Source organism: Aricia agestis, chromosome 3 (genome assembly GCF_905147365.1).
Source record: "Aricia agestis chromosome 3, ilAriAges1.1, whole genome shotgun sequence".
Taxonomy (NCBI): Eukaryota; Metazoa; Arthropoda; class Insecta; order Lepidoptera; family Lycaenidae; genus Aricia; species Aricia agestis.
Window position 1 is genome coordinate 18,216,932 of NC_056408.1, and position 243,793 is coordinate 18,460,724.

Here is a 243,793-nt window from a genome sequence, read left to right on the forward strand (position 1 = left end):
TAGGCGGCCTTACAGCTTTCAGCGGTTTCTTCCAGAAAACCGAAATATGATAGCTGAAAATAATGTTAAAGGCTTAGGGTGCGTTGCACCAAGGTGTTGTTATAGTTAAGGTTAAGGTTATGGTCAAATATGGCGTCCATTATGGACTTTTACTAAAGATTTGACAGTTCATTTGACATTTTGTTATGGTTAAAGTAAGTTGGTGCAACCCACCCTTAAAGTGCTAAACTTACATCTATACATCTATATATCTATAGGTATATTATACGTGAGAGAAAAACTTTGTAACCCTTTTTACGAAAAATGGGGTAACGTAGGTGCATGAAATTTCGCACAGTTATAGTTTATATGGTGAAGAAGTGCATCGAGCTAATATTATTTTAAAATTATGCTGTTATCATATATATTTTTAACAAATAAAACGTTACACACACTACGACACTACTGCTAGGAAAAATGACAGATTTTTGAGTGACAAGCCTATACATACGAATTATACTCTTTTATTTATGGTTGAAGTCTGTTGACAACAAGTTGACAAATTGAAAATGGATTATTGTTTTTTTATTTACATAATTTTAGATACTTTAGACAATGCAGTCTGAGACATCAGCTGAGTCCCAGAGACAAGAATTGAAATAAACTATGATGAAGTCAATATTTTTTTTTAAATATAGGTAGTACTCCTAATGTCGTTGCAAGTAAGGTCGAATTTCGACCATTGGGTGATCTCTAGTTAAATATTAATACGCAAACGAAAATCTTTGTATCCCTTTTGACGAAAAATGCGGCAACGTAGGTAAATGAAATTTTGCACAGTTATAGCTTATATGGTGAAGGAGTGCATCGAGCTAATATTATTTTGAAATTATGCTTTTATCATACATTTTTTTAACAAATAAAACATTACACACATGACACACTACATAACGCACACTCAAGAAGATGACAGATTTTTGAGTGACAAACCTATATTAAACATACGAATTATAAACTTATAATAAACTGTCGCGAATTATTCTCTTTTATTTATGGTTGAAGTCTGTTGACAACAAGTTGACAAATTGAAAATGGATTAAGATGGGATTAAGTATAGTTTTTTTTTATTGAATCTTAGATACTATAAGACAATGCTTACACGGCCAGTCTGAAATCAGCTGAGTCCTAGAGACAAGAGTTGAAAAAAATATGATAAAGTTAATATTTTTTTACAAAATATAGGTAGTAGTCCTAATATCGTTGAAACTAAGGTCGAATTTCGACCATTGGGCGATCTCTAGTTTCAATTACATCGGCGTTTGTTATCGGGCAATCGGACAAAAGGGAAGTAGAACTTGAGTTACCTACCTAGTATAATTACTTACATATTTTTTTCAATATACAATGAATTATTCAATTGAACTCCGAAAGATAGATAAAATTACCCACATCCAGGCAAGACAACAAACGATTAGGGAGGAGAGGAACACTTGATCCTCATGGTCCATCAAGTCCATGAGTCATTGATGACAGACCTTCATGTATTGGCATTATCTAGTTTTATACAGTTTTGTTTTAAAGCTAACTTAAAGCTACGCGTATGGTTTTACCAGCGCAATGCACAATCTTGAAACTATTATTTTTTGTAAGTATAAATTAAAAAAATCAATGCACTACCGTCCAAGCACTACGTAAGTTTTTGTACTGATATTTTCAAAGCGTGCGGATAATTTATGAAATATGAAGGTACCAATTACCATTATTCCTTATCTAATATCTATACGGTATACTCTGAGTAGCTCCATCATGAGTTTAAAGCTATAGTATTTATCGATAGTCGAAACTCGATACCGACTACGTAAATTTTTAGACAAGGCTTTAAATGAACGTGGCAAAAAAAGGAACTAACGCTGCCATCATACAAAAACGTCATTTTTGACAGTTCTCCTTTACCAGCAGCGCTCCCGCCCACGTTCATTTAAAGCCTTGTCACACTGTATGGCAAATTTTACAGCGCCTCTAGCGGTCACTTGCGGAACTAAAATCGCCATACTAACAATTTACGTAGTCGGTATCGAGTATCGACAAAAACTATAGCTTTAAACTCAGGTAGAGCTACAGGGAGGTTTACTCTTGGAGTTTCTATGTGGCACAAAATTAAAATTGAGAGTACGACTGAATCTGCAGCCTTACCCCCGAAACTGATATCAAACTGATACCAATTGCAATTACCATTTTGATTTACGAGCCTGATTTTGATTATGTCATTGCCATGCAAATGTAATGCAAAATCGAGGACGTCTTGACATCGTGTCTTGTCAGCGTCGTTAGCTGTACCTACTGTTATTGACTAATTCACGTCTGTAAGAGCTGGCGACCAAATCGGTCATGTAGCTTCAGCCTATGATATTCTATTATAAAAAAAGGTAGATATCGCACTAGCGCGTACAGTCTGATACGGCCAAATCAAGGTAAGTGCCTTCTTTTGAATTAGTTGCATGTTGGCAGCGAGTAAGCAATGAGGTGTCACGTTAGAATATAATTGCGTCACGTTTTTGACTTAAAATGCCCAGCTGCGTTTTTAAGAAATGCAAAAATTATAGTTATAATGTAAAAAAGGATGAAAAAGTTACGTACCACAAGTAAGTACATGAAAACATCTAGTAATTAATTTTTATTTGGATATTTTCCAACATTATCGACAAATTATTTAATGCAAAATATTAGACTAAAAAGGATGGAAAATACGGACGACAACTGCAGCGTGATAAGGACAGATAATCGTGTGACAGAATAATCGCGCATGCGTGCCGATGTGCAACTCAAAGTATAAAGCAATCCTTTTCTATATTTCGTGCGTTCAAATAAGCCCTTTCAAATAATTTCCCCCCGTTTTTTCCACACTTTCCTCTATTTCTTCGCTCCTATTAGTATTAGCGTGATAAAATATAGCCTATAGCCTTCCTCGATAAATGGGCTATCTAACACTGAAATAATTTTTCAAATCGGACCAGTAGTTCCTGAGATTAGTGCGTTCAAACAAACAAACTCTTCCCAATTATAATAATATTAGTTTTAGATTATAATTTTAGTATTTTAGTATTTAGATTACTAGCTGTTGCCCGCGACTTCGTCCGCGTGGACTTTAGTTTATAGTAATTGTTCGATTAAGTCGTTTACGCGCAAATCAGAAAAGTATATTGTGTGGGAACCGCACATTTTTCCGGGACAAAAAACATTCCTTGTCCTAGATTCAAATTAGTATCTCCAATCTCCATGCCAAATTTCATCAAAATACATTAAATAGTTTAGGCGAGAATCATAAAAAATTATTGTGCGGGAACCGTATATTTTCCGGGATAAAAAGTATCCCTTGTCCTTTCCCGAGACTGAAAGTATTGCCATACCAAATTTCATCAAAATAGATTGAATAGTTCAGGCCAGAGGTTCCCAGACTTATTTTGTCTACTGCCCACGTTGAAAATAAATTATGTTTTAGCACCCCCATAGTTTCAATTTAAAATGCATCCAGGTGAAATAAATCACCCCCCTCTATATAACGTCCCCATTTTTTTTCTGAGTCCCAAACCGCCCCTCTTTAGACCTTCAGCACCCACAAGGGGGCGTTATCGCCTACTTTGGTAAAGGCGATAATCATAAAAGTTTATTGTGCGGGAACCATACATTTTCCGGGACAAAATTAGTATTTATTCCTTGTCCTTTCCCGAGACTCAAAGTATCTCCATACCAAATTCCATCAAAATAGATTGAATAGTTCATAATCACAAACAAATCATAAAAGTATATTGTGCAGTAGCCGTACATTTTCCCGAGACAAAATTTATCCTATGTTCTTTATCGGGACTCAAAGTATCTTTATACCAAATTTCAGCAAAATGGGTCCAGCCGTTTACGCGTGATGCAGATGTCGTGACCACGCGAAATATAACTTTCCGCGCAGCTTCGCCCGCGTAAATTAGATATTTTACAGACAAATTAGTCCACAAAAAATAGCCTATGATCCTTCACGTGGTCTACTTCTTATCTGTGCCAAATATCAAGGAGTGAAGAAATACAGGAGAGTGTGGAAAAAACGGGAGAAATTATTTGAAATGGCTTATTTGAACGCGCTAATCTCAGGAACTACTGGTCCGATTTGAAAATTTTTTTCAGTGTTAGATAGCCCATTTATCGAGAAAGGCTATAAGCTATATTTTATCACGCTAAGACTAATAGAAGCGAAGAAATAGAGGAAAATGTGGAAAAAATGGGGGAAATTATTTGAAAGGGCTTATCTCACGAACTACTTTACTTTGGCACAGATAAGAAGTAGACCACGTGAAAGATCATGGGCTATTTTTTGTGGACTAATTTGTCTGTGAAATATCTAATTTACGCGGGCGAAGCTGCGCGGAACGTTATATTTCGCGTGGTCACGACATCATGCGTAAACGGCTGGACCCATTTTGCTGAAATTTGGTAAGTATATAAAGATACTTTGAGTCCCGAAAAAGGACATAGGATACATTTTGTCCCAGAAAAATGTGCGGTTCCCACACAATATACTTTTCTGATTTGCGCGTAAACGACTCAATCGATGTACGGTCACAACTATAAACTAAAGTCCTCGCAGACGAAGTCGCGGGCAACAGCTAGTATTAGTATAAAAAAATATATTCCTTTAGATGGATTTGCCTCAATGTCTGGCATTAATGGGTTTAGCCCGGCCGCACATTGTCCGAATTCTGATCAGAAACAGTTGAATTTCGCCGGACCGCCACCCTGCACACTATCCGAAATATCCTTCCGGCGAGTTCGAGTTCACTCGGCTCAGTACAAAATGTAAGAGACAGCGCGGACGTTCAACTGTTTCTGATCAGAAATTTCGGACAATGTGCGGCCGGGCTTAAAATGACTATTTTCATTAACACCTTTACTGCGTAAGCTAATTTGTAAGATTTGTCATATTGGCGTTACGAGACCGAAAAGTATTCGTACCTTTCCTTTCACAATGACGCACCGAGACTCTTTAGATCTCGTTCGAGTTGCTTCCTTAAAACCTTAATATTTTTCTGAAAACTGACTGATTTTGTGTTTTTAACCGACTCCGAAAAAACGAGGAGGTTATATATTCGGCTGTAGATATATTTTTTTTTTAATTTTTGTATGTTCGACCACTACTCCGCCGTTTGTGAACCGATTTTCAAAATTTTTGTTTTGTTATATTAGGTTTCACTCCAATTTGGTCCCATTTTCACAAAAGTGGTGATCTGATGATGGGATCTATGAGTAATCGAGGGTACTCCTCAAAATTTATATGGAAACATATGGTGATTTTAGTTTTATGAGAAGCATCCTAAGTATATGGTACCAAAACGCAAGATTTTGCACCAAGGTATACTATGGTTCCGAAGATACTAAGAGAACTCCGGATTCCTTATAGATACAAGTTTGGGGGTTTAGGCGTTGTTTTAAGAACTGAAAGCATATGCTACTATGCAAATTACATTCATCATCATCATCATCATCATCATCATCATCACTACCATGTCAGGGTCACCAATGTCACAACTCACATGGTTGTATATGGATACAAAATACACTGTGTGTATCCATACTAATATTATAAATGCGAAAGTATCTCTGTCTGTCTGTCTGTCTGTCTGTCTGTCTGTCTGTCTGTCTGTCTGTCTTGCTTTCACGCCAAAACTACTGAACCGATTGCAATGAAATTTTGTATACAGTTATGCTAGAGTCTGAGAAAGGACATAGGCTACATTTTGATGTGGGAAAATATCTTATTTCCATGAAAATTTCGATGAAAATGAATTCGCATTGCGCGTGGCCAGCGCTCATCCCGGGGGTCCTGGGTTCGAGTCCCGCAGGCGGAACAAAAAGTTTTCAATGTTCCTGGGTCTTGGATGTGTATTAAAATAAAATTTCAAAAATCTTAAACATATTTTATGTATAATATTATAAAAAATCCAGAAATATATCGATGGAATGAACATTTTAGTTCTAATACGATTCAACAGATGGCGTTTTATTTTTTACTTTATTGTAACATAGAACTAATCATACTTATTAGTTAGTATGTTTTTGTTTATAGTTTTTAATACGTTAGAATATTATGTTTAATAATATTATCACTTGGTATAATAATAATCAATCTATCTTATCTTATGTAGAACTCCTACTGCATTTCTAATCCATACTATCCATACTAATATTATAAATGCGAAAGTATCTCTGTCTGTCTGTCTGTCTGTCTGTCTGTCTTGCTTTCACGCCAAAACTACTGAACCGATTGCAATGAAATTTTGTATACAGTTATTCTAGAGTCTGAGAAAGGACATAGGCTACATTTTGATGTGGGAAAATATCTTATTTCCATGAAAATATCGATGAAAATGAATTCGCATTGCGCGTGGCCAGCGCTCATCCCGGGGGTCCTGGGTTCGAGTCCCGCAGGCGGAACAAAAAGTTTTCAATGTTCCTGGGTCTTGGATGTGTATTAAAATAAAATTTCAAAAATCTTAAACATATTTTATGTATAATACTAGCTGTTGCCCGCGACTTCGTCCGCGTGGACTTTAGTTTATAGCGCGCGGTGTCAACAAAATTTGTGTCAAATTTAAAAACTTTTTAATACCCTGGTAAGTGCTTCCGGTGTAGCGCGGCCCTTAATTAATCAAAATACCCAAAAACAGCTATGCAGTGTGCACATAATCTATACTAATATTATAAATGCGAAAGTATCTCTGTCTGTCTGTCTGTCTGTCAGTCTCGCTTTCACGCCAAACGCCAAAAGTATCTCTGTCTGTCTGTCTGTCTGTCAGTCTCGCTTTCACGCCAAACGCCAAAACTTCCGAACCGATTGTAATGAAATTTTGTATACAGATAGTCTAAAGCCTGAGAAAGGACATAGGCTACTTTTTTACTGGAAAAAAGGGTTGTAAGGGGGTGAAAATGCGTAAATTTGTTCAAATTAAGTTAGTTCCAACAATTCATAATAGATGGCGCCGTGCGTCTTCTACATCGCGCTGACGCTTGCTCAAAAGTCTTTCTATAAGACGTGGTATCATCTTTTTAAGTTTCGATTGTTTTCGATTGTTATATCTATTCTACGGTATTAAATAACTCAGTACTTTATCTGCAGTGACATAACCTTAAATCTATCAATGATAAATAGTTTATGGGTAAAGTTGTGTAATTGGAAGGCTAAATAAGCTTTAAAATTTGGCATAAAGTATAAAGTTTAATATAAAAAAATGAAATACTTATTGTGTGCACACTGCACAGCTGTATTGATTTAAGGGGTACCAGGGTTTTTTTATAAAAGCTTTTGACACCAATTTTGTTGACATCGCGCGCTATAAACTGAAGTCCACGCGGACGAAGTCGCGGGCAACAGCTAGTATACCATAATTATATCATCAGTCATCACGTTATGTCCTTATTTATTTGGTACATTTCATTCAATGCGATTTTAATTTTAAAAAAATATAATGTTGTTTAAAAATAAATATTTCAAGTACCACAAAATCGAATATAAGGAACAAATTCAACCTTAACTCCAGAGCGTAAGGCACACATTTGACATTAAAAAATGTAAAATGTTCTCGTCGCACATGTTACAATAAGCTGACAGATACTTCAACTGAACAAAAATTACAATGTTTTAGTTGCGTTCTTTGACGCATTCAATTATTGAATACGCCAATACGAAAGTTGAATGAAAGAAGATGACGAAAATGGAAGATGAAAGTGCACAGTGTGGACATACATAGCTAATCTACATCGTACTAGGAATAAGAAACACAATCGCAATTAGTATAAAGAATACTTCGTTTATACGGTTTATATTTACACGAGTTTGATACATAATATACAGATCGAATTCCTATGCAAGTTACCTATACCTATAGTACAATAATTGCCTAGCGGCTAGCACATGTTTACTGTTCACTTCGATTTTTTTTAATGTATTGTTTAAAATTATCTACCTGATATTTGTGAGCACGACGTCTGACTCTTAACAAATTGTAATAAGAATTAAGATACGTAGAATATTAAATATACACGATGGTTTACTAGGTAACTAAAAAGAGTGAAATTATTATTTTTAACAAAAAATTAAAACCGACTTCCAAGGTAAAAACAATAATAACATCCTTATAATATGAACTAAAAAGTATTAAATAATTTTTCTTATCTAATAGTGCCCTTTTTCCGAATTCGGCTAAACCTCAACTATTTCTGTACTCAATCTTCATAATTTTGAAGTCGGTGCCAGTTCCAAAAGTTTCAAATATTCTGTCAGAGAACTGAAGATTCAGTTATCTGGTACCGACTTCAAAATGATGAAGATTGAGTACAGAAATAGTTGAGGTTTAGCCGAATTCGGAAAAAAGCACTATTAGATAAGAAAAATTATATTTATATGAAACGATAGACAATGAATGTATCTTGTAGTATGTGGCCCCGCCCGGAGATAGCAGTAAAAATGATTGAGATAAACTCAAAAGAAATTTACGAGAACTTTAGGGTCTCGTGATTGCAAAATTTAACAAAAATATACGAGTACCAAAATGTAAATTACGAGATCCAAAATCTCGTAATTTACATTTTGGTCAAATAACGATAAATAAATAGTAGAGATGTGCCGACTAGTCGCCGACTAGTCGGTAAAGCCGACTATTCGGCCACTTTTGTAGTCGGCGACTAGTCGGCGAATAGTCGGCTAAAAGCGCCGACTAATCGGCTTTTTACTTTTTTACTATTATTGAAATTACATTAAGGCGCTGTGGTTGTTGCAACTACGTAAAATGGGTTTTTTAAAACACGTTTTTAGTAAAGTAAATGTCATTATTTAAGTATAAATTGAGAAAATTTCCTATACGCAAAGGTATATCAGTACACAATTTGAAAAATTGTGCTTGATAGAAAAAAATCTCCAAGATGACTGTTATAACGCTGTTTTTCATAATTAAATCATTTTATGGCTAAATTACACACTTTCTAGAAAAAACAAAAAATGTAGTATATGTGTCGTAACCTAACGGAAACGATTTGATATATTTGATTTGTGTAATACAAAAAACAAAAGGTTTTTACTCCTATTTTCTATTATCAAGGCACGCGGCGAGCGCGTTACAGCCACTGTACAAGGCGCGCTGATATGAATGTTATTATAATGTCCTTAACGTCGATATTCGTACTGACAGACATCGACCTGCTTAATTTAGGGACTACTGGGCCTTAAAGAAAAACCTTGATTTTTATTTATAATGTGTACAGATTACACTCAATCAGTGTTACACATTTTAAAATTAAATGAAGTGTTCCTGAAATTACTAGTAAAGAAATTATTTTTGTACTTAAATATAATTTTAACAACAAATTAAGTATGTGTATTAATAAATAGAGATTTCATGTACATGAAATATTTAATGATAACCATCAACTGTATCATAGCTAAGCTAACATAGTTACTTAACACGATTCGACACGTTTGCAGGCGGCGGCGTGTGCGACGCGAAACAGCAGTAAAAAAGCGTTACGGACACTTCCGAAACCATGATCGGCTTGGCCGACTAGTCGGCCGATTAGTCGGCTTCTTTGCAGCCGACTAATCGGCTAGTCGGCTAGTCGGCCAAAGTCATGATCGGCACATCTCTAATAAATAGTGATCGGTTTAAAGATCTTTATTTCTCATTTAAGACATTTTTCGTCACTTATATGAGAACAATAAAATATTACAACATTTTAAAATATCGACAGTGCGGGTAGATTAAAAAAAAACAGCATAATAATTAAGAAGCGAATGTCTTTGCTAAACATCTTGGGTGGTGGTCCAAGTACAAAACGCTATCACTGGTTATATTTGAATTAAGGTTAAGAATTTAGCTGTCGTTGATGTAATTGCGTAATAGTCGTTTAAAAGTATTTAAAGATTTCGCTTCTTTTACAGATTTTGGTAGTTTGTTAAATAGCTGTGCTCCCTTATAAGTAATGTTATTTTTACCAAAATTGGTTCGTATACAAGGTAATACTTGCTCGTCGCGTAATGTACGTGTTTGTTTGTTTTTTTGTTGTAAATGTAAGTTGTGTGTGTATTAGTTGGTGTTTTATTTTGTAAACAAGAATACATGTTTGGTATGTGAATAGTTGAGAGATAGTTAAAAGTTTAGTTTCTTTATAAATAGTGTCTGATGGAGTTAGGTAATTGTAATTGTATAAGATTTTTATAATTTTGTTTTGAAGAACTTGAATGGCTTTTATATTTGTCTTAGCAGCGGAGCCCCATATTTCGACTAGATAAAGTAAATGTGGTTTTACTAGGGCATTGTAAATTAAGATTCTGGCATTTTTTGGGATGCATCGGATTATTTGATGGAGCCGGCCTATTAAAGATGAAAGTTTCTTTTGAATGTGAGTTATATGCGCGTTCTAGCTTAGATTATTATCGAGTATTAATCCGAGGTATTTTTCCTGATTTTTTCTTTGTAAGACATCTCCATTTATAGATAATGATAGGTTTTTAGGGATTTGTTTGTTTTTAGCGCTAAAAATTATGTACGATGTTTTAGCAACATTAATGGTAAGAAGGTTATAGTTAAACCATTTGCTTATAATATTTAGGTCTCTCTGTGCTTGCCTCATTATATGAACTAAATTATTACCAAAATAAAATATGCATGTGTCATCTGCATAGAGAGATAGTTGACCTTGCAAACCGGCTTGGTACACATTATTTATGTATACCAAGAAAAGCAATGGACCCAATATGGAGCCCTGAGGCACTCCGCAAGTGACTAATTTAGGGTTACTCTTTGTCGGTCCGATTTTAACAATTTGGAATCGATTGCTCAGGTATGACGCAATCATTTTGTAGACAGTTCCAGAGATCCCAATGTGCTTGAGCTTTTTGAGTAGAAGACGATGGCTGACAGTGTCAAAAGCTTTTTTTAGGTCTATAAATACTCCTAAAGCTACTTGCTTTTGATCAATTGCTGTTCTAATTTTGGTTATCACATCAATTGAAGCTCCCAATGTGTTAGATTTGGATCGAAATCCGTATTGTTTATCGGATATAAATTAAATTTTATTAAGTAGTCGTTTAGTCTTTTGTAAATTATTTTCTCTAGAATTTTAGATAATGTGGGAAGAATAGATTTTGGGCGATAATTTCCAAGAAGAGACTTCGAACCAGCTTTGTGTATTGGGATTATTTTGGCTATTTTTAAGTTTTCTGGGAATATTCCTTCAGCTAGGAAAAGGTTTAGGCAATTGGTTAGGTTTGAGACTATATGATTTTTTATACATTTCAGAGCCTTGATACTGATTCCGTCCAGACCAACACTTGTGTTAGAATCTAAATCATCAATAATTTTGGTGACTTCATCGGTAGTGCATGGTTCAAATTGGAACATTGAGGCTTGGGACATGTCAGGATCAAGCCTCGGTAATATGTGAGTAGTATCATTCTGAAATTCAGTCGGTATTAGGTTAGCTAGGTGAGTGCCTATATTGGTGAAAAAGTAATTAAAAGTTTCATATATTTGAAATGGGTCTGAAATCACCTGTCCATTTTCAGTTTTGAGGTTCGGTGGAGCACAGCAGTTAACAATATTGTTATTAGACAATGTTTATATGAGATTCCACATTTTTTTGGGTTTCTTCGTGTATTTTATAAATTCGCCGAAGTAAGTTTCTTTTGTGATTTTAATTTGTTGTGCTATGCTATGTTTTTTGGTTTTAATTCTCTTTCTAGTTGTTTGTTTGTTGGATCTTGCTTGAGTTTGTGCCATAATGTGTTTCTTTCGTTTATACCTTTTATTAATTCTTTGTTGATCCATTCTTAACGTGGGGGATTTAATATCTTAGTTTTTTGTTCTTATTTATCATTTCCATAATGTAATCGTTAAGCTGTTCAAAGTTGTTCAATTCAGGTTTATTGGCTTTTACCATTTCGTGCAAGTTTTTAAAGTCGATCATTTCGTATTGGATTCTCTGAATTTCTGGAGGACCTTTTCTTCTCAGTTCTAGATAAATATTTTTGTGGTCTGACAAAGAGGAGTCAATAATTGCCATATGAAAGTTGTTTTCTTTAAGGTTAGTGGAGCCATGATCAATGATGGTGCGGGTAGTAGCAGTTTCCCTGGTGCAAAATTTTGGGTCTATTTTATTAATTAGCTTATATCCCGATTGAGTTAGTGTTGTCTTATAGCGGTTGGTAGGAGCGTCAGAGTTGAGTAGATCTATGTTTGTATCGCCAAATATTATGGTGCGTTTCCTTTTTAGTAGCTGTTCTTCGTATGATTGTAGAAAGTCACTTGCATTTGTATGGCCAGGCTTGTAAACTACTCCAATATTTAGTGCATATTTTGTTAGCTGGACACTTAAGTAATTATTCCCACCAACATAGGATGCAGTAACTAAATCATGTTTGAGATTATTGTGCACATATATAGAGACCCCTCCACCTATTGTTTCTGGCCTTAGGTTAAAGTAGTGTGAGTAGTTTTGTAAGTGGAATTGTTTAGCTTGATCTTTAGATCTGATCCATGTTTCAGCCAATAGTATTACATGCACAGTTTTCCTAAAGGATTGAATTATGCACTTCAATTCGTCGAATTTACCAGGCTTGCAAATGCTTCAGACATTGGCATAGTAGAAGTTAATACATGATTTAGTGGAGGTAATGTCTTGGTAACTATTTAGTACTTGGTAAGTAGCAAATTTGTGTTGTGTTTTACCAATGCTTGTGGGGATCTTACGATCATTGGTTGCTAGTTTTTTATATTAGGTACAATTTTTGGGAAGCCTTTTATATATTTGATGGTGATGTTTTGTTCTCCATTAGCAATTCTTTGATCTAATTCATTCCTAAGATTCTTGATGTAATTCTGTTGTGCTGGCGTTTGGTCTGAGAAGATCTTAATGCCTTTCTTAATTTTATCTTTATTACGTAACAGCAATTTCACTGTCTGTGGCAATTCAAAACAGACTTTAATATTTCGATTTTTTCCTGGGATATATTTACCAATTTGGAATATTTTTGTAGGTTTGGGGTAGTCGCTGACCATATTATTAATAATTTTTAAGACCTCGTTAGTGTCACGACAGCGCCCTTCTTCACTGTTTGTCGCATTTCCTTCTGGTATACCTAGAATGATAATATTTTTTTCCCTCGATGCACGGTCTTGGATTTCGTGCATGATGTGATCTTCTAAACCAGTTGTTTTGTTTTTCATTAGTGAATATTCATTCTCAAGTGTTTGGATCTTACTATCGGTGATAGTTACCTTATCAGTCAGTTCTGACAATTGGGTTTTCATTGATGTTTGTTCACTGCTTAGGTTTGCCGTGGCTTCTTTAATATCTTCAGCTGGGATTTCATTTCAACTATGTTATCGCGCATAAGGTTCATAGTTGTTTCCTGCGCTTCAGTGAATTGTTTTAACATTGCCATAATATCTTTACGTAAGTCTTGAAAGTCGTTCGAACAATTACAGTTACAATTATGTTCAGGCTGCTTGCGTTTTCTATGGGTAATATGCTCCTCCATCATAAACTCAGTACTTGTTGCTGATAGATTAGAATATGAGTTGCTTTTTCCAGGAGGCGAGTGTCTGACGTTCATGACTTGTACCACACACCAAGGGTGACGTCACGGCCGATCGCTCGTACTCGGGTATCTACGGAGGCGCGCGCGCACTAGTCCGTCATGCAAGCGAGATGAAAAATATAATATTTATGTCCTTTTTACCCGAGGGGGTGAAGTGAGCCTCCTTCTCCTCCGTCACAATCACTTGGTCGTAAGCACACGCGACACTTTTTTTGTAATTTACACCTTTTTAACTGCTCGTAAGGATTTATTATTGAAGAAAACTATATTTGACTATTAGAGAGGCAACTAAACACACGTCCACACAGTTTGCCATTCGCACGTCGAACGTGATGGGAAATTAAACAATTCAAAAATATCGATAGTATTTATTGAAAAAAGGTAACAAGTTACAAAATATTCAATGTTTTTCACTAAAACATGACGAACATAAAGTTTTCTTGCATTTATTACAAAACCCTTTTACTTATTTTGGTTTTTTGTCGGCCTCTCTGCTCGTCATTGTTTGTCTGGCCTTCCCATAATAACCAACACAGAGTCTTTTTTTACTATATTTTATTGTGTATTTATGTTCGGTTACTACTGTTTCACTATTATCAAATTTTTATCAAAATAGCTCTCCCTTGAATTTCTGAATTAAACTTTCAATAAATATCTTTTTCGATAGCACAACATAGACACAACACTAATTAATTTCCGGGTGCACGTCTTACGAGTGTTTATGGATCTCGTAACGCACTAGATGTAGATTTTTACTATATTGTCGCTACGAGACGCACGAGGTCTCGTACGATTTTATTAATAAAAAATATTACTACCAATATACCTAATCATCATAAGTTCAGTTATGTCACTCTAACTTGAAAAAATCGTATAGAAAACTAATTTGCCGGAACGAGTAAAACATACAAATTCACCTCCGCACCGGGTGAAAGTCACAAATGAGATTCATAAGGTCTCGTACCGCAGCGAACGTGTTAAAGAAATCCATGACCATAAAATTAAAGTCTAATATTACATTATTTATTACAGAGTTAGGACCTATTCAATCATAAAACATTGAGTATAAAATATAATATAAGTGGCATCCAGTGTCCCCAGTTTCCTTTACTTAGCGATGTATTGAAAATTGAAATAAAATAAACTACGATTAACGATTTAAGTATATTAACATTCGTAAATGTTGCAATCACTTGTTTTGAAGAAGCCGCAGTAGAAAGAGTTCTAGAGATAGGTACGTATCTTATCTTATCTTATTAAACGAGCAATTCTTGTATATCTATACTTATAAAATCTATGTATATAAAACTCAAAGGTGACTGACTGACATGGTGATCTATCAACGCACAGCCAAAACCACTGGACGGATCGGGCTGAAATTTGGCATGTAGATAGATGTTATGACGTAGGCATCCGCTAAGAAAGGATTTTGATCAATTCTACCCCCAAGGAATCAAAATAGGGGATGAAAGTTTGTATATAATAATACTTGATAACGCGAGCGAAGCCGCGGGCAAAAGCTCGTATAATATATATAATTGGAATCTCGGAATCGTCTCCAACGATTTTCATGAAATTTAGTATATAGGGGGTTTCTGGGGCGATAAATCGATCTAGCTAGGAATCATTTTTAGAAAATGTCATTTTATTCGTGTTTTATCTAATACCGTGCAAAGCTCGGTCAAATAGCTAGTAAATTATTATAATGTAAAAAAATTGTTCATATGTACCTATGTAAGTACTTATATTAAAAATCATGCACTATGCAGTTAACTTAGGAAGTTTATTTATTATTTGAACTTTTCAATTTATTAATATTGATTAGATAAATAATTCTTTTGCATTAAATATTTTTTTAATAATACCTGGACCGTGATCAACAATCGATATCGAACCCAAAATTAGAATTTTTTCTTAAAAAGTTTTTAGAATTTTTGTCTGTTTGTCTGTATGTATGTCCGGGCAAGACTCGTAAAGTACTGCATGCCTTTTTTGAAATATAAAATAAGGGGGCAAACCAGCAAACGGGTTACCTTATCATATCAAAAAATCAATCAAATCAATAAAAAAATCACCCCTGCCTAGGGTATAAAATAATACTCGTTTTATTCGAATATTCGACGATTTTATTATTCGAATATTCGCCAAATTATTTTTCGAATAATTCGAATAGTAAGAATATTTTTTATTTTTGTTTAAATGCTATCAAACATAAAATTAACATGGAATAAGATCACAATTAACTTTATTTCAGAAAAATAATATTATTTATGAATATTCTACATCTTTAATGATATTTTTAATCTGTTTTTAGTCTAACTAATTCATCGTCGCCGTGGACCATGTTTTAGACGTTATTTTGCCTAAAGACATGCAAATGAAGATATAAACTCCTTTTAGTCTTGGATTTCAGTATCGTCAGTAATGGTCGCTCACGATCTGTATCCATTGACTTCTTTCAAGCTTTCTCAAATTTTTGTTTACCGTGATAACTATATTATTATATCGCGGGCTTTAACCCAGAAGGGTGTATATAAAACAAACTCGTTTTTTAAGAAGGTAATAGATGTAAGTGCGATATTGAGAGTCTTAAAATATGTAGTTAAAATACAAAAGATCATTTTTTTATACACCCTTCTGGCTTGAAGCTCGCGATATGTGATCTATGATTCGACAAATTGATAAATATTAAAGCAGTTAAGCTATTCAATAGCTTTACCGGAGCTTACTATAAATCACCTTCCCCTAGGGCTTCGTTGCAATTTTTTTCTTTGTTGTGGTGTTTGTTTTCTAGTGGCCCTTTTTTATAATTTCAAGCCACGTTGACACAGGTGAAGGTGAACTAGGTGAACGTGGATTGAAAATATCAAAAAGACAGATGAGCTGGCTTATTATTAATGAACAGATACCATAACGTCGAATATCATACTATTATTATTTAATCTCAACTGATGCCTAGCAAGATTAAGCATAATCACATGAGAAAAGTAAAAGGTGCTACGATCGAAAACGGTTTACACTTTACAGCCTTTCGTTAATTGCCCAGCTGTAACCTTAAAAAGTGTTTAACAATAAAAATTAACTATGTCATTTACAAAGATTTATGTTGATAAAAGTAAAAATAAGAATTTCTTACTTCATAGTATTAACAAAATAGGTTGTACATGGTTGTACGAAGCTTTTTGCTACTTTTGTTCAGAGTTTTCAGCATTTTTCAAATTTTTTTAATTATTCGAATAATATTCGAATTATTTGAAAACTATTGCAAAATATTCGAATTATTCGAATAGTAAATTTGTCGAATAATAACATGCCCTACCCCTGCCCAAAGATGAGAAGAGTATTCCATATTAAAATTAAATAACAAAGGAATAAATTAAACTCGTTTGAGCCTATGATTCAGAGTAGGCGTTTGATTTATAGAATGTTTGAATAAACTAACAAATATGTTGGATAGTTTTTTTTTTTTAAATTGTATATTGTAATCGACGAAATTCTTGAGAATTACCGAAAAATGGGCCGTCCCTTTTAATTTTTTTTTAAATATTTTTTAATATTTTTTTCTGATTTTAAGGAAACTAAAAAAAAGGGTGAAGCGAAACATAAACCTCCCTGGATATCTTTCAAAGTGACCAGTTTGTGAAACCACAATTTTTCGTCGGTGAACAAACATGAACGACACGTTTCACATTTTAAACGTTTTAAAAATATAAAAACGAAAACATGTTTACAATATTATGCAATTAGTTGATGCCTACGTAATCGCTTCTGAATACTTCTTTTGATTATTCTATGACACGTGACTATCTGTCCATCTACGCACCTGCAGCTATATTCAACGCACCTGCAGCTCTTCTGATGCTGCGAGTGTCCATGGGCGACGGAAGTTGCTTTCCATCAGGTGACCCGTTTGCTCGTTTGCCCCCTTATTTCATTAAAAAAAAAATCGCTACAGTTGTCGTCTGTATTCTCTATCCTTTTTAGTTGGGGAGGGGAAGAGGGGATTTCGGTACAAGCTCGAGCGTGTCAGATTAAGCTTGTATAATGTATAGGCTTCCGACATGTGTCTAGTTATCATGGTATAGAAATCAGATTTCTCACGTGGTGGGATCTTTTTTAAATATTGAAATGTCATCGGATCTGTGAGATTAAGATTGGGGATGTTTAGTATGTTCCAAAGAAGCTTCCATAATATAAAGCACTGACGATTCAAAGGTTAGGTAAGCCTGTAGGGACATTTTAAAATATAAAAAAATAATAGGCCTGGAGATGGTGACACAAAATTCTTGGTCATTTGTACCAGGCTGGCGATTTATTTATTTATTTATTTAACCGTTTATTGCACACAAAAAACATGTAACAAGTTATACTTATAAAGAAAGATAAGCAGTACCTGTTGTGTCAACAGGTACTGCTTATCTCTAAAGAGATTTCTTCCAGCAGACCTAAGAAGAGTTTGATCGGAAAACATCAGATAGGGCGTGCACAGATAAACACAAATGAAATTTACAACTAAATTATTAATATGTTATACAGTATTATATGTACAACAAAAAAAACTAAATTAAAATAATAATAATAACATACTTACTATAATAATAACAAAATATGTATACTATACCATAAACTATATTATAATATACTATAAATAAATACATTCTATATGTATATTTAATAATCATGGCTGGATTCAGAATTGAGGTAGTGCTCCTTCAAGCGTCTTTTAAAGACAGTAATAGTAGGACTATCACGAATGGCATGGGGAAGGGAATTCCACAATCTGACTGCATGAACAGTAAAGGAGTAGGAAAAGAAGTTGGAGCGATGGGAGGGAAGGGAAAGGTTCGTTCTAACATTAGGTCTACAAGGGACGTCTAGGGATCGTGAAAAGTTAAAACGCTCTACGAGGTAAGAGGGAGACAAAGGGTTATAAAGGATATAATAAAGGAGGGAGAGAATATGGATATTTCGCCGTAGACGAATGGGAAGCCACCTTAGCTGTGACCGAAAAGCAGAGACATGGTCATACTTTTTAAGACCAAAGACAAAACGAATGCAGAGATTCTGCAAACGTTCTAACTTAGTCAGCAACTCTTCGGTAACATCTAAGTAGCAGGAGTCAGCATAATCAAGGATAGGGAAAATGAGTGACTGGACTAGGGAAATTTTAGTTTTTAAGGGCAAAAAGTTCTGAAGACGTTTAAGCATGTGTATCGAGTGAAATATTCCTACTTACCTCATCGACTTGAGGCTGCCAGGACAGATTGCTATCAATAATTATTCCGAGGTTCTACAGGGGAATAATTACGTAAAGGCAAAAAGGAAAATGATGGCCATAGCGCTCGCACTGGCAGCCCAAACGCGTGGGCGTTAATCGAACGTGTCGGATAAATAACGAGTGTCGAACGATTTGTTCCACAAAAATGCTTGTAATTTCAGATAGTCGAAAAAAATAAGTAGGCGGTAGCGTAATGTCATACTTCTCGGGTCTGGCTTACAGGTCGCCATACCGACGCGAATACATTAATTTTAATAAAAAAATTGAACCATTTGTACCTGGCTAATTTTTGCATAGCTAATCATCGTCGAGTAGCCATTCACGAAAATCATCTTGCCATACTTTTCCGACAGGTCCCAATGGCCGCCATACCACTGCAAAGGTGTAATTTTTTTTTCGTCAATATATATATAATATAGATAGAGCCTTCGAGTTGTGTGTTTTGCGAGCGATTTGGAGTAAAACCGTATGTGAGTACTTAGCATAACACCTTCTACAAACTGACTGTCATGAGTATTTTACAGAAATGCCGCCCTTCGTCGAAAAGCAGCCTATACAGACGGAAGATCCTTTCGAAAAGCTGGTAGCTCCGCAAGCGGGCCCATGGAAGTATGAATTTGTGTACCCATCTGTTATTGGCACAACCTACATCCACTTGGCTGCTATTTATGGGCTGTACCTCGCTGTTACAGCTGCTCAATGGTACACGTTAGTCTTCAGTAAGTATCTCTACGTATGGAATACTTCCATCAAAATATTCTAACAGCTTTAAAAAGTTTATGTCAAGACTCAAGACAAGATGTAAAATGCGTGGAAGTGATGATGTGAGATAATGCGCGTTAATATATTTATTTATTACTTTACTCAGTCTGACTGAGTCAGTCATTTATGTAAATCATTTTAAAAATATATTACAAATTGAGAAATCTTTCACCCTAAGAATAATAAAATCACCAATAGTATTTTCGGCGACATTAATCTGTTTTCACAATTCAAAACGTATAATATGAGATCATTTTGTTGATTTTATAATCACTATCAGGGGGATTTTTATAGGCAAATGTACTACAGAGAAGTTGATTCATATATGTATACTAGATGTCCCGCGCGGCTTCGCCCGCGTAAATTAGAAATTTTACAGAATCCGTAGGTACATTTTCCCATAAAAAATATTTCCCCCGTTTTTCCCACATTTTCCTGAGTTTCTTCTGTCGTATTAGTCTTAGAGTAATAATATAATATAACCTTCTCGATAAATGATGAGTCTTACTCGATAAATGATCTATCTAACACTGAGATAAGTTTTTAAATCGGACCTGTAGTTTCTGAGATTGACGCGTTCAAGCAAACATACTCTTCAGGTTTATAATATTAGGTAGATATAGATTTTTTTTAATTATCGCTTGACAAACTCGAGTCTCGATCTAAAAGACTATGAAATGGTATAATATGGTAGTGATGATGATGATGATGATGATGAAGAATGTAATTTGCATAGTAGCATATGCTTTCTGTTCTTAAAACAACGCCGAAACTCCCAAACTTGTATCTATAAAGAATCAGGAATTCTCTCAGCACCTTCCGAACCACGGTATACCAGGTATATCTCGGTGCAAAATCTTACTTGTTGGTAGCATATGCTTAGAATACTTCTCACGAAACCGAAGTCACCATATGTTTCCCTATAAGTTTTGAGGAGTTCCCTCGATTACTTATGGATCCTTCATCAGATCACCACTTTTCTGAATATAATACCAAATTGGGATGATACCCTATATACCAAAAGAAAAATTTTGAAAATCGGTTAACAAACGGCGGAGTAATCGTTGAATATAAGAAAACGAACATAACACCTCCCCCATTTTGAAAGTCGGTTAAAATTGTAGCCTATGTGTTATTTATTTAATATTTTAATCAGCACATGAATTAAATAACAAATTTTTTTTCAAATTAACCGTAGCACCATCTGTCAGGCCAAACTAAAATTGAAATAGAATAATATTGAATGCGATGATAGCGCCGTCCGCCGGATCTAATGTAAAACATTCCAAAATCAACAACTCCTTATAAATAAGAAATTAATTGAAAAAACATTTTACAGTAGACCAAACTGTAAATCTAAACCATTCTCGAATCTCCACGAACACACACAAAAAATTTCATCAAAATTGGTCCAGTCGTTTAGGAGGAGTTCAGTCACATACACACGCACACAAGAAATATATTTATTAAGATTATGCAGATCGCGGGAGTAGTTGAGTCTTTCATCCCATAAGTTTTCGTCCCAGTAGGAATGGCTAGAAGCGAATTTTTATTTATTTTTCATCCAGCGTTTCGTCCCATGTACTTAATTGTTCAAAAATCATTTTTATGACTTTCAAGTCAGAATCACTAGGGTTGGCAAATAAGTGGTAGATTTTTTCAAACAAATTATTACTTTTGTATATTCTGATGTTAAATATTATTTAACATCAATCAGGATTCATTAAAATATTTGCTGAAATTTTATGTGCTTATCGGGTACTTCTGAAAATCGGCCATCATCATCGGCCACGATATATTAATAAACGTTACAAAGAACCAGAGGTTTGCACTCCGAGTGCTGGCACTTGGCAGAAGTGAAAACGAAACAGTTGGAGCATTTTCGCCGCTCGGTAGAAAGAGGGGATATTAGTATATTACTTCCTGTGATTCACCGCGCCGCCGGTGGCCTACTCTCCCTTCGTCTTACGAATTATAAATAATTCCCTAGCGCTTACGACCTTCCTAACAAGCTCCCTGCGTCCTAAGTTAGGGTCACGTGACACTGTTAACACTTTTTTCCCCATACAAAAGAAGTGCACAATGCCGCTAAAGAATTTTATAAACCTTACTATATAAAATGGTTAGATGAATGTCATAATATTATTTTTTGCCACCCCTACTTCAATATTTTTTGTTAGAAAGCAATAGAATATTGCTTTCTATTGATGAATTGGGATGAATTGGGATGAATTGGGAAAGTGGGATGAATCGCAGGATGAAGAAAAAAAATTCGCTTGCATCCATTTGTCCCACTGCACTGGGACGAATATTTATGGGACAAAAGACTCAACTACTCCATGGGCCATGACTTATGTAATTTGGTCGCGTTATGTCAAACGGCAAACCCAGCCGATTCATCGCGACTAATATTGAATTGACATAATGCGACCAAAATATGACTCTGGTCCCTCATCTGCCTGTATGAATCAATTTATTCGATGGTACCTTCAATTTCTCCAGCTGCTTTCACGGCGGTCGCGGCTGGGATAGGCGTAACGGCGGGGGCTCACAGGCTTTGGTCTCATCGATCGTACAAGGCCAAACCGCCGCTGCATTTCCTACTGATGATAATGCAGAGCATAACCTTCCAATACTCAGCTATAACATGGGCGAAGATGCACAGAACGCATCATAGGTAAATTCTTGGTACCTATATGGTACTTTAGGGCTAACTTTTACTCGAAACACAACAGTCCTAAGACAGGGTCTTGGCAAGACCCTGTCTTAGGACTGTTGTGTTTCGGTCTTGCTATACACAATACAATGAGATGTGATAAAACAAATATTTTGTGCTGCAGTCTGTTTCAAGCCTGTCGTCTCGAGTGAGCGCTCGTTCGTAATTTACTAACTTTGCTCACCCCAAAGGAAAATAACTAATTTTGAACATCGCAGTTTGAAAAAGACAATTCTTGACTAAAAAAAACCCGACGAAGAACTTCCACAAGATCCCTCCAAGTCTATAAATATTTAAAATTCATCCTCAAGTCTCGATCGCAATATTTTCCAGATACAGCGACACAGACGCGGACCCGCACAACGCGGCACGCGGGTTCTTCTACTCGCACATCGGCTGGATGCTGATGAAGAGCCACCCCGAATTCAGAAAACGCGTAAAATTAACGGACCTGTCGGATCTATACAGCAATCGGATCCTGATGCTTCAGCATAAGTAAGAGAATAAATAGGTATACTTTTGATGCAGATCTAAGGCTAGAAATGCAATTAAATGCTTCCGTGGTCCAGTGGTTTAGACTTTAGAGCATGGCTCTTGACTCTTGAGTCTTGTGACTCGTGGGCTCGATACCCGCAGGTCGCATTAGAAAAATATGGTTTCCAATTAATCGAGACCGATCGCCTGATTGCCTGACAAGAAAGATGATCCAAGCATCGGATGAAAATTAGGTCATATGCGGTATGCCTTATTTCTTATCTGTCGTGTCTCATCGGTCGGCAAAAACTCAGACACCAAAAAATTACTTCTATGTTTGCTAAAAAAATACTTGTGTGGTTTTAGCGAATTCGCTATCGTCATGGAAACTGGTGTAAGAGGCATTATATTAGCCACTAATAGCTAGATATTATAGGGGCTTTTTGGTATTTTCAGGTACACGACTCTCTTCTGTGTTACCTTCTGCTTACTCCTGCCCACGGTTATTCCCATGTACTTCTGGGGGGAGTCGCTGAATGTGGCCTGGCACGTGACCATGCTTCGCTACATCTACATCCTACACGGCACCTTCCTCGTCAATAGCGTCGCGCATATGTTCGGCAGTGGGACCTACGACAAGTCCATCAAGCCGACCCAAAACGTCTTCGTGTCCTTGATACTTTTCGGGGAAGGTTTCCACAACTACCACCACGTGTTCCCGTGGGACTACCGTACGGCGGAGCTGGGCAACAACTGGTTGAACCCCACCAAGCTGTTCATAGACTTCTTCGCGTGGGTGGGCTGGGCGTACGACCTCAAGACGGTGCCCGATGACATCATCAGCGCGCGGGCCAACCGCACCGGGGATGGGACCAACAGTTGGGGATTTAACACAAAAAGTAGTTAATACTTTTAACAACTAGAACTAGAACCCATTTAATCTTAGAATAAATTTCTAACTTATTTTTCCATACGATTAAATTGTAAGCAGCAATAAATTATAAATCTCAATAAATTATAATTCTAATGTAATACCTGCATCTTGTTAATATTTTAAAATGGCGCTTGTACGCTTGTGATTGGTTATTTTTGGAATTTTATATGAATTGTGTTTTAAAGTCGTAGATCAAATATAAATATAAAGAATAGAGGTAGATCTGAAACAAGACCTTGCAGCACACCATATGAATGGTCCAGTTCAAGAAGTCCCTATGTCCACTTAGGGACTTTATGCACTATCAACACTGCTAGGTTGTGCACGTCATTTTCTATGGTTTTCTGTATGTAAATAATTTGTATGATGTTCCTAAGTGTGCTTTTTGTATTCTTTGTTTATGCCCAAGTCCAGTGACTTGAGTTCAAAAACCAAGTTTTTTTTCTTTAATATGCCTACGTTTTTTTTCTTTAATATGCCTAAGTCCATTCTTTTTTTTTAAATCCTTATGTCAACAGAAAACTGTAAAATATTTCAAAAATGATTCTCTATATGATGATATCTTTCTGCTAACTGAAATTTGCTGTAATTGAAGTAAAAAGTTAAAAAATACTGCAGCAAAAGATGAAGCATAAGAATCATTTAGAGTAGTAGTTAACTAAGAGAAGGTTTAGATTTAACTGTATTTTTTTTCTAATAGTCGTTTAATAAAAATTTTACTGTTGCAATGATTTTTACTTTGCTTACTTACATTATTGTTTTGTCCTTTCTCCATACCCAATAAAATAAAGTTTAAAAAACTAAAACCCGACTACTCAAACACGCTCTAAAAAGTACGAAACAAGAAAACAGTTTATAGGGATATGGAAATGTTTAAAGGATAGCCGTGGTCGTATGTATGCCCTTTATTATATTAATATAATATAATATAATAATTATAATATAATGAATCTGTTTTGCTCTAGTAGGTGGCATACGACCACGGCTATCCTTTAAACATTTCCATATCCCTATAAACTGTTTTCTTGTTTCGTACTTTTTAGAGCGTGTTTGAGTAGTCGGGTTTTAGTTTTTTAAACTTTTTTTTTACTTCAATTATTTTGGGGCTACGATTCACTCGATCTTAAACTATCCAACTCCTCAAATGATCGAGGATCATGAGGATGTTTAACAATTTATCTGGTTCTGTTTCACTACCTGTTGCGCGCGACTTAGTCCGCGTTAGCATAGTATAATAATTTTAAAGGAGATGGATAATTTTTTTCCAAAAAAAGTGTACTTATAATTAGTTTAGGGTACAATTATTTCACTTTTAATTTATAACCTTGTTTCTAAAAAAGGAGAATCAAAACTCAACATTAACGACGCGATAACACTTTCACGAGGGAGAGGGGTTTTGGGGGGGCGTAGCCCCCCCAAGTTCCGACCGAAGCCCAAGTCCTCCTTATAGGTAATTAAATGATAGTCAAAAAGTGTAATAATATGTTTAGTTTAGGGTACAATAATTTCACTTTTAATTTATAACTTTGTTCCTACAAAAGGAGAATCAAAACTCAAAAATAATGACGCGATAACACTTCCACGAGGGAGGGGGGGTTTGGGGGGTCGCAGCCCCCCCAAGTTCCAGCCAAGCCCTCCATATAGGTAATTAAATGATAGTCAAAAAGCGTATGTTTAGTTTCGGGTACAATTATTTCACTTTTAATTATTTATAACCTTATTTCTAAAAAAGGAGAATCAAAACTCAACATTAACGACGCGATAACACTTACACAAGAGACCCCCCTCCCTCGTGGAAGTGTTATCGCGTCGTTAATGTTGAGTTTTGATTCTCCTTTTTTAGAAACAAGGTTATAAATTAAAAGTGAAATAATTGTACCCTAAACTAATTATAAGTACACTTTTTTTGGAAAAAATTATCCATCTCCTTTAAAATTATTATACTATGCTAACGCGGACTAAGTCGCGCGCAACAGGTAGTGAAACAGAACCAGATAAATTGTTAAACATCCTCATGATCCTCGATCATTTGAGGAGTTGGATAGTTTAAGATCGAGTGAATTTGTAAGTGGTTTGGGGGGGCGCAGCCCCCCCAAGTTCCGGCCGAAGCCCAAGCTCTTCATATAGGTAATTAAATGATAGTCAAAAAGTGTGTGTTTAGTTTAGGGTAGCAGCCCCCCCAAGTTCCGGCTGAAGGACAAGCCCTCCATATAGGTAATTAAATGATAGTCAAAAAGTGTGTGTTTAGTTTAGGGTAACAGCCCGCCCAAGTTCCGGCCGAGGGCCAAGCATGTGGAGGACATGGTAATTAATTAATGATACTCAAAAAGTGCATGTTTAGTTTAGGGTACAATAATTTCACTTTAATTTGTAACTTCGTTCCTATCAAAACTCAACACTGACGACGCGACAACATTTCCAGGTGGGGGAGGTTTGGTACAGGCCAGAGGCGAAGCCCCCCACACCATTTTGATATAAGCAACATTTACCTCCGACCCCCCCCTCTCCTACCCCTCCCCCCTCGATCCTCCCCTTCCTATTCCCATCCCCCCCTCCGATCCCGATTTTATTATAATATGTATTTGTATAGATATTGTATTGAAGTGATTTATGAATTCTTGCAATTATCAGGTGATTGCTCGTAAGCCCGTGAGAAATTGATAATAATGTTTACATATTTGAAATGTGCTAATAAAGCTCTTTCTTTTGATACCCCACACGACATTGTCAGGAAAAATATATTTTTTTGTTCTTTACTTTCAGACCCCTAGATGGTGCTACAGTCAATTTAACGTGATGTCATGTAGCCTATAACCAGCGGACAGTCAAGAGGCTTCTAACGACACCTCATTTGTCCAAATGCGTTAAGTAGTTTCAAAGTTACGAGGGAACAGATGAACATCCATATCCACATACATACATACATACAGGCCAAAATCCAACCCAGTGTTTTTAGGGTTCCGTAGCCAAATGGCAAAAATCGGAACCCTTATAGATTCGTCATGTCTGTTTGTCTGTCTGTCTGTCCGTCTGTCCGTCTGTCTGTCCGTCCGTCCGTCCGTCCGTCCGTCCGTCCGTCCGTCCGTTCGTCCGTCCGTCGGTCCGTCTGTCCGTCTGTCCGTCTGTTCGTCTGTCCGTCTGTCCGTCTGTCCGTCTGTCCGTCTGTCCGTCGGTCCGTCGGTCCGTCGGTCCGTCGGTCCGTCGGTCCGTCGGTCCGTCGGTCCGTCGGTCCGTCGGTCCGTCGGTCCGTCGGTCCGTCGGTCCGTCTGTCCGTCGGTCCGTCCGTCCGTCCGTCCGTCCGTCTGTGTCCGTATGTCACAGCCACTTTTCTCCGAAACTATAAGAGCTATACTATAATACTATTGAAACTTGGTAAGTAGATGTTGTCTGTGAACCGCATTAAGATTTTGATACAAAAATGGAAAAAATATTAAAAATTTTAAGGGTCCCCATAGGTACAACTGAAACAAAAAAAAATTTTTTCGTCTAACCTATGAGTTAGGGAATGAAGAACCGGTGTTCTTCTTGCGTCCCGGGATTTTCGGGAATACTTGTTGAAGGAACCGGGAGAACCGGGACTTTCGGGATTTTTGGATATTTTTTTTTACTTGCTGCTGGTATTTTTATTTTAATAGGTCTTTATTTAAAAAAAAAAAAAAAAAAAAAAAAATATATATATATATATATATATATATATATATATATATATATATATATATATATATATATATTTTTTTTTTTTTTTTTAAATCAACGAAAACAGAAACATAATTTGCGTGGGTTGGTTTTTCTTTTTTCTGTTGTTTATGCTCATTTGTGTTGTGATTTACTCATTCAACTAAAATGACATAATATTATCTTTTTCGAGTAGCCTTTAACTTTTAAGGTTTTTTTGTCGCCGATTTCCAATCCGAGTAGCCTAAATGGCGAAAAATCGCCTTCGTTGGCAACACTGCGCAGCGGCGCGGCTGCACGGTTAGTTGCGGTGCGGGAGGGGTGGACGAATCGCGCGCGCGCGTATTTTGATTTTATTACTTTAATGATTTAGGTATCTACTTTTCTTTTATTATAAAGAGGAAAGTTTTTTAGTATGTATGTAATCGATAAACTCCGAACTACTGAAACGATTTCAAAAAATATATCATCATTCATTAGAAAGCTACATTACCCCAGTAGGGTTAGATTTAAGGAAATAACTGCAAAAAACAAGTCAAAGTATAATTTCGACCTGTTCGACCTGTATCGCGATTATTGTCAAATACAGAAAAAAAAACAGAAATAAACTTGTAGCTCTTTACATTAACCACAATTAAAATTAAGAATTCGCTGTCTGTCCGTCTGTCTGTCTCCAGGCTTCAAGAACACCGTTCTTGAAGCCTGGAGACAGGTAGAGATTTGAAATTTTCAGATATTATGTATTTTGTTTCCCTCTATAACAACAAATACTAAAAAATATATTATTTATAATATTTGATGGGGCTCCCATATAACAAACAGGATTTTAGTCGCCTTTTTTGCTTTTTATCAAAAATAGCAGCACTAAGACAATTAAAATATGCATAAAATATTTTATTGTATTTGTACTTTAATAATTAATAATAAAATTAAAATAAAATAAATATTTAGGGGGGGCTCCCATACAAAAAGCACTTTTTGTCTATCTTTGCCTTATAATGGTACGGAACCCTCATGAGCGAGTCCGACTCGCACTTGGCCATTTTTAATAATTATTCAGGTGTAGGTTGTGCCGTAATCGTTAAAAAGTCTAATTCATGATCAGAAATATTCAGTTTTATCCAATCGCTTGGGTCCCGGTACATTTACCATAGGTGTAGGAGCTTAAATATTGATTTCTAAAAAAATTCATAAGGATGAAATTTGTAGGAAATTTAATGATCTATCACCTACAACTTTGTTTCTACAATTATTTTCGCTAAATTCGATAATAATTGACATACAAGCGAAATTATACTTTGACTTGTTTTTTGCATTTATCTCCGTAAATATTGTGTTTACAATGAAAATTGTAAGAACTGAAAATGTAGAAAATTAAATTCACAACAAATTTAGTTCCTATCATTTTCGTAAAAAAATATAAAATAAAGGAGATATAGCTAAAAAAAGATTGGACCTTCAAACCAATATGGCGGCTAACGCACACGTCGTGGCTGGTCGAGTTTTCGAATTTAAGCTATTTGTGACCTTCTCTAAACACTGGTGCAAAAAAATTTCTGGCTATAATTAATTTCAGATTCCCATACAAGGCAGAACTGGGCCTGCACTGAGTATGACTGATATAGATTATAGACTGTTTTACCGCGGGAAAACGCTTTTCTCTGACGGGAAAACGGGCAGCAGTAGCGAGCACCGGGTAAACCGATCAGCGAACCACTATCTACACTATTAGGTTAGGTATTACAAAGAGGAAAGATTTGTTATTTGTAGGTATTCTAGGTATGTAATCGATAAACTCAAAAACTACTGATTATATTTTTAAAATTCTTTCACCACTAAAGAGCTATAACATTCCTAAGTAGTAAGTATAATAGGATATTTTTGACCTCATTCGCTCGGAAAAATGTGTAGCAGCGGGTGAAACCGCAAGGCCGACCTCTAGTTTTAAATAAAATCTTAGTAAGAAACCTTTTTATGATATCTGAATGGGGAAACTCAAATTCTTAACTTAAGTTCACACTTTTCAACTAAGTCCCTAAGGTCCCGAAAGTCCCGGGACGAGGTTTGATCGTCCCGGTTCTTTAGTCTATACAAAAATCCCGGGACTTCCCGGGATTTTCGGGACCGGGATTTCCCGAGACCATTCCCTACCTGACACAGAGCTAAAGTAACTCGCTAAAATAAACAGGTTTAATAATAATACACATTTCAACATTAAAAGTTCTATATTTTTTTGCAAAAAATTATATATTTTTAACAAAAACTTACATTTACCTACCGTCTTAATGATGAAAATCATCATAAGTAGGTTTTATAAATAATGATATCTTCATGGTATGTTCTTTTTTTTTAAATGAAATAAGGGGGCAAACGAGCAAACGAGTCACCAGATGGAAAGCAACTTCCGTCGCCCATGGACACTCGCAGCATCAGAAGAGCTGCAGGTGCGTTGCCGGCCTTTTAAAAGGGAATAGGGTAATAGGGGAGGGTAGGGATGGGAAGGTAAGGGAATAGGGGAGGGTAGGGAAGGGTGAAGAGTTTGGACTTGTAGAGTTATTAAATAAAAACGATTTGTCTCCTCCGATTCATCTTTATTAATGTATTAATCTCACATACAGTTATTACTTAGCTTATTCTACTTGGGTGGTACAATAATTATTAAGAAGTTACGCCACAATATTCGGAACAACGTTGGACGGTTGGACACATTGGGAAATAAGCATAAAGTTAATATCATGCCTTAAGCTATACCAATACTATACTATAATATATTATAGCATAGTACTAGAATATACCAAGATATAAGTATCACACTTCACCTCCGGGGGAAAAGAAAAAAAAAATACTTCTGAGATATAATTAACACACTTCACCTCCGGGGGAAAAGAAAAAAAAATATTTATACTTATTTTTTTAAAGTTACTAGTAATTACTAATTATTATAATTACATCTCTATATTTTTTTTTTATTTTTATAATAATTTTCAAAGTATATTTTTTTTAGTTTATAAACTTTTTGTCCTATTCTTATGTATTATGTCTACTTTATTATTCTTCATTATTTTAACATTAGGTCCCATGTCTTCTACAACACTAAATGGACCGTGAAATAACTTATCTAGCTTTCCACTAGTTTCAGATTTCACTAAAATTAAATCACCTTTATTGTAGGATATAGGGTTTACATATTTATCATATTTTACTTTACGATCAAACTTACTATCTAATAAATTATTTCTAGCATCCTTAAAAGCAATTTGCAACCTATATTTAAGTTCACTGCAATCATTTTCTGGAGTGTACAGTGGTTCTATTGCATTACTCAATCTGTTAGGAATATTACATTGCCTACCAAATACTAATTCAAACGGTTGGTATTTTGTTTCGGTATGGACTGTATTGTTAAAACTAAAACACCAGTAAGGTAACCAATAAGCCCAAGATTGTACATCTTTGTCACAGTGGATTCGTAAAAACGAACCTAAATTTTTGTGAGCATTCTCTAATGCACCTATAGATTGATGGTGATATGCAATTGATACTATATTTTGTACATTTAATAGCTTACATAGCTCAATAATAGCTGAAGATGTAAACTCTGCTCCTCTATCAGTTGCAATAATCTTAGGTTTACCGTATCTTAAAATAAAATTATTAACTAATGCCCTAGCTACGCTAACTGCTTCCTTATTCCTAATCGGATAAGCCTCTATAAACTTACTTAGTTCACATTGAACAGTTAAAATATATAAATTATCGTCATAATCTTTTGGTAGTGGGCCCACTATGTCCATAAATATTTTTTCAAATGCGTAAGACGCAGTTGTTGTTAGAGTCATAGGTTCTTTGACGTATTTGCAATGCTTAGAAAATTGGCACTTGGCACATTTTCTCACAAAATTCTTAACGTCAGATTAAGTCCTGGCCAATAAAATCGTCTTTTAATATTGTTACACATTCTACGAATACCAGCATGACCGCCAGTTGGTAGTAAATGAAAATCGTTTAGTATAAATGATTTGTCTTCATCATTTTCTATCCTAGTTACGTCTTTTAATATACAAAGTCGTGGTCCGGACCACATATTAGTCGATTTTATTTCATCATTCAAATCATTAATAAATTGCTCATTATTATTATTCTTTACTAGCTGTTCCCCGCGACTTCGTTCGCGTGGACTTTAGTTTATAGTTGTTCCCGTACATCGATTGAATCGTTTACGCGCAAATCAGAAAAGTATATTGTGTGGGAACCGCACATTTTTTCGGGACAAAAACATTCCTTGTCCCAGATTCAAATTAGTATCTCCAATCTCCATGCCTTTCATCAAAAAGATTAAATAGTTTAGGGCTTAGGCGATAATAATTAAAGTTTATTGTGCGGGAACCGTACATTTTCCGGGACAAAATTAGTATTCCTTGTCCTTTCTCGAGACTCAAAGTATCTCCATACCAAATTCCATTAAAATAGATTGAATAGTTTACGCGCAAATCATAAAAGTATATTGTGCAATAACCGTACATCTTTCCGGGACAAAATGTATCCTATGTTCTTTTTCGGGATTCAAAGTATCTTTGTACCAAATTTCAGCAAAATGGGTCCAGCCGTTTACGCGTGATGTCGTGACTCGTGACCATGCGAAATATAACGTTCCGCGCGGCTTCGCCCATGTAAATTAGATATTTCACAGACAAATTAGTCCACAAAAAATAGCCTATGATCCTTCACGTGGTCTATCTTCTTTCTTTTCTTTCTTTCTTATCTGTGCCAAATAACAACACTCCTAGTAGTTCGTGAGATAAGCCCTTTCAAATAATTTCCCCCGTTTTTTCCATACTTTCCTCTATTCCTTCGCTTTTATTAGTCTTAGCATGATAAAATATAGCCTTGCCTTGCTCGATAAATGGGCTATCTAACACTGAAAGAATTTTTCAAATCGGACCAGTAGTTCCTGAGATTAGCGCGTTCAAATAAGTCCTTTCAAATAATCTCTCCCCGTTTTTTCCACACTTTCCTCTATTTCTTCGCTCCTATTAGTCTTAGCGTGATAAAATATAGCCTATATATATCTAACACTGAAAGAATTTTTCAAATCGGACCAGTAGTTCCTGAGATTAGCGCGTTCAAAGAAGCCCTTTCAAATAATTTTCCCCGTTCTTACACACTTTCCTCTATTTCTTCGCTTCTATTAGTTTTAGCGAGATAAAACATAGCTTATAGCCTTCCTCGATAAATGGGCTATCTAACACTGAAATAATTTTTCAAAAAGGGCCATCAGTTCCTGAGATTAGCGCGTTCAAATAAGCCCTTTCAAATAATTTCCCCCGTTTTTTCCACACTTTCCTCTATTTCTTCGATCTTATTAGACTTAGCGTGATAAAATATAGCCTATAGCCTTCCTCGATAAATGGGCTATCTAACACTGAAAGAATTTTTCAAATCGGACCAGTAGTTCCTGAGATTAGCGCGTTCAAATAAGTCCTTTCAAATAATCTCTCCCCGTTTTTTCCACACTTTCCTCTATTTCTTCGCTCCTATTAGTCTTAGCGTGATAAAATATAGCATATAGCCTTTCTCGATAAATGGGCTATCTAACACTGAAAGATTTTTTCAAATAGGACCAGTAGTTCCTGAGATTAGCGCGTTCAAACAAACAAACAAACTCTGCAGAATTATAAAATTGGTATACATTTTGGGAAATAATAAAACGAGCGAATAAAAAATTACTTTGCGACTGATGATGAACATACTGTTTTAATAACATGAGCGGTATTAATTTGACTAAGCGAAAAATAAACTAAACTAACGACTAATATTGATTTATAATAAAATCCAGAACGAGCTTACAAAATGTGGATTGCGTTTAATCTATTTCAGATATTAAAATTCTATCCGAGTGACTGTATTACTAAGTGAGCGACTGGAAATACATAGCGGGCAACTTCAATCTATACTAATGCTTTCGCATTTATAATATTATTATTAGTATATTAGTATATATATTATATATATTATATATTATATTATAGATTATAAATGCGAAAGTATCTCTGTATGTCTGTCTCGCTTTCACGCCAAAACTACCAAACCGATTGTAATGAAATTTTGTATACAGATAGTCTAAAGCCTGAGAAAGGACATAGGCTACTTTTTTACTGGAAAAAAGGGTTGTAAGCGGGTGAAAATACGAAAATTTGTTCAAATTAAGTTAATTCCAAAAATTCATACTAGATGGCGCCGTGCGTCTCTTACATCGCGCTAACGCTTGCCCAACATCTTTCTTTAAGAGGTGGTATTATCATACATTCGAGTTTCGATTTTTTCCGACTGTTACTTCTTTTTTACGTTATTTAATAAGTCAGTACTTTATATTATATACAGTGACGTAACCTTAAAATTATCAATGATAAATAGTTTATGGGTAAAGTTGTGTAATTGGGGGGCCAAATAAGCTTTAAAATTTGGCATAAAATTGTGGTAACATTTCTTCGGGTGTAAATCTGCTGAGGTTCAGGCACTTACATGTCTTCTCTCGCAGATTTCATCTCGCTCACACGTGTCCCTCTCGAGATCTCCCCTCTCAGTTTTTATCTCTTTCACACTGTGTTTAATCTTCCCTCTCAATTTTTGTCTCTTTTGTAATATGTATTCCCCTCTCAATTTTTGTCTTTTTCATATGTGATATGTTTTGTCTCTATCTTTGTATATTATATTGTCTCACTCTCACTAATCAAATTTTGTATATATAGCCGTAAGTTTTGTAAATAAATCACTCATTTCTGATCCTACAGAGTATCATTTATCTCCTGTACCAAACTCTTACAAGTGGTGACCCCAAAAAGAAGAACACTATCCTCATACTTGAGGATAGTGAAAGAAGAAGAAAATTAGAAGAAAACTCACAGAAAATATTTCAAGATGGAAAATCCGACCGAAAATCAAGCCGAAGCTTTGCCCGTACCTCAACAACCTGCAGTTGCGAGTGCTACGACTAGCAACGACGTCAATTCCATCGATTTGGCCGCCATCTCCGTGCAATCTCGACTTCTACCATTTTGGCGTGAATACCCAGATCTATGGTTCAACCAATTTGAAGCCCTCGTCCTGCCGATGAAGACCAGCGACGACAACAAATTCAGATACGTCCTAGGCCAACTACAAGCTACTGATTTACGACATCTCACGGACATATTGTCGAGTCCCCCGCAAAAAGGAAAGTACGAAGCTGTCAAGACAAGATTACTCTACGTGTACGGAAAATCGCAAGTCACGAACTTCAAACATCTTCTCAGCGAACTGGAACTGGGAGACCAAAAACCCAGTCAACTCCTACGACGAATGCGGGAACTCGCCGGCAACATGCTCACAGAAGACGGCATCAAGATCGAGTGGCTAAACAGATTACCGCAGCAAGTGCGAGTTGTATTATCCGTCAACAAGGACTCACCGCTCGACGTACTTGCGGCGATGGCCGACAAAATGCTAGAATACTCATCGACCAGTACCATCGCAGCTATAGCAACATCTCCGCCGACACAGTATCAGCATCAGCCGGGTCCAGCCCTCAGTACGTCAAACGAAATATTCATGGCCACGCAAATACAACTTATGGCTAAACAAATCGAAAAATTAACACTCGAAGTCGCCGAGATACGCCAAGGAAGACAGAGGCAGCACTATCCTCGTCACTCTCGTTCCCGTTCAAGATCGATGAGACGGCAATACGACCATCAAACTAACAAAGATGAATGGTTATGCCGCTATCACTACAAGTTTGGAGATCAAGCTCGACAATGTATATCGCCGTGTGCAAGACGCAACAGAAATTCGGAAAACTAGAGTTAACACCGACCGTGGCGGACGTCGGTGTTTCGTCTGCGAGCAACCGCCTATGTGTCATCGACCGCAACACCTCACAACGTTTCCTCGTCGACACTGGCGCTGAAATCTCAGTCCTCGCTGCCTTAAGAATACAGAAGTCGAAGCCAACACCGAATACCTGCAAGCTCTACGCCGCAAACAATACGCCAATCAATACATACGGCGAGAAGAATCTACTACTAGACTTGGGCCTCCGTAGACCGTTCAGATGGTCATTCGTCGTAGCCGATGTCAAGACGTCAATACTCGGCGCAGATTTCCTCCGTCACTACAAGCTACTCGTCGACTTACACCGAAAGAAGATAATCGACAGCGTCACTGAACTAGCTATCAACGCGATATCAGTGACCACATCTCAACCGTCGGTCCACATCCTGAGTCACGATCAAGTATACCACGACATTCTGCAACAATATCCAGATGTACTCCGCCCGATGTCTACAAAGTCGCCGAGCAAGCACAACGTCACTCATCACATCGAGACGACCGGCGCGCCGCTATTCGCGCGCGCGCGCCCTCTGCCGCCCGAAAAGTATAAAGCGGCGAAACAAGAGTTCGAGCGACTGATGGAGATGGGCATATGCCGCCCGTCTAAAAGCCCGTGGGCCAGTCCACTTCATGTCGTTACGAAAAAAGACGGAAGCCTTCGAGTGTGCGGCGATTATCGCCGTCTCAATGCTGTAACACTGCCAGACAGATATCCGACTCCGAGAATTCAAGATTTCACCTATGTACTTCACAACAAAACAATATTCAGCAAGATCGATATCAAAATGGCATACTATTGGATCCCGATCGCCAAAGAAGACGCCGAGAAGACCGCCATTATTACTCCATTCGGTCTTTTCGAATTCAACTGTATGACCTTTGGACTGCGGAACGCGAGTCAAACTTTTCAACGATTTATACATGAAGTTCTCCGCGGCGTCGAAGGATGTTTCGCGTTTGTCGACGATATCCTGTTGTGCAGCGAAGACGAAGAGAAACACAAACAAAAATTACATGACGTACTCGAGCGCCTAAACAAGTACGGCGTAACACTAAACGTCGAAAAATGCGAGTTTGCGAAGACAACAATCAACTTTCTGGGCTACAAAGTTTCATCGCAAGGCATCAAACCTACAACAGATCGAGTCGAAGTTATATCAAACTACCCAAAACCGAAGACTATACTCGAATTGAGAAGATTTCTCGGCATAATTAATTTCTACAGAGATTGTTTACCGAAACAAGCCGAGCGACAGAGACTACTAAACACGTATCTTCACAACAAGAGGAAGCGAGACAACACTACCATTGAGTGGACGCCGGAGGCCGAGCAAGCTTTCTACGATTGCCGTAAAAGCATCTTAGAAGCGACATCTCTGTCTCATCCTATCGCCGGCGCACCTCTAAGCATAGCCACAGATGCCTCGGACCACAGCATGGGTGCAGTATTGCAGCAGCGTGTAAACAACGTGTGGAAACCGCTCGCATTCTTCTCGCGAGCTCTCAGCGACACTCAACGCCGATACAGTGTGTACGATCGTGAGTTACTAGCGATCTACACAGCTGTTAAACATTTTCGTCGACTCATAGAAGGCTGCAACGTCACAGTGCACACCGACCACAAGCCGCTATCTTTCGCCCTGTCGAGACCGGCCAGCAGCAGCGACACACCTAGAAGAGAAAGACAACTCAATTTCATCAGTCAGTTCTGCACGAAGATTTTTTTTTTTTTTTTTTTATTTAACTCTTTATTGTACACAAGAAACACATATAAAGATATAATTAACACAGAAAGACGACACAAAGGAACTGCTTATTTCTAAAAGAAATCTCTTACAGCAGCCCTACGAAGAGATACAATTTAAAAGACAGCAGATAGGACGTGCACAATCAATAGCTATTAACTAATTTAACTAAATCAACTATATTTACAACAATATCGAACTAATAATAATTTATACTAAGACTATAATATAAAACCTATATATAAAATCAATAAATAATAATATGAATATAATAAATAAATACTATATGTATACATAATAATACAAATTACGGTGATTGAGAATTAAGATAATGCTCTTTCAATCGTCTTTTAAACACAGCGATAGTTGGACTGTCACGAACAGTGTGGGGAAGCGAGTTCCATAATCTGACTGCGTGCACGGTAAAGGAATAGGAGTAGAAATTGGTACGGTGGGATGGGAGGGAGAGGTTAGTTCTGACACTGGATCTGCACGGGATTTCAGGAGGGTGGGAAAAGTTAAATCTATCGAGCAGATAGGATGGAGAGAGAGGATTATGCAAAATATTATAAAGTAAACAGAGGATATGGGAGTTGCGACGGAGACGGATAGGAAGCCACTTGAGCCTCAACCTGAAGGCTGATACGTGATCAAATTTTTTAAGTCCAAACACAAAACGGATACAGAGATTCTGTAAACGTTCTAGTTTTGTTAACAGCTCCTCGGTGATGTCCAAGTAGCAGGAGTCGGCGTAGTCTAGGATAGGAAGGATTAGGGTCTGGACAAGAAGGATTTTAGTTTTCAAAGGCAAAAAATTTTGGAGGCACTTCAACTTATGCAACGAGTAGTATACCTTTTTACTGACTTCACTAACATGAGTAGTCCAAGCAAGGTTATTATCTAAAATTAGGCCTAGATTTTTGGCAGTGTCGGTAAAAGGAATGACAGTGCCATCATATACGATACTAGGTGCATCACGTACACGCTGTGTCATGTATTTACTGCCTATGATCATGGCCTGTGACTTACCTGGATTGACCATCAGACCAAATGATTTAGCCCATTCAGCTATTTTTTTGAGATCGGCATTAATTTCAGCAATTGCAGAAATAATGTCCTCAATGAGCGAATGACGGTAAATTTGCAAGTCGTCTGCGTAGAGATGGAAATTGGATGCAATTAATTTGGAAACAGTATTTATAAAAATAGAAAATAAAAGGGGAGAAAGAACGCCACCCTGGGGAACACCCGCCTCGATGTCACACCAATCTGAGAAAGCCTCATCAGAGCGGACCCGTTGCGAACGTCCCCGAAGATATGAGTCAAACCAGTCTAACACAGAGGAGGAAATATTTAGGGAACGAAGGACAGAGAGGAGTATGTCAAAATCTACTGAATTAAAAGCACTGCTAAAGTCTAGTAAGACTAAAATGGAGATACATTTATTTTCCATTGCTAGACGTATATCATCAGTGACTTTTAGCAGCGCTGTAACGGTGCTATGACCAGGACGGAAACCGGATTGGAAGGGAGATAATAAATTATTTAAGGTGAGGAATTGGGAAAGCTGCTTATGGACAACGTGTTCAAGGACCTTGGATAGATAGGGTAATATGGAAATTGGTCGAAACTGCGATAAGGAAGTAGGATTAGAGGTTTTAGGGAGTGGAATTACATTGGCACGTTTCCATGCCGAGGGAAACGAACTCGTTGTCAATGAGTGATTAATAATATGTGTGATAATTGGCAAGAGTTCTGAAAGGATAAGAGATATCATGCGGGGACTCAAGTTATCGCTTCCCTCTGCAGTAGAAGTGATAGCTCTGACATGCTTTAAAACTTCGTCCTCAGTGACGGGCTTGAACAGAAGAGGAGAACAGGAAGGGCGAGGAAGGGAATCGAGGTGGGAAATTGTATGTGTTTTTGTAGACTGGTCAACGAAAACAGGTGAAGTAGAGAAATGAACATTGAGATCATTTAAATTTAAAAAATTGTCCAATTGACTAGCAGTTTTGCCAATGCCGAGGGTTGATAAAAAATTCCATAATTGAGAGGGGTTGCTTTGATCTATTGAGGAGTGTATGTGGCGTCGTTTGGCATCCCTACACAAACGACTGCAACGATTTCGCAGGTACTTGTATTTGGCAAAATTCTCGTCTGTCGGTCTCTTTCTGTAACGACACATTGCACGGTTACGCTTAGCCATAATGTTAATTAGATCCTGTGACATCCAAGGTGCCGGTACATGTTTAATTTTAATTCTTTTAACCGGAGCATGTGTATCGAAAATATTAGTGATTAAACCGGTCATTATAGCTACCTTTTGGTCAATGTCAGTGGAAGAGTATACAGGAGACCAGTCAATGTCAGATATATCCCGTTTAAGAGCCTCCAAATTTATGTCCTTAAAACTACGCGAGAAAACAAATTGGGTTTTACGACGGACAGGTCTAATTTTGAAGGAAAGGAAAATGAGGTCATGATGTGATACGGTAGACGGGAATTGGCCAAAGGAATCTATAAGGTCAGGCGAGGAGGTGATGAAGAGGTCTAAAAGAGAAGGGGTAATATTAGGGGCATGATGGGTTGCAGAAAGTGGAAGTATGCTTAAGTTCAGGGAGGAGAATAGGGCACGGAGTTTGGAAGCACGCAAATCAGATTTTAAAAGGCACGTGTTGAAGTCACCTGCAACTATAGTGTAGTCATAATTTGGGCAATGAGTGGCCAACAGAGATTCTAAAGCGCTAAAGTAGTCTACACGTAAAGAAGGGCTATAGACCACACAAAGCAGGACTTTCTTGTGGTGCAGGGTGACTTCAACGAACAAATGTTCAGCAGAGCCCGAGTAGTGACCAGGTGAAACTGAGACAATCTTGGCAACTATGTCTCCTCGCAGATAAATAGCTACCCCACCACCACTTTTACCCACTCGATCATTACGTATCAGCTTGTAACCGGGTAAAGCGTAAGAAGTGGACGCAAGTGACGGCTTCAGCCAGGACTCAGATACCAAAATCGCATCCACAGGGGTATCGCTAAACATCTCCAGAAGATCTGTATGATGACAAGGTATACTCTGTGCATTGACATGTACTATATTAAAATTATTGCGAAAAGAAGAGAAGGCGTTACATAGCTGTACATGAGCAGAATATAATATTTCCGAGCTCTCGTCACTATCCGCACTGTAAAAGCTGTCAGTCGAAGAACAGCACGAAAGAAAGGCATTATCAATAATATTCTCATCATTCTCTAAATCCATAAAACTACCAATAAAATATTATATATATAACTTAATATTATTCTAATGTGTAATAACTATATACTTATACACTAATAATAGCGATATGAACTAATAAATAATAACTAATTATTTTATTAAACGGTATACAACCCATCTCGGCTCACCATAGTGAGGGGAAAACAAACACATTATATATTATTACAGACCTAATTATTAGTGGCACTGGCCAGCAAAACTCAAAGACTACACCTTAAAGGAGAAAAAAAAAAAAACCAAGACATTGACAGATGTCACTTGTGACATTTTATCTATGGTGATTATGTACCTTGACTACTATTGACAAAATTGATTGTAGATTCAAAATCACATTCAAAATATAGTTTTATAGTTAGAAAAGTGAGTAGATAAAAGTTAATAAAATAATTATCGGGTGTACAGAGAAAAATAGTAATACTACCTTAAATTCAAAACATGGACCACAAAACAATATTAATTTATAGTTCTAATAATACTGGCAGAAGAAACAAGATAACAAAAACCTAAATTTGTCTAAGAAAATGTCTTAGCACCTGTAGTTAGTTTCTCCTTACGCGACGAGAAGAAGACGCTGTTCTGCTAGACTTTGTTTCACCATCTTTAACACTGGGCTTTGCAACTTCACCGTGGACACTCTTACCCGGCTGAGGAGATGCTGTCTTGGGATCTTTGACGGCGGGAAATGTGTCCATGAGCGGATTCAATTCTTGCATGGACTCAACCTTGCGCCGTGATTTGTCGGGCAAAATAATCACAATTTTCCCATCAGAGGACCAACAGTTACGCATCCCAAAGTGCTGGCGTGCAGTTACAAAGGCTTGATGTCTTGCCTTAGTGAGAAACTCGGAGATAACAACACCAGAACTCTTGAGTGAAGTCTTTGCGTCCCACACTAAGCGCCTCTGCTCAATATCCCTAAATCTAACCAGGACAGCACGACTTTTAGTGTTAGGGGGACCAAGACGATGACATGTCTGAATATCGCTGCAGGTAAAATCAATGTTCATTTTCTCCGTGATTATGCTCTTAACAACATCAAATAAATTTTCATTATTTGTTTCAGCAACTCCATGAAACAACAGAATCTTCCTGCGGAGGAATGTCTCGTGTCTATCCAGTCCTAGTGTTAGAAGATCTATTTGCTTTTTTAGTTTTGATAGAGTTTCCCAAACAAATGTTTTGAAGTCGACAAACTCACGGGCTAAACTGGAGAGATCTGGTTGCGACGGCGTCATTGTGGCAGTGTGGAGACGCTGCTCGTAGGACTCCATGCGTGATTGGAAGAGCTTGGCCAGATCCTCCATGTTGGTGGAGAGTTGAGCGGACACATCCATGGTAGTGAAATAAGTGAGGTTATAGTGACGACGGAAATTGATAAAAAAGTGTTTAAATAACTGAAAGTTTATTATGTGGCGAGCAAAGAGGGGTTTTTACTATAATTTAGTGCAATACATAAGTTGTTTAAAAAACTGTAAGTATTTTATTTTTAAAAATTACGTTCCTGACTTTATGAGAGATGTTCTTGCTACGCCTACCCGCAAAAAAAAAAAAAAAAGAAAAACAAAAAAAAATTATCTACGTCCAAGGTGAGAACAACCCTGTGGCCGACGCTCTTTCCCGCATAGAAGAGATCGACGTGCCGTCGAACCTCGACTACAATCAAATAGCGAGCGACCAGCAGCACGACGCAGAACTAAAAAAGCTAAGACAGCAAGCGAATCTCAAGTTCGTCGATATCGCCGCCCCCAATGGCAATCGACCGATCACCTGCGAATATTCATCATCATCGCCTTGCCCTTACCTGCCGCCGGCGCATCGACACGAAGCTTTCAAATCGCAACACAACTTGTGTCACCCAGGGGTACGAGCGACAAGAAAACTAGTTACATCGAAGTACTTTTGGCCCTCGATGAATAAAGATGTAACTACGTGGAGTAGAAGCTGCATCGATTGTCAACGAGCGAAAATTCAGAGACACACAGTGACGCCACTAGCGAGTTTCCCGCCGTCAGAACGTTTTGAACATCTGCATATTGACATAGTCGGACCACTCCGACCATCGCACGACTACCGTTACATAGTAACGATGATCGACAGATTTACAAAGTGGCCGGAAGCCGTTCCAGTATACGAAATTACAGCGGAGACCGTCGCAAAAGCTCTCTACGAAGCGTGGATATCGAGATTCGGCTGCCCCCTACGAATATCTACAGATCAAGGCAGACAGTTTGAATCCTCACTATTTAACGAGCTAACGAAGAAACTGGGAATTAAACGCATCCACACTACCGCATTTCATCCGCAAGTAAACGGGAAAATCGAGCGCTGGCATCGCACTCTAAAAGCCGCGCTAGTAGCACGAGTACTACTGGGACTCCGCACCGCTCTACGCGGAGACAGCAACACTAGTCCCGCATTACTCACCTACGGCGCACCGCTACGAGTACCTGCAGACTTCTTCATACCATCGAAGCCGAATATACAAGAAGCTGACTACGTGCGTTGCCTTACCGAAATCATGGCAACGCTATCTCCGGCACAGAACACCGTGCGATCGTCGTGTCGACCCTTCGTACACAAAAACTTACAAAAGTGTACGCATGTGTTCGTGAGAAACGACACCGTCAGGCCGCCGCTCACACCGCCCTACGACGGACCGTATCCGGTACTACAACGACACGAAAAATATTACAAGATCCAGCTGCCCAACCGAGTCACAGTTGTATCGCTGGACAGACTAAAACCAGCATACATCTGTCACGAAGAGGAAGATGAAGAGGAGGAGCCGAGCCCTACCCCGCCGAGCCCTGCGCCCGACGTGCCCGCCAGCCCGCTGCGCCGCGAGAGTGACCGCGCGCCCGCGCCCGGCCTGCCGTCATCACCGCAAGTTCGAGTAACGAGATCCGGCCGCATAAGTAAGCCATCCGTACGTTTCACTTGAAGGGGGGTACTGTGGTAACATTTCTTCGGGTGTAAATCTGCTGAGGTTCAGGCACTTACATGTCTTCTCTCGCAGATTTCATCTCGCTCACACGTGTCCCTCTCGAGATCTCCCCTCTCAGTTTTTATCTCTTTCACACTGTGTTTAATCTTCCCTCTCAATTTTTGTCTCTTTTGTAATATGTATTCCCCTCTCAATTTTTGTCTTTTTCATATGTGATATGTTTTGTCTCTATCTTTGTATATTATATTGTCTCACTCTCACTAATCAAATTTTGTATATATAGCCGTAAGTTTTGTAAATAAATCACTCATTTCTGATCCTACAGTCGAGTATCATTTATCTCCTGTACCAAACTCTTACAAAATATAAAGTTTAATTTAAAAAAATGAAATACTATGTGCACACTGCACAGCTGTTTTGATTTAAGGAGTACCAGGGTTTTTTTATAAAAGCTTTTGACACCAATTTTGTTGACATCGCGCTCTATAAACTGAAGTCCACGCGAACGAAGTCGCGGGCAACAGCTAGTAATATATTATAGCATAGTACTACAATATACCAAGATATAATTATCACACTTCAAGGGAATAGGGTAGGGATTGGGCCTCCGGTAAACTCACTCACTCGACGAAACACAGCGCATGCGCTGTTTCACGCCGGTTTTCTGTGAGAACGTGGTATTTCTCCGGTCGAGCCGGCCCATTCGTGCCGAAGCATGGCTCTCCCACGTCAAAGGATCTCCCACATCAGGAATTTTTGAATCTTTTGTAAGAATACCAAGTTTAATTCTATAAAATAACTAATAGTGCTTCACTAGATATACTTGTTCTGCTTGGGAGTACCGACGCATCTTCTGTCGACTTTCGAGGCGCCGGAGTTCTGGCCGATGGATGTGGTTTACCGGAGGTTCCGGGGGAAACTCCGGAACAAAGCGAGTCACGTCGACGGCAAAACGTGACAGTGTTAGTTTTTTAAGAATAATAATGTTAGTTTTAAGGTATTTATTATATAATTAATATGTATGTTAGATTTAAGGTATTTGTTTTATGGGCCTCTGATGCCCGAAATAAATGATTTGATTTGATTTGAAATACGTAAATCGTATCAAAATCGAGAACGTCTTGACATCGTGTCTTGTCAGCGTAGTTAGCTGCATCCGGTTACTGACGTCACATCCGTGGTGTTATATATGTCGTAGGATGATTAGATAATTTGAACAATCGCGAAAATTCTAGGAATTTCGCGAAAACACGGATAATTAGATAATGCTGTTTATATTTTTCAATTTTTCTAAAAAAAGGTAGGTTTTTTGCGAAAACGCGAGTTGCCTTAGTAACATTGCACTTTCTTAACGCTGATTGGCTTGATTTTTGCTTACTGGCCAACTCTTATTCTGATTGGTTACTATCTTTTTCCAAATGTATCTTTGAGGTATTACACCATAGAATTATAAAGGGTAAGAAATGACAATGCCTCTTCATAGGAACTTTACTTTTTATTTAACCTTTTTCTTATCTCAACCATAAACTCAGAATTAGTTTCTGGATCTGTTGAACTTACAGCACTAATTTTACGTCTTGTATCAGTCAATTTGTATTTACTGACACATTATTTGTATTTATAGACACATTAAAAATATCAAAAACTCCTAGCTCGCTTACAAAAACGACCACAAAAAAATGAATTGACATTTAAAACGTCAAGTCTTCAACCAATCAGAGAAGATGTTGTTGTGGGGCGCTTAAAACGATCAGTGATTTTTTTCGATAATAACTAACGATTCGTTTCGCAATCTTACTAAGGCGACTCGCATTTTCGCGAAAATACGACCTTTTGTCAGTAAGGTTGAAAAATGTAATCACCATTGTCTAATTATAAGTGTTTTCGCGAAGTCCCTAGAATTTTCGCGATAATCCGATTTATCAAATCATCCTACGACATATATACTATAGTATTAGTAAGTAGATACGAAAAATATGACTTTGATTGATTTACCTCATTCTCTTGTATTGATGGGTTTAAAATGGCTACTTTCATTAAATAAATCCATGACCATAAAATTTAAGTCTGCTGAGTACTCACATGCGGTTTTGCTCGATAGTTTTACTCCAAATCGAGTAATAATAATTACTGTATGGACCGCAAAACTAACAGCTCGAAGGCTCGCATCGAGCCGGCTCGATGGAATTAAATATATGGATTTAGAATAAAACCACAGAATAGATAATATTACAAAAAAACTATAGAGCAATGCTGAATGTGTGGATGAAATCCCAAGCCGCGGGTTTTGCTCGACGTTATTGCTCGATCGAGCAAAACCGTATGTGAGTACTTAGCATTATAAATTTATTATTACATAGGAGTCTAATATTACCTTTTAACATTGAGTATAAAATATTATAAGTGGCATCCAGTGTCCCCAGTTTCCTTTACTTAGCGATGTATTGAAAATTGAAATAAAATAAGTAAACAACAATAATGATTTATATTAACATTCGTAAATGTTTCAATCACTTGTTTTGAAGAAGCCGCAGTAGAAAGAGTTTCAAAGGTAAGTACGTATAAATTATAATGTAAAAAAATTTAAACCGACTTCCATCTAAGTAAACTGCCTCTAAAAAGTATGAAATAATAATTCTTACTCTATTTAAGTGCCCTTTATAGGATTGGCCTAAGCCTCAACTATATCTTTACTCAATCTTTATAATTTTGAAGTTGGTACCAGCTCCTAAAATTTCTGCGATTCTTGACATAGCTTTAACTTACGTCAGGCTGGGCGGGCTTCCGCGGTGGCTATGCTACACTGGACCACATAGTAGTAGTTAAACAAATACTCGAAAAAAGCAAGGAATATAACATCCCACTGTACTGTTGTTTTATGGACTACAGCAAAGCTTTCGACTCTCTTAATCACAGTATCATATGGAAAAGTCTTAAACAACAAGGAGTAGAACAAAAACGGATTATAAGAAATGTATACAAAGATAGCACAGCCAAAATCAAACTTGAAATGAAGGGCACAGAAATAAAAATAGAAAGGGGAGTGCGTCAAGGCGATCCCATCTCCCCAAAAATATTCTCGGCTGTGTTAGAACAAGTGTTCCGCAAAATGAACTGGCAAAATTATGGTCTTAATATAAATGGAGAAACACAGTCAAATTTAAGATTCGCAGATGACATAATAATATTCGCACCATCACCAGAAATACTTCAGGAAATGCTTCAAGCATTGCAAAAAAAAAGCTACAAGTAGGCCTTTCCATTAACACCGACAAAACCAAGGCAATGACGAATTGGAAAAAACGCCCTATACATGACTTACGGCCGTTCCCAATATTTGATCTATGTCTGGTTTTGCCCTACTAGAGATAGGAATAGCTCACATTAGACATTAGAGACATATATTTTATGTCAATTCAATGTTAGCTGCGATTGGTTGTATGTCAAACCAGAGATAGATTGAATATTGGGAACGGCCGTTAAACAACACCATTATAGAGTATACAAGTGAGTACACCTACCTAGGACAATTAATATCACCAAATGATATGATGCAAAAAGAGGTAGAAACACGTACCTATAGCAAAGGCATGGAGGAGGTACTGGTCCCTCAAAGAAGTTATGAAAAACAAGGAAATAAGCACTCACATAAAAAAGAAACTCTACAACACATCTATTCTCCCTGTCCTCACATATGGCCATGCCAAACATGGTCTTTAACTAAATCCCAAAATAATAAGTTAGAGATATGTTAAAGGGCGATGGAACGAAGCATGCTCAACAAATTAAGAACGAATAGGATAAGGAATGAAACCCTCAGAAACAATACCAAAATAGAAGATGTAACAGTTAAAGTTAAAAAACTAAAATGGAGGTGGACAGGCCATATACTGAAAGGAACAGAAAAGTGGAGTAAAACCATCCTGGATTGGTACCCAAGAACTGGAAAAAGGAAGAAAGGAAGACAATTTAAAAGATGGACAGATGATAATATAAAACATGTAGCAGGTAGCACCTGTGACCTGGACTAGACTGGAGAGGATCAGGGAAAGATGGAAAACCCTGAAGGGGGCCTATTGCCAAAAGGGTAAACAAGCTTAAGATAGAAAAGCAACAAAGAACTAAAGAAAACTGCAGGTTGATAAAGAATCTAAAATAAATTCACTTTTAATTAATAACTAAGTATGTTCCTAAAAGAGGAGAATTAACAGTCGACACTAACGACACGACACCATTTTGATACAAGCAATAGTTCCATGGGGGGGGGGGGGGGGGGGGGGTTTTGGCATTTGACCCAAATAAGGGTCGGGGGCAAAGCACCAAAATAATATACTATGGTCCGAAGGTGCTGAACAGAACTCCGAACTATTTATAGATATAAGTTTATCCAAAGTCACTAAGCAAAACACTTAGTCTTTACAGAAAGTCTTATATCTTATATATAAAATTCTCGTGTCACAATGTTCGTTTCCCTACTCCTCCGAAACGGCTTGACCGATTCTCATGAAATTTTGTGAGCATATTGAGTAGGTCTGAGAATCGGCCAACATTTATTTTTCATACCCCTAAGTAATAAGGGTTGTTCACACTTCAATTTTTTTTTTTGGACGAAATTTTTTGTTTTTTATAATGTGGCATTAAAAAATACATACAACCCTAAATTTTAACTTTTTTATCACCAACCCCTATTTTTTATAGCCATTTTAGTAATTTAATCATTGTTCATCCCCGGTTTATATGGCAAAACAACGTTTGCTGGGACAGCTAGTAACTATCTAAAAAGAGTAAAATTATTATTTTTAACAAAAAAGTAAAACCGACTTCCAAGTAAAAACAATAACATTACTTATTATCAAATGAACTAAAAAGAATTAAATAATTCTTACTCTTTAGTAGTGCCTCTTTCAGAATTTGCTGAAACCTCATCTATTTCTGAATACAATCTTCATACTTTTGAAGTCGGTACCAGCTCAGAATCGTGAATTCCATGACAAAATACTTTGGGACTGGAGGTGCCACCAGTCCCAAAGTAGTTTTAAGGATTTTCGCAAAATCTCGCACTCATCAAACGACAGTGTATTGATCAAAGGCATCTGTCTCAAGTGGTCTCAACCTAAAAGACTATGAAAAGTACTAAATAGGTTCAAAATACGATGATGCGTGGTGTGAGTGAAGTGATGATGATGACGAGTAATCTAATATGCTTAGTAGCATATTATGCTTTCAGTTCTTAAAACAACACCGAAACCCCCAAACATGTATCTTCAAGGAGGTTGGAGTTCTGTTCACCACCTTCGAACCATGGTATAATATCTTGGTGCAAAATCTTACTTTTTGGTAAGATTTACTTGGAATACTTCATTATTTATCCAAAATCACTATAAGTTTCCATATGAAATACTTCAGATTATGAATTGAAATCTCAATATCATCCAGATAAATATGCGGTTTTAGTACTTATAAATAGCGAGGAGTTCCCTCGATTACTTATGGATCCTATCATGAAGTCACCTTTTTTTATGAACATGGTACCAAATTCGGATTAATTAAACCCGATACAATAGCGAAAAAAATCTTGAAAATCGGTCCACAAACGGCGAAGTGATCGTTGAACATACAAAAAAAAATATTAACAGGCGAACATAATATTATAACCTCCTCTTTTTTGGAAGTGGGTTAAAAAAATATAAATAAATAATCGGGCAAGTGCGAGTCGGACTCGCGCACAAAGAGTTCCGTACCTACATTTGCTACATGATAGCAAAAATAGGCCAACAATTGTGATTTTTGTATGGGAGCCCCCCTTATTTTTTTATTTTATTTTAATATTATTATTAATTATTAAAGTACACATATAATTAAGGCCTTGGTGAAAATTCCAAGTGCCTACCTGTTGCCGTTAGTGATAAAGAGCAAAAAAAGCCAAAAAATCACGTTTGTTGTAAGTATGGGGCCCGCGGGCCGCGAGGCGCATTTGGGATATGACGTCACAACTCACACCGTAACCGAGCGCGTCGTACTGTTACAACTTGTTTTGCTTACAAATCGGAAACTAATTAACGTATCCAAGTAATTCTTTCACTAGTTCTATTTTTGACAGAGAATATGGACTGCTAATAATCAAAATTAGGTAACATTCTTCAATCGAATGGTATAGGTACAAAATACAAATATTAGGAAATTGGAAAAAAAAATCTTCTTGATTATCCAACTTTGAAGGCGCATAACAAAAAAAATACAAATGCTATCGAGCTGAAATTTTGGGAACACTTATTTTTTACCGTGATTTCTTCATTTTATTAACAAAATTCGCTAGGTAATCTTTGACCTTGTCATCAACTCATCATCCCTATTTCAAAAATCAAAGAATTTGAGTTGGTTTTATTAGATTTCGTAAATTATAATAAATAAGTATTAAGTATTTATAACTTCTCTGAAAAGTGAAAACGCTAATAGTATTGATTAAGTATATTATTTTATGAGGTAAAGTAATAGTTATATACTTACTTAATAAATTATAAAACAAACATGAAACAAACAACTTCTAATACAAAAATATATTATCGGTGAGTAATTTGAATAGGTAGGTATATTTTGTAGAATAATTTACGGCCTAGAGCATTTAAATGAAATAACTTGTAGAAACGTGTTTATTGTGTTTATTAAAACTAGTGTCCGACCGAAGGTCCATTTTTGGCCGAAGCCGAAGCCGATTAATCGGCAATCGCCACAACCTTCGGCCAAGGCCCAAGCCGAAGGTTAATAATATTCTTAATCGCTCGACTCGCAGTAATTAATTTTTAACCGACTTCACAAAAAGAAGGTTATCAATTCGACGCGTATGTATGTAATATTCTAGACCTGCCCAATATTCGTATGTTAGTCTGTAATCTGTATCAGCGTCTGAACAAATGTGCCAAATTACAAGTGTATGTATGTTTTTATGTTTGTGTTCGCATATCTCTACCATTACTACATCTCTACCATTCCGATTTCAGTAATTCTTTTATTGTTGTACTAGGTAATAGGTATTGTTCAACTTAGGGAATAGTGCAAGTTTCATCAAAATCAGTTCAGTAGTTATGGAGAGTTTTAATTCTCAATTACGTATAATTTTGAAGTTGGTTTTATCTTTTTAAAATACAGTTATGTTCAATATTTTCTACAAGCTACAATTAATATTAAAATTAAGTATTAACTTCAATACTGCCGTCATAAGAAAAAAGGCCGCAAACCCATAAAAGCACTTTTTGAAAAAACGCGAAAAAACCTTGGTCTTTTTGTGATTGCCAGAACGCGTCGTGGCCGTTTTCATCAGAGCCACGACGCGAATTTCGCGTCGTGGCTGTTTCACTGTGACCACAACGCGTGTGAGCTATTTTTTCGCTCACTGAGCGATTTCGGTCTTTGAGCGTAACATATAAGTATATAATAGGCTGGAGAAAAAGTCTTTTCGCATTATATACTTAGTGTGTAACAAAAATAAGTGATAATACTTTAGGATGTTCCCCGCGGGTACCCCTCCGTTGCTCTACGCAAGTACATTCGTTTCACTACTGTAGAGATATATTGCTATACTGTGGCTATAGGTATTAATTATTGATTTTTAATTTCTAAGTTTCCAGAACATAAGCGATAGATTTATCGAGCAAAATACTGTATTGGCCGATGAAGTTATTGAACATCTTATAGAATACCTTGATGTGTCAGCGATGAGAGTATAAGTTAACTTCGTAAGATAAGTCCCCATGTTCTGAATACTTTAGGTCAGTCACACCAGTTCACTCTTAGTCTGAAATACAAAATGATTCTGAAAATTTGGATGTCGATAACATAGATTCTCAGCAAATTAACGAATACGCCAACGCGCTTAGAATACAATTCATCACTTCAAGTCCGCCGCGTCCATTATCAGTATTAGATCAAAATGTAAGATACATTAATTTGATTGATCTAAGGTTAAAGTTAATGTAAGATACATTTTGATTAAGATACATTTTATTAAACAGATATTATGATCAATATTATATTGCTGCTGAGTGCTGTTTAGCATTGGTGATCTATTCCACATACATTCGGGTTTTGAGTTAATAATGCAGTTTTAACTAATCAGTAATCAGTAATCACATTGAGATGCACACAAACAAACGATTATTCTGTAAGACTGACAGTCATGAGTATTTTATAGAAATGGCGCCCTTCGTCGAAACAGACGAAACTATACAGACGGAAGAGCTGGTAGCTCCGCAAGCGGCTCCATGGAAGTATGAAATAATATACCCAGCTGTTCTTGGCTTTGGCTACATCCACTTGGCTGCTATTTATGGGTTGTACCTCGCCGTTACAGCTGCGCAATGGTACACGTTAGTCTTCTGTAAGTATTTTATTTTATTTATTTTTATTTTATTTTACCGGAAAACAAAACCGTCAATAAGTAACAATATGAGTAAATAGCAAGAACATACACAGTTACATTGTTTTCGCAAGATTACATGAGGTTACATCGTCGAAGTTACATGAGGAAATAAAAGACACTTATTTTAGTACCTGCGAAGTAGGCAGGGGCAGAGAGCGTTGATGTGGCGATGGCGTCAACTGGCGGGAAATTTAAAACTTCGTTCCATCCGGGTGTCCCTTGACACCTCCCAAGTTTTTATTATTTTACTTAAATAGTCATATATGAAAATCATTTTAAAAATGTATTACAGTTTGAGGAATGTTCCACCAATAGTAGGTATCTATTTTCGCCGACATTCAACTGTTTTCACAATTTAAAATGTAATATGAGATCATTTTGTTGATTTTATAATCACTATCACGGGAATTTTATGGGCAAATGTACTACAGAGAAGTTGATTCATAAGCAGATCGCGGGAGTAGTTGAGTCGTTTGTCCCATAAGTTTTCATACCAGTGGGACGAATGGCTAGAAGTGAATTTTATTTATTTTTCATCCAGCGTTTCTTCTCATGTAATCCATTTTTAAGAATTTCAAGGGTTGGCAAAAAAGTGATAGATTTTTTTAAACAAATTGTTACTTTTGTATAACAATATAATAATAATAATTCTTTATTGCATTAAATATAACAAAGTATAACTTATTACTAGGGGAGTCCACACTAGGTCTGGCCTGTCTCGTGGAATAACATCAATAATTCCACGAGGAGATTATTTAACATCAATTAGGATTCATCAAAATATTTGCTGAAATTTTGTGTGCTTATCGGGTACCTACTTCTGACAATCGGCTACCATCTATTTTTCATACCCGAAATAACGTTTGTGGTAAAATAACCTTTAATTCTTCATTATTCATTTTGGTCTCGGGTCGTCCACGGGGCTTGTTCTGAAGGTCGAAATTTCCAGAACGAAAACGTTGGAACCAAAACCGTACCGTGTTTTCTTTTGCGACACCAGTGCCATATACATTGTTAATTCTCGTGCCACGGTAGAACTCATATTCGTAAATAAAGCGATATTTCAATTTTTCCATTGTGCGATATGAACTACTCCAAAGAAAAAATAATCAAGAAAAAAAAACAAATGAATAACTATTTTGGAAACTCAAATGTACCAATTAAATGAATATATAAATTTGAATTTGGAATTCTTAACCAAAAATTGACCAAGAAGGAGATATTTGTGATCAAAGTGGCCTGTACAACAAAACGCCAATTTCATATATTGTAAGGACCTAATATTATTCCCATTTTTTTTTTTCAAATTTTCCACTGACTCTTCGCTTTTAAAATGCAATTGTTATCTATTTCGCACTAATTGTTGAAAAACTTTTTGTGCAAAATGCAAGTTTAATGTACGATAATATATTAATTAACGTAACAAAAAACCAGGGGTTTGCACTCCGAGTTCTGGCAGAAGTGAAAACGAAACAGTTGGAGCATTTTTGCCGCTCAGTAGAAAAAGAGGGGCAATTTAGTATATTACTTCCTCTGATCCGCCGCGCCGGCGGCCTACTCTCCCTCCGTCCTATGAATAATAAATAATTCCCCAGCGCTTATAACCTTCCTAACAAGCTCCCTGCGTCCTAAGTTAGAGTCACGTGAACTTGTCGCAGGCTTAACACTTTTTCCCCATGCCAAAGAAGTGCACAATGCCGCTAAAGAAGTTTCTAGTTAGGGTTGATTCAGACCGCAACGCGACGCGTAGATGCGTTTCTAAATTAGTATGGATTTGACAGATTCGCAAGACGTCTGACGCAATTGAAATCTGTCAAATCCATACAAATTTAGAAATGCATCTACGCGTCGCGTTGCGGTCTGAATCAACCCTTACTATACAGAATGGTTACATGAATGTCATAATATTTTTGCCAACCCTACTTCAATGTTTTTGTCAGAAAGCAATAGAACATAAAAGTGGGACGAAGCGCAAGGCGAAAAAAAAATTCGCTTGTATCCATTTGTCCCACAGGGACGACTATTTATGGGACGAAAGACTCAACTACTCCATGGCGGACCTATGTAATTTGGTCGCGTTATGGCAATCCCAGTCGACAGATCGCGACTAATATTGAATTTACTCTACTTATTAAATGACTCTGGTCCCTCATCTGCCTATGAATCAATTTATTCGATGGATTCGTCCTTCAATTTCTCCAGCTGCTTTCGCGGCGGCTGCGGCTGTGATAGGCCTAACGGCGGGGGCTCACAGGCTTTGGTCCCATCGAGCGTACAAGGCCAAACCGCCGCTGCAGATCCTACTGATGTTAATGCAGAGCATAGCCTTTCAATATTCAGCACTAACCTGGGCGAAGCTTCACAGAACGCATCATAGGTAAATTCTGGTAAAAGTATACTTTAAGGCTAGCGCTTGCTCGAGACACAACAGTCCTAAAACAGGGACTTACTATACACAATACATAAGGATGTGACAAAACAAATATTTTTCGTAGCAGTCTGTTTCAAGACTGTCGTCTCGGGTGAGCGCTCGTTCTTAATTTACTAACTTTGATCACCACCCACGAAAACCAACTAATTCTAAAATCGTAGTTTGAAAATGGCTATAAAAGACAGGAACAATAAAGTCCTAAGCCACATGGCGGGTAGATTCGACACAGAACGATATCTCTTTAACACCCTAGAAACTCCAGCCAGCTTGAGTGACCCCTCTCCACCAAGCCAATGTCACAACATCTAAAGGCAAAGGGTGGAGCAGCATAAAATCTAAGGAAATCGGAAAATGTCGGATCTACTGGCCGCCACACCGACTGGGACCTCACCGTTCAAAACATTAATATTATTATTATGTAATTTATAAAACAATAAATATATATTTGTTAGACCGGTTCAAAAAAATCGACTATTTTTTTTTTCAAAACCCGCAGTGAAATATCTTCCTAGTAATGAAAAAAGAAGCCTGTGAAAACGGGAGCTCTTAATATCAATTTTGAAAGGTCGCTCATCGTGAATTTCTATTTTACGTTTAAATAACATGGGAATTTTTTTTTTAAATTTGGAATTTTACAACTCATTTTTGAATTAACATGTCTGGATGAGCGATACATATTTTTGAAGGAAATTGAACGCTCTAAATAAATTGTCTCTTATGTTTTTTCTATAAGTTCACTCCTTCAAAAGTTATTCGAGTTTAAAATCCAACATGTAAATTAACAACAATCAATTCAACGTTTTTTTTTAATTTTTCTTAAATATTTCATAATTATTATTGAAAAAAAAAATTTGGCTTAAAATATTGAATTATCAAGTTTAACGTCGTTGATAAAGTAGATCTTTATGATTCTGCTATTAAAAATAGTTGACTTTTTAATTTAAAAAATCCGAAATTAATTCTTTATTTGAAGTTTACAAAAAGTTTGGATTGTATGTACATAAATTTTGGAATAATGACCAACTGTGGTTTATAGGAAATGTAGTGCACTTCTTTACCGGTGAAATAGAGATGTGCTGTAATATCAACTTACTTTTTCGGTACTGTTGCTCAATTGTTGTTCTGGTTCCTAGCTGTTTGTTATAATTACGATTTTGATGTATAATAATTTAAAAATATTTCACTTTTTAATAATTGTATCATTTTATTATAAATAATGGAACAAAATGTATACTTGATTGGTGAAATGAATGAAAATTTTATTGGACGTAAACTGCCCACAAATGGAGAGGTTATGTCCGTATTTTTGTATCAGCATAAAGTGAATAAATTGACTTTAAAAAAGAGTGCTTGTGTTACTGTAAAAAAAGTTGAAGAAAAATGGTTACAAGCGGGACTGACAATTTCTAAAAGTTGTAATGCTATTGGAAAAATGCTGAAATTATTCAATACTTGGTTAAAATTGAAGAAAAATCAGTATCGAAAAAAGTCTCCTACGCAGAAGAAATCAGAGTCATTGTTCGTGGAAAAATCTAGGAAATTATTTGATGTCGCCCAGTTAAATTTGATGCAAAAACTTGATGAAAATAAAAAACTGTTTTTAGCTGGTCAAAAATCAGATAAACGATATGGATTTATTGATGCAAATGTTTCAAATAAACAAATAGACGAAACCACAATGGAAGTTGATGTTGATGGTAATTATTTAATTTATCTTTCATATCAAGAATTATTGTCATTATTGGATAAAGTTTTTCGATCTTGAAATTTTGATTTTAATTTGAGAACTTGTTTAATTAATTTTACTTCTAGATCTCAATCAACCTTCGGCTAGTGGTAGTAATAGCTGTCTGGATCATAGTGCTCTTTCACGGAATCAATCTACAAGTGGCACCGAAACAGCAACTAGTAGTAGTCAAAGGTCAGAAAATATTTCTGAGTACCAAGTTTCACCCAAGAAGCAAAATGTGCCTCCCAAAATTGACGTAATGAATGCTGAACTTGCATCTGCTCTCGATCGAGCAAATATCAGTAACGGGGACGCTACTTATGTTTTGAGTGCTGCTTATAAAAGCGTAGGAATAAATATTGAAACACTTATTTTTTTTTTTTTTATAAAATAAGGGGGCAAACGAGCAAACGGGTCACCTGATGGAAAGCAACTTCCGTCGCCCATGGACACTCGCAGCATCAAAGGGCTGCAAGTGTGTTGCCGGCCTTTTAAGAGGGAATAGGTTAATAGAGGAGGGTAGGGTAGGGAAGGGAATAGTTGAGGGTAGGGAAGGGAATAGGGTAGGTAGGTTAGGGGATTGGGCCTCTGGTAAACTCACTCACTCGGCGAAACACAGCGCAAGCGCTGTTTCACGCCGGTTTTCTGTGAGAACGTGGTATTTATCCGGTCGAGCCGGCCCATTCGTGCCAAAGCATGGCTCTCCCACGTATAAATCCCACTTAATCTAAGCTGTAGCACAATTCGTCGAGCCCGTATTAAGTACAGACAATCTATCACAGAACACTTGAAGAATGAATTTAAAATTGAAGACCGCTACATTGTCCATTGGGATGGCAAAATTTTAACTGATATTGTCGATCCAAAGTCTGTTGATAGAATCGCAATATTATTATCTAGTATGAAAGTTAAGCAGCTTCTTGGCGTACCAAAAATTTTTAATGGATCCGCAGAAAACCATTCTGTAGCTATTTTGGACACGTTAATCGAGTGGAACGTTACTCCTTATATTAAAGCAATGTGTTTCGACACTACAGCAGTTAATACTGGTGCGATTTCTTTTATTTTCTCACTTACATTATTTACCATAAATCAATAGTCAATAAGTTTTGCCCCATAACATCCCTGCTAGAATTGGTTTCAAATTCGCTTTACTTCATTTACTTTTTTAGCAACTTCATGTCATCTAAGATAACATCTTATTTTCATTCAATTTTCAACTAAATTCATGCACGATTCTTTTATTATCCCCTATTTTGACTTTATCTATAAATTCATGTTTCAATTACAGGCATACGTGGTGGCATCGCTGCATTAATTGAAAAAAAACTGAATAGAAAATTAATATGGTTGCCTTGCCGTCATCACATTTTTGAAATTGTTTTAAGAGGTGTTTTTGAAGTGTACTGGCCCGTAACTTTAGGTCCTAATGTTTAAATTTTTGGGCGATTTAAAACTTTCTGGGATCAAATTGACCAATCTAATTATGAAACTGGTATACAAGACGAACTTGTAAACGATGCTGTGAAAGCAGAAAGGATCGACATACTTATGTTTATAAATAATCAGTTAGAGGTATGTTTTTAATATTTACACTCAAATCAATTGATATCCACGCCGATGAATTTTAATTAATGCTTACTATTCTTTCATAGGTATGTCAGCCAAGAAATGACTACAAAGAGCTACTCGAATTAGCTTTAATTTTTCTTGATGGTCTACCAGAACGCACGAATAATTTTAAGCGCCCAGGAGCAATGCATCATGCACGATGGATGGCTAAAGCTATTTACAGTTTAAAAATTTTCATTTTTAGAAATCAGTTTCCCCTTTCGAAACAAGAAATGAATAATTTACGTCATGTCTGTACTTTTGTGATTTTAGTTTATATTAGAGTATGGTTTTCATGTTCTTTAGCCATCCAAGCTCCTAATAATGATTTACAAATGTTCAAAAAGTTACTTCATTACAAAGATGTTAACCGATTAGTATCACAAAAAGCGTTAAAGAAAATAGGTGATCATATGTGGTATTTAAACGAAGAATTAGCTCCTCTCGCATTGTTCGACAATAACGTTTCTGATGAAATGAAGAAAAAAATATGCGTAGCTATGCTCCAAAATCCGGAGAGTAAACTTATCAAAGACAAGCGATATGTTGCTGAAGGAAAGAATTTGGATTCATTTTTAGAAAAAGACTTAAGTGCATTTGTTTCGACGAAATCATTGACGCTCTTTCAAACATTTGATTTACCCTATGACTTCCTTGATGTCGACGTAGAAATGTGGTCTGAGAATGAAAGTTATAGAGAAAACTTAGAATTTTTCAGAGGGTTAACAGTGGTTAATGATGTAGCGGAACGGGGTATTGCATTAATAGAAGAGTACAATAATTGCTTAACGAAAAATGAGGAGCAACTCCAATATCTTCTGCAAGTTGTACAAGACCATCGTCGAAGTTTTTCAAATTTTAATAAAGAAACATTAAAATGATCATAAATTTATTTAATAACAACTTTTCCACTGTAATTTTTTGAAAAAAAGTTGTTCCAAAAAGAATATTTAGAACATGATACTCTAAAATTTGATGCTTTCATTTCAATAAATAAAAAAAGATTATTCCTAAAGTGTCGTCTTTTTATTAAAATGTCATTGTTGGATTATTGGTATTCAATTGTTGTTAGTAGCATTTCATTGTTCATAGTTCTGATAGTTAGAATCAAAATCGTAAATTTTATCAACTGAAAATAATCGTGTTAAACGTAAAGCTATCAACTATACAATTAATAAGTGTACAATATTTTTTTTTGAAGATAAGTATTATTATTATATCACAATTAAGGAAAAAAACGTTGAATTGATTACATGTTGGATTTTAAACTCGAATAACTTTTGAAGGAGTGACCTTACAGGAAAAACATAAGAGACAATTTATTTAGAGCGTTCAATTTCCTTCAAAAATATGTATCGCTCATCCCGACATGTTAATTCAAAAATGAGTTGTAAACTTCCAAATTAAAAAAAAAAAATTCCCATGTTATTTAAACGTAAAATAGAAATTCATGATGAGCGACCTTTCAAAATTGATATTAAGAGCTCCCGTTTTCACAGGCTTCTTTTTTCATTACTAGGAAGATATTTCACTGCAGGTTTTGAAAAAAAAAATAGTCGATTTTTTTGAACCGGTCTAATATTTATTTATTATATGAATTATGACGACCTCTGTGGCTCAGTGGTGAGCGCGTTGGTAGCTCAAGCCGGGGGTCGCGGGTTCGAATCCCGCCGACGGAACAAAATGTTTTCAATGTTCCCGGGTCTGGATGTGTATTAAATATTTAGGTTTAAGACATTTATTTCTCATAAGAACTTACACAATTCACTTAATTGAGAAAATATACAATTATTATCAGTTTACTAACTCTAAGCGTACCGCGTGTACGGGCTTACAATAATATTATAAGACTTTGCTCATAACATTACAACACTTATTCATATTATAATTAACTTATTGTCTTCGTCTTGAGGGTAGACAGTAAAAACTCACGTAAACCGTAAACACAGAATAACATCATAGATCTAAGATCTCATATAACTGGATGTGGCAATACATATATTTTGTTTATTATTTAATATTTAGTTTATGAAATCATAAATATAGCATGTAATATTTAGTAATTATATTAATGTTGTATACAGTTAATTATGAAATCTATAATAAAATACATACAATATCTATAAACATATATAGCATATTATATACTTATTATATTTTCCTAGGTGGCATGATTTTGTTTATAATATATATATGTATATATTTTAATAAAATAAGTGGGCAAACGAGCAGACGGGTTACCTGATGGGAAGCAACTACCGTCGCCCATGGACACTCGCAGCATCAGAAGAGCTGCAGGTGCGTTGCCAGCCTAAAGTTTTAAAGTTTTAACATGTTGTTTAATTAGATTTTTAAATTTAGACATTGTTTTTGAATCTTTAATGTTTTTTGGCAGGTGATTATATATCTGTACTCCCTCAAATAGGAGATTCTTTTTTCCATAATTCGTTCTTGGTAAGCTGAGTACGATGTCATTCGAGTTTCTTAATTTTATTCTTTGTATCTGCTGTTTTTTAGTTAATTCTATTTCGGAATGGATTTCCTTGTTAATAATTTTTCTAATGAGTATAGCTGTGTAGTAAGTATATGTTTGTACGATATTCATTTTGTTAGTTTCTGTATATATTTTATCACTTGGCGTTAGGTAATCATAATTAAACAATATTTTTAGTAATTTATTTTGAGCGGTCTGTATTGTTTTTAAATTTGACTTGGCAGCAGTACCCCAAACTTCTATAAGGAAGTCGATATGTGGCTTAATTAATGAATTGTATATTGTATGACGTACTTTTATAGGCAAACTTTGGGCAACACCGTGTAGTAGTCCAGTTAAAGATGTTATTTTTGATTTGACCTTTTCTATATGAGGTCTCCAGGTTAATTGTTTGTCCAAAATTAATCCTAAGTACTTTTCATTATCTACTCTTTTAATTATTTGATCATCGATTTTCAGTGGTTCAAAGTCATGTATTTTTTTGTTTTTAGCTGTAAATATTATATAATTAGTTTTATCTATATTAATAGTCAATAAGTTTGAGCAAAACCATGTATTTAAGACATTTAAATCATGTTGTGCGTCAGCAATGACACTATGTATCGTTTGACCAAAATAAAATAAGCAGGTGTCATCTGCGTAAAGTCTAGCATCTCCTTTAAGCCCTTGATGCAGGCTATTTACGTATAGAAGGAACAAAAGTGGCCCCAAGATTGATCCCTGAGGGACTCCACATGTGATTTTCTCAAGACTACTTTCATATTCATCAATTTTTACAATTTGGTACCGATTATTTAAGTAAGATTTAAACATTTTGTGCGAGACATTGCTGAATCCAAGACTTTTCAGTTTGTCTAAAAGAAGTTTATGGCTGACTGTGTCGAAGGCCTTTTTCAGATCAATAAATGTACCTAAAGCTATTTGCTTATTATCTAAACTATTTTTAATTTTTGTAACAAGGTCAATTGTAGCAGATAAGCAGTTAGAATGTTGCCTGAAACCATATTGTTTTTTATATAAAATTTTATTTGCAACTAAATAGTTTTCTAAACGATTATACAATACCTTTTCGAAAATTTTCGACAGTACGGGGAGTACAGATATCGGTCGATAGTTCCCCGGGTCAGTTCTTTTACCACTTTTGTAAATAGGGGTAACCTTTGCTACTTTAAGACTGTCAGGGAACGTGCCATCCAACATACATCTATTTATGCAATTTGTTAAGTCTTCTAGTATAATTGGTTTTAAACATTTTATAGATTTAGTAGTTATGTTATCAGTTCCCTTACTTGTATTAGATTTAAGATTGTCAATTATTTTACCTATTTCTTTTGTAGTTGCTGGGTCAAGATTGAATTTTTGGTTTGTACCATTTAAGGTATCGAATTTTTCTGTAGTGTGCACTTTATTATTATGATATTTTTTAGGAATTTTATTTGCAAGAGTTGGGCCAATTGTAGAAAAATAGTTATTAAAAGATTCGCAAATAAGTGTTTTATCGGTAATGATGTTATTCTGTATTTGTAGGTTAGTTGGACTCGAGTTAATTTTATTTTTATTATGGCACAAACTATTGATAATATTCCACATTTTCGCTGGCTTATCTTTACATTTTAGAAACAGGTTATCATAGTATGCAGATTTAGCTTTTTTAATAGCAATCGTAACAGTGTTTCTTTTCTTAATAAAATCGTCTTTAACCTGTTTGTCTTTAGGATTCGTTTTTAGTTTTCGCCATAAATAGTTCCTTTGATTAATCTCTTTAATTATATGCTTGTTAATCCATTCTTGTTTTGGTGCATTTACTATCTTAGATTTATTAATTTTACTTTCATTGATCGCAGTTACAATGCTCTTCTCTAATTCACTAAATTCTGTATAGGTATGATTTTTCTTTCTTTCTTCCATTAATGTATATAATTTCTTATAGTCAATGGCTTCATAAGAGATCTTTTTATTGAACTGCGTTGGGAGTTTTCTCATTTCCAGATATAAGTGCTTGTGATCGGACAAAGCTGATTCGACGATAGCCATATGATAAGTATTATCTCTAATGTTTGTACACATATGGTCAAGTACGGTTTTAGTGGTACTGGTCTCTCGTGTACAAAACCTTGGCTCAATTTTGTTTATAATATCATATCCATTTTCTGTTAGCGTGTCAGTATAATTGGCAGATTGATTATTTTTATTTAGTAGATCGATATTAAAATCTCCGATTAGTAATGATCTTTTATTATTCAAATACGTACCTAACGTATCAATAAACTTTCTTATATTTGATTTCGGTGTCCGATACACAGCGCCAATGTTTATATTAAATTGCTCAAGATGTATCCAGAGGAAGTGGTTGTCGTCCAAGCAAAGTTCTTCTTTAAGACTATGTTTCAAATTATTATGAACAAAAATAGAAACTCCGCCTCCCCTAGAATTTGGTCGAAAGTTGTAATAGTGCGTATATCCCGATAATTGAAGATTTTTAGCCTCCACCTCTGATTTGATCCACGTTTCCGTTAAAACAATAATATGCGCAAAGTAAGGAAGCGAGTGCAAAATACATTTTAGCTCGTCAAGTTTACAAGGTTTAATAATACTGCGCATATTAGAGTAGAAAAGTCTTAAAGAGTGCTTCTTAGCTTCAATTTCATGGTAGTTTGCAGCGATTTGGTAGGTAAAACGGTGTTTATATGGGTTATTAATTGTAATGCTATGTGCACTAGGTAATATTAGTTTTTTGTCTTCTTTGTATCTTTTACTACCTTCGGAGTACCTTTTATATATTGAATTCGTAGATTTGTTTCCCCATTTTCTACTCGTTTGTTAAGTTCTTCTTTAGCTTTTATATAACATGACTGTTGCAGTGGAGTTTGATCGGAATAAATTTTGTAATTTTTATTTTTATCAAGGAAAGTTTTCTTATTGCGTAGTACATTCTTAGCGACAAGTTCTGATTCGAGGTATACTTTTAGTGCACGATTCTTTTCAGAATCATATTTTCCCAAACGAACAGTTTTTAGTGGTTGAGTGCAGTTGTCTACGATATTGGTGAGTATTTTAAAGGCTTCATTTATGTCATAAGAATTTCTTTCATTCTTATCCTTTGAAATTATTTCCGGTATCCCACCTATTATAATATTTTTACCTCGTATGTTTCGGTCAGCAATTTCGCCTAGAAGGTCTTCGCATATTTTAGGGTCGGACTCAGATACCTTGTAATTTATCGACTGTAACTCATTTTCCAACGAAATGACACGATTCTCAATTTTCTTGTTTGCTACTATTATGTTTTCCACTTCTAATTTGGTATTGTTTTGCTCCTTAGACAATTGTTTTATAGATTGTTTCATTTCATGCAGTTGTTCTTTTATAGAATTCATATCTTGGCTTATTTGAGTAATATGTTCGGTTTGTGTTTTGTTAGAGAAATATGTGTATGATATAATAAAAATCTTAAATATATGTATAGTATAAAAGTATTAAATATATTTCCGTTGTCTGGTACCTGTAACACAAGTCCTTTAGGTACTTAGCACGGGGCCAGACTGACGTGGTGTGAAGCGTCCATAGATATTATTAGATATTATTATATATATATATATATATATATATATATATATATATATATATATATATATATATATATATATATATATATATATATATATATATATATATATATATATATGTTACAGTCAAAACTCATAGCCGGTCAAAACCACTTTTGACTGCAAAAATCAGTCAATAATGGTTTTGACCGATGTCGTTAGTCAAAACCACTTTTGACTGCCAAAATCAGTCAAAACTGTTTTTGACTAACGACATCGGTCAAAACCATTATTGACTGATTTTTGCAGTCAAAAGTGGTTTTGACCGGCTATGAGTTTTGACTGTAACATATATATATATATATATATATATATATATATATATATATATATATATTGTCCATGGCGTGTCCGTCCAAGTCTATAAAGATTAAAATATATTCATCCTCAAGTCTCGATCGCAATATTTTTCAGACACAGCGACACGGACGGGGACCCGCACAACGCGACGAGAGGGTTCTTCTTCTCGCACATGGGCCATTTGATGGTGAAGAGCCACCCCGAATTCAGAAAACGCGTAAAATTAATGGACCTGTCGGATCTATACAGCAATCCGATCCTGATGCTTCAGCATAAGTAAGAGGATAAAATATGTACTCCGTGGTCCAGTAGTTTAGAGCATGGCTCTTGAGTCTTGTGACTCTTGGGCTCGATACCCGCATTGGAAAAATATGGTTTCCAAATCGAGACCGATCGCCTAATTGCCTGACAAGAAAGATGATCCAAGCGTCGGATGAAAATTCGGTCATATGCCTTATTTCTCATCCGTCGTGTGTCATCGGTCGGTAAACACTCAGACACCATAAAATTACTTCTGTGTAGCTAACTTGGTTTTAGTGAACCCGCTATCGTCATGGAAACTGGTGAAAGAGGCATTATATTAGCCAGTACTACTCGACCGAGCCAACTAGAGGAATGTCAAAGCTTGCTCTCTCGCACTTACGCATGTCACTAGCAACGCGTAAGTGCGAGAGAGCATGGTTTGACATTCGTCTAGTTGGCTTGGTCGAGTAGTAATAGCTAGATATTATAGGAGCTTTTTGGTATTTTCAGGTACACGACTCTCTTCTGTTTTACATCCTGCTTACTGCTGCCCACGGTTATTCCCGTGTACTTGTGGGGGGAGTCGCTGAATGTGGCCTGGCACGTGTCCATGCTTCGCTACGTCTACAACCTGCACACCACCTTCTCCGCCAACAGCGTCGCGCATAAGTTCGGCAGTGGGACCTACGACAAGTCCATCAAGCCGACCCAAAACATCTTCGTGTCCTTGGTACTGTTCGGAGAAGGTTTCCACAACTACCACCACGTGTTCCCGTGCGACTACCGCACGGCGGAGCTGGGCAACAACTGGCTGAACCCCACCAAGCTGTTCATAGACTTCTTCGCGTGGGTGGGCTGGGCGTACGACCTCAAGACGGTGCCCGATGACATCATCAGCGCGCGGGCCGAGCGCACCGGGGATGGGACCAACTGTTGGGGATTTAACAGAAAAAGTACTTAATACTTTTAAAACTAGAACCCATTTAACCCAAAGAATTCTATTTAAATAGAAGTTTTTGATTTAAACTTTGAATAAACTTTTAACTCATTTGTCCATACGATTGAATTGTAAGCAGCAATAAATCTCAATAAATTATAATTCTTATGTATATGCATCTTGTTATTATTTTAAAATGGCGCTTGTACGCCTTGACGCTTGTGATTGGTTATTTTATAAGTATGAATAATAAAAACTAAGGAAAAGTAACTCCGTCAAAAAACATGCTCCACAATACTTGTCAAAAAAGTGTACCTTAGGTACACATTTTAATACATTTGCAATATTTAGGTGACCTTGAGCGGTACTAGGCTGACGTTACATGACAGATCAAAAGGAACCAAAGGTGAATGAATGCCCAAAAAAAACCCATAATCGATTAAAATAATTTATAAACAGCAAAGTAGACCATTAATAGTAGATTGTAAATATGTAACTCATTTTATTAAAAACCATAACCGAAACGGATAATTTGAAAAAAATAAATCTGAGATTTTGAGACAGCGCTTTGAATCAACTATGTAGTTTCTTCCCTTGTTTTTGTGTTTCCTCGTAAAAACGATGGTGACATGTATAAGAATATACAATTTAGAGAAAATAAAGTCAAAACCAGGGATCGGAACCGGTTTTGCAAAACCTGTTAATTTCGTTCGATAAACCGATATAATTTCGTTCCTCCATAAAACCGGTAAATTGATAGAACAAAATTTTTAAGCTCTCACAAACCGAAATAAACCGGTTTGAGCGGCGTGCGGCTCGCACCTTTGCATCGCCGCGCTGTTGCCGCTCCGCGCTATCTCTCATCTCGTCGCACGCGCACCTTTCTTCTCTATCTCGATTCTCGCATGCGCGGGGTTTGTTTACTATTACTTCGTTCGTCCTTCGCTGCGAGTGTTGGTTTCTTCTTTTTGTAAATTATCAATAATAATGGGAAGAAAAAAGGAAAACAAAATATATTCGATGTTTGCATTTGACGAAAACACAAAAAAGTCCAAATGTTTAGTGGAAGGGTGTAGTCCATATTTAACCATATTTATATAATCTGACAAAAGTTGGTTTAGCTATTCCACCAACAAGTGTCAGCGTCGAGAGGCTTTTTTTCTCATTAAAATTTGTACTCAACAATTTAAGAATGCGTTTGCAAGACTCCATAATAGATGATGTAATTATTGTTAGAAATAATTGTTTGTATTCCAAATAATTTCCTTAAATTTATGCCCCAGTCGGATCATTGTTGCCATTTAATAACGAGTAGTTGGGCTATTAGTCCCCAAAAATGTTGGTCCCAATGGGACGAATGACCTGAGATAATTAAAGTATTTAAACTAACGTTAATAACTGTTAAAGTCTCGTAAAACATTACATAAGGTTATAATTTTATAAATAGTTTTAACGAATGTAACTACACTGATTTCAGGCATTTTTAAATTTTAATATTTGATTTATTATATAAAAAATGTAAAATAATATATTTTGATATAAATTATAACCACAGCAATTACTTAATGTAACATAGGATTATTTTTGTTAAAAAATTGTAATATTATTGAAAATAAGAAAAAATAATGTATGAAGAGTATTACTCATACTTCAATAATTATAATAATATTATTTGAGTTACCTACTGGCAATTCTAATATTTTCAAAGTGTATTATGAACTATAAGTTCACAATTACAAGGTACACCTAAGATGTTTTATAATAAAACCTGTGAATTTATTTTATAGAAATAATCGGCCAAGTGCGAGTCGAACTCGCGCACGTAGGGTTCCGTACCGTTAAAGAGGAAAAAAATGCCTATTTTTTTTATATGAGAGACCCCCTTAATTTTTTAGTTTATTTAAATATAATTATTAATTATTGAAGTACACATAATATAATTAAGGCATTTATGTAAATTTCAAGTTACTAGCTGTTACCATTATTGATTACGAGCAAAAAAGGCAAAAAAAATAACGTTTGTTGTATGGGGCTCCTTAAATATTATTTTTTTTGTTTTTAGTATTTGTTGTTATAGCGGCAATAGAAATACACAATCTGTGAAAATTTCAGAAGTCTAGCTATAGCGGTTCTTGAGATACAGCCTGATGACATACAGACGGACAGACGGACAGACAATGAAGTCTTAGTAATAGGGTCCCGACTCCCGTTTTTACCCTTTAAACTCAAACTCAAACTCAAACTCAAAATTTTTTATTCAGAATAAATTTTTTCAAATATTCTCTGAACGTCGGGGCTACACAGATGCCTACCACCGGTTCGGGAACTAACCCGGCGAGAAGAACCGGCGTAAGAAACTCGCACGGGGCCATCTTTTTCTAAAAAGATGGAAAATTACAAAAAATATATTATAAAATAACAGTGTCATTATGACTAAATAAAATACAACGAGTGTACAATTATTATACATATTATAATGAAACAGCTCTGCAGGGGGCGACCTTATTCCCATGGTGTACTATCATTCATGAAATCAGTAACTTTATAGTACGCTTTGGTACACAAACGTTCTTTAACAACTTTTTTAAATCTATTAATTGAGAGATTTTGAACGATTTCTGGGATCTTATTATAAAGGCGTATACATTGACCTTTAAAAGAATTTTTGACTTTAGTAAGTCTAGTCACCGGAATTTCAAGCTTATGTTTATTACGAGTATTTCTCCCATGGGTATCACACTTTTTCGTGAATTGATATATATTCTTTTTAACATATAATACATTTGATAGGACATATTGAGAAGCAACAGTTAAGATTCCAGTTTCCTTAAATTTTTCTCTAAGTGAAGTATTACGGGCCAACTTGTAGATTGCCCGCACAGCTCGCTTCTGCAGCACAAAAATTGTATTTATATCTGCAGCATTGCCCCACAGCAAATGCCGTAGGACATAATACTATGAAAGTAACTAAAATACACTAGACGTGCTGTTGTTTCATCTGAAAATTTTCTAATCTTACTTACTGCATATGCTGCTGAACTGAGTCTGTCGGCCAACCCAGCAATATGAGGGCCCCACTGAAGCTTGGAGTCTAGTGTAATACCTAAAAATACAGCTGTATCCACTAGCTCCATAACATCACCATTTAAAAGCACATTGGTTTCCGTTTGCCTTACATTGGGCAATTTGAATTTAATACATTTTGTTTTTTTACTATTAAGTAAAAGATTATTAACACTAAACCAATGTACAATCTTTGAGAGAGCATTATTTACTTCGTCATAACACGCATTAAGGCGTTTGATATTGAATGTAAGAGATGTATCATCAGCAAATAATACTATCCCATGTTTATCTTTAATTAAGAATGGCAGGTCATTTATATAAATAAGAAACAGGAAGGGTCCTAATATAGACCCCTGTGGGACCCCCATTTCAATTTTTGCACCAGCAGATTTTTTACCATTTATCTCAACCCTCTGAGTTCTATTTGACAAGTACGATTTTAGGAGGGCGAGTGCTGTGCCTTTTATGCCATAGTGACAGAGTTTCCTGACCAATGTTTTGTGTTGCACGCAATCAAAGGCCTTTGAGAGATCGCAAAAAACTCCTAGAGCATCCTGCGACGTCTCCCAGGCATTAAAAATACTACTGATCAATTCAACGCCTGCGTCTGTAGTAGACCGTCCCTTTGTAAATCCAAATTGTTTATTGTGTAAAATATTATTTATATTAAAGTGCGTTAGTAATTGATTCAGTATTATCTTTTCATAAATTTTACTCAATGTCGGTAAAATAGATATAGGTCGGAAATTAGACGGGTCCAACTTACTACCAGATTTAAAAAGAGGTAAAACTTTACTGTGTTTCATTAGATCAGGAAATACGCCACTTTTTATACAATCATTAAATATAGTCGCTAAGTAGGGCGCGATAACATCGATTATAGATTTAATAACTTTCATTGATAGGCCCCACAAATCAGTAGTGTCCTTAATATTTAGTAAATTGAAAGTTTTTAAAATGTCTTCAGGACCTACTTCTTTAAATCTGAAGTCGATATCACATTCATTTACATTTTCTTTAAGTAACAATATATCATCATCAGGAGAGTCCTTCAGGTTACTTGTAATTGAAATTGAAACTGGAATGTCAGCGAAAAATTTCTCAAAAGCAGTCGCAACATCATTGTCGGAAGTTATATTTTTGTTATCTATATTTAATTTGAAATCTGAGTTGTGACTGGCGACTCTTCCAGTTTCACTTGCTATTATTTGCCACGTTGTCTTTACTTTATTTTTTGAATTCTTAATTTTATTTCTAATGTGAATAGATTTCTAATGTAAAAAATTTTTTTTTTTTTTTTTTAATGAAATAAGGGGGCAAACGAGCAAACGGGTCACCTGATGGAAAGTAACTTCCGTCGCCCATGGACACTCGCAGCATCAGAAGAGCTGCAAGTGCGTTGCCGGCCTTTTAAGAGGGAACAGGGTAAGGGGAGGGTAAGGATGGGAAGGGAATAGGGGAGAGTAGGGAAGGGAATAGGGGAGAGTAGGGAAGGGAATAGGGTAGGGGATTGGGCCTCCGGTAAACTCACTTACTCGGCGAAACACAGCGCAAGCGCTGTTTCACGCCGGTTTTCTGTGAGAACGTGGTATTTCTCCGGTCGAGCCAGCCCATTCGTGCCGAAGCATGGCTCTCCCACGTAATTTTTTAAGCAGCCAAATTTAAGCAGCCCTGCAGACTTGCTTAAATATTTTTGAATATAATCTTACATAGTTTATAAAGTGTTCACTTTGATTTATAGTTCTTTCATTATAAAGGTCATACAGTTTTAATCTGCTTTTCATAATACCTGGTGTAGCCCATTCACTAAATTTACTCTTATTGTTTTTTCCAACTGTCTTAGAGGTGAAGGTAGTATCAAAATGGTTTTTAATTAATTTGAAAAGATTACCAAATGTCATATCTGGACTACTATGATATTCTAAATTTCCAATCTTAGATATAATTTCACCCCTAAACTTCTCAATACGTTTATCATTAATTGGAATACAAGTACTTTTGTTTTTACATACTTTTTTGAAATTCTTGTTCATGGGGAAAATAGCTCGTTGTCCACAGTGATCAGAGCTTAGTATGTTTAAGACTTCTTTCTTTAAGGAGTCTATATTGGTAAAAATATTATCAATGCATGGAAATTTTAAGGCCAAACTCTACGGATTTAATCTGGTAGCATCACCCATGTGCGAGTGCTCGACCGAAGGCAACATGTTTGAACAAACAGCTCATCATGTTCTCTGGGAGTGCAGTCTCTGGCAGGACGAAAGAACTACAATGCTAAACAACCTACTCTGCACATCTGGTGTCGCATACTACGGTGATCTCGTGGACAGCGCTAGGAACTTCCGTGCCTTCAAGCGTTTTTGTCACAATTACTATTGGCAACAGTCTAACACAATAAATTAGTTTAGCTCTAGCATAGTAGTCACTATTATTATTAACGTAAATTCCCGTGGTGCTTCTCCCCTTCAGTTTTTTGACTTTCGGTCACTGCAACTTTGTGCTGTCTCCCGCTTTATATTGGGGAGGGAATCTGGAATTCTTCCTACTCCTCCTATTTTCTTCTGATTAATTTCGTTGCGGGTCCCAAGACAGCTTTAGCATGTCCCTCGGGCTCCCTGAGATCATATCAAAGGGTTTTCGTGGTTGGATGCCGCTGCCGATCCTGGCGACACAGGAGATACAGTGGTGGGAATGTGTGGTGGGCCAAAGCCCGTTTAAAAAAAAAAAAATCAATGCATGTAGCAGAGTTGCCACTGATCCTTGTGGGTTCATAAAACAAATTTGTCAAATTATATGATCTTAACAAAGAAGTGAATCTAACAGTGGTTGAATTATTGTCTAAAATATTTATATTAAAATCACCACAAAGTAATATGTGTTTGTTAGATGCACTTATTTTTGTTAATAAAATCTCCATGTCCTTTTCAAATATATCATATAATCCTAGTGGAGGCCTGTATACACATATAATAATAAAGTTTCCCACCTCTACGCAGGCTATTTCAGTTGTTCGTTCTGTAGAGAGGCTCACTAAGTCCTTACGTTCTTTATATTTTAAATTCTTGTTAATTAGTATGAGTGAACCACCTCTTATGGCTTTTTCTCTGCAGAAAGAACTTGCCAGCTGGTGCATACTATAATTTAACATTTTACATTTGGGTACGGAACCCTAAAAATGATCACTTACCTCCGATACACATGAGTTATTATTGCGTGAAATTGAAGAACACAACAACACACATTATTGATTAGGAGTCAACACAACAAAAACAAATCTAGGATTCTATTTGTCAATTGACAGATTTGCATGACGCCTCACGCAATTTAAATCTGTCAAATCCATACAATTTAAGAAATGCATCTACGCTTCGCGTTGCGGTCTGAATTGACCCAAATGGGACGAAACGGCATCGACATTTAAAAAATTCCCGGCTTGTTCTAAATGCGGCGTAATCACGTAGGACGAATCGGGAACGACTCATTTAATTATTTATTTATTTTATTTATTTATTTAGATCAGGCACCATTAAGTACCGTGATAAACTGATCTTATAAGGGTTGAGTTTTACTTTTTTTAAGGTACTTACAGGTAAAGATATACACCCTAAAGTTAATAATAATATCATAATATTAATACGCGAACGAAAAACTTTGTAACCCTTTTTACGAAAAATGGGGAAACAAAATTTCATGCACCTAGCATGAAATTTTGCACAGTTATAGTTTATATGGTGAAGGAATGCATCGAGCTAATATTATTTTGAAATTATGCTCTTATCATACATTTTTTTAACAAATAAAACATTACACACACTACAACACACACAGATGAGAAATAACAGATTTTTGAGTGACAAGCCTATACATTCGAATTATAATCTTTTATTTATGGTTGAATTCTGTTGACAATAACTTGACAAATTGAAAATGGATTATAATTTTTATATTGAATCTAAGATACTATTAGACAATGCTTACACGGCCAGTCTGAGATCAGCTAAGTCCCGGAGACAAGAGTTGAAAAAAAATGATAAAGTTAATATTTTTTACAAAATATAAGAAGGTAGTAGTCCTAATGTCGTTGAAACTTAGGTCGAATTTCGACCATAGGGCGATCTCTAGTAAAGATAATTATGTAGACAAAGCTTAGACACAGAGCGTGGACAAAAATTACGATGCGAATTACAAAATAGATAATAATATGACACTTACCTTTCTAATTAACCGGTTAATTTCGTTCTACTAAACCGGTTTTACAGAAAACCGGTTTCATTCGATTGAAACGGTTTTAACCGGTAACCTAAACCTAAAACCGGAATTCAATCGGTTTCGGTCATTGACCCCAAACCGGTTTGAAACATAAACCGGTTTCCGATCCCTGGTCAAAACCAGCCAAGTGCGTGTCGGGCCACGCGCAATATAAGGTTCCGTAGTACCGCTATATGACTCCCTGCCCAAAACTTGTCATTTTCTATATAAACCGCGATTGACAATGAAGTGTCAGATGTTGTCAAATGTGGCTTTGTATAGAAAATGACAAGTTTTTGACTGGGAGTCAATGAACGCTACCGCCATGTTTCGCCGAGTACAGTATAGTTTTTAATATTTTTTTAATGGTCAATGAATGTACATATATTTTTATAACATGTTATACATTACTAACAACATCATCTCAGTTACGTTTTTAAAGGAATTTAAATTATAAGTTCCTTTAATACTTCTCCGAACAGTTACATTTTTTAGTTGATCGACTATTACTCTATAACTTATGAGGTCTTCTTAGCCGTGATAGTTTTTCTTTTAAATTCAGCATATTTCCTACTCCCGTGAATATTTTTCCAGAAGCAACCGTTTAGCTGGTAGAACTGCAGGACTTTTTTCCACTTTAAAACCTCATATTTCACATCTCTAAATCGGAAAATGATAATATGTTATACTCATAATATTATTTAAAAAAAAAACATATCCAACGACACCTCACACGGTGGGGTGGACGCGAAAAAAAAATTCATCCCCGCTAAAATATATGTAGGGGAGGTACTTACCTTAAACATTTTTTAAAGATCTTTTAAACCATTTTGTCGGCATCATTAATATGTGCATTCATGCCGAATTACAGCTTTCTAGGTCCTATAGTCTCTGAACAAAACCGCGGACAGACAGACGGGCGGACGGACAAACCGAAACTATAAGAGTTCCTTGTTGACTACGGAACCCTAAAAAGAGATGTCTTATATTATATATTTTATGAGTAAACTAAATCACACGTGGCTTTTCACTGTATTCTGCACCGGTTGTATCACGGGGAGTGCTCTGAGGAATTGTTTGGAATTATACTACCTGCAACTTTTCGCACTCGTTCCACGCAAAAAATATACCAACCTCATCACCCTCTTAAACGCACCTGTAGCTCTACTAATGTTGCGAGTGTCCATGAGTGACGGTAATTGCTTTCTATCAGGTGACCCGTTTGCTCGTTTGCCCTTTTATTTACGAAAAGACGTAGAATGTAGATAGTTAACTGATATCATTTAGGTAATAATCGTTAAAATACATTGTACATATTATACCATTTCTATACCAAACTGACATTCTATACTTTCAGGTATATAAGTGATAAATATTTTAATATTAAATACATGAATATAAGAATCAGTAGACAAATATAAATGTGTTTTTACTACGTACTAATCGTCACAATATCGTTTGTAGCATCATGTGGCGGTCGTCCTGAATATCATAGATTCCTATAAGAAAAGTCAATTGGTTACGATCGTTTTTAAAGTACTTGGTGATTGTTTAATTCAATTATTATTTCATTACTTTTTAAAGTTGTTTGGCGGGGGATTTTTTAAATTTCTTAATTTAATTTTATTTCATACTTTTTAAACTTGTGTTGGTTTAAATAGTGCAGAATAATTCCTATCAACACGATCATATTCTCATAATTACCATATTCTATCAATATCAATGTCCTTTTTGATGAGGCCGTTAATATGAGCCCAAACATGAAACCTCCCCTTTTGGGTTCATACGAAGCTCGGTTCCTATAGAATCTAGGTGATGCTGCAGCAGCAGCATGTAAATATTTATTGTTTATCTACTTCTTACTGGTTGTCGAAATTAAAATGAGCCCAAACACGAAACCTCTGCTCTAAGTTGGCGAGGAGTTGGATATCCTATTGATTACCAGGTGATGCTGCAGCACCAGGTCAACTTTCCATTATTATGTGTATACGTTTAATGTATATTCACAAATGTCACGAACTATAATGAAATATAAAACCCATCAAACGACTACAAGTTACCAACGGCCTTTCATGAACCAGATAAACCCTGATTGTTCAGCACTGAACAGGCTGATGATGATGAATTATATCTAAGAACACTCTCGATCATGTCAGCTTTCAAACAAAGAAAAAAAATCGGTCCACCCGTTTGGATGCTACGATGCCACGGACAGATACACACACAGACAATCAGACAGACAGACAGACAGACAGACACGTCAAACTTATAACATAAGCGGTATTAATTTGACTAAGCGAAAAATAAACTAAACTAACGACTAATATTGATTTATAATAAAATCCAGAACGAGCTTACAAAATGTGGATTGCGATTAATCTATTTCAGATATTAAAATTCTATCCGAGCGACTGTATTACTAAGTGAACGACAGGAAATACATAGCGGGCAACTTCAATATTAAATATACAGGGTGTAACAAAAATAAGTGATAATACTTTAGGGTGTGTACGTGCTCCTTGTAGAGAGTTCACTGTGAAAGTAGCAGCGCTGAAAGACAATTTTTTTTTTCACTTTTGTATGGGGAAACACGTGACGCTCGGACCCTTGCCCATACAAAAGTGTAAAAAATTTTTTGTCTTTCAGAGCTGCTAATTTCACAGTGAACTGTCTACAAGGAACACGTACACACCCTAAAATATTATCACTTATTTTTGTTACACACTGTAGATTAAATTTTTCTAAGTGAGGTTATTTATTACGAGCTACTAAAAAGTTCACTTTGAGCAAACTTTTGTGAGCTGCTTTATTAATGATAATTGGTTACTTATATTCTATTTCAGGCTTTATATTTTTAACCCCCGACAAAAAAGAGGGGTGTTATATATTTTGATATGTGTTATAATGAAAACTACATATTGTTAAATGCGTGCGAATTCGAATGGGGCGGGGCGACGAATCGTTGCAGTCTCACCTGACTGCAACGCCCGTGAGTTGGGCTGCGGACCAATACGACTTTTTGGGTTAGGTTAGATGGCTAAGGCGGCCGGGAGCATAGCGCAGCGAAGCTCCCGCCTTATATTAGCCATCGTGTTTTTTTTTATCAACCACCCAGAAGTAGGAGCCCCGTATAGCGGAGCTCCGACGACTCATAAATGAAGCCAGTTGTTTTTTTTGGTATAGGTCGCCATTAAAATTTTTACCCATTTCTTTGAGGTTCCGCTAAGGATTATAATTTGTATAATTTATTAATAATTTTTATATATAAACGGGGTTTACTCCCCCCACCTCCCCCCCCCTCCTCCCCTCCCCCCCTAAATCGTTGGGCATGATTCTAAACGATCTCCCTTAACGTTATATAATTTAAGTTCCTACAAATAGAACAATACATATTTTGGGATCATCAAATCAAAGCATGAAATCCTTTCTATCTCTGTTAGCTACCACTTTTTTCACATATAGAATTGTTGTTCCTCTTATCCAAATGAAGCTACTCTCTACAAATTTGCTTGATAGTAATAAAAAAAATTGTTCTAGGGATCCCTGATTAAAAGTGTTTCATCAAATAGTTATTTCATATTCATTTTTTTTGTTTTAATGTGAGCTCATTATACTCTGCTCATTAAAGTATTTTTCAAAGTGGTTTTTGTATTCGAAACACTTCATTTAAGATAAAAAGCCGCTCTGTATAAAAAATACATTTGCCAAATATTGAAAAAAATGCAGGACGTAATGTTCACACTCAAACAGATATTAGGTCGCTCAAATATTATGGAGCTGCTCATTTTGAATTTTAAGTAACTCAAATAAAGAATTTGTAAGTTGCTGTTCTGTTAATTTCTCGTCACTCACAGTCAGTCGCTCAAATAGTAATTCTATAACCCAAATTTAGTAATTTTGACACTTAAATATGTAGTTTTTATTATTCGTAGTAGCACTTAAAACTGTAATTTACATTCACTCGATTAAATACTACTCATACTCCAATAGTGTGGCACCCCTATATACAACACTTGATACTGTATGATCTAAATTTATTCAAAAACGATCAGGTTTTAACACTCGAAACAAAAACCTCATAAGAAAACAATTATTGTAAAACACCACATAACATGCCTTTAATTGATCTATTCAAATCTATGTCCCTTCAACAGATACGTTACATAATAAATTATGTGTACCTGGGTATTATTATTTTTTAACAAAAAATTGAACCCGACTTCCAATAGGTACTTAAAAAGTATGAAATAATTATTATTCTTCATTAGTGCCTGTTTCAAAATTCGACTAAATCTCAACGAATTCTGTACTCAATTTTCATTCTTTTGAAGTAGGTACTGGCTAAGTTCTATGTCAAGTATCTCAGTATCTCAGTCGGTACTGACTTCAAACAAATAAAAATTTAGTACAGAATTCGTTGAGATTTAGTCGAATTTTGAAAAAGGCACTAATGAAGAAAAATAATTATTGGCAAAGTTGACGGTCGCCGCCCAAGAGGCCGAAGCCCTATTAGGTGGCCTGATCAAGTGCGCACAACTCTAGTCACCGGCCTCCACGATGCTCTCCATTCTGCCAAGGATCGTCACAGATGGCGTAATGTGGTCGTCACTAAACTCCAAAAGGGGAATCACGACCCTCAGCAATGAGGAACACGACGCGAGGAGAAGGAGGAAATAATACAAACAAAACAATGACGATTAAAATATAGGTAAACATTTGTATTTAATCGCATAATACATTTATTTAAGTAACTTGTAAAATTCATACGCCGCGGCGTATGAATTTTACAAGTTCATTACGGCGTGCTGTAATGAAACAAAGGAAAATGAATTCCCGAATTCGGTTCATTCAATTATGTCTAAAACCGATGCAAAGGTCGTCGTATCACAAATTAAAGTAGTGTAGTTGTCACTGACACCACAGAATATATTAAGTATATAATAATAATAGCTCCCACACCGGTTTCGGTGACGGTGGCCGGTTTCATTGAAACCAGGCCAGCTACGCAGGAGTAATTTTATAGTGTCCAAGTATGTGCGCAGTACACAAGAGCACTCTCTATTCCTTTACTCTCATAACCCAGTGGGACGGACGACCGACACGACTGGCGAGAGATCAGGCGCAGGACCGACTTTTTACATGCCCATCCGACGCATGGATCATCTTACTTGTCAGACAATCAGGTGATCAGCCTGCATTGTCCTAACCAAACTTGGAAATAGCATGTTTCCAACGCGGGAATCGAGAACCCACGACCTCCGAGTCAAGAGCCGCGCTCTATACCACTAGACCACGGAGGCGTGCAAATTACGTCCATATTATATTAGTAGTACCATAAACCTATAATGCTAAAGACCAACAAAGAGTGCGAGAGAGAAGAAAATCCTTTATGGAATTATAACAAGATGAAAAGAGAGAGGCAGTCTAATGAAAATTGTAACAACTTTTATTTGACAGGTCGTCAAAAGTCGTCAATCGTTTTTATGCCCTTTCGGTATTTGCAATTTATTATTTAAATCGTATGTTATTTTCAACAAATACTATTATATATAACAATAATAACTTGTGCTGTGAGTGATTGCAGTGTAAATCATAGGAATAATCCTGAAAAATATACATTTCACCCGTAATTAATCTTCATGTCCTAATTGCTACGATGTGTTTATTTTTGCTATATTCTGGTCTTTAGTTCTCTATTTCAAATAAAATATTGTGAATCCTCCCTTTTACTTTCATATTTTGCGTAACTAAAGGTACTATTGTTCCTATATTACACAAATTTTGAAGAAAAATTTTTCATCAAAATTTCTTACATATACGCTAGTGCTTAAATCAAATTTATCGATATGCTTATCGATATTTTACAATAACATAAATCTAAAATAAAAAACATTTACCTTTATATTTATCACCTTAAGCCCGGCCGCACATTATCCGAAATTTCTGATCAGAAAAATTCGGACGCCCGGCGGAACGCACTCTGTTCATACATTTTGTTGTAGACCCATCATACTAAAAGAATTTCTGACGTGTCAAAATGTATGAGCGGGGCGGGGCGTCCGAATTTTTGTGATCAGAAATTCGGAAAATGTGCGGCCGGACTAAAAAGGACATATTATCTTATTTTAACTAATATAATATAGTATAGTATAATATAGCTAATATAATATAACAACTATAATATAGAGTGACTCTAAAACTAGAGGAAGGTTTATATTTATATATCATAATCATTTGTTTTACAGATTCCCTCAAGATCCTCTAATAAGAGGAAAATGGCTGAAATTAATTGGGCGTGTTGGTTGGAATCCCAAGAAAAATTCAACAATATGTAGGCAAACATTTCATTGAAAATTTTTAAAGAAAAATTAGAATAAATACTATTTTGGTTAAAGGAGCTATCCCAACTTTATTTGTGCCAGTAAGTTTGACATACTGTTGCACTTGTTACTGAAGCAATTATTAAAAATAAGCAATTATAAGCAATTAATGCTTTTTAGTTCATTTAAGATTATACTTATATGAACTAAAAAGTATTAAATAATCCTTATTCTGTACTCAATCTTCATAATTTTGAAGTCGGTACCAGTCCTAAGTATATAAGTTGCTGTTATACCTATTCTGTCAGAGAACTGGCGATTAGGTTAGCTGGTACCGATTGCAAAATAATGAAGATTGAGAACAGAATTAATACTGAGTACAGAATAAGAATTATTTAATACTTTTTAGTTCATTTAAGTATAATATTACTATTGTCATTGCCTTTTTTTTTTTTAAAAAGAAGGCAGGTCACTGTAGCCCTGACGTCACTGCGACCCATGAGGATCTATTGTGACTCCTTCGCACTAGAGTATCATCCCCAACCCTATACTGCTCATAAATTGAACGATATGGTTGGGGTTGGTGCCACGAATTTCCTCTGTGGACGAGTATTCGTGGCGCCCAAGGTGCCTGTTCCTGCTCTGTAGTAGAGCAGGGCAGTCGAGGAGAAGGTGAATAGGTGTTTCATCCTCCTCCTCACAGAATCTGCAAGTCATTATGCTACAAATACCCATTCTGTTTAGGTGTTTGTTGAGCTTGCAGTGCCCAGTTAGGCTTCTGGTAAGGATTCTTAATTGGTTCCTACCCAAGGTGAGCACTAATTCTGATTGTTTCTTGTTGAAGTCAGGAATTAGTGCCTTGGAGTGTTCAAGGCCAGGGGTCTCAGCCCATTGCTTCCTGCATAGTCTGTGACCCCATTCCTTGAGCACTTGCTTTGTGGTACTGGGAGTTATACCACAGACTGGTTCTGGACCATATATGAGACTCTCGAGCGGTTTCATTGCCGGGGACGTTGCTGTGGCCCGGGACCCATACTAGGCGGATGTTGTTGTTCCTTCCCAGCATGTTTAACGTCTCAATGCATTCCAGAACTAATTTGGACGAGACTTCTGCGGCAGTCAGTGCTTTAAGTGCAGCTTGACTATCGGAGAAGATAAAAACGTTTTTATTAACTATGGCCATCTCCAGGCTTTCTAGTGAACAACAGAGGATAGCGAAGACTTCAGCCTGAAACACGGTCGCAAACTCCCCCAAACAGGCGTATTTGCCTTTTGGTGGCCTGCCTCCGTAGATTCCGGCTCCCGCACGGTTGTCTTTCCTTGATCCATCCGTGAACCAAACTATGTCGCTAGGGCAGACATCGATTGGATTTTTCCTTTCCCAGTCCTCCCTGGAAGGTATAAAAACCTGGTACTGCTTCGAAAAGCTATACACCTTGATCATGGCATCTGATGGCATGGCCATGATAGGTGATTCACTGAGAGACTGTTCCAGCTGTCGAAATGGGGTGGAGACCCAATTCGTCCCACCCGCCGTCCTGGCCCTGTCATTGCCTTGGAAGTCGGTTTTAATTTTTTGTTTAAAAATAATAATTTTACTCATTTTAGCTGTCCTTAACGTTTTCTATACTTACAGTTGGTGTTTTAAAAAATCAAAATCAAAATTGCTTTATTTCTGAACAAATCTAAAATAAAATATATTTTCAGAATACATGGTGCCTACCACCGGTTCGGGAACTAAGCCGACGAGAAGAACCGGCGTAAGAAACTCGCACGCCCACTTTTTACCAAAAAAAGTGATAAAAAATTTATCTTTTAAAACAAATTTTACAATGCTGTAACTAAAAATTATACAATGTAAACATAGATAGATACATAATAATTGTAAGTCATGTAGAAGTAGCCTTGCAAGCAGTCATTCAGCATTCTACTCCCAAGATGTGCCATCAATTATGAAATCATTTTGGCTTTGGCACAAAACGTTCTTTGCCTACTTTTTTAAATTTATTAATCGAAAGATTTTGAACGTTTTCTGGGACCATATGTTCCCATTTGAATATCAAGGAGTCACTTCGATTTCTCATTGTTTCCATCACCAGACCACCACTTTTGTGAACATGATACCTACTCGGAACAATACAATGTACAGCAAAAGAAAAAATTTGAAAATCGGTTCATAAACGGCGGAGTAATCGTTGAACATACATAAAAATATATCCACAGGCGAACGTCTAGACTCCTCCTATTTGGAAGTCGGTTCAAAATAATTGTAATAAAATATTATGATATTTTATAATATGTATTTAATTTAAGAATAAAATATAATATACTATCTACGTGTGTTGTTTACTTTCAACGTTTACTTTCAATGTAAGGACTGATTTACCAGATAGATTTTACCTGAGTAATAAATAAGTAACTTTATAATGTGTTAAGTGTAAATTATTTACCCCTATAAGAACCTCATGTCATAACATATCCGACGATTGAAAAATCATTCCAAAAGAAAATGTGTATCTACTTTTCAATCGTCACCTTTTTTGCCAATTAAAATGTATGATACCTAATTTGAAATACAAATCTATCAAAGTTGCATATTATTTATTTCTTATAGAAACTCAGGTAAAATAACTCGAACGGACTATACTATCGATAGCAAAATACTATACTATCGATAGTAAAATATACATCACTAGCACACGCACACATTGACAGATCAAAAATGGTCACGCATTTTCGAGTTGTCAGGTGGTCTTTACGACTGTATATATTATGTCTATGAGTAGTACCATAAACCTATAATGCTAAGTAGTACCAACTGACACTGACAACTTGTCAGTAGGTGAGCTGGCATGCTGCGTGTTGATACTTGAGCTTCTGTGTTTCGTTGCTATGTGGCGCGTAGCACATCTCCCGCACAATAGACATAACTACCAGTACTTCGACTGCTAAGAGACGGGCGAGTATTAATACCTGCCATTTCTTTCGGGTTTCGCCAGGATAAGTTAAGGGCTGGCGCGCTGGCTGATATTATTTATTTTTAAAATGAAGATTTTGAAATTGAATTCTGACAGTTTTCTTTGCATGTGCCAAAATATAAACAACAACTAAATTAGTAGGTAACAACCCTAGCGACGATTTTTGTCATAATACGTCAAACTTAAAAATTTCAACCTCAGTTCTAACGGCCGTTCCCAATATTTGATCTATCTCTGGTTTTGCCCTACTAGAGATAGGAATAGCTCACAATTGACATAAAATATATGTCTCTAATGTGTAATCTGAGCTATTCCTATCTCTAGTAGGGCAAAACCAGAGATAGATCAAATATTGGGAACGACCGTAAGTCGATATACTGTCTACTCTGTCTCCCGCCCGCGCCATTTCGCCTACACATTGTTCTCGCGAGCGAGCGGTCGCGGTATGCAGCGGTCGAGTCGTGCTATGGCGTAGCCTCGTAGCTCCGTAGCGTCGTAGCGGCTACGAATGATTTTGTGACCGAGTGATTGCGAGTATAATAGAGATGATGACAAGGTCAAAGATTAGCGAATTTTGTTAGTAAAATGAAGAAATCACGGTAAAAAAAAGTGTTCCCAAAATTTCAGCTTGATAGCATTTGTATTTTTTTTGTTATGCGCCTTCAAAGTTGGATATTCAAGTCGATTTTTTTTTCAATTAAATTTCTTAATATTTGTATACAATTCGATAACTTATGCAATTAAAAGCAATTTTTGTTATGAAACCACTTTCATAAACGCAATATTTAATATACCCGTCAAACAAAGTTGTCTCCCGATGCGTACAAACTACGAAAGACTGACGTCATACTTTCGTACCACTTTGTATGGAGCGTTTCGGGCAGGTCTTTTTATGAGATATTTGAATTGTCATATCTTGGTAAATTTTTAAGCTATCAGAGTCATTCTTTCAACGATGTTTCTATTTTTTAAGTGTCTTTCAATTAACGATAAGAAAAAAAATAGTCATCATGCCTATTATAAATAACTAGCTGTTTGGCCGAGCTTTGCTCCGATCCGTATCCGATGAAAATGACATTTTCTAGAAATGATTCCTAGCTAGATCGATTTATCGCCCCCGAAAACCCCTATATACTAAATTTTATGAAAATCGTTGGAGCCGATTCCGAGATTCCAATTATACACATACACCGGTGTCCGATCCTTTAATGTCATGATCTATGGCATATTTTATCGACAAATTGGCTCTAAAATTTTTTCTCTCTCTCATGGTTGTGAAATGGCAGCCATTTTTATTTTTCTCGGGCTTTCACACTAATCTGACCAGTACTTCACATGTAAATATCCTATGAAGATAAAAAAGGTCTCATTTGATAGCTGAATTTGTGGACTACTCTTACATAGGCAATATGTTATAAATTTCGTAGAATTAAACATAGAAAAACCCAAGTTTAAGAAAAAAAATGTGTATTTTTTATTAATGGCTTTTTGTGGAAAATCTAGCAGATTAAACTGGTTCTTTTTTATTTTAAATAGATAGAGGAAGTTTTCATCTTCTAAAATTCTTTTACTTCAATGCTCTAAGTCAGATAGTTTAGAAGTTATAACGATTTTCTTATGATGAGGTGGTCAGATTAGTATGAAGCCAGAGAATTATTTTTTTTCAAAAGTTGGAGATTTTTTTTTTAACTCATGATGTACGGCTTATATTAGTGACAAATTTGCTTTCAAATTATTTTTTTCTCTAACTTTTGAAAAAATTTTTTTATCTCTGGCTTCATACTAATCTGACCACCTTATCATAAGAAAATCGTTATAACTTCTAAACTATCTGACTTAGAGCATTGAAGTAAAAGAATTTTAGAAGATGAAACTTCCTCTATCTTTTAAAAATAAAAAAGAACCAGTTTAATGTGCTAATTTTTTACAAAAAGCCATTAATAAAAAATACCCATTTTTTTTTCTTCAACTTGGGTTTTTCTACTTTTAATTCCACGAAATTTATAAAATATTGCCTGTGTAAGCGTAGTCCACAAATTTAGCTATCAAATAAGACCTTTTTTATTTTCATACAATGTTTACAAGAGCAGTTCTGGTCAGATTAGTGTGAAAGCCCGAGAAAAACTAAAATGGCTGCCATTTTACAACCATGAGAGAGAAAAAAAAATTGAGGGCCAATTTGTCGATAAAATATGATTGTTTTTTTTTTAAACACAGAAACAAAAAATAATATAAAGTACTAAACTTTTTTATTTGTGAATTAATAAATGTTATGAAATTATTAATTTGGTGTACAATTTTATAATTTTACAACATGGGGCTTTCATTTGTTGATAAAATGATATTTATCACATTAAATTATAATTAATACCGACTTCCAAGTAAAAACAATAATATTAAGTTAAGTACTTATTATTAAATGAACCAAAAGTATCAAATAATTCTTACTCTTTAGTAGTGCCTCTTTCAGAATTTGCCTAAACCTCAACTATTTCTGTATACAATTTTTATTTTTTATTTTGATTTGATTTTTAAAATATTTTGTCATGAAAATCACGATTTTGAGCTTTGGAAGAAACCAAAGTTTAAGTGCAAACTTAAGCGGTTTCCTCGAAAAGCGGTACCGTCATGCAGCGGCCGCAATACAGCGGTGAATGACGTCACTAGAACGTTGTGGCGGTACCCACAATTCGCCTAACATTCCTGCATCGCGCTATCGAAGTTTCGGAGTACGGCAAGATATATACAACGTCTGAGATGACGTCAGTGGGCTTCGGCCTGACCGAGCATACCACCTCGCTCGGTCGGAAGATCTTCCTTTTCGGCCGCCACTAGCAACGTTAAATTGGTGACCACCGACAAGAACACGCATCCTTCTGGACATTAATCATCATCAACACTCCCCGCCCCTCCGCACCACGTCAGCAGACATCAAGCATAACCGGGTCGCCTCGACCATAAGCCGCGTTGGAGGTCCGCGCCGGTCGAACCCGCGTCTAGCTTGAACGGGGCAGCCATAGGCTACAACGACCGGTCAGCAAGCAGAGCACGGGGTCCCTCTCCTGGTCATTGCACGCGTAGCTTCGGCCCACACCTGACAACACAAGCGCATCGAAGAATACCACAGGTCTTCGGGGGGGAGTGATGTGGCGGTACCCACAATTCGCCTAACATTCCTGCATCGCGCTATCGAAGTTTCGGAGAACGGCAAGATATATACAACGTCTGAAATGACGTCAGTGGGCTTCGGCCTGACTGAGCATGCTATCTCGCTCGGTCGGAAGATCTTCCTTTTAGGCCGCCACGAACAACGTTAAACAACCAACGCATTTGTCGCTTTTTCACTAATTTACAATTCTACAAACAAGAATTCTGATATCCTGATACTTAATTATTAGACCCGTTTTATTTTTAAAACTGCTTGCAAATCACTTACCGAAAGTGTATTTTTATCTGTAAGCTAATAGTTTCTAATAATATATTATTTGATATCCCACTATTAATATTAGCTGCCAAGTCATTATTTTTAATACCTCACCTATTATTTCATTTCCCTGCTTAATAATAATTTATGTGCTATCTTAAAGCAGCAGCCGTTATTTAGTTTTTACAGATTTTAGGTTTTGTAACTCATTATAATATACGTAATTGTTGCTAAAATATATGTTCACGCCCGATAGTTAGTTTGCTATTTTTATCTATCAGGCGTTTGATTATTTAAGATATTTTTACGTCATGTATAATTATTGTAGAATTGACGGTAGAAAATTATTTTGTTTTTTGTCATACTTTTAACTGCGACTTCGCTTCAACACAAGTTAAATATTGTAATAATTCAGATTATATCTTCTAAATTCATTTTTTCGAGTTTCTTTTGGAAATTCCATATCGTTCCCTACGAGACGAAACATTGGCGACCGTGACAGGACAGTACAATCCCCAAAATTGTACATCCGGACTTTGGACTTCGCGTGAGAACAAAGGACTTGTACCAGCGAACACAAGGCTCAACATCGGCTACGTGTCATCGCACAGCATCGTCTTCGTTGTTCTTGCGACGGGTAGTTCGGGCCGTGGAGTAATTCAGGAAGACGGGACACATTGGACCTCGCCGGGCAGTGACGCAGCAAAAGCATTACCTCGCAGCATTAATCCCTAGATAAGTGCCCTGCTATTTCCTCTTCACTTTCTAAACAACATCCTTATACCAAATTATCCATATTCTCCCCAAAATCAATTCAAATAGCTTTCACCTTGTGACTAAGTGTCGGTTCGTGTAAAACTTATAAGTCCTAGATACTAAAAATCTTTGATTTAAATACGATAACAATCTATTATTAACAGTTTCTTAAAATTATCTTTTAAAATTATTACGATTTTCGTAAATTTTGCACATAATAACTCTCATTACGTGTCAATACATTAGTTGGTGCAAATATATTATAAAACAAGACACATTTGATTTACTTTTAGCCTTGTATTGGTCAAATATTAAAACGAATTTGCCGACTATTCCAGGGTCGCTGTCCAGGATACGCTTGGTGTTGGTGCCGTTCTTCAGTACGAGAGATCAGCTGCTGTGCGCCTCCGGCTTCCTATCTATCACCAATTGAGGAGCGTATCAGATAAGAGATTTTTATTATTTTGTCAAATCTCATTTTTTGTTTCGACAAGTTTTTAAATATCTCTTATATACAAATTTACTAGACCAAGTTGTACATATAAGTAAAATGACAGAATTTAAGGATTCTTCCTTAAGGGACTTAACTTTAAAAAGAAGTTCCATTAATTTATTTATTTATTTATTATGAAAACCAACAGCTAACATACTTAAAACAAATTACATAGAGCGTTTAACAAACAATAAAGCCAATAACAGGTTTCCCATATATAACTATTATGTAGTACAAACTAAAACCTTAAAATAATAAAGGCACATTAATATTCATATTGAAAGTTAAAAGTCTAGAAAGAAGAGGCTGGTCGAGAAATTTAACCAGTATAGGGCTCTTGGATATCTCTAGTGGCGCGGCGATTGGCAGATTCAGGCAACACGTATCCATCAGAGTGCGATCAGCAAAAAAGTGCAGTGACTTGTATGAGAATCATATGAGAAAAGCGGTCACGAGTTTCCGCCGTCAACCGACCCGCGGGGTCGGTTTTACTATATATATAATTAAGGGTCAAATTACTAAATTTAAAAATTATTTAAATAATATAACAGGGCAACCTACCTTAAGTAGCATTGAATTAGCCGAACTGTCACTAAAGATTGGCCGTTTCGAAGGTCTCTCTGCTAAATATGATGAGTTGCAAACTCAGATTGAATTAATTAATTCTGGAAATTTTGAACAAGATTTCATATATTGTACTGCAATGGCTAAAAATATGATCGAACAACAAAACGAATTAAAAACTTTTGAACAAGACAAGAAACGCCGCAAATCTTTATTTCATGAAGCTCAGTGCAGTGTCGACAACACTGAATATAACATTGCCTTACCTCAAATACAAATTGCTAAGTTTGATGGATAGTATTTTCGCTGGCTCGAGTTTCGCGACACATTCACTAATCTAATTCATAATAATAAGCGCTTATCTTTGATACAAAAATTTCATTATTTACTTTCATACCTAGAAGGTGATGCGGCTCGTGTCATATCTAATATTGAGGTTTCATCATCAAATTACAATAACGCCTTTCAATTACTTTATGATCGTTACAACAATAAAAAATTGATAACAAACCATCACTTAAAATCTTTATTTAATATTGAAAAAAATACTCGTGAATCGGACACTTCATTGCGTTACCTGGTTGACCACGTGACTAAAAACCTTCGCGCCTTAGCCAGTCTAGGGCAATGTACAGAAAACTGGGATACTTTGATAATTTTTTTGGTATCTTCTAAGCTCGATGCGCAAACACTTATGAAATGGGAAGAACAGCGCAATAATTTAGGTGACATTCCGAGTTTAGAAGAATTTAATAAATTTTTAATTGATCGTGCATACATTTTAGAATCGATGCGTAATAATGTTAGGTCTGATTGTAACTCCCTAAAAATAAATAGTTCAATGTCAAGCAACAATAATAAACAGCGGTTTTTTAGCCACAATGTCAGACCAAATAATAATAATATTTCTAAGTCCTTCGTTGCTGCTACAAATAAAAACAGCAGTCAACAATATAAGTGCATTGTTTGCGACGGCAACCATAGAATTTATGATTGTCCCATATTTAAATCCAAATCTATAAGGGATAAGTTGAATGATATATCTAAGTATAAACTATGTAATAATTGTTTGAGGCAAGGTCACCCTGTAAGCGAATGTCGAATGGGGCCTTGTAAAATTTGCCAAAAACGACATAATACATTACTGCATTCAGTTGATCAATCTAAAGTCACCGATGCTCAAGGTAATGATTCGTGTATTATTTCAAATATTTCTAGCAAAGAAAACTATAGTCAAGTTTTATTATCAACTGCCCAAATTTATGTTTTCAATTCAGCCAACGAGCCAATAATGGTACGCACTTTATTAGATTCAGGCAGTCAAACATCCTTTATCACAAAATCTATGCTTGAAAGGTTGTCAATTAAAACAAATCCTGTTTCTATGAAGGTCATAGGTATAGGTCATAACTCCGATAATAACATTAATGAGGGATGTGTGGTACAAATGCGATCACTTTATAATTGTTTTACAACTAAAATAAATTGTTTAGTTCTAGACACAATTACTGGGGTTTTACCAAAGGCTCCAATAGATATAAAATTATTAAATATACCTAGTCATTTACAATTGGCCGATCCAGATTTTAATCGCCCAGCTCCTATAGATATACTTATAGGAGCCGATGTTTTTTGGGATCTCTTAATAAATGAACAAATATCATTAGGTGAAAATAAACCTAAATTACAAAATTCGGTTCTGGGGTGGCTAGTAGGTGGTTCAATAAATAATAATGTAAAATTCTCTAACAGTAATATTGTTAATAACGAAGTAGAAATAATTGATACTGATTTAAACCAGCAGCTCACAAAATTTTGGCAATTAGAGGAAGTGCCACAGAAAACGATTTTAAGTGCGACAGAGGTAGCATGTGAAGATCATTTCAATGCCAATACAATACGATTATCGTCAGGTAGATTTAGAGTTAGACTTCCTCTTCGTGATTCACCTACTTGTTTAGGAGATTCATTCGAGCTTGCTAAAAGGCGTTTTTTGAATCTAGAGAAACGTTTTAGAAGAAATCCTTCACTAAAGAAGCAATATATTGCATTCATAAAAGAATTTAGGCCATCTATCTGAATCACCTGTCAATAAACCAAACCCATCTTACTTTTTATGTCATCACGCAGTATTTAAAATCACCAGCGAATCAACTAAACTTCGTGTGGTTTTTGATGGCTCTGCATCCTCCTCTTCTGGCTTTTCTCTTAATGACTTACTGATGGTCGGATCAAATATGCAGGATTCTCTATTCTTTATTTTGATTCGAGCTCGTCTATATAAATATCTTATTTGCGGTGATATAGAGAAATTTTATCGCCAATTTTATTTACATCCTAGAGACCGAAATCTACAGCTCAGTTTATGGAGAGAGGATGAGTAATTGCCTATAAAAACGTTGCAATTAAACACACTCACCTACGGTACCGCATGTGCCAGTTACCTAAGCACTAGGTGTCTATGGCAGATAGGAGAAGAGTGCGATGACATTCTTATTAAAGATATAATACAGAGAGACTTTTATGTCGACGATTTAATATCCGGCACTAATAATATTTATTAATTGCAATATATTAAAGATTCTGTATCTCGAGAATTAAACAAGGCTGGTTTAAATTTGCGTAAGTACAAAACTAATTTAATTTCTATGTTTGATTCTTCTAAAATTAATATACAAGACAGTTTAACTATAAGTGAAGCAGCTAGTACGCTTGGCTTGGGTTGGAATCCTAACAGTGATACATTACATTTTCCAATTAATAAACCTTTAATTAGATCCATAATTACAAAAAGCATAATGTCGGATGCTTTCAAAATTTTTGATCCGCTTGGACTACTAAGTAATAATAATAATAAATATTCTTTATTGCGCACACACTAAGAAGTAAAAAAAAAAACACAACAATAATTATCAACTTATAACTACAGTGTACCACAATGGCGGCCTTATTACTAATAAGTAATTTCTTCCAGGCAACCACAGGCAAAGGACAGTATGTTATTGATATTAGGTGAATGTGCAATATTTACTTGGATAAGGATTTAATATTTTTAATAATACATACACAAATACATACATACATTATAATATTATATAAAAAGGTGATTAAAAAAATAGGACATAAATAAAAAGAAGTTCAGAAGTTGGAACTTAAAACTACAATTTAATCATCATTTTTAAATTCTAACTATTGCATGAATTACTAATAGATAAAAAATGTTCTTTTACGAGCATTTTGAACCGATACAGTGTAGTCGCCATTCTTATATGGGTAGGTAATGAATTCCACAGCCTTATTCCCGTAGCAGCAAAAGAAGAGTTATAGTACTTTGTATGTTGTACAGGCACGTCTAAAAGGTGATTTGAAGCAGAACGTAACTCTTTATCTGCTTGCCGAAAAGAGAAGTTATCCTTCAAGTAACATGGCAGATACGGATCATGTATGATGGAGAATACAAGTGACAAAATGCGAGCATCGCGACGACGACGAATCGGTAGCCACTTGAGTTTCCTTCGGTATTCGGATACATGATCGAATTTTCTAAGACCGAAAATAAATCGTATGGCAAGATTTTGTAGCCGCTCTAATTTGTTGAGCTGATCCTCAGTCAGGTTGACGGAACAAGTATCAGCATAATCGAGAGTGGATAAAAACAGAGACTCTGCTATCTTTATTTTGGTTGGTATGGGAAGAACGTAACGGAGTCGAGAAATGGAGTACCAAGTGGCAAATACTTTCCTGCTAAGTTCTTTAATTTGCTGTCCCCACGACAAGGTTTCATCGAGGAAAACCCCAAGGCTCTTAACCGTCTGACTGAATGGTACAATCGTACCATCAACGACCACCGGTGGTAGGCTACCCCAGTCAATCCTAGATACCATGCCAGGACTACCAATAACTATTAACTGTGTCTTGTTTGGATTGATAAGTAGACCGTGGCTCAAGGCCCAATTAGAAATAATTTCAATATCCCTATTTAAGGTATTCAGGGTAAGTCCTTATATAATGTTACCTAAATTAATGTTAGAGAAATTATGGCAAATTAAGTTACATTGGGATGAACCAGCCCCAAAAAATATTCATGATGCGTGGGAAGAGTTCTCAGCGGACCTCTCATTATTATCAAGTTTTCAAATTCCTAGATGTATATTAAGCGACTCACATAATATTATAGATATTCATTGTTTTTGTGATGCTTCATTGGCAGGATACGGTGCTTGTTTATACATAAGAACGGTATCGTTACATAGTGAGGATGTCCAAATAAATCTTTTATGTTCTAAATCCAAGGTGGCGCCACTAAAGCCCACTTCAGTACCTCGTTTAGAGCTTTGCGCTGCTTTGCTAGCCAGTCGACTTACTGAGAGTGTAACAAGGTCAATAAGATTCACTGTAAATTCTATAACTCATTGGTCTGATTCTACTGTCGTGCTAGGATGGTTAAAGAGTGATGCATCAAAATTTTTTAAAAAGCCTTTGTAGCTAATAGAGCAGTCGAAATTTAAGATAAAACTAAGAATTCCCTCTGGCGTTATGTACCTACAAATCAAAATCCCGCGGATTTGATTTCGCGCGGCTCTAGATTTAGGGAATTACAGGATTCAACACTGTGGTGGCATGGGCCTTCATTTTTACTAAAGGATAAGAGCGAGTGGCCCACTTTAAATCCACATAATAAGGTCGTAGAATTGCCTGAATTAAAATGTAGTACGACTGCAATCGTACTTGAGTCTATTATTCATTTTGAACGTTTTTCTAATTTTAATAGATTACAACGAGCTTTCGCTTACGTAAAACGTTTTATATTCAATATAAATGTTCGAAATATCTCTCAGAGGCGTCTTGGATCACTAACAGCAGACGAAATATCAGTATCCTTTAAATCGCTATGTTTAATTGCTCAAATGCAAAGCTTTCCTCTAGAATACAAATTATTGCAAGGCAAAAAATCACTAAGTTCTAAATCAAAATTATTAAATTTATCCCCTTTTATTGATAATGACGGTTTGATACGTGTTGGAGGACGTCTAAAATCCTCTAACTACACATATGATAAAATTCATCCGATTTTATTAGATTCTTCTCACCAAATTTCTAAATTATTGTTTAAGTATGAACATATACGTAATATGCACGCCGGTCCTCAGCTATTACTAGCAACAATAAGACAAACAATTTGGCCTATAAAAGGTAGACATCTTGCCCGCACCACCGTAAATAATTGTGTTCGATGCAAACGGGTTCAAGGTCATACTTTATTTCCGATAATGGGAGAGCTACCTACTCAGCGCATTACGCCTGATTTCCCGTTCAATTCCGTAGGTATTGACATGGCCGGTCCATTTTATATAGTTAATCGAAAGGGACGCGGCGCAAAATTGTTAAAATGTTACCTATGTTTGTTTGTTTGTCTTCGTTACAAATGTCTGCATTTGGAGGCTATAAGTGATCTTACTAAAGAAGCCTTTATTATGACATTGGAGAGATTTGTGTCGCGACGCGGAAGGCCGGCTGAAATATTTTCGGATAATGGGCGCAATTTTGTAGGAGCGTCAAAGCAATTAAATACGTATATAGAAAATTTAAGCAACGCACTGTCTGATTTTACAGCTCAAGCCAATATTAAATTCATTTTTACGCCGTCGTACGCTCCTCATTTCGGTGGTATTTGGGAGGCTGGTGTTAAGTCAGCCAAGCACCATATCAGGCGTGTCATGGGCAACTCCCATTTAACCTTCGAAGAAATTACTACATTATTCGCACAGGTGGAGGCTATATTGAATAGTCGTCCGTTGTGCCCATTATCTTCATCTCCCGATGATTTTCTTTTCCTTTCCCCAGGGCACTTCCTTATCGGGAGACCACTAAATGCGCTACCATCTGCAAGCTGTGACTCTAAGGAGCCTCAAGTCAAGCGCTACGAACGACTCGAGCAGATCCGGCAACATTTTTGGGGCAGATGGCAGAACGAGTACATATGCGAGCTGCAGACTCGAACAAAATGGAAATCCAACATGGCTGCACTTAAGGTCGGAGACTTAGTATTATTGAAGGAGGATTCCATTTCCCCATTATGTTGGCGTACTGAACGAATACTAAGGTTATTCCCTGGGCCCGATGGGATATCTCGCGTCGCTGATGTCAACACTATTGCCGGATGTTATCGTCGGCCTCTTGTTCGTCTCTGCCCTTTGCTAAATGAAGAAGAATCTACAAGTTGAAGAACTGCGCCTTCAACGGGGGGGAGTATGTTCACGCCCGATAGTTAGTTTGCTATTTTTATCTATCAGGCGTTTGATTATTTAAGATATTTTTACGTCATGTATAATTATTGTAGAATTGACGGTAGAAAATTATTTTGTTTTTTGTCATACTTTAAACTGTGACTTCGCTTCAACACAAGTTAAATATTGTAATAATTCAGATTATATCTTCTAAATTCATTTTTTCGAGTTTCTTTTGGAAATTCTATACCGTTCCCTACGAGACGAAACAATATATAAACGCTACTAAAGTATTTTTGTAACCAAGTACATAGTTATAGACCGGGAGATAGTAAAACAAAATTCTTGGTCATTTGTACCAGTATGGCGGTTCTTCAAGGTTCTTCAATTAATAATGAAACGGAGATATTTTGAGTCTCGAAACGAATTTTTTTTTATCACGGAAAAAGTACTGTTTTCGCGAGATAAGAAATTTCGTCGCAACTCGTTTGTAGGTAAGCAATATCTAGTGACGTAAATATAATATTATGATGATGTCGATTGTGGGTAATTTACACACAATTATCTAATTATTAATTATTAATTAAAATAATAATAATACCGACGGTCCCTACGTATAAAGCGACATGTCAGAAGTAGTGATTTTCAGGAGAGCGTTTTTAAGATTCAAACTGTTACTGTAGATTGTCATAAAACATTAACACAATGTTTTTGGTTGATTTGTATAGCTTAATGTAGGCCGTTTCTAATGATATAACACAATTTTAAATATTTTCAATATTTTCGCCAAAATTACAAGATGACCGTTTTTACGCTGAACATTCAAGACAAATTCAGTCTTGAATTGTCTGCGTAAAAACGGTTAAGTCGTACATGTCTGTTTTTACGTTGAAAGAATAAAAATGTTATATTAGGTCCTAAATTCATTCAACACTTTATAAAATGATTCTTATTGTCATAATTTACAAGTTTATAATGTATGAGTAATATAAATTCTGGCTCTTCAGTAAGAAAAACTAAAAATACAGACATATCTTTTTATACGCTGCTAATTTAAGAAGTTTTTTCTATGTTATAATGAACGAATAAAAGGACATGTCATCAATAACTATAGGCCTAAAATGAAAAATTCTAATGAAATGTGACCGTTTGATATTAAGTTAAACTGTATAGATTTCAAAAGTCTACAAATTTTAGTATCAAAGTTACTAATTCTGTTTTCACTTAAGGGTAAAATAAAAACATCATTTCTTCTTCTTGGTCTTTTCGGATACGTCTTGAGCAAGGTCAATTTCTTTTCCAATTTCCCTTCCCTAGGTGACCATTGACGACCTTAGACTTTTATTGCATCTTACATGAATAAATTATTTGAGGCATCGTTATAACTTCTACAGTGGACAAGTCTAGACGGTAAAATATAATTCTGAGTCGAATATTATATTCAACTTTTACTGACTCTTGAGAATATAATTATGAAGGTCGTAATTTTGAGCATTACCATTGAATACGAGCTGCATCGATATAACCATCGTACACGTTCTTCACAGGAACAAAATAGTGTTTCATTCCAATTGGCGACTACCAAATTGACCACAGAACATCTTATCTATTCTAATATTATTGAGCTGAGGAGTTTGTTTGAACGCCCTAATCACAGGAATTACTAGTCCGATTTTGAAAATTCTTTGAGTGTTAGATAGCTCATTTATCGAGGAAGGTTTTATCCTATAAATTATCACGCTAAAATAAATACGAGCAAGGAAACAGAAGAAAATGGAAAAAACGGGGAAGATTATTTGAAAGGGCTTATTTACCGTCGTTAGTTTGTCTATCGAGCGAAAAAGGAGTGTTCTTTATAATTTTTAATTAATGTTATATTATTTATAAACTGTTTTAAATAAAATAAATAACATTTCATTTAATACATAAACAATTTAACGCCTTTTGTTCGCAAAACAAATATGCACAAATATGCGAAACTCATACTCAACGTTCTTGCAAAGCCGCAAATATAAAGATATTTTATTTTTTTAAATAACATAGTATAATATTTTTAAGCTTTTAGGTTTCCGTGCTTAATAATTGAAAATGGGAACCTATCAGACTTCGCTTTATATATATGGTCCGTCCGTCTATCGCCGAGGTTCATCTCTAGAATCGCAATAGTAGAAATTTTCACCAAATTACGTTTTTTTGTTGGCGCTTTAAGAAATATATTAAAATCAAAATAAAATTAATGATTATTGTGGGGCCTCGAACAACAAACGAGATTTTTTGCTCCATATCCATACCCGACGTAACGGCGAGACGATGCGTAATTTCCAACGCGGTACAAGACGGTAAGTATAGATGTCCGCATCTACCACAGTAAAATCTAATAAAACTCCCAACTTGTCGTCATTTACGTCTTTTTATCTTTGGAATTACTTGTGATAGAAAAATAATAATAGTGTAGGAATATGCGTCTCATTATATGGAAGTGCATGATGCAATAAAAAAAAATTTGCTATTTTGGACATGACCTTTTATACGTAGGGACCGTCGAATTACAATATTATTACAAATAATACAAAAATACTTCACATATTTTGTTGCTCACATACCTAAGTAACGCCTCCGTGGTCTAAGTGGTATAGAGCGCGGCTCTTGACTCGGAGATCGTGGGTTCGATTCCCGCGTTTGAAAAATGTTATTTCCAAGTTTGGTTAGGACAATGCAGGCTGATCACCAGATTATCTGACAAGTAAGATGATCCATGCGTCGGATGGGCATGTAAGTCGGTCCTGCGCCTGATCTCTCGCCGGTCGTGTCGGTCTTCAGTCCCACTGGGTTATGAGAGTAAAGGAATAGAGAGTGCTCTTGTGTACTGCGCACACACTTGGGCACTATAAAATTACTCCTGCGTAGCTGGCCTGGTTTCAATGAAACCGGCCACCGTCACCGAAACCGGTGTGGGAGCTATTATTATTATAAGTATGTATACATTTTTTTTTCAAAATATAAGGAATTATTCAATTGAACTAATTATTTTAATTTGTAACTATTTCGATAGATATGATGCCTCATGCCTCATTTAGTTTTAGGCATACAGCTGCGGCCTTGTAAAATTACCCACAAAATATAGGCAAGACAATAAACGATTAGGGAGGGGAGGAACACTTGATCCTCATCAAAGAGAATGTCATATACTGATCCTCATGGTCCATCAAGTCCATGAGTCATTGATGATGACAGACCTTCGTGTATTCGCAATATCTAGATTTATAAAGTTTTTTTTAAAGCTTTACTAAAGCTTTGCGTACGGTTTTACCAGCGCACTGCGCAATGCACAATCTTGCAACCATTATTTTTTGTAATATTTTATACTTATAATAATTATAATAAGTTTTTAATAATAATAATAAGTTTTTGTATTGATAGTTTCAAAGCGTGCGGCTTATTTCTTAAAGTTATGTACTATTAAGGGAGATCGCAGACGACAGACTTTTTGTGCGATCTAGTCTGCGGCGCCCATACAGTCGCGCGGTCGGCATGGCGTCTGCGATCTCCCTAATCCTTATCTATACGGTATACTCTGTTCAGGGAGGTTTAATCTCAGAGTTTCTATGTGGCACAAAATTAAAGTTCCGAATACGACTGAATCTGCAGTCTCCCGAAACTGATATCAAACTGATACCAAACTGATATACGATTTTGATTTACGAGCCTGTAGACCTACTACGAAACCGTTTTGAGATATAATGCAAAATCGTATCGAAACGTAGTGATTATATTCTCTTTGATCGTATCAAAACCGAGAACTTCTTGACATCGTGTCTAGACTCTAGCGTAATTAGCTGCGGTTACTGACTTTACGTCCGTAGTCTTATGACTTATAAGTACCTACTATAGTAGGTAATTAGGAGTAGATACGAAAAAAAAAATTAAGTATTCCTTTAGATAGATTTACCTCATTCTCTTGCACGAATGGGTTTAAAATGGCTATTTTCATTAAAGAAATACAATGACCATAAAATTAAAGTCTAATATTACATAGGAGTTAGGACCTATTCAATCATAAAATATTGAGTATAAAATATTTAATGTGGTATCCAGTGTCCCCAGTTTCCTTTACTTAGCGATGTATTGAAAATTGAAATAAAATAAATTACGATCGATTTGAGTATATTAACATTCGTAAATGTTACAATCACTTGTTTTGAAGAAGCCGCAGTAGAAAGAGTTTCAATAAGGTAAGACACAAGTCCTAGATTCAAGACCTTTATCATTTTGAACTCTTAGTCCGGGTGCCATCGCAATTCTCATACAAACGTAATACCAAGATCATTTCCCATACGAGAATATTTACCATATTATCTGAGTTATTATTTAGCTTGAGATGTAATTACCTAGGTTCCTGTACAAAGATTCACTTCAAAACATACTTACCAAATAATATGAACGATTACAATATTTTGGTATGTAAATATTGTAATCGTTCATAATATTATTTTTGGTACCTATGTAAATTGGTATTACGTTTGTATGAGAACTGCGATGGCATCCGGACGCGTATTTACAAAGGCTATACCATTAGAGTGAAAGCGCGAACTGAACTGGCTTAGCTTTTGTTACACAAAAACTTGACAAAACTTTACAGTACAGAAATTACAGTACAGAAAATGATCGAAATCGCCTAGGCTTTGTTACAGCTACAAATGCTATTCAATTTGATACCGATATGGTAAATAACGTCATCGTTAGCTTTAAAAATATGTAGATGGATAGTTACATGGAAATTGTTATTATTTTATTGTTAAATTACACGTTTCTATATGTACAAATAATAATAAAACTATAATATTTTTTCTAGAGTAGTTAGGTACCTCTAATGTAAAATACAAAACGCAGTTTACAGTGTGTAACGTGGTGTGTAACAAAAATAAGTGACGATCCCGAACGTTACGAGTTTCCCCATACAAAAGTTTAAAAAAAAATTTTGGTCATTCAGCGCTGCTACTTTCACAGTGAACTCTCTACAAGGAACACGTACACACCCCAAAGTATTATCACCTATTTTTGTTACACCCTGTATAATCATTTTGGTAAAGGTTTGGAAACCTACCCCAAGATTGATGGGGAGCGGAGGTGAGGGGAGAGTGGGGAGAAGGGGTAAACATCCCCCGTACCAAATCCACACTGAGAAACCCCTCAGTTTTGGAGCTACTAACCTTTGAAACTGAGGCGTGTGTTGTCACGGTCGCCGGCGGTCACCGGCTGCTGCCGCAGCGCAGTCACAGTTCTAACCTAACCTAGTTTTGGACTTTCTGGATTGTGTTTGTTTTAGTTTTGGCGGGGGGCTGCGCCTCCCGAGCCCCCCTTTTATTTGATGACGGTCGCCTGCTGCTCCCGTAGCATGCTCGCTGCGCTCGCTCGGCTCCCTCTGTGTTGTGGTCTAAGTTCTAACCTAACCTAACCAACTTTTGGACTTTCTGGATTGTGTTTGTTTTTGTTTTAGCGGGGGGCTGTGCCCCCCAAACCTCCCTTTCGGTTCGTAGGTATGGAGGCACTCCCTAGTAAGTAAGTTACACATAAACACCAGAAAACAGATGACCTTATCGAACAAGATTACGAAAATTTTAATTGTAAATTTCTCCTAATTGTAAATTTCTCCTAAATGGGGGGTTTCTCCTAAATTTCCGGGGCTGGAAGTGGCATGAAGAGGTTTTTCTAACCCAAAACATCCTTCCTCAACCCATGTGAGCACCAAAAAAAGGGGTAGGTTTCTGAACCTTAGCCATCATTTTTATCAAATTTACGATTAGCTTAGTATTTTTACAATTTAAACGTAGTAGGTAACCGTAACAGTCAGATCGTGCCATACTTAGTATGGCATACTTAGTATGGCACGATAAACAAATATGGCAGTGAGCCTCTACTCGACTAGGTTTTGTTCGTACGTAATGTTTGAAAATATATCGACAAAAGCTTATCTATTTGAGTGAATATGTATAATACAGTACTAGGTTCTGTCCATGCATTTTCTTTGAAAATATCAAGGCAAAAAGCTAATCCACTTGAGTCAATTTTTTTACTGAGATAGAATAGGTATTGTCGAGTAATATGCATAAACAAAAGCTCATCTATTAGAGTCTGGCTCGTGACTCAAATGGTAAATACGCCACCCGGACACTTAAGGCTCCCAAGTCCCAACGGTTCAGAAAAGTATATTTAAGTACTTAAGGACCTTGAGCCATGTAAGGCCACTCTAACGGGAAAATGCTTGTTATTCGTTTATTAACTGAATAAATTAAGAAAACAAATTATCAAGTAATACTCTGTTTCATAAGGTATCATAATATTATAAATATCTTTTTAACCTAGTTAGCTTCAATAGCCATTTAATAAACTTAAGTTTTGTTAAGCTCGGAAGAGCTTAACATTTGGAAAAATGGCCTTGCAAGGAAAACAAGGCCAATATTATACATCAGTCGTTTAACTTGAAAATAGAGTTACAATTATTTATTTATTTGCTTTTACTAAAACGACATTATAATTTCTTTCAATTAAGCAACATAATATTATTAAATGCTCAATATAATATTTATATCATTTAAAAAAACTATGACGAACATTGCTTGAATATCATCTTTTGACTAAGAGTATATTAATGGAAATTCTTTAAAAATAGTAGTAATGAGTATCACATTGACAACTTATAAGGACCCTGAGCCATGTAAGGTCAATCTAACGGGAAAATGCTTGTTATTCGTTTAATAACTAAATAAATTAAGAAAACAAATTATCAAGTAATGCTCTGTTTCATGAGGTATCATATTATAAATCTCTTTTTAACCTAGCTTCAATAGCCATTCAATAAACTTAAGTTTTGCTAAGCTATTCCAAATGGCCTTGCAAGGAACACAGCTCCAAACAAGGCCAATGTTATACATCAGTCGCTTAACTTGAAAATAGAGTTACAATTATTTATTTATTTGCTTTTATTAAAACGACATTATAATTTCTTTCAATTAAGCAACACATTAAATGCTCAATATATTTATATCATTCTTCATCTTATAACTAAGTGCCAATGCGTTTTATAATACAATCAATTTTTTTTTATCTAAAATGGCCTTCTTATGGGCCCGTTCTTTATAAGGCCAAAATGTTAAATATGCGTGTATAAGTTTAATAATCTTAATAAGTAAAGATGTTTTAAAATACAAAATTATTTCAATTATTACGGTGTGCATTTATAACTAAAATTAACTGTTTATATGTTAATGATTTTTAGATGTTCCTTGTAAAGATCATGTTCCCTAGCAAGGCCAACTATCAAATCTTTGGTTGGGCCATATAAGGAACCACTGGCCTTCTTAGGAACATTACCAATATTTTAACTTAATTCGAGGCATAAGTAGATTTTCTTTTCTTAGTACTATACATATATCCCTATACGACAATGCCCTGTAATTAAATTTGAGATAGATATAGGTTATGTAACTAAAAAATAAAGTTTTTCACAGTTGATCTTCAAAAGAACATGGCGGATGGCCTTACATGGCTCAGGGTCCTTAATATTATTACGCTATATTATAGCCAGTGACGCCAGCACCCCTCGATTGGGTGCAGCCTGTAACGCCCCAAGGGGTCCGGTCGTGTCGCACAGTTTGGGAAGACCTGTCAATTGTCATACTGTATTATACTAGAGTAGAGTGTACATCAGCTTATATTTGCTATGTGAAGGATCACCAGGTCCTCACCCCAAGGAACATTTTAATTATTTATGTTAGATTCTGATTTACAATCATGTTACAGCATTATAAGAAGATAAAAATATATCTGTTTTTAACAAAAGTAATTTAACAAAAGTGTGTGTGTGTGTATGTCAGTATGTGCATACATCAATGCGAGGGTCTGAGGACCCTTTGGGTACGGAATCCTAAAAACGAATAGCATATCAGCCAAGACACGAATTTTGCTTTTTGGTCTTTTTGTGATTGCCAGAACGCGTTGTGAGCTATTTTTCCGCTCATTGAGCGTTTTCGGTCTTCGAGCGTAACATTTATAAAAATACCTTCGCAAATAATGCATTACTTTAGAATAAATTTGGTTAACATAAAATAGCTAACCTGTGCTAACCTTATAAGATGGAATACCGTCGCAGACTTTTTAGGTTTCCGTACCCAGAGGGTAAAAATGGGACCCTATTACTTACTGTGCTGTCTGTCCGTCTGTCCTGTCCGTCCGTCTGTCTGTCTGTCTGTCTGTCCGTCTATCTGTCCGTCTATCTGCCTCCCGGCTATATCTCAAGAATGGCGATAGCTAGAGAGTACAAATACTAAAAATAAAATAAACTAAATATTTAGGGGAGTTCTGATACAACAAACGATTTTTTTGGCCTTTATTGCTTTATAATCTTTATCAATAATGGCTACACGTAAGCTCTTGAAATATTCACAAAATACTTAGATGTACATATTTGTACTTTAATAATAGTTAATAATCAAATGAGAATAAATATTTAAGGGGGTCCCAAATACAAAAAACAAAAATTTTTGTCTACCTTTGTTTTATAATGATACGAAACACCGCAAGGCAGCCTTGCGGCGATTAATTTTAGGTTGTTTTAAATTTGTTTTTCTTTTCTTTTTTCTGGAATTGGATAGAATTTTATGTATATTATAGATTATTTCTGTCGTTTTCTTTTTATGAATTACAGCTCCAGGTTGCCGAAATTAACAGCAAAAGGCTAAAGGTTATATTTTATCAAGCTCTAACAAGAGCGAAGAAATAGAGGAAAGTGTGGAAAAAACGGGGGAAAATTATTTTGAAAGGGCTTATTTGAACGCGCTAACTCAGGAACTACTGGTCTGATTTGAAAAATTCTTTCAGTGTTAGATAGCCTATTTATTGAGGAAGGCTATAGGCTATATTTTATCGCGCTTAAATTAATAGGAGCGAAGAAATAGAGGAAAGTGTGAAAAAAACGGAGGGAAATTATTTGAAAGGTTTTATTTGAGCGCGCTAATCTCAGGAACTACTGGTCTTATTTAAAAAATTCTTTCAGTGTTAGATAGCCTATTTATTGAGGAAGGCTATAGACTATATTTTATCGCGCTAAAATTAATAGGAGCGAAGAAATAGACGAAAGTGTGGAAAAAACGGGAGAAATTATTTGAAATGGCTTATTCGAACGCGTTAATCTCAGGAACTACTGGTCCGATTTGAAAAATTATTTCACTGTTAGATAGCCCATTTATCGAAAAAGGCTATATGCTATATTTTATCACACTAAACTAATGGGAGCGAAGAAATAGAGGAAAAAGTGGAAAAAATGGGGGAAATTATTTGAAAGGGCTTATTTGAACGCGCTAATCTCAGGAACTACTGGTCCGATTTGAAAAATTATTTCAGTTTTAAATAGCCCATTTATCGAGAAAGGCATACATTTTATCACGCTAAGACTGATAGGAGCGAATAAATAGGGGAAAATGTGGAAAAAACGGGAGAAATTATTTGAAAGGGCTTATCTCACGAACTACTGGAGCAATTTTTCTGTTATTTGGCACAGATAATAATAGTAGATTAATAGAGATACTAATAGGTTTTGGAAATTAGATATAACTGGATAAAAGCCGAGCTTAGTGAGGGCCCGCGTCGTTTTTCTGCGTGGTAATACTTACCTAATCTTTACGGCAGTTTTTTTAAAGTAACCAAACCTTGACTGAACGATGATAACACATCTACATATAAATAAAAAATACTATGTTAAAGCACAAATCAATAGGCGTGATAGTTTTTCCGTAAAGTGTACCACAAAAATGCTCAGGTTGTGGGGTATAGTCTGATAATAAGAATAATGTCAAGATATAGCTCTTTTAAACGACAGTTTCAATGCAGTTATAAGACTAACATTAATTGTCTCACACAGTCAAGCCATTAAGACTTAAGCCTGGCTAAATACTCTCGTGTCATAAGTTTATAGTAGTTATAAAACCTTATAACTCATAGGTGAGCGTTCTGAATACTTAAGCCTGGGCTCACACTCACAGAGGTTACCTCTATACTAATCAGTAATCACATTGAGATGCACACACAATCGTAATTCTGTAAGACCTTCTACAAACTGACAGTCATGAGCATTTTATAGAAATGCCGCCCTTCGTAGAAGAGCAGCCTATACAGACGGAAGATTCTTTCGAAAAGCTGGTAGCTCCGCAAGCGGCTCCATGGAAGTATGAAATATTGTATCCAGCTGTTCTTGGCATAGGCTACATCCACTTGGCTGCTATTTACGGGTTGTACCTCGCCGTTACAGCTGCGCAATGGTACACGTTGGTCTTCTGTAAGTATCTCAGTATTCCATCAAAATGTTACAAAAGCTTCAAAAAGTTAATAATAATAATATCTATGGACGCTTCACACCACGTCAGCCTGGCCCCGTGGTAAGTACCTGAAGGACTTGTGTTACGGGTAACAGACAACGGAAATATATTTAATACTTTTATACTATACATACATTTAAGATTTTTATTATATCATATCATAATATAAATCATAGTTATTAAACACATATTTACAAACAACGGAACAAAAAGTTTTCAATGTTCCTGGGTCATAGGTGGCCAGACTGACGTGGTGTGAAGCGTCTATACTCTATAGATATTACTAGCAAATATAAATCAAATATTTCACCCATATTATTTTATTGAAGTGACTAAATAAGTATGTTACCTTGACAACGTCCATCGCTATCCCGTCGCACAAACAATGGTCGCCTCAGTCACGAGTTGTAATAATTTACTATTATTTATTCAACAAAATATGCACATATCAATATAAAAAGTACCCAGTAGCCGATTCTCAGACCCATTGAATATGCATATAAAATTTGGGTAAAGCCGTTTCGGAGCCGTACGCTATCTAACATTGTGAGTTGTGACACGACAATTTTATATATTAGATAATATTATATTACGAATGTCATAATTTTTGTGCCACCCAACTTCAATGTTTTTTGTCAGAAAGCAATAGAACATAAAAGCGCAAGAAAAAAAAATTGCTTGTATCCATTTGTCCCACAGAGAAAAATATATTTTATTAGACTAAAGACTCAAGTACTCCATGGCGGACCTTTGTAATTAAACCCAGCCGACAGATCGCGACTAAAATTGAATTGATATAATGCGACTAAATGACTCTGGTCCCTCATCTGCCAATGAATCAATTTATTCGATGGTACCTTCAATTCCTGCAGCTGCTTTCACGGCGGTCGCGGCTGGGATAGGCGTAACGGCGGGGGCTCACAGGCTTTGGTCTCATCGAGCGTACAAGGCCAAACCACCGCTGCAGATGCTCCTGATGATAATGCAAAGCATATCCTTCCAATACTCAGCTATAACCTGGGCGAAGATGCACAGAACGCATCATAGGTAAATTCTGGTAAAAGTATACTTTAGGGCTAGCGCTTAGTCGAGACACTACAGTCCTAAAACAGGGACTAGCTATACACAATACATGACGCTGTGACAAAACAAATATTTTGTGTAGCAGTCTGTTTGAAGACTGTCGTCTCGAGTGAGCGCTCGTTCGTAATTAGCCGCGTACTGACCAAGCGAGCAGCCTCGCGAGGCAGCCTCATGAGGCAGCCTCGCGAGGCAGTTCCTCGGTCGGTCAGGACGTGCTGCCGTCCACTAACTAAAAGGCAGCTAAGTCCAAAAAGTATTTTATCGAGAAAATAAATAGTGGGAATTAATATCTCTTGAAAAGTATGCTACTTAGGAACAAGGTTGCAAGTTATATATGTAGGCATAGTATTTGTGCACAATATGTGATATATTTCATTCATATTTATTTATTACATTTTATTTCATTTTCTAACTGCAAGCTAAGCAATTTTTTTTCATTTTTACATAATATCCTGCACTATAAGGCCGTTAACGTTACCTTAACTGCTTTATAGCCAAGTAATTTCTTGTAGCTGCCACGTCTTGTACTTGTAGTTAAAGCTGACAAAATATAATTAGCTATAAAGCAGTTAATGGATTTTAACAGTCTTTTAGCCTATGTAGCCTAGACCTAGGAAGAGTAACTTTCCTTACATAAAAAGCAGTTACGCGATTTTAAATGCTTTTAAGCTCGGTAATGTAAGACATATTTTTATACTGGTTCTCCTAATGCTTAACTAGAAGGCAATTATTAAAGACTGACGTCATACTTTCGTAGCACTTTGTATGGAGCGTTTCGGGCAGGTCTTTTTTATGAGATATTTGAATTGTCATCTTGGTGAATTTTTAAGCTATCAGAGTCATTCTTTCAACAATGTTTCTATTTTTTAAGTGTCTTTCAATTACCGATAAGAAAAAAAAATAGTCATCATGCCTATTACAATTACAATTATGCCATAATCAATAATTGAATTACCAGACTTTGATTTAAAATTATAAATATTATGGCCATTTTCATACATACTTAAATACTAATTAAAAACTTTAACAAAACTATTCAATCAAATATATATACTTAGTAACACTTTTGTATAATTATTATCAAAAGTAATAAAGTAAACAAAAATACTGTCCTAATAAAGTTATTTAAAAGACAACATAATAAAGGCACTTTTTCAGTCTTAATGTTTATAAAGTAACGTTTCTTTTGTTTTGGTTCCGATTCAATTCAGAAATATTATTTCCTTCAATGATCGGTAAATTTTTCCAAAATACCATCTTATGTTTAGGTATAATTGGTGATAACTTTGTTATAAGATTAAGCTTTCTCTCCTCATCAAAAATGCGGTTTCTTCAAGTACTTATTTATCGTTTAAAAATTTAAGAGACACAAATTCCTCATCAAAATTTTCCTTATAATGTAGATCAAAGCTTCCTCGTTTAAAACACACTTTTAAGATACGCTCTCGGACTTGAATTTTGTATGCGTCGATCTGACGTTACCTACGTAGCTTACAAAATCTTGGGGCTGTATGGATTTAACGAGAACTTTACCATTATTTGCTGTGGCCACTGCATTTTCAAAGTCTGTGAAATCATATATGGTCTCTTTCCGCTTCATCGATAATTCAACTTGATGGTGAAATTGGTCACAGCTCATAAATGTGTGACCCGGTTCAAAATAAAATAGGTTGATAGTTGCTGTGGCTATTAAGTCACTATTGATGAGGTCGGTTAGCATAGAAAACAATAACCAGTTTTTATTCTGAGATGTACAATTATCAAGCCACAAATTGATTTATTGGACATCTCGAAATTGACGGAAAAAGCTGTAATAAGCACTCATGATCATCCTGCTTACGGCCTGCTATACCATTATGCCATACGGCAGCTAAAGGTTTCACATCCTTTGTAATTTTTTCTACTGGGGCGAATGTCTGGTTATAAACTGTAAGTCTAGGGCAAAAAATTACAGATTTAAACGTTTCCATTCGTGGCAACATAATTACTTTTTCTAAGTCACAGCTAAAATATATCGAAAAGTATTCTGTTCCAAAGTCTTGTGTAAATCATATAATTCCTTGCCTTTTTATACTTGTCATGGTGTTTTGCCCATGTTGAACATGCGTTACAATCAGATATAGCTTGAGTGCGAACATTATGGTTTGTGTCAAGACTATGCAATCTGTAAGATTCGCATATTTCGCATTCCTCATTTCCTAGTGAAAAAGAAGTATAAACTCAAAACTGTTCGAACGCGAACTAAAATCACAAGCGTTTTACTGCTATTTAGTCTAGCATTATCGCTTAGCTGCTATCTAGTGATTGATTCTTAGCTAATACTAATTTCAATCCCTAACTTAAAAGCAGTAATTGGCATATAACTGCTTTCTAGTGTAGTTTTTCTTTATGACTGCTTTATAGTTAAGGTACGATGTTCAGATGGTTATTTGTAAGACACAGCACATGAAGGTAGTTAAAGACGCTTGGCAGCTTTTTAGCTAAGATTGACTAGATAACGTAGTTTTAGTTAAGGAAATTAAGAAAGATTAATTTAAACCTATTTGTCTTACAGTATCTTAACGTCTTTCTAGAGAAGTATTGTGGCTTAGCTGCTTTTTAATTAAGGAAGTAACGAAATTTATGTGTTTGAACTGCTCAGCAATTTTCTGTATAGAGATACAGAAACTAATAATCGTAGAAAAATGATTCTTAAACCAACTATGGCCAACTGTGGCTTAACTTCCTTTTAGTTAGTGGACGGCTGCGTGGCTCGCCCGAGGCAAACGCATGCGTTGCCTCGCCCGAGCGTGCCGCGGCCCGAGCCGAGCGTTGTCGGTTTTGGTCGATGCTCAAAGGCGCCTCGGTACGTTTGCCGGGCTCACTAGGCACGTCCTGACCAACCAAGCAACTGCCTCGCGAGGCTGCTCGCTTGGTCAGTTCGCGGCTATTTACTAACTTTGATCACCAGCAACGAAAAACATCTATTAATTCTGAAAATCGTAGTTTGAAAAAGACAATCCTTAACTCAAAAAACGCGACGAAGAACTTTAACAAATTTAAACAATTTTTCAGATACAGCGACACAGACGCGGACCCGCACAACGCGGCGAGAGGGTTCTTCTTCTCACACATCGGCTATTTGCTAGTTAAGAGCCACCCCGAATTCAGAAAACGCATAAATTTAGTGGACCTGTCGGATCTATACAGCAATCGGATCCTGATGCTTCAGCATAAGTAAGAGGATAAATATACTTTTGATGCAGATGTAAGCCTAGAAATGCAATTAAATGCCTCTGTGATCCAGTGGTGTAGAGCCTAGTCTTGTGACTCATGGGTTCGATACCCGCATTGGAAAGAGGCATTATATTAGCCAGGAATAGCTAGATATTATAGGGGCTTTTTGGTATTTTCAGGTACACGATTCTCTTCAGTGTTACCTTCTGCTTACTCCTGCCCACGGCTATTCCCATGTACTTGTGGGGGGAATCGCTGAGCGTTGCCTGGCACGTGTCCATGCTCCGCTACGCCTACACCCTGCACGCCACCTTCCTCATCAACAGCTTCGCGCACATGTTCGGCAGCAGCCCCTACGACAAGTCCATCAAGCCCACCCAAAACGCCTTCGTGTCCTTGATGATTTTCGGCGAAGGTTTTCACAACTACCACCACGTATTCCCGTGGGACTACAGAGCTTCTGAACTGGGCAACAACTGGCTGAACCTCAGCACGCTGTTCATAGACTTCTTCGCGTGGGTGGGCTGGGCGTACGACCTCAAGACGGTGCCCGATGACGTCATCAGCGCGCGGGCCGAGCGCACCGGGGATGGGACCAACAGTTGGGGATTTAAAACAAGAACTAAAATATAGTCGATTCCTGGAAAAAGTAAAAATTGAAATCTGAATGTTATTACATGACGTCACAATGAGTTGTGCTCGTTAAATTAAACAATTGAACTAATTGTTACTATTCTAAAAGATACTGATATGACTCCTCATTTAGTTTTAGGCATTGACAGCGGCCTTGTAAAATTACCCACACCTAGGTAAGACAATAAACGATTAGGGAAGAGAGGAACACTTGATCCTCATGGTCCATCAAGTCCATCATTTATTGGCATTATCTAGTTTATAAAGTTTTTTTTTTGTTTTTAAGCTTAGCAAAAGCGATGCGCACGCGGCACGGTACATTTATCAGCACAATGCACAATTTGGCAACCATTATTCTTTGTATTTAAAAAAAATCAATGTAGGTACTACCGTCTAAACCAGAGGTTCCCAAACTCCTCTGTTTCACGAAACGGCCAGGCCACGGCCCACTTTTAAGGTGTGCAACTTTTGTTAACAAAGTAGCATGTGGATAAGGCAGGGTTCGCCATCCGTAGCCTATTCTTTCTAATAAAAGAAATTAAGCCTACACAAAAGTTCTTCACAAATCACTGCTAACCAAATTAATTTACATGGACCCCCCGCCAACAAAATATGACCCCAATTTTTGTCAGAGCCAACGTAGACCCCCGTCTCGTCTCACGTCGGCCTTTGTAGGCGGGGGTTCATGTAAATTATTTTGGTTAGGAGTGAAATACGTTTGTGCCGGCTTGATTTTTCTTATTAGAAAGCATAGGCTAGGGATGGCGAACCCTGCCTATCAACGTGCCAATTTGTTGAATAATCACTAAAGTCGTAGTCACCTGGCTGCAAAAGAGCGATTGGTCGCTAATTTGCGTGGGAGTGAACTGGGATTGAATGGGAGGCATTCAATCCCAGTTCGCTCCTCGCTCATATTTGGTTTTAAATTTTTACCAAACCTTCAATACTATTGTGAGATACACATAATGTTAAAAATCACGAATTCAAAGTTTAGGATTTTCTTAATCGCCCAAAGACCTACATGCCCCCCCCTATATAGAATCGTGGCTACGCCCATGGGCCCTATTCAAACATGAAACAAGAGGGATAAATATATAAGTGGCATCCGTTGTCCCAAGTCTCCCCTACTAAGCGATGTATCGAGAAAATTGAAATAAAACAAACTACGATTAACGATTTAAACTAACATCCGTAAATGCTTCAATCACTTGTTCTGAAGAAGCCGCAGTAGATAGAGTTCCAGAGGTACGTATCTTATATCTTTAAACGAGCAATTCTTGTATATGTCGTAGGATGATTTGATAAATCATCCTACGACATATACAAATTATACATATAATTGGAATCTCAGAATCAACTCCAACGATATTTATAAAATTTAGTATATTAGGCGGTTCGGGGGCGATAAATCGATCTAGCTAGGAATCTTTTTTAGAAAATGTCATTTTATTCGTGTTTTATCGAATACCGAGCGAAGCTCGGTCAAATAGCTAGTAAATTATAATGTAAAAAATGTTGGTTGTAGGTACTTATGTATATTAAATCATGTACTATGCATTTAACTTAGGGAGTTAATAAATTTTGAACATAATTCTAGTAATCATATTACATAACGAGCTTTTGCCCGCGGCTTCGCTCGCATTAAGAAGTATTATTATATACAAATTTTCATTCCCTATTTGAACCCCTTTGGGTTGGAATAGGGAATGCAATACCGGGATACCGCTAAATTTTCGACCGGGACTAATCCCGATCGAAAATTTAGCGGGATCCCGCGGGACTGGCGGGATTACAAAAAAGCGTAATTCCTATGTGTAACGCTGCGCGCGGGAGTGCGTGAACTGGCTACAGGCAGCCCACTAAGCAATTTACCATCAATTCACCTATAATTCACTTTAAATAACAATTGTACCGACCAGCGTGAAAGCTGAGCAAACTTTTTCAGCTGCTTACTACCTTGTGTTGAATATCAGGAGCCGTTTGGCAGACGACACAATTAATACCTTAACATTTTTAACATACTTTTATATATTAGTTGGTTAAAAAGTGTTTTTTAGTTTTTTTTACATTTTTTTTTACGTAGCCATTTTCAAAAAAAGTTTAGTTATTTATTATTAAATATTTTTATATCTAAAGTCTAAAGTAATAATAAACCCTTGTAAAAAAAGTGTCCGACAATGTTTGTTTTATTTATGTTTCTAAGAATAAAAGGAGTTCCATCAAGTAAAGTCATAATAACGATTTATTTTAAAAGTTTAAGTCCACCCTGCGGGATCCCGCAAATACCGGGATCCAGCGGGATTGTGATGGTTCAGTCCCGCAAATACCGGGATTGAAATTATCCTGCGGGATTGCATTCCCTAGGTTGGAATTTATCAAAATCCTTTCTTAGCGGATGCCTACGTCATAACACTACCTGCATGCCAAATTTCAACCCGATCCGTCCAGTGGTTTGGGCTGTGCGTTGATAGATCACTATGTCAATCAGTCAGTCAGTCACCTTTGAGTTTTATATATATAGATAGTAATTTTATTTGCAGTAATATTAGTGTTCATCATTTTCAAGTTTTTGGATTTCTGTTTGTTCATTAAAAAACCGGCCAAGTGCGTGTCGGGCCACGCGCAATATAGGGTTCCGTCATAGTACCGCTACTTTTTTATAATGTTTGTATGGTCAATGAATATACATTTATAACGTCTTTTACACTACTAAGTACTAACAGCATCATCTCAGTTACGTTCAAAGGAATTTGAACGAAAAGTTCCTTTACACTTCGCCGAATATATTTTTTTAATTGATTGTCTATTACTCAATAACTTATGAAGTCTTCTTTGCCGTGATAATTTTCCTTTTAAATTCAGCATATTACCTACTCACGTGAAATTTTTCACATTTCCAGAAGCTACCGTTTAGCTGGTAGAAGGGATACTGGACTCTTAACGATTTTTTCCGCTTTGAAACTTCATATTTCACAAATGGATCCCTAAAACGGAAAATGATCTATGAATACTCGTAATATTTAAAAAAAAACCTATCCAACGATACCCCACATGGTGGGGTGGACGCGAAAAAAAATATCATCCCCGCTTGATGTATAGGGGAGGTACCATAAAATATATATATTTCTTAAGATTTTATATACCATACTAAAATCACCATATGTTTCCAAATAAATTTTGAGGAGTTCCCTCGATTACTCATGTAACCCATCATACGGTCACCACTTTTATGAAAATGGTACCAAATTCGAGTCAAACCCAACACAAAAATTATTTTGAAAATCGGACCACAAACGGCCGAGTAATCGTTGAACATACATAAAAAATACATACATTCGAACGCGATGGCGCTTGCCCATACAAATAACAATATTTTTTTTGCTCTTTCAGCGCTGCTACTTTTACAATGAACTCTATTAAAGGGTATACACCCCCTTAAGTATTGTCACTTAGTTTTGTTACGCCTTGTGTAAGTATAGGTAACCCCAAGGTTTTCCAAATTTTTTAATGCAACAGAAATAATTTTTATGGCAAAACAATATTTGCCGGGTCAGCTAGTAGAAGTCTAAAGTTCAAGCACTTTATAATTTCGAGCTTAACCACGCTTAACGCTGTAGCACTCTCGACGGTTCAAAAAAAGATATAATATTTTACATAATGTTAATGTAAGTTGATGAGTCAACCAGCACCCCTAGATTGCAGCCTGCGGCGCCCCAAGGGGTTGCGCCGCGCCGCGCCGCCCAGTGCGCCCTTTTTTGCGCGCACAGTTTGGAAAGATCTGTCAGAGTAAATACTAGGTACATTACATCTGGGAGCAAACTAGACCTTTATTTACGTAATATTATTTTAGTTATGCTTTTTTATAAAAAACCGCACTAAAGTAAATTAAAAATTAATTAAATAAGTTAAAATATTGCTTTATTTTCTGATATTGGTATTAATTATTAACCCATCAAGCCCCATAAGCTCAATGGTGAGCGAGACACAATAGGATAACAATAGATTTCCAAGAATCCACGATCGAAGGATTAAGCGCTTATCATGGGTCCCGACTCCCGGGCCACAGTAACGTCCCCGGCAACGAAACCGCTGACGAACTGGCTAGGCTTGGGGCGGAGTCTCATATATGGCCCAGAACCGGCCTGTGGAATATCTCCCAGCACTACAAAGCAAGCGCTCGAGGAATGCAAACTAAGCAATGGGTTGAGAGCCCTGGCCTTGAACACTCCAAGGCACTTATTCTTGGCTTTAACAGGAAACTGACAGAATTATTGCTCACCATGGGAAGGAACCAATTAAGAATCCTTACCGGAAGCCCAACTGGGCACTGCAAGCTCAATAAGCACCTTAACAGAATAGGTGTTAGTAGCTTAACGACTAGCAGATTCTGCGAGGACTAGGACGAGACACCTCCTCGACTGTCCTGCTACTACAGAGCAGAAACAGGCACCTTGGTCGCTACGAATACTCACCCACCAGTGTTGCCAACACGACTCATATAAAATTTGCTAAACTGCTGTTAAAAATTTGCCAAAATTATGCCAATTGCTATAAAATTATGCTAAAACTTTTCAAAGTCTAAAAAAACGTTATTATTAATTTTAAATCTTTAATAATCAACAAAATCTCAATTTATTTTATGTTTTAATCAATTACGTTAGCGAACAAAATATTAATATCTTGTTCTTCATCGATAGCTGATGCTGCTGATGTACATGTAAACTCTAACTCTCCTTAGTAGTTGGTACCTATAGAGCGGAATGTTATCCGGAATTGAGTAAGAATAACAGCATTTCTTTGTCCTCTCTAGGCCTCTCTAAAAATTATAAAATAGCATTTAAAGTTTTCACTGACAAACGGTTGCGAAGTCTTTACTACATTCATATTTCATTTGGCTGAAAACGCGTTCAATTTCGGCATTAGAATGTGGTACTGATAATAATGAGTAATAAATACTCTTTTCAGAATAATTATTACTCTGTTTTAGAACACACGCTTAGTAGTTGAATCGGATCGTTTGTTTCATGCTTAAATTTTTATTTAAATGATTATATGCTAAAAAATATGTTATATGCTAAACAACGTAAAAATATGCCAAATTAAGCATAAAATATGCTAAATTGGCAACACTGTCACCCACAGAGTAAATTCGTGGCACTAACCCCAAGCATATCGTTCAATTTATGAGCAGCATTGGATTTCGGACGGTACTCTAATGCGAAGAAGTCAAAATAGATCCTTAAGGGTCACAGTGACGTCAGGGCTACAATGCCCTGCGTTCAGGACAAAGAAAAACATGAGGCCCCTATACACTGTATAGGGGTCTCATGTTATATAGTGTATAGTATATTATGTATAGAGTTCACAGTAAAAGTAGAGGCGCTGAAAGCAAAGGTTATTTTTTTGCGATTTGTACCTATCTATGGACAAGCGCCATGGCATTGTAAAAGGAGGGGAAGTAAGTTATCTTCATACAAAGGCACCGGCCACCGCGCGCGGCTTGTATGTGTGCGCCATAGTATCAATACGTCGCCACGGACGGCACACAACAAAATCTCGGCGGTACCAGCCTCTAAAACTCGCCGAGATTTTGTTGTGTGCCGTACGTGGCGACCTTTCCTCTATTTCTTCGCTCCTATTAGTATAAGCGTGATAAAATATAGCCTATAGCCTTCCTCGATAAATGGGCTATACACTGAAAGTATTTTTTTCAAATCGGACCAGTAGTTCCTGAGATTAGCGCGTTCAAACAAACAAACAAACAAACTCTTCCCAATTATAATATTATTATTTATTAGTATTAGTATTAGTATATATATTATATGTTTTATTAACAAATAAAACATTACACACACTACAATACGCACATTCAAGAAGATGCCAGATTTTTGAGTGACAAACCTGTACATATACGCATCATACTCTTTTATTTATGGTTGATATGCTTGACAACAAGTTGACAAATTGAAAATGGATGGAAAATGGATTATAGTTTTTTTTTTATTGAATCTTAGATGCTATTAGACAATGCTTACACGGCCAGTCTGAGATGAGCAGCTAAAAATTATTATAATATGCTGCGGGGCTAAAATGGTCACATTTAGCAATTCCTCTCAATCAATTCAGCAAATGAATTGTCAAAACTGTCAAACTGACAAATGTCAAATCAGTACAAAAATACAGAAATGAATTGCAAGCAGAGTTGCATTTTGAGACTTTAGAAAAATGAATCATATTATGCTTCATATCATGATTCTTCAAAGCGACCATTTTAGCATAGTTAGAAAACGTTCAAAATCTTTCCATTAATAAATTTAAAAAAGTAGTTAAAGAACGTTTGTGTGCCAAAGCCTATTATAAGGTCAATGATTTCATAAAAGATGGCACACCTTGGGAGTAGGATGGCTTCTTGCAAGGCTAGTTCTTCATTATTATAGGACTTACAATTATGTATGTGGATATTGTATATAATATTTAGTTACAAAATTGTTAACTTTATTTTAAAAGATTAATTTTTTCTCACTTTTTTTGGTAAAAAAGTGGGCCCCGTGCGAGTTTCTTACGCCGGTTCTTCTCGCCGGGTTAGTTCCCGAACCGGTGGTAGGCATCATGTAGGACATTCTGAAAACATTTATTTTAAATTTATTCAGAAATGAAACAATTTTGATTTTGATTTTGATTTGATAGCAGCTGAGTCCCAGAGACAAGAGTAGAGAAAAAAAATATGATAAAGTCAATTTTTTTAAAGTACAAATTAAACGTAGTAGTCTCAAGGGCCGGGACACAAAAACACGACACGACGCGACGTCGCACCACGCCGCACGACGCCGTGTCGTGGGAATACACGACGCGCGTCGTAAAAAACCACGACAACGCGTCGTACGACGTCGCGTCGTAGAAACCCATCTTTCGCGTCGTGCGGCGTCGTGCGACATCGTGTCGTGTTTTTGTGTCACGGCCCTAATGTCGTTGAATCTAAGGTCGAATTTCGACCATTGGGCGATCTCTTTAATAATAAGAGGAAAAATGTTATATATAACGAATATCTTTAATAATAAGAGGAAAAATGTTTCAAACTCTTCAGATGTTACACGCTACACCTATTATATATCATTAATTTGAAAAATCATTATTGAATACCTAACAATGGATTGTGAAGAAATAATAATCTCCGAAAATAGATATTAGCAGCAGAATTCCCAAATTAAAAATAAATACTGTATGTAACATTAAAGTCGATGTTACGCAATATTGTGATAAAAAAATTAAAAAAATAGTACTTATTTAAAAAGATAAAACCGATTTCAAAATTGTACGTAATTAATTTATGTAGCCCCAACCGCGATAAGTGATAACAATAGATAAGCTATTGTGTCTCGTTTTTCCGCGATCAATGGGTTAATAACATCTTTACTTATTAGGGTTATACTGCATATCAATGACATGTATGATGTAACAGACCAACGGCATTCATTGCTATGCGGATGATAGTACAGGTGATGGTGTATATACCGACTCTCCCAATATTTCTCGGCAAAATGTCACTGAGAGTCGAAACGAACTTGTATCTAAGGTGGAGAATTCATTGGAGAAGGTCTCTGAATGGGGGAGATGTAACTTGGTCCAATTCGACCCCGCCAAGACACAAGTCTGCGCGTTCACCACTAAAAAGTCACCAATGGTCGTTTATCCTCGTTTCGAGGGCACATCTTTAACCATCTCCCCTAGCATTGAGATACTTGGCGTCAACATATCGAGCGTAGTCCAGTTTCGATATCATCTAGAGGGTAAGGCCAAATTAGCCTCGAAGAAGCTTGGTATTCTTAACAGAGCGAGACAGTACTTCAGTCCGGAACTCCGGACCAACGCCTACAACTCTACAAGGCGCAGGTTCGGCCTCATATGGAATATTGTTCTCATCTCTGTGCAGGGGCGCCAAAATACCAACTGCTCCCTCTGGATCGTATCCAACGAAGGGCCGCTCGAATTGTTGACTGCCATAGTGTTTCAAACAGCTTGGACCCCTTGGAATTACGCCGAGATGTAGCTTCACTCTGCATCCTCTATCGGTTGTATCACGGGGAGTGCTCTGAGGAATTGTTCGGAATTATACCACCTGCAACTTTTCGCCATCGTCCCACGCAAAAAACATACCATCCTCATCACCTTGATGAGTGGCAGTCTTCCACAGTGCGTTTTTCGCGTAACTTTCTGCCGCGCACTGTAAAACTCTGGAACGAACTGTCACCAGGTCCTATAGGTCCGGAAATACTTTCCGGCCCTATACGACCTGCACACCTTCAAGAAAAGAGCGTATTCCCTCTTAAAAGGCCGGAAACGCACCTGCAGCTCTTCTGATGTTGCGAGTGTCCATGGGCGACGGTAGTTGTTTACCATCAGGTGACCCATTTGTTAGTTTGCTCCCTTATTTTATTTAAAAAAAAAAACTTATACGTATTAAACACTTTGGCTTTCTAAAGAACGGGCCCATTAGAAGGCCATTTTGGATTTAAAAAATGTTTAGATTTCATTATAAATCGCGTTGGCAATTAGTTATGAGATATCAATGTGATGCTCATTACTACTATTTTTAAAGAAATTCCATTAATACATTCATAAGCCGGCACCAGACATGTGTTCAAATACGCAAATACCCAAGTGTAGCACTGACATTTGCCTATTTGTACAAAGTTTGAACACACATTTGTAGTTTGCCATCATGAGTCGGTTTTTCTGCGCACATCAAAGTAAACAAACTTCAAAGTTTGTGCGGCCTGCCATACTTGTCGCATAAACTTTGGACTTTGGAGCAATTGTAGATTTGAACATCAATAATGAAGTGGAGTAGTAGGAGGAGACTTAGTTATCGAATTTCTTGAGCTTTTTCAAGCAGAAGCCTCAAAAATTTAATGATATTATAAAAATGTAATGCACTCAAATAAAATAGATTGATAGCGTCCACAAAATAGTCGTCCAATCTGTCAGCCATCTTTGCAATAACTGTGCCGTAAAACATTTGAAAACAAGTCTGGCAGGCATATTTGTGATCCTGTTTGCGCACGTCAAAGTTTTCAAAAAGTTTGCTCAAACTTTGAAGCACGTGTCTGGCGCCGGCATTAGTGATGATGTTCAAGCAAAGTTTTTTTTAGACGATATAAATCTATTGAGCATTTAATGGTTTGCTTAATTGATAGAGTTTATAATGTGGTTTTAGTAAAATCAGATAAATAAATACTTGTAACACTATTTGACTGATGTCTAATATTGGCCTTGTTTGGAGCTGTGTTCCTTGCAAGGCCACTTGGAAGAGCTTTACAAAACTTATGCTTATCAAATGGCTTTTGAAGCCAGGTTAAAAAGTGATTTATAATACGATACCTAATAAACCAAATACTTGATAATTTGTTTCCTTAATTTCTTTAGTTAATAAACGAGTAAAAAGTATTTTCCCGTTAGAGTGGCTTTATATGGTGCAGGGGTCAGTAAATATTATTTCATTACTTTTTAAATTTTTTTGGCGGTTTTTTTTAAATTACTTAATTTAATTTTTAACCTCCGACAAAAAAGAGGGGTGTTATAAGGTATATAATATTAATACAATGATCTGAAATTGTCTCATTGGTACACGCCTCCACCCGGGATCGAACCTGTACCCTCTCGAGTGCGAACCAAATGTCTACCAACTAGGCCACGGACGCTTTCACGTAAAACGCTACTATGCCTGTCGCATAGTAGACAGATAAGAGAATAATAATTTGTCTCATAATAGAAATGGATACATACAAACATTTTTAAGCTACTACATATAGCTTCTAGCGCGGCCCGCGGGCTTCGAGCGCGGCGACCGAATCAAGAAATTCCGTAGCGAAAATAAGCCTAACACCCCCCAATTTGACCAGCACAGCGGTGCGGCATTGAAAGCCGTGCATCATCCGACGTCATTTTAGTTCGGCAGCATCCGAATTATAATTATTGCATACCTAAGGTGATAAAGCAGTCCCCAAGTTCCACACGTATTTTTTCTGTCTTTAAATAATATAATAATTTCTTGTATGTATATGTAAGGACTGACTGTTACAACTTAAAAGTATTTTGTAGAAATGCCGCCGTTCGTCGAGAAGCAGCCCATACAGACCCAAGAACCTCTCGAAAAGCTGGTAGCTCCGCAAGCGGCTCCATGGAAGTATGAAATATTGTATCCAGCTGTTCTTGGCTTAGGCTACGTCCACTTGGCTGCTATTTATGGGTTGTACCTCGCTGTTACTGCTGCGAAGTGGTACACGTTAGTCTTCTGTAAGTACCTTCTATAATTATCTATTCCATCTTTAACGTTGTTCGTGGCGGCCGAAAAGGAAGATCTTCCGACCGAGCGAGATAGCATGCTCGGTCAGGCCGAAGCCCACTGACGTCATCTCAGACGTTGTATATATCTTGCCGTTCTCCGAAACTTCGATAGCGCGATGCAGGAATGTTAGGCGAATTGTGGGTACCGCCACACATCAAAATGTTCCAACAGCTTCATAGAGTCCATGTCAAGATGGAAAATGCGTGGTAGTGTTGTGCCGAATATTCTATCCACCACTTTACTTGACAGATGAAGTATGGAGAATCTGTCAGAAAAGCTGTGAATAGCCTATTCGGCACCTTATCAGAAAGTGGTGAAACAGGCCCTTAGTACTCGTATTTAAATTTGCGGTGAACTTGATTCATAGGCCGATGGCGGAGGTCCGCCATCGGCCTATGATATACTTAATATGATATATTAATATGATATACTTAACCAGAATTTACCTATGATGCGTTCTGTGATCCTTCGCCCAAGTAACAGCAGAATATTGAAAGGCCATGCTCTGCATTATCATCAGTAGGATCTGCAGCGGCGGTTTGGCCTTGTACGCTCGATGAGACCAAAGCCTGTGAGCCCCCGCCGTTACGCCTATCCCAGCCGCGACCGCCGTGAAAGCACCTGAAGAAATTAAAGGTACCAAAAAATAAATTGTTTCATAGGAAGGTGACGGAGCTAAGTCATTTTACAACCTATGTAAAATGACTTAGCTCCGTCACCTTCCTATGAAACAATTTATTTTTTGGTACCTTTAATTTCTTCAGGTGCTTTCACGGCGGTCGCGGCTGGGATAGGCGTAACGGCGGGGGCTCACAGGCTTTGGTCTCATCGAGCGTACAAGGCCAAACCGCCGCTGCAGATCCTACTGATGATAATGCAGAGCATGGCCTTTCAATATTCTGCTGTTACTTGGGCGAAGGATCACAGAACGCATCATAGGTAAATTCTGGTTAAGTATACTTTAGAGCCAGCGCTTACTCGAGACACAATTCATTCTTAATTAAGACGGACTCTGGCTCTATACACAATACATGTAGATGTGACACAACAAATATTTTGTGTTGCAGCATATTTCAAGCAGTGCCGAATTCACCTACATGAGAGTAAGCCCATCAATCGCCCCATGTTCGTTGTCTGTATTGACGCCTCTATGGACGCTGTCGCCCCCTCAGAACGCTGCCGCAGCTAGGCCGAGGCCTATAACGGCCTATTCATAAATTCGGGACTGGTTTTAAGACTTTCGTCCCTAATGAGCGCTTGTTCTTAATGTACTAATTTGGTCGCCACAAACGAAAACCAGTTAATTCTGAAATACGGAGCTTGAAATTTGAAAAAGACTAACCTAACCCTCCAAGTCTATAAAGACTAAAAAAACATCCTCTAGTCTCGATCGCAATATTTTTCAGATACAGCGACACAGACGCGGACCCGCACAACGCGACGAGGGGATTCTTCTACTCGCACATCGGCTGGCTGCTGGTAAAGAGTCACCCAGAGTTCAGAAAACGCAGAAGATTAACGGACCTGTCTGATTTATACAACAATCGGATCGTGATGCTCCAGCATAAGTAAGAGGATAAAGATAATTTTGATGGAGAGGGTTGATTCCCTAGTCGCAAAAACTTTAATGTCCGGTTAGGTCGATGCAAAAATATTAATGGCCAGGATCGTCTTCACTCCACGACCAAGGGGGGTGAAAGACACTATATTACCGACTATCCAGTAATAATATTATTAGTGGCAACTATTAAAGGGTTTCTTTTTGTGCTGAAGGCAGGTCATGGTAGTCCTGATGTCACTGCGACCCTTGAGGATCTATTGTGACTCCTTCGCATTAAAGTACCGTCTCCAACCCAATGCTGCTCATAAATTGAACGATGTAGTTGGAATTGGTCATACAAATTTCCTCTGTGGATGAGTATTCGTAGCGACGAAGGTGCCCGTTTCTGCTCTGTAGTAGAGCAGGACAGTCGAGGAGAAGGTGTATACAAGGTGTAACAAAAATAAGTGATAATAATTTAGGGTATGTATGTGTTTCTTGTAGAAAGTTCAAACACCAAATTTTTTTTTCACTTTTGTATGGAGAAACTCGTGACGCTGAGGCGCTTGCCCATACAAAAGTGAAAAAAATTTTTGGTCTTTCAGCGCTGCTACTTTCACAGTAAACTCTCTACAAGGAACACGTACACACCCTGAAGTATTATCACTTATTTTTGTTACACCCTGTATAGGTGAGTCGTCCTCTTCCTCGCACCAGAATATCTATTAAGGTGCTTATTGAGCTTGCAGTGCCCAGTTAGGCTTCAGGTAAGGATTCCTACCGATGACGTGAGCACTAATTCTGACAGCTTCTTGTTAAAGCCAGGAATCAGTGCCGCAAACCAATTTGGACAAAACTTCTTCAGCAGTCAGTGCTTTAAGTGCAGCTTGACTTTAGGACCATCTCTAGGCTTTCTAGTTACCGATTGAGGATTGACCTCAGCCTACTGAAACACGCGGTCGCATACTCCCACAAACTGACAAAATATTTGCCTTTTGGCGGCCTACCTCCGTAGAATCCTGCTCCCGCACGGTTGTCTTTCCTTGATCCATCCGTGAACCAAACTATGTCACTAGGGCGGACATCAATTGGGATTTATCCTTCCCAGTCCTCCCTGGAAGGTATAAGAACCTGACATTGCTTCGAAAAGCTATGCACCTTGGTCATGGCATCTGATGGCATGGCCATGATAGGTGATTCACGAAGAGACTGCACCAGCTGTCTAAATTAGGTAGAGGCCCAATTTGTCCTTTCCGCCGTCCTGGCTCTAATTTTTTTGCTAGGTGTTTATAAAGAATTAAATTAAAATTTATATTTTGCATGCAAAGCCTATTTAACCTATCTTCTGTCATAGTCGACTTTGTGTCTAAACCTGTGGTCTAAACACACCATGCCGAAGATACGCGGCCGACGTTCCGTGGCCGATATTACGTTCCGACGCATTCGGCTGATATCACACACGATAAGAGCCGAAATTACGCGGCGGAAATTCAGTTGCGTAATTTTTTGTTGTAGAAATATTGTATTGCAAGGAAATTCCCAAAAAATCGTTTTCTTAATTTTTAATTTTTATAGATAAAAGTACTAGATAAGCTGATACTTAGTAGGGACGTCAACATGAGGGGGGGGGGGGCAGCTGCCCCTGCCCCACCCTGGGTACGCCCATGGCGCAATCTCTTTATCTTCCCTACTATTATAGGGTACAATGTTTTTTATATTTTCAGGTACACGACCTTCTTCTGTTTTACTTTCTGCTGTCTCCTGCCAACGGTTATTCCTGTGTACTTGTGGGGGGAATCGCTGAGTGTAGCCTGGCACGTCTCCATGCTCCGCTACGCCTACACCCTGCACGCCACTTTCCTCATCAACAGCTTCGCGCACATGTTCGGCAGCAGCCCCTACGACAAGTCCATCAAGCCGACCCAAAACGCCTTCGTGTCTCTGATGATTTTCGGAGAAGGATTCCATAACTATCACCACGTTTTCCCATGGGATTACAGAGCTTCGGAGCTAGGCAACAACTGGCTGAACCTCAGCACGTTGTTCATAGACTTCTTCGCGTGGGTGGGCTGGGCGTACGACCTCAAGACGGTGCCCGATGACGTCATCAGCGCGCGGGCCGCCCGCACCGGGGATGGGACCAACAGTTGGGGATTTAAGACTAAATAATAAAAATCTGCAATCTGAATTTTATGACATGAAATATTTTATCACAATGAGTGAGTACATAATATAGTGTACGTTAATTTGAACAGTAATTAATTTTAATAATTATTATATATATTATTAGATTTCTGAATTATTCATATTATCATGTGCATAATAACAATGTAATTTATATTTTTGGTTAGCTTTGCTCCTCGATTTTACTTGTACGCATTTCATTTCGCCAGTATTTTGTTGGGTGACGATTATTGGCGAGGTCTCGAATGTTATTCGACATAACACTCGAAATGGCTCGAAGGACCAAAACTTAGAAAGTCTACTAAGTAAGTCATTTTACTGTCATAATAAATAATATTTAGGTAAGTTTTCTTGTTTCATTATTAAGGTCATGCTCACATACCTAAGTAAGTAACGCCTCCGTGGTCTAGTGGTATAGAGCGCGGCTCTTGACTCGGAGGTCGTGGGTTCGATTCCTGCGTTTGAAAAATGTTATTTCCAAGTTTGGTTAGGACAATGCAGGTTGATCACCTGATCACAAGACTGTAAGATGATCCTTGCGTTGGATGGGCATGCAAAAAGTCGGTCTTGCCCCTGATCTCTCGCCAGTCGTGTCGGTCTTCCGTCCCACTGGGTTATGACTTATGAGAGTAAAAGGAATAGAGAGTGGGCTGCGCATTATTAAGGTCATGATGTTGATAGGGACATAATATTCAGTCAAACATATTAGGATTCATTCGAAATTAAAAAATTAAAAACCCATGAATAAAAACACACACGCTATAAACAATTTTTTCTTGTCCAATTTGTGTGAAATTACGTAGGAACTAAATTACTTAACATTAAAATATTTGTATATACTTTTGCTAATAAGTACATAAATCTATGTTTAGGTAGGTATTTTACTTTAAATTTTCAAGCTGGTTGTGTTTAAGGTGGTTTTTATTTAATAATAATTAGTTGTCTCATGCTGCTCCTGCAATAAAACTGATTATATCAACATAATAAAACCTTATTGTTTTTATTTTATTTTGGCAACTGAGGCGGAAACTGTTAAAGCAGTGGGTAAAATAGATCAGAATTTAAAGACGTAGTGACGCGAGTGTTAGAAAACTAAAGATTAAAAAAGTCTATTTGGACAAAATAAGTATAACATTTATAATCAGTAAACTAACACACAATGGCACCATGCATCAAACCGCAACAAGAAGCACAAGATCTGCAAGACCCTTTCGAAAAGCTGGTTGCCCCTCAAGCTGCTCCCAGGAAGCACGAAATAGTGCACAGAGCTGTTATCGGTTTGGCTTATGTTCATTTGGCTGCCATATATGGACTGTATCTAGCGATTACTGCTGCTAGATGGTACACGATATTATTCAGTAAGTAAAACCATTACAATATGTTTATTTATTGATAACGAAGTCCCAAGTTTGTTGTCTAGATACACCCAATTCACAAACTTCAAATCTTAGATCGATTGTAAAGGCTGTCCCGCTCCCTTAAGCACGCGAGCGGATCAGCCTACGGAAAGATCAGAGATTGTGCTTCAGATCTTATTCTGTTTCTTCCAGATCACCTTCTCAATTTAAGCATGCTTTCTATAAAGTCCTTTAGGCGTTATTGCAGTTACGCCAACTTTTTTTGTTTTTTTGTTAGCGTCACAAAGAAACTTTTTGTTCAGGCGCCACCACAGCAGTCGCAGCGGGGATAGGTGTAACGGCTGGAACGCACAGGCTCTGGTCCCATCGAGCTTACAAGGCTAAACTGCCGCTGCAGATCATTTTAATGGTGATGAACAGTTTGGCCTTCCAGCATTCGGCGATATCCTGGATACGGGATCACCGAATGCATCACAGGTATATGTTAATTTCCGGTTTCATTTGAAAGCTAATTGCACAAATATTCCAATAAAAATATTATGAGAGGACAATCATTGTGAGAGCAGAGTTTTGGCACAGAAATGTATCTTCTTCATAATGTTAATTTCCATGTTTTGTATTTTTTATAAAATTAATTGTCACTTATAAACTTATTTTCTTAGAAGGCTTTGTTTTATGTTTCTACAGTGGTTATAACATTTGTTTCAGATACAGCGACACAGACGCGGACCCGCACAACGCGACAAGAGGTTTATTCTTTTCACATATCGGCTGGTTGCTCGTGAAGAAACATCCCGAAGTGCTGAGGCGGGGGAAATACATTGACATGTCTGACATCTACGCCAACCCCGTGCTACGGTTTCAGAAGAAGTGAGTTCTGTTCCTTATTTTTTATTGGTTAGTTCATAATTTTAAATTATATAAGGACGACGAAGTGATACCCCGAAAAAGCGTGACCAATTCTTGAATTACAAATTGGTGACAGTAGCATTAATTGTCTTTCTCCTTTCATCTTGCTATAATTCCATAAACTTTTTGCTTCTCACTGCAACTACTGTGTTTTTTAAATTCCTAGTTTAATTGTCTTTCTCCTTTCATCTTGCTATAATTCCATAAACTTTTTGCTTCTCACTGCAACTACTGTGTTTTTTAAATTCCTAGTTTAATTGTCTTTCTCCTTTCATCTTGCTATAATTCCATAAACTTTTTGCTTCTCACTGCAACTACTGTGTTTTTTAAATTCCTAGTTTAATTGTCTTTCTCCTTTCATCTTGCTATAATTCCATAAACTTTTTGCTTCTCACTGCAACTACTGTGTTTTTTAAATTCCTAGTTTAATTGTCTTTCTCCTTTCATCTTGCTATAATTCCATAAACTTTTTGCTTCTCACTGCAACTACTGTGTTTTTTAAATTCCTAGTTTAATTGTCTTTCTCCTTTCATCTTGCTATAATTCCATAAACTTTTTGCTTCTCACTGCAACTACTGTGTTTTTTAAATTCCTAGTTTAATTGTCTTTCTCCTTTCATCTTGCTATAATTCCATAAACTTTTTGCTTCTCACTGCAACTACTGTGCTTTTTAAATTCCTAGTTTAATTGTCTTTCTCCTTTCATCTTGCTATCATTCCATAAACTTTTTGCTTCTCACTCCAACTACTGTGATTTTTAAATTCTTAGTTTACAAGCTATCATGTATAACTGTGGCGTGAACGTGACTGATAAATACGTTCTCTTTCAGGTACTTAATTCCCTTCAACTGGACGATCTGCATAATACTTCCTACACTTATTCCCATGTACTTCTGGGGGGAGTCGTTCAACGTCGCCTGGCACATGGTCATGCTGCGCTACGTGTATAGCTTAAACGTCGTGTTCCTGGTGAACAGTTTCGCGCATATGTGGGGCAACAGGCCCTACGACAAATCCATCAGGCCTACGCAGAATTCGTTGTTGTCCTTCTTAGCGTACGGCGAGGGTTTCCACAACTACCACCACGTGTTCCCGTGGGACTACCGCACGGCGGAGCTGGGCAACAACTGGCTGAACCTCAGCACGCTGTTCATAGACTTCTTCGCGTGGGTGGGCTGGGCGTACGACCTCAAGACGGTGCCCGATGACGTCATCAGCGCGCGGGCCGACCGCACCGGGGATGGGACGAACAGCTGGGGATTTAACACAAAAAGTAATTAACATTTTTAAAACTTGAACCCATTCAACCTTTGACTAACTTGTCACTTATTTGTCCATACCTATTGAATTGTAAGCATCAATAAATCTTAATAAACTATTTTCTTAATGGATTCCTGCAACTTATTATACACAAAAAAATATTTTTAGGTAAAATACTCTGTGCTATTTATTATCGATTAGGATTAATTATTACTAATTTGACTAAAGCCCTTTTCACATGTATACGGTTGTCACTTGTCGTCTAAACGGCCCGGCGCCGTGCCGTGCCTTAGCACGACGATCACGGTACGGTTGCCAAAGTATTTTCATTTAGCAATCCTATTAAAGAGAAGAATACAGACAGATGGACAGACAGACATCGAAGTCTTAGTTCCGTGCCGTTTTTACCCTTTGGGTACGGAACCCTAAACGGGACCCTATTACTGAGACTTCGATGTCTGTCCGTCCGTCCGTCTGTCTTTCTCCAGGCTGTATCTCAAGAACCGCTACAGCTAGACTTCTGAAATTTCACAGATTGTGTATATCTGTTGCCGCTATAACAACAAATACTACGAGTAAAAACAAAATAAAATAATTATTTAAGGGGGGCTCCCATACAACAAACGTGATTTTTATGGCCTTTTTGCTCGATATCATTAATGGCAACCCTCAGTTATCTTTTTAATCTTGATCGCAAATTTAGAAGAGCGCAAAATTAATAATCTTCGTAAATCTGGCCGCGATCGTTCGCACGATAACTTTAATAAATAACCTTCGCATCGCGAATATAACGTGACCTTGTCGCGTTATATTCGCAAAAAATAATAAGGTTGGGTTGCACCAACTAACTTTAACTATAACTGTAACTTTAACTATATAACTTTAACTACAATGCAAAATATCAAATCTTTGGTTAAAGTTAGTGACCGACCGAACTTTCGGTTTCGGTTTCGGCCAGTTTCGGCCAAAAAATCTAGTTTCGGCCTTAGTTTCGGTTTCGGCCAAAATATAGGCGAAAGTTTCGGCCCGGCCGAAACTCATGCGTCGTTCGGTAAAGGCTTAGTTTGGCACCATCTGTTTAAACGTGTTTTGAGATTTTGTTTTCCAGATTTGTCCCAAATCAAAAATTTGCACTTCGTCTTATTGAATTTTATTTCTAAAACAAACGCAGGCTTATTTAATATACATAACTGTTGGCAAATTACGTGATATTATGTTTCCCAAACAAACGATTTAGTAAATGCTATGATAAATTTATTATATTATTGTGTATGAACTTCATTAACTTAAGAATTTTGTATGACTTGTTTTATTTAAATATTTCGTCGTTAATGTCTAAGGGAGGATTTCACCAATCGCGCAACTTCGTTTATAAAACTTAGTTCTCATTAAACGGCGTGAAACAGCGCTTGCGCTGTGTTTCGCCGACTGAGTGAGTTTACCGGAGGCCCAGTCCCCTACCCTTTTCCCTTCCCCACCCTCCCTTATTTCCTTCCCTACCCTCCCCTATTACAATATTCCCTATTGAAAGGCAGGCAACGCACCTGCAGCTCTTCTGATGCTGCGAGTGTCCATGGGCGACGGAAGTTGCTTTCCGTCAGGTGACCCGTTTGCTCTTTCATTAAAAAAATCGTAATTTTGAATGTTTTACCAAGTTTTGGTTTCGGTTTCGGCCGAAACTGAGAGTAAGGCCGAAAGTTCGGTTTCGGTTTCGGCAGAAAAATCAGTTTCGGTCGGACACTAGTTAAGGTTAAAAATGGACGCCATCAAGAGGCCATATTTAACCATAACTATAGAGCTCGACAAGGTTTTAAATGCACGTGGCGAAAAAAGGAACTAACGCTGTCATTATACAAAACGCAATTTTTGACAGTTCTCCTTTACCAGCAGCGCCCCCGCCCACGTTCATTTATAACCTTGTTGGACCAGCTCATCTGTCAATAAATTTAGCCTTAACTATAACCATCACTTTAACTTTAACCACCCACACTATGTTGAAAAATGCGAATAGTCTAGACTCTACAGACTCTAGACGAAGAGGGCCCCCGGTCCTCTTTATTCCACGAGCTTAAACCCAGTTATACTTCGACCATGCTTATTGGCCGATGGTACTATCGAGGGTGCTACCCTAATATTATGTATTCGGTGTTCCATAAATCATAATACTTTCTTACTTTTCTAACGGTCAAACTTCCGCTTCCACCGCTTTTCATACCAGATGGCTACGCCGATGACGGTTTTCTTGTTCAAACAAACTCGTGTTTCGAAATTGTATCTAAAGCCAGCAGTAGTCTTAATTTAATATCAGACTGGCTGGAGTAAGCGTAGTCGTTTGAAATTCGCCGCGCATAAAACTGATCAAATTCTTTTAAAAGGGTCCCTTATACCTTCCCTTAACATTAAACTTGACAATGTTAATGTTAAACGTTAGACGACTTCTGTGGCTCAGTTCACAGTTGGTGGGCTGTTGGTAGCTCAAGCCGGGGGTCGCGGGTTCGAATCCCGCCGACGGAACAAAAAGTTTTCAAAGTTCCTGGGTCATGGATGAGTATTAAATATGTGTATCATATAATAAAAATCTTAAATATACAGGGTGTAACAAAAATAAGTGATAATACTTTAGGGTGTGTACGTGTTCCTTGTAGAGAGTTCACTGTGAAAGTAGCAGCGCCGAAAGACCAATTTTTTCACTTTTATGTATGGGCAAGCGCTCCAGCGCGGCGTCAAGAGATTCCCCATACAAAGTGAATATACGTTCCTAGATGCTTTCCGTCACTTCGTTACGAGTGCGACACGTGCCGTTTTCGCCCTTTTAGAAATTCACCCTGTATATTAAGATTACAATGCAGTTTTGCATCATATATTTGTACATGATTATTTCTTAGAAACTAAAAAATTCGCCTTTTTTAAAATGTATTATTAATAAAACATTAATAAAACCATAAAATTAAGTAACGAATAACTTATTGTATGGTCTTTAAAGACCATAAAATAACCTATCATTCTTCCATTTACGGTCATAAAAACATTGTTAAGTAATATTTTTTTACAAATTTCATTGAATACAATTTTATTAATATGCCTAGACTTTGTTATTTGTGATAAGTATTTTGTAGAAATGCCGCCATTCGTCGAGAAGATGCCCATACAGACCGAAGAACCTCTCCAAAAGCTGGTAGCTCCTCAAGCGGGCCCATGGAAGTATGAAGTGGTGTACTCGGCTGTTCTTGTGTTGGGATACATCCACTTACCTGCTATTTATGGGTTTTACCTGCCTGTTATTGCTGCGAAATGGTACACGTTATTCTTCTGTAAGTATATTGTATTTAATACAACTACATAGATTCTTTGGTGTATCCATTGTTTATGAGCATTTTTATTCATAATATCTACTTCCCCAAAAACCTTTCAAACGTAGCCCATTGGTAAAGTCTCTCGCGCTGTCACCAGTTCTAAATAAATATTATAATGTATTATGATGATTATCTTAGTTGTTGACATCATAATAAGAAGCATTATTTTGGTTTGTGAGGCAATTAATATACTTTCCATTTCCCTTGGTGCTTTAACGGCAGTGGCAGCCGGGATAGGTATAACAGCTGGAGCTCACAGGCTATGGTCCCATCGGGCATACAAGGCCAAAATGCCACTACAGGTCTTGTTGATGATAATGCACAGCATGGCCTTCGAATACTCAGCTGTAACCTGGACAAAGATTCACAGAACGCATTATAGGTTTTGTTGGTGAAATATCCTTTAGAGCTAGCGCTTACTTGAGACCAGAAATTTAATGTACATCAGAGAAGTTGATTCCTATGCAAATCGGGGACCTAAGTAGTTTGGTCGCGTTACGTCAAACCCAGGTGACAAGATCACAATTAACATTGAATTGACATATTCGACCAGATAACGTTGGTCTGTCAATTGCATAGGAATCAACTTCCTCGATGATACATCAGATAAGTTGATTCCTATGCAAATCGGGGACCTAAGTAGTTTGGTTGCGTTACGTCAATAATATTAACTCTATGCGTCAAACCCATCTGACAGATCACAATTATATTGAATTGACATATTCGACCAAATAACGTTGGTCTGTCAATTGCATAGGAATCAACTTCCTCAATGGTACTACATACCTAGCGGAGTAGAGAAACAAAAAGCTGAGCAAGCGAGATGTTACTATCAGTAACACTGCGTGGTAGAAAAGATTATGCGTGATTTGAAGTGGCAGAACCCTTTTTTCATCTGTTTTGACATTCATTCTGCACTTATCGGCACGTTGACAATTTGAGGTCTTAGAAAAATGTATGTAGGAACATCATTTTCACGCAAACGTAAACATATTTGTACACACAGATGTAATTCAATCTTGGTTTTGTTTGACAGCTCGGGATTGTTTCTCTATTCCGCTAGGTATATGAACTTTATATATGTAATTGATTGTGGAAATTCATGTTGAACACTAATAAAACACAATTTTTTGTGAACTTATTTCACCATAATATAATTAGTGGAAAAAGTGCACGAAAATTTGTGTTTTAGCTTGAGACACGACAGTCGACAGCCTTAAGACAGACTTGCTAGACACAACACACAAACAAATTAATATCTACGAATTTTGCTCTCCACAAAAAGCAATGAATTATTGACGAAATATCTGCACAACACAAGAGTACGGAAGACAAACTTTTAAAAGATCCTCCACAGGTACTACCTAATTCCTAAAGCCTCAATCGCAATATTTTCCAGATACAGCGACACAGACGCCGACCCGCACAACTGGCTGGCTGGATGCTGGTGAAGAGCCACCCGGAATTCAGAAAACGCTTAAGATTAATGGACCTGTCGGATCTATACAGCAATCCGATCCTGATGCTGCAGCATAAGTAAGAGGCTAAAGTAACTTCTGATGCCAACCCGAGACTGGCCAGTGAAACTCTTTCGTGGTTCAGTGGTTGAGAGAGTAGTTCTTGACTCGGTCGTGGGTTCGATTCCCGCGATGGAAAAATGGTTTGTCCGATGCAGGCTGATCAATGGTTTGTCTGTCAAGAAACGTGTTACGTGATCCATGCGTCTGACGGGCAGGTATAAGTTCGGTCCTACGCCTGATCTCTGCCCAGTAATAGTCGAGTAGGTACTATCAAAATACCACTGCATAGCTGCCTAGTGCTTTGGTTTCAATTGACTTACCAACGGTACCGAAACCGTGTTGGTGGTGTTATAATACTAGCTGGATGATTTAGGGCGTACAGGTTTTTGGTATTTTCAGGTACACAACTTTCTTCGGTCTTACCTTCTGCTGCCTCCTGCCAACGGTTATTCCCATGTACCTGTGGGGGGAATCACTGAGTGTGGCTTGGCACGTTTCCATGATCCGCTACGCCTACACCCTGCACGCCACCTTCCTCATCAACAGCTTCGCGCACATGTTCGGCAGCAGCCCCTACGACAAGTCCATCAAGCCGACCCAAAACGCCATAAATTATTAAAAAATATATTTTAAACTTGAAAAATATTTTTTTTAAATTTTAAAAATCTCGATACTTCTTGACTCTTTGGATGATTTAAACAGAAAATATGCTTTGTCACAACAAGAAACACAGAGGCATATATCAGCGATGAATGATTTACTTGAAGTGACTCGTTATAATGAGGAACGGGTTTCGCGTTAGTGGAAACGCACCCTAATGGATATTTTTTGTCATTCATGGCTGGTTTACACGTATTAAGTAGATAAGTAGTTAACTTTAAGTGTGTTAAAATTAAGTTACTTAATTTTAGGTAACTAATTGCGGGTAAACACAAAATTTTGTAGAAAGTAGCAAATTAAAATTAAGTTAGTAGTAAACAAGATAATTAGAATTTTGACTATTTTCTATTATGTTGGCAGGCGGGGCTTGTCACTTGACACATTTCGGGCAGGGACTTCAAATTAAGTTAAAATTTAGTTACTACTTAGTACTTATCAATTTAATACGTGTAAACCGGCCATTACTTTTTACTACAAATAATGGCTAATTTTAGAAGCGATTTTAACCAATACGGCATTAATCCTTATTGAATTAAATAATTACTTTAAATACATTGTTGATTTAATATACATTTATATGGCCCTTTACAGCATATGATTTAAATGAATATTTTCGAAGATATTACAGATTTAAAAATTGCGGCCGACGTAGCTTTTGCGGCGGTACCGACTAATGCGGGCCACAGGTATAAGTAATGAATATAAATTATAAACCAAAACTACTGAATCGATTTTAATCATTTTTTCAGTGAGTGACATAGGCTATATAATTATTTTATATACCCGTGCGAAGCAGTGAATACGTGCAGAATTTAAAGAATAAAAGTGGATCTAAGACGGGGCCTTGCGGCACCCCAAATCATTTTGGTTTCAGGAGATAATAACGACACGTAGTATAAATTAAATTATTTATTATTTCATGAGAAATTATCCTACAATTGGTTAAGACTAACTTAAAATTATAAAAATTGGCGTTTTATGATTTGTCATGTGAAACACAATTATAAAACGGAGAAGAATCATATTCTTCGAATTAAATTGTTGGCGACTGTTACTGCGAGTACTTTGCACGCCGCTAACATGGAGCCCACAATAGGCAATTTTTGTATGAAGCATAAAGAAATTTACAACAGTAGCATCAAGACAACGTGATGGGAGCATAATAACATTATATACAATATATTTCGTATTTAATTGTCTAGCTCTAGTGGACTGGCTAGGTACGAGTTATTTTTGATAATAAAAAAAGACTTTAAGATTTTAATATGAATGAAAATTTAAAATATGAATCGAATTTTTAAAATTTATAATATGAAAAAATTTTAAAATATGAACACGTTCATTTCTGTAGTATTTTCATCTCCGTTGACAGAGGCTTCAACTGTGGCTCGTGACTCGGAGGTCGATCCCAAAGGTCAAAACAATGCAGGCCGATCACCTGATTGTCTGGCAAGAAAGATGATGGCATAAGCATGTAAAAAGTCGGCCATGCGCCTGATCTCTCGCCAGTCGTGTCGGTCATTAATGTACTGTACTGTGCACCTACTTGCCAGTGGCGTAACAGCAGGGCAGTTAAAAATATCACGGCCCCCGACCCAAGAGGGCCCCGGCGTGGCCCCGGCTCAAGAAGCCGCGAGCTTAGAAATATTTTTATACATTGATTGTACTACCTGTTTCATTATTAAGGTGACGATTTTTATTGATGCATCAATTTGCCACGGGCCCTAGATGGTATAGTTATGCCACTATAAAATTACTCCCGCGTAGAACGTAAACGGCCATTGTCACCGAAACTATTTCACCATTTTAGGTAACTCGCACCTTAGCGACTCCACAGAACTAATAAAACATGATTTGCCATTTTCAAATTTGACTATTCGAAGACTTAATATATACCTCAGTTCTGCTAGACAACTTTTCTGTAGCTCGAGAGATGTGTACATGTAATACTGGTTACTATTTCATACTGCGCCTGTGTTCGTGTCCTCGCAGACTATTTGATAAGTTATAAGGTATTCTGGGTACGCCTGAAACAAAAGATACAATCAATATAATGGACGCTGATTGAAACTTACAAGTTACTCATGAAGATAAAATAAACGTCAATTTTCCTGACATAATTATAAGTCTTTAATAATGTAGAAATACTCTGCGCAAATGTAGTTTTCAGTCAGATTAATAAAAGTCAATTTTCATGATTTAACCAGTAACCAGACTGACCATCTTCTCGAAAGTATGCTGCCCCCCCCCCCCCCCCCCTAGCTAAAATCCTGGGTACGCCCATGTGTGTATAATATGTTGTATAATTAGCTCGCTGCAGTAGACAACGACTGAGGATAGGCAGCGTACGTGGACGTACCTCGGGGTTCCACGAGGCCACGCCCATGCACCAATGTAGTATTCCGACGTTATCGCGTGACTGTGCGTACGTGTGTACGTTCATGTGTGCACTGGCCGCCGTGTGTGGCCGTGCCGGCGACGCTGTGGTGGCCGGGCGGAGCGTGCGCCATCTTCGTGCGTGCGTGTTCGTGTATATGTCTGTGTGTGTGTCGTACCTGCTCGCCGCGGTACACGACGTACTCGGGGTAGCACAGGCCGCCGTGTGTGGGCGTGCCGGCGACGCTGTGGTGGCCGGGCGGGGCGTGCGCCATCTTCATCGCGCTCGCCAGCTGGAACGCCCGTCCCAGCGTCACGCGGCAGAGAAGCATTTGTCTGATACAAAATAAAATGTATCATCTAGATTTTATATTTTTTAGTTGTGCTTAAAATTCATTGATAAAACGATTGTGTCAGTGTTACGCAGATTACGTGCAACAAAGACCCGCGATTGCTAGAAAGTCGTCGTTATTTAGACAGTGAAAAAACAGTAATAATAATAAATGTTTCGTAGCCGTACGTAAGTATGTACACTCCGAGTGCAAGCTTGAAGAATCGTGGAATCAGTGGACAGTAAATATGGAACCCGCGTTCAAACAATTAACCCCTTAAACGTCACCCCTGTATACATCCCACACTCCCTCCTACAACCAGTTTTGACAATTTCTCAGTACTCACTCGTAGAATACTTATTACATCAAACAGCTGTGCCAATAACACAGCGGCACATTTCTTACCTGTGGCACAGGTAGCAGCTGCGGTCCTTGTGGGCGGGGCAGCCGGAGCCGCCGCCGAAACCGTACACATACTGGTTGCTCTTCGACGAGTGCTCCGCGAAGTAAATGCCGGCGCCGAACATGCCGCCTATAACAAATATACATTTAAGTATATAGCACACACTAAATAATTGAAATGAGATGATATTATAACTGTAACTCTAACGACATCAGTGTCAGTTTCTAGTTCTGCCACGAATAATAATTTAGTTAAAATAAGTAAACAGTACCTTGATTTACTGCTATTGGTACTGGAAAACGCTATTTGGCTGAAGAATAGTGCTACTTGAAAGTAATTGGTTATAGATTAAAGAGAGATAGGTATATATTTTCACGTTTGTGATGTAGTCTATTACTCACTCAACTGCACTGGCTGAATTCTCTATCTATCTCTATCTACTACACTCTACACTCGTCGAATCCTTTCTACAGGCCTCTGTTACCATCCTGTGCCGTCGATGATTGAACCGCTCTTTATATGTCTCTCTCTCTCTATAATTCTCACTACTTCCCTTGCTCCAGCACACTCACCTATATACGCGTGTCGCTCGTCGAAGCCCTTCTACACGACGGCGTTGATGAAGGGCGAGCCGTGGAACAGCAAACGCTCGTTGGGCGCGCCCGCCTCCGCAGCCACCTCGCGCCGCCTGTGGCCGTACCGCTGTCTCTATCACACTTACTGTCTGTCTCGCTCTAGCACACTCACCTATATACGCGTGTCGCTCGTCGAAGCCCTTCTGCACGATGGCGTTGATGAAGGGCGAGCCGTGGAACAGCAGGCGCTCGTTGGGCGCGCCCGCCTCCGCCGCCACCTCGCGCCGTCTGTGGCTGTACCGCTCCCATAACCGCCCGTTCACTATTTTTTGTATCTGTTGGAGAGATGGAGATTGAAATAATTTCAATAAAATATGTTACCAAAGATTTACTAATAGTCATCATGAATATATTCATAGTTAATTCGTGATCATGACAAAGAAGTCGAAATTTTTCGTAACATAAAAATTTTATAAACGGCATACTCTAACGTTAAATAGTGACTGGTGACTTCCTAAGTCTTAGATTCTAGTGCTAACGTAGAACAAGAGTTTTATGTCAGCACCAATAACAATAATCAAAGCAGGCAGAGCAGGGTTGGGGACGTACCCGCACGACGTTGTACCGCGTGAAGTTGCCGCCGGCGAGGTCGCGGTGCGTGCGCACGGACGCCTGCATCTCGCGCTCGAGCACAGCGTACTCGCTGTCCACGCCCTCGGCCGCGCACGTCGCCGACACCTCCACCAGCGTCGTGCCGCCGTACCATTCTGAAAGAGAAAATTTGTGTTGTGAATACAAATTAAAATTATAATTATCAACTTTTTAGGCCAACAACGGAGGTTTTTTGAGAAGATGGATATTGAAATTTATATGATATGTTCCCGCTCCAGCCCAGCTGTATCACTCACCCGACTGCGCCTGCAGGCTGTTGCGTGCGGCCTTGATGAGGCGGTGTCTGTGCCCGTACGCGGCCACGCCCACCGCGCGCAGGTCCTCGTGCGACATCTCCGACAGGATGTCCACCGTGATCTGTTCCCGCTCCAGCACCGGCCCGAGCTGCTCGAGACCGATGCTGCGACAGACAGAATATATTAGTTTTATTATATCAATCGTAATGTGTCGAGCTAGCGAACGGTCGTGCTCCACGTTACACACGCCGCAAATATTATTTAATTAATATTTTCGCGAATCACGCGGCACGTTGCCGCTGCACGTGACCATGGCGCTCGTAGCCAACGAGTTGCTGGCGTTTATCCAGCACGCCATCGACACCATGGACGAGGTCAGCATCATGCAGATCTGCAAGCCCTCCTTCACCAGTGAGGAGATTTGCAAGGGGAAGCAGCTGCTGTATGAGACGCTCGGCCAGAGCGCGAACATGCCGTCGCGACGAAGAGACGGAACCGAAAGGAGCGTGCAGGACATCATCTCCCTGCTGAAGCAGACTGATCCAGATGAGGTACCGGCTTTTGTGGCTGAAGAGCTGCACAAGCTGCCGCCCGTCACGTTGGATCACGTCGACGTCGTCAGCCTACTGAAGGACATCAGGTTCCTGAAGGAGGAGCTGACCGGAGTTCGGGGGATCACGTTTAGCCCGTCAGCATTATCGGACGGGTCAACGAACGCCGCCGTTGCCGCCCCCGCCCGCGCTCCCCTCCCGGTTGCGCCGACGCCGAGTTCACAGGCGACTCAGCAAAACTACGCGACTGTTGCTGGTCGCCCCGCGCCTCCCCCGCGGGCTCATAAAAATGGGGAAAATGAGAGGCTTCGGAGAGTCGCAAGACTATGGAGAGCCGCAAGGCTACGAAGAGCCGCAAGGCTAATTCTTCTCGACCTGGCAAGGACGAGAGCAGGAGGTGCGATGAAGAGGGCTTCATACTGGTGGAGAGAAGGAAGAAGAAGCCCGCCGCCCGCAACCATCGCGGCACCGCGCCATATGTACCTGAGCTGCGTCTGCGGAGCGAGGTCCCCGCGACGCCCCTGTACATATCCCGCCTGCACTGGTCCATGGAGGTCGAAGACGTCGTAGACTACATCAGTAAGAAGACATCCCTCCACTTGAGGGTCGAGCGTCTGCAGTCTCGCCACAAGGTCAACTTCAGTTCCTTTGTGGTGAGAGTGCCGACGCATCTTCTCCCGACCTTTGAAGCGGAGGAATTCTGACCGACTGATGTGGTTTACCGAAGGTTCCGGGGGAGACTCCGGAATGAAGCGCGCGTCACGTCGCCGTTAATTCGTGATAATGTGTAGTTGTTAAGTTTATATAATTTTTATGTATGTTAGTCATTAAGGTATATATTGTATGGGCCTACGTAGCCTGATTTAAATAAATAAATAAATAAAGTTCAAGCGTTCTGCGTTCGAGCGGTCAGTCACACAGGAGGAATTCTGACGCGGTCAGAACGCCCTGTGTGTAAGTATCTCTATACAATCTAATACAAAACAAAGAACGCAAAACTGACCGCTTGAACGCTTGACCGCGTGACCGCTCTCTGTCTGATAGGTCCCTAAGCTAGTTCTAAGATATCAATGATCTATGGATTAATCCAGAGCGAGGTCTATAATAGAAAATAGTTTTCCTAATATTTTTTTACCTGGTGAGGAAGGTATGCAACGACTCGGAGGTGGACAACGCAGACGCGGGCCGCCCCGCCGCCTCCTCCAGGCTGCTGCGCGGCACCTCCGCCCAGAACCCACTTGACATTATCTGTAAGTAAAACGCGTTTCAAAATTCTGACTAAGAGTTCGAGAAAAGGTTTTTCCTTTTAAATAATATAATCGACCTGGAAATTCAGACATGAAAATAATAGTCAAAAGTTAAAAACTAATGACGTAACAATTATCATTTATCATAGACACTCACGAAATAGCTGTCGTTTCTTGTTCTGCGGCGAACCACTCGCCGTCTGCTAAACCCGTATCAACCACACAATTTTCGATTTATCTTTACTAGCAGCAGTGTAGTTACCGGTAGCGGCAGCGGCGCGGTGGCCCCGCTCGGCAGCAGCACTGGCAGGGGGGGCGGCGCGGGGGGCGCGGGCTGCGCGGGCGCGGTGGGTGCGGGCGCGGCGGCCGTCATGGCGTCCGCGAGCAGCGACCGCACGTCCTCCGCGCCCGCCAGCGCCAGCGCCGTCTGACCCTCCTGGTTCTTGAGGAACGGGTCCGCGCCGTGAGCGAGCTAGGTGAAAAATATGAATGTTAGCAGTACATACTCTGGTTATGTCTTACATTTTTTTTATTGCCGTATATTCGTGCCGGCTCGCAGCAGCAGCGCGGCTAGCTTGAGGTGTGATAAACTCGCGCCTTGCGCTACGTACCAGTAAAGCACATAACTGCGTGCGGGCTTTATGCGCGGCCTCGTGGAGCGGCGTGAAGCCCCATCTGTCGGCGGCGTTGGGCGGCGTGCCGGCCCGCAGCAGCAGCGCCGCGAGCTCGAGGTGCCCGTACGAGGCGGCGTTGTGGAGCGGCACGAGCCCGCCCTTGTCGCGCGCCGACACCGCCGCGCCCGCCGCCAGCAGCGCCTCCGCTACCTCCAGGTTGTTGTAGCCCGCTGGAACATTATGGCGTTGGGACGTTACAATAAATTTTAAGACAAAACTGAAATAAATCATCATGTATGCGTGGATACTAAACAAATTGATGCTCAAAATGAAAACTGATGTTTAGTTTTTAAGCCATAATCGTTGTAAGGCTGTAAACCTCAATTTGCTTTAAATTAAGATTTTTTTGTAGCCAGTCACTTTTTTAATCTAAATTTGCTTTAAATTAAGATTTTTTTTTTGTAATAATGCACCAAATCACTGTGTCACACAGCTCACACTATGGTTTTAATTATTTTGTTCGCTTACCGGCTAAATGTAGAGGCGTGGAGTTCCGGCCGTGCGCGTCCCGGCAGTTCACGTTTTGTGGGGTTATTAGTTTCCTGCGATAGACAAAACTCATAAGCATCTTTACGTTTTAACGACACATAAAAATCATTGTCCTTCACTACATCAAAGTTAGTTAAAGGAGGATTAAAATATTAAATCATTAACAAAACCTATATTTTCAAATGTATTGAACCCTTTAAGAAAATTGTTTCAAGTGAATTTGACCACCTGCTATTTGGAAGAGGACCATAGCAGCTATAATACCACCGTTTGGCCTTTACAAAGACATCAGGGCTACCTGGCCCGGGCGAGGTCCCCGCGCTTGGCGGCGTCGAGCAGCGCGGCGTCCCCGCGCAGCGCGTCCGCGGTGTCGCTGTCGCCGGCGCGCACCAGCTGCAGCGGCGTCAGCCCGTCGCGGTTGCGGCGCGTCGGGTCCGCGCCGTGCTAGAAAGGGAAAATAACCATGGAGCATCATACTGTTTAAGTGTTTGTTTTTTAGAGTATTGCTATTGATTTTATGACAAGCCTGTGGAAACGCGTTGGAATCGTGCTCCATGGAAACAAGCAAAAAGTGGTTTGTCAACAACATACAAATCTGGACTTACTTCGGCTTCTGCAACTTTACATTAACAGCATTGTTCCTTCAGACGTTTCTCAGTTTAAGGAGCAAATTCCTCGACTCTCAATCCGTGTTTACGTGTCAATACGGGTCGAAAGCTGAGAATGTGTGGTCCTGGGTCCTTCCTTCAGGTGCGTTATTCTTGATACCATCTATATTATGTCTACTATTGATACCATCTATATAAGTGGTCTGACTAAAACGTACCTTGAGCAGCAGCCGCACGATGTCCGCTTTGCCCTTGGCGGCGGCCTCGTGGAGCGGCGTGAACCGCCACAGGTCGGCGGCGTTGACACCCGCGCCCGCCGCCACCAGCAGCTCCGTCACCTCGTAGTGCCCGTACGAGCACGCGTTGTGAAGGGGCACGAGACCACTGGAATTATAGCAGAAGATTGAATACAATGTCAAGGTAGGAAATAATACCACAGTCTGTAGACAAGACTTTTCTTTATCGCTTCTTTATAGAAAAGCCGATCAAAATGTATGGAATTGACATTAGACGAGTCGTACGTGATACGTCATCGTCATATCAATGAACGCTTATGTCAATTCCATACATTTTGATCGACGCGATGATTATATGAAGAAGCGATAAAAAAGGTGTTGGCTGAAGGGCAAATGCCCATGCTTCCCTTGGCGCCCCCTATCGATTGGTGGGGTGGTCATAGGGGGTTGTATTTTTGTCGTCAAATTTTTTCTAAGTATTTTCGCCATACTAACGAGGTTCGTATATCGGCCTGTATCTGGCCGGGGGTTGATTTTTGAGAAAAGTTTATCTGAGCTTTCTTACTCCCCTTGGCGCCCCCTATCGATTGGTGTATTCAAAAGGGGTGGTTATAAGAGGTTAAAATTTTGACGAAAAATTTTTCTAAGTCTTTTTTCCATAGTGCCCCGTTTCCTTCACTCCAACCCAAATGTTGTCCCTAACGCTCTGGAGTAAAGGTTGAATTTGTTACTTATGTTCAATTTTGTGGTACTTGAACTTGTTTTTTTTTTTTTTTGTATTAAAATCGCTTTGAAATGTACCAAATAAATAAGGACATAACGTGATGACTGATGATATTTTATGGTGTTGTGTGTATATTGTATCCATATTATACAACCATGTGAGTTGTGACATTGGTGACCCTGACATGGTAGTGATGATGATGATGATGATGATAAATGTAATTTGCATAGTAGCATATGTTTTCAGTTCTTAAAACAACGCCTAAACCCCCAAACTTGTATCTATAAGGAATCCGGAGTTCACTTAGTATCTTCGGAACCATAGTATACCTTGGTGCAAAATCTTGCGTTTTGGTAGCATATGCTTAGGATGCTTCTCATAAAACCAAAATCACTATATGTTTCCATATAAATTTTGAGGAGTTCCCTCGATTACTCATGGATCCCATAATCAGATCACCACTATTGTGAAAATGGGACCAAATTGGAGTGAAACCTAATATAACAAAACAAAAATTTTGAAAATCGGTTTACAAACGGCGGAGTAGTGGTTGAACATACAAAAGTAAAAAATATCCACAACCGAATATATAACCTCCTCGTTTTTTGGAAGTCGGTTAAAAATTAGGCTTCACAATTTTAAACGCCTTGATGAGTGGCAGTCTTCCACCGTGCGTTTTTCGCGCAACTTTCTGCCGACTGTAAAACTCTGGAATGAACTGTCACCAGTAGTATTTCCGGACCAATACGACCCGCAAACAATTCAGTCCGTCACGAACTCGACAAAACCCGACTCGACCGAGTACATACTACGATTTTACGGAAAATCAGCATTATGGTGATGGAGATTTTAAGGGAACGCTCTCATGTATTACAGATGCGTAGTGCGCAGTTATTGTGTTCGTGGTTCATTCAATTAAAAAGATAAGAACCTCCACGTCTGAGCCATTAAGATTGAGACCTGATAAGTGATACCAAGATATTATGAGCAAAAGTAATATCAGAAAATGATCACAAGACCCAGGACCGAGCAACGGACAGAACATAGCACACCTGGCTTTGGATTTCACGTCATCTCTATATATTAATACGTGAGAGAAAAACTTTGTAACCCTTTTTACGAAAAATGGGGAAACGTAGGTGCATGAAATTTCGCACAGTTACAGTTTATATGGTGAAGGAGTGCATCGAGCTAATACTATTTTAAAATGATGCTTTTATCATATATATTTTTAACAAATAAAACGTTACACACACTACGACACTACTACTAGGAAAAATGACAGATTTTTGAGTGACAAGCCTATACATACGAATTATACTCTTTTATTTATGGTTGAAGTCTGTTGACAACAAGTTGACAAATTGAAAATGGATTATTGTTTTTTTTTTATTTAATTTTAGATACTATTAGGCAATGCTTAAACGGCCAGTCTGAGATCAGCTGAGTCCCAGAGACAAGAATTGAAAAAAACTATGATGAAGTCAATATTTTTTACAAAATATAGGTAGTAGTCCTAAAGTCGTTGGCAAGTAAGGTCGAATTTCGACCATTGGGCGATCTCTAGTAGAGATAACTACTTGTACCTCTATTGTATTAACTATACCTAATTCTTTTGTAGTGTGTAGTATTTTCACATCGCAAAATCATCATAAATTATAGTAAAACAATAACAATTTTTGCCCAATTTCGACGTCGTATTGCTGTCATATCATGAAAAACGACACGTGAAATAACAATGGGTTTCTATAATTATAAGCATGTCCGCATACACACGTTGTTCGTATTCGATTTCCGAATTCGTTTTCCGTGTTCAGAAATCCGAATACAAGGCGTCAGTAGAAAATACACACACCGAAATGGCAGCGCAGCGGTGAGCATTTTGTAAGTGTCATATGATTTTAAACTTTATCTTCATTACAGACTGCCCACGCGCCGCCGCCGCGTAGGAGTCGTCAGAGTGCTCGCGGCGGCGTCGCGGGCGGCCGCGACACTTTCCAAGTTTCTCAAGCAATACTAAGTATTACAATAATGAAGATAAAGTTTAAAACCATATAACACTGAAAATTCTCGCCGCTGCGCTGCCTTTTCGGTGTGATTTGAGCCTAACTGGCGCACACGTTCGCATTTTTCCGAACGGAACGAATTCAAGTGCAAGCCTGTAAAAAACGAGCGTTTGTGCTAGTCTCACGGAATTCCAAATCATAATTCTACATTAGGAAATTGAATGCGGCCAGCCTTAACATTTTATCTTGGCATCAACAAAAACTCATGTTTTGGGCCAAACTTCAAGGATTCAAGGGAAGCGATTTTATACGTGGGAGAGCCATGCTTCGGCACGAATGGGCCGGCTCGACCGGAGAAATACCACGTTCTCACAGAAAACCCGCGTGAAACAGCGCTTGCGCTGTGTTTCGACGAGTGAGTGAGTTTACCGGAGGCCCAATCCCCTACCATGAGATCGAGCCACGCACTCGGTAAGATGTCGCGACGTGAACTAAACTTTATTACATTATTCAAAAGTAATAATTAATCAAAGATGCAGAGTTGCATTATTATCTAAGTTGCATAGTAGGTAATAAGGCAACACACGCTGTACGGGCGTTGACCCGTACACTATTCCTTCTCTATTCCCTTCCCTACCCTCTATTGCCCTATTCCCTCTTAATAGGACGCCAACGCACTTGCAGCTCTTCTGATGCTGCGAGTGTCCATGGGCGACGGAAGTTGCTTTCCATGCCTGTTTTCACCAACCGACTCCTAACGCTAAGTGGTCCCCTAGCGGCCATTAAGGGTACATATTCTTCAAGATTTCAATTTTTGTGTGTCACGTTCGTCCTTAGGGCGTAAGAACATTTGCAAAACATAACTTTTTTTTTAATGTTTTAAGAGATATTTGACCCGCAAAGATCGCTAGGGAACACTTAGCGTCAGGAGACCGTTGCATAGGTGAAAACAGGCATAAGTCTTTTAGACTAACTTTGATGCCTTCTTTTTCAAAAATACGAAAAACAATATTTCGCTCTTTGTGTTCTTGAAAACTGTCTGTGTATTGAAGTATTGACAGATAGACAGACACAATTTCAAATTCATAAATATTAGTATGGACTGACTCACCCTTTATCTTTCGCATGTACATCGGCGCCTCTTTGCAGTAACAGTTGGGCCAGTGGAAGCCTGTTGTATCTAAAAGAAAAAAAAACATTAGTTGACAATATAAGCTTTCCTCAGATTCATATATTTGTACCTTTGACCACTAACGTACCTTTAGTTTAGAAAAATATGTTTTCATCACGGAAATAAATCAAGATAGAACGACTAAGCGGGTGGAGTAGGTACGCGTGTTTCAATCTTGCACAAGTGAGCAAGATTCGTTGAACGTTCATTCAGTCAGCGCGCACGTCTCGATTCGATACACCGGAGCGGTTGTGCAAAAATGGCTCATTGTGCAGTGTCTAATTGTAAAAACAGAAGTACGAAAGTTAATCGGTCAAAAGGAGGTATTTCTTGTCACGGGTAAGTTATTTGTTCTAACTAAAAGCAAAGCAAAAATTGACACGATCGATTCCTTAGCAACGCACGCGCGTCGCCGTTCTATCTTGATTTATTTCTGTGGTTTGCATACACTAAGTAGTAGGGTTCGAGAAACGCCAAAGCCACTCTGTGTTTGCAGACGTTGCGTCGACGAATATAATATTTCATGCAAGTAACAAAGCTGCGTCGCGTTGGGGCAACGCACGTCGACATAATATATTACAATGTAATGTATTAGCCAGTCCACATGGCGCGTTGTGTCAGCGTCGCGTCGACGCAGCGCTGCCGTTTGACGCATAGCCACACGGGCGCTGCGTCATCGCAGCGTTATTACGAAGCAGTCTTAACGTCAACACCCCCTCCCGCTTCGTCTCGGTGGCTGCTGTCCGTCATGTGTGCGTTGCGACGACGCAGCGCGCCGTGTGAACACCTTGGTTCTTTATATACAGTAAAACAACGCAACGGCAGCGCTGCGACGACGCAACGCTGACGCAAAGCGCCGTGTAGACTGGCTCTTTTGTTGACGTGCGTCGTCGTACAATTAATTGAGACTACCAGTTGACCTCAGATAATAATCAGACCGCGCACTCTACGCCCTCTATCTCGAAAACAGTTCAAGGTATAAAAAAAGTTAAGTAGAAAAGCTGTTGCAGAGAATTTAATTCTCTACAATACTAATAAAAAATCAATGTTGTATGTTACTTGTAACAATATCATAATTTGTATGAAAGGCGACATCGTTGCGGTGTCGCACCGCAACATAATAATTAGAGATGTGCCGACTAGTCGCCGATTAGTGCAAGCAAAATGCAGCGGCGTAGAATGTCGGCCGTCGACGTCGCGATAGTTGACGAGTCGCGGTCGCGCGTCCAGGATCGCCCGCGCCGTCTCCACGTCGCCCGTCCGCGCCGCCTCCAGTAGCCGCAACACTGCACCGTCTGAACACGCATCTGTAGATGACTATCTTACCCAGCAGCAAAATGCAGCGGCGTAGAATGTCGGCCGTCGACTTCGCGACAGTTGACGAGTCGCAGTCGCGCGTCCAGAATCGCCCGCGCCGTCTCCACGTCGCCCGTCCGCGCCGCCTCCAGCAGCCGCAACACTGCACCGTCTGAACACGCATCTGTAGATGACTATCTTACCCAGCAGCAAAATGCAGCGGCGTAGAATGTCGGCCGTCGACGTCGCGACAGTTGACGAGTCGCGGTCGCGCGTCCAGGATCGCCCGCGCCGTCTCCACGTCGCCCGTCCGCGCCGCCTCCAGCAGCCGCAACGCTGCACCGTCTGAACACGCATCTGTAGAGGGAAGACGAGTTGGTTTTAAATAAGAATATGAGTTGTTAAGTTATTAAACGAGAATAAGAGTTAAAAAATAGTTGTTGAAAGGGTTTTTTTTTATAAGTATTGTATACTCTTTTAGCAAATCTTTCAAATTCAAATTGTTTATGAAGCATACAATAATATACAATAGTATAAAAGTTAAAACTCTCACAGTGAACTCTATAATACAAGGGGCACATACACACTCTAAACTCTAAAGTATTATTACTTTGATTTTTTGACCGACTTCCAAAAAGGAGGAGGTACCAGCTTACCTTAGCGTAAGTTCTATGTCAAGGATCTCAGAACTTTTCCGGGCTGGTAGCGACTTCAAAAGCATGAAGATTCAGTACAGAAATAGTTGAGGTTTAGGCGAAGTCTGAAGACGGTATAAGGAATAAGAATTATTTTATTCTTTCTAGATTATTTTTAAGAATATTAATTTGGTACCTTGGAAGTCGGTTTTAATTTTTTGTTAAAAAATAATAATTATACCTTTAGACTTGAGTTGCAGGGTATGTTTGATCCGGCAATTTAAAGTTTTTTTGGTTCTTATATACTAATATAGTATATACTAATATCGAAATATCGACAAGACGACAAAAGATATAATTGTCTCACATCATAGTGAGCAAGTTACGACATTACGTTCCAACGTTTCCTTAACTTTGGTAGAAGTCTTAACATAGCACTGCTAAAAGAAATTAGGTTTAGTACCATTTTGGGTGCCATTAAGATAACTCCAGGGAACATGTTACAGTCATAAATTGTTTGTATTCACAGGCGGTAATCGCTTATCAGCAGGCGTTCCGACTGCTTATTTGCCAATTTCAAGCCATAAACGATCTTCAGATATTTCCAGCGTGTACGTGACTTGAAATGAAACAAATTGCTGATAATTCTATAAGTAGCAAACTGCTACAATCATTGCAATAGCGACCATTTTGAGAAATTGTCGCTTCAAATTGAATTTAATATCCATCGATACTAATATTATGAAAGCGAAAGTGTGTCTGTCTGTCAGTTAGAGGGCGTCCACAAATTACGTGAGGTGTTTAGGCGGGGAGGGGGTCGGGTCAAATCTCATCTAATCTCACGTTGGGGATTGGGCTAATTTTAGTCTTAAAATATTCGTAGACGTCCAGGGAAGGTTTTAAAGTGACACGAGGTTCACCGGGACAGCTAGTGCATTATAAAACGTTACATCAGTGGCGTAACTATATCATCTGGGGCCCATGGCAAATTCTTTTGATGGCCCATCATGAGTTTAACATATCGCTTAAACACTCGAAGCCCGCGATAAAAGCATTATGCAATGGCTTAAAATTGTCATTGCATTTTCAACATAAAATAAATTAATACCTCAATCTTATGACTTCGGTATAAAGATCATTATCTATCTTTACTAATATTATATAACGAGGTAAACTTTGTTTGTTTGTTTGTTTAATTGTAATGAATAGGCTCAAAAACTACTGGACCGATTTTAAAAATTCTTTCACGAAAGCTACATTATTTACGAGTAACATAGGCTACTTTTTATTTTGGAAAATATAGGGTTCCGTAAGATATTTCAGTTTTTATATTTAATTTAATTATATTTAAACGCATTTATTTTACTTATGCTAATAATCCTTATCAAAATAAATTATTTCATCACTAAGTACATTTTATGTAAGTAGATAATATATTTTGGTCTTTGAATGATTAAAATTGGACGTTTGGTTTAGAAGTTATGGCGAAATTAAAATATTACGATAGTGGGCGTCACCAAGGCGGGGGTGCGCGTGCGGGAGGAAGACAGTCTATGCAGTTGTGCATCCTGCGTATAATGACTGCGTAGTGCGTCGTCGATGGTAGTGTCGAAGTCTGTGAATTGACCTGGCAATCATTTTGCTAACCGAGTCTTTCCTGGGTATGCTTTTTGCAACGGGCGGAGCCCCGGGCGACCGCTATAATGAATATAAATCAAAACTGCTGAATCGATTTTAATATTTTTTTCAGTGGCTATTTATATTTTATACCCGTGCGAAGCCGGGGCGGATCGCTAGTATCCCATAAAGAATTTTCGTCGCATACATGAGAACAATGAAAACAGTGCGAACTTATTTGCGTGTTTCTACTAACTATGAATAAGTTAACACTTGTGATTGAAATGGGTAGGAAAATTTAAGGTGACGCCACGTTAAAGTAAAAAACCGTGTTGGATAATTATGTTTAAGATTGCTTGTTTTCTATAAGAGGCCGGCCCGGCCTCTCATAGAAAACAAGAAATGGAACAGCGAGAAATGGAAAGGGCGTAAGCGACAAAATGGTTTTGTCGCGTAATTTAAAAAACATAAATATATTTCATATGAGCTATGGGCAAATTAAAGTGTATGCTTGAACCAATCTATGTACGAGGGCTGCTATTTATGTATCCGGAATTAAAAAAAGAAACAAACATATATCATTTAATATGGTTTTATTGCTTTTCAAAATATTCGCCGCGATGATCACACACTTTTGCATACGCTGGAACCAATTTTCATAGCACTTTTTCCATTCTGATTGAGGTATCTCCAAAACGTGCATTTTGAACGCATCAACAGCCTCTTCGCGGCTCGAAAAACGTTGACCACGTAATTTGTTCTTCGCGTATGGAAATAAAAAGAAATCGTTAGGTGCCAAATCAGGGCTGTACGGCGGATGACCAGTCAATTCGATCTTTTGACCCTCCAAAAACTGAGTTGTTTCAGCTGAGGTGTGACAGCTAGCATTGTCGTGATGTAATATGATTCTGCGTTGTCGGTTGTCCTTTCTTATTTCTTCAAAGACTTCTGGTAAACAAATGGTCGTATACCATTCAGAATTAACCGTTTTACGATTCTCTAATGGCACTGTAGCCACATGTCCATTAATTCCAAAAAAACAGGCGACCATTTGCTTCAAAGTACTTTTTGCACGAGTAACTTTTGTTGGTTTCGGCTCATCTTGGAACACCCACACCGTTGACTGTTGTTTAGTTTCGGGGTCATATGCATAGATCCAAGATTCATCACCTGTGTAGAAATTATAAACGGCTTTTGACGTACCACGGTTGTATTTTTTTAACATTTTTTTGCACCAATCGACACGAGCCCGTTTTTGATCGATTGTCAAGTTGTGCGGAATCCAACGCGAACATATTTTTTTTACAGCCAAATGTTCGTGTAATATCTTATGTATGCTCGTCATACTTATGCCTAAGGACGCCTCTATCTCGCGATATGTAACATGACGATCACGCATTATTAGTTCCCGCACAGCATCTATATTTTGTGGGACAACAGCTGTTTTTGGGCGACCTTCTTTATTTTCATCCGTGAGCATAGACCGCCCACGATTAAACTCACTGTACCAGTGATAAACAGTGGTTTTTGATGGTGCTTCATCTCCAAAAGTTGCGGTGAGTTGAATAAAGCACTGTTGTTGATTTAGCCCACGCCGAAAATCGTAGTAAATCATTGCACGAAAATGTTCACGCGTTAAATCCATGGCAAATGAAGACACGCAATTTTCAAAATGACGCCACAATGGAAAAATAATTGACAGTCACATGAAACAAAATGTATTCTTCAACCAAAGAGTTCTATTTTCAAATGTTGTAATTACTTTTTAAATATTGTTCTTGTAAGTGGCCAGTTCCGGATACATAAATAGCAGCCCTCGTACCAATTTTGGAAGCTTAAATCACTCTCCTCTGTTGGCAAAATTAGAATCCCTTTTTTATAGAGGTCTTTTTGTTTGATTATTCTGTGTTATAAAAGTTGACCAATTGTGTTATGCTATGGGTAATTCAAAGACAAAGACATGAAGAATACTGACAATGAACTTTAATTTCTTAGCTTTAGTATTTTTTTCTCAGCAATGGCTGAGAAAAATCGATATCGGTACAGCTAAATTATCAAGGCGTCGCCTTAAATCGCATAGTATACCAATAGCTATAGTGACTTATGAGAGCTTGGACACCAATCGTATAAGAACCGCGATTCCTTTCCGATCACCTACAAATTAAAAAATTGTGAACTACGCAATTTAGTTCAAGCGAAGCGAAGACGAATTCTGAAAAAGGCACTATTATAGAGTAAGAGTTATTTAATACTTTTTAGTTCATATTATTATTGTTTTTACCTTGGAAGTCGGTTTTAATTTTTTGTTAAAAACAATAATTACACCTGTATACAAGCTGCGTATCCGCCATGCGCTTGTGACGTCTTCCATATTCGTAGCGCACCCGCTCCGGCCGGCTCGACCGGAGAAATACCACGTTCTCACAGAAAACCAGCGTGAAACAGCGCTTGGGCTGTGTTTCGCCGAGTGAGTGAGTTTACCGGAGGCCCAATCCCTTACCCTATTCCCTTCCCTACCCTCCCCTATTCACTTCCCTTCCCTTCCCATCCCTACCCTCCCCTATTACCCTATTCCCTCTTAAAAGGTCGGTAACGCACCTGCAGCTCTTCTGATGCTGCGAGTGTCCATGGGCGACGGAAGTTGCTTTCCATCAGGTGACCCGTTTGCTCGTTTGCCCCCTTATTTCATTAAAAAAAAAAACTATGATAACGTCTCTAACTGTTGCACTCAGCGACTAATATAAATTGCTTAGCTGTTATATTAGTTGCAACCAATACAGCTAAGCAATCTATATACCTATATAAAACTCAAAGGTGACTGACTGACATGGTGATCTATCAACGCACAGCCCAAACCACTGGACCGATCGGGATAAAATTTGGCATGCAGGTAGATGTTATAACGTAGGTTTATACGTGAGAGAGCCATGCTTCGGCACGAATGGGCCGACTCGACCGGAGAAATACGACGTTCTCACAGAAAACCGGCGTGAAACAGCGCTTGCGCTGTGTTTCGCCGAGTGAGTGAGTTTACCGGAGGCCCAATCCCCTAACCTATTCCCTTCCCCTCCCTACCTTCCCCTACTTCCTTCCCATCCCTCCCCTATTACCCCATTTCCCTCTTAAAAGGCCGGCAACGCACTTGCAGCTCTTCTAATGCTGCGAGTGTCCATGGGCGACGGATGTTGCTTTCCATCAGGTGACCCGTTTGCTCGTTTGCCCCCTTATTTCATTAAAAAAAAGGCATCCGCTAAGAAAGGATCTTGATCAATTCCACCTCCAGGGGGTTAAAATAGGAGATGAAAGTTTGTACATAATAATACTTCTTAACGCGAGCGAAGCCGCGGGCAAAAGCTCGTTAGTATACTGTATATAAAACTAAATTAAGATTTTATCATGAGCCCCTTATCTGTAAATCTCTTCATTTTATTGAAGTTTAATAATCATTAATTAAATGTATCTGAGTGCGGCCGAGAGTTATGCAAACCCACGGCCGCAACCGTCATAAAAAATAATTCGACGTGCGGTAAAAAAAATCGCCCAGGTGCGAGTCGAACTCGCGCACGATGGGTTCCGTAACATCACAGAGCAAAAATAGGCCAAAAATTGTGTTTTTTGTATGGGAGCCTCACTAAAATATTCAAAATATTATTTTAATTTTATTTTGAACTATTTAAGTACTAAATCTCATCCAATTAACTAGATCTAATTGAAGATTTTGTTAAAATTTCAAGTGCCTACCTGTTGTCATTATTGATTACAATAAGGCCAAAAAAATCACGTTTGTTGTATGCCAATGTTTGGGAGCCCAACTTAAATATTTAACCCATCGATAGTGGACGAGACACAATAGCTTATCTATTGTTATCGCGGCCGGATGCGGCCACTTAGGGCTTCATGAATTTTATTTTATTTGTTGGGTTCGGCAACAGAAACCTGTGAAATTTTCAACTCTCTAGCTATTACCGTTCTTGAGTTACAGCCTGGAGACAGACGGACAGACATCGAAGTCTCAGGGTCCAGTTTTCACCCTTTGGGTACGGAACCACAAAAAGAAAGTAGAAAAATTATCCGTATTCATTACCGATCCAAAAAAAGTTGCGCCTAAGAAGTTTTTACTTCAAAAAATCATTTTATTGGTCCTATATAAGGAAAACCTTACCTGTGAAATCAAAAGATTCTTTACCTTAACATATAACGCGGAAAACTCGACGTCAGTATCAGTCGTAGTGCGATCTCTGCTACTGAACGTATAGTGATATTGTTAGTGACACAGTAAGTACTACATAGTACATACATAAGTGTTAGTGAGAACTAGGACACAAAATAAAATCTACAATTTCAAAATTAGATTATCCAGGTGTAGTCACAAATTACTAAGTGGAAAATTAATTAATAATAATTTAATTTCAAAGTAAACATAAATTGTGTGTGGTAAGTACAGTCTGCAGCTGATGTCGGCTCCTATATTATACAGTTTTGCTTTTTAGGGTCTCGTACCCTAGGGTAAATACGGGACCCTAATTGTTATGTGTTCATATTGGTTATTTTAATCACTGGATAATATCGGAGTGCTTTCTGTTTCAAAAGTGTCCAAACGGTGAACCGCATTTTAGGAATAACTAGCTATTTGACCGAGCTTTGCTCGGTATTCGATAAAACACGAATAAAATGACATTTTCTAAAAATGATTCCTAGCTAGATCGATTTATCGCCCCTGAAACCCCCTATATACTAAATTTCATGAAAATCGTTAGAGCCGATTACGAGATTCCAATTATATAATATAGGTATACAAGAATTGCTCGTTTAAAGATATAAGATACATAGGCGATTTTTTGTAGTAAAAACTTCTTAAAACAATTTTTGGATAAATTCGGATATTCATTTGTAGAAAGCGGTTTGGAAAAGATTTAAAAAAAATCTTATGTTTTATATCAGAGATTCCCATTAGGTCTTAATCAAAATATCTTAACATTAAATAAGGGGTCTAGAACATTTTAGAATGAGATAAGCTGAATATTACATGGTCATAAAATATTCTGCAGTTTTAATATATTATTATGAAAATAAAACACAATTCAAAGCAAGAAAAATCCCACGCCAGCCCTTAAAATATTAAATGAATAAAGTTTTACTTTTAGATCATTTTATTCATTTAATATTTTAAGGGTAATTTTACAATCTACATGACTAATTTAGTATGCTTTGTAATTTACACTTTCTTTCGAACACTTTGTACGCATTAAAAATATAATAAACTACATTTTAATTTCAACAGGGCGAAAACGTAAAAAAATATAGGAGAAAAACGTTTAAGGGGGAACCTAAAACTAAAACTGCAAGTTTTGTAAACATTTTCCCTAACCGGGAACATAACTGGCAATTTTTTTCAAATAAAATACAATCTGTAGATGCTGTTCGACAGTGTTGCTGATAAGAACCAAATCTGTGAAATGAATAAACGAATATATAATAACTGCCACGCCGGTTTTTGATACCAGGCCAGTTACGCAGGAGAAATTTTATAGTGCCCAAGTATGTGCGCAGTCCACGAGAACACTCTCTATTCCTTTTACTCTCATAACCCAGTGGGACAGAATAACGACACGACTGGCAAGAGATAAGGCACAGGACCGACACATTAAGAGGAATCCACACCGCCGTTTTTCCATACAAACGCTGTCCCCTGTTTCCTCCCTGGATAATGCTAGTAGAGTTACGATTTTTTTCCTGAATATCTACGGCCGCTATTAGCATGTCCCTATGTTTTCTTTTTTTTTTTCATATTTTTATTATTAAAAAAGATAAGAACGTCCAAAAACCCAAAAAAAATGGCAATATTTTCCTCTGTGTTCAAACACCCAGAAAACAAAACTGGCTAAAATATACAAAAAAATAAAACATAGGAACACAGCTCAAGCCTTGCTTTAATTCTTAATGAAAAAAGTACTTAAATCGGTTAAGTTTTGGAGGAGGAATCAGCGGATAACGAATCGAAGATTTTCTGTTCTTTTATTAGAACTTTTGTCGTATTGTCTCTATCGCGCTCTGCGGTGGGAGACTTGAGATTGGTGAGACAGCAATACATTTTCAAATACCTATTTTCAATTTCTCTCGCCCCTGGTGTATCCTCTTAATATTATAGTTTATAAGGAAGATGTAACAGTTATCGTTGGAACTTGGAAGGCCCACCTTCCAATATTGTGTGATATAGTAATATATATCGTGTTGAAACATCCCCGGAAGCTAAGCTAATCTTCATACAGCCATGCAGTTTGTTTCATACATTCGCACTTTTTTGCTGTTACCTATAGTTACCGATTTCGCTGGCCAGTGGCAAATTTAAAATGGCAAATAATTTTACCACTTGCCGTTTTTAATTATTCACCACGTATAATTTAAACAATGACACCTCCAGAACTAAGTTTGAATATTAATTTACACAAATTAGTTTTTGACTTAGCCTTAGCCCTTAGGTATAACGTGTTACTTGTATACTGAATAAACTACAAAATGTTAATTATTACTAGAGTTGATGAAGCTGCAACTCCGTTGCGCCAAATTTACATTATTCCGGTATAAAATGTATCCTATTACCTATATCCTTCCCCAGAACTCAAAGTATCTCTATACCAAAGTTCCTCTGAAACGCCTCTTACGCGTGAAGAGGTAAAAAAACCGGCCAAGTGCGTGTCGGGCCACGTGCAATATAGAGTTCCGTAATACCGCTAGTTTTTTAAATTGTTGTATGGTCAATGAATGTACATTTATAACGTGTTTTACACTACTAACAACATTTCAAAGGAATTTGAACGAAAAGTTCCTTTATACTTCGCCGAACACATTTTTTTTAGTTGCTCTACTATTACTCAATAACTTATGAAGTGTTCTTAGCCGTGATAGTTTTCCTTTTAAATTTAGCATATTTCCTACTTCCGTGAATTTTTTCACATTTCCAGAAGCAACCGTTTAGCTGGTAGAAGGGCCACTGGACTCTAACGATTTTTTCCACTTTAAAAAAAACTTATTAAGTTTTAAAGTGGAAAAAATCGTTAGAGTCACAAACGGATTCCTAAATCGGAAAAGATCTATGAATACTCATAATATTTTTAAAAACCCTATCCAACAACATCCCACACGATGGGGTGGACGCGAAAAAAAATTCATCCCCGCTTGATGTGTAGGGAAAGTACCGTAAGAAAATATATTATTTTAAGATTTCATGTACCATCGAGGAAATTGATTCCTCGGCAGTTGACAGACCAACGTCATTTGATCGGATAGTGTCAATTCAATCCCACCAAAACATTAAATGTAAAAAGGAGTCAAGCAAAATATTGCATAGCCATGCAATATATCTATCGTAAAAAGTTATCAGATTACATTCAAGCCAAGCATTCAACTTATTTTGTAATTTAAATCAATATTAAATGAATTTATCAATAGTTTTCTTTATTTTATAATTATTATAGTGGCTCGGCAATAAGCACAAGAAAAACAAATATAAAACTTCATATTTGGGGTTCATATTTGGGGTGCCAAGCCACTATAATAATTATAAAATAAAGAAAACTAATGATAAATTCACTGAATGTTGATTTAAATTACAAAATAAGTTGAAGGCTTGGCTTGAATGTAATCTGATAACTTTTTACGATAGATATATTGCATGGCTGTGCAATATTTTGCTTGGCTCCTTTTTACATTTAATGTTTTGGTGGGATTTCATTTCATTTTTTAAGGTTTCTTTTCTTTTCAGGTCACGTTTAAACTTTTCTGTTCTTAGCTTAGCACCCATTCTCTATCTCTAGGTATTCTAGGTCGTAAAGTTAATTGATAATAACAGATAGGTACTTTTACAAAGTACAAATCTATGACGATAGCCAAACAACTTTTGAACTTTCAGGAGGTTATCCGTGCACCGATGTTACTTTCGATTGAGTATTACGACCTATCCCGGATTTTTTTAAACGATAATAATAATTATACTTCGCAAACAAGCGATACCGCGATATAAAGGGAGTGCTACACCATCATCGAGCGAGTATGGAGTGTACATCGTAATTCGCAGTTCTGATTTCATTTATATTATAATCGAATTTAATTATCATAGTTTCATTGTTAACTTTGTTAACACTATTTTTCCTTTTGTACGTAAAATAATTATTATGAAGTCGAAACTCAGTTTTAATGTTCTTGCAAAGCCACAAACATAACAATCTTTTCTTTTATTTAATAAAGTTATATTATACTTTTTAGTTTTTAGGTTTCCTTGCCCAAAGGATAAAAACGGGAGCCTATTCCTAATGAGTCTAGACTTCGCTGTCTCTGGTAGAGTTGCGATACGTTCTATCGTACCCGCAACTCCGCCTTAAGCGATGAGTGGAACACCATGGGGTTTTAGTGGGTAGCAGGAGTCACACATACCCCGGCCGATATCCCCAATTTGCCGGGGATGCGTAAAGCATTTCCCCATGTTAAAAAAAAAAAGACTTCGCTGTCTGTCTGTCGTCCGTCCGTGTGTCACGAGGCTAGATCTCGAGAACCGCAATAGCTAGATGTTTTAATTTTTTACAAATTATGTACCGTACTTTTGTTGTCGCTATAAAAGCTAATAGTCCAACTAAAATAAAATAAATGATTAATCGGGGGTCTCATACAACAAACACGTTTTTTGCCCTTTTTTGCTCTACATCTATAATGGTAAAAGTAAGGTTTTGAAATTTTCAGAAAATACTTAATTGTATTTCAACTTTAATAATAAGTAATAAAAAGTACATAAACTTGTGATTTAAGGGGGGCTCCCATACAAATTTACGGTACGGAACCATATGTACGCCAGTCTAACTCGCACTTGGCCAGTTTCATAATTTTCCTTTCATTGTTGCCAAATTTCAAGGTTCTAAGTCTGCTAGAAGTACCTTAGAATTTTGATGATCTGTCAGTCAGTGAGTGACAAAATGTAGTAACTTTGATCATCCGTAACTATTAAACTATTTATCGAAATGTTATGTAATTTGGAGGTTAAGCTAGTTTTAATACTTGCTCCTAGTCACCTAGCTCTAAATCCCTAGCTTTGTTAACATGAAAGATAAAGGGGGTGTGAAAAAGCCGCGAACCGCTTCGAGAAAAAGCTTGGCTGGAGCACTGCCGTGCTCCCAGATGTTAATTGTGATCTGTCGGCTGGGTTTGACGTAACGAGACCAAACTATGTAGGTCCCCCATCTGCTTAGGAATCAACTTCTCTGATAGTACCATTTTGTTAGCATCATTAATATGTGCATTCATGCTAAATTATAGCTTTGTAGGTCCTATAGTGTCTAAGCAAAACCGCGGACAGACAGACAGACAGACAAACGGACGGACAGACAGACGGACGGACAGACCGAAACTAACTACGGAGCCCTAAAAAACAGACAGACAGAAAAACTATCTTATTCATAATATTAGTAAGGATTACAATTAAAATTTAATTGTTTCTAGCTAATTACTAATTTAAAATTCAGGATCGTCAACGACGTATTTTTTTTTTTGGCGAAAAAATCTTCATACTTGAAAAAAGATATCGTGAAATATCTTTTTTCAAGTATAAAGATAAGATGAATTAATTTCAGATAAAGGTTTTTTATTTATTTTAAATCTTTTGTAAAAGATTTGTAAACATAAAAAATCGGTCAAGTGCGAGTCGGATTCGCGCACGAAGGGTTCCATACCGTTCGTTATAAAGCGAAAGTATAGAAAAAATAGTGTTCTTTGTATGGGAGCCCCCCTTAATTATTTATTTTATTTTAATTTTATTATTCAATAATAAAGTACACATATAATTGGTGATTTTGTGAAAATTTCAAGTGTCTACATGTTGCCAATTATGGATTACGAGCCAAAAGGTTAAAAAAATCACGTTTGTTTTATGGGAAATTAAATATTAAGTAACTTTATTCTGTTTTTATTATTTTTTGTTAAAGCAGCACCAGAAATACACAGTCTGTGAAAGTTTCAGAAGTCTAGCTATAGTGGTTCTTGGGATACAGCCTGGAGACAGACAGACGGACAGACATCGAAGTCTCAGTAATAGGGTCCCGTTTTTACCCTTTGTGTACGGAACCCTAAAACAGACAGACAGAAAAACCATCTATTTATTATATTAGTAAGGATTACAAATTACAATCAAAATTTAATTATGTCTAGCTAGTAGCTAACATTTCAAAATTCAGGATCGGCTATAGTACGGGAGCCCTAGAACATTTTTTTATTACTATCAAGCTAATATTTTGTGACTAGCTTCATTTTGATAAGACGAACAACATTTTTATCTGCGAAAAATCTTGAAAGTGGTAGAAAAGAAATAGAAAGGATTTCATACTTTGACATTATGGTCCTAAAATATTGTTTGGGTGTGTTTTATTTGTATGGGACTGTTTTATTTGTAGGATGTTAAGTCTTGAACCTATTGTATAATAATAATATAGAATGTAGACTACTGAGCAGTAGCAGAAGGGACACGAATGAAAGGCTCGAGAGTGGTAGACCAACTGTTTATTAAAATATTAATTATACAGGGTGCAATTAAGCGTTCCTGCCAAATTTTGATATATTGATCCTTGTTAAAAATAAAAATACACATATTTTTTCTTTTATGATCACTCAGTACTAAAATGTTGAGAAATAGCTTCCGAAAGTTATCCTAAAAAACACTACAATTAAGTATTAACACGACGCGTCGCCCGCGCGTGATTTAACCCCGCGCGCGCGCGCCTCCCCCCGCGTTACCCCCTCTCATTCCATCGCGCCGCGAGTGACCGTTCTGCAACGATTATTATAGGATAAAATATGTCATTGAAAAAAAAAATAACACCTAATTTTTTTTGGTTAAATGAACTCTCCTGGTAATACCTAAGCCCTGGAAAAAAATTGGCAGGAAGGTTTCATTGCACCCTGTATTATTCTAGACTCCGTTCACACACAATTACAACTCGCACGCGTCAGCATTCACACACTTTTTTTACATAAAATAAGGGGCAAACGAGCAAAAGTGGTCACCTGATGGAAAGCAACTTCCGTCGCCCATGGACACACGCAGCATCAGAAAAGCTGCAGGTGCGTTGCCGGCCGTTAAAGAGGGAACAGGGTAATATGGGAGGGTAGGGATGGGAAGGGAAGGGAATAGGGTAGGGGATTGAGCCTCCGGTAAACTCACTCATTCGGCGAAACACGGCGCAAGCGCTGTTTCACGCCGGTTTTCTGTGAGAACGTGGTATTTCTCCGGTCGAGCCGGCCCATTCGTGCCGAAGCATGGCTCCCTCGTCGAAAGTACAAAGTACAGACCCCACAATATTTTTTATTACCCCTTTTGAAAAAATATTTGACATAAGTACTTACCAAAAATTATTAGCATAATATAAAAATTAAATTTCTGAAAAATTACACAAATTACAATTATACACATTTTTTCACAAAAAAAAAATTATTTCTAAAATTAATTTTCTTTTTTTATAATTAATTAAGTAAGCATATTTGCCTAAAAATTAACATATTTTAAGTACTTCATTTTATTCAATATAAAAAACTTTATTAAAAGTTTACATTTAAATTTTTGTTAATTTACATTGCTTCGTGCAACGTTTGACAAAATCGGACGCAGAAATTACATTATTGCTAATATTATAATAATCATTAATCACAAAATAAAATGTTTTATAAAACAAGTGAAGTACATAATATTTTAAGTTAAAATAGGGGAAATATTAAAATTACAATTTACATTTGTTTATTCAAAGTTAATCTTTCGAAAAAAAAATTTTAATTGTCAAGATATAACAAGGCTAATGACGTCGCGCGTCGGGGTCACGTATAGTCTTGAATCTATTGGTATTATCTATATATTAATACGTGAGCCAAAAACTTTGTATCCCTTTTAACGAAAAATGGGAACACGTAGGTGAATGAAATTTTGCACAGTTATAGTTTATATGGTGAAGGAGTGCATCGAGCTAATATTATTTTGAAATTATGCTTTTATCATACATTTTTTTAACAAATAAAACACTACACACACTACAACACACACACACTAAAAAAAATACAGATTTTTGAGTGACAAACCTATACATACGAATTATACTCTTTTATTTATGGTTGAAGTCTGTTGACAACAAGTTGACAAATTGAAAATGTTTTTTTTTTATTGAATCTTAGATACTATTAGACAATGCTTACACGGCCAGTATAAGATCAGCTGAGTTCCAGAGACAAGAGTTGAAAAAACTATGAGAAAGTCAATATTTTTTTACAAAATATAGGTAGTAGTCCTAATGTCGTTGAAACTAGGGTCGAATTTCGACCATTTGGGCGATCTCTAGTATAGAGTATTAGCTCAGTCAACAAAGTAGTAGAATGCGTGAGCAGGAATTGCTTACCTAAACATTTTCTGCAGGAACTTATTCAGGGTGGTTAAAGACAAAACATACTAAAAGTCCTGACGTCTACTAGAGGATGGGGGGGTGGCGACAAAGGTCTAATTTTTTTGTTTTATTCGCTCCTTTTAGTACTAGCGTAATAAAATATAGCTTCGGACCCTTTCAAATTTTCCTCTATTTCTTTGATCCTATTAGTCTTAGCGTGATAAAATATAGCCTATAGACTAGATTTTCAAATCGGACCAGTAGTTCCTGAGATTAGCGCGTTCAAACAATCTCTTCCGCTTTTTAATATTAAGTAAATATAGATGAATATAGATATGTAGGTATTCCTTTCTAATTCGGTTTGCAGCGACAATATATTGTTCTTAGTAAAGCCTCAGATGCTGGTAAGCCGTCTATTGTTTTTGGCGTCAAGATATTACCATCCTTCTTCCACCCTCACTTTTGAGGGGTCAGCTCATCCCGATGATTCATGATGTTTTTTATACAAATAACTAAGCTGGCAAACAAGAGTATGGTCTACCTGATGTAAATGGTTACCATAATGCCTATGCGACGTCTGCAGCACCAGGGATGCTAAGGTGCGTTCCACTTTAAGGGGTGTGATGAGGGGATGGGTGAGGGGATGAGGGGGATCAGGGATGTATGGTTCGGTGAGTGAGACCCTCTCACTCACTAAACGAAGCACAGAAGCGATAAAGTTATTTTTCAAACAGAAATAGAAAGGAATATTTAAAAATAAAGCATGTCTTAATTTTCACTTTTCCTGAGCGTGTAGTTCGAAAACGGATGAGAATTTGGAAAAACTGTATAAAATCTACAAAGTGTCAAAATATGACAATGACGGTTTTTAACGTTTGACGCGCGGACATAACCGTTTCTTGCCATGGACAAACAAGTACAACTATAACAGTTGATTGCGATGATTTTACCCAATTCTGATTTTTGTAATAGCATCTTTCCCTAAAAAGCTAACAGATGACATTAAAAAGTCAGTTTCACAAAAAAGGTGACATTCCTTATTTTTCCCGTGTGGTCTTCGTCTGAACTCATTAAAATGTAAACATCTACTGTACCATAATCTTAGCAAATAAATAAATTTTGATTTGATTTGTTTGTACTAGTTTGTGCATGTAGCACAAACTACTGCGCTTTTAATTTTCATTCATTATGAATGAAAATTCATAATGAATGAAAATTAATTAAAACTAGAGATCGCCCAATGGTCGAAATTCGACCTTAGTTTCAACGACATCTTTTTTTAAAGTCCCTATATGGGACCTCTTATTCCCCCTTCAGGAAAAAGGGACAATTATTTGCCTATGTCGATTTTTACATTTTCATTTTTTTTTAATTTGTGTGCTATCAATTCTTTACTTACAATATGTTTACTTTTTCATTTACATTCTGTTCCATATTCTACTTATTTCGATATTAATGTCTATTTTAATGTCTATTTTCTTTACATTTATCTTATCATATTTATCTTATCAATTATTTTCTTTACAATTTTTTATATTTTCCTACATTTATCTTTCTTACATTGTATTATATATATTGTGTATAATATTTCTTTCCGGTGTATATTCTACATTTGTATTAACATAGCATATAATTGTATCTTAATATAATTCTTAATTTTAAAAAACATGTTTATTCCATTACAATTTTTCGCCTTCTTATTTATAGTTCCTTAATATATAATTATTTAAATTTAACAATCTTGTATTTTATATTTATCATGTTAATTTTTTAATACAACATGTTTATTCCATGACAATTTTTGCCTTCTTATTTATAACTTCTTAATATATGATTATTTTAATTTTCACAATCTTGTACTTAATTATTATGTTAATTTTTTAATACAAAATATAATTTTAATTTGCCTAGACTGTTAGTGTTAAATGTTCTGTCAGCGCGGAATTTCCGGTGGCATTGTTGCTACCATAATTATAATAGTATAATTGTAGGCGCAAGTTAAGTTGGTGGAGGCAGTTTTCGAAAGTTATGTGTTGTGTCTTTAATGTCTTATGCCTTACATGCTCTCTTATTTCACAATAATACCATGTAGGTGTGTGGGGTTTTGTTTTTTTTTGACACAACACATTTACAATTGTTACATTGTTGTATTTAATAACAATATTAATTACCTACAATGCATTATTTGCCTAGCTTACATGACTCACTTATTTGTCGCAGGGGTCGTAAGCGACTGTTGCACGTGCTATAACGTCCCACCTTTGCCGCACCGGGCATTCCGCACTGAAAGCATGATGGTCCAGCTGTTTTGAACCTTCTTTTTTACAATTAGTGCAACACGGCTTAACGCCCTCCTTCAGATCATCACACTCAGACTGGTGATGTGCTCCGGAGCAGTGGGCGCATTTATCTTCGGCAGCGCTACAGAATCGCCGCCCATGTCCGTACCCTAAGCAGCGGGAGCACTGAATTAGGGGGGACTGGTCGGCGACTCTGACGCGCTGGACGTCTACATAAAGATGTCCTGCCCCGGTGAAACGCGCCCACAGCGACGGCGACACAGTGAGCACCACATGCTGAGTGTGATCATCCTTCCCTCTTTTCCTATATTTCACGCTCACTCTGTCCTCCCTCCCTCCCAGGATGTCCTCTACGAGGTGCTTGTTTTGCAATCTGATGGCCTCTATTATGTCGTCATCAGTGTTGCTTTTCAGCACCCCGTACAGTACAACCTGGGGATCCTTGTTTTCTATTTCCTGTGCCTCTAATAATATCCCCGCTTTTTCTATTTTATCCCTGACTTTGTCTCAATCTTTCCTATCTCTAAACCCTATAATGACTTTCCTGCCTTTTCCCTTCCTTATTCGGTCTACTTGTATTCCTTCCTTCTTTGCCTCAATAATTTTCCCTACCTGCTGTACTATTTCGGTAGTAGGCATGAAATTCTCCCTGTCCGTCACGACCAGGGAGTGGAGGGTCCTGTACTTGGGTTCCCTAGATGGAGTTTGGGTTTTCCCCTTTCCCCGGGCGTTTCAACGACATTAGGACTACTACCTATATTTTGTAAAAAAATATTGACTTTATCACATTTTTTTCAACTTTATTTATTGTAATGAAACTTTTTAATCGGGACTTAACGCGACTTATTTAAGTAGTAATACTACTACGAGTACATACTTTTTCTCGACGTTTCATTATAATGCAACGCGAAAGTTTAAAATGTTATGTTTATTTATTGTCTCTGGGACTCAGCTGATCTCAGACTGGCCGTGCAAGCATTGTCTAATAGTATCTAAGATTCAATAAAAAAAACTATAATCCATTTTCAATTTGTCACCTTGTTGTCAACAGACTTAAACCATAAATAAAAGAGTGTAATTCGTACGTATAGGCTTGTCACTTAACAATCTTTCATTTTTCCTAGTGTGTGTGTTGTAGTGGATGTAATGTTTTATTTGTTAAAAAAATGTATAATAAAAGCATAATTTCAAAATAATATTAGCTCGATGCACTCCTTCACCATATTAACTATAACTGTGCAAAATTTCATTCACCTACGTTTCCCCATTTTTCGTCAGAAGGGGTACAAAGTTTTTGGCTCACGTATTAATATATAGATAATGTCACTATTTTAAAACGAAGTCTTGTCTACAATTAAAGCCCTACTAAAATTCTGATCCTTATGGCCATTTTGTTACCACTCTCCGCTGTATTTGCGAAATTTAAATTCATTCAAAAACGTATACGTGGGAGAGCCATGATTCGGCACGAATGGGCCGGCTCGACCGGAGAAATACCACGTTCTCACAGAAAATCGGCGTGAAACAGCGTTTGCGCTGTGTTTCGCCGAGTGAGTGAGTTTACCGGAGGCCCAATCCCCTACCCTATTCCCTTCCCTGTCCTCCCCTATTCCCTTCCCTTCCCTTCCCTCTCCTATTACCTTATTCCCTCTTAAAAGGCCGGCAACGCACTTGCAGCTCTTCTGATGCTGCGAGTGTCCATGGGCGACGGATGTTGCTTTCCATCAGGTGACCCGTTTGCTCGTTTGCCCCCTTATTTCATTAAAAAAAAAAAAAAAAAAAACATGCAACCTTGGTATTTTGAAGCTAAATAAACGAGTATATTTTTGTACTGTACATAGTTTTTACTGTAACGAATCAAGATATTTTCATATCTGGTTTTTATATTTATAATTAAAAATGTATATATATTCCAAACTGTAAGAAAATATTCTCGGAACAATGAGCCATATTATTTTTTATTTCTCATAGAATCCGTTTTTTTTTTAATAAAACGTGTTGGTTAAATACGAACAATCCGACTGATGTAGCTAACATGATAAGTTTCACAAGAGCGAAGAAAATTTCGCAATTACTGAGAATTACAAAATTTAAAACGATTTACGCTTAAACCGCTGAACTGATTTCGACGAAATTTGGTACGTAGATACTTCAAGCCCCTGAAAAGGTTATAGGATATTTATTGTTCCTAAAAACCTACGGTTTACGTCTTAAATGTGATTGTCGTGTCTTAAGCGTGTGCGAGCCCTGAAGCGTGTGCGAGCCCTGAAGCGTGTGCGAGCCCTGAGCTATGCCCTGAACTACTAAGTACTAACAAAACAAAGGAATTAATTGCTGAATTAATTATACCAATTATGCACGTTTTACATTGTAGTAGACAAACATTTGTAATTATCGAGTGCTTACAAATGAACTGTTGATTAAATACCAGATATTAAATACCAGATATTGATTAATTATACACTTGATTGATGTACTATGTTGATACAGAGATGTTGATTCCTAGGCAGATTGGGGACCTGCGTAGTTTGGTCGCGTTACGTCAAACACAGCCGACAGATGGCAATTAACATTGAATTGGCATGATCCGACCAAATGACGTTGGTCTTTCAACTGGCGTACTGGCAGGTCCGCCATCAGGTTGTGATTTAATTTCATCGATGGTACTTTGTTGCAAATAATGGCGAACATCCGCATGTGGTGCGCCATACACCTATAATTGTTAACTTTGAGCTTTGCACGTGTTCTTTTGCGAAGAAAAAAAAACACTCTACGCCAATAATAACTTAAAAATTGTATGAAAACTTATGGAGCTTATGCCAAAATCTGTATTAAATTAATGTTAAGTAATTATTAAATGAAGACGTACGGGGAAGAAGTCTGTTTTTTGTGGCCCTTCTATAGCACGGAGAAGGGAACCTCGCTCTTTATTCGTCGTAGCCCGCGTAGGCCGTTATCGTAGCCCGTAGGCCGTAGAGCGTTCGCTACGCGGCCTACGAATTATTTTGGGTCACACCTTAGTCCTTAAAGTATTATTTTAATGTTACCTACACCTTTACCCCTTACTGATAAAAATAATTAAACACCTCTTTTGTTGTGGTTTAAAACAGTGAATAACTTATACAAGATCTGCCGTCTTGTTTATTATTTATATTTTTTCTGAACAAAATCAGCCTCCAATATCAAGAGCTAAACCTACTACCATAACAAATTTCATAAAATCAGTTTTGAGTAAAAGTGACCAAACATAATATATCCATCCACCCTTATAATTTCAGATTTATAATAGTAGTATTAGGATTTAAAATAATAATTTAGTAGTAACACAGAATAAGTTGTTTAACATTAATTATAATTACAATAAATTTATAATAACAATTGAACAACATACAATATGTCATCAAGAATTGTTTCGGTTTTTCACAGAAGCCACAAATGCTTGGGATTTGGATTGTTCCAATTTTCTTTCATAGAAAACGCGAAAACGTGTTAACAACTACGTTTTCACATGTTTGATATTTCGGAAGTGAGGTTGTTAATATATTTTGTAGAAGTCTTTCCGGTCTATAAATATTTTACTTATTAAAATTTGTAAACGAGCAAATATGTCCTCTGTATATATTGGGTTATTGACTAATGACTATGGTTATATTTACTAGTGATAAAGGTTGCAACAGACTTCACATATTATGCTCCTATTCACAGCATCAGGATATCGGCAAAATGTTAAAAATTAAAATCGCTTAGGCTGCATATACATTATACATATATTATGTGTCCGCACGAACGAGCGTTTTGGCGGCTACACCGCGAGATGACAACTGACAAGTAAATGTACGTAACGGTTTATTTAAGGGGGCGACTAACCCTAAAGTGTCGGGTTTATAATTTTTTTTTGACTTGAAAATAAGCCCCAAATTGTTTCATTTTCTAAAATAAGATACTACATTATATTTCCGAGGATTCGATCTGAGCAAAAACACGATATCTTACAATTTTCTCGATAGAAAAAAATCACAAAGATGCATCTAATTTTCACGAATTTTTCATTTATTGCCGTAACCGTGCATTGAAATAAGTTAATATTTTAACACATTGTATAAAATTCTATCAATGAGAGATCGACCTAGCGTATTTTTAAAAAAAAGTTATTGAGAAAAAACTAATTTGGCGATGAATCAGCATCTCGCAGTGCTGCAGTGTAGCCGGCGAACCGCGCGTTTGGGCGAAGCGTTGCTGAGGCTCGATATAAATTGAGCCTTAAGGTGCCCATACACGGGACAATTTGTCGTTTCAATCGATCGTCAAGAAAATCGTCCTATCGATCTTTTAAACGTAAAATCGTTTGCGATATTGCTACACACGTACAATTTGTCGTTCGATTTTAACATCGAGGAGATAAATCGTTACGATAATTGTCCCGTGTATGGCCACCTTAAAAAAATCTCGTGTCAGTTTTTGTGCGCAAACTCCAAAACGGCTCAACAGATTTTAATGAAATTTTGTATGTATATTCGTTAGGCCTGAGAATAGGTCTTTTATCTTCTTTTTATATTGATACTAGAAATCCATACTAGTATTATAAATGCGAAAGTGTGTCTGTCTGTCTGTTACCTCTTCACGCCTAAACCGCTAAACCGATTTGGCTGAAATTTGGCATGGAGATACTTTTAATCCCGAAAAAGGACATAGCATACTTTTTATCCCGGAAAATGTACGGTTCCCGCGCGATAAACGAATTTTGGCGCAATGGAGTTGCGGGCGTCATCTAGTAATGTATATGGCAAAACAACGTATGCCGGGTCAGCTAGTTTTACAGTAAAATAACATTTCCAGATAACATGCCGCCGTTCGTGGACAAGGCCGAGGTGCAGGCGGAGTCGGAGGACGCGCTGGAGAAGCTTGTGGCGCCGCAGGCCGCGCCCAGGAAGTTCCAGGTCTGTGTTGCCACATGTGGATTTTATACTTCCATTCCGATTCATTTTCATTTATTTTGTAGTCCAACTACCATGTGCGCGTAAAATAAAATCTGTACAAAACGCCTACCTCACTTACTTCTAAAACAAACGAGAAACGAATCGACACGATGACATTAAGGCCGGTATAAATAGTGAACTACATACTCAAGATGCACCTCGGTCTCAAGACGCGGTTCGGCTCTATGATTGGTCCAAATTTTGACAGCCAACCAATCACAGAGCCTGAACCGTGTCTTGAGACCGAGATGCATATTCTTGAGTACCTACTGACTATTTATACCGGCCCTACACTACTAGAAAGTTCTTTACTACGATTGTGCGGGCACAACCAGAATCGAGAAGTTTGACATTATTGGTCATTGAGAAGTCTTTTTTGATTCGAGTTTATTCTGATTGCGGATTACGATCGAAGGTGAATTAAAATGTAATATATCTGGGGTAAATAGTATGTGTGGCAACACTGTTTTAGGTGGTGTACCGAAACCTGGTGACGTTTGGTCTGGCGCACCTGTCGGCGCTGTACGGCCTGTACCTAGCCGTCACCGTCGCCAAATGGTACAGCGTGTTCTTTTGTGAGTATACTCTAGTTTGTAGCCAGAACAAAAAAATACTTAAGTCACCAAAAACGTAGAAATTCTTTTGAACTACATATAACCTACTTAGCTTGTAGCTTTATAGAATCGCCAATTAAAAAATGTATAGAATAGGCTAATTGACCTAATTTTTTTCTTCATGCTAATCGCTTCTTAATGATTCATTTTCACAAAAAAAAAACTAATATTTTAATAATTTACACAGTAGAAACCCATAAAAATGTTGATTGAAAATTATGCCTTATTTATGCCGCCGAAAACACTGGACAGTGCCATAGTGTGACGTCATACTTTTTGTATTTTTTATGTGCTAAATGTTCGAGTCTAAAAGTGCCCAAAAATTGTAAAATAAATAATTATGAAATTAGAAATAATTTGTAATATTGAAAACTTTTGGAGAAAAGTTTTGGCCATTTCATTTCCCGTCTACAATAAATGGAGATAAATAAAACTGATGTTTTATTTGAATTATTCAAGAAAATATATTTTACAAATCTTTCTAGGCTTATTCTGATTATTTATGTACAAATAAACTTAGGGGAAGCCAGCCCAAAGTGGCCATAGGAGGCAAAGTGGCCACCCTTAATATTTCGGTTATTTGTGAAGGCAGTGCGACGTTGCCGCTCTTACGCATTGTGAACATCCCGGCCCGCCCCGCGCAGTGACGCGGGAGCGGTTGGGGAAGGCGCGCGCTTGTTGTGACTAAAACATTAGAATTGCACGTTTTATTAAAAAAATGCAAGGTAAATTCTTCCTGTTTTCATTTTTTTTTTTGTATGTTTGAATGCTTCTGTTGTCCCGGTGTCGTTTCTTATCTATTAAGCTTTATGTATATTGTTTTTATTCTTGAGTATGATAAAAAATGTGTGAAAATTATGTTTAAAACAGAACTGTTCCCAAAGGGCAAAGTGGACCGGGCAAAGCGGCCACCTGGCCGCTTTGCCCGGTCCACCATTATATATAGTTTTCTATGATAATTTTTATATTTAATTTTTTTTATAATATCTATGGACGTTTCACACCACGTCAGTCTGGCCCCGTGCTATGTACTTTAAGGACTTGTGTTTCAGGTACCAGACAACGGAAATATATTTAATAATTATATGATATATTTTTAAGATTTTATTATAACATACACATATTTAATACAACACATCCATGACCCGGGAACATTGAAAACTTTTTGTTCCATCGATGGGATTCGAACTTGCGACCCCCAGCTTGAGCGCTGGCAACACGCTCAACTACTGAGCCACAAAGATCATCAAATTTAATATTAACTTAAAAATATTTTTTTAGATGGTGAACAAATATAAAACAAAAGGTAAACATGGGTCATGGGACGAGACTACGATGGCGCGAGCGATTAATGATGTGCAAGAAAATCTGGGTTCTGTGAAATTTGTAGCCAATAAATATGGTCTCCCGCGCACTACTTTAAGGAGACATTTAAAAACAGGATGTTCAATCAAGAAACTTGGAAGATTTACTACAGTATTTACGTTGCAACAGGAAGAAGAGCTATTGGAATACGTGTTCCACTTGGATAGCCTGTTTTTTGGTATGACTAAAGAAGATTTCCTACAGCTAGTGTTTCAATATGCAGAAGTAAATAACATTCCACATCCTTTCATGAAGGGAACAGCTGGGCACGATTTTTATAAAGGGTTCATTAAGCGACACCCTGACTTGACTTTACGACAACCAGAACCCACATCTATAGCCAGGGCCCGAGGCTTCAACAAACCTCAAGTATATAGGTTCTTTGACCTCCTTGAGGCTGAAATTGAGAAGCACCAAATCGATGCATTGCGTCTGTATAATATGGATGAGACTGGTATCCAAACATCTTCCAACAGACCTCCTAAAGTTTTAACAAAAGTGGGTAAAAGGCAAGTGGGTCACATTGCTAGTACGGAGCGAGGAAGAATAATAATAATAATAATAATAACACTGTAACACTGTACAAGTAGCGAACTATTCACCAAATATAACATTAACGCCAGAACTTACCAAACAGTTAGAAGACATTCTTAACGAAACCATAGACACATTCAAACATACAGATCCTACAACTAGACCACGTTTGCCTAAACTCAAATACTCAAAAAAAATTGTTAGCTATTATAAACGACCTAAATTCCAATGTGTTACCGAAAAAATTAAGTGAAGAAATAGATTTTACTGAACTACAAACTATCATTTATTGCGCAGCCTATACTACTGTCAAGTTTAGTGGTGCCAGAATTTATCATAGAACGGACACAATAAACAAGAAAACAAAAGAGGCCCCAGGATGGCAAAAGCGCTTAGAAATTAGGATAAGTAAGTTAAGAGCGAGTATAGGAAGGCTTACTGAATATAGAAGAGGAACGCGATCACCAGCCCTAGAAAATCATATTACTAAAATTAAAGAACAGTTTAAAATACACTCAAAACATGAAACAGAAAATACCGATATTTTGCATTTCCTTGACACACTAAAGCAAAAACTTAACACCCTAGCCAGCCGCTTAAAGAGATATAAAGAAACAACCAACCGTAAGAAACAAAACAAAGAGTTTTTTAACAATGAAAAATTATTTTATAGAAATCTTTTGAAACAGCATAATAATGATACGACAGAAAATAGTTCAGTACCGAGCGCACAATCTTTGCAGGAATTCTGGTCAAAGATATGGTCAAAGCCGATTGAACATAACATAAACTCCTGGATACAGGAAGATAAAGAGAGATTAGAAAACTTACCTGTGATGGATTTTGAACAAATAGAATTAGGTCTCTTAAAGACCGTTATAAATAAGACACACAATTGGAAAGCTACAGGATCTGATAATATCCATAACTTCTGGTACAAAAAGCTAACTTGTACACATAAACTGTTACACAACCACATAAATGCATTCATCCGCTCACCGGACACAATGCCACCGTACATTACACAGGGCACAACTTACATGCTCCTGAAAGACTTTAACGACACCGGAAACCCAGCCAAATATAGACCTATTACCTGCCTGCAGAATATATTTAAAATAATAACAGCATGTCTCAGCGAATTAATTTATAAACACACACAACTAAATAATATTCTATCCGAAGAGCAAAAAGGGTGCCGAAAAAAAAGTCAGGGATGTAAAGAACAGTTAACGATTGATGCCGTAGCTACAAAACAAGCACTAAAACAAAAGCGAAATATCTACACTATGTTTATCGATTACCAGAAGGCTTTCGACTCCGTACCGCACTCGTGGCTAGTTTATATTCTTAGACATTATAAAATCAACCCAGTTATTATAGGCTTTCTAGAAAGAATAATGCGACAATGGAGTACTAAATTAAAATTAGGCAACAATAATAATCCAATCGAAACAGATCATATACCAATACGAAGGGGAATATTTCAAGGTGATGCATTAAGTCCCTTATGGTTTTGTCTGGCCCTTAATCCACTTTCTTCTATACTCAACTCAAATAACATAGGTTTTAAAATAAAGCACAATAGACAACAAACCCGATTAACTCATCTCATGTATATGGATGACATTAAAATATTTGCTAGTTCATTAAACGAAATACATAGACTTGCTGATATAACACATTTATTCTCTAACGATATTTGCATGCGATTTGGTATAGACAAGTGTAAAATACAAGCCGTAGCTAAGGGAAAATTCGATCCTAGTTCATATCATGTATTACCAAACGAAGAAGTCATAAATGCAGTAGATCCAATAGAAGGCTACAAGTACTTAGGATATTATCAAGGTCAAGGAATTAATCACAAAAATACAAAAAAACTGCTTAAAGAAAAATTTAAAACTAGACTTCATCGCATATTAAACACTCACCTTAATTCAAGAAACACCATCAAAGCCATTAATACTTTTGCAATACCCATACTCACCTACTCATTTGGAGTTATTTCCTGGAGCCAGACTGACCTGAAAACACTACAAAGGGCAATTAATACAGCTATGACAAAACACAGAAAGCATCATCCTAGGGCGTGTGTACAAAGATTAACTTTACCTAAAATAGAAGGAGGTAGAGGCATTATTGATATCTCCAATTTACATAATAAACAGTTGTCACTTCTGAGAACATACTTTCACAATCACTCATCACTATCACCACTACATAACGCCGTTTGCCAAGCCGATACATACACTCCACTTTCACTTGCCAATCACTCCAAACACATAAAAATCATCACAAACCAAGAAAAAATAGACGCATGGATGCACAAGTCCCTACATGGACGCCATCGTACAGACTTAGCTGACACAAACGTGGATAAAACAGCATCAAATGCATGGCTAAGACGCGGTGAGCTATTTCCGGAAACGGAAGGTTTCATGATGGCGATCCAAGATCAGGTTATTGACACTAAAAATTACAGGAAATATATCATTCGAGCATCAAACACAAATAGTGACCATTGCCGACACTGCCACAAACATCCCGAAACCATTCAACACATAACAGGCGCTTGTTCTTCCATAACACAGACAGACTACAAACACAGACACGACCAAGTAGCAGCAATCATACACCAGACACTCGCACTCAAACACAACCTCATTACAGATAGCACTCCATACTACAAGTACACACCACAAACTATACTAGAATCATCTGAATACAAGCTTTACTGGGACCGGACAATATTGACTGACAAGACCGTACATCACAACAGACCAGACATAACACTTCATGACAAAATTAATAGAACAGTCTACCTCATAGACATTGCAATACCAAATACACATAACCTTACAACCACACACACACACAAAGTTACCAAGTACACTGATCTCACTATAGAATTGAAGTCGCAATGGAAAGTAAATACCGTAAAAACCGTGCCCATCATCATCTCAAGTACTGGAGTCATCCCCAAGACACTTCATAATAGCCTGAAAATACTCAACATGCACCCACTCTCATACATCACCATTCAAAAGGCGGTAATCCTCAACACATGTCGAATCGTTAGAAAGTTTTTGTCTATTAATTAACTAACATATTATAACTTACCTGAAGTTGTTTGGCCACAAGCCCGCAACTTTGGAACAAACCCTTACAAAGGAGAATAGAAAACTCTATACAATAATAATAATAATAATGTTTATTTAACATAAGACATCACAATACACTACCATAAGACAAAACACATTACAATACATACTTAAAGAAAAATAAAAGAAAATAATTACAAAAATAATAGCATAATAATATCATGAAGAACGGTACAAGTAGTGCATTGTCATGTCTACGGCCAAAAAGGACACCACTCAGGCGTATCACCGTGACGTACACCACAGTGCCTGGTATTATGTGGTTCCTAGTAAACCGTCATCTGAAAACAGGGACGGATAAGCACTCAGCAATACATTGTAACATACATTACATCCAAAATATTATTTTATATATAAATATAATATATGGAATTCTATAAAATTATAAGATACAATAATTAATATGAAAATATAATATAAAATAAGTACTATAATATTATGAGTTGTGCGTGTGACTCAGTGCTATGGTATGGTTATGCGGCGGACCCGTCCACCCGGCGCCCTCGCCCTTCGTAAAACCCGTGCTCTCACGACGACAGTCATTTGTTGTTGTAATGCTGCGGGATCCTTCGTACCACCTTTGATGATTTTTGCAAGGAAAAGAATGGCACCTAACCTTCTAGATGGAGCACCGCCGGGTACCCAAGCAACTGTTAGTGATAATGGGTGGACCAACGGTGCAGTGTTCTTACAGTGGCTTCGTTTCTTTATAGATACAGTCCGTCCGACTGCAGAAAAAAAGTTCTGCTAGTGATGGACAATCATGAGTCGCATAAATATTTACCTGCTCTAGAACTTGCGTCCAAGAATCATGTTATCTTTGTATCACTGGCACCACACACAACACATCGGATGCAGCCGCTAGATCTTTGCGTATATGGACCGTTAAAAACATATTTTGAACGTAGTGTAGCAACGTTCCAAAAGACTCACGTCGGTCGAATAATCAATCAGAAAGATGTAGCCAATTTGTTTGGGACTGCTTATTTACGAGCGGCCACAACTCAAAACGCTGTCAGTGGTTTCGAAAAAACAGGACTGTGGCCTCCAAATAGATTTGTTTTTGATGATGTCGATTTTTTACCGGCTACAACTATGGAAAACCCACCACAGCATCAACATACATTGCCAGATAATCAAGACCACTCCAGAACTCCGTCTCCTTCCATCATTGACCAATTGATAATGGACAGAAATTACTCTCAAGTGTTATCTTCTTCAGTTATTGAGCAATTTATGACCAATGACCTAGCTCCAAATACATTTTTCGCTGAAAATTTACAAGACTCACCCTCAGTGACTAAAAGACCAGATATAGTAATTCTGGATAACGTTTTACTCAATGCGCCTAACGAAATCACCCCTGATAATTTAAGCGAACCCACTCTGAATATAGATAAACCTATTACACCGCCTATAACGGGAACATCGTCGCCAATATCTAAATGCTACATAAGCCCTATAATTCTGAAACCATTGCCAAAAATGCCGCTAAATAAAACTGGTCGACGCAGGAGAGCACAGCGAGCTGAAATATTAACAAGCACCCCTATTAAAGAGGAACAAAGAATTAAACTGACCAAAAAACGTAAAAGGGATGCTGACAAAGCGAAAAGAGTGATGAAGTCCTTCAAGGAAAATTTGTCTGGGAAAGCAGGATCGTCGGGGATGCAAAGAAAAACAAAAACGCGTGGATATACTGTGAAACAAAAAACTAATAATGACAGTAAGAAACATAAAACTACTACCAAACATCAAGACATTTGCCTAATTTGTATGGAGCCATATATAGATCCGCCCATCGAAGACTGGATTCGCTGCGATGACTGCCAGTTGTGGGCTCATGAAGCCTGCACGACATACTCCGGCATTGGAGCGTATTTCTGTGACAATTGCCAAGAAATCTGATCTCATTAAGTATTAAATACTTAATGAGATCAGATTTCTTGGCAATAAAACTTTGTTCTTCTCGGTAAACTTAATTTTTTTTAAGTTTACCGAGAAGAACAAAGTTTTGTTGATATAATATTTAGAATATTTTTATTTTAGAAGAGTTCTTTATTTTTTATAAAAAAAATGTTCTGATTGTTGAAAGAGAATTAATAGAAATTGTGTTATACTACTTTTAAGTATTATTAATAATAAGGTTAATTACTGCGTATTTAAAAAATACATTAAAGACTGAAGCTCTAAGAAATATATATTTAAAGTTAAAAAGTTTAAATTATAGTTTAAAGAATATTTTATGATAATTTGGAGACTGATATTGATACCACTAATTGTTAATTTGTTTTTAATAAATACCTTTTTTACTACCTACCTTTTTTGTATTCATTTTACCAAAAAATTACATTTAAATATAAGAAAAAAAATCCATTTCTTGTGAACATTTGGGCTGGCCACTTTGCCCTTACCCCTATGGCCGCTTTAGGCGGGCCCTCGGGCAAAGCGGTTTTTTGACAGATTGTCGTAATATGTAAATCATGAGCTAATTTTAAGATTAGGGTCAATATGAATTATACATAACAGAAATATAATAAATACACTATCTGGTAGTACATTTTTTATTTTTAAATATATAATATTTCGTCTTTTTTTTAAATTGGCAGTTAAGGTGGCCACTTTGGGCTGGCTTCCCCTACATATAACGAGCGCGATAAATAAAAGATATTAAATTAGGAGTCTGATGACGTCACATCCAAATCGGAAGTACCGCAAAAGCGTTTTCGTCAGTACAAATCCTATTTTCATAAAATCATATTTTCAAATCGACTTTATTTATCAATCATAATCTTTTATTTGATGATAAGGGTGAAATACGGTTTCCTAGGCCAAGTTCTACTAGAAATATGCATTTGTTCAATGAAATTGAATATAGGTCAAGTAGCCTATTGACATTAGACGAGTTGAACGTCAACGTCATATTAACGAACGCTAATGTCAATTCCATACATTTTTATCGGCGATTCTCTATAAAGAACTGTACATTTGCACCTCCACTCTGACGAACTCCTAGACAGGGAGGGCTTACGCCAAAAGAAAAAGAAGAAGCGATAAAGAAAAGGTCTCGGCTAAAGGGTCTTGTCGCTTTCACTCACGCACATAATATTTAATTTTTAACAGACTTCCAATAAGGAAGAGCGGTTCTATGTTCGGACTTTATATTTTTTTGTATAGTCCGTCAAGAAAGTGAAGAAATTAAAAAGTGGCAACATTGTAGTGTCATCCCTTTTTTCTTAGATTGATTTGAAAGGGATGACACTACGATGTTGCCACTTTTTAATTTGAAAATCGGACCACAAACGGCTGGTTTGTGGTCCGATTTTCAAAATTTTTTTGTGGAAAGACAAGCGGCATGGTCGATGACCGAATTTCTTAGACCTAGATCAAGCTGTAAACGGTTTTTAAAACTAGATTTAAGATGTGATTTTAATTACGGAAATTTTTAATAATTGCCCTTTATTGAAATAAAAAATATTTTAATAGAACTACATAAAACGTTTACTCCGATATAAATGGATTTCAATCATATCAAATTGAAATAAGTTACATTTTAACTTTTAAAAATAATATAAATAACCATAAAATGTAATTTTCTACGCACACTGAAACATAGGCTTGTACGACGTAAATATTTTCGATATTGATGACGACTTCCCAAAGAAACATACATTATGGTCTCTAGTTGGCAGCTGGCAAGCTAAAATCCATCAAGGCATTCAGGTTGCAGAGCGCACCGTACAAATACTAACTCCCGAAAAACACAACCCTCCTTTCCTTGCAGTCGAGTAATGAACTATCTTAGGGTTCATCTATAAAGTATGTCACACCTAAACGAACGAAAACCTAAACACCTAAAAGACGAAGTGTGACATGGTGTGACAAGTGGGAGGGCGGTTCCAAAGTTTTGTGACATCACATTTTAATTTTTATAAATTAAACAGCGAAATTTTAAATAGGCACTGAGGTGGTTTTAATTTTTAGATGTTTTGCAAATTTGTTACGTCACACTAGGGATGGGGGGATCTCACATATGTGACCTGGAACCTGGACCTGTGAGATTCCCCAAGGGGGAGGGGGGTTTGAAAATCATGAAAATCCTGTGACCCACTTAATGAATGGTCCTTTACTACATTCCAGGTATATTCCTCGCGATAGTAGCGGGTATAGGCGTGACGGCGGGCGCGCATCGCCTGTGGACGCACCGCGCGTATAAAGCCAAGATGCCGCTACAGATCATCCTCATAGTGATGAACAGCCTCGCCTTCCAGAACTCCGCGCTGGACTGGATAAGGGATCATAGACTACATCACAGGTAGGCAGTTTGTGTGTCCACGCTGGCTCGGCTTGGAGGCCGAGAGTTTATTTACGCTGGTGTGTGGACGCTCTGCACAAAGCCAGTGCTCTAGGGATGGGAGCGCAAACTAAACGTAGAACATGGGTTGTCGTCACTAAGAGTAGGAATAACTCTTACCAGAAACTACTCTGGTATGAAGCTCAACAAGCACCTTAACAGAATAGTCGCTAGAGATATATCCATTCTCCGAGGAATATGATAGGACACCGTTCGTTCGTTTTTTTCTGATGACTGTCCTGCTAATTCCCAATCCCGATTTACAATGAACAATATTGTGTTGTGCCGTCGACGCGTGCCGTCGCAAGTGCCGTCCGTCTGTAATAGCGCTAAGATAGCTTAGGACAGAAGTACCATTCGATTCATAAAATTATTGTTTTGTTTCCAGATACAGCGACACAGACGCGGACCCGCACAACGCGACACGCGGGTTCTTCTACTCGCACATCGGCTGGCTGCTCGTGCGGAAGCACCCGGAGGTCAAGAGGCGCGGGAAATTCGTCGACCTATCTGACGTCTACGCCAATCCCGTACTGACATTCCAGAAGAAGTAAGAACCACCGAGAAAATTGATTCCTAGTCAGTTGACAAAGATGGTCGGATCATGAAATAGCGACGTAAGGCCAATTTTCAAAAGCGGCAACAATATAAAAATTACAGTGGTTTATTTCATGGGAAATTGGCAACACCAAAATGCTCACAGCTTCCTTTGAAGAAAGAAACAACGTGAAACTCTTTAAAGACATCCCTCAAATGGAAGCAATTTGATAGCTACGTCATTCTTTCAGGTACGCCATTCCCTTCATCGGGACCATCTGTTTCCTGCTGCCCACCGTCATACCCTGGTACTACTGGGGCGAGTCGCTGTATGTCGCCTGGTATCTGACCATGCTGCGCTACGTCTACAGCCTCCACGTTACCTTTCTCGTCAACAGCGCCGCGCACCTCTGGGGCAACAAGCCCTACGACAAGTACATCAAACCCGTCCAAAACCTCTACGTCTCCTTCTTCGCGTACGGCGAAGGCTTCCACAATTACCACCACGTGTTCCCGTGGGACTACCGCACGGCGGAGCTGGGCAACAACTGGCTGAACCTCAGCACGCTGTTCATAGACTTTTTCGCGTGGGTGGGCTGGGCGTACGACCTCAAGACGGTGCCCGATGACGTCATCAGCGCGCGGGCCGAGCGCACCGGGGATGGAGCCAACAAGTGGGGATTCGGACCGGAGGAAAAGGGGCGGTAGCGAGGACTTTAGAGCTAGCTAATAAAAGATTGTTGATATTTTAAAGTTGTGATATTATTATTAAAATGACTATCTTTTACGCAGTTTTTGATATTCAAAATATCGGAAGAAATTAAAAAATGTAGTTGAGTCGAAGTTCGACTCTTTCTTAAGATTCACTTGGCCTACTACGAAACTGTTTTGAGACTCAAACAATCGGACGAGAATGCCGCGTCCTGTGGGGTTAGTGCGAGTTTTATTCGATCATACGCATCGAGCACGTTAACGCGAATTATACGGAAGCAAAGCAGCGCCATCTACTGGCTAATGTGGATACTGCTTTGATCCCATATAAATTCGCAGTTTACGCGCTCGATGCGTATGATCGAATAAAACTCGCACTAACCCCTCTGCTCTAACAACGACATTTCTCCCGTTTGGCCCCTGGTTTGGTAGTCAAATAACGTGTTGGGTTACTTGGGTAGGTGCCGTATATGCTTAATATTTTATAATTAGTTCGCGACCTAATTGTACGGGTCAATGCCCATTGCCCGTACAACACAAGCTTATATCCGAGAACATAAATTGCCCGGCTCCAACTGTACAACTGCACAGGAGCACAACGGAAGACCCCAGCAGGCTTAGCATGGTCACCATATAAGCAGTTTCTTTCTACGGAAGAATAGACACAGTGACAGTTAGACAAAAGAAATCCGCCATTTTGTCACTAAAATCTGTCAGTATGTCCATTCTTTCTCGTTTCTAATGTTGCTATGTTAAGCCTGCAGGGGAGGCCTTTGCCCAAAGATACAGTATAGGCTAAGAAAAAAAACGTGTGGCACTCGGAGACTGCCGCGGTAAAGATATTGCACAGCATAATTAACGTAAGCAATTATAATTCACATACGTCTAGTCGCACGCACACAGCCGAAGTCTGAAGAACTGAAACGACGTTTGACGATGCTCGGCAGCGCCACACCGACCGGATCGGAGTGGAGGGTGTTAGGTTTTTTTTCGTTATGGAATTTCTTGATTCGGTCGCCGCGCACAAAGCCCGAGATAAAAGCGATGCAATGCAGACCTAAATGCAGCTTACTTATCTATGCGTTGCGGTCAATTCAAACTGCAACGCGTAGATGCATTTCTAAATTATTATAGACTAGCTGTTGCCCGCGACTTCGTACGTGTCAGCAAATTATTGTGATAACAAAGATAATAAAAAAGAAAAAAATCCCCTTTTTAAGGCTCCTTTATAAAAAAAGTAAAATATAACCTCCTCCTTTTCGGAAGTCGGTTAAAAAGGAGCCTAAGTTATTTCTGAATACGTCAGCTATGTGCCTAAAAAAGTCCCGTTAAAATCCCACCAGTCATTTCAGAGATTAGCCGGAACAAACAGACAGACAGACAGACAGACATACAGACAAAAATTGTAAAAAATGTTGTTTTGGTGTCTGTAGTTCTGTACCCTATATACATTCATATGCATTTAGTAAAAAACGGTTCTTTCAATATTACAAACAGACACTCCAATTTTATTTATATGTATAGAATATAGATTTGACAGACTTCAATAATTGTCGTCTGTTAATTTAATACAAATACAGAAATGCATTTACGCGTCGCGTTGCGGTCTGAGTTAAGTAAAAAAAAAATACTGTAGGTCCTAAACTCACCGTCGGGAGGTGGCAGGTCTGGGGTGGGCTCGGCGCGGCAGTCGGCGCCGCACGCCAGCAGCAGCCGGCACGCCGCCGCCGAGTCGCGCCGCGCTGCCAGCGACAGCGCGCTCTCGCCGCGACCGTCCGTTGCATTTACCTTTGCACCTGCCACATCATCATCATAAGTAGGCAAAATCTAAGAGACGGCGTTATGGAATTGGCAAATATTCGTGCCCAAGAGAACCTAATTCTCTTGGGCACGAATATTTGCCAATTGCATAAAGCTGTGGAAGCGAGATTGAAATGACCTCGTGCGTGAGTAAACGATAAAAGCGATGACTTCTACGTGGTTCCTACGCGGTTATACACTTACCATGCCTCAGCAGTAGGTCCATGGCGTCCAGATGCGAGTTCTCTGTGGCGACGTGCAGCGGCGTCTGCCCGTCCTTGTTCTTCTCGTTCACTCTCGCTCCCTTTTTTATTAGAATTTCCATAACCTGTAAAAGAAATTTAATATAGATATTTTGTGGTGAGTGCCGCAGACATGTGTCTTGACGGGGTTGAATTGGACTAAGTTACGTCTACCCCATTTAGAGACTTTCTCCAAAGAATTATCTATTTTAGACATAAGTTCGTTTCAATGACATTTAGCCCAGAAATATGAGGGGAGCCGGTATATAGGGTATCACCTGTACTATCATCACGTCACATAGCAATGAATGCCGTTGGTTTGTAACATGTCATTGATATGAAGTATTAATAGGGTAGGCGATAACACACAGCCCTGAGGGACACCAGCATCAACAGACTCATGATCAGAGCATTCACTATTAACTACGACCTTTATGCTTCTGTCTGCTAAGAAAACAAATTACTTACCCACCCACCTTGCTGCTTCCATAATTGAGACCCACTTGCATAATTTCTCAGGGAACCGATAATGGAAGCTTTGATAGAAGCGCTTTGTGCCAAACCCGATCAAAGGCCTTCGCAATGTCCAAACTAACAGCCAATACCTCTCCCTTCAAATCAATCGCCTGAGCCCATACCTGTTTTATTTAATTAGCAGCAGCATAATATTAAATTGTTGCTTAAATTATAAACTTCAGCGTTAGCTTTTAAAGTTAGTGAGACTTAGGGCCATTTGGGCAAAGTTAGGGCGTCGTCAGCGACATGGCCACGCCCACGTCCGCCACGCGCTTGTACAGTACCTGCTTGCGCTTGGGGTGGAGGCTGGCGGCGGCGGCGTGCAGTGGGCGCTCGGCTTTGGCGAGGTGCGGGATGTTGGCCAGCTCCGCCGCGCGCTCGGGCGTGGTCAACGACATGGCCACGCCCACGTCCGCGACCCGTGTTTACAGTACCTGCTTGCGCTTGGGGTAGAGGCTGGCGGCGGCGGCGTGCAGCGGGCGCTCGGCGGTCGCGAGGTGCGGGAAGTTGGCCAGCTCCGCCGCGCGCTCGGGTGTGGTCAGCGACATGGCCACGCTCACGTCCTGTAAAAATATAAACTTATATTATGAATTATATAGCATTAATCACATTATCATACTGCCCTCAACAATGGCCAGCAACCAATTTTACAGAATGTCGGAACGTCAAGGGACCATCCTTTTGAATCGGAAACACTCCCAGTAAAGTTACATCGCGTCATTATTACGCAAACTGTTGTATTTCGTACCTGGTGTCCCACAGACGAGAGTTGTTTCTTGACCCTCGTTGGTTCCGCTAATCTACACGCCTCCAAAAGACAGTACCCTCGGTATTCAACTGCAACAAATAAAATAATGTTAGACATTGGCTAGTGAACCCTGTATGAGACATTCTTAATAAAAGTATAAGGCGGGTCGCGAGCATGCCGCGAGCGCACTGCATAAGCGTCGAGCTCGCGGCACGCACTCGGCGTTCTCTCGCGCACGCCTAATGTGGAGGACGCCTTAGTTATTTAATAAATTTTAGTTAGGTGTAAATATGTGCTTAAAATACAATCTTACGAGTTATCTATACTAATATTATAAATGCGAAAGTATCTCTGTCTGTCTCTCTGTCTGTCTGTCTGTCTCGCTTTCACGCCAAAACTACCGAACCGATTGTAATGAAATTTTGTATACAGATAGTCTAAAGCCTGAGAAAGGACATATGCTACTTTTTTATTGGAAAAAAAGGGTTGTAAGGGGGTGAAAATGCGTAAATTTGTTCAAATTAAGTTAGTTCCAAAAATTCATAATAGATGGCGCCGTGCGTCTCCTACATCGCGCTGACGCTTGCTCAAAAGTCTTTCTTTAAGAGGTGGTATCATCTTACGTTCAAGTTTTGATTTTTTTTCGATTGTTATTTCAATTCTACGTTATTAAATAACTCAGTACTCTCTATCTATGTATATGTATAAAGTATCTATGCAGTGACGCGGACGTAACCTTAAACCTATCAATGATAAATAGTTTATGGGTAAAGTTGTGTAATTGAGGGGTTAAATAAGCTTTAAATTTTGGCATAAAATATAGAATTTAATTTAAAAATATCAAATATTATGTGCACACTGTACAGCTGTTTTGATTTAAGGGGTACCAGGGTTTTTTTATAAAGCTTTTGACACCAATTTTGTTAACATCGCGCGCTGAAGTCCACGTGGACGAAGTCGCGGGCAACAGCTAGTGTCCTATAAAATGCATATTTAACTTACACGCGAGTCTGTCCCTCAGTTCTCTAGTCGGAGCGACGTCTAGCGCGGACTTGCCGTGACAGTTGAGGAGAGTGGGGTCCGCGCCCTCGCTCAGTAGGAGGGAACATACCTGGAAGTTAATACGACGCTTAATATAATAACAGAAAAAACCTTTGCAATGAAGGCTTAGGGCAGGCGGATGATCGTTTATTAACTTACATACAACAACATAATAATAATAATAATACTCCCCACACCGATTCGGTGACGGTGGCCGGTTTCATTGAAACCAGGCCAGGTACGCAGGAGTAATTTTATAGTGCTCAAGTGTGTGCGCAGTACACAAGAGCACTCTCTATTCCTTTACTCTCATAACCCAGGATCTCATACTCTCAAGACCGACACGACTGGCGAGAGATCAGGCGCAGGACCGACTTTTTACATGCCCATCCGATGCATGGATCATCTTACTTGTCAGACAATCAGGTGATCAGCCTGCATTGTCCTAACCAAACTTGGAAATAACATGTTTCCAGCGCGGGAATCGAACCCACGACCTTCGAGTCAAGAGCCACGCTCTTAACCATGACCACGGAGGCGTTACACTATACACAACATAATACTACTGTAAGTAGTTCACCAAAAATAGTAGACACTATTACAAATTTTTGAGGTGCAGAAGTCATCTCAAAGCTAGGTAGATTATAGATTTCAGATTACTAGCTGTGTAGGCGCTAAGTAAATGATCATTGCAACTCTCAGCGACATTAAATTCCTTTTTTTTAGTTTATACCGTCTTTAATGTTTTGGAACTTTGTACAAGCAAAATTTAAACAATTTACCTCGAGTCTCGCTTTACTGGCGGCCTCGTGGAGCGGCGTGAAGGCCCACAGGTCGGTGGCGTTCACATCAGCACCAGCCTTCACCAGCAGCTCCGTCACCTCGTAGTGACCGTACGAGCACGCGTTGTGGAGGGGCACTAGGCCGCTGGAAAATAGAAAAGGATTAGTTAACACCTAGAGACCTATAAGACGCAGCGCGGCATTATATTATGCCCTTGAAACACATATTATGTTAATTGATAATGAGACATCCTCGACATTGCCTTATATGCCCCGGGTACCCGGTTGACGTTAAAAACGATCAAAACGCTCAAAATGCTTCCTATTTTGAGTGTTTTGATCGTTTTTAACGTCAAGTGGAACGCGGGGATAGTGATGAATTTTTGAGAGTTACCGGTGGCGTTTTGCTATTTCCCTCGCGCTGATTGAATATTATATCGATCACCTTACTCTTTCTTCAAGCAGGTTCTTCGAGTTGTGCCGGACTCGGAGTGCCTTCATATAATTTGTGTGCCTCCTATGCGTGTGAAAAATTGCCCCGCTTTGTTGAGGATTTCATTCGAGGCGTACTTATATAATTTTTTTTCAAACAGCCCTAACAGAGAGGCAGATCTAAAGGAATTTCAGACGTTCTGCGATTTAAAAGCTCATAAATTGCTGCACCCCTCACAAACACGATGGCTCTCTGTTCATGCGGTTGTAAAGCGAGTACTTGAATTACAGTATTCCGCGTTAAGGCTCTACTTTATAGATGCTACCCAAAATAATAATGCGTTATTAGCCGCGGAAAACATCTTGCAGAAAATGAATGATAAAGTGACACTATTATTTTTGCAGTTTTTAGACTTTGTTTTACCCATTTTCAAAAAACTTAACAAAAGAAACGCAGGCAGAAAACCCTCGAATTCATATTTTATATTCTAGAATCACAGAAACACTCATGACTCTGTATGATAATTTTATAAACAGTAATTACTTAAGATGTACGGTCATTGAAAATGTCGATTTCACAAATCCACGAAACTTCAAACCAATCAATGACCTTTATTGTGGTGTCTCAGTAATAGACACAATTTTAAAAGGAGGATTGTCAAGTGAACAGCTTCAGTTTTTCAAACTCAGGTGTTTAAATTTTTATGTAGAAGCTTCTAAACAAATAACGGCGCGTTTTCCATTAAAAAAAAACATCCTAAAAGAATTAATAGCAATTTCCCCACACTCCGTAAAATCACGCACATGTGAGTCAATTGTGCCAATTTGTCGTCATTTTCCTAATTTGGTGAATGCCGGAGGAAGACCGTGCGGTGGAAGGCGAGGAGGTCCAAACACGCTCATACGTACACGCGGAGCGATGAGAGTGAGGACTCGTCGTCCTGGGAGGACGATTCTTTTGTCTCGCCGCCTCCCAACAAGCGCCCTAGGCGTAAGAATTGGCGTTCCTCGGAGCGCCTCAACAACCTAGAAAAACAGGTGAGTTATAATACTAACTACGTAACACAACTCCCTCATTATCTTAGCCAGTTTTACACTCAAAACACTCAGAACAAGGAAAATGTCATAAATCAATCCCAGCCATTTCCGGTTAACCCAATAACGACAAAATGTGACAAAATTAGTTTCGGGAATGTAAATGTCGCATTCAACGAAAACAATACTATACCAGTGGCGAGGGCAGACAGAGTAGAAGAGATTAAAGAACATAAAAAGGTCGATTCACAGGCCTAGAAGCAGGCGCGGTCGCAGCCTGAAGTTTTGGAGGGGGTCACACAAAAACAAAGTATCGCTGTTATAGGATAACTTTACTAGAAATTTCCTTTTATTAATGGGCAAGATTTTGAGATTTTTCAATTTGACCTTAGATTTTGGGGGGTCATATCCCCTGTGACCCCCTCTTCAGACCGCGCCTGCCTGGAAGGGCATCAAGTACAAATTTACCCTAAGATCGGTAGCCGCCACTCCAGGCTTTGTGGCACTGAAGGTCAACGAGGAGTTATGCCACTTTAATAGGTCTCTAATTACCTCGCCTCGTCAGAGGGCGTTTTAGCCGGGCTAGTATATGAGGGTTTGCAACAATGAAGCTTAATAAGGCAGAACCTACAAGGTTTAGTAGACTGGGCAACAACACTCAACTCAACCCTCAAGAACTAAGTCTGAACTGCACTTAAAGCACCTAAAGCATTGTTTACCAAGGTTGTAGACCTCTATGGTCCGGGCTCCAAAATCCAATCGTCATATGACAGATCAATGCAATCCCTGGCAGGAGAAGTGAATGCATTCACTTCTTCTGCCACAGATTGCATCAATTTTAAATCTGCACCAGATGGCATGACGATAGACACTTCTAGATTTTCTATTCGTTCCCCACTGATCTGAAGTTAGTTACAGGTTACCGTTACTAACATCATATTGGTTGTGTTTCTAAAAAATATCAGTGTACTGTCAAGTGTGACATAGGTAAATCAAAATATCTTACATCTAGTTTCCGTTAAGTGAAGACGTGTTTGTGTTTTGAGTGACTAATGTGCAACATTACCAGAAGATGTGAGTAAGTACTCTACTTTGTTTTCAATCCTTACAAATAGGTATATGTGTTGAACGGTTAATAAAATACTAGGTGAATTTAATTAACCGTCTAAACACAGATTATTTGTATTTTTGAGCGTCTCTTGCCTCCTGTATGTACGACATTCAAATTTGAAATAAGACGACAACTACAGTGTTTTATAGTGTTATTTATTTTAATTTATTTTATTTATATAATATAGTGTTACGTTTACGTTTTTTGGCTGATGATTGGATTTTATTCAGTGTTGAGTTTCCATTACATCTTAGGTAACTCACTAAAACCACCTGCGGTTCGCCTTCAGCCGCAAAAACGAGGAATGTCCCGGATCTAACAAACACAGGACTCCCTCCACGGCCGGTCTACCTCAGAAGGGACCGGACTTCCACCAAAGTTAGGGAACGCTTCGGCAAACTGAAGCGTTCCCCTCGGCGCACATAAGGCCAAATTACATAATTATGGCGACAAAAATATTTATTGTCTGTTTACTTATTGTTTAACTTACAATTGATTACAAAATGGCCATCCGTCTTATATTTAATAGAAACTCGATTTGATTTCCTCTCAATACATACTCTTATTGAAAAAATTAAACAATTTATAGTTAAACGATTATCATTTATTTATATACAAGTACACATATAAAATCCAAATCATAAATATTAAAAAAATATTCATCATCATGATCATCATCATCATCATATACCTCTTCTTGATCATCATCATCATCATGTACCTCTTCATTTATGTTGATCGTCGGCAATCTAAGCATGCCTATTATGGTTTGATTGTAATTCCCTTTTATCTTTTTAGGTTTTTTTCGACAATCTGTCACCACTGGGTCCGAGGATACAAGCATCCAGTGGAATACATCGCTATTAGTATTGACTCTTGATGTTTTTCGGGAGTAAAATTGCCTTAAATGTTTGTAGGTCTTGTGACCTGCTTCTAGAACGTCTTCTGACAACTGACCAACAGGCAAGGGTAGATATTTTATTATGGCAGCTCCGTGTATCAACAGTTTGTGCACACTAGCACTCATGGGGTACCATTCGTAAAGTGTGACTGCCCTTTTTGCTGTTTCCAAACAATATTCTTCAAAGCTTTCTTCATTCACGTAGTGCCCACATGAAATAACAGAAAGAATGTTAGAAAACCTTTCAATTAATTCTTTATCAATGCCAGTGATCTGGGACACCAACAAAGGATTCTTGAAGAATTGTCTTGCGGTATTGCCGTCATTACTGTTTCCTCCTCCTTGTTTCGGCTGATCTACGACAAGGCCCATTCGTTTGTAGAAATCGTTTCTTATTTTGTCTTTTCTTTCTTTGACTTTTTTTTGCGCTTCTGCGCCTCTAGCCTGCCATTGTCTAAGTTTCAATTTATAAGAAATATGTAATAAATATTCATAGCATCTAAGAAATGCATGGAGCACTGAAATGCCATATTTATATGTACTTTCGTTGCAAAATCTTTTCTTAATTTCTTGAAGATTGTTCATAATTTTTGGAGTAGCTTTACAAACATTGCATGCTTGCGTACTTGATGTGTCAGTCAAAACATTAACTGTTTTTCCATCCAACATAGTGCATATGGGGATATGTACAAATTTTATTTCTTTATCTCCTAACACAATGTTTGTTGGCTTCAATAGCACAATTTGATTTTCCACTTCTGCATACTCTTCTTTCATATTACTATTGTTTTCTTTTTTCAATTTAAATGCAATTGGACGACTGTATCTCGTGGATGATGGTGTCATATTTTTCCATAATATTTTTTTGTTGCTTCCGTCCTTTATGGACATTTCCAGAGGCACAATTGTGCACAAAATTATGTTAGAATCAGCATAGTTCGAATTGTTGGAAAAATTCTGTTTATAAATACTATGACCTCCACTACCATCTAGCCCCCATTTATAAAACACTTCTATGTTATTACAATTAGTAGGTGTATTTTGTAAGATAACTTCTGACTGCACTTGTACAAGTCTTTGTATCGTTAAATCCAAAAGATCTTGTACTGGTACCGAAGCTTCATTTTCTGTTATTTTAATGTTTACAGGATAACATTTCTTCTTTGCCTCTGCTACCACGTGATAGGATGGATATATATCCGCTCCTCTTTTTTTTGCTCCAAGTCGCATCGTTATGTAATCCTCTTTTGTAAGACCAAGATCCACTATAAGAGCGAGAGCTTCATCAGGAGTATACGGAGTTATAGTAGCAGAAGATGTCGTATCATGAACTTGTTTCATTTTTTTTAGTTTTTTTGGGGTGGAGTCAACGGTTAATTTTACCACTTGTGCTGCGGTTCTTTTTCCAGATTTAATTAAGCTTGATTCTGCGGCTGAGCACAGTTGCTCTGAACTGAGATTCGAAACAAGAAGCTTAACGTTTCTCTGTTTACTCCGTTCGGAACTATCAGCGAACAACTTTTTCGGTCTGCCACGTTGTTTTATCGCTGATAAGGTAGGTGGTGGTGGTACTGAAAGAGTTGGAGATGTAGTGTCCATTTCCGAGAACTCCAAGTCTCCATCCAACCATTTGACATGCTTCTTGTTAAAACGTTCGTACATATAATTACAGTCACGCCATTTCGTCAAAAGCTTCGTTACAAACACTTTGATGACATTTTTTATATGTTTTGACAATTGTTCAGAAACTTCACTAATACTAAATTTATTCACTATATAGTCTACTAATCGTTCATTACACTTCAATGACGAAAAACCACAAAACTGTTCATTTCTTAACACTATAAAAAGTTCATTTTTCTTTATCTTCCGTACTCGTAATGCAGGATCATCTCGACTACCTGCAAAGAATGGACTCCAGTTTAGAAAAGGGGAAAGGGGTGGACCCAGTCAGTCCTTGCGTATAATCATAAATATGTACAGTACTCTAGCAATAGAAAAAAAATGGGGAACTCTGCGGAACTTTTTTTGAAACTCTAGAAACGTGAACAAATATATTCATCGAATACAAAAAAAATTGTCCTTTAGAAAACCAATATTATTGACACGTAATTTACATTTGATATAAAAGTAAAGTGTAACAGCATAAAGTACATACCTGATGCTTCCATCTCCATGCTAAAAATGTTGCAACTTTAAAACAGAACAAAAAAACGACCGTGTTTACTCCGTTAGATTTCGAGCGCAACTGACTCAGCGAACAGATGTCCGAGAGATCGCGCGACAAGTTTGAACGAGTTGGAGCAGACCTTTTGTTTTTTACAGCAAATTCAAGCGGGACAATACACAATGGGTAATAAACAGCTTGTATTGTACGTTTTGGTTAAGTTTTGTGATATCGAAATTTTTTGTTTTTGTCGTCGTAAATACGTAATCTGGCCTTATGTGCGGCGCCGGGACGCGTATTGCCAAACTGTATACTGACCCAGACCGGGGTTGCTCTGAGTTCGATCGCAGTTTGCCTTTATAGTTGAAGAGCAAACTGTATACCTATTCAGAGCGTGTCTGAATCGAAATACATTTTGCTTTAAAATACTTGAGCAAAATACATACGAGTCCAGACGTCCATACTTTTCGGCGTCTGGTGTAGTATGTAATATGGCATCGATAATTTAGAGCAAAATGCATGCGAGTGCAGACATATTGTTACGGTACATGGTATACGGACACGTGGTGCGCAAGTACATACTCGAACCTTCTAGGAAGGTCCAATGTTTGTTTACGTGTTTACCCTTTATTTGTTAGCGTGTTTGAATTTAGACCTTATGACTGAGTCCATAAGGTCTAAATTAAATTCAACTTACTGCACTTATCGCAAGGACGGCAGTTTTATTGTAGTACATGCCCGAGCCTCCTAGAAATTTCCCACGGTTGTTTACTTGTTTACGTGAATCGGGAAATTTCTGGAATTCGTCTCGCCATATAAAAAGAGCCGCAGGCAGGCCCGGGAGTCAGTTCAATCAGAGCGATCTTCAAGGCGACATCAAGTGATCAATAGTGAGTGAACCAGTGAAACCTGCGACTTGGCTACGACCTAGGACAGTGATAGTGCTTAGTGATTTGACCTAGTGATTAGTGTTGTGACCTAGTGTTTAGTGCAGTGTTAATAAAGTCTTCAAGAGAGTCACCAGGTCTTTCTCTCCAAATCCTCGAACCCTAGCACGTAACAATATCTTATCTCTTTTATTCCCGCGCGGCGCGCTATCATGCCTGCTTTGTCTTCTAAAACTTGCGCCGCTTGCGACCTTGACGCCTTTTTGTCAGTGTTCGTGACCTAATTAGCAATTACGCACGTGTCAAGGTTATTCTTTCACAAATAAAACAATTACTTGCCAATCGAGTGTTCAAACATGTGTGAAGTGAAGTTAAAAACATTCTTAGCGAAGCAGTGTATAGAATTTACGATTTTACAAACCAATTATGTGAATAATGAATTAATGAGACATTTAACGCAAGAAGTCAGTGCAAACTGCCATCACTGCAGAACGATTCGCCGCGCGAACAGTGCAAGCGTTTTGTTCAACAATTCTCCAAGTTTTCGAACACAAATTGGATTGTCAAGCGAAGTCCTACTGTGAAGCGATATGAATTCCGTAAACAGTATGGTTGTCAGCATTAATCATTCAATAAAAAACATGGTAAATCAAGAAATTTTCAATGCAAAGCTTCAGTAAACTTCCTATTTAAGAAAACTAACAGAAATACAATTAAAAACGACGCCTTTTTGAAACAAGGATTAAACACTATTATTGACATTTGTTTTAACCATTCGCATAAAATCCACGTTGCGTCTGCTTACAAGTATTTACGATGCGATCCAGCCGTGCAAAGACAGTTCCATGAATACTTCGAGCAAGGTATGACCCCCACCATTGCGAAGCACTATCATGAGATGATCGTGTTAAATTCTGAAGGTAGTAAAACTGTCGCTAATGCTCAAAAAAATCCTACATATCGTCATATTAGATATTTATACGATAAATGGCGTAAAACAAATTTAGGTGGACGTTCAGATCGCGATGTTATTACCGTCTTGAAAAACCAATTGGCTTCCTTTACTGATAAAGGAATTCATGTACTGATTAAAGAAGATCCTATGGTGATCGTCATAATAACTCCAATTATGAAGAGATTATTTTTAAAAGGATTTTCCGATGAAATGGTGTACATAGATTCCAGCGGTTCCTGTGACCAGACATCAACGCGAGTGACATTCATATTTGCATCTCTAAAAATTGGTGCAGTTCCCATTGGTTGTGTTTTACACACCGCTGATACAGAAGCCAATTATACTCTTGCCTTTATGTCTGTTAAAGAAGCTTTAGAAAACGATTCAGCAAGAAAATTTCAACCACTTATTATAATGACCGACGACAGCGAAGCGGAACGTAATGCTCTAAAATGTGTTTTCCCTCAAGCGAATTTATTACTCTGTCACTTCCATATCTGTCAAGCAGTTTGGCGATGGCTATTGCTTTCTGAACATAAAGTTGCAAAAGAAAATAGAAAAGTTGTGATGAAAGCTTTTCAAGATGTACTTTATGCTGAAAGTGAAGAATCGGCGTCCGAAAACTTTGCTAAATTGTTATCGAACCATATTGTTAAAGCAAATACTATGCTGACTGAATATTTTACCAATATATGGGCCAGACGAAAAGAATGGTGCCTGTGTTACAGAAATGACTTGATGACTAGAGGTAACAACACAAACAATTATGTGGAAGCCTCTATTCGAATATTCAAGGATGTAGTGTTGCAAAGGTCGAAGGTTTTCAACAGTTGCGCACTGGTATAGTTTATGACGGAAAGTTTTGAGAACTACCACAAGTTACGTCTTTTAGATTTTGCACACTCCCGACGTGACAAAAATATGATTTACATGAAATATTTCAAAAAAGTAGAGGGACTCAACGAATACTACCACATAAATGAAAATGAATACAAAGTGCAATCGGAAAAGGACCCTAAACAATCTTACACGGTATCTGTAGACATTGCATGTTGTGAATGCCCTGAAGGCTCCAGTGGAAGATACTGTAAATATTTGTGTTTCATGGAAAACAAACTAAATATTATTTTCAAAACATCACCACGTATAACATCGCAAGATAGGAAAAGCTTTGCAGAACTGGCGTTAGGAAATGAAACACCATCAGGGGACTTCTATTCTAGCGTCGACTTAAACAGTGGTAACAATTCTTTCGAGGAGGTTGTAGCCAGCTCTTCAGTCCAACCCACACTAATGAATTCGTCTGACATCGTTATTATACCAGTAGAAAATTCTCAACAAAATGAGAGAAACATAAGAAAGGAAATAAATACAATGAAACAACAATGTGATCGCTTGGCTGATATACTACAAACTGACTCATCTCCCAGCAACTTAATGTTACTTAGAAAATTAAACAAAGTTTTAAGTGATATTGAAACCTCGGAACAAGCCAAAAACTTCTTTGCACAAAGAGTTAAATATTGTAGATCAAAAAAAAATGGTATTCAGCCAACTTCTATTGCAAGGAGAAAAGACAGAGGAATAACTAAAGGAAAAGGACGTATAAAGAGTGGCAGAGACGTAACTAAAAAACGAAAACATAATTTATCAGAAAATATTAATAAAAATCAGCCGAATGCAAAGAAACATTGAAAAAGATTGATGGTTAATGTGGTAGTTGTAGTTGATTAATGATTACATTTACTTTAATTATGATTATACATGATTACACAAATTTATGTATTAAAGACACTTTATTTTTCAATATCGACCCCTTTCTGTGACCCCTTTAGTAAGAAATGTAGTAAAAGCCAAAATTCGATGTTACAATACAGGCAAAAAACAAAAATAGTAATTATGACATTTTTCTGTTCTTGATTCATTAATTTATTTGTTTGTTGTTGATTGAAGGAACCCTTTATTATTTTCAGTGAACATCGATTACAAATAGGTACAATTTATTGTGTCAGTCAGTACATCTTTCTTATGAAAAATTAATAAATACTGTCATTGGAAACACTTACATTTTTTTTAACAGCCTGTACCTATAATTGTTACAGTTCAAATTTTTACAGTTCAAATTTTTCAAAATACTTACTCGTACAACGGGTTTTCTTTCGTTATAACCCAAAATAATTCACAATAGGTATGTTTTAGGGAAAGTTGTTCAGTTTCACGGATAGGTATAACAACCACACACAACAACATAACAAAAATATACGGGAAATTATTAAACACATTGTATAGGTAGTTACAGATATTCGCATGTCACAGTTTGCTTTACATACAAGCGAGCAAAGTGCATACCTACTCAGATTGGTCTGAGCTCGTATATAATTTGCTCCAATTTTCAATGAGCGCGACGTAGTTCAGTACAGACTATGGGCGTCTGGGTCAGTATACAGTTTGGCAATACGCCGCCGGGACTGGCTAAGCCGGAGAGGTACGTCTTAGGTAACAATTTAATCTAAGCCAACCTACAAGCCAACATTAATAATTTCTACATGTTAAAATTTTTCGTTAAATAGAAGTTCGATAAATTAAGTGTCAATTATTTTACTTTCTTTGCAGGGCTTCATCGAAAAAGAAGGATATTTGCACAGAATTTACAAAGAAACTCTCATCAAATGTATGGAATCATTTTCATTGATCCGATGACAGCCAAACCGCTAATGCCAGATATGTTTTAAAATTAAAAACCACCCGTGGTTCTACTACTGGCTTCCTCACACATTTACGTACGATGCACTCGAACATTGCTGCAGATAAACCTTCTTCAACCGCGATTAGCGCCACTCCAAGCACATCAGTATATAGCCGACGACAACACTTAAAAAACGAAAACTGACTGATTACTTCAAGTCTTCAGATTCAATAGAAGCGAATGATTGCTTTAGACGGCGCAAGTTTTCGATTTTTTTCTGAAAGCCAAGATCTTCGACATCTTTAAAAAAAAGTGGATACGATGTACCTAAAACAGAGGCACTAGCGGTAGTGTTTGCTATTCAATGCTTCAAGGTGTATCTGTCCGGTGTCAAGTTCCATGTTGTCACAGATTGTTCTGCTTTGCGAATGGCTTGGTTGAAAAGGTACTTATCTCCTCGCACAGCTCGATGGTGGCTCGACCTTCAAGAGTATGACTTGGAAGTCGACCACAGACCCGGTTATAGCATGGCACACGTTGACGCCCTTAGCCGGAACCCCGAATTTGTAAAACATATAGAAAAGAAGGATTTGATAGATGCGCTGCAAGAAGATGAAGAAATTCAGAGGCTTATCACAAATTTAAAATTGGAGCTAGATGCTTATATGAAAAAGAAAATTGGGCTAGCGAAAGCATACATAATTATCGATAGAAAGTTGTGTCGTCTGGTAGATGATGACTATAAGCTAGTTTTACCTAAGGGTGCACCCCTAATCTTGCAAGATTTCATATCTTGAAAATATACCATGACGAGTATGGTCACATGGGGTCTGAAAAATGCTTAGAGGCCATACGGTCCAAGTATTGGTTCCCAAAAATGAGGGAATACGTGGAGAAGTATGTGGCCAGCTGCATAGGGTGCCAGTTCACAAAGAAGCCGACCGGCAAACAGCCGGGCCTACTACACCCAATCCCGAGGGAGCCGATACCCTTCCACACGTTGCACGTTGACCATTTGGGTCCATTCTGCAAGAGCAACGGTAAGTGCTACGTTTTCGCAATAATAGACGGGTTCACAAAATTCGTGTGGCTAGAGGCGGTAGCCAGTGGTTCACTTGAAAAGTTGTGTATAGTGTTTGGTTACCCTGCACGTATAATAAGCGATCGCGGCACGGCATTCACTAGCAAATAATTTGAAGAATTTTGCAGTAAGAAAAGGATCAAACACATAATGAATGCCGTGGCCTCACCGAGAGCAAATGGCCAAGTCGAGAGGCTTAATAGGACCATTTTAAATTCTTTGACTGAATGGGTGATGAGCAGAAAGTCTGGGAAAAATATTTGCCTAGGGTACAGTTGGGTATCAACTCCACAGTTTGCCAAGGGACAAATAAATCCCCGCTTGAGCTTTTATGTGCTCTAAGACCCCGACTAGCAAATGATTTAACCGGGGGAGTAGTCGTAGGAGATGTTGGCACACTGCGGGAAGAAGCAGCCAGTGCAATCGAAAAGAAAGCTCATATTATGAAAACCCGATATAATCGGAGCCGACGTGTTACTATTCCAGTAGGTGTTACTATTCCAGTCGGTCAGTTGGTGATGGTAGAGCGGAAAATCTCAAGGTCAGGACTTTCTAGTGGGAAGCTAGTACGCAAATATGCTGGGCCCTATAAGGTTACAGCTACCCTACCAAAAGCAATGAAAGGTTGCAAAATGATAGACGTTAATTTTTCCAGTGATATCGTTAAAATAATGTTTTGTGATGGTCATCTAAAAGAAGATTGTATAAAAAGACAATGCAACATGTGTACAGATAAAAAAAAATACTTTCAATATTTATGAGGGCAGTGACATGGTATCTTGTGAACGCTGGATAAATAAGAAAGTTCCAGTCAAAATAAAAAATGTTACCAAAAAACTCTTAAAGAAACATTTAAAATATCAAAGGCTAATCTTTCTCGGATGTTTAAAGCTGATAAGTTGACAAAATTTATGACACATGTATACAACATTGTTCGTCAATACAGGATCGCGAGTAAAATTAAGACAACATCCTAATGTTCTCTCTAATCTCTCCTAAGAGAACGAAGTGTTCCTTCATATAGAATTCGCAGAAAATTATAACTGCAAATATACTAAAGAACGCTGTTTTATACGTAAAAAGTTCGAATCAAACCTCGGCTATAGAATGCTTTTGCTCGGTCTCAGAAAATTTGAGAGACGATCCTGTATTAATTTGCGCCCATCTAAAACCAGTTTTTGAAGAGATTAAACGTAAAGTACCTAGTCTGCAGTGATGGTCTGACAATACAGTATCGGAAATTCATAAGCCAAGAACTGGACGTTGAAAATATTTTATGGCACTTTAGTGAGGCTGGGCACGGAAAAGGAGCGCCGGATGGAGTTGGAGGGTGCATAAAGAGGACTGCAGATGCTAGCGTTGCCACTGGTAATGATATTCCAAATTTCATTTCATTCAGGCATACGCATTTTCCCAATCAATGAAACCCATGTGAATTATATCTCTGACATACTGAGTAACAGCACTACTTTGCCATTTAAAGGGACTCTTAGCATCCACCAACTAGCATGGAGTCGTAAATACCCTAACATAATTCAGGCAAGGCAGAGATACTGACATGGTGGCAGGGCGCCTTAAACAACAGCTCAAAAAGCCTCCACACTGTTCTGACCCACTTGCTGACAACATATGCTGCGGACACAGGCTGGGGTGCCATCTAAACCAGGAGCACTACTCAGGAGTTTGGAGGCCACACCAGAGAGGGTGGCACTCAAACAAAAAAGAGATGTATACAGCTTATTTAGCAATAGCAAAGTCTCGGAGATTGTTACAAAATGCTCATGTACACATACAGTCAGACAGGAGATATAATGGTGGGAATGTGTGATGGGCCAAAGCCAGTTTGTATACAGTCAGACAATAGGACACTGATATTTCAGTGGCTATATATTTTATACCCGTGCGACGCCGGGGTGGGTCGCTAGTACTATTATATAAGCTTGTGCAGTTGTTTTTCAATGTCCTAGTATATATCTTCTTAATTGCTACAATATTCCCATACTTTATTTACTATTTAAGATTAATTTGTGTGGTAAATATTTTAGCATAAGGCGATTGTTTCAGCACAATAATCTAAATGATGCTAATTTAGATATTGCTAAAAGAAGCGATTTGGAGAGTCGTCACTCAAAGCCACCACCAAACATGTGTAGTACTACTGAAAATTTGGACAATGTGCCTACTGCACATAACCCACTAGATGAAGCTCCCGTACAACTACAGAATAGTGGTTATTTAGTTCAAATGGAAAAAAAAAAAAAAATAAGTTGAATTAGCGAGTGGATCTTCAAGTTAAACGCCAAGGAAAAGAAAATTGAAGGGCCAACTAAGATATTGCCGAGACAAAATTATTTTTTTATTTTTTATTTATTTTTATTTCTTCGGAAAACTTACAGCTATTATCATAACAAGATTTAAAAATTAAAAGATTGCAGTCTTCTAATAGAAGGCTCAAGAAAAAATAAGTAAAATAGATGAAGTATTAGCAGTTTAGATGAAAAATGTTCCATGTCTAAAGAAAATTTAGATTGTTTAAAAAATACTAATTTTGTCTGTCTTTTTACAATCTTTTTTATTTTTATTATTTTTTAGGTTGCCCATTTTATTTATTTATTTATTTGGTTGTAAGGATCAAATATTGTAACTCAATTTTGACCGAGTTACCTTCTACCAATTAAGACGAAATTTTATATGCATCATTAGAGTCGTGCTAAAAGCTTCTCACGAAAACATATACTTGTAAAAAACTTGATCGTTATTTTATTTCAAAATACACAAATACACAATTATTATAAATATGTAATAGTAATGTTTTTCAGATTCAATAATTAATGTCACGAGTAGTAAAAAATACTCAATCGGGCGTGATATCAAGAGGAAAATATCCACCAGCACTTCGCAGCTTTGCTCTGACTTTGCATTATTACTCCCCTAAAGCTTATGAGTACGTACGTAAAACCTTCCAAACAAGTCTACCACATACACGTACTTTGAAGAGATGGTACGCGAAAGTAGGGGGGAGTCTGGATTCACAAAAATCATTGTTAGCTCTAAAACAAAAAGCAGAGTCATTCGATCGACCATTATTGGCCACATTATTCTAGATGAAATGAGCATTCGTCGTCGTGTGGAATGGGATGGTCGTAAATTTCATGGGTACGTTGATATGGGTACGAAAATAGAGGGTGATCATTTAGCGGAGGCAAAAGAGGCGTTACTCTTTTTAGTTACGGCATTAAACACTAAACAGTCATTTTAAAGTGCCTGTTGGCTTTTTCCTAGTAGATGGTGTGACTGGGCAACAACGCGCTGATTTAGTAAAAATCGGCTAAGAACTAATCCATGAAAGCTGGAGTTAGGATAGTTGAGCTAATTTTTGATGGTTGCGCGGCGAATATATCCCTGGCTAAAAACCTTGGTTGCTCTTTTGAAGAACAAAAAGTAATGTTTGAGCATTCTGTTACTAAAGATCTTATAGTTACGATTTTGGACCCATGTCACATGATTAAATTGTTACGGAGCACGTTTGAGGTGTATTAAATTACTATCGATGAAGATGGAAACCAAATTCAGTGGCAACATCTCGTCGAATTAAATACATTGCAAAATCAAGAAACGTTTCATTTATCTAATAAATTGAGGGATCGCCATATTAATTTCGAAAATGAGCGAATTAGAGTTAAGTTGGCTACTCAACTACTTAGTCAAAGTGTCGCGGATGCTATTAAATGTTGCAGACAGTCAGGGAAAAGCTCATTTCAAAATAGCGAACGTACGGAAAGATTTTTGATTATTTGCAATAACATTTTTTAAAGTCTTCAATTCAAGGAATTTCATCAGTTCAAATTTAAAAAAGCTTTAAATGAAAATAATGAAAAAGAAATTTCCTACAATACTGCCGAGTGTGTTGGTTCTGCTTATTTAAAATCAATGACTCCTGTGAACATTGTAAACGCTTTTAAAAAATGTGGCATTTTTCCATTTGATGAAAATATTTTTACTGATGAGGATTTTTTGCCCAGTACCGTAACCGATAGACCACAAATTCCTCTAGTACAGGAAGGTGAGATTTCTCACATGGACTTAGTGACTGACAATGTAACTGAAGAAAGATTCTGTAAGTATCGCCTTCGATACTTACAGAACCGGCACTCGAGGATATGTCAGCTCAGGCGGTTGAGTTGAATAATATAACACTCCCATTTGTGACATTTACTTCACGTACTCCTTCACCATTTCCAACAACGAGCCACTTTATCTCACCCATGCAGTTTATGCCACCTATTAAAGCTAAACCTCGCGATTCAAAAAAAAGAACTCTAGGTAAAAGCATGATAGCAACAGACACGCCAGAGAAAGAAGCTATTTCACTGAAGAAGAAGAAAAGAGACATTAGATATAAAAAAGGTAAAGAAAAATGTATTTACAGAAAAAAATCTCCCAAAAAGATTAAAAAGAAAGTTTTAAATAATAACATGGAAGAAGATGACACATCAGACGATGAAGAATTTGTGCCCAGTGGGTCATCGTCTGGAGGTGAATAATATTTGTATGACGATGAAAATGATATTATTACCTTAGATGATAATTTTAAACCATTGCCAAGAGACCCAAAAGTAGGAGAATTTGTCATAATATTGTTTTCATGAAAAAAAGGCACTGTTATTATGTTGCTAAAATATTAGAAATTATAGACGACAATGATGAGGATACAGATTTTTTCGTAAGTTTCTTAAGACTTAAAAATAGGCTACGACAAACTTTCTGGGAACCCATTATACCTGATATGTCAGGAATCCAAATAAAAGACATTAAATACATTTTGCCAAAACCTAAAGTAATTGGAAGCAGCCGTAGACAAGCTACATTTTCTTTTGACGTAGATATGTCACAATTAACATTGCGTTAAATTTTTCTTGTTTTATTATTTTTATGTTGATTATTTAAATTATGACAAGACTGATTAACGTGCCAATACTAAAAAACTTTTAAGTAAGACCAATCGATCTCTTTTAACAATAATTTAGAATTAAGATATTATGTTTTGTAACCATTAAGAATAAGGTTTTGTTATGTTTTTATTCAAAAATCTAAAATTTATTGAAACTTGTTTTCATTACAAAGTTTAAAATGTTATTAGGTATACTCTATTTTGATAAAAAAACACTTTCCTAAGAAAATAAAGACTGATTGTTTAACGTTTTGTTTTAATATATCCTTTTTAATAATAGTAAATTACTATATGATTCAATGTGTACTTTATGGTTCATTGTAGTACACCCCCCCGGTTCATTGTGTGCTATGGGATGGACACAATGAACCAAATCTTTTTTTTTTAAAAAAGGCTATTTTTCTCCATTAATAGCAATTAAATAATAATTTACCATATTCCAATACTTAGCCAAATAGTTACTATTCTCACTTAAACACATAAGCATACTTTATTGAAAAAAAATATTGAAATTATGATGGTTGGAAATTTTGGTGGTTCATTGTTGGACAGGTCACCCTAATTCACAATACAAATGAGCATAAACAACAGAAAAAAAAAGAAAAACCAACCCACGCAAATTATGTTTCTGTTTTCGTTGATTAAAATATAATATATCTTTTATTAATACAATGTAGTTTTCATTACCTACGTACAATGTGCATACACAAATACTAAAGACCTATTAAAATAAAAATACCAGCAGTAAGCAAAAAAAATACCCAAAAGTCCCGAAAGTCCCGGTTCTCCCGGTTCCTTCAACAAGTAATCCCGAAAATCCCGGGACGCAATAAAAACACCGGTTCTTCATTCCCTAGTAAATAGTGACTTTTACTACCTAACTTTTCGTGCTGCATTTCCCGCGAAGTAAACAGTAGGTGTGCTGTGTTATTTTGTTCCGCGAACGGACATAATAATACAAGTGAAATTAGTGACTCTTATAGAATACCGAATACCGAATTACGTAAGCCTCGGTGCTGAGTGGAAGCCTGGACTATAAGATTTTATTTCGGTTCTGTTCCGCGTACGTGGTGACTTATCAAGATGAACACCAGATCAGCCCATGCGAAACAAGCGAGTTCGTTGGCTGTCCTCGAATCGTCCGTGGACGGAACGCCGACGCCGCCGCCGGTTTCGGCGGTATGTCTCCATGCGCTGCCGGCGCTGCGGGTCCTCCGCGGGCACCTGAGCCGCGCAGGTGCCCGCGGAGGACCCGCAGCCAGCTGGTGGTGCTGCAGCGGCCCCAGTCACCATGACAACGGTCAACTCCTATTACTCATAGACAGGTTGAGTCGCGTCGAGTCTGTAAGTACATTACCAATTTCGAATGGCAATTTCGCCAAGTGCACGGCTCGTTAAACGGAGAGAATAACAGTAACGTACAGGCGTTTATTGATGCTGTGGAAACTTATAAACGGAAACATAAAAAAATAAAATTTTTTGATTCGGATACACTAAGGCCGGGACATTATATCATCATGTCATGTAAGAAGCCGGGACGATGCCAGAAGAGTAGGACTTAGTAGAACCGAAAACGACGCGTTACCGGGCGCGTAGATCGGAGCTAACAGTAGTGTGTTTTCACAGGTTCTGGATCACTATTCTGGGTCCACTCCTCCCTCGCTCGCGCCTCGCAAACTTTCACGATCAGTTTTTGTCGGTTCGAGTGATGACATCGCCTACAAAAAAAAAAAAGAGTTTGGTATCAAAATGGGGGTTTTCGACCATGCCCGATCGATATACGCGATCGGTTTTTGCGTATTTGCACTAGATCCAAAGTTAGCTTTTGTGTTTAACCCTCATTATCTACTAACACCACGCTCCATTGTTCCTTAACAATTACAATCGCTACTTATTGCATTGTTATGCTCGCCTCGATGTCCTATGTCTTATCGGGATTTTCAAAATAGTCCTTGAAGCAATACCAGTTGGGCACCACTGATCTACAGTGACTAATAGTTGTGTTTGATAGTATATAAGAGAGAAATAATCTTGAGAACAATACATTTAAGTGCAGTACAGTGAAGCTACTGTTTATAGTTTATACTCAGTGTCTGTAAAGGGGAATGCCAATATAAGGCCCAGAAGTGCACACATAATTGGTTATATTTAAAAATGTTATAGATATTTATAGTAGTCCTACCTTGTATTCATTAATCTGCACAACTCGGCAACTTTTTGCAAAAAATATTAGTCCCTCAACCCCCAAGCGGCCGGATCTGGCCGCGCCATTTGTACTGTGGTTATACAACTTACAAGTAAACGAATATGAACCTTATTCCTACTCTCTCTATGAACATTGTACAGTGTACACTACATTAACATAAAAATGTTGCCATTACTAAAAATATTATTTTGTCAGATATAATCGAATATTTCTATGAATAATATAATATTTATATTTATTGTTACTTTTTGCAATGATTTAAAAAATAAAAATAATGACCTATACATTTAATATAATATTTAAATTATATATATTTTTTTCTAATATCGTCTGCCTTCTCAAAACTTATTTTTTTGTGTTCTGGCAACACCAGCTCTAAGTGCCAGACGCCGGAAACGGGAAAGCGTTGTTTATTGTTTTCAATATTTTGTGCTGTTGTTGTAGACGTATTCTGTGATTTTGTATTTTAACTCTGTTTTACGACTATTATTATGAATACTGACTTTGGCGATTCTTCTACACCCGATGACTACGGCCTGATAATGGATTCCGCTTCCGCTACTCATGACGACATTGGCGAGAACTTGGATTTGGTGACAGATGCTTCGACAGACAACCCTGGCATTCCTTCTGGATCTAGCGTTTCTGAACAGTCTTCGTCTACTGTTGTGAGTGGAGATCTTCGGTGTATAAACTGCTGTGTGAATGTGTCTAGGATGCGAAGACACACCTTAGAAATAGCTGAAGTTCGATGTCTTATACAACGATGGCTTGGATCGCAACAGGTCAATTAAATAAATAATCTGATACTTATTCATGTAAATAATAAAACTCACAAAAATACCCATTATTTTATGCTACTGAGTTTATAATAAAATATGATAATGTAATATACAATTCCTTTCATTTTAGGTACAAGTTTCCAGTAATAGGGCGTTTTCGTAAAAAAATGTCCCTACCAAAAAATCACTGTCCCATGACTTTGATGCCACATATTTCAATATTTACGGACTTCATTAAACAAGAAACCTCAACTAAAATGTAGTATATTTATTTTTATTACGTTAAAAGTAAAATAGAACGTAATGCCATCAAAGTTAAAGAAAATACAATAAAATAAAGAATCTCTGATCGCAGATTTTCACGTGTCCCACACGGGTCGACAAAAGTTTCAACGACCCCATTTCTTATCCTATAAGACAAAGATGAAGAGATTTCGATTCGTTTGTACTGTAATCTTGATCTATTTTCATAAAATATGCGAAAGAATATGCGTTTTCTTACAAGATTATCCTATTTTACGTTTTATTGCGCCTCCACAAAAATTTGGTATGGTGGAAAATCCTACATAGTCACGAACTATTTTTTATTTTTTCTGTGTTCTTTTACACCCGAAATTCTTCTAAGACATGAATTTATTTGATCCTGGCAACTCTAGTTTGTCTATGAAGACCGCCATTTGCAATAAAAGAATCATTTGACGCCCAAAACTCGTGACGACGTGTTGGAGGTTAACGCAAATCAAAAAAACATTGTTCCACAAAAGTCACGGCGTTGTGAAGAAACAGTAAGTAAATTTCATTATTTGACAACAATTTCGTATTCTTTTTGTATTTGATTATAAATTCAATAAGTTTCTGCAATCCATTTTCTAAAAAGACAATGAAAATTTTATAAAATAATTCGGTAACCCACTCAGCGTCACATCCGCACCGTTACGTGACATATAAGTGGAAATATTTTGTGACGGTGCGGAATTCTAAAGATGGGTTTACATGGATATGCTCGGATTGGTGTTTTAAGGTTAGGAATACTTTTTATTCAGTGCACAAACTTTCACAACATATTCTATGCATGAAACTGAACAACTTTCCCAAGCAACCTATATCGAATAAAAAATAAATAATGGACGGTATGGAGATCGGTCAGCTGATTGGCTAAATCTTTATACAAAGTTCAAATTTTTTTTTGAGAATTCGATATGGGTTCCTTGGAGAAAGTTGTTCAGTTTCACAAGTAGAAGCCCACCTTAAAGTATTATGTTCGATCCGTATGTATGTAATTTTGTCAGATTTGTACAAAATTTGTATGTGTCAATCTATGGATTTAGTATCTTTGAATTTAGGGAACAGTCTAAGTTTCATCAAAATCGTTTCAGTAGTTTTCGAGATATGGTCAGTTGCTATTGACTTGTTTTTCACGTTGTCACTTTTTTATAATAATATACTATAATAATTATTTTTTTTATATTAAATAATTATTTATTTTTAGGTCAAATGGCGTTAACAGCCGCACAAAGAGCGAAACGATACAGAGAAAAGTTAAAAACAACAAATCCTGAAAAATATGAGGCTCAAAAGAAGCAACAAGAACGTTTAAAAAATATAAATAAAAAAATCGCAGATCTAACGGAAGAACAAAAAATAGAAAAGAGACGAATATGGAGAGAACAAAAACGAAAACAAAAAGAAAAACGAGAGACAAACAGAGAAACAACGGTGCCAATCAAAAAAGCTGTACCAAGCCAAACTTTTAAAATCAAACACAGGAAAATACAGGAAAACTACAAAAAGAGCTTAAAAAATATTTCAAAACTAAAAACTATTATTGAGCGTTTGAGAAAGCAGTTGTACAGAACTAAGACAAAGTATGAAATGAAAGTTAATCAACTTGAAGAAAGTAATCTTAAACTAAGCGCCAGACAGGAAATACTAGAGTTGAGCCTAAGAGAAAAATATCAAAACTTAAAAACACACGGAGAAAAAAAACTTTTACGATCACTTACTGAGACTCACGTCGCTAAAGAAAAAAATGGATCTCGATACATTGCAAAATGTCTCGGAATCAAAGGGAGAATTCGACACAGCAATAAAAATAGATACCTCAGTAAAAAAAATTGCAGAAGAAATAAAACAGTTTTACGAGCGTGACGATATCAGCCGTTGTACAGCTGGAAAAAAGGAGTGTAAAACAAAAAGGAAGCATAAAGTTCAGAAGAGATATTTAACAGACACGCTTATGAACCTATTCAAAATCTACAAAAAAGAAGGTGGAAAATATAGCTTCACAACATTTTACAAATACAAACCTTTCTACGTCCTGTCTCCCACAGCGACAAACAGGGAGACTTGCCTTTGTATAAAACACAGCAATTTCCAGTTTCTTCTAGATGCTTTGTATAAAAAATCTGTCATAAGGTTCAAGTCACTGAATGATCTTGTGGCTTATGTAACGTGCGATTTAAAATCTTATGTTTGTATGTACAATCTTTGCGAAAAGTGCAAACATCCTACACTGGAATATAACAAAAATGACTGTAATGAAAATGTGAGCTGGTTTCAGTGGGAAAGAGCTACTAAGATTTATAAGAAGTCTGGAGAAGATCTTATCACAAAAATTACATGCAAACAACTTAAATCTGGTACGTTAGATGAACTGATTTCTCAGTTTGAGGCCCAAATTCCAGCGTTTAAAAAACACTATTATAACTTCAAAGAACAGCAACGACAATATCGAAAGTGTCTAAACAATTTAAGAGATAATGAAATTGCGATTCTATGTGATTTCTCAGAAAACTATGACTGTAAATTAGCTCAAGAAATTCAGGCCATGCACTTTGGCGGTTCCAAAAATACAATCACTTTACATACTGGGATGATTTATGGGAAAAAATCTTGTCAGTCATTGTCTGAAGCCTAAAAACCATATTTTTAGGCTTCAGACAATCACAGAGATAGATACAACATCGTCACAGAAAAAAAACCCTTACAATTTGGAATCTGCTTTTGATTCCGTGCCTGAGTTTTGTGACATTGATGTAACTCTGGACTCTGAAACTGATAAATAAGTTTTGAATAAGGATGTCTCTATAGACCCTGACCATTTGGAATCTGCTTTTGATTCTATGCCTGACTTTTGTGACATTGATTTAACTCTAGACTCTGCAACTGATAAGAAAGTTTTGAACAATAATGTCTCTATAGACCCTGATAACATGGAATCTAATTTGCGATTCAATCCTGATTTGTGTGACATTGACATAACTCTGAACCCTACAACTGGAAAGAAAATTTTAAAAGTGATGCCTCCGTAACAAGTACCGGTATTAATCGGAATAAACGAATCAGAGTTTTAAGTGCTATAACATTGCCTCCCAATAAAAAGATAAAAATTATGAAACCTGAAACCTGCTCAAAACCACACAAGACAAGTAGGAAATTTTTCTGTCGTAACTGTAAAACTCACTATCCCTTTAATCTAAATGAAATGGTCAATTGTACTAATTGCAAAACATGGACTTGTAGTTCGTGCTGCTCAAAACCTGTTAATTATGATACTTATGTTTGTCAACCGTGTAAACAAGATATTATAAAAAAAGCCGAAAAGATCTAAAAAGGACGACTTAGTTATTATAAGCATTCAACAATATCATATATTGTTGAATGCTTATAATTACAATGTTTTTTCCTACGATCGACTTCTTACATAAACCAAATAGAAGACTTTCTATTTGGTTTATGTAAGAAATTAAAGTAAAGGCTGTCATGTGCTGTGATTCCTTTTAAAGATAATAAAACACTTTTGTTCATAAGTATAGTACTTAAAAAGTCTCAAATAAAAGACTAATTTTAAATTTTAATGTTATGTGCTGCTGTCACAAGGTTAAACATATAGGGTGTTTTTAAATTAGTTCTTGATACCAAATGGCATGCATGTGCTCACGATAACAAACAACTTTCCCCAAGGAACACATAGCTAATTCAAAAAAAAATAATTCAACTTTGTATGGAGACTTGGCCGATCAGCTGACCGATACAAAGTCCAAAATTTTTTTAGAATTCTTTATGGGTTCCTTTGGGGAAAGTTGTTTGTTATCATGAGCACATGCATACCCTTTGCTATCAAGAACTTGTTTAAAAACACCCTATATTTTTGTGATTAAAGATCTCTAATATTTGATATTTAATTTTTATCGTTGAGTGTGGAACATTTTTTTTTTTTTTCTTAATAATATCAGATACTTAACTTAAATAATATCAGATTTACGGGACTTCCTGTTTCGGTTATCTAATAAACAGAATTTACACTAAAATTTCTGTTCTTGTACTTTTCTTCTGTACAACTTCCAAAATGAAAGACTAAATTTAAATGTAAGATTTAGTTAAGTCGAACTTTAAATAAATGTTCGTGTCTAAAGAAGACAACCATTTAAGATTATTTTTATGTAAGAAGCTTTAAATATTTTAATTTAAGCTTTTGTTTTTTTTAGTTTTTTTTTTCAGGTGAAACGTTTTATTTTGTTAAAATTTAGAAGACAATATTTTTGGTTTTTATCTTATAAGGTTTTTATATTATAAGGAGTAACCTGTTTACATTTATATTTTCTATAGCAAAAACGTCAAAACGTCTGGAATGAAAGACTTTTTTTTATTATGTCATATGCTGATTCTTTTTATCATAGTTGAAATGGCGATGTTTGTTTTGTGGTAATAACAATTTCCGTTATTTTACTCATTTTAAGAATATTTTATTTCTGTTGATTTTCAGTTGATTAGTAAAATGATTCAATATAAACTGTGCTTTACTTATTCCACCGCGTCACGACATGTTCCTTCACCGATACTGTCCCACATTTTATGGATTTGAAATTTGTTATTTCTGATGGAAATAAATTATGTTACGTTGATTTTCTTATTAGTTTTAATTTCGATTTAACTAAAATATCATATCATAAGCATATTTTTGTATCAGAAACAGTAGTGTTCTTAATAGTAAATTTTTATTCTCCTAATGACCCTAAAAGTGACGGTAAGGAAACAAATCAATTTATTACTGTATAATCTTTTATAAATATGCTATTCTTAAATAACATTGCACAAGAAAAGCACTAATGATATAATATATAAAAATATCATTTGCCAAAAAGTTTGTATAATTCAAGAAAATAGGATGAGAATAAGTGACGACATGGAATACTTTTTTACACACTATCTTGAAACAAAATTGAATATATTTTCAGTTTTATAGAAAAACCATATAAAATTTACATTCCTAGATTCTTAAGAATATTCCACATTTAGGAAATCAAATACGTTTAAAAACAGATCACTTGAAATTGAAAGTTCCACAGCGTCACGATGTACACAATTTCGCGAAAACGCCCAATAGTTTGGTGTGCAATACTTGTTGGACCAATGCCTGGGACGAGATACGACATCCAACAAGCCCTGGACTGGACCTATTGTTGGTCATGTCAATATATGTATCAGCTGTGGAATATCGCTATTAAGGAGACGTTCACACACTCTAAATACCAATTCATTGCGTGAAGCTGCCATTAGAAATATGATTGCACAGCAGATAGCACCCCGTCAGGTTTGTAATTTTGTATTATAATTTTAGTAATACCTATGTATTATATTAGTATTTTAATACTAATATATATATATATATATATATATATATATATATATATATATATATATATATATATATATATATATATATATATATATATATATATATATATATATATATTTAAAACTAAATATATTAATTAATATATTTAGTTTTAAAAATATATTATCATAAAGTAATACTAAAGTATTCAAGTCATTCAAAACAAATAATTTATTTTTTAGTTATAATGCATAATTCATATAATTTTCTTTGTTTTTTAGATGCCAAGAACAACGTATCTCTGTCATACTAGTTGAAGGACTGACAGAGCAGCCTCACGAACTACTGTCGAACAGGACCCAGAAGCAGCAAGCAGTCCTCAGGAGGTATCATCTGTTAATACCTCACAAGAAGATGGGAGTTCGGGTGGTAGTAATGATATATTTTTGCCAAATTATATTAGAGCACCAAGCACACAACGCCAGTGTTTTTATCCTGGGTGCAATGGAACGGAAAGATGTTTAATACCGTCATAGCTACGTGTAAGTTTACTTTGCGACTACAATTATTATGTGCCTTCAGATTGTAGGATCTGTTCTTATCACTTGAGCAGTAACTCATGGGAATTACTTATACAATCTATATATAATCCTATTAAAACATTTAGCCCAACACAAATTGAAGAAATATTTTCTCTATTAAAAGAAAATATGCTTTTGCATTTGGATCTTGAAAACATACATATCATGCCAGATCATATTGTTCACTATTATCTAGGTATTTCAAAGCAGCAATTCCAAGAAATTCTTTTAGAAGTCCCGAGATTATCAGAAAAACGCAGAGGAGCTTTTGCACTTGCAGCGTACTTAATGAAGTTGCGAACAGGAGATAGTGATGAGCGCATTGCATCTTTGTTACGAGTGCCTAGAAGCACATTAGAACTTTTAATGAACACAGCTCGTGAAATATTAGATCAGGACTTTGTCCCGAGAAATCTTGGTTTAAACCATATCTCGAGAGAAGATATCTATCGAAGAAATCTGTTAATTCCAAATGGCCTTTTTGGGGGTGAAGACAGAAAACCTATTATAATTGCTGATGGAACTTATGTTTATATAGAGAAAAGCTCAAATTATCTCTACCAAAAAATGACTTACTCTCTTCACAAGTATCGCAATTTGGTAAAACCATTTTTGCTAGTATGTAGTGATGGTTATATTATCGATGTCTTTAGCCCCTACCCTGCGACAACTGATGCGGAAATCATTAAACAAGAATTCTCAAACGAAAATAGCCCTTGTCGACGCTTTTTCCAACCAGGGGATGTCTTTATATTAGATAGAGGCTTTAGGGACTCATTACCATTATTACGTAGTTGTGGCTATAGTGTACATGTCCCTTTGTCTCTTGAAGAAGGTGAAACCCAGCTTTCAACTCGGGATGCTAACGAGACAAGAGCTGTAACATTATGTCGCTGGGTAGTCGAGGTTGTAAATGGCATATTTAAGACAAAATTCAAAATATTCAGACAATTATTTTTCAACAGGGCTTCTAAGCACATCATGATTGATTTTTCCGTGGCTGCTGCTCTTATTAATAAATATAGTTTAAGAGTTCAAGATAGAGAGGATGCTGCTGAAATATTAGATATAGTGAACCGAAACATGAATAGAAATAATGATCTGTGTGATTATGTAAGAGATCACAATCTGAGTAAGAGCAGATTTTCAAAATATTACTGTGAGCAATGAAAATATTAGTGAATTTCCTAGATTAAATATAAACGAATTAACGTTGATTGCATGCGGGACTTACCAATTAAAACAAGCTCGCTCCTACTATGGAGAGCATAGGAGGTTTAATGGGTGCTATCATATTGAAATATGCACAAATGTTAGAAACAGAATGATGGAGGGTAATATATTTGGACCTAATTCTTTTCTGTTAAGGGCAAGAATTGCTAGTCGGCATGTTAGTCGCAAAGTATACTTTGTGTATATTTTATACAATACAATTAATACAGGCCGTGAAGCAATTAATCAGTATTACTGTAATTGTATTGCAGGCCGTCGAACAGTAGGATGCTGTGCCCACGTCATGACTGTGTTGTGGTATTTAGGATGGGCACGGCATGAAAACAATATTTTTCCACCGGCTCAATTTTTAGATGAAGTATTAGTAGTATATAATGATGATGATTGATGAATAAATGTGTAAAACTAAAATATAATATTGTTTTATTACATTGTACATTCAGATAAATGAAAATAATTTATAAAATGACATTGCACATAATATATCATATAACTTATGCTTATATAACATACAAAATAATTAATAACTTAAAAATGCCAAGTTTTTTATAAACCTTCTTTTAGGAATTAGTTGTTGCCATTGCCTACTATAATTATCAGTACACAGTACAGGTGTGCACTGTGGGCCAAAATTTGTATGGAGACTTGGCATGCCCCTTTTAGTGTTCATACATATGGAGGTAAGATATCTTTATTTTTTTTTTTTCATATGACTTATGTATTTTTTAATTTTAGTATTCTAACAGTTATTTTAATTAATTTTACAGAACAATTTTGAAGAAAATACTTACAAAGCCTTCTACTTCACATCACCTGATAGTGAAACAACTGACTTAGAAATAATATCCAACCCGAGTAAAAAAAGATCAGCATCACCGCTTGCAAGGCTAGATGATCTATTTGACGTCCAAAAAAGCAAAAAGAAAAAGCTATCGTCGTCAGTTTCACGGATGCAAAAGAATGGAAGCACAGCATTCGTCTCTACCAATGCAGACGATGAACAAAATTCCTCGTTAAAAATTGAGGTTTACGATTTGAATAAAATATCAAAGATCCCCGCGAATGAACATTGGAAAAATACCGAAACCAGAATCAAATTATACACTTCTAAAACAAACAAAAACTTTGAACCCATTCAAAGATTAATTTTTGATTTAACAAAAGAGATTTGTACAACTGAAAATGTTTCCGTAATTGAGTCTGCTTTCGGTCAAAGAATTATCACGTATAGAATTTGTAATAAATCTAATCAAACTTTTGAAACAACTTTCCAAACCCCTGAAATATTTATGAATTCTATCAAAAACGTTTTTTTCGACGTCAATTAATTGAACGTTCAATTGTAACTCATAACATTTTTAAAGTAAATTTTATTTTACATGCTGAATTCATTCAACAAGGTAAAGATGATGTACATAATACTTTTGGTAATAATTTTTATAATCAAATTAAACTTCAATAAACATAACATTAGCTGTTTTTTTGAAAATTTCCAAAAAGTATTGGTTAAGTATCATTTTGGACCGGAAGCTATCTGGAATATTGACGAGACGGGGCTGAATACTGTACATAAACCTAAGAAAATTGTTGCTACTAAAGGTGTAAAGCAAATAAGGAAGATGACATCAGGTGAACGTGGTGAATTGGTAACTGCGTGCTGTGCTATAAATGCAATGGGAGGATACATTCCTCTATTCATGATCTTCCCACTCAAGAACTGGCAAGATCGTATGTTGAACGGTGCACCTGCAGGTACAAATGCGAGCGTATTTCCTTCAGGCTGGATGACTGCTGAAAATTTTCTAAAATTTTTACAACATTTAAAAAAAAACACCAAATGTTCAGTTGAGTGTCCGATGTTGATTATAATGGATAATCATGACAGTCATATAAGCATAGAATCATTAAACTTCGCCAAAGAGAATGGTATAAGTCTTTTGACAATACCTCCCCACACGTCTCATAAAACACAGCCTTTAGACAGAACAGTGTTTGGACCATTCAAAGCCTATTATGATACTGCTTGTAGCGATTGGATGGACCAGAATCCTGGCAAAACTATAACGATTTATGAAACATCGGAATTACTTGGGAAATCATTACCAAAAGCTTTTACACCTCAGAATATTCGAGTAACTGGGATTTATCCCTTCAATAAAGACATTTTCACTGATGATGAATTTCTCTCGTCGTATGTTACGGACAGGCCTTTAGTTACTGAAACAAATCCAGAATGCACTGATGAGAATGAGCAATCACAAAACTGTGAACTTTTGTCTCCACAACGATCAGCTTCACCATCAATTCTATCTGACGCAACATTGACACATCAAGACTTTGAGATTAACCCGAAAGAACCTGAAAATACCACACAAGATGCGATTATACGGGAACAATTCACATCAAACTCTGTCAATCCAAATGAGATCCTGATATCTAGTACACACAAAACTCCTAAAAAGAGAGCTGCTCCAACAAGTCCACAATCAGGTTGTTCAAAAACCTTGAAATGTTTTAAGACTCCTGAGGAAATAAAACCATTCCCGAAAGCAGGCTGCCGAAAGGTAACCCAGAAAGGTCGTAAAAAAGGGTCAACAAAAATCTTGACTGATACACCTGAAAAAGAAAAGTTGGTTGAAGAACTATTAATAAGAAGAGAAAAAAAGAACAAAAAGATAAATAAAACAGTCGACAAAAAGGTGAATAGAGTTAAACGGAACTTTAAAGGGTTTACGCAGAAGGAAAAATCTTCATCGGAAGATAATTCATTATCATCTTCCTCCATCACCAGATTCTACTTATGATATGTCTGAAGATGAAAATGATGACGAATATGATGTTTCATCTAGTTGTGAATCTGAAGATGATCATGGAAATGACATGTCACCAGAAACTAACGATTGGGTTATTGTAAATTTAATATCAATGAAAAATTTGGTACATCGTTATGTTGGACAAATTCAGTCTGTTACAGATTCTGGTTACATTATAAAATTTGCAAAAATAATTGGCGATAATAAATTCAAGTGGCCTATAAAAGACGATGTTGCTGAAGTGGCTAGATACCAAATAGTAAAAAAAATAAATCCACCTGAGTTCAAGTCTAACAGCAAACGAGTGATCTCATTTAATTTTACTAAATCTTTAAGAAAATTTAATATTCAACGTTAAGTTGTTACCTAAAAAGAGTGCACACGTTCCTAAATTTAGATTAAAACTATTTGTTACTTTTTGATTAGATAAGACTTAGATCTTGCAATGCAAATTTGTGATATGAATACCTGAGATATTATTAGTAGTTTCTAGTTGTTTCTAAAGTTATTTATGTTTGTTAAATTTCCTTGAGATTGATATAAAGAGAGTTAATGATAGTAAGTGATTTAAAAAGTTTGAGTATTAGAAGCTATTTAAGTACCAAAGTGATTTTCAAATGTTGCTAATGTAAGTCTATCCTTTAGGTGATGGTCAGTTCATATAGACACGAAGTGTTAAGACTTTTGAAGCTCTATTTTAAGAGTTAATCATTTGTGATATTAATAGAGTTATTACAAGATCCTTCAATAAAACCTGTTAATACTTATTAGATTTATGAAAATGTAGAACTTATATTGAGATTGAGACTCAATAGTCACTAAAATTAATACTTAAGACATATAAAGCTAATTGTAATTAAATATTTATAATTTTTTTATAATAAATTATACTTTTATAACCCAACCGGGTTTTCATTTATTTAAAGTTTGCATTATTGAGACTTGATCCCCGTTGATCAAGTCTACCCGTTACTGGGATCAAGTCTCCCAGAATATGGGACACTTGTTCCTTTAGGAAAGTTTTGGGAAAATGCAAAAAAAAAATGAAGCGCTCATAAATATAATAATCAAATAATGGGGAACAGTAATTAACATGCATGTTGTAATTAACATGTATTTATTATTTTTATAGAACTAAATTTGAAAAAAATATAAGCAAAAAACCAAAATGGTGATCAAGTATCCCCAGTTTCCCCTACAATAAGTCTACCTAAAGTCTCAAATCTAATACTGTACTAATCGTATTCATGTTTCCTTTTTAGGTCTACTCAAAACAAAAAAGATTCTTCAGAAAGCTTTATAGAAAATAGTGATGTAGATTCAGAAACACAGTTTATCACAAGAAGTTCAAATAGACCTAACGTTATTGTAAATAGCAGTAATGACTCCGTGTGTTCTGTTGAAAATGACATGGAAATCATAAACACATCAACTATTTCATTGTGTCGAACGCATTCTTTTTTTAATAAACCTAATGAAAGTTTAACTATTACTATTGAAAACACTAATAATTACCCATGCAGTCAAGTCATTGAAAATCCTTTAAACGTATTATCCGATGTTATGAATGACCCGATTGAAGCACCTCTAAACGTTGAAACAGAAACTGATGCATCCAATTGTGATGGCTTTGTGATCGCACATTCATTCTCTCGAGAATATACAGCCACTATCATTGGCTAATGATTATATAGACGTCATGCATAAGCCAACAGAGACAACAGAGAACTCCGCTGATTGCTCAATGTTTCTCGAAACATCATCGCAAGAGGAAAATGGAAGTCGTGAAACTTTCTTATCTCCAACAATACTTACAGATGTAATAGCAATTGATACTACAAACAAAGACACTATGATGGTTGAAGGCCTACATCATGATGATGTTTTGGACACAAATTTTAATGCTTCTTGTAATGATTTCACATCAAGCGAAATCGATAACAACGTATCTCTTAAGGAAGTCGTAACTGAAGTTAATTCAAACAAAAAACGTCGTATAACGTCACGATTCATGAAATCTTGTATGGATTTTTTAACAGATAGCGAGGATAAAGACTTTTCTTCGGGAAGTTCTAATCTTTGGTCAGACAAAGAAGAATCTTCAGGTGATTCAGAAGGTCATGAGAAAAATAGAAAAAGAAAGAAAACCAAGTCAAAAAAAGTAATACAAAAACAAGCCAAATAGAAATCATACCCAAGAAACAAAAAAAACCTGAAAATAAACGTAAGTCACGAAAACAACTTAAAGAAAAAGGTTTATCCTACGAGACAATATCTGGTAATTTTGAAAGAAGCCCGAAAGTTACAAGAAAATCCATGTAAAGAGGGTAAATGTAGTAGGAAATGTTACGAAATTTCAGAAGAAAGGAGGAAATGTATATTTGATTATTTTTGGGCACTTAATGACGAAAAAAAACGGGACTGGATTGTCCAATGTTCCAGACCAATCAGTGTAAAACGTCAGAAGACTAAAAACGCAGTTAGTAGACGTTCTTTAACATATGAGTACTTTATAAACGAAGACGAAGGACGGAGGCAGGTTTGCCTACAATTTATACTGAAGACTCTCGATATAAGCCAAACTTACGTTTTGTATATATTAAACCATACAAAAGAAGGACTATCCTGTGAAGATAGTCGAACACGTACAGCACCAAATAAATATGACGAGAATACAAAACTTAACGCAAAAAAATACATAGAAGCATTACCGGCTTTACCTTCTCACTACAGTAGAAAAAATCTTCGAAATTGTATCTACCAGAGCAATTTAAGAACTTATCGAACTTGTACAGGTTGTACATTAAATATTGTAACGAAAGATCCGAAAACTATTTGAGCGAAAAATTATTTACAAGTATGTTTAAAGAGTATAACTATGCATTTCATGTTCCCAAGAAGGACAAATGTCTCGTTTGTACTAAAAACGAAAATAATCTGGATATGACTACTAATGAACAGTTACAAGCTTATTTATTGGAAAAAGAAGCCACCTATAAACGCTTTCATATTCATCAAAATAAAAAACGCGATAGCACGTTTGTTGTATCTAGTTTCGATCTTCAAAAAGTTTTATCGACACCGTACGGTGAAAGTATGCAGTTGTATTATTCCAGAAAGTATGCTGTGTTCAATTTTACAGTATATGAGAGTGGAACCCAGAATGGATACTGTTACATATGGGGTGAGGCTGATGGTAAAAGAGGAAGTTGTGAAATAGCAACATGTCTGTATAACTACTTAAAAGAACTCGATAACAGAGCAGTGAACACAGTATTATTATACTGTGACAATTGCACGGGGCAAAATAAGAATAAAGTTATATTTTCAATGATCAAATATTTCCTGGTACAATCTAAAAATCTGAAAGTTATTCAGATTAATTACCTTCTAGCTGGACACACATATATGCCAGTTGACAGCATGCATGCTGTTATTGAGAGGGAAGTAAGAAAGCTAATTGTTTGGGCACCTTCGCAATGGCCAAGTTTCATAGAGAGTGCTAGAAAACGGCCTCAACCATAAAACGTAAGTGTCTTAGAACATACAGATTTCATTAACTTTCAGGGTCTGGCAGATTCTGTATTCACTCAAGCTACTCTTAAAAATAAAGATCTGCGTATGAAAAACATAAGAGTGTGCACATTTAAAAAAAATGCTTTGACGAAAATTGAAGTTAAATATACAATGTTAGAGACTGGTGATACTTACGAAATAGAGCTCTCCAAAGAATTACTTCCAAAGAATTCTAACGCAAGAAGAAAGGGTAAAGGGGTTAGGAAAAGAAGTGCTGCTAGCGGTAAAATTACAAAAAATATAGACAGCAATAATGTATCTGCAACTGAAAGTACTAGCAATGACATATTAACGGCCGTTCCCAATATTTGATCTATCTCTGGTTTTGCCCTACTAGAGATAGGAATAGCTCACAATTGACATAAAATATATGTATCTAATGTCTAATGTGAGCTATTCCTATCTCTAGTAGGGCAAAACCAGAGATAGATCAAATATTGGGAACGGCCGTAAGTCAATGGAACACAGACAATTTACCATCTCTATATAAAGAGAGGCTTCCAATTTCCATTCCGAAATACAATGATCTCAAAAAATTATGTGAAACCGCTATAATACCAAAAAGATTTCACGTTGAATATTTAAACCTTCCGAATAATCGCCAGTTAAAGATACCCTCATTGAAACTGACGACGATGAAGATATAGTTTAATTTACTTACTAATCGTTATATCATCATAATCTGTCCATTCCTAATTATTATTTATAATTATTCTTGTAATAATATATATATATATATATATATATATATATATATATATATATATATATATATATATATATATATATATATATATATATATATATATATATATATATATATATATATATATATATATATATATATATATGTCGTAGGATGATTTGATAAATCCGTGTTTTCGCGAAATCCCTAGAATTTTCGCGAAAATTCGATTTATCAAATCATCCTACGATGTCGTAGGATGATTTGATATAAAATTCTAGGGATTTCGCGAAAACACGGATTTATCAAATCATCCTACGACATATATATATATATATATATATATACAGGGTGTAACAAAAACAAGTGATAATAATTTAGGGTGTGTACGTGTTCCCTGTAGAGAGTTCACTGTGAAAGTAGCAGCGCTGAAAGACCAAAAATTTTTTTCACTTTTGTATGGGGAAACTCGTGACGCTCGGGCCTTTGCCCATACAAAAGTGAAAAAAAAATTTGGGTTTTTGTTACACCCTATATATTTGTATTTTTTTAATTTTTTTCAGTCAATTCATATTTTTTCATTTTTCTTTTGTTTCCAGTACATTCATTCCATTACTTAATAAATAAGACTGTTGATTAAGTCTCAGAAACATTTTTTCTTTATCCGTCGTTGAAAATAAATAAAAAATATTAACAATAAATCGCAAACGTTTTATTTTTGTATCCCTAAATTTCATTTAAATCTGTGATAGCTGAAACTAACATTCATCATGCAATGAACCTATTATCAAAATACTATAATTTTAGTAGAAAATCTATACTTACATTAAACTGCAATACTATATGAGTTCATTACAATAGAATTTCGTATAATTTTCTATTTATTTTGCTGCTTACGGCACTCTTTACACAAAAAATATTAGTAGCTTAAGGGACAACTAAACATATTTTTTTAATGTAAGGGACATGCTATATTTGAAGCCGTTTGGTATTCCAAAATATTTACTTTATAGCATGAAAGAAGAGAAAATTCTAAGAAACTTTGTTCTAAACACAATTGAAATTGGAAGCAACAGTAAAAAGTTATAGAGAGATTTAAAAAAATAAAATCGTTTTTTGGCTCTCCTGAAAAACAGTGTTTTGTCCCTTACATTAATTGATACTTCTGGTATCGATATGAGCTGAAATATATTTTTACCTTTAATTTGATTAAGTATACATTATATTTGTCTATTTATTATGTAGTCAAAGTTATGTGGTTCCAAACGTTTTTTTTGTCTTCCTGAAAAGTTGTCTTTGTTCGATTGCACGTTTATTCGTTGGGGCCATCGATATGTAATAATAATAGTTTGTATAGTTTTCATCAGTGTTGAACTCATTGTAAATGTTCAATGAACTATTTCGAACTATACAGTGTGTAACAAATATAAGTGATAATACTTTAGGGTGTGTACGTGTTCCTTGTAGAGAGCTCACTGTGAAAGTAGCAGCTCTGAAAGACGAAATCTTTTTTTCACTTTTGTATGGGCAAGGGCCCGAGCGTCACGAGTTTCCCCATACAAAAGTGAAAAAAATGTTGGTCTTTCAGCGCTGCTACCTTCACAGTGAACTTTCTACAAGGAACACGTACACACCCTAAATTATTATCACTTATTTTTGTTACACCCTGTATAAAAAGTTTTTATTCCTATGCTACTAATTACTTTTTCAGATATTTTCTTTTAAGTAGATAAGCTTTATACATTTTTATTCACGCTTTCGATTTTTGTTTACGGGTAGAATCCCATCTTTAATAATTTAGATCATTTTATAGTCTAAAACATAAAAAATCACTTATAAACTATCCGAGGTCAAAGAGAATGCGAAGCCAAACTCCCTCACAAGTTACTTCTTTTACGCGCACCGTGTCGCTGCTGTCGAATTACGATGCCCTCTATAGTTTCTGCACGATCCCTATGCTTAGTAAGAACAATGCAACTAGCAATTTACTCCGCCATTTGAAAGATAAACATAGATTGGAATATACTCAACAGAAGTCAAAGGTTGCGCCTATCGAGACATTCTTCTCCGTACAAAGAAGACCAGCTAAAAAATCTGACGAAAGCTTGCTCGCGTCCTTGCGTTATGGTTTGCAAGATCCCTTATACCATTTGACAGCATAGATGATAAATTTATGAAGGACTTTTTTAAGAAATACAATATAGTAATTTCTGATGCTGATTTTAAGAAATACAACAAAGCGCGGGAAGGGCTTGAAGACGTTTACGAAAGCATGGTGGCCTACGTAAAAACCATCATTCATAAGCAGAAGTTTGGGTTTGGGGCTTTAACTACCGATATTTGGACCGACCGATACAGACGGCGGAATATTATAACTTGTACATATCACTTCATTACTGAAGAAATGGAATTTTAAAAAATTACATTGGCTGCCAAACAAGTAAATGGAAAACATACAGGCAAAACTATAAGAGATTAAATTCAAGAAATTTTACATGAATTTCTAATTTAACAATCAAAGGTTGTGTTGGTGACGGACGCAGGTAGCAAGATGAAGAGGGCTGCCAATTTGCTGGAAGTAAAAAACCACTTTTGGCTTGGGCACGCACTGTATAACTTGGTAACGGTTGACGGCATTCAAGAAACAGAAGAGGTAAATATCCTTATCAAAATGTGCAAAAATTGTAAAATATGTACGATACAGAGCACCACAACTTGAAGCTGCTGCTAGTAGTGAACAACGTGATTTGCTTTTTACAATTAATGAAATTGGAGAACAGCTTGAAAGTTCGGACGAAACGATTCCATCAAGTGAATTTAGTGATGAAAGAGATCCTCTGGAGCAGCATACGGACGCAGCATACATCTAGTTGGTGTACTCGTTTTCATTGTTGGCGGTGGATTTCTGCACCGCCAACAATTAAAACGAGCACACCAACTAGATTGCATAGTATACTTATGATGCTGTCAAGTTTAAACCATAAAGCGAATCGCCGGCCTATTAATGACATGTTAAGAGACATAGCCACATAGGACGTTATAGTTACCAACTCAAAGACTACGAACACCAGCTCATAGCTGATTTAATAACATTTTTAGAAAAATTCAAGCAAATTGTAGAAATTTTATATATAATTCAGAAACCCAATCTACCATAAATTTAGCATTGGTTTTCAAATCAGAGCTCAAAATATTGCTTGAAGAATGTCACGACAATGAGCCCGTGATTTTAAGAAGACTGAAGAATAACATGCTATTCAAGTTACAATACCGATTTCCTTCGAATGACATAGTTGTTGCAGCATCGTTGTTAGACTGCCGCTTTCATGCAATTAAAGAAATTGACCAGTATATTGAAACTCAGAATACAAAAATATATTGTTCTAAAAAATATTACCAATTCGGTACCTGTTGCAGCAAAAACGACCGAACCAGGTCCAAGCTCTGCACCCACATCCTCTACCAATTTTTTAGCCGATTTGGCAAGAAGACATACTAGCTAACAAGAAAATAAAGTTATACGTCATGCTTCGGCACGAATGGGCCGGCTCGACCGGAGAAATACGACGTTCTCACAGAAAACCGGCGTGAAACAGCGCTTGCGCTGTGTTTCGCCGAGTGAGTGAGTTTACCGGAGGCCCAATCCCCTACCCTATTTCCTTTCCTACCCTCCCCTATTCCCTTCCTTTCCCATCCTACCCTCGCCTATTACCCTATTCCCTCTTAAAAGGCCGGCAACGCACCCGCAGCTGATGCTTCGAGTGTCCATGGGCGACGGAAGTTGCTTTCCATCAGGTCACCCGTTTGCTCGGTTGCGTATTTCATTAAAAAAAAAATTACTATCTTAGGGGGGTATTACATTATCATTTATGTGAAGAAAATACCTACATTTTCTTCAATGTTTGTTTTTTTTTATTCATCGCTTCTCATCACAATTCATGGCAAATGTCAAAGGTTTTAGTCAGCTTAATGAAGAAGAAGAGGAAGATGGACTTTGGCCGAAAAGAATGACTGGCATTATGATTTTAGATATAAGTTCAGTAAAAAACCGAAAATAATTATTGTTGGGAAATTGGTAATACATTTTTTGTGTTAGAGATTATAAACATTGAATGTCGTTTCTCTTTCAGGTAAGATTTTTTCAATAATGTGTATTTTGTGTAATATAAAGTGTTTGTCAAGAATTTAACAAAATAAAAAACTCTCTTTCAGAAGCAACACATTCATTTTATTATAACCCAAAAAGATATAATCTTATAAAACGACATTTTTGTTTATTGAACTACTTTAAAGAAGAAAATTATGGAGAAGTTACGTTTTGAATTTGCAATTTTGGCGGCGAGTGATGGGAAATCAAACATCTGTTGTATAACCTCAATTACAACAAAGGATGAAAAAGTGTTTGCTATTCCGGAAGAACTGCAGCCTGCTAGTCTTCACAAGGAGTTGAAAAAGACAGCCGCGTACAATAATGTGAAAAATAGTTTAAAAAAAAGACATCAGACACGAAAAGTTTGGATAACAATGACAGATGATTTAAGTAAAGTGTACATAGATGAAGACGGTAATTTACAATTTGGAGAGCAATATCTAGAAGAAATTGAACAAAAGCAAGCATCTGGAGGATTAGTAAAAGACACGGACTCATTGGAAAAAGTGTTCGCAAAATTAATTGAGAACACACAAGATTTAAAAAAACATAATTTAAAATACATCGCAGAGAAGTTAAGTTTGTCATTGAAAAATTTACTAGTAAAAACTCAAATCCAAGCCAATGGATTGATATTTTTGAAAGGGAATGTTCGCGCTTTGATATTATGGAGGATGAGAAAAAAATTGAAATACTCAGACTATTTATGGATAAAACTTGTGTTGATTGGTACAGTTCAATGATAATAAAATTTACTCTTAACTCAGACTTGACAACATGGAAAAATAAGTTTTGTGAATCATTTGCAGACCAAGGTTGGAGCCAAGTGACCTATGCTTTGTTATTTAAATACAAGGATGGTTCGTTGGTAGACTATGCCATAAAAAAGGAAAAACTTATGCTGGATATGAGGAGATCAATAGATACGGGTACACTTGTAGATGTTATTGCGGCAGGTTTGCCAAGGATTGTACTAGAAAAAATAAATAGAGAAGCATTGAAGGATACAGTAGATCTATTTAATGAAGTGAGAAAATATGAGCATTTGCTGAATAAAAATAGGACTGGGGCCTACAGAAAATATGAAAATCAAAAGATAAATAATAAGTATGAAGAACGTACTCCATGCAAAACTTGTGAAAAGTTAAATAAGGGTACTCGTTACCACGCTGAAGCTGCATGTTGGTTTAAGGATAAAGACGATGATAAGTACACTAAAAGACCTATAAGACATGTAAACAATTCAGTAATAGAAGCAGAATTAAATGACTCGGAGAAAAAAAACTACTAGTTACACCATTAATAAAAGTCAAACTGTTATCAAATGATACTTTGGAAATATATGGAATATACGATTCAGGTTCGAATGTTTCTCTTATTAATTCTAAATTATTAAAATTAAAAAAACAAGAAAAATAGTTTAAATGAAGAAAATTTAGTAACTATTAATGGTGTTAAAAAGACTATGACAAATATAAAGATAAAAATTTTTGACAAGGAAGAAAATGTAGATGTTTACATAATTGATGACCCAAATTTTAGATATGAATTTTTAATAGGATTAGACATAATAAAGAAATACAAGCTTATACAAAACGAGGAGTTAAAGATAACACATAAACAATACTTACATGAAGAGACTGAAAAAAAAGAGGAAGAGATAAGTAAAGAGAAAAGTGAGGGTGACAGATGTAAAAAAAAATATGTAAATTTCAATGCGCATATACAAAAGTTTGAAATAAAAGTGAATCATTTAGATGGAGAGAAAAGGGAAGAAATTAATGAACTAATACGAAAATATAAATCAGTATTTGCCAAAAACAAGTATGACGTAGGAAGAGTTAAAGATTATGAAGCAAGAATAGATTTGTTAGTGGACAAATACTGCTGCAAAAGGCCATACAGATGTACTATGCAAGATAAGAAAGAGATAGCAGAACAGATTGCAAAATTATTAGAGAATAAACTTATAGAAGAGTCCTACAGTCCTTTTGCGGCACCGGTAACTTTGGCATTCAAGAAGGAAGAAAATAAAAGGTCAAGACTTTGTATGGACTTCAGGGATTTAAATAAGATAATAGTACCACAACCTCAGCCGTTCCCATTAATTGAAGATATTATGATAAAAACAAGAAATTGCAATTTTTTCACAAGCCTAGACATAAATTCAGCTTTTTGGTCAATACCTCTAAGAGTGGAAGACAGGAAAAAGACTGGATTTGTCACACAAGAAGGACACTTTCAATGGACTTGTCTCCCGTTCGGTTTGAAGACTTCACCAGCAATATTTCAGCGGATATTAAGTAACATACTTCGAAAATATAAACTGACTGATTTTGCTGTGAATTACATCGATGATATCTTAATATTTTCTAAATCATTCGAAGAACACTGTTGGCGACACGACAAACTCGGCGGGGCCGTGGTCGCCGGGTGGCAGAGCAGTGGACTGTATCTTGAAGGGTGAAGGATGCCGGATGGAAGATTCCTGGAGAAGGAGGTGCAGGAGACGAGAAGGAAACACAGGAGTGAACTTGGTACTGCTTAGAGCGGAGTGTGGTGGAGCAGGGCTTACGCATGCATCTGCTTGGCTTGTCGGAAGTGAATGTGTATGCACCGAGAAAGTGCGTGTTTATATATGAAATTTGTACCGTTAGAGCCCGTGGGGTTCTATCGGTTGTTGTCGAACGAATGCAGTCCGTTTATTGAAATATAACATTTTACACATAATATGACATCAAATGGGATTCTTATAAGCTAATACAATGGTAAACAAACATTCTTATAAGATAAATAAACAATAAAATATGTAAAACAAAGCCATGTAAAAAAGAGACAACAATAGTTCGAGTGCAACTATGCGAGAAAGACAGCAATAACAATTGTGTGAAACACACTACATTCCCGTGCGAAAGGGACAGCAATATTATAAAAATGAGACACAAGATAAACATTTTCCAATAGGAATTACTAATATGAAATCTTAAATCTAAGTGTAAACAAAAGAGGGAATAAAACTAAGCTATTATTTACAGTCTCCCCCTCGTGCGCAAGCACCGAAACGTTTTATTCCTGGCTGCTTACGAGAATCAGACGAGAGGCTGGGCGACGAATTAGTCCGGCGGCTGTACGGACTTCTGCTACTCTAACCCGCCCGTCTGGACCTGGGAAAGTCTTTATTATTTCACCTCTAGGCCATATTCCACGGGGCATCGTTCTATCACATATTATAACGATGTCTCCGGGGTTGAGGTTGCTGTGCTGCGGGTTGCCGAGCCGAGGCATCAATTGGGGTTTGTACTCTGCTACCCATCGAGCCCAGAACGCTTCGGCCAACTTTTGCGCAGCTTTCCACGAGCGACTGTCTGCTGTGTAGTCTTTATACGAGCCGAAAGGTATCATCCCGCTTGACCTCCCAATTAGGAAGTGATTTGGGGTCAGTGATTCCTCGTTTAGATCAGGATTTACTGGTGTTAACGGTCTCGTATTTATGACATGTTCTGCTTCCAGCAACAGCGTATGCAACACTTCATCTGGGGGCGTCTTTTCTGTTAAGGTGACTCGTAATGCCGCCTTCACAGATCTCACTAATCTCTCCCAGGCGCCGCCCATGTTCGGGGCCCCAGGGGGTATTCTTTTCCAAATTATCTGTTTTCCGGAGGCGAAGACCTTCATCGCGTCGTCATTTTGTCGAAGAGCTTCCGTCACTTCTTTCTCGGCGCCCACGAAGTTGGTTCCGTTGTCGCTATATATGACCGTCGGAGTGCCACGGCGGGACATCATTCGGCGCAAGCTCATGATCATGGAGGATGCAGATAGGGAAGGCACCAGCTCCAGATGCACGGCCCGAGTGGTGAGGCACGTGTAAAGTGCGCCCCACCGCTTCTCGTGTCTTCGCCCGATCGTGACTTGCATTGGGCCAAAATAGTCAACCGCCAAGGCTGTGAACGGCGGCTGATTATGGGCCAGTCTTTCAGGAGGTAAGTCACCCAGGGGAATTTTAGAGGGAGTTCCCCTGTAGGTTCTACACCATTGACACTTGTTGCATATATAGCGAAGGATGCTGCGTAGTCCAATTATGTGGTAGCGCTGTCGGAGCTCGTTCATCACGGTTTGGTGATTGCCGTGGTTAAATACTGCGTGCGTGTGATGCACTAACAGTCGGGTAAATTCTTCCTTCGCATGTAGGACAGGCAGATTATATTCTTCCTTAACTCTGCTATCGAGGTATAATATCCCGCTGCGGTCGAGTTTCACAGCAAGTTTGTGAAAGGGGGACCTCTTCGGAGGTCGTTGCCCAGCCTCTATCGTCTTTATATCGTCCGCGAACGAGATGTTCTGACTCCTCTTGATAAGCAGTAATTCTGCTAGTCTGATGTGATCAGGAGAGATTTCCGTATTTACTTTTCTCTTGAGCAATTTGGCTTTAAATGCCTCAGCCGAGAGCAAGACGGTGGCAGCAGCGCGTACCAGGCGCTTATACTTCGAAAACCTTTCAACTTTAGGCAAGTAATCGTTATTTACATGGTCTACACAGACGTGAACCTGCTTAATTATTCTCTCCTCCCCTGAAGGGGGTAAGGGAGCCGCGGTCCGCTTTTCGCACGGCCATGTCGCGGGGTCGTCTAAAATAAAGCTAGGTCCTGTAAACCATCTGTGTGTCGAACTAAAATTCACCGGAATGCCCTTGGTAGCGTCGTCCGCGACGTTGTCGGCGCTCGGCACCCATCGCCAGTCGGCCGGGGTCGTTGTACTTTCGATCTCGGCTAGCCGGTGCGCGACAAACGACTTGAAAGTACGCGGATCGGACCTAATCCAAGCTAATACCGTTTTTGAATCCGACCAGTAATACGACTTTGTAATTTTGTAGTCAGATTCCCGTTTTACTGACTCTGCTAGGCGGGAACCAAGAACCGCGGCTTGCAACTCTAATCGCGGTATCGAAATTGGTTTCAACGGCGCTACTTTCGCCTTTCCCGTAACTAATCTAGCCGTCTTTGTGTTATTCATGCTAACGAAATAAACTGCGGCCGAATAAACTTTTTCGCTAGCATCGCAAAATATGTGTAACTCCCCCTCGCCAGAGGGCGGGGCAGGTACGTATCTTTCTATTTCGAAAGTCTTCAGCAAGTTTAAATTATTAATAAACGACATCCACGTAATGTGGTGTTCCTTAGTTATAGGATCGTCCCAACCTACGCCACTACGCCATATTTCCTGAATGAGGCACTTACCTACCATAGTTACCGGCGAAACTAATCCTAACGGGTCGAAAACCGACATGACGGCGCTAGTGACTTGCCTCTTGGTGGGTAAAATTTCCCCTGAAATTACACTAGATGGCGTGTTTCTGAGGTTCACGTTAAATCCTAGAGTGTCGCGAGCGTGGTTCCAAATGAGACCTAAAGTCCTCTCTGTATCGCTTTTTCCTAAAGTCGTCGCGCCGCTAATTCGCTTATCGGAAACGTCTTTTATTACTTCGGGCACATTCGACGCCCAACCGCGTAACTCGAACGAAGCGCCTAAGTTAATCCTATACATGGCATTAACCGCTTGCCTGGCTTCGTCCGCGTCGTCGAATGAGTCTAAGTAATCGTCCATATAAAAGTTCCGTTCCGCAGCTTTAGCTACCTTCGGGTACTCTGAACTAAAGTTTTGCGCGTTTTTATTTTTAACATGAATGGCCACGCACGGCGATGAGGCCGCCCCAAAAATAAGCGAGGTCATACGGTATTCTCGCGGGGGGATGTTTCTATCGTCGCCTCGCCACAGAAAACGAAGGCTGTCGCGATCCGAATCAATCACTTTTATTTGTAAGAACATCTCTTTGATGTCCGCTACTACTGCTATTTTTCCTTCGCGGAACCTAACTAAAACGCCGAAAAGCGACTGCAATAAGTCGGGCCCGGTTAGTAGCGCATCATTCAAGCATTTTCCCCCACATTTAGCCGCAGCGTCAAAAACCAGTCGCACCTTACCTTTTTGGGGATGAACCACTGAAAAATGAGGTAAGTACCAGGTGCGAGGTGATGTGGCTGGGGTGCTCACTAGTTCTGCGTAACCCGAACTTAGCAAGTTATTTACTTGTTTCGAATACTCTATTTTTAAGTTTAAGTTTTTATCTAATTTGTTCTCTAGATTGTACAGACGGCTTAGAGCTTGTTTCTTATTGTCCGGCATTACTTCATTGTCGGTTTTCCACAATAAGCCTGACTCATACCGATCGCAATCGTTCATTTTATTGCAAGTTCTATTTAAAACAGTTAACGCGCGCTCGTCCGGATCCGCTTTAGGTTTACGCGGCTCTATACCTAACGATTCTATGCTAAAATAATTCCTTATCAATTCTAACGCGGGATCCTCGGACTGCGACGTTCTTACGTGACTTATGAACTGAATATTATTTAAATTACGCGAGCTTGCGTCCTGCCCGTGCAGGACCCATCCTAATTTAGTTAACGACGCCACTGGCTGGCCCTTATTTCCGATACGTAATTGTCGAGACGTAATTAAGTGCCAGTTATCTTGGCCGATAAGTATCGTAGGCTTAGCCTGCTCGTAACACAGTTCGTCTTCTAATTCCGCTAGGTGGCTGCACTGTCTAACTAGGTCCTTGCTTACGGACTGCGGCGTAAGGTTCAAATTACTAATCGTGCTTGCGTTCATTTTTTCTAGATTTCGACTACACGCGCCGCGGATTGTTAGCGATATGTTGCACGATTCGGGGTCGTCAATTTGGTTACCGCCTACCCCTTCCAACTTAAGTAGCTGGCTGCGACCCCTGGGTGCTACACTGTCCGCTACCGTACGCTCAACTAGGGTCAATGTAGAGCCCTCGTCCAGCAAGGCGTATGTAGCGGTGGTGCCCACTGGGCCACTTATCTCAACCGGCACTACTTTGAGGTAGGTGTTTGACGCACGAACGTGATTTATTGAGCTAACATTGCCGCTTGCGGGCGGCGCTGCACTGCCGCTGCCGTGTAATAGCTTATTATGAGACGCTTCGCAACCGTTTATACCGCACGGAATATATTTACATCTGAAAGTTCGCCCGTGCGAGTTATTTAGACATCTAAAGCAAAGTTTACTATTTTTAGCTGCGTCCCATCTTTCCGATACGCTAAGTTTAATAAAATCTGCACAATTAATAGTCGTATGGGAGCCTGAACATACGGGACAATTATTTCTATTGGACGAGTTTGACGGCGCTTCCGTCGCGGAGCGTGGCGCCTCTGTCGCGGGGCGCGGCGTGCGATGCTTCGGCCTGAATGGTTCGGCCTTTTTAGCTGAGGGTTTGAACGCGGCTGCTACGGTATTACGCGGCTCGTACGTGACTTCGCAATCTGATCTATCACAGGAACTATCGCTATCATAACGCGTCGATCTATGAGTCCGTGTGCGAGTCGTGTTTACCGCGCGAGGTTTCATCTTGCCTCTCCTTTCCTCCCTAGCTGTTTCGTATGCGAACATCGCGCCGCACTGATCCGCCATAATGTTTAAAAATCTAGCCATTAATTCGAGCTCCGGTGCTCCGGGTCGTTCAGATTTGAACTCGTACCACTTATATTTTAAAATAATATTTAACTTGTCGACTATTCGACCCACTAACTCGGGAGAATACAAATATTGTGGCTGGTTAAGTGACTTTATGGCCGCTACCGTGTTTGATATTTTACTCGCGAAACTACTAACATTGCGCCCGTCTTCCGTCATACGGGGTAAACGTTTTATGTTTTCGATTTCGGAGAGAATAAGTAGTTCTGGCCTGCCGTATCGCCGTTCTAGCGTATCTATTATTTCGTACGGGTCCGATACTGTGTATAGCAAAGCTCTAACTGTTTCGCGGGCCGCGCCTCTTAATGATTTTCTTAACCTAGCTACATTTTGAATGTCCGAGAACATATCCGCGGTGTCATTAAAAACGGATTTAAACGCCATCCACTCCGTAATTGTTCCGTCGAAGTGGGGCAACTCATGAATGAATTTAGGCGTCGCTTCCGACCTACTCGAATTGACCGCTTGAACTATCGCGTTGGCTAGCAATGTCATGTCGCTAAGCGACGTGTTACCGGCGCGCGGTTCGATGTTTTCGGTCGGACGCGGGTCTCGTCCCGGGTTTTGAGCGCTTGTTGACGGCCTAACACATTGCTCCGAGATCCAGCCTTCAACTCGGGTTTTATTCGATCTGGGTGGCTGGTCCGCGTCGGTGGATTCTCCTAGCTCTATCCTAGCTATTTCCAGGCGACTCATGGCAGCTGCGGACGCCGCCCTAGCCCGTGCTAGTTCGGAGTTGTGATACTCTAATTCGGCCTGCAACGCGGATAATTTGCTGCTCGCTCTGTCCCCGGGAACGTTAACTATAGTGCCCGGCGCACTTCCTACATTTTCGACTACGTTGTCGATTTGTGCGGGTACTGAATTTAGTTTGGCCCTAGCGTCGGTACGCGTGCTGCTCTCCGTTGTGTCTTCAACGCCGGTGCCTCTGCTCCATGTGTTGGTCTCGTGGGTCGTGGTCTGCCCTGACGATGGCGTCTCTTCCCGCGAGGGCGTGGACTTGCCCGAGCGCAACACACGCGCGTTCTCCATTGCGCACGAGGGGCCCTAACCTTAAAACTAACACTTTTCACTTTCACTTCACTTAATGTCTTTACCTAAGTATACGTAACGCGACCTACCGAGCCTACTACTAACAGCCCGGTCAGCTTGCTACCGCGGTGACGCCGAACCGGGAATAGGAATGCAGGGAACAGGAAGGTAGGAACCTCCCGGTAGAGGGCGCGGGCGCTCACGGGTGCATCAGAGTGCGGGAGGAATGTCCGCACCCGTCGTTGCGTGCCAACTTGTGGCCCCAGAGCGTTACCGTACCGTGCCGGCGGGGTCTGACTGTTCACCTGGGTAGGTGTGTGGAGGCGTCAGGTCATCCACAATGCTTCCGTGCGCTCTGCAGGGGCCGTTTAACACCGCTAGGTGGCCACGCACGTAAATGAGGATTGCTTCCAAGTAATTGGTGGAGGTAAGCAAAGCCAACCACCAACACTCGCGCGTACTTGTTTCTTTCTTCTTTCTTCAGAAGGTAGACGCTGGCCTTGGCTGCAGGGGCTTCGTCTCTTCTCCTGTGTTTTCTCTCTTCAATCTTCTCTCTTCTCCGGGACTGGGCTGCCGTCTTCAGGGCGAGCTTCTCTCTTCTCCAGGGCTGGCTGCAATCTTCAGGGCGAGCTTCTTTCTTCACGAGCTGACGCAGTGATCCGGCTTCTGAAGGACCAGTTGTTGGCGACACGACAAACTCGGCGGGGCCGTGGTCGCCGGGTGGCAGAGCAGTGGACTGTATCTTGAAGGGTGAAGGATGCCGGATGGAAGATTCCTGGAGAAGGAGGTGCAGGAGACGAGAAGGAAACACAGGAGTGAACTTGGTACTGCTTGGAGCGGAGTGTGGTGGAGCAGGGCTTACGCATGCATCTGCTTGGCTTGTCGGAAGTGAATGTGTATGCACCGAGAAAGTGCGTGTTTATATATGAAATTTGTACCGTTAGAGCCCGTGGGGTTCTATCGGTTGTTGTCGAACGAATGCAGTCCGTTTATTGAAATATAACATTTTACACATAATATGACATCAAATGGGATTCTTATAAGCTAATACAATGGTAAACAAACATTCTTATAAGATAAATAAACAATAAAATATGTAAAACAAAGCCATGTAAAAAAGAGACAACAATAGTTCGAGTGCAACTATGCGAGAAAGACAGCAATAACAATTGTGTGAAACACACTACATTCCCGTGCGAAAGGGACAGCAATATTATAAAAATGAGACACAAGATAAACATTTTCCAATAGGAATTACTAATATGAAATCTTAAATCTAAGTGTAAACAAAAGAGGGAATAAAACTAAGCTATTATTTACAAACACATTACTCACTTGAAACAGTTGCTAGAAGCAATTCTAAGAGAAGGATTTCGATTAAAATTCACAAAATGTACATTTGCATCAGATTCAGTCAAGTACCTAGGACATATTATTCAAAACAATTCGATAAAGCCAGTGAAGGATAACTTAGCTTCAATAAGGAATTTCCCAGTGCCAAAAACTCAAAAAAATATAAGACAGTTTTTAGGAAAAATAAATTTCTACCACGACTACATTCCAAAAAGTGCAATAATATTAGACCCACTACATAATTTACTTAGAAAGAATCAAAAATTTATTTGGTCCGAAGATTGCCAAAAAGCATTTGAAAAAATTAAGAGCCTCTTATGTTCACAACCGATACTAGAAATATTTGATCAAGATCTACCAATTAACATTTATACTGATGGGTCGCTAGAAGGTGTCGGGGCAGTATTAAAACAGATACAAACTGATGGTAAAGAAAAACCGGTGGCATATTTTTCAAGAAAACTAAATGGAGCACAAAAGAAAAAGAAGGCTATTTATTTAGAGTGTTTGGCCATAAAAGAGGCACTGAGATATTGGCAGTACTGGTTAATTGGAAAATCATTTACTGTTTACACAGACCACAAGCCACTAGAGAATATGAACTTAAAAGCAAGAACAGATGAAGAGTTAGGTGATCTGACTTATTACCTTTCTCAGTACGACTTTAACATTAAATATTCCCCGGGAAAAGAAAATGTAGAAGCTGACTGCTTAAGCCGAAATCCTGTATTGGAACCAGAAGAAAATATAGAAGAACAATTAAAAATAGTGAACTTAATTAATTTAGAAGAAATAATAATAGATCAGAATAACAATGAAGACATACAGAGAAACAAAAATAAAACAATTAGAAAACATAATGTATACTACAAAAAAATAAGAAACAGAGAGAAAATAATTATAACAGAAGAATTTAGTATTAGACTTATAAAAAAAATACACGAGGACCTGTGTCACATTGGAGTTGGGCAAATGTTAAGAACTATTAGTTCACTGTATATAACAAAGAACTTAACAAGAAATATAAAAAATATTTGTAGAAGTTGTGAAATTTGCATCAAGAACAAAACTAGAGGACAGGATAGCTACGGAATGATGTCACATTTAGGCCCGGCGACAAGACCCTTTGAAGTGGTGTCCATTGACACAATTGGCGGTTTTGGTGGTTCAAGATCAACGAAGAAATACCTACATCTTTTAGTTGATCACTTCACTAGGTATGCATTTATTATAACATCGAAGACACAGAGTGCACACGATTTTATAAAACTAATTAATAAAGTGACCGAAACAGAAGAGATAGGAATACTTCTTACTGACCAGTATCCTGGAATAAATTCTAGAGAATTTAAAAGGTTTCTTAGTGACAAGAAAATAACAATGATATTTACAGCAGTGAACGCACCTTTCTCCAATGGCCTAAACGAACGGCTTACACTAGTGAACAAGATAAGGTGCAGAATAAATGATCGTGGAGGTAAAAAAGCATGGACTACAATAGCACATGAATGTGTAGAAAAATACAATCAAACTACTCACTCGGTAACTGGCTATGCACCATGCTATTTGTTATATGGGACAGACGTTACAATCTTACCAAATGAGCTACGCCAAGAATGTATTTACAGTGACTGGATGAGAGATAGAGAAAGAGCACTTAATAATACTTTGAAATCACATAATTATAACAAAATGCGCTATGATAGAAAAAGAAAAAATAGAGAATTTAAAGTTGGAGATATGGTATACGTAGAGAACGGAAATAAATTGAATAGAAGAAAACTGGACGAATTGAGAATTGGGCCATACAAAATAGTTGAAAAAAAATCTAATTCAATTTATGAAGTAGATACAGGACACAAAAAGACTGAGTCAAACCTATTTCATATAACTAAACTAGTTCCAGTAGAAATAGGAGAGAAAATTCATGTTTGAATTTTTTTCTCCTGGAGGGGAGATGTAAAGAAAATACCTACATTTTCTTCAATGTTTGTTTTTTTTTATTCATCGCTTCTCATCACAATTCATGGCAAATGTCAAAGGTTTTAGTCAGCTTAATGAAGAAGAAGAGGAAGATGGACTTTGGCCGAAAAGAATGACTGGCATTATGATTTTAGATATAAGTTCAGTAAAAAACCGAAAATAATTATTGTTGGGAAATTGGTAATACATTTTTTTAATGGTAATAAATTGGTAAACATTGAATGTCGTTTCTCTTTCAGGTAAGATTTTTTCAATAATGTGTATTTTGTGTAATATAAAGTGTTTGTCAAGAATTTAACAAAATAAAAAACTCTCTTTCAGAAGCAACACATTCATTTTATTATAACCCAAAAAAATATAATCTTATATTTATATTGGATCATTTCTAGATAGATTCATAGATCATGATCATTTGATCATATCTGCGTATTACATTATCATATTTCATTGATCCTATTTTACGTCATATGTGGTTTCAATAGCCAATGGAGAGCGCTAACGCTGACAGGTATTGACACGTCAGGGTTACTAGATCTCAGAGAATTCGATTTGTCAAAAGACATCGTCATTTTTAATATGGCTTGTTTTTTATTATTTCAGCAAGATTATCCAAGTATATAATTAGAAAAATAATTACATTACATTATTTGAAACGTATTAACGAACAAGAAATTAAAAACTCTTTTTTATATTAAATGACTGGCAACACCTATTTCTATGACCGTATTGGATCCAATCTCTCAGCAAATGTCAAAAATCTATGATCAAGGAAGAAATGAATCATAAGTCTATGTCGCAGCCGACTGGTTTAAATAGCCATTCAATCACACGGCTTTACGTCGTTTAGTCGACTTGTTGACTACAACGTTCAACACTACAGCTAGACGACGCTTAGCCAACTGGTATAATGGCAAATTAACTAGGGTGACCATTAGTTTAATATGTAATTTGGGAGCAGAGGAAAACTTTTTGTATTTTATTGAAAGATTATTCTCGGATTAAGTTTAAGAGGTGACCAAAAGTTTAATGCAATAAGTAAAAATAAAAAATTATGAGGCGTGTTTTATTACGGTCGCCGGCTGCTGCCGCAGCACAGTCACAGTTCAAAAGCTAGCCGTGTCATTGAATGACGTTGTTCAGTCAAAGTTGTTTGATTGAACGGCTATTTAAACCAGTCGGCTGCGACATATATCTTATATCTTTAAACGAGCAATTCTTGCATATATCTCGGAATCTCGGAATCGGCTCCAACGATTTTCATGAAATTTAGTATATAGGGGGTATTGGGGGTGATAAATCGATCTAGCTAGGAATCATTTTTAGAAAATGTCATTTTCATCGAATACCGAGCAAAGCTCGGTCAAATAGCTAGTATTACATTATCCAATATCATTGACTCAATGTAGGGTTGTTGAGGAAGTGATTATGAGGAAGAGGAGGAGGAAGAGGAATTGTCACGCGCAAATTTTGAGGATGCGGATGAGGAAGAGGATATTTTATGAGGAAGAGGATGCGGATGAGGAAGCGGAAGAGGAAGCGGATGAGGAAGAGGAAGATAGAAAATTATAAATACTAGCGTACCCAACCCAAACTTTTGTCCTGTCTGTACTTTGTACATAACGTACTAGGTACATACATTACACAAAAAATAATTAAAAGGGCATTTTCCAGTGAACCAAACTATGAATCTAAATTCTAAACCATTCTCAAAACACACACAATAAAGAATCATCAAAATCAGTCTAGCAATAAGGGCCGCGCTACATCGGAATGACAGCGGCGAGGCGAGCCGAGGGTTGCAAAATTACGTAATTTTACCGAAAACGCTGGTAAAATACGCGTATTTTACGGTAATTTATATATATTACGGTAAAATTACCGGCTACGTATGTATGCGAAAAGTATAGCGGGGGGTGAGAAGAGCGTGTAGTTGCAAGTTGCAACTTGCAACATACTTACGTTCGGCGGGGCTAAAATTTGAAGAATCATGATATGAATCATAATATGATTCATTTTTCTAAAATCGCAAAATGCAACTCTGCTTGCAATTGTTTTGACTGACTGCACTATACGTGCATTTAGTAAATTATGCCACGAAATCAAGCAAAAGTGTGGGATTATATCCAAGTGCTAAGTGAACATGACAAAAGGAAACATGTGATGTGTATATTTTGTAATACGGAGTACAAAAATGCTAATGCTACTCGGATGACAGAACATTTGAGAAGTGTAAAAAGTGTCCTAATGATGTTAAATTATTATTTATTAGTTATTTTTGCATAATAGTCATACGTTCAATGCCTTGGTAGTTATCCAGTTCATGAGAAATGAATTTACAGAACATAAGATTATTAAGTCTTATGTTTTCACCAACTTCAGTAATATTTGTCTGGACATATACATTTTGACTATTTCTTTTTTAAAGAAGACTGCAATTATTACTAACTAAAAAGGCAAAATACGATTTAACTCTTGTTAAATTGAATTTTACCCAATTTTACCGTAATTTACGTAATTTATTTATATTTTACGTAAAATATGGTAAAAAAAACGAATTTTACGAAAGTAATATTACCGCTTTACATCCCTCGGAGCGCTTTCAGTGTCATATAATATATGACTAGCTGTTGCCCGCGACTTCATCCGCGTTAACATAGTATAATAACAAAGATGGATAGTTTTCTCCTTTTTGTTTTTGAGGTTCCTTATACAAAGGGTAAAAACGGACCCTATTTAAGCAAACGTTAAACGCAAACGTCAATAAACTTTCATGTTTCTAACTCAAGAAATGACGGACTTTCATTGCAACTTCCCACCCCTATTTCACCCCCTTGGGGGTAGAATTTTCAAAAACGCTTAAACACGTATCCAATCATTTTTTATCAGTAACCCAAACATAAAATTTCATGTTTCTAACTCAAGAAATAACGGAGTTTCATTCAAAATTTCAACCCCAATTTCACCCCGTTGGGGGTAAAATTTCCAAAAACGCTTAAATACGTATCCATTCATTTTTAATCAGTAACCCAAAAATAAAGTTTCATGTTTCTAACTCAAGAAATGACGGACTTTCATTAAAACATTCAACCCTTATTTCACCCCCTTCGGGGTAAAATTTTCAAAATTCCTTCCTTAGTGGGTGTCTACTTAATAAAACAACCCTACTCACCAAATTTCGTGGCTGTAACTTTTACAGTTTTTGCTCAGCGATGATGAATCAGTCAGTCAGTCAGTCAGAACATGTAATTTTATAAGTATAAGATTTTAAACTTTATCTTCATTATTGTAAATTGTAATACATAGTACCGCTTGAGAAGTCTACGGCCGCCCGTGGCCTATGTATTACAAAAATGAAGATAAAGTTTAAAATCTTATGACACTGAAAGTGCTCGCGTCGCGCGTCGCCGCTGCCATTCTGGTGTGTCGCGGCCCTTAGGCTGTTTAGACACACGCCGCAGCGGCGCCGCTGCAATACTCATCTTTGCCCTCAGGGTGCGGTGCGGCACCGCTCCGGCGCCGCGCCGCCGCGCCAGAGCGTGATTGGATACGCGACGAGCATGCGCAGTGTAATTCCTCATAAATTCCTCTTAAATTTTGAGGAAGCGATAGCGGAAGAGGAATTTTTATTTTTATTTATGAGGAATGCGGTAACGGTTGAGGAACCCAAAATATTGCGGAACTTCCTCATTATGAGGAAGCGGAAGAGGAATCCTCAGCAACCCTAACTCAATGATCTCGGATCCAATATATATGATAATCTCATATCCCCCTTATCGAAAACGAGTGCTGGAAGTACTTCAGTTGTGCTAGTGCTGAGGATTTAGAGCCTTATAATGGAAATGTCTTACTATATTGGAAGGACAGAAGAACTTCTTTTCTGTACTTATCAACACTTGCTCGTGCGATATTGTTCATCCCAGCTACGGCCTACGAGTACCCCCAGCGAAAGGGTATTATTGTCTGTTGCAGAACAAGTAGTTACAGAAAAGCGGTCACGATTAAACCCAATAAGGATTAATCGCATTATTTTTATACATGACAACCGTGCATGACAATTACCATCACTGTAAAGACAGAGAAGCTTAAACTGATTTTATTTATTCCTATAGAAAAGTTCCTACATAATATTTTAAATCTATACTATATATAAAACTCAAAGGTGACTGACTGATTGACATAGTGATCTATCAACGCACAGCCCAAACCACTGGACGGATCGGGCTGAAATTTGGCATGCAGGTAGATGTTATAACGTAGACATCCGCTAAGAAAGGATTTTGATAAATTCCAACCCCAAGGGGTTCAAATAGAGGATGAAAATTTGTACATAATAATACTTCTTAACGCGGGCGAGACCGCGGGCAAAAGCTCGTTATATATAAAACTCAAAGGTGACTGACTGACATGGTGATCTATCAACGCACAGCCCAAACCACTGGACGGATCGGGCTGAAATTTGGCATGCAGGTAGATGTTATGACGTAGGCATCCGCTAAGAAAGGATTTTGATAAATTCCACCTCCAAGGTGTTAAAATAGGGGATGAAAGTTTGTATATAATAATACTTCTTAACGCGAGCGAAGCCGCGGGCAAAAGCTCGCTATTGATAAGACGTATTAAGATTTTATGATAACGTTAGTTTTGTTTGTTTTATTTTGTTTTCGTATATTTGTTTTTAAAGTGTTATAAAAGCAATTAAAGTTTCTGATCGACAAACTGTACTTTTTAATTGTTTCCTTTACAAGAAACACTAAGTATCTTCCTAAAAATTGTTTCTCTTTCGAATTTTGTATTTTATTATGTGCAAATAAAGAGTTTATTATTATTATTATGTTAACAGCAAGCTCTTGCTGGTTCATTGGAGACTCCTATGAAGGCACAACTCGAAGAACCTGCTTGAAGAAAGAGTAAGGTAATCAATATCTTCCATGAGTGCGAGGGAAATAGCAAAACGCCAGGCAGTAACTGACAAAAATTTATGATCGTATAAGGCAATGTCGAGGATAGCTTCTCTCCAATTGACATATCGTGTGTTTCTTACTCATATAATATATGTTTTGTTGCAAAGCAAAACAGTTTCATTATGTATCATCGAAGAAATTCATCCATAGGCAGTTCTTCTTCTTCTTTTAAAAATGGCCGCCTCGGTGAGTTGCCAATGTCAGAGTGGCTTAAAGGACTTTGCTCTATGTAGCGAAGGTCTGGTGAAGTAGTTGACGGGCCTGCGTCATTTGGTCGAATTATGTCAACTTAATGTAAGTCGTCATCTGTCGAGAGTCGGCTGAGTTTGACAAAACGCGACCAAAATAAGTAGGAGTTAGGACCGCCATCTCCTATGAATCAACTTCTCTGATAGTACAACATAAAATTTAAATGTTTCATTGAATAACCAAATTGCTGCGCAAAATTCAATCGATTTTGCAACAAAATGCACTTACATTGAAAAAAGAATAGAATCTTTTGTTCTCTGTAGCAAACAGAGTTTAATTAAAATATTTTTTTTCTTCCTTAAAAACGCAACAACGCAGCGAAAGTCGTACATTATCTCCGCTGCGACAACACGAGGAAAACAAAACGAAGAAAACCCGGCTGCGGTGAGGCACAACACTAGAACCGAGCAATATGGCTTCTTAAGGTACGCGCCCACTTTATCGGGCGATAGAAGATCGATATATATATATATATATATATATACTAGATGTCCCGCGCGGCTTCGCCCGCGTAAATTAGAAATTTTACAGAATCCGTTGGTACATTTTCCCATAAAAAATATTTCCCCCGTTTTTCCCACATTTTCCTGAGTTTCTTCTGTCGTATTAGTCTTAGAGTAATAATATAATATAACCTTCTCGATAAATGATGAGTCTTACTCGATAAATGATCTATCTAACACTGAGATAAGTTTTTAAATCGGACCTGTAGTTTCTGAGATTGACGCGTTCAAGCAAACATACTCTTCAGGTTTATAATATTAGGTAGATATAGATTTTTTTTAATTATCGCTTGACAAACTCGAGTCTCGATCTAAAAGACTATGAAATGGTATAATATGGTAGTGATGATGATGATGATGATGATGAAGAATGGAATTTGCATAGTAGCATATGCTTTCTGTTCTTAAAACAACGCCGAAACTCCCAAACTTGTATCTATAAAGAATCAGGAATTCTCTCAGCACCTTCCGAACCACGGTATACCAGGTATATCTCGGTGCAAAATCTTACTTGTTGGTAGCATATGCTTAGAATACTTCTCACGAAACCGAAGTCACCATATGTTTCCCTATAAGTTTTGAGGAGTTCCCTCGATTACTTATGGATCCTTCATCAGATCACCACTTTTCTGAATATAATACCAAATTGGGATGATACCCTAGATATACCAAAAGAAAAATTTTGAAAATCGGTTAACAAACGGCGGAGTAATCGTTGAATATAAGAAAACGAACATAACACCTCCCCCATTTTGAAAGTCGGTTAAAATTGTAGCCTATGTGTTATTTATTTAATAAGTTAGCTAAAATAAAAAAATAATCGGACAGAGTAACAACTGAAGTTAGCTAAAATTGTGTTTATTTATGTACTATGTATTTTGAGACTATGCAATTTTGTCGCGTTCGCGATTCACTTTCACTTTTGTTGAGTTTCAGAACGCAATATTAGGTCCTCCAACGCGCACGCGAATTTGAACTTTATGCAGCGGTAATAAATTACAAATTGACTCTCCATTTTATTTAGAAAACGTTTGTATGGGAAATAGAAAAATGCTGTTTTGAGGATTTTCCCGGCAATTATTCGAATTTTTCTCACCTTTTAAACCTTCCCTAGACCTACACGAATAATTCAAGACCAAGATAAGATAAATCCGTTCAGCCGTTCTCGAGTTTTAGCGAGACTAACGAACAGCAATTGATTTTTATATATATAGATATATATATATATATATATATATATATATATATATATATATATATATATATATATATATATATATATCGATCTTCTATTAAAATTTAATGTTTTCACTCCTTTACTCCGCACTTTAAGGTAGTATTGGCCATGGCCTATAGGCAGCAGCGTCCTATGGCGTCCTAGGGCAGGCGGTAGCGTTCTACGATGGCAGCAGAGTTCGTACATAGGGGCGGCAAAATCAAAATGGCCTATACTCATAAAAAATATAAATCCGTCCCTGCCTATACAGCTTTAAAAGCAACATTGTACGCACCCCTTGTCCTTGGCGTGCACGTCGGCGCCGCGTGCGAGCAGCAGGCGGGCGGCGCGCGCGCGGTTGTAGCCGGCGGCGAGGTGCAGCGCGGTGGAGCGGCGGCCGTCGGCGGCGTGCACGTTCACGTTGAGCGGCGTCAGCAGCGCCGCCAGCCGCGCCTCCGCCCCGCCCCGCGCCGCCTCCAGCACCTCCGCCGCCATGTACTCGCCTAAACACACAATGTGACATTATGACATACTTGCCCGAAATTAAATTTTAAATGTTACTTACTCATGGCGATGAACGAAATCTTACGAGCTGTGCGCAGCACAAACATACTTTTGTGAAATTAGATTGATTATTGTGTAGTATCATATTTTAATTTTGTACCAAAGGGTAACAGAACTAAACTCTTGTGTCTAACTTCCCATACAGCCATAGTTGACACATGAACATGACACATGACCTTCATGCGTAAATATGCCGCTGACTTTTACAGCTGTGGTATAGGCCTTAAAAATGGTTTAGGCAATGACTAGAAGTAAATTATTCCAAAAAGTATGTAATTGAATGCACATACCTGTTAGGACTGGTCGAGTTGAAGAGTCGGCTAAGTCGAGAGGAGTCTTTCCTTCTGTGTTCCTAATGTTCGGGTCAGCTCCATGCTGGAGTAATGCTGTAAATGACCAACCCATATAATTAATAAAATCCCTTTGTCCTCTTATTTCATAAAAATAATAAAAGAGTTGATCAACTAAAACCTTAGTCACAACTTCTATCCAGTCAAGCGCAGTAATTATACATATGTAACCGTTGAAGACATGAGTGGATGAACATGATAAACAGTAAAAAAAATTTCGGTTTTTTTTTGCATAAATGGAGGCTTTAGGGCCAGAAAAATGATTTGAAATTAAAAACTGTTGAAATTAGATACATTAGCCAGGTGATGAAGGAGATAAGTTAAAAGGTTTGTTCAAATTTTATAGGAAAAATTAGTAAATGTATGGTTGTTACAAAATGTAAGTTATTGTGTTCATCCACTTACGTCTTCAATTACAAAATAAATGCTAAAACATTAAGCTTCTAGATACCAGTACTTACCAATGCACACATCAACCTTTCCCTTCCCAGCGGCCTCGTGTAACGGAGTGTATCCCCAGTTGTCGCGAGCGGCGGGTGGCGCGCCCGCCGCTAGCAGCGCCCTCACGACGTCCGCATGGCCAAACGAGCATGCATTGTGTAGTGGCTGCAAGCCGCCCTCGTCTCGCGCTTGTAACGCCGCACCACCAGCTATGAGTATCTCCACTACTTCCCTGCGACCATATCCTGGAACATATAATCAAGGTTAAAAATTATGGGAAATCCAAAACCCCACCCGCCGTAACTAAGCATATTGATGACACCTAAACCAATTTCATAGTATAACATCTATGGACGCTTCACACCACGTTAGTCTGGCCCCATGCTAAGTACTTGAAGGACTTGTGTTACGGGTACCAGACAAATGAAATATATTTAATACTTTTATACTATACATATATAATTAAGATTTTTTATTATATGATACACATATTTAATACACATCTATGACCCAGGAACTTTGAAAACTTTGGTTGCTTATGTATTTTTATTGTAGTATTTGGATACTAAGCTAAGCTTCTATTTTGGCCCCAGCAATCTTAAGGGGGCGACTAACCCTAAAGTGTCGATTTTATAATTGATTTTTATACTTGAAAATAAGCCCCGAATTGTTTCATTTTCTAAAATAAGATACTACATTATATTTCCGAGAATTCGATCTGAGCAAAAACACGATATCTTAAAATTTTCTCGATAGATAAAAATCACAAAGATGCATCTAATTTTTACGAATTTTTTATTTATTGCCATAACAGCTGTGCATTGAACTAAGTTAATATTTTAACACATTGTATAAAATTCTATCATTGAGAGATCGACCTTGCGGATTTTTAAAATGTTGTATATTTATCGAGTTATTGAGAAAAAACTAATATTGCGATGTATCCGCGTCATTCTTTTTCACCTGGCATATGAAAGACAGGCGCGAGTGTGAAGAGAGAAGGACGATGTTTGATTTTTGGGGTTAGTTAAAAATGATATGAGGTGAAACATTGTGCTCCAGCCTGCAATAAAGGGTGAGGCATAAAGTTTGGAAATACTAAAGAACAATTTTTATGATCTTTACGAAGAGTTTAGACACTAACACACAAACAGTATATTTTAATACATATGATGAAAGATATGCTGGAACAGAACACTTCTTAAAATGTGATTAATTTAGAAATAAACTTATTATTTCCTAGAATAAATATTATAGTTTGAACTTTGAATCCATTTTATTTGAATGTTTTTCTGACTGCCAGAAAAAGAAAGAGGTTATAAAATAAACAAATTAAAAACATGTGATTAGATGGCTAAAGCAATGATTACAGTATATTATACATCTAAACAAAGACACAATAAATTGTTAATATTACAAAATATGTATCATGCACAAGAACTATTTCATTTCAATTACCATAACAATAATTAAACAATAGGGAACTGAACCTCAAAAATAAAGCTGATAGATCACGACAATTGCTGCAACCAAGAACCGTGACAAATTATGCAATTTTCAAAACATTGCCTTTCACTTTTGCATTGTTTTTTACACAAAATCGTTCAATACTACTGATAATTTCTGTATGAAATTATGAATCATACCTGCAGCAAAGTGTAGAGGTGTGGATTTGCGACCAGCTGTATCCCTAGCGTTCACTGTTTGTGGTGAAATCAGCTTTTTTACGCGAGCTGCATCTCCAATTTTGCAAGCTTCGAAGAGCTCGCGTAGGGGGTCCGTGGGAGCAGGAAGCGAGTCTAAAGCCGACCCGAGCAAGGAACGGCGGCTCGACATAGTTGGTTGTTACATTTGATATCAGTTAAACCTTTACACAGTCATGTTTTTAAGCAAAATCTAAATAAAAACACGTACGATACTACAATAGGAACGAGTACAGCTGCTTCGAGGTTTTTTTGACAACTAATTTGTTGCCATTAAATTTTTATTATTTGAAATAAAATAAAATAAAAAAACTTTATTTGTCTATTGACTTTTTTTGCAACTGGCACGGTTATGCCGCGGCCGCACATGCGTCTATTGTACGAAGCTTCATGCAATATGAGACGATACGGGATACCATTGGACGATAGGTACACGCAGATCGTCCGGAATGGTATCATTTTAAGGTGACGCCGCGTTAACACTCTAGTTCTGACTCAAAAATAAGTGGTAGGTTGAACGAAGAGAGTTTATCGTTTT

At 37.4% G+C, this 243,793-nt stretch overlaps 7 protein-coding genes, 1 long non-coding RNA gene and 1 pseudogene across 11 annotated transcripts; 7 read left to right on the forward strand and 2 right to left on the reverse strand.

Annotated features, from left to right (window-relative positions):
* Positions 1 to 19,416: 19,416 nt before the first annotated feature.
* LOC121740543 (acyl-CoA Delta(11) desaturase-like) lies at positions 19,417 to 23,749 on the forward strand. Its single transcript, XM_042133283.1, has 4 exons — positions 19,417 to 19,609; positions 22,155 to 22,329; positions 22,702 to 22,863; positions 23,299 to 23,749. Exons 1-4 carry the CDS (start codon positions 19,417 to 19,419, stop codon positions 23,747 to 23,749), a joined length of 981 nt encoding a protein of 326 aa, XP_041989217.1.
* A 67,633-nt stretch (positions 23,750 to 91,382) lies between these two features.
* Positions 91,383 to 93,246, forward strand: LOC121740468. The gene has a single exon (XM_042133163.1). It carries the CDS (start codon positions 91,812 to 91,814, stop codon positions 93,126 to 93,128), a length of 1,317 nt encoding a protein of 438 aa, XP_041989097.1. The 5' UTR covers positions 91,383 to 91,811; the 3' UTR covers positions 93,129 to 93,246.
* An 872-nt stretch (positions 93,247 to 94,118) lies between these two features.
* LOC121740472 lies at positions 94,119 to 116,848 on the reverse strand. Its single transcript, XR_006037647.1, has 3 exons — positions 116,706 to 116,848; positions 106,741 to 106,748; positions 94,119 to 94,130 (listed from the first exon to the last, which is right to left on the reverse strand). It is a non-coding gene; the product is annotated as an uncharacterized LOC121740472 (long non-coding RNA).
* LOC121740470 (acyl-CoA Delta(11) desaturase-like) lies at positions 103,267 to 108,471 on the forward strand. The gene is made up of 4 exons (XM_042133167.1): positions 103,267 to 103,461; positions 104,374 to 104,548; positions 107,639 to 107,800; positions 107,980 to 108,471. Exons 1-4 carry the CDS (start codon positions 103,269 to 103,271, stop codon positions 108,431 to 108,433), a joined length of 984 nt encoding a protein of 327 aa, XP_041989101.1. The 5' UTR covers positions 103,267 to 103,268; the 3' UTR covers positions 108,434 to 108,471.
* Positions 116,849 to 118,533: 1,685 nt separating the features above from the next.
* On the forward strand, positions 118,534 to 122,487 carry LOC121740471 (acyl-CoA Delta(11) desaturase-like). Its single transcript, XM_042133168.1, has 4 exons — positions 118,534 to 118,726; positions 119,543 to 119,717; positions 120,185 to 120,346; positions 122,043 to 122,487. The coding sequence occupies exons 1-4, from the start codon at positions 118,534 to 118,536 to the stop codon at positions 122,485 to 122,487; spliced, it is 975 nt and encodes a 324-aa protein (XP_041989102.1).
* A 1,174-nt stretch (positions 122,488 to 123,661) lies between these two features.
* LOC121740544 (acyl-CoA Delta(11) desaturase-like) lies at positions 123,662 to 126,049 on the forward strand. Its single transcript, XM_042133284.1, has 4 exons — positions 123,662 to 123,860; positions 124,163 to 124,337; positions 124,569 to 124,730; positions 125,599 to 126,049. Exons 1-4 carry the CDS (start codon positions 123,662 to 123,664, stop codon positions 126,047 to 126,049), a joined length of 987 nt encoding a protein of 328 aa, XP_041989218.1.
* A 1,271-nt stretch (positions 126,050 to 127,320) lies between these two features.
* LOC121740466 (poly [ADP-ribose] polymerase tankyrase) lies at positions 127,321 to 243,500 on the reverse strand. 2 transcript variants are annotated; one of them, XM_042133162.1, is made up of 25 exons: positions 243,199 to 243,500; positions 241,573 to 241,797; positions 241,052 to 241,147; positions 240,493 to 240,700; positions 183,498 to 183,642; positions 182,677 to 182,785; positions 181,675 to 181,763; positions 181,361 to 181,489; positions 180,373 to 180,496; positions 180,018 to 180,164; positions 145,361 to 145,514; positions 143,802 to 143,870; positions 139,943 to 140,108; positions 139,415 to 139,560; positions 139,096 to 139,169; positions 138,565 to 138,797; positions 138,216 to 138,425; positions 137,842 to 137,954; positions 136,156 to 136,319; positions 135,857 to 136,014; positions 135,420 to 135,582; positions 134,675 to 134,801; positions 134,117 to 134,273; positions 133,503 to 133,588; positions 127,321 to 127,331 (listed from the first exon to the last, which is right to left on the reverse strand). In XM_042133162.1, the coding sequence occupies exons 1-24, from the start codon at positions 243,386 to 243,388 to the stop codon at positions 133,523 to 133,525; spliced, it is 3,462 nt and encodes a 1,153-aa protein (XP_041989096.1). In that variant the 5' UTR covers positions 243,389 to 243,500; the 3' UTR covers positions 127,321 to 127,331; positions 133,503 to 133,522. The 2 variants fall into 2 exon arrangements, with proteins under 2 accessions (XP_041989096.1, XP_041989095.1); XM_042133161.1 differs by lacking the exon at positions 127,321 to 127,331 and having other exon boundaries at positions 132,458 to 133,588.
* Positions 129,147 to 131,520, forward strand: LOC121740545 (annotated as a pseudogene).
* Positions 151,612 to 178,444, forward strand: LOC121740469 (acyl-CoA Delta(11) desaturase-like). 3 transcript variants are annotated; one of them, XM_042133165.1, is made up of 6 exons: positions 151,612 to 151,684; positions 166,950 to 167,050; positions 167,562 to 167,664; positions 176,907 to 177,081; positions 177,509 to 177,670; positions 177,909 to 178,444. In XM_042133165.1, the coding sequence occupies exons 2-6, from the start codon at positions 166,955 to 166,957 to the stop codon at positions 178,363 to 178,365; spliced, it is 993 nt and encodes a 330-aa protein (XP_041989099.1). In that variant the 5' UTR covers positions 151,612 to 151,684; positions 166,950 to 166,954; the 3' UTR covers positions 178,366 to 178,444. The 3 variants fall into 3 exon arrangements, with proteins under 3 accessions (XP_041989099.1, XP_041989098.1, XP_041989100.1); XM_042133164.1 differs by having other exon boundaries at positions 151,623 to 151,684; positions 166,955 to 167,050; XM_042133166.1 differs by lacking the exon at positions 151,612 to 151,684 and adding an exon at positions 151,826 to 151,843.
* Positions 243,501 to 243,793: the final 293 nt, after the last annotated feature.

What these genes read in the sequence shown, in the direction of transcription:
- LOC121740543 (XM_042133283.1), top strand. Translation starts at nt 19,417, where the DNA reads ATGCCGCCCTTCGTCGAAAAGCAGCCTATACAGACGGAAGATCCTTTC. An exon ending in ATGGTACACGTTAGTCTTCA is followed by an intron (nt 19,610 to 22,154) that starts GTAAGTATCTCT and finishes CAATTTCTCCAG; the next exon opens with CTGCTTTCACGGCGGTCGCG. An exon ending in ATGCACAGAACGCATCATAG is followed by an intron (nt 22,330 to 22,701) that starts GTAAATTCTTGG and finishes AATATTTTCCAG; the next exon opens with ATACAGCGACACAGACGCGG.
- LOC121740468 (XM_042133163.1), top strand. Translation starts at nt 91,812, where the DNA reads ATGCAAAGCTTTCCTCTAGAATACAAATTATTGCAAGGCAAAAAATCA.
- LOC121740470 (XM_042133167.1), top strand. Translation starts at nt 103,269, where the DNA reads ATGCCGCCCTTCGTAGAAGAGCAGCCTATACAGACGGAAGATTCTTTC. An exon ending in ATGGTACACGTTGGTCTTCT is followed by an intron (nt 103,462 to 104,373) that starts GTAAGTATCTCA and finishes CAATTCCTGCAG; the next exon opens with CTGCTTTCACGGCGGTCGCG. An exon ending in ATCCTGATGCTTCAGCATAA is followed by an intron (nt 107,801 to 107,979) that starts GTAAGAGGATAA and finishes TGGTATTTTCAG; the next exon opens with GTACACGATTCTCTTCAGTG.
- LOC121740471 (XM_042133168.1), top strand. Translation starts at nt 118,534, where the DNA reads ATGCCGCCGTTCGTCGAGAAGCAGCCCATACAGACCCAAGAACCTCTC. An exon ending in GTGGTACACGTTAGTCTTCT is followed by an intron (nt 118,727 to 119,542) that starts GTAAGTACCTTC and finishes TAATTTCTTCAG; the next exon opens with GTGCTTTCACGGCGGTCGCG. An exon ending in GATCACAGAACGCATCATAG is followed by an intron (nt 119,718 to 120,184) that starts GTAAATTCTGGT and finishes AATATTTTTCAG; the next exon opens with ATACAGCGACACAGACGCGG.
- LOC121740544 (XM_042133284.1), top strand. Translation starts at nt 123,662, where the DNA reads ATGGCACCATGCATCAAACCGCAACAAGAAGCACAAGATCTGCAAGAC. An exon ending in ATGGTACACGATATTATTCA is followed by an intron (nt 123,861 to 124,162) that starts GTAAGTAAAACC and finishes CTTTTTGTTCAG; the next exon opens with GCGCCACCACAGCAGTCGCA. An exon ending in GATCACCGAATGCATCACAG is followed by an intron (nt 124,338 to 124,568) that starts GTATATGTTAAT and finishes CATTTGTTTCAG; the next exon opens with ATACAGCGACACAGACGCGG.
- LOC121740469 (XM_042133165.1), top strand. Translation starts at nt 166,955, where the DNA reads ATGCCGCCGTTCGTGGACAAGGCCGAGGTGCAGGCGGAGTCGGAGGAC. An exon ending in ATGGTACAGCGTGTTCTTTT is followed by an intron (nt 167,665 to 176,906) that starts GTGAGTATACTC and finishes ACTACATTCCAG; the next exon opens with GTATATTCCTCGCGATAGTA. An exon ending in GTACTGACATTCCAGAAGAA is followed by an intron (nt 177,671 to 177,908) that starts GTAAGAACCACC and finishes TCATTCTTTCAG; the next exon opens with GTACGCCATTCCCTTCATCG.
- LOC121740466 (XM_042133162.1), bottom strand. Translation starts at nt 243,388, where the DNA reads ATGTCGAGCCGCCGTTCCTTGCTCGGGTCGGCTTTAGACTCGCTTCCT. An exon ending in CCGCGCCGCTGCCGCTACCG is followed by an intron (nt 137,955 to 138,215) that starts GTAACTACACTG and finishes TTTTACTTACAG; the next exon opens with ATAATGTCAAGTGGGTTCTG. An exon ending in CGAGCGACACGCGTATATAG is followed by an intron (nt 134,802 to 135,419) that starts GTGAGTGTGCTA and finishes TATTTGTTATAG; the next exon opens with GCGGCATGTTCGGCGCCGGC.